Source organism: Pseudophryne corroboree, chromosome 9, assembly GCF_028390025.1.
Source record: "Pseudophryne corroboree isolate aPseCor3 chromosome 9, aPseCor3.hap2, whole genome shotgun sequence".
NCBI classification, from domain to species: Eukaryota; Metazoa; Chordata; class Amphibia; order Anura; family Myobatrachidae; genus Pseudophryne; species Pseudophryne corroboree.
The window spans coordinates 455,479,778-455,768,135 of record NC_086452.1 but is presented as its reverse complement, the minus strand read 5'-3'; the positions used below and the strand labels follow the sequence as shown (position 1 = coordinate 455,768,135).

General features: G+C 48.6%; 1 protein-coding gene, 1 long non-coding RNA gene and 1 pseudogene across 3 annotated transcripts; 1 reads left to right on the top strand and 2 right to left on the bottom strand.

The window, feature by feature from the left end:
* Positions 1–65,157: 65,157 nt before the first annotated feature.
* PLXND1 (plexin D1) lies at positions 65,158–264,456 on the top strand. The gene is made up of 36 exons (XM_063941225.1): positions 65,158–66,457; positions 134,444–134,620; positions 164,035–164,166; positions 164,672–164,772; positions 168,018–168,147; positions 171,771–171,951; positions 173,646–173,754; positions 174,889–174,985; positions 182,522–182,626; positions 183,285–183,374; positions 187,640–187,733; positions 193,284–193,453; positions 194,026–194,177; positions 194,870–194,969; positions 195,203–195,342; positions 196,872–197,042; positions 198,325–198,415; positions 198,824–199,096; positions 199,775–199,921; positions 217,524–217,638; positions 222,704–222,811; positions 225,913–226,025; positions 229,293–229,400; positions 232,613–232,743; positions 234,153–234,351; positions 236,727–236,873; positions 242,886–243,042; positions 246,894–246,997; positions 249,323–249,386; positions 250,150–250,184; positions 252,961–253,065; positions 256,943–257,106; positions 257,747–257,894; positions 260,901–261,041; positions 261,629–261,703; positions 261,810–264,456. The coding sequence occupies exons 1-36, from the start codon at positions 65,294–65,296 to the stop codon at positions 261,924–261,926; spliced, it is 5,655 nt and encodes a 1,884-aa protein (XP_063797295.1). The 5' UTR covers positions 65,158–65,293; the 3' UTR covers positions 261,927–264,456.
* LOC134963461 (5S ribosomal RNA) lies at positions 126,066–126,185 on the bottom strand (annotated as a pseudogene).
* Positions 147,093–156,864, bottom strand: LOC134958545 (uncharacterized). 2 transcript variants are annotated; one of them, XR_010187054.1, is made up of 7 exons: positions 156,818–156,864; positions 155,751–155,857; positions 155,294–155,622; positions 154,082–154,150; positions 149,058–149,089; positions 147,991–148,097; positions 147,093–147,862 (listed from the first exon to the last, which is right to left on the bottom strand). It is a non-coding gene; the product is annotated as an uncharacterized LOC134958545 (long non-coding RNA). The 2 variants fall into 2 exon arrangements; XR_010187055.1 differs by lacking the exon at positions 155,294–155,622.
* Positions 264,457–288,358: the final 23,902 nt, after the last annotated feature.

The following is a 288,358-nucleotide window of genomic DNA, read 5'->3' as shown; positions in this document are numbered from 1 at the left end:
CTAATCCTTCGTAGCCTGTCCTTCTCGTGCGGTAAAGTACCCGCAGACGGGCGACAACAAACGGGATCCGGGATAACTTCCAGGACCCCTGTGTTATAGCTACAAAAATGGGTCTCCGGGGGCTGCTCATCTGGAATTATTCTTTGCGAGCCTGAGACACGTGAAGTATAATCCCAGGTCCCAGATAAGTGCCCCCCCCCCCCCCCCTCCAGCGAATGTATTAGCAGCAGTAAGTTACCGTTGCTAGTAGGATATCCCAGTGAGAGTGAGTGAGTCCACAGTTGGCATGCACTCACATATCCCAGTAATAATAGCCACGGTGCCAGCTCAGTTAGATACAACACGTAGGAGATTGGGCCCCCAAGGGGGGACTCTCCAGCTGACTTACAGAGAAAACTCCAAACACAGCTCCTGCTTTTCCAATGTTTTGGAATATTTTTTCTGTCTTCAGGACATTCCGTACGTTGACAAAGCATATATATTTTTCTAGAGTGGCACTGTCCAGTAGGTGGCCCATGGGCTGCAGTAGTTATTGTATGAGGCCCCCAACTTCCCGACGGACACTTACCTGCAGACACAATGGAGTATGTTTGCTAAAGTACGGGTTTATGCCCATAGCAACCAATCAGATTCTGGCGATTATCTTATAGGGCAGGGATGGGGAATCTTCGGCCCTCCAGCTGTTGTTGAACTACACATACCAGCATGCCTTGCTACAGTTTTGCTATTTGGCCATGCAAAAACTGTTGCAAGGCATGCTGGGATGTGTAGTTCAACAACAACTGGAGGGCCGAAGGTTCCTCATCCCTGTTCTAGGGATTGGGTCAGGAGACCATCTGTCAAAATACCGACGCCGGGATCCCGACAGGTGGCCGCCTTGTTGGAGGGGAGGGGAGCGCAACTAAGCCTCTTGCGGGCTTGTTGCGCTTGCCACAGGTTCTATTCCCACTCTATGCATGGAGAGGGAATAGTCCCTGTTGATTGGCATGCCGAGCGGCGGGATTTTCAAAGGTCTGGAACCCAGCGTCAGTATTGTGACCGCATCCCTCTTCCAGAAGGAGCTAGATAAATGATAAGTAGAATCTGATTGGTTGCTATAGGCAACATCTCCAGTTTTGTAAACCAGCACTTCAGTAAATATACCCCAGTGTAACTTGATGGACAGCACTGTTTAATAGCATGGTGACATTATTAAATATATATATACTCTGGTCACAAGAGCTTACAATCTCTCACTGGGAAATGTAGACGTTTATGTGTAGTCCCTAGACCGCAAAACTATTAGCAACATTACAGTATAGAACCATCAGGTTTTCCTATTTTCAGTGTCACACTATACACACCATCACGATCGGTAGATGTATTCTGTTGTACAAGCAGCAGGTGGCGCTGTGCACTAACACACGGTTACCACCTTCTCTATGATAATTTACCTGTGAACTGAACATGACAGCACCAAGGTGGCAGAGTGTTGGAAGAAGTAATAATGACACTTTATTTTGCACCTTGTGCATTTTCTCTTTAAGCCTGTGGCAGCAGACGACTTAAACCTATTCGGGGTAATGTGGTATCAACCGTGGGTAAAACGCTGCCATTTTCTCAGGTCAGGGCTATTAATGTGGCCAGTAACACTCGTTGGGGTAAATTTACTAAGATAGAAGTTCTATTTAAGATGGGATGTTGCCCATAGCAACCAATCAGATTCTACTTCTCATGTATCTAGCACCTTCTAGAAGATAATACCTGGAATCTGATTGGTTGCTACGGGCAACATCCCATCTTAAATAGAACTCCCATCTTCGTAACTTTACCCCCTGGTATCCAAATAAGATGAAACATTCAACTGAATAGGACGGTGACGCGTTTACCGTCTACAGATTTTCTTACTGTGCGTCGCAGAGATAATTTCTTAGTACATTTCAGATTTGTAGCATCCCATTAGCTAAATACCATTTGGGGTATTACCCCTCTGAGTTATAGTACAACCCCAGCGGAGGGAGTAGTGCTGCATTTCGCTATGAGCTGATATTCAAGTCCAGTTTGACCCCATAGATGTAGCCTTAGCCCCACCTAGTGGGTGACTGGAGTAATGATGACCCACGTGGCAGTGGGAGAATCGGAGCAGAACGTTTGGGTAACGCTGGTGGGAGGTCAGTGAGAAATGTGCAGAACTGCTGCGACATTGGGATTAATACGTGGCTACAACTCAGTTTTGGGGTCAGATCTTGTGCGCTTTTGCACTGCGCACGCCCTGGAGATGAGCGTAGACCAGATGAGGGCCAAGCTGAGTTATGTGCAGGTTTGTTATATTGCAGCCTGTGGCTGAAGTGATGCAGTGACACATTCGCACGTGGGGGTCATTCCGAGTTGATCGTAGCTGTGCTAAATTAAGCACAGCTACGATCATGTTCCCTGACATGCGGGGGGACGCCCAGCACAGGGCTATCCCGCCCCGCATGTCAGTGCCGCCCCCCCCCCCCCTCCCCTGCAGAAGTGCAAAGGCATCGTACAGCGGCGATGCCTTTGCACTTCAAGAGTAGCTCCTGACCAGCGCAGCTTTAGCGAGCTAGCTGGGAGCTGCTCCTCGCTACCTGGCCCGCAGCGGCTGCGTGTGACGTCACGCAGCCGCTGCGGCCCTCCCCCTGGGACCGCGCCTACGAAACGCCATTTTTCCTCCTCCCGCCCATAGATTGCCTCTGCCTGTCAGGCAGAGGCGATCGCTATCCTGCTACGGCCCTCGGCCATTCATCATGCGCAGGCACACTAAGGCGCCTGCACATGTGCAGCAGGGACCCACTCGCTCTGCTGCGTTAAAACGCAGCGAGCAAACGGGTTGGAATGACCCCCACAGGGGCTAAGTCAGACCTGTTCGCTCGCTAGGGTTTTTTTTTTGCAGTCCTGCGTTCGCATAGTCGCCGCCCATAGGGGAGTGTATTTTCACTGTGCAAGTGTGCGAACGCATGTGCAGCCGAGCGGTACAAACAGATCTTGTGCAGTTTCTGAGTAGCCCAGGACTTACTCAGCCGCTGCGATCACTTCAGCCTGTCCAGGACCGGAACTGACGTCAGGAACCCTCCCTGCAAACACTTTGACACGCCTGCGTTTTTCCAACCACTCCCAGAAAACGTTCAGTTGCCACCCACAAACGCCTTCTTCCTGTCAATCCCCTTGCGAAAGCCTGTGCGAATGCATTCTTCGCATAAACCCATCGCTGAGCGGCGTTCCGCTTTGTACCCGTGCATACGCATGCGTAGTTTAGACCTGATCGCCTGCTGTATGAAAACGCAGCCTAGCGATCAGCTCTGAATTCCCCCCATAGGCCGTGTGTAGTGAGGTCACGTTGATGTAACTGCATTGTGCAGATAGCTGCGGTGCAGGCGTATAGATGTGTACAGCTCTACAAATAGCTGGGCCTCATTCTGTGCTGCACGCCATCCACACGCAATCCACACGCAATCCCCATGTTCATGTAGTTGAACTTTCTTTTGCAACGATGAAGAAAGTTTTGCCATCCCCTGCAACACATGCATTACACAGACGTGGCGGCGTATAAGGATGCACCAGTCAGTATTACAGCGCGCACGGGGCTAAACAGCGTGTGTACTGTACACATCCCACCATGGGGGGGGTCATTCAGATCTGATCGCTGGGCTGCTAATTTTGCTGTCCTGCGTTCAGATAGTCGCCTCCACCAGGGTGAGTGTATATTCGCCGTGCAAGTGTGCGATCCCATGTATACGCCGAGCTGCAAAAATCCACAGTGTGCAGTCTCTGCGCAGCCCAGGACTTACTCCTACAGTGCGATCACAACAGGCTGATCTGGGCCGGAGCTGAAGTCAGACACCCTCCCTGAAAACGCCCGAGCCCACCTACGTTTTTCCGGACACTCCCAGTAAATGGTCAGTTATCACCCACAAATGGCCTCTTCCTGTCAATCATCTTGCAAACGCCCTTGCGATCTGATTTTTCGCACCATCCCATCACTGACCAGCAATCCCTTGTTGTTGTCCGATGCGCGTGCACATTGCGGGGTGCATACTCATGCGCAGTTAGGACCTGATCAGGAATGAATCAGGCGCCATTAGTACAACCTACCTGCACTTTTGAACCAGCCCGACTATTTAAAACACTTTGTTTGGTTGTTTTCCTTACATTGCTCAGAGTGCCCCTTAATAATGTTCTTCTCCACCGAAGCGGAACCGGAATGTACAAAGTACAGGCTATTAAAGATATCGGAACTGGAGTGAAATAGTCTGTGCATTCCATACAGCAATAAACATCCTTACATGCACCCCCTGCACCCAGAGGTGTAGCTAGGTGCCATGGAGCCTGGAGTAAGGGTATGATTCGGCAAATCCCCCCCTTCCCCTCTCCCTTAACTGAATTGAAAAGAAAATATATTTCAAAATCCTAAATTGGTGACAGGGCCGGTTCTAGACCTTGTGGAGCTCAAAGCAAAAGTTTCCTTTAAGCCCCCCCCCCCCCTCCCCCTATGTTTAAAATAGGGGCAGTGCGCACCAAAGGCGCGCAACAAACATATAGGGGCGTGGCTTCATAGGGAAGGGGCATAGCCACATAACAGTACCAATTCAGATTACACCGCACAGTAGTTGCCTTATACCATACTTGCCTACCCTCCCGGAATGGCCGGGAGGCTCCCGAAAAACGGGTGACCCTCCCGGCCCCCCGGAAGAGCAGGCAAGTCTCCCGATATCCGCGGGTCACCCCCTGCCCGCCGCCCACTTAACGAGTAAAGTGGGCAGTCCGGGCAGGCGATGACGCGATTCTTGTTGAATCGCGTCATCGTAATCACGCCCCCTGCTGTATAATGCCGGTAATCGCGGCATTACACAGCAGGGCGGGGCTTAAATTACGCTGTGCAGAAGCCACGCCCCATTCCACTTCTGGCCCGCCCCCCTGTCACGTCACCTCACTGCCCACCCCCCCTGCTGAGCCGACAGGCTGCTCGCCTCTCTCCCAGAGAGAGCAGCACAGAAGTCGGCAGCTATGCCTTATACACGTTATGCCACAGTTGAGCCACTTATACTGTACATGTTACTCTGCAGCTTCTAATGCAGAGAGAGGTGCTGCAACATCAATGTAGAGAGAGAGAGAGGTGCCTTTGCAGCCAGGACAGAGAGGGGTGCTGCAGCAGCAGGACAGAAAGAGTTGGTGAAGAAGGCGGAGCAGAAACAAGTGCTCCAGCAGCTGGGACATAGAGAGGTGCTGCAGCAGCCAGGACAGAAAGAGGTGCTGCAGCATCAATGTACAGAAAGAGAGAGGTGCTGTTGCAGGCAGGGCAGAGAGGGGTACTGCAGCAGCAGCCAGGGCAGAAAGAGGTTCTGCAGAAGCCGGGGCAGAAACAGGTGCTGCAGCAGCTGGGACAGAGAGAGATGCTAAAGCAGCCAGGGCAGAAAGAGGTGCTGCAGCAGCAAGGGCACAGAGTGGTGTAGCAGGACAGAAGTAAACTGCTGAGACATATAAAGAGGGCGGGCAAATCACCTGCTTGTTCCGGCTGTCAGTGTCTCCTGCTGTCACCTCTGGCCTGCCCTGTCCCCTACCTAGTCTCCAAGTGTGAGTCAGTGTGCGCCCCCCTGCTTCTCCTCCTACCCTGCGGCTGCCTGAACAGCGGCCCGCGATATTGCGGGTGGAGGGAGGGGGGAAGTCAGGTGTTGGGCGCCCTCTAACCTTTCCATCCTGGAGCTCACGCTCGACCGGAGCCACCCTCGCTACACCCCTGCCTACACCTTGTTATCTCATCTTAGAATAACTTTGAAGTGCTCTGCAAATCTAGGTACAGATGGAACCATTGGGAGTAACACATAGGGCTGGATTCAAATCAGATCACACCCACTATATCCCATGACGGGAGATAGAGGGGCGATATTCAAATGTTCCCTGTGATCGCGCTGATCGCGCTTATAATGGGCGTGATTCTGATGACCCAAACGGGTCTCTTTACACGCATTTCAGCTCGCTACCTCCGGGAGTAGTGAGCTCAAATAATGTTATCGCGCCCGTCAGCAGTAACATTAGAATACAGCCGGCAGGCGCGATAGGGGGCGGGAGGGAGGAACATTTGAATCCTTCCCATAGATGGTTGATTACCATCAGTGGTCCATGGCCAATGGTAGGGCTGCAGTGGCAGATCCAGAGGCGGGGCTGCAGGTCAGTTCAAAATTCAAATAGGGGAGCCGCACCAACTGCCACCAACTGTCACTTCAAACCGACTCACTGGCAGTTGGTGTGGCTCCCCTATTTGAAATTGGAATTGAGCTGCAGCCCCATCTCTAGAGCCGCCCTTGGTAGGGTGCGTAACCGGCTTGCCCAGGAGAGCGGGTGAGTACGCACTAAGCCCAGCCATCTTTCCCCACACACTTTGGCGCAAATAAAGGCACAAGATGCCGTCAAAGGTGACAGTGATGATAATGATGATGATGAGATGCACTGACCGCTTTGCACAACAATTACTTTCTGTCTATGACACAACTCGTCACTCACACACGACATTACCCTAGTCTCTCCAGCAGTGGGTCACTTATGGGGACGTCACAGGTGACTGCAGACCTATAACCCATAGTAATCTGTCCCCAGGCTGTGTGATTGTACTGGGGATGTCACTGCCTCGCCCTGCTGGCTGGATGGTCTTGGAGCAGCGTTAGTAAAGGAGATTTCCCCTCAGTAAGGATTCAGGGTTCCCCAGTCTCTATCAGGCCGGTGGTGATGGCGGGGGGGATTGAATCTCTTATCGGTGCTCCCAGCTTTGCTCAGAGTTTCCCCCGGATCTGCCAGTGCAGGCGGCTGCTTATCAGCAGGAAACAAAATCCTTCACACACACAAAGCGGCAGCCCAGACTTCCCTGGAGGAAATGGTGACCCCTAATTCTACCCCTCACCCTTCCTCATAGCCTCCCACCCCTCTGTGTGCACTGTATTCCTGTGGCGGCCACCTCTCACCTGCTACACACACAAAGCTGCAGCCCAGACTTCCCTGGAGGAAATGGTGACCCCTAATTCTACCCCTCACCCTTCCTCATAGCCTCCCACCACTCTGTGTGCACTGTATTCCTATGGCGGCCACCTCTCACCTGCTACACACACAAAGCGCCTTCGCCACATTATACACTAATATGTGTGTGCAACACAACAAGTCATTAGCACGACTTCAATTGTTTAATTACGTGTTTCCTCAATGCAAACAAGTTAACAGCAATTAAGAAATGCGACACTTTGGAATATTCATGTGCGCCAGCGATACAAAGTCTTCTTCAAAGATAAACCCACTAATTATAATTGTCACTTTGCTGCCGGACAAGTATAGTATAGGCACCAACAGCTTGTGAATTATACTCACTACAAACTACCGTGGAGCGCCTTTCACACGTCAAAGTTTAAGAAATGTGGACATTATGGGGGGAATTCAATTGTTTGAAAAGTCGGTTGGGTATCTGTTTTTTTACTGTCTATTAGATAGGAAAAAAATCAGACACCCAACTGCCTTTTCAAACAATTGAATACCCCCCTATGAGTACTTCCCTATTAATGGGTGGTATTATACGCCAGTCAGACATACAGCAATGTTCCCAACCACATCACCTGACCACTGGAGAAACGGTGACCCTGAGGCTCCCTGGTCCATATCTGGTGGTCCCTCCCTATGATAATATTCTGGTGGTGTGTTCTCCCCCAGCCCTCCAAACCTTAACTTTTATTTTTTTTTATTAAACTCTCATGTTTTGTCAAAGAACTGAAGAAACTTACAGTGCTCGCCCCAACATCTTACCCACTTTTCACAGACCTCGATAGGGTGCACACATTGCCTGCTGCCCCTCCTCCCACCCCCACCTCCCGGCTCTGTAGAGGTAAGCCCCCTGGCTGCCATCCATGACTGGGTTTTCTGCACCAACAAGTCCACAGAAGACACAGGGGTCTATTTACTAAGCCTTGGAGAGAGATAAAGTACCAGCCAATCAGCCCCTAACTGTCATTTTTCAAACCCAGCCTGTGACATGGCAGTTAGATGCTGATTGGTTGGCACTTTATCTCCACCCACTTTATCTCCATCCAAGGCTTAGTAAATAGACCCCTAACATGACAGTGCTGGTACTTTATCTCTCTCCACTGTATCTCTTACCAAAACGAAGTAAACAGAACCAACCAACCAACAGTCTAGTGCGACAGGAAGTGACCCCATGAGAGTGGACCCTGAAGTATTGTGGCCCTCACTTGACTTGTATAAAGGACTACAGTATGTGAGACAGGTTTCCCAATACTCAGATTCAGACAGAAGGTCTTCCACATAGAGCAGCATTTGGTCATAAGCCCAGTGCCCCCACACATACAGCTGCCTACCCTGTATAATAGTCCCATGGTCACCATGTGGAGCCCTGTGACCAGAATAACAGCCAATGCCAACAACAGAGTCCTGTGCCAATGTGTTTTGTGCTCACTATACAGTGCCCTGCACAATCACTTCCTTCCTGTGCCCCCGCACATAACTACCTACTGATCATAGCACCAAGCCCACCTACCAACATAACAACCCCATGCCTATCATATACTATCCTATATAATTATCCACCACCACGGCCGCCTGCCAGCAGGAGAGTTATGTTCCTTCCCCCAGACCCTGATTTAGGGGGTGATGTATCAAGCTGTGAGAAGTGGACCAGTGGAGAAGTTGTCCATAGCAACCAATCAAGTACATTCTAGGAAATGAAAGGCAGAGTCTGACTGGTTGCTACGGGCAACTTCTCCACTCTTTACACTGTTCTCTCCCCAATAATAGGTAGAAGAACAATGTTAGAAGCCACTTTACACAGCTATAAGGACCTCGCCATCCTCCTATTCCCAGACATCCGGGCCTGCCCTTACCTTCCAATACCCAGGCACCAGATAGGCCTATGGCCTCCACCACATTCCCCATTGATAGCTGGTGGATGCCATTCACTGTCCTACAGGGCCGGTGACTCAAACCAAATGAATGAGTCTCTCAGTGACCCTATTGTGTTCCTGAATACACCGCTCCCTGTCCTGGCGTGTTGTAGCTTCTGTGGTAACCGCTGCGTTATACAGTCAGTGACTCAGGTCATAGGAGCTCCGTGATTAAAGGTCCACTGCTTACTATTATACAGGGTCACCTGTCCTCAGCCTCCCAAACATCGTCATCACCTCTGCTGAGGCCAGCTGTGTAAGAGAAGAGTAGACCTTGCTCCCAGGAGCTTACAATCTACAAGAGCACATAAAAAGGTGCATCATTTATTTATTAACAGTTTTTTATATAGCGCAGCAATAATGCAAATTCACGCTAATAATTGCTCGATAACGCAGCGATCACATACAATCTGTGTGGACCCGTCCGTGCCGCCCATAGTGAGACATGCGCAGATTTGGCCTCTGAGATGTAATTCAACAGCTGCTTTTATGTAGTCCTGCTGAAGGGCCCAGCATCAATTACACCGCAGCACATATTACATCTGAACCCGTGTAGGAATCTGGATGATACAAGTGTACACGACAGGCAGTAATTATTTGCATGATATTCTGTTTCCAAATTCCAGTAAGGACTGTAACGCGGAGGAAGTCAGGGGTTAAAATAAATCGGTTTAAGACGGTGAAGCTCTGCGCGCGCGCAGAGTATATTAATGTGTTATTCAGATGGTACAGCAGAGCAATGTTCTGAAGAGTCATAGAGAAAGGAATAAATTACTCTGCAAACCACTAGCATATAGAGCACTGCAGATAATGGTGGTCATTCCGAGTTGATCGCTAGCTGCATTCGTTCGCTGCGTAGCGATCAGGCAAAAAATCAGCACTTCTGCGCATGCGTATGCTGCGCAATGCGCACGCGCGACGTACTATTACAACGAACGATGTCGTTTCACACAAGGTCTAGCGAAGCTTTTCAGTGGCACTGCTGGCCGCAGAGTGATTGACATGACGTGGGTGTTTCTGGGTGTCAACTGACCGTTTTCAGGGAGTGTTCGGAAAAACGCAGGCGTGCCAGGAAAAACGCAGGCGTGGCTGGGCGAACGCAGGGCGTGTTTGTGATGTCAAAACAGGAACTGAAGTGCTCGCTAGCGCTGAGTAGGTCTGGAGCTACTCTGAAACTGCACAAAAAAACGTTGTAGCCGCTCTGCGATCCTTTCATTCGCACTTCTGCTAAGCTAAAATACACTCCCAGTGGGTGGCAGCATAGCGCCGTTTGCACGGCTGCTAAAAACTGCTAGCGAGCGATCAACTCGGAATGACCAATATACAGGAGAGGGATGGAGACGCTGATCAGAACATGTCAATATATTATTACGTGACAATACTCATCCATTAGTCTTTACAGTCTGGGGTTTATTTAAGAACATGGGGGGGCATTTCGAGTTGATCGCACGTAGCAACTTTTTGCTGCTGGTGCGATCAACTAGACGCCGCCTATGGGGGAGTGTATTTCTGCATAGCATGGCTGCGATCGCTTGTGCAGCCCTGCTATGCTAAAAAAGTTTTGTGTAAAAGAAGATCAGCCCTGCAGTTACTAACCCTGTGCGATGGATCCAGCGATGAAGGTCCCGGCTGTGACGTCAGACATCCGCCCTCCAAACGCCTGAACAAGCCTGCGTTCGGATCTCCACGCCCGGAAAACGGTGAGTTGACGCCCCAAAACGCCTTCCTCCTGTCAATCTTCTTGCGGCCGCCGCTGTGACCGCTTTGTTCATACGCGGCGCTGCTGCTCGCCGGGCAACGACGCACCTGCGCAATGCGGCTGCTGCGCATGCGCAGAGCTGACCCGTTCGCAACGCTGCGATGAACCACAGCGTGCGAACGGGTCAGAATGACCCCCATGGTGCAAAGATCAGTGATGCGCTGTAACTAGAGGGGAGTGGAACACCGGTGACGCCACAAGTTTCGCGGCGGATGGTCCAGATAGGTGATGCGGAAGGGTTTGCAAAAGTTGTGGGCCCCCTGAAAATTGCATTTGCCAGCACAAACTATGAATGTAGCCTTTATTCCCAAGGTGATTAGGTGCTAATAGGCCTGAGTGAGGGATGGGGCCTTGTGAGGCTGCTATCGTCCCTGAGGAAGATCCCTAATTATCAGCAGAATCCCCTACGCAGGAGAGGCAGGAAGAGTACATTAACACCTAGGTCCTAGATCCCCCAGACAGCGGTACAGGATGTGGTAATGTCTCACTTCCTCAGGGACGGGAGATGTGTTTATACAGCATGGCCAGATACACTTCTCTACCAATCCCGGATTCTGGTCTCCCTGTCACAGCTCGCAGGCGGGAAGAGTACGCCGCAGAAATACAGCGATGCCAGTCACTACACAGCTATGCAGGGGTTAACCTGACACGTTACCATAACCACCAGAAACCTTTGAAGGTCTTTACATAAACAAGCAATAAGGGGGAGATTTATCAAAGCTCATAGAGAGACAAAGTGGAGAGAGATAAAGTACCGACCAATCAGCTCTGTCATTTTTCAAACCCAGACTGTGACATGGCAGATAGGAGCCAATTGGCTGGTACTTTGGAGTCTATGTACTACTTGGAGAGAGGTAAGGTGTAGGGTATCCAAACTCCAGGTCGACAACAAAAAGGTCGACACACATTAGGTCGCCGCCAGTTGGTCGACACACCTTAGGTCGACATGGGCAAAAGGTCGACAGGAACAAGGCCGACATGGAAAAAGGTCGACAGGAGTTTTTCACAAATTTTTTCTTTTTTGGAACCTTTTCATACTTAACGATCCACGTGGACTACGATTGGAACGGTAATCTGTGCCGAGCGAAGCGAAGGCACCATGCCCGAAGCATGGCGAGCGAAGCGAGCCATGCGAGGGGACGCTGTGCACTAATTGGGGTTCCCGGTCACTCTACGAAGAAAACGACACCAAAAAAACATAAAAAGCTCATGTCGACCTTTTTCCATGTCGACCTTGCTCCTGTCGACATTTTGTCCATGTCGACATTTTGGCCATGTCGACCTAAGGCGTGTCGACCAATTGGCGTCGACCTAAGGTGTGTCGACCTTTTTGTTGGGAGTGTATTTTAGCTTAGCAGAAATGCGAACGAAAGGATCGCAGAGCGGCAACAAAAAATATTGTGCAGTTTCTGAGTAGCTTCAGACCTACTCAGCGGTTGTGATCACTTCAGACCATTCAGTTCCGGATTTGACATCACAAACACACCATTCGTTCGCCCAGCCACGCCTGCGTTTTTTCCTAACACTCCCTGAAAACGGTCAGTTGACACCCAGAAACGCCCACTTCATGTCAATCACTCTGCGGCGGCCATTGCGACTGAAAAGCTTCGCTAGGACCTTGTGTGAAATGACATCGGCCGTTGTGAAAGTACGTCACGCGTGCGCACTGTGCCGCATACACATGCGCAGAAGTGCAGTTTTTTCACTTAATCGCAGCGAACATTTTCATCTAGCGATCAACTCGCAATGACCTCCAATGTACTAAGCCTTGGACAGAGATATAGGCCCTCATTCCGAGTTGATCGCTCGCTAGCTGCTTTTAGCAGCATTGCACACGCTAGGCCGCCGCCCTCTGGGAGTGTATCTTAGCTTAGCAGAATAGCGAACGAAAGATTAGCAGAATTGCTCGAAAATCTTTTCCTGCAGTTTCTGAGTAGCTCCAGACCTACTCCTAGATTGCGATCACCTCAGTCCGTTTAGTTCCTGCTTTGACGTCACAAACACGCCCTGCGTTCGGCCAGCCACTCCCCCGTTTCCCCAGGCACGCCTGCGTTTTTTAGCCTGACACGCCTGCGTTTTTTAGCACACTCCTGGAAAACGCTCAGTTTCCGCCCAGAAACACCCACTTCCTGTCAATCACTCACCGATCAGCAGAGCGACTGAAAAGCATCTCTCGCCCCTGTGTAAAATTGCTTAGTTTTGTGTGAAATGACTTGGCGCGTGCGCCCTGTGGCCCGTACGCACGTGCAGAACAGCCGATTTTTTAGCCTGATCGCTATGCTGCGAAAAACGTCAGCGAGCGATCAACTCGGAATGACCACCAAAGTACCAGCCAAAAAGCTCCTGTAATTTTTCAAACACAGCCTGGGTGGTATACAGGGGCGGATCCAGAACAAAATGACAGGGGGGGCACCACGATAGGGAAAGGCAGGCGGGCGGGCATGGGGGGGGGGGGGTTGGTCTTTGTGCAAACTCCTGGGATGGTGGGTGTGGCCTCGCAGGGAATTCCGTACTCACAAGCCACAACCTTGTTTCATCACGCTGGGGGCATGGAGTACAGGTCTGGTGGGTGACAGGGTGAGTGTGCAATGACAGGTGTGGTGGGGGACGGGGTGAGTGTGCGGGGACTGGTCTGGTGGGGGACGGGGTGAGTGTCTGTGGGGCAGATGTTGTGGGTGACAGGGTGAGAGAGTCTGTAACCAGGACTGGGCAGAGCACCCCTACCCGCCCTTCAATGCCTACCTCACAGCACTCCGCCACTCCAATGCACTTCATCACATCACAGCTTCTCCAACACCATTATATACCTCAAAGCACAGAAGACCCCCCCTACCCCCAGATAGAGCATCTTCCCCAAGCACAGAAGACCCCCCCCCCCCTCCCCCTGTGACATTTCTCCCCATATTACCAAAGATCCAGTCTGAGCAAATTTCTAATAAAAAGGGACCCACAATATGTGCATCAATAAACACCTTCAATGTACCCAAATGTGCCCAACTCCTCCCCTCTACCTGTATACACTTCTGCTCCTTTGTAAATGCAATGTAGTGCCACAAAACCTACTGTACTGTAGATGTCCTGATAGAAGAACAGCGGATACAAATTAGTATATGCACTACCATTGATGTGGGTATGTGATAAGGCCCCGCTCATGTACCCTGTAGGGAAGTGGTAAGTGTCATGTAGCATGTACAGTAAGTATGTGATAAATATTATTTAGTATGCAAGTGTGGCGTCATGTACCCTTTAGGGAAGTGGTAAGTGTCATGTAGATATGTTGCAAAAAGTTGGCAGGTATAGCGATAAGTGGCATGTAGGGATGTGGTAAGTGGCATGTAGCACGTAGGTAAGTGGCATGTAGGGCAGTAGTAAGTGGCATGTAGCATGTAGGTAAGTGGCATGTAGCATGCAGGTAAGTGGCATGTAGGGCAGTAGTAAGTGGCACGTGGCATGTTGGGCAGTAGTGGCATGTAGCATGTAGGTAAGTGGCATGTAGGGCAGTAGTAAGTGGCACGTGGCATGTTGGGCAGTAGTGGCATGTAGGTAAGTGGCATGTAGGGCAGTAGTAAGTGGCACGTGGCATGTTGGGCAGTAGTGGCATGTAGGTAAGTGGCATGTAGGGCAGTAGTAAGTGGCACGTGGCATGTTGGGCAGTAGTGGCATGTAGGTAAGTGGCATGTAGGGCAGTAGTGGCATGTAGGTAAGTGGCATGTAGGGCAGTAGTAAGTGGCACGTGGCATGTTGGGCAGTAGTGGCATGTAGGTAAGTGGCATGTTGGGCAGTAGTGGCATGTAGGTAAGTGGCATGTAGGGCAGTAGTAAGTGGCACGTGGCATGTTGGGCAGTAGTGGCATGTAGGTAAGTGGCATGTAGGGCAGTAGTAAGTGGCACGTGGCATGTTGGGCAGTAGTGGCATGTAGGTAAGTGGCATGTAGGGCAGTAGTAAGTGGCACGTGGCATGTTGGGCAGTAGTGGCATGTAGGTAAGTGGCATGTAGGGCAGTAGTAAGTGGCACGTGGCATGTTGGGCAGTAGTGGCATGTAGGTAAGTGGCATGTAGGGCAGTAGTAAGTGGCATGTAGCATGTAGGTAAGTGGTAAACGGCATGTAAGGCAGTAGTAAGTGGCATGTAGCATGTAGGTAAGTGGCATGTAGCATGCAGGTAAGTGGCATGTAGGGCAGTAGTAAGTGGCACGTGGCATGTTGGGCAGTAGTGGCATGTAGCATGTAGGTAAGTGGCATGTAGGGCAGTAGTAAGTGGCACGTGGCATGTTGGGCAGTAGTGGCATGTAGGTAAGTGGCATGTAGGGCAGTAGTAAGTGGCACGTGGCATGTTGGGAAGTAGTGGCATGTAGGTAAGTGGCATGTAGGGCAGTAGTAAGTGGCACGTGGAATGTTGGGCAGTAGTGGCATGTAGGTAAGTGGCATGTAGGGCAGTAGTAAGTGGCACGTGGCATGTTGGGCAGTAGTGGCATGTAGCATGTAGGTAAGTGGCATGTAGGGCAGTAGTAAGTGGCACGTGGCATGTTGGGCAGTAATGGCATGTAGCATGTAGGTAAGTGGCATGTAGGGCAGTAGTAAGTGGCATGTAGCATGTAGGTAAGTGGCATGTAGGGCAGTAGTAAGTGGCATGTAGCATGTAGGTAAGTGGCATGTAGGGCAGTAGTAAGTGGCATGTAGCATGTAGGTAAGTGGCATGTAGGGCAGTAGTAAGTGGCATGTAGCATGTAGGTAAGTGGCATGTAGGGCAGTAGTAAGTAGCATGTAGCATGTAGGTAAGTGGCATGTAGGGCAGTAGTAAGTGGCACGTGGCATGTTGGGCAGTAGTGGCATGTACATGTACTGCTGGTCCTCCTGTTCCCGGCACTCACCGTTTGCAGAGCTACCCTGACATTGGCCATTGCCGCAGCCTCCTGTCATGCCCTGGACTCCAGTGGCCGGCATGGGGCAAGCAGTCACCCCGGCTCCCCGTGTGCAGCAGCCACAGACTGGGAGGATGTGAGCGGGGAGTGACCATGCAGCACAGAGCGGGGGGGGGGGGGGGGGGGGCGGCGATAATGCCAGGTACCAGGGAAGCTGAGTCCGGCCATCCCGGCAGCAGTAACAGCAGGGTCCGCTGCTTTCCTCTCGCAGGCTCCGGGGCGTGCCCGGCACAGGGAGCTGACGGGTGTGATGCCGGTAACTATAGCGCTGCCCAGCAGTGTCCTGTCTCCACAGTGACCGCCTCCTGATCTCGCTGCTGCGGGGAGAGACGGACGTAACGCGCAGGGCCAGCCCGAGCCTAATTTTTTTGGTAAGCGAAATTATATTTTGGCGCCCCATAGTGGAATATATGGGGGAGTGGCTTCATAGGGAAGGGGCGTGGCCACAGAATAGCATCAATTCATATTACACAGCACAGTAGAGCCGCTTATACACGTTTCACCACAGCGAAGCAGCTTATGGTGGCACACACACTGGGTTTCAAGGGTCACCAGCCATACAAACGAGATTATATATATATATATATATATATATATATATATAGCGCGCGTGAGAGAGAGATCATTACACACATATAGAAATGTTAATGTGTTAATGAGATAAATATATTATAAAAGAACCGTAACACAAGAAAAGTTCTATGTTTACTAATAAAGCTTGTGACCTGTCCCGCTCCCTTTCTACACATGATCCTAAAATGGACGTGTAGCTGCAGGATTTACAATGTACGGTGACTTCCGCAAGGCACCCTCTGCTACATAAACCCCAAAGCAACACCCTGTATTTTTTGCATGAAGCATAGAGAAATTATCAGACAAGGCCATCACCCGGTCTTATAGGCCCTACACACTGGGCGATATCAAAGATATGAACAATCTCGTTCATTAATGAACGAGATACCGTTCATATCTTTGAGTGTGGATGCACCAGTGATGAACGATGTGTGGCTCCGCGCTCGTTCATCGCTGGTGCCCCATTGGCTGTGCATGCAGGCCAATATGGACGATCTCGGCCATATTTGCTTGCACTTCTATGGAGCCGTGTGACGTGGGAAGTGAAGAAACTTCACTCCCCCCGTCACTGCCCCCCCCCCCCCCCCCCCCCCCCCCCCCGCCGTTGGGTCGCCCGTTGGCCGTATCTGCTGTCGGGCAGCTCGGCGGCGGATCGATAAATGTGTAGGGCCCTTTATTGTAGAGGGGCCAACACCACGCCTAGGGTGAGCGCAATCATATGTCCCAACCTGTTGTGGAACTACAAATCACAGCCAGAAGTTTGCATTGTCCATGCTGGGATAAGTAGTTCCACAGACTGGGATAACCCTCAAACAAAATTGTGACTGTCTCACCTTAAACTCGCGGCTGTGTTGGGGAGTATACTCCAGGGTCCAGAGGGAATGCAGGATCGTGGCCCAGTACTCTGTCACCTCCTTGCGGTCCTGGCCGTGATGCTAGTGAAGCAGGTGTTGCCGTGGCCGGACCTGCCGAGCACCCTGGGGCTAGGAGGGGGCAGCCGCAGAGAGGCCGGCTGGCTGTGGGCCGGGGAGCACTTGGCTGAAGGCAGCCCGGACAGCTTCTTCCCTGCTGCTTCTCGTCGGGGCAGCCCTGGAGACACCACCAGCTACGCTAAGCTCCACCTTCTGCTCCGGAGGCACCGCACAGAGATACAGCTGGGCGGTGAAAGGTATTAACCTGGGCTGGCGGCTTTATTGGGCAGGCGGGCGGTCAGCGGCCAGCGGCGGGTTGTAGTGAGCGGCTGCCAGCAGGCGTCAGCGCCCTCACAGGTCCGGCGCTCAACGTGGCTGTGTAGTCGGCGTATGCGTCGGGCCGGGCCTGGTAACGCGCTGCTAGTGTAGCCCTGCTGAGCCTCCTGCCGGCGTGTACACCATAGCGTTCCTTGCAGCTATAGTGATCCTAAATGACAGGGGGGGCACGTGCCTGGGTGCCCCCCCCCCCCCTGGATCCGCCACTGGTGGTATGTACTAATGACATCGCCGCCGATCGTCGTGATGCTAATCACATATGTACTTATATATGCAATTAGCGTTGTGAAGGCGAGCCGTTCCGATAAGAGCCGCCCTTCACGATCTCCGTCAGCTCCCTGATGTCCGTGTTTGGCCCCCGGGAGTCATTCCGCGCATGCACAGCGTGACTGGGAAGGCCGCGGGGCATGCTGGGAGGGATCCGATAGGCCCATAGGCTTCTATGGGGTATCATCAGCAAAAGCTGGCGTTCCCCTCTGCGGCACTGACCTGGTGGCTGGGGCTTAGTACATTAGGAAAATGCGGTAAACGAGGGTTTACCATATTTTCTATTTAGTACTTCCCGCCCCCTGTAACATGGCAGTTAGGAGCTGGTTGGCTGGTACTTTATCTCTCTCCAAGGCTTATTTCATAGACCCTGTCTCTCTCCACTTTATCTCTATCCAAGCTTTGATAAGTCTCCCCCAAAGTCACATACAGTAGCTCCATAACTCCCAACTAAGCGACAGTCCCGTATTTCTGCAGTGTCCCATGGAGGAAGACGGGGGGGGGATCAAGAGCGAGTGAAGCATCTCGGACACAGTGACGCAATTGGTGGTGTGCTGCGAGGCCACGCCCTTTCCCGTGATGCCCCACCCCCTTTTCAGAGGCGGGGGCGGACTCCCTCACCGTCAATGTTGAGGGGTATGTACATCCTCTCCACCAGGAGCCAGGTCCGTGAAGCAACTACTCCTCTCAGGTCCTCAATCCTGAGAATTCCGCACCGTCAGGTGACACCACTAGTAATAAGCCGCATTGTCAGGAGCACCGGATGTGCGCTTCTTTGCAAATCCGAACCCAGATGAATTTTGCAGATTTTTGCGGTATTCTGCTCGGATCTTCCCGCAGTTCGGAATTCGGATATTAAATCTGAATTTAGGGTTTTGGATTGCACAAGTGACACGATTTTAGCTGTTTTTATCCATTTTAAAGAAATACAAATCCCAAGGTTCTGATATGAAATCCGAATTCTGAGCCCTAAACACTTGGGGGCGGTTCTGCAAAACCAAAACATGATGATGGAATTAGAACCAAAACACGAGACTCCGCGCACTTCTCTTACCTGACGCAATCAGCAGTGACATGAGTGGGAGCTCGGTACATTACACCGTGTGATGGTCTAGGGAACTGGGTGACAGATAATTGGGAAAAGCAGAAGCAGACTCGAGGTGATTCAGAAATGGACGCTTATAGCATGGGTTCCAATGTACAGGTCGATCGTCAATAGGCCAATCCCATATGGTCGACATGCTAAGGTCAACGGGTACAAAAGGTCAGCATGGTCAAAAGATTGACAAATACATAGGGGTAAATTGCTAGAGCTTCTAAAACAGAATTGGTGATGTTGCCCGTAGCAACCAATCAGATGCTATCTATTATTTTCTAAAAGGCAATAGAGAAATGATACACAGCATCTGATTGGTTGCTATGGGCAACATCACCAATTCTGTGTTTTCGAAACTGTAATAAATTTACCCCAAAAGGTCGACATGATAAATGGGTCGACACACAAATGGTCGAAACAGGTTTTGGGGGGTTTTCCAACTGTTGCTTGATTTACTATCCACGTGCACTATGATTGGGAATAGTAACATTGCCTAAAGCGAGCCAGCAAGGGAGGGGGCAGATCCTGACCCAGCAAATGGGAGCGCCACGCCCCCGTTTTCAGAAATGCTGTCTAGTGCCACCCTCTCCCCACCCCCATATGTGACTGGCTGTGGCTCAAGGGGCACTGGGTGCAATGACGCGGGGCCCGTTCTGCTGCGCTGTACATGCGCCAAACGGGTCCTGCGCATGTGCACTTGCGGAGTTGTACAACTCTGAACCAGGCCCTTAATGAGAAAGTTCCAAAACAGTATTCTACACCAGGCGAAGTTGTTGCAGTTATTGGGACATAAGAGCGGGAAGGTGCTTCTTGTGTGGGAATGGGTCCCAGAGGGGATGGTGCAGGGGTCTGGTCCTAGTGCATCTGCATGCTCGCTGCTTTAGAAATGCGACACATGGGCGATTTTCAGCCTTTGCAATTAAATCTTATGAAATTAGTCACCAAAGGAAGAAACTGTGTTTCACTGTTTCCTGACAGAATGGTCTTAATCTCTGCAGTTCCTGTGAGGTGATTAATTTGTGGCATTGTGCAGTTGCTGATAACCACTCTACACAGCCATTAGGAAACAAAAAATCACTTTATCAGCAGATCACATGAAATAATGAGTCACAATAACACAGTAACGAGCCGTCTCTATTAGGAGATTCATCTCAAAAGATCAAGCAATGGAAACTCACCTTATTGCATATAGAGTGTAAGCTGCGAGCAGGACCCTCTGACCTCTTTGTCTGTTATTGCACAGTCTTGTTTAATTACTGTTTTAATACGGTTTTGTTCCCAAATGTAAAGTACAATGGAATATGTTATATAATTAGGCATCACCCCTTCACTAAGGACACGCGATTCCCAGTATTATATCCCCATCCTGCCCACTTCACTAGGAAGCGGGCTTAACTAGTGCAACATACAGCAGCATGCAGTGTTCCCCTTTACACAGTCACTATAGAGCACAGCCACTTGTGGACACAGCACATATAATACAGCAGAGTACAGCGCAGCATACAGCAGCGTTCAGTGTTCCCCCTATACACAGCTGCTATAGAGCACAGCCACTTATGGACACAGCACATATAATAGAGCATAGTACAGCGCAGCATACAGCAGCATGCAGTGTTCCCCCTATACACAGCTGCTATAGAGCACAGCCACTTATGGATACAGCATATATAATACAGCAGAGTACAGCGCAGCATACAGCAGCATGCAGTGTGCCCCTATACACAGCTGCTATAGAGCACAGCTACTTGTGGACACAGCACATATAATACAGCAGGGTACAGCGCAGCATACAGCAGCATGCAGTGGGCCCCTATACACAGCCTCTATAGAGCACAGCCACTTATGGACACAGCACATATAATACAGCAGAGTACAGTGCAGCATACAGCAGAGTGCAGTGTTCCCCCTATACACAGTCACTACAGAGCACAGCCACTTGTGGACACAGCATATATAATACAGCAGAGCACAGCACAGCATACAGCAGCATGCAGTGGGCCCCTATACACAGTCACTATAGAGCACAGCCACTTGTGGACACAGCACATATAATACAGCAGAGCACAGCACAGCATACAGCAGTGTGCAGTGGGCCCCTATACACAGTCACTATAGAGCACAGCCACTTGTGGACACAGCACAGGCAATACAGCAGAGTACAGCGCAGCATACAGCAGCGTGCAGTGTTCCCCCTATACACAGCCACTATAGATCATAGCCACTTGTGGACACAGCACATATAATACAGCAGAGTACAGCGCAGCATACAGCAGCGTGCAGTGTTCCCCCTATACACAGCCAATATAGAGCACAGCCACTTGTGGACACAGCACATATAATACAGCAGAGTACAGCGCAGCATACAGCAGCGTGCAGTGTTCCCCCTATACACAGTCACTATAGAGCACAGCCACTTGTGGACACAGCACATATAATACAGCAGAGTACAGCACAGCATACAGCAGTGTGCAATGGGCCCCTATACACAGCCACTATAGAGCACAACCACTTGTGGACACAGCACATATAATACAGCAGAGTACAGCGCAGCATACAGCAGCGTGCAGTGTTCCCCCTATACACAGTCACTATAGAGCACAGCCACTTATGGACACAGCACATATAATACAGCAGAGTACAGCGCAGCATACAGCAGCGTGCAGTGTTCCCCCTATACACAGTCACTATAGAGCACAGCCACTTGTGGACACAGCACATATAATACAGCAGAGTACAGCGCAGCATACAGCAGCGTGCAGTGTTCCCCCTATACACAGTCACTATAGAGCACAGCCACTTGTGGACACAGTACATATAATACAGCAGGGTACAGCGCAGCATACAGCAGCATGCAGTGGGCCCCTATACACAGCCTGTATAGAGCACAGCCACTTGTGGACACAGCACATATAATACAGCAGAGTACAGTGCAGCATACAGCAGAGTGCAGTGTTCCCCCTATACACAGTCACTATAGAGCACAGCCACTTGTGGACACAGCACATATAATACAGCAGAGCACAGCACAGCATACAGCAGCATGCAGTGGGCCCCTATACACAGTCACTATAGAGCACAGCCACTTGTGGACACAGCACATATAATACAGCAGAGCACAGCACAGCATACAGCAGTGTGCAGTGGGCCCCTATACACAGCTGCTATAGAGCACAGCCACTTGTGGACACAGCACAGGCAATACAGCAGAGTACAGCGCAGCATACAGCAGCGTGCAGTGTTCCCCCTATACACAGTCACTATAGAGCACAGCCACTTGTGGACACAGCACATATAATACAGCAGAGCACAGCGCAGCATACAGCAGCGTGCAGTGTTCCCCCTATACACAGTCACTATAGAGCACAGCCACTTGTGGACACAGCACATATAATACAGCAGAGTACAGCGCAGCATACAGCAGCGTGCAATGGGCCCCTATACACAGCCACTATAGAGCACAGCCACTTGTGGACACAGCACATATAATACAGCAGAGTACAGCGCAGCATACAGCAGCGTGCAGTGTTCCCCCTATACACAGTCACTATAGAGCACAGCCACTTGTGGACACAGCACATATAATACAGCAGAGTACAGCGCAGCATACAGCAGCATGCAGTGTTCCCCCTATACACAGTCACTATAGAGCACAGCCACTTGTGGACACAGTACATATAATACAGCAGGGTACAGCGCAGCATACAGCAGCATGCAGTGGGCCCCTATACACAGCCTGTATAGAGCACAGCCACTTATGGACACAGCACATATAATACAGTAGGGTACAGCGCAGCATACAGCAGCGTGCAGTGTTCCCCCTATACACAGCCACTATAGAGCACAGCCACTTGTGGACACAGCACATATAATACAGCAGAGTACAGTGCAGCATACAGCAGAGTGCAGTGTTCCCCCTATACACAGTCACTATAGAGCACAGCCACTTGTGGACACAGCACATATAATACAGCAGAGCACAGCACAGCATACAGCAGCATGCAGTGGGCCCCTATACACAGTCACTATAGAGCACAGCCACTTGTGGACACAGCACATATAATACAGCAGAGCACAGCACAGCATACAGCAGTGTGCAGTGGGCCCCTATACACAGCTGCTATAGAGCACAGCCACTTGTGGACACAGCACAGGCAATACAGCAGAGTACAGCGCAGCATACAGCAGCGTGCAGTGTTCCCCCTATACACAGTCACTATAGAGCACAGCCACTTGTGGACACAGCACATATAATACAGCAGAGCACAGCGCAGCATACAGCAGCGTGCAGTGTTCCCCCTATACACAGTCACTATAGAGCACAGCCACTTGTGGACACAGCACATATAATACAGCAGAGTACAGCGCAGCATACAGCAGCGTGCAATGGGCCCCTATACACAGCCACTATAGAGCACAGCCACTTGTGGACACAGCACATATAATACAGCAGAGTACAGCGCAGCATACAGCAGCGTGCAGTGTTCCCCCTATACACAGTCACTATAGAGCACAGCCACTTGTGGACACAGCACATATAATACAGCAGAGAACAGCGCAGCATACAGCAGCATGCAGTGTTCCCCCTATACACAGTCACTATAGAGCACAGCCACTTGTGGACACAGCACATATAATACAGCAGAGTACAGCGCAGCATACAGCAGCGTGCAGTGTTCCCCCTATACACAGTCACTATAGAGCACAGCCACTTGTGGACACAGCACATATAATACAGCAGAGTATAGCGCAGCATACAGCAGCGTGCAGTGGGCCCCTATACACAGCCACTATAGAGCACAGCCACTTGTGGACACAGCACATATAATACAGCAGAGTACAGTGCAGCATACAGCAGCGTGCAGTGTTCCCCCTATACACAGCCACTATAGAGCACAGCCACTTGTGGACACAGCACATATAATACAGCAGAGTACAGCGCAGCATAAAGCAGCATGCAGTGTGCCCCTATAAACAGTCACTATAGAGCACAGCCACTTGTGGACACAGCACATATAATACAGCAGAGTACAGCGCAGCATACAGCAGCGTGCAGTGTTCCCCCTATACACAGTCACTATAGAGCACAGCCACTTGTGGACACAGCACATATAATACAGCAGAGCACAGCGCAGCATACAGCAGCGTGCAGTGTTCCCCCTGTACACAGTCACTATAGAGCACAGCCACTTATGGACACAGCACATATAATACAGCAGAGTACAGCGCAGCATACAGCAGCGTGCAATGGGCCCCTATACACAGCCACTATAGAGCACAGCCAATTGTGGACACAGCACATATAATACAGCAGAGCACAGCACAGCATACAGTAGCATACAGTGTTCCCCCTATACACAGCCGCTATAGAGCACAGCCACTTGTGGACACAGCACATATAATACAGCAGAGTACAGCGCAGCATACAGCAGCATGCAGTGTTCCCCCTATACACAGTCACTATAGAGCACAGCCACTTGTGGACACAGCACATATAATACAGCAGAGTACAGCGCAGCATACAGCATAGTGCAGTGGGCCCCTATACACAGCCACTATAGAGCACAGCCACTTATGGACACAGCACATATAATACAGCAGAGTACAGTGCAGCATACAGCAGAGTGCAGTGTGCCCCTATACACAGTCACTATAGAGCACAGCCACTTATGGACACAGCACATATAATACAGCAGAGTACAGCGCAGCATACAGCAGAGTGCAGTGTGCCCCTATACACAGCCGCTATAGAGCACAGCCACTTGTGGACACAGCACATATAATACAGCAGAGTATAGCACAGCATACAGCAGCGTGCAGTGTTCCCCCTATACACAGCCGCTATAGAGCACAGCCACTTGTGGACACAGCACATATAATACAGCAGAGTACAGCGCAGCATACAGCAGAGTGCAGTGTTCCCCCTGTACACAGTCACTAAAGAGCACAGCCATTTATGGACACAGCACATATAATACAGCAGAGTATAGCACAGCATACAGCAGCGTGCAGTGTTCCCCCTATACACAGCCGCTATAGAGCACAGCCACTTGTGGACACAGCACATATAATACAGCAGAGTACAGCGCAGCATACAGCAGCGTGCAGTGTTCCCCCTATACACAGTCACTATAGAGCACAGCCACTTCTGGACACAGCACATATAATACAGCAGAGTCAGTGCTGCAAAGGGCAGCGTGCATTAATGTGTAATGGCGCTGAGTCCCGGCGCTTTATATAGAATTCAAGTTCAGCGTGAATCCGACACCGGGAGGATGACGTTCGGACTCGACGTGGGATCTAAGTCTGGTGGCTTGGGTGGACTCGGATCCCCGATGTCCGGAGCGAATCCGGACCGCTGATCTCTAATATATAGATATATAATATGGGTGTGTTTCATAGGGTCGACCACACTTAGGTCGACAGTGTCTAGGTCGACCACTATTGGTCGACAGTAAGTAGATCGACATGGTCTCTAGGTCGACATGTATAAGGTCGACATGACAAAAGGTCGACATGAGTTTAAAAAAAATGGTGTCGTTTTCTCCGTAGAGTGACTGGGTCCCCAATTAGTGCACCGTGTCGGGCAAGGTGCCACGCTCTGCTACCGCTGCACTCAGCACAGGTTACCGTTCCCAGTTGTAGCCCACGTGGATCGTAAAGCATGAAAAAGTTAAAAAAACGAAGAAAAAAAAAGATAAAAACTCATGTCGACCTTCTGTCCTGTCCACCTAGAACATGTCGACCTAGAAACCATGTCGACCTACTTACTGTCGACCAATAATGGCCGACCTAGACATTGTCGACCTAAGTGTGGTCGATCTATAGACCATATACCATATATATATATATATCATATATATTTGTCTAAATCTGTGACTCTGTGCCCGTAACGCTGGGTGGAGTCACAGCGGTGGGCGGAGTCAGCAAGTCTCTGCTCCTGCTGCCTGTCCATCTCTCTCTCTCCCCTCCCCTCACCCATCAGCAGCTCTGATTCCCCAGCCGCGGCGCCGGCCCAACAACAACGGCTGATGCCGCCCCCGGCATACACATTAGGAGGGACAGGTGGCGCAGGAGAAGGCTCTCATAGCCCTCCCTGCGCCGTGTACACAGACCCGCCGCCTCCTCCGCACAAATCCCGCTGTCAGCTCTCCTGCTGTGACAGGAGGCGAGTGCTGCAGTGACGTCATCTCCTGCAGCACTCTCCTCCTGTCACACAGCCGGCACACACTCTCCAGTCTCCGGGGGCTGCCAGCATCTACAGGCAAGCTGGAAACACCCCCGGAGCGAGAGAGAACAGACCCTCTAGGCCACGCCCATTTCACAGCAGGCCACGCCCCTTTTTGGCCGCGGGGGGGGTGGGAGATGTGTGTAACAGTAATGCTGAAATGCTGACCCAGTGACGCCTCTGGACACTGTACTGTTTACCAGCCTGCAGCAGCCGCCCACAGCCCCAACGGTGAGTCCCTCCGGCCATCCTACCCACTGTTTCTATGTCTGCTCGCCACTTTACACAAGTCTCCTCTTCTGGTGCCCTCCCCCTCCACTACTTTCCCCCCTCTCTTCATCAGCTTCCTCACTGGGGACCCTCCCTGCCGACCCGCGTCTCTATATCCCCTCCCTACCACCCCGCGTCTCTCTATCCCCTCCCTACCGCCCCGCGTCTCTCTATCCCCTCCCTACCGCCCCGCGTCTCTATATCCCCTCCCTACCGCCCCGCATCTCTCTATCCCCTCCCTACCGCCTCGCGTCTCTCTATCCCCTCCCTACCGCCCCGCGTCTCTATATCCCCTCCCAGCCGCCCCGCGTCTCTCTATCCCCTCCCTACCGCCCCACGTCTCTCTATCCCCTCCCTACCGCCCCGCGTCTCTATATCCCCTCCCAGCCGCCCCGCGTCTCTCTATCCCCTCCCTACCGCCCCGCGTCTCTATATCCCCTCCCAGCCGCCCCGCGTCTCTCTATCCCCTCCCTACCGCCCCGCGTCTCTATATCCCCTCCCTACCGCCCCGCCTCTCTCTATCCCCTCCTCCCTATGCCTCTGTATCCCCTCCCTACCGCCCGCATCTCAGTATCCCCTCCCTACCGCTCTGCGTCTCTGTATCACCTCCCTACCGCCCGTGTCTCTGTATCCCCTCCTACCGCCCCGCGTCTCTGTATCCCCTCCCTACCGCCCCGCGTCTCTCTATCCCCTCCCAGCCGCCCCGCCTCTCTGTATCCCCTCCCTATCGCCCCGGGTCTCTCTATCCCCTCCCTACCGCCCCGCGTCTCTCTATCCCCTCCCTGCCGACTCGCGTCTCTCTATCCCCTCCATACCGCCCCGCGTCTTTCTATCCCCTTCCTACCGCCCCGCGTCTCTATATATCCCCTCCCTACCGCCCTGCTTCTCTCTATCCCCTCCCTACGGCCCTGCGTCTCTCTATCCCCTCCCTGCCGCCCTGCGTCTCTCTATCCCCTCCCTACCGCCCCCCTTCTATCTATCCCCTCCCTACCGGCCCGCGTCTCTCTATCCCCTCTATCCACTCATACAAATATTGAACCGCAGCAAGGCGTGCAGGGGTTAAGGGGGCGTAGCCCCTTTCGATGGTGTGAAGAGCGCCCGTAGGGCGCGATGAAGCACCTAGTATATATATATATATATATATATATACAAATCCACAAAAGCAGCCGCTTCTCACTTATCATTTAGAGTAAAACTTCTTCTTTTTGCATCTAAGCTGTGTGCTGGTATTTCTGGGTATAATCACCTGTGTGGTTATTCTTGGATTTTTTCTATATATATATACACACGCACACAAATACATCCATGCCCCAGAGGTTTGCATCCAGATACCGTCGTAGCCTCGTAGGTAGCAATTCCCCAGGGCACCTGCAGGATTGTTCTGTGACAAACTTGCTGCTTTTAGCAGGACATAGATGTCCCACAACCCCGGCCTTCCTGCACCATTGTACCTACGTCCTGCTCCTTCCGACGCTCCACATCCTCTCTCTGTCCAGATTCTGCTTCCAATTCATTTCCTCCAGTCACTTCCATGTTTTAAAATAACAGCAGATTCCTTACTGAGGCCGGCAAACCTGCCGACATGACTCCTCTTTGGAGTGAGATAATCCCCCCAATTAGCTAACATGACCCAGGTATTCATATTCGGACAAAAGTGTGAAAAGCAGAAGCCGATTACTATAGCACTGTGAGAAAGGGGTCCGGTTGGGCGATGTGCTTTATCCAAGAGAAAGGTTTTAGTTTTAAGACAAGTGACCATTAAGTGGGCAACCTGTTGCACCCCAGCTGTGTGCGGAACCACTGGTTCCAGCATGCCTAGCGTTTCCACAGTGGAGTCACAGGCGGCCTTGTCAGTGAGAACATGCCACACATTCAGCTTCTATCACTTGTTTGGACTCTTCTGTAAAAAGAGAACGCGGCCCCTCTGTGACATGAAACCCGCAGCCCTCTGCAGACTATCTGGGCCCCCTATGTCAACACGCCGCCTGACATCCAGGCTTTTGAACATTGTTATCATGTTGTGTTTGGGATAAGTCTGTTGTAAGTCGGATGAGGGGCGCCTGTATTGTGTTACCGCACGCTTCTATTATAACGACACTTTGTGCCGCGGTTTATTGAAGTTATACTTTGACTATAAAACATGTTTATTGTGATACTTTCTGCTTACCGGATGCAGTTGTGACTGTGTGTCTGTAGTAGCCTGTATGAATTAGCAAATATAGGGCCGATTTCAAGATTGATTGCAAAATAAAATTTTCTTCTAATGGGCAAAACCATGTGCACTGCAGGTGGGGCAGATGTAACATGTTCAGAGAGAGTTAGGTTTGGGTGGAGTGTGTTCAAACTGAAATCTAAATTGCAGTGTAAAAATAAAGCAGCCAGTATTTACCCTGCACAGAAACAATATACCCCACCCAAATCTAACTCTCTCTGCACATGTTACATATGTCCCACCTGCAGTGCACATGGTTTTGCCCATTAGTGTGCTTTTCTGATTTGCTAACAACTCTGACTAACCCTATTATTGCGTTACTTAGTGGTCTCTGACTAAGAATGACTGGGGTAAGTCAGTGGTTTGGTAGGCACTATGGAGTTACAGGCGGACTGGCCATCTGGCACTTGTGGTAAATGCCACAAGGGCCAATGGCCAGATTGTCTGGTCTTGTCACCTGAAGGCCAGGCCAAGCAGCTCTACCTCCTGCCACTTTGCTCGTCCAGCATGCTGAAACGGGGGAGGGGTGAGTGCCATGAGACCACGCCCCATGATTTGTGACCCCACCCAGTGTGCGTGGCCCTGCCCACTACACTATGCCGTGGCTGACTATTGTAACCAGACTGTCCCTGTTCATAACCATCCAGATTTACAGCCCGTTGCAGGGTCAGTTTAAGAGGGGAGAGGGCCCGTGCGCCATCTCCATGCAAGCCACCCCTTCTGGTGCAAGGGCCAAGTAGAATCTGGCACCAGTGATTTTACTACTGTGCATGGGTAGATCTCCAGGAAAATAGCACCGGCAATATTTGCCAGTGAATTCGGCAGCACCAGCTAAGAGGTGTGTACAGTCTGTGTGTGCAAGGTGTGTGCACCCGGTGGCCCGTGTGGAGTGTGGACTGCACCCATTGCACCCGTTATAGAGACGCCTGTGGCCCGATGGTGATATTTTTTCAGCTCAATTCCATCAGGACGACGGCTGCCACCAGTGATTACCTCGTGCCGATGTGATGTCATTCCTGCAGCGTACCCTGCGAGGTGAGCGCCACAGCTCCTAGGTATATGCACAAACCATCTGTCATGACAGTTAGGAGCTGATTGGCTGATACTTTATCTCGCTCCACTTTATCACTCTTCAAGGCTGATACATCTACCTCATTGGGGTCTATTTACTAAGCCTTACTGTCATTTTTCAAACACAGCCTGTAACATGACAGTTAGAAGCTGATTGGCTGGTACTTTATCTCCCTCCAAGGCTTAGTAAATAGACTCCATTATTACTAATGTGTATGCATATAGGCCCTCATTCCGAGTCGTTCGCTCGGTAATTTTCATCGCATCGCAGTGAAATTCCGCTTAGTACGCATGCGCAATATTCGCACTGCGACTGCGCCAAGTAATTTAACAATGAAGATAGTATTTTTACTCATGGCTTTTTCTTCGCTCCGGCGATCGTAGTGTGATTGACAGGAAATGGGTGTTACTGGGCGGAAACACGGCGTTTTATGGGCGTGTGGATAAAAACGCTACCGTTTCCGGAAAAAACGCAGGAGTGGCCGGAGAAACGGGGGAGTGTCTGAGCGAACGCTGGGTGTGTTTGTGACGTCAAACCAGGAACGACAAGCACTGAACTGATCGCACAGGCAGAGTAAGTCTGAAGCTACTCAGAAACTGCTACGAGGTGTGTAATCGCAATATTGCGATTACTTCGTTCGCAATTTTAAGAAGCTAATATTCACTCCCAGTAGGCGGCGGCTTAGCGTGTGTAACTCTGCTAAAATCGCCTTGCGAGCGATCAACTCGGAATGAGGGCCATAGCGCCTGCATATTGCGTAGCGCTGCACAACGATCCCTGTAAAAAAAAATGCAAATATAAAGAAGATTTTCTGTGTATAGTTACGGAATATCTCTGCAGAAATAAAGTTCTAATAAACAGTCTTTAATTTTCATTAAAGACTAACATTGAGGAATTCCTAAGGCCAGAGCGGACAGGAAGTCTCCAAACAACAGGAATTGGTGTTCCTCAGTCAGCATGTTACTGCCGCAGCCTTCCTTCCTGTCGTTGCCGAGGGATTTAAGGAGCTGCAAACCCCCTTCTATCAGGGAACAATCTCTAGAGCAGCACCCAACTTATTACAGACATTGGTGACAGCCATGGTGGTAACTCTGTAATACAGGACCCACCTCTAAAATGCGATTAGGAGGAAGGCTCGTTTGCAATACGGCAGAATTACAGATTTCTGGCGTTTTACTTTGAAATAAGTATAATGCCTATTTATTAATGTTTAGTGTTGTTGCTATGGTGATCAGTCACCACCGTCTGTCTTTTGGGAGGAGATTTATCAAAGTTTGGAGAGCGGTCACGTGGAGAGAGATAAAGTACTAACCAATCAGCTCCAAGCTGCCATGATACAGGCTGTTTCTGGAAAATGACAGAAGCTGATTGGTTGGTATTTTATCTCTCTCCGAGCTTTAATTAATCTCCCCGCGGGGCCGTTTGGAATACTGCCTCTCCATTTTGTGTCACCTATTATATTATTCATTTTTTTAGCTCCATTTACATATCGCCTACATATAATATATACATATACGATCAGCCCCAAGGCTGCAATTCATGCTGATTTCCGCTTGCGAGCTGATACTGTCACATCGACATACATGTTACATACATTAACACGGATAAACCTGGCTGCCGAGGACGCGTTCTGTCACAGCGCTGGTACAGCGACACCTTCCCTCTCAACTGACGACAACGTTATTTTTGGGACTGTTTTGTACTGTAAGTCACCGGGTGCAGAACCTCATAGCTGTGAAATTTCTTAAAAGAAACCGGCCCCTGAGGCCCCAAAACTTCTCTGCAACTTGTAACCTTGTGCAAAATAACACTATAATCAGAATGATAAACCTGCGCTTCAGCTACAGTCCGCGCCCAGCCCTGTGCCCCAACATTTCCTTACAAAATATGTAAATATTGAGGGACTCATTTATCAGCGAGTGATAAAACTTGTTGGGAATGATAAAACTTGTTGCGTATGATAAATGGTTCTCCACCGCTCCAGACAATCAGCTCCTAAGTGTCATGTGTTTGAAAAGTGACAGTTGGGAGCTGACTAGCTGGAGCACCATTTTTCATTGAATAATTCACAACAAGTTTTATCACTCCTTGATAAATGAGCCCCTAAGATCTGTCTACAGCCCAGTCCTGTAATGCTCGGTGTCATCTGTCACAAAGCAGGAAAGGTTGGACAGTTCTTAATGTCACAAATCACTTTATCCAGTGGGCGGGGCTATCAGATCAAGCCACACCCACCTCAGTCAACATCCTGCCCTTCCACTTTGTGTTCTGAGGTGGGTGGGGTTTGGCTTTACAAAAAAAAGTCTCTGCACACTCTGCGTTAGGTAAGTGCACTCTGCCTGCTCTCTCTTGAGTCCTGGAGGTGTCCCGGTAACTTGGGGGTCATTCCGGAGAGAAGGCAATTTGGTCTGAAAAGGATGATAACGACTGATGCGAATAACGCCAATGTTTTCAGAAACAGCGCTACGTAATATGTTGGCACTATAGACATTAATGATTAATAATTAAGGATGAATGCTGAGTGACTTGCCCTATTTGTGCAACCTTGTTTTTATGGTTGCATACTTAGCAACGTTAAAATTGCAATTGGTCACTGCGAGGGGCGGGGTCATTTGCGTCAGTAAGCCATGCACCTGTGAGAACACAGAGAGGGGGCGGACCCCCTGCCCTGCCCATTTCACTAGTGTTGCCTAGCCAATGGAATGCCATCATAAGTGGGCCAATGATGTTGCTTGTCATCACATGGCTACCAACTGGTTACCAATCATCGCCTTCTGATAAGTCTGCTTCCCCACCCCCCGGGGTCTGCGGGACCGCTCTATATTCGGGAGTCACACCCAGTCCACAGCTGATTGGCCGAGAAACGCCCTCCCACACAGGTTACATCCAATGGGAGGCTCTGCCCTTTGGCTGCTGTGTGTTCCCAGAGCAGGATTAGCAATGGGGCTGATGGAGCTGCAGCTCCAGGTCCACACCCCAAAATAGGCCCACTGCATCTGCAGCAACATACCCTCCGACAATGTACACATAAAAATCGCTACAAATTAGAAAAAGGGGCGTGGCCACGGTTAAACGGCGTGACCACGCCCCTTTTCCCATACTTTCAACGGAAGTTTGGTGAGTCAGAAATCGGTACAGGCCATAAAAAAAAAGGTACTGTACCTGCCAAAAAGGTGCAGCTGGAGGGTATGCCTCTGCATCTGCAGCAAGTCTCTGTGCTGTAGATAGGACGCTGCAGTAAAATACTTTTTTCCCCGGCCTATGTCCTGCTGCCAGTCTGCCTGCCGCCTCCGGCATCAACAATCCCCACTCCCTAGCCGCAGCGCAGGTGGAACAAAAGCTGCTGCTGCCACCGGCATAGATGTGTATGAAAGCGGCGCAGCGGAAGCCTTTCATAGCCCTACCTGCGCTGCATACTCTGAGCCCCGGAGCCTCCTCTGCGCGTGATGTCACAGAAGTGCCTCCCCAACACAGCCGCGCCCAGATCCCCAGAGTCCCTGACTCCGCAACACAGCACCTGGGCTGCCGGCCTGAGAGCCCTGAGATGGCTAATGTAACGGATAGAGTGGGTGATGTCGCGGAGGGTAATGTCTAGACTCTAGACGCTGAATCAATGTAAAAGGTGACAGTGCTGTGCAGTGGGGTGGTATTCATGTGACTGGCGGTCTGCTGACCGACAGTCACATGACCTTCTCCACCATCCCGCCGGCTCAGTATCCCGATGGTCGGCATGCCGACCAACAGGGACTATTTCCACTCGTGGGTGTCCACGACACCCATAGAGTGGGAATAGAACCCGTGGCGACCGCAGGTCGCCACTGAGCCCGCAAGGGGCTTGCTGCACTCGCCCCTCCCCGCCGGGATCCCGGTGTCGGTATGCTGCCGGGATCCCGGCGTCGGTAAGCTGACCGGCGGTCAGGAGACCGGCGGTCAGCCATACTACACCCGTGCAGTGCAGTGGGTGTGCAGTGTCACTGACACTGCACAGCACACTCACCTTTTACATTGATTCAGCGAGTCAGTCAGTTCTGCCAGCCAGTCACTATTGTTAGCACCAGTGTCCCAACGCGCCGCATTACAGGGAAGTAGACGCACTTAATAAACTACAGCTCCCAGCAGCCCTTAATGCAGGAGCATTCCGGCCCTTAGGGCTGCTGGGAGCTGTAGTTTATTGAGTGCATCTTCTTCCCTGTAATGCGGCGCGTTGGGACACTGGCGCTAACAATAGTGACTGGCTGCTGTGCGAGTCTCTGGGAGAGCCACTGCCAAAGGGAGGACAGCAGCCTAGCTGATTCCAGGAGGAGAAGCTTTACCCGCCCCTCCCCCACTCTCAGTACCTCTGGGCCCCATCCGCTTGGGGGTCCAGAGCCACACCACCCCCCCTCCACCACTGCGGTGGCTTCGGACCCCACCAGCGGCACCTGCCCCTCCCCCACCCGCGGCACCCCCATACCCGCGGTGGCTCCGGACCCCCACCTGCGGCACCCACGCACCCGCCCCTCCCGCACCCACGGCACCACTGCACCAGCCCCTTCCTCACCTGCGGCACCTCCACAACCACCCCTCCCCCACCCGCAGCACCCCCAGACCCCCGCCCCCATCCGCGTCTCCCCCAACCACAGCACCTACTAGGTGATTCATCATGCCCTGCGTGCGCTGTTCACGCCGTTGCAAGGGGCTACGACCCCTTAACCATCGCACACCCTTTCTCTATGCAATATTTAACCACTCACACAATTATTTATGATTGGAGGTAATACTCCATATAATACAACTATTGCACGCCACAAGGGCGTTCAAGGGTTAAGGGGGCGTAGCCCCTTATGACGGTGTGAAGAATCACCTAGTGATGAATATTTGTTAAACATGTACTGTAAATGCACCAAGTATACAGGATGTCTGCAATGATCTATTACCTACATTATCTGTGTCAGTGTGTGCAGTTGTCTAACGCCATCATTCACCTCCTCACACCAGGTAATTGCTGCCGATTGGCCGTGTAGGTAATTTTAGATATTTTATTTTTAACTCCGGCCAAGGCCACGGCTGGGACTCCTGAAGTATGTTCCAGATCCCAGCATGTGCCCTGATCTCTAACAACCTTTAACCATTTCAGCTTCCACTCTCTTGCTGCCTAGTCGAAATGTTTGTACAACTTTTCTTGTCTACAGTAGTGATCCCTATACAGTCTGGGAGGCATTGGTCCCAAAGTTACTGCTTGGTAGGGAGCAATAAGAGGGACCATCAGGTTTTTGTTTTTTTGTTATACGGGTCAAATTATATGGGGGGGTATTACAGCTAACATGGTAAAATAGCTGCAAAATTGCATGCGGTAAATGCACCTAATTGTATGATTTGTAAGTGTACAGGGGTAGATTTATCCGTCTGACTGCCCCTAGGCACAATATTATTGGGTGCCCGCCCACTCTATACTTTTTTGTATTTTTCCTTTCGCTGTCTAAGAACCTTCTCTTCCGGACTCCAGGATAGCACATGCATCTGTTCCTACATTGGAATATAGGGGTTTATATGCTAAGCCTTGGAAAGAGAAAAGTGGAGAGAGATAAAGTACCAGCCAATCAGCTCCTGTCATTTTTCAAACACAGCCTATAACATGACATTGAGGAGTTGACTGGCTAATACTTTATCTCCGTCCAGCTGGCACATGTGCACTAGAGAGCAAAGCCTCTGGTACCGTGCCAGAGTCTTTGCTTTCAATGTGCGGCGGCCATCTTCCTGAAGTTGTCACTGAGAAGATGGCGCCGCGCACCAGCCAGCAGCAAGTATATTCGGGGAGGCGGTCCCGCTCCCCCTCTCTCGGCGCCACTGCGCATTTCAACGGATTTTAATCAGATTAAAGGGGTGTTATGGCAAGCCTATCTACAGTATATGGGAATGTCCGCAAAAGTGTCACATCAGGGTAAAGACCACTCCCTATAATGAGCAACCTCAATTAGTGGCGTTCCGCCCTAGTCATACATGCCCCCATCTATACAGCCGGCAGGTTTCACTAAGGAGAGCTCCAGCTAGAGACGATGTTACGGAGGAACGGCCAACACCCGATTACCGGGACTTTCCAGTTTGGGCAAAAATATAAGTTGGTTTGTGGTAGTGATGTGCACCGGACATTTTTCGGATTTTGTGTTTTGGTTTTGGATTCGGTTCCGCGGCCGTGTTTTGGATTCGGACGCGTTTTGGCAAAACCTCCCTGAAAATTTTTTGTCGGATTCGGGTGTGTTTTGGATTCGGGTGTTTTTTTTTACATAAACCCCTCAAAAATAGCTTAAATCATAGAATTTGGGGGTTATTTTGATCCCATAGTATTATTAACCTCAATAACCATAATTTCCACTCATTTCCAGTCTATTCTGAACACCTCACACCTCACAATATTATTTTTAGTCCTAAAATTTGCACCGAGGTTGCTGGATGACTAAGCTAAGTGACCCAAGTGGCCGACACAAACACCTGGCCCATCTAGGAGTGGCACTGCAGTGTCAGGCAGGATGGCACTTCAAAAAATAGTCCCCAAACAGCACATGATACACAGAAAAAAAGAGGTGCAATGAGGTCGCTGGATGGCTAAGCTAAGCGACACAAGTGGCCGACACAAACACCTGGCCCATCTAGGAGTGGCACTGCAGTGTCAGACAGGATGGCACTTCAAAAAAATAGTCCCCAAACAGCACATGATGCAAAGAGAAAAAGAGGCGCAATGAGGTAGCTGTGTGACTAAGCTAAGCGACCCAAGTGGCCGACACAAACACCTGGCCCATCTAGGAGTGGCACTGCAGTTTTCTAGCGAGAGGATGAGTGCTTCCATTCTCATGTGAATCTGAACCACTAGCCATGAACATAGGCCAGGGCCACAGCCATTCCTTGTCACTCCGTGTCGTAAATGGCATATTGGCAAGTTTACGCTTCTCATCAGACGCTTTTCATTTTGATTTTTGGGTAATTTTACTGAACTTTTGTTTTTTTGGATTTTACATGCTCTCTACTATGACATTGGGCATCGGCCTTGGCAGACGACGTTGATGGTATTTCATCGTCTCGGCCATGACTAGCGGCAGCAGCTTCAGCACGAGGTGGAAGTGGATCTTGATCTTTCCCTATTTTACCCTCCACATTTTTGTTCTCCATTTTTTAATGTGTGGAATTATATGCCAGTAATATATCAATAGCAATGGCCTACTACTATATATACTGTGCACAACTTAAATGCACCACAGGTATGGATGGATAGTATACTTGACGACACAGAGGTAGGTAGAGCAGTGGCCTACTGTACCGTACTGCTATATATTATAAACTGGTGGTCAGCAAAATTATGCACTGTCCTACTACTATGTATATACTGCGCACAAAAACTTAAATGCACCACAGGTATGGTTGGATAGTATACTTGACGACACAGAAGTAGGTAGAGCAGTGGCCTACTGTACCGTACTGCTATATATTATAAACTGGTGGTCAGCAAAATTATGCACTGTCCTACTACTATATATATACTGCGCACAAAAACTTAAATGCACCACAGGTATGGATGGATAGTATACTTGACGACACAGAGGTAGGTAGAGCAGTGGACTACTGTACCGTACTGCTATATATTATAAACTGGTGGTCAGCAAAATTATGCACTGTCCTACTACTATATATATACTGCGCACAAAAACTTAAATGCACCACAGGTATGGATGGATAGTATACTTGACGACACAGAGGTAGGTAGAGCAGTGGACTACTGTACCGTACTGCTATATATTATATACTGGTGGTCAGCAAAATTATGCACTGTCCTACTACTATATATTTACTGCGCACAAAAACTTAAATGCACCACATGTATGGATGGATAGTATACTTGACGACACAGAGGTAGGTAGAGCAGTGGACTACTGTACCGTACTGATATAATTCTGGTGGTCACTGGTCAGCAAAATTCTGCACTGTCCTCCTACTATATACTACAATGCAGCACAGATATGGAGCGTTTTTCGGGCAGAGAACGTATAATACTGGTGGTCACTGGTCACTGGTCAGCAAAACTCTGCACTGTCCTCCTACTATAATACTGGTGGTCCCCAGTCCCCACAATAAAGCACACTGAGCACAGATATTTGCAGCACACTGAGCACAGATATGGAGCGTTTTTCAGGCAGAGAGCGTAGATATTTGCAGCACACTGAGCACAGATATTTGCAGCACACTGAGCACAGATATTTGCAGCACACTGAACACAGAAACTGAGAGAACGCCAGCCACGTCCTCTCACTATCATCTCCAATGCACGAGTGAAAAATGGCAGCGACGCGCTGCTCCTTATATAGAATCCGAATCTCGCGAGAATCCGACAGCGGGATGATGACGTTCGGGCGCGCTCGGGTTAACCGAGCAAGGCGGGAGGATCCGAGTCTGCCTCGGACCCGTGTAAAATGGGTGAAGTTCGGGGGGGTTCGGATCCCGAGGAACCGAACCCGCTCATCACTAGTTTGTGGGGGGTGGGGGGAGGACACTGTGCTACATCTGGAATATGTGCTGAGCCGCTACACTTTGCTGCCCCGTTGCAGTCTCTTGGTGCATTAAGCCAGGCACTTACCCATATAAACACAGAATAATAAGTATATGACATCACAGCACGCCATTTGCACAAGTATGGTTCATTAGGTTCGACAGTAAAAAGGTTGATGGTGTCTAGGTTGACCCTAAAAGGTTGCACAAGGTCAACATAAGAAAAAGGTCGACACGGGCAAAAAGTTGACATGAAAATGGCTGCCGCATGAAAAGGGCAATACTGTATAATTTTTTTTAAAGGTTTTTGTGGAGTCGATGTCTAACTTTTACCACATGAACTCCCAATTAGTGTGCTGCGTCCCCTCGGATGTTTTGCGAAGGCAAGGTGCTACCCCTGTGTTCGGCACAGGTTACCGATCCCAGTCATAGTCCACGTGGATAGTAAAGTATGAAAAAGTTATAATGAAAAAAATTGTGAAAAACTCATGTCGACTATATGCTGTCGCCCATTGTCAATGTGACCTTTTGACCATGTCAACCTAATGCATGTCGACCAATAGTCAACCTATTAACTGTCGACTTAAAGTCGACACCATTTGCTCGGTGCACCCACATTATTACAGCTTTGTACGTGAATCTTAGTACGTTCTCCATGAGTTATTTCTGCTGCTGCAGAACGTATTCAGAGATTCCGAGCTCAGTGCACAACAAGGAACTTCCCTTTCCCCAATAATGGGAAGCTTGCCCGTTCTGTGTCTTGTGACAGTGTGCAATGAGGTCATTCAGCAGCAGATAATCCCTGAAGCAGCTCTGGGCACCTGGTATGTCACCGCCCCGCACATCAGCGTATGGGTAATGAATAGGTCGCCCGTTATTCATATTTTTGGACATACCCATTATACTCAGCGCTGGATAAGCTAAGCCCAGGTACCCATGTGGGCAGCAACAAGACAAATCTGCAGCTATGTTGTGCAGGCACTAAAGAAGCAGAGCGGCTGGACATGGAAGAACCACACGTGCCTGCCCTCCGGACTCTCGGCAGAGATAAGCCACCTTTCTGGATCTGGCTGCGGTTTGTTCTGAAGTGGAATGGGCTTCCACAACACCAGTGACCTTGCTGCATGAAGACTTTGTTACACAGTGGAGGGCGGGGCCATGAGAACACCAATCGCCTTGCATGTTCTCTAACTTGTCCCTCCCCTAAGGGGCCTGCCCTGTGAATAGGCCCCGGGTGCACTTTTATACGTCTGTAACACACAAGCCTGTGAAGACTGACGATCTGATGTAAATGCAAAATTGTGACCACGCACTAGCAATTATGAGGTTCAGTTATGAGATGTACATATTTTAGGATTACAGGCAAATGAAATTATACAGCTAGCATATAAATACGGCCGTCACCACCAACTTGTACCTGGCCAATGGGATGCACAAAGGTACACCTCTTATAAAGGATACTAGGTGATTCATCGCGCCCTACGGGCGCTCTTCACACCGTCGCAAGGGGCTACGCCCCTTTAACCCTTGCATGTCCTTGGGGTGTGCAATATTTGTATTATATGGTGTATTACCTCCAATCATAATTTTGTGAGTGGTTAAATATTGCACGGGCAAAGGGCGTGTGATGGTTAAGGGGCCGTAGCCCCTTGCTATGGCGTGAACATCGCACGCAGGGCATGATGAATCACCTAGTAGGTGCTGTGGTTGGTAGAGTAGCGGGTGCGGGGCAGACGCGGATGGGGTCAGGGGTGGGGAGGGGCGGTTGGGGGGGTGCCACGGTGGGGGAGGGGTGGGTGTGGAGGTGCCGCGGGTGGGGCAGGGAGTCCTGGTGGAGGGGTGGTTGCAGAGGGTGCGCGGATGGAGGAGGGGGTCCAGAGGTGCTGCGGGTGAGGGAGGGGTGGGTGCACAAGAGGTGTGGATGGGGGAGGGGGTCCAGAGGTGCTGCGGGTGGGGGGAGGGGTGGCGTGGATGGGGGAGGGGGTATGTAGATGCTGCTGTTGGGGGAGGGGTGGGTGCGGGGGGGCGGCGGATGAAGGAGGGGGTCTGGAGGTGCTGTCCGTGGGGGAGGTGCATTTGGGGAGGGACGGGGGCAGGATGGGATGTGTTTGGGGGAGAGGTTTCAGAGGTGCTGCGGGTGGGGGAGGGGTTGTTGCGGGTGGCCCTTGGATGGGGGACGGGGGCAGGAGGTGCTGTGGGTGGGGAAGGGGTTATGCTCTGATACCTATGAGGGTTGGGGTCATCCACCTTTAGCATACCCTCCAACTGTACCTTTTTAGCAGGTACAGTACCTTTTTTTTTAGGTCTGTACTGATTTTTGGCTTTCCAGACTTCCATTGAAAGTATAGAAAAAGGGTCGTTTTACCCGTGGTCACGCCCCCTTTTTGAATTTGTACCGATTTTTATGTGTTCAAAGGGGGTCATTCCGAGTTGATCGTAGCTGTGCTAAATTTAGCACAGCTACGATCAGGCACTCAGACATGTGGGGGGACGCCCAGCACAGGGCTAGTCCACCCCGCATGTCAGTGCCGCCCCCCCCCCCCCCCCCTGCAGAAATGCAAAAGCATCGCACAATACTCCTGGCCAGCGCAGCTCCTGCGGATGGCCGGGAGAACCTCCACGCTGCCCCGGGTCGCCGCGGCTCGCCCCACCAACGGTCCGGCCACGCCTGCGTTGGCCGGACCGTGCCCCCTAAACGGCGGCTTAATGCCGCCGTCCATCCCCCTCCCACCCAGCGACCGCCTCTGCCGAGTAAACGTGACACAGCTGGCGGTAGGACGCATACAACGGAGCGGCTTACACTACTGACTACTGTTGATATACCTAGCCCAGTGAAGTCCAGGGAACACAAACAGGCAAAAGGCAGAGCCTCCCATTGGATGTAACCTGTGTGGGAGGGCATTTCTCGGCCAATCAGCTGTGGGCTCGGTGTGATAAACCTAGCGCTAACCCAATGAGAACTCCTAGCCACGCCCAGCGTTATCCACACAGTCACAGAGTGACAGATCTGGGCAATTATATAGGAGATAATACAGATACAGGTATCTCAGGATCCAGTGTCAAACGCAGGATTTCCAGAGGGGGATTTCCAAATGCAATCCACAATCTCCCACTCTGCGCAACATGGAATACAGTATTAATATTTAACACTATAGATGGTCTATAGTATAGGCTGTATCAAACATATTTAAATAATATAAATATGTGCTCAAGAAAAGGTTAAACATACCATAATAAATACACAAACATAGTAGAACTAGTACTTTACTGTATAAGCACACATCCTCCCACCTCATGGTAAGGCTCCTGATGCTTTTCCTTGGAAGCTACTCTCTGGTCCAGTGCACTAATTGTACTAATTGAGGACACAGAACCAAACTTGGTAGAAGAAGCTGCTACCAGAGGCGTAACTAGGGTCTTTGGCGCCCAGGGCAAGATGGAGGAGTTTGGTATGGAGGGTTGACCACACTTATGTCGACAGTGTATAGGTCGGCCACTGTTGGTCAACAGTAACTAGGTCGACAGGGTTTCTAGGTCGACATGTTCTAGGTCGACAGGTCAAAAAAGCGGCATACGTTTTTTTTGGGGGGGGATTATGTCGTTCTGTACAGTGACCGGGAACCCCAATTAGTGCACCGTGTCAGGCGGGGTTACTAATCCCAATCGTAGTCCACATGGATCGTTAAGAATGAAAAAGTTCAAAAAAAGAAAAAATTCGTGAAAAACTCATGTCGACCTTTTGACCTGTCGACCTAGAGACCCTGTTGACCTAGCTACTGTCGAGCAACAGTGGTCAACATGGGCAGGTCCGGAAGCATCAGGACCGCCTTTCACCTGCGCCAGCAGCCAAGGTTTCCCTTCTCACCAGTGCCGGCAGCAGGCAGGTCCTGCGTTCTCGTTTTTGCGTCGGGCCGATCGTGACATCAGGCCCCGGCAACAGCAGCGTCAGAGTGGGGGCGGAAAGGGGAGGGGCTGTTAATTTTGCCGCTGCTCTCCCCGCTGCTTTTATTTTAAAAAAATTATAGAAACAACTAGGGATGCGAGTGGGGCATGGGCCGGCGGCTCCCCCCCCCCCCCCCCCCTTTGACGACCCTGCCATGGCGCCCAGGGCACATGTGCCACTCGCACCCCCCTTGTTACGTACGCTACTGGCTTCTACCACTGGGCATGTGCAGCAGCTCTGCTCTGTCCCTTAAACTGCATGATGTGGTTGCAGCTCTAGTAATCGTATTATATACCGTTGCTATTGTTGTCATCATTTGAGCCACTTACCAAGAGGAGGGGGTTTTTTCAGGTAACGGGACTCACTCTCTCTCCCCCTCCCCCCACCTCCCCCGCGCTTGCCTATGAGATCGGACGCATTTCTAAGCGTCGGAGGCGACTTGCGTTTCGCGTACGCACTGTACTGAACTTATGCATAAAAGCCACAGACCCATTTCTCCAAGTGGTTGCAAGTATAGGACACTCGTCACAACTGTGATTGTACGCGTGCGCAGTGTAACAAATGTAAAGCACCTCCCCCCACCAACTTGGTGCACATTGTGTCATCAAGCCCCTCCCATGTCGGCTTTTGGTACCTGGAAGCACGGTGTGACAGGTAGGTGAATAGGACTTCATCAGAAAATTGTGTTTTAGGATGCAGGGTTGTACTAGGACATTTACTAAGCAGTAATAAGAGCAGAGAAGTGAGCCAGTGGAGAAGTTGCCCATGGCAACCAATCAGTACTGACGTAACATCTGTAATTTGCATACTATAAAATGATACAGAGCCGCTGATTGGTTGATGGGGCCACTTCTCCACTGGCTCAATTCTCCACTCTTATCACTGCTTAGTAAATGTCCCCCTTAGTCACCAGAGGTCAGGAGGGGATGGAAAGGTTACTGCGCCACCCGGATAAATAACACACATTGGAAACACAAACAAGACAAGGTCAGGAATCCAATGTTATACATTTAGGGGGTCATTCAGACCTCATCGCAAGCTAGATTTTTTCGCTGCGCTGCGATCAGGTCAGAACTGCGCATGTGTATGCACCGCAATGTGCAGGCACGTCGTTGCTGAGTGATGGATTTTACGAAGAATCTATTCGCACAACCAATCGCAAGGAGATTGACAGGAAGAGGGTGTTTGTGGGTGGCAACTGATCGTTTTCTGGGAGTATTTGGAAAAACGCAGGCGTGTCCAAGCGTTTGCAGGGCGGGTGTCTGACGTCAATTCCGGGCCCGGACAGGCTGAAGTGATCGCAGCGGCTGAGTAAGTCCTGGGCAACTCAGAAACTGCACAAAACGTTTTTGTACCGCTCGGCTGCACAGGCGATCGCACACTTGCAAAGCGAAAATACACTCCCCTATAGGCGGTGACTATCTGATCGCTGCGCTGCAAAAAAACCTAGTGAGCGATCAGGTCTGAATTAGGCCCCATGTGCACTGCAGGGGGGGCAGATGTAACATGTGCAGAGAGAGTTAGATTTGGGTGGGGTGTGTTCAAACTGAAATCTAAATTGCAGTGTAGAAATAAAGCAGCCAGTATTTACCCTGCACAGAAACAAAATAACCCACCCAAATCTAATAGGCCCTACACACTGGCCGATCCGCCGCCGAGCTGCCCGACGGCGGATACGGGCGACCCGGCGGCGGAGGGTCAGTGACGGGGGGAGTGAAGTTTCTTCACTCCCCCCATCACCCAGCTGCATTGAAGTGCAGGCAAATATGGACGAGATCGTCCATATTGGCCTGTATGTACAGCCGACAGGGGTCCAGCGATAAACGAGCGCGGGGCCGCACATCGTTCATCGCTGGAGCCTCCACACTGCACGATATGAACGTTATCTCGTTCATTAATGAGGTCCCTTGATCAATAAGTGCTGCCCAGATGTATCATAGCTCACATGCACGGACTGGTCCCTGTAATGCAGGGGTGGGGAACCTCCGGCCCGCGGGCCGTATAAGGCCCGCGAAGCCGTTTGCTCCGGCCCACTCGCTTCTGTCAGTGAGACACGCTGCCGCTCAGTACGGTGGCAGCGTGTCTCAGCTGTCAGGACAGGGAGGAGAGCGCGGCTATGTCGGGTGGCGGCAGCGGCGTGTAGGACTTCAAACCAGCCGCCGGTTCATGAGCCAATCAGAGCTCGGGGACCGGCAGCCAATCAGGAGCCGCGGCTGCCGGTCTGCGAGCTCTGATTGGCTCTCGAACCCGCGGCTGGTTTGAAGTCCTACACGCCGCCGCCCGACACCCGCGCTCTGCTCCCTGTCCTGACACACGAGAAACGCAGCCGAATGGAGCAGCAACCAGCAGCAGCGGTAAGCAGCGTGGGGGGAGGGAGGGGCGGGGGGCATTTGTATACCTGGCACTGTGGAGGGCATTTGTATACCTGGTACTGTGGGGGCATCTGTATACCTGGCACTGTGGGGGCATCTGTATACCTGGCACTGTGGGGGGCATCTGTATACCTGGCACTGTGGGGGCATCTGTATACCTGGCACTGTGGGGACATCTGTATACCTGGCACTGTGGGGGGCATTTGTATACCTGGCACTGTGGGGGGCATTTGTATACCTGGAACTGTGGGGACATCTGTATACCTGGCACTGTGGGGGGCATTTGTATACCTGGCACTGTGGGGGGCATTTGTATACCTGGAACTGTGGGGACATCTGTATACCTGGCACTGTGGGGGGCATTTGTATACCTGGCACTGTGGGGGCATTTGTATACCTGGCACTGTGGGGGCAATTGTGGATCTGGCACTGGACTATTGGGGGCATATATGTATGACGTCCCATTTTAACTGGCCACACCCATTTTTTGGACGCGCGCGCCTCCGGCGCGCACAAACACAGTACCTCTAAGGGGCAGACCTACTGGGGGGGCAGGGTCATTTTTTAAGTTAAGAATTTTTGTATGGCCCCCGATGGATTTTATAAATATCCAAATGGCCCTCGGTAGAAAAAAGGTTCCCCACCCCTGCCGTAATGGGTAAAAGTGACTGCATTAGTGGTCACTATACTTTCATTTGCCAGCGGCTGCTGCACTAACACACACACACACACACACACACACACACACACACACACACACACACACACTTGTCCCCACCGGAAAAAAAAACTACACACATTGGCCCCCAAATTAATAAACCAAACACACTGTCCCCATCAGTAATTCCACACACTGTTCCCTACAGTAATTCCACACACTGTCCCCAACAGTAATTCCACACACTGTTCCCCACAGTAATTCCACACACTGTCCCCCACAGTAATTCCACACACTGTCCCCAACAGTCATTCCACACACTGTTCCCCACAGTAATTCCACACACTGCTCCCCACAGTAATTCCACACACTGTTCCCAACAGTAATGGCACACACTGTCCCCAACAGTCATTCCACACACTGTTCCAAACAGTAATGCCACACACTGTTCCCAACAGTAATTCCACACACTGTTCCCCACAGTAATTCCACACACTGTCCCCCACAGTAATTCTACACACTGTTCCCCACAGTAATTCCACACACTGTTCCCCACAGTAATTCCACACACTGTTCCCCACAGTAATTCCACACACTGTTCCCCACAGTAATTCCACACACTGTTCCCAACAGTAATGCCACACACTGTTCCCCACGGTAATTCCACACACTGTTCCCAACAGTAATTCCACACACTGTTCCCAACAGTAATTCCACACACTGTTCCCAACAGTAATGCCACACACTGTCCCCCACAGTAATTCCACACACTGTCCCTCACAGTAATTCCACACACTGTTCCCCACAATGGTGGTCATTCCGAGTTGTTCGCTCGTTGCCGATTTTCCCTATGCTGCGATTTGTTGCTAAATGCGCATGCGCATGGTACGCAGCACGCATGCGCTTAGTTATTTAACTAAAAACTTAGCAGTTTTGCTGGTGTTCGTGAGGCGCTTTTCAGTCGCTCTGCTGATTGGTGAGTGATTAACAGGAAAGGGGCGTATCTGGGTGGTAACTGAGCGTTTTCCGGGAGTGTGCTAAAAAACGCAGGCGTGCCAGGTAAAAACGCAGGAGTGTCTGGAGAAACGGGGGAGTGGCTGACCGAATGCAGGGCGTGTTTGTGACGTCAAACCAGGAACTAAACGGACTAAGCTGATCGCAATCTGTAAGTCTCGAGCTACTCAGAAACTGCAAATAATTATTTAGTAGCAATTCTGCTAATCTTTCGTTCGCTATTCTGCTAAAATAAGATATACTCCCAGAGGGCGGCGGCCTAGCGTGTGCAATGCTGCTAAAAGCAGCTAGCGAACGAACAACTCGGAATGAGGGCCAATAATTCCACACACTGTCCCTCACAGTAATTCCACACACTGTCCCTCACAGTAATTCCACACACTGTCCCCCACAGTAATTCTACACAATGTCCCCCACAGTAATTCCACACACTGTCCTTCACAGTAATTCCACACACTGTCCCTCACAGTAATTCCACACACTGTCCTTCACAGTAATTCCACACACTGTCCCCCACAGTAATACCACACACTGTCCCCCACAGTAATTCCACACACTGTCCCTCACAGTAATTCCACACACTGTCCCTCACAGTAATTCCACACACTGTTCCCCACAGTAATTCCACACACTGTTCCCAACAGTAATTCCACACACTGTCCCTCACAGTAATTCCACACACTGTCCCCCACAGTAATTCCACACACTGTCCTTCACAGTAATTCCACACACTGTCCCCCACAGTAATACCACACACTGTCCCCCACAGTAATTCCACACACTGTCCCTCACAGTAATTCCACACACTGTCCCTCACAGTAATTCCACACACTGTTCCCCACAGTAATTCCACACACTGTTCCCAACAGTAATTCCACACACTGTCCCTCACAGTAATTCCACACACTGTCCCTCACAGTAATTCCACACACTGTCCTTCACAGTAATTCCACACACTGTCCCTCACAGTAATTCCACACACTGTCCCTCACAGTAATTTCACACACTGTCCCCCACAGTAATTCCACACACTGTCCCTCACAGTAATTCCACACACTGTCCCTCACAGTAATTCCACACACTGTCCTCCACAGGAATTAAATAAACAAAATACACTGGCCACCGACTAGTATCAGTAGATTTCCTCAGCTGCAGCCAGGGGGGGTTTATACAGCCATGAGGAGCACCGCTTGGCTGGCACTCAGGCCGACACTTGCTGCTGGCAGGCAGGTGGGCGGGAAGGTGACGTGGCATGTGTGAGCTATGACTCAGGCCGCATTGCCATAGGTCACACTGCACCTGTACTAGTTTTGATGGTGCCACCGATGGCGAGTCTAAGGACGGACCAATCGGTATTTCAGCGTCTGCGGGCGCTGGCAGTGGCCATCTCAGTCCTTGCACATTCGTACGCATGGATGTACACCAGGGAAGGGCTCTGTAGCGGCATTTGCACACAGATACAGACGTAGCTGCATCCAACTCAAAATCAGCCCCTAAATGCTTATAAAAAGAACAATTACCCTTCCATATTATAGCACAGACAACTGGAATAATCACATGATCTAATAATACTGCAAGCACTACTTCCTTTACTCTATACTGTACATACTGCAAGCACCACTTCCTCCCATCTATAGATACTGCAAGCACCGCTTCCTCCACTCTATACTGTGCATACTGCAATCACCACTTCCTCCCATCTATAGATTCTGCAAGCACCACTTCCTCCCCTCTATAGATGCTGCAAGCACCACTTCCTCCCATCTATAGATACTGCAAGCACCACTACCTCCACTCTATACTGTGCATACTGCAAGCACCACTTCCTCCCATCTATAGATGCTGCAAGCACCACTTCCTCCCCTCTATAGATGCTGCAAGCACCATTTCCTCCCATCTATAGATGCTGCAAGCACCATTTCCTCCTCTCTATAGATGCTGCAAGCAACCCTTTCCTCTCCACTCTATAGATGCTGCATGCACGGCTTCCTCTCCTCTAAACTGTAGATACTGCAAGCACTCCTTCCTCCCCTCTATAGACGCTGCAAGCACCCCTTCCTCCCCTCTATAGATGCTGCATGCAACCCTTCCTTTACTCTATAAATGCTGCATGCACCCATTCCTCTCCTCTATACTGTAGATGATGCAAGCACCACTTCCACCCCTCTATAGATGCTGCAAGCACCACTTCCTCCCCTCTATAGATGCTGCAAGCACCCCTTCCTCCCAAAGCCGGCCCTAACCAATATGATGCCCTAGGCAAGATTTTGGCTGGTGCCCCCTAGCACAACCGCTGGTTCCGCCTCTGACCTTGCACCTCTTTCCCAGCACCATCACCCCTCCCCCATAGCAGTCCTTATTTTGGGGTTTGTACCCCCTATATTTTAAATACGAACAGTTTGCACATTTTGCGCACAGCCCAAAAAGGGTTGTGTTTTTGCTGGCAAGGGGCATGGCCCCACAATAGTAACCCCAATTCCAATTACGCTACACAGTACTGCAACTTTATTCACATTTGATCATGCGATAGTGTCCATAATTCATATTACATCCCACAGTAGTATCACTTTACCTTAAACGTTACTCCTCACAGTAGAGCCCCTTATTCACATTACATCACACTGAATTGCTCCTTATTCACATTACACCACACCCTACTGCTTTTTATTCACATTAAACCACACAGTAGTGCCCTTTCTATACGTTACACCACATAGCAGAGCACCTTATACACATAATGCCACACATTAGTAAGGCATTTATACACATAATTCCACACAGTAATGCCCCTTACACATATGAGACACATTATTAATGTCCTTATAAACATAATGCACCTTACACATTATGACAACTTTTATTAATGCCCTTTTACACATAATGTCCCTTACACATATGCTACACATTATTAATGCCCTTATACACATAATGACACACATAGTGCCCCCTACACATTTGCTGCACATTATTAGTGCCCCTATACACATAATGACACACATACAGTAGTACCCTGTTACACATATGCTGCACATTATTAATGCCCTTATACACATAATGACACACATAGTGCCCCTTACACATATGTTGCACATTATTAATGCATTTTTACATGACACATAATGCTCCTTACACATATGCCGAACACTACTGCACAACCAACCCACTCACATGCACACAGCACTCACACTGCCACTAACACTGTGACCTCTGCCTCTGCTTGGATACAGATGTGTCCTCATAAATCTTGCCTCAATGCAAACGTCGGGCACCTTTTTTTTATGAAAATGCATCTTATTTGCATTACTATGTGGCTAGGATGCACAAGCAGCTTCTGCTGATTAAACTGATATGCAGCATGCCAATATACTGTGTGAGACTGTGGCTGTATCTGCATATGAAATGCTACACACAGAATATAGGCATGCCGCATATCATTTTAATCAGCAGAAGCTGCTGATGCCCCTTGGCATATCAAATGCCCTAGGCAATTGCCTAGTTTGCCTATGCCTATGGCCGGCTCTGCTTCCTCCCCTCTATAGATGCTGCAAGCACCCCTTCCTCTCCTCTATAGATGCTGCATGCACCCCTTCCTTCACTCTATAGATGCTGCATGCACCGCTTCCTCTCCTCTATAGATGCTGCAAGCACCCCTTCCTCCCCTCTATAGATGCTGCATGCACCCATTCCTCCTCTCTATAGATGCTGCATGCACCCCTTCCTTCACTCTATAGATGCTGCATGCACCGCTTCCTCTCCTCTATACTGTAGATGATGCAAGCACCACTTCCTCCCCTCTATAGATGCTGCATGCAACCCTTCCTCCACTCTATAGATGCTGCAAGCACCCCTTCCTCCCCTCTATAGATGCTGCAAGCACCCCTTCCTCCCCTCTATAGATGCTACAAGCACCCCTTCCTCTCTTTTATACTGTAGATGCTGCAAGCACCGCTTCCTCTCCTCCATACTGTAGATGATGCAAGCACCACTTCCTCCCCTCTATAGATGCTGCAAGCACCCCTTCCTCCACTCTGTAGATGCTGCAAGCACCCCTTCCTCCTCTCTACAGATGCTGCATGCACCACTTCCTCCCCTTTATAGATGCTGCAAGCACCCCTTCCTCCCCTCTATAGATGCTGCAAGCACCACTTCCTCTCCTCTATACTGTAGATGCTGCAAGTATCTTCCTCCTCTCTATAGATGCTAAAAGCACCCCTTTCTCTACTCTATACTGTAGATGCTGCAAGCACCCTTTCCTCTCCACTATAGATGCTGCAAGCACCACTTCCTCCCCTCTATAGATGCTGCAGGGTGTAGAATGTTCTGCCGGCGGTCGGGCTCCCGGTGGCCAGCATACCGGCGCCGGAATCCCGACCGCCGGCATACCGACAGCTGGGCGAGCGCAAATGAGCCCCTTGCGGGCTCACTGCGCTCGCCACGCTGCGGGTACAGTGGCGCGGTACACGTGTCACGCTATCTATTCTCCCTCAGGGGGGTCGTGGACCCCCAAGAGGAAGAAAAGCTGTCAGTATGCCGGCGGTCGGGATTCCGGCGTCGGTATGCTGGTCGTCAGGAAGCCAGCCGCCGGCAAACTGAAGACCACCCGATGCTGCAAGCACACCTTCCTCTCCTCTATAGACGCTGCAAGCACCACTTCCTCTCCTCTATAGATGCTGCATGCACCCCTTCCTCCCCTCTATAGATGCTGCAAGTACCCCTTCCTCCACTCTATAGATGCTGCAAGCACCCCTTCCTCCCCTCTATAGATGCTGGAAGCACCCCTTCCTCCCCTTTATAGACGCTGCAAGCACCCCTTCCTCCCCTCTATAGACGCTGCAAGCACCCCTTCCTCTCCTCTATAAACGCTGCAAGCACCCCTTCCTCCCCTCTATAGACGCTGCAAGCACCACTTCCTCTCCTCTATAGATGCTGCAAGCACCCTTTCGTCCCCTCTATAGACGCTGCAAGCACCCCTTCCTCTCCTCTATAGATGCTGCAAGCACCCCTTCCTCCCCTCTTATAGATGCTGCAAGCACCCCTTCCTCCCCTCTATAGACGCTGCAAGCACCCCTTCCTCTCCTCTATAGACGCTGTAAGCACCACTTCCTCCCCTCTATAGATGCTGCAAGCACCCATTCCTCCCCTCTATAGACGCTGCAAGCACCCCTTCCTCCCCTCTTATAGATGCTGCAAGCACCCCTTCCTCCCCTCTATAGACGCTGCAAGCACCCCTTCCTCTCCTCTATAGACGCTGTAAGCACCACTTCCTCCCCTCTATAGACACTGCAAACACCCCTTCCTCACCTCTATAGACGCTGCAAGCACCCCTTCTTCTCCTCTATAGACGCTGCAAGCACCCCTTCCTCTCCTCTATAGACACTGCAAGCACCTCTTCCTCCCCTCTATAGACACTGCAAGCATCCCTTCTTCTCCTCTATAGATGCTGCAAGCACCTCTTCCTCACCTCAATAGAAGCTCCAAGCACCCCTTCCTCTCCTCTATAGACAATGCAAGCACCCATTCCTCCCCTCTATAGACGCTGCAAGCACCCCTTCTTCTCCTCTATAGACGCTGCAAGCACCCTTTCCTCCCCTCTATAGACGCTGCAAGCACCTCTTCCTCACCTCAATAGAAGCTCCAAGCACCCCTTCCTCCCCTCTATAGATGCTGCAAGCACCCCTTCCTCCCCTCTATAGATGCTGCAAGCACCCCTTCCTCCCCTCTTATAGATGATGCAAGCACCCCTTCCTCACCTCTATAGATCCTGCAAGCACCCCTTCCTCTCCTCTACAGACGCTTCAAGCACCCCTTCCTCCCCTCTATAGATGCTACAAGCACATCTTCCTCACCTCTTATAGATGTGGAAAGCACCCCTTCCTCCCCTCTATAGACACTGCAAGCACCCCTTCCTCCCCTCTTATAGATGTTGAAAGCACCCCTTCCTCCCCCCTATAGATGCTGCAAGCACACCTTCCTCCCCTCTTTTAGATGTTGAAAGCACCCCTTACTCCCCTCTATAGACACTGCAAGCACCCCTTCCTCCCCTCTTATAGATGTTGAAAGCACCCCTTCCTCCTCTCTATAGACGCTGCAAGCACCCCTTCCTCCCCTCTATAGACACTGCAAGCCCCCCTTCCTCCCCTCTATAGACACTGCAAGCAGCCCTTCCTCTCCTCTATAGACACTGCAGGCACCCCTTCCTCCCCTCTATGGATGCTGCAAGCACCCCTTCTTCCCCTCTATAGATGCTGCAAGCACCCCTTCCTCCCCTCTGTAGATGCTGCAAGCACACCTACCTCCCCTCTTATAGATGTTGAAAGCACCCCTTCCTCCCCTCTATAGACACTGCAAGGACCCCTTCCTCCCCTCTTATAGATGTTGAAAGCACCCCTTCCTCCCCTCTATAGACACTGCAAGCACCCCTCCCTCCCCTCTTATAGATGTTGAAAGCACCCCTTCCTCCCCTCTATAGACACTGCAAGCACCCCTTTTTCCCCTCTATAGACGCTGCAAGCCCCCCTTCCTCCCCTCTTTAGACGCAGGAAGCACCCCTTCCTCCCCTCTATAGACGCTGCAAACACCCTTTCCTCCCCTTTATAGATGCTGCAAGCACCCCTTCCTCCCGTCTATAGACACTGCAAGCACCCCTTCCTCTATAGACACTGCAAGCACCCCTTCCTCCCCTCTATGGATGCTTCAAGCACCCCTTCTTCCCCTCTATAGATGCCGCAAGCACCCCTTCCTCCCCTCTATAGATGTCGCAAGCACCCCTTCCTCCCCACTGTAGATTCTGCAAGCACCCCTTCTTCCCCTCTATAGACACTGCAAGCACCCCTTCCTCCCCTCTTATAGATGTTGAAAGCACCCCTTCCTCCCGTCTATAGACACTGCAAGGACCCTTTCCTGCCCTCTTATAGATGTTGAAAGCACCCCTTCCTCCCCTCTATAGATGCTGCAAGCACCCCTTCCTCCGCTCTATAGACACTGCAAGCCCCCCTTCCTCCCCTCTATAGACGCTGCAAGAACCCCTTCCTCCCCTCTATAGACGCTGCAAGCACCCCTTCTTCTCCTCTATAGACGCTGCAAGCACCCCTTCCTCTCCTCTATAGACGCCGTAAGCACCACTTCCTCCCCTTTATAGAAGCAGCAAGCACCCCTTCCTCTCCTCTATAGACACTGCAAGCACCTCTTCCTCCCCTCTACAGACACTGCAAGCATCCCGTCTTCTCCTCTATAGATGCTGCAAGCACCTCTTCCTCACCTCAATAGAAGCTCCAAGCACCCCTTCCTCTCCTCTATAGACACTGCAAGCACCCATTCCTCCCCTCTATAGACGCTGCAAGCACCCCTTCTTCTCCTCTATAGACACTGCAAGCACCCCTTCCTCACCTCTATAGACACTGCAAGTACCCCTTCCTTCCCTCTATAGACGCTGCAAGCACCCCTTCTTCTCCTCTATAGACGCTGCAAGCACCCTTTCCTCCCCTCTATAGACGCTGCAAGCACCCCTTCCTCCCCTCTATAGACGCTGCAAGCACCTCTTCCTCACCTCAATAGAAGCTCCAAGCACCCCTTTCTCCCCTCTATAGATGCTGCAAGCACCCCTTCCTCCCCTCTATAGACACTGCAAGCACCCCTTCCTCCCCTCTATAGATGCTGCAAGCCTCCCTTCCTCCCCTCTATAGATGCTGCAAGCACCCCTTCCTCCCCTCTTATAGATGGTGCAAGCACCCCTTCCTCACCTCTATAGATGCTGCAATCACTCCTTCCTCTCCTCTTATAGATGGTGCAAGCACCCCTTCCTCACCTCTATAGATCCTGCAAGCACCCCTTCCTCTCCTTTACAGACGCTTCAAGCACCCCTTCCTCCCCTCTATAGATGCTACAAGCACACCTTCCTCACCTCTTATAGATGTTGATAGCACCCCTTCTTCCCCTCTATGGATGCTGCAAGAACCCCTTCTTCCCCTCTATAGATGCTACAAGCACCCCTTCCTCCCCTCTATAGATGCTGCAAGCACCCCTTCCTCCCCTCTATAGATGCTGCAAGCACACCTACCTCCCCTCTTATAGATGTTGAAAGCACCCCTTCCTCCCCTCTATAGACACTGCAAGCACCCCTTCCTCCCCTCTTATAGATGTTGAAAGCACCCCTTCCTCCCCTCTATAGACGCTGCAAGCACCCCTTCCTCCCCTCTATAGACACTGCAAGCCCCCCTTCCTCCCCTCTATAGACGCTGCAAGCACCCCTTCCTCCCCTCTATAGACACTGCAATCACCCCTTCCTTCCCTCTTATAGATGTTGAAAGCACCCCTTCCTCCCCTCTATAGACACTAAAGCACCCTTTCCTCCCCTCTTATAGATGTTGAAAGCACCCCTTCCTCCCCTCTATAGACACTGCAAGCACCCCTTTTTCCCCTCTATAGACGCTGCAAGCCCCCCTTCCTCCCCTCTTTAGACGCAGGAAGCACCCCTTCCTCCCCTCTATAGACGCTGCAAGCACCCCTTCCTCCCCTTTATAGATGCTGCAAGCACCCCTTCCTCCCGTCTATAGACGCTGCAAGCACCCCTTCCTCTCCTCTATAAACGCTGCAAGCACCCCTTCCTCTCCTCTATAGATGCTAGAAGCACCCCTTCCTCCCCTCTATAGACGCTGCAAGCACCACTTCCTCTCCTCTATAGATTCTGCAAGCACCCTTTCCTCCCCTCTATAGCCGCTGCAAGCACCCCTTCCTCTCTTCTATAGATGCTGCAAGCACCCCTTCCTCCCCTCTATAGACGCTGCAAGCACCCCTTCCTCTCCTCTATAGACGCTGTAAGCACCACTTCCTCCCCTCTATAGAAGCAGCAAGCACCCCTTCCTCCCCTCTATAGACACTGCAAGCACCCCTTCTGCTCCTCTATAGACGCTGCAAGCACCCCTTCTCCTCTATAGACGCTGCAGGCACCCCTTCCTCCCCTCTATAGAAGCAGCAAGCACCCCTTCCTCTCCTCTATAGACACTGCAAGCATCCCTTCTTCTCCTCTATAGATGCTGCAAGCACCTCTTCCTCACCTCAATAGAAGCTCCAAGCACCCCTTCCTCTCCTCTATAGACAATGCCAGCACCCATTCCTCCCCTCTATAGACGCTGCAAGCACCCCTCAGTGGCAAACGCAGGATTTCTTGAGGGGGGTTTCCAAATGCAATCCCACAATCTCCACTCTGCGGAACATTGGAGCAAGTGCAGGAGTTTGGGGGAGCGGTAGAAGAACCTAGTAACGACTCTGAACATTGGTCTTTTTAGACACTGTATACTGTATGGAATACAGTATTTATATTAAACACTATAGATGGTCTATACTAGTATAGGCTTTATCAAACATACTTAAATAGTATAAATAAGTGGTCAGAAAAAGGTAAAACATATCATAATAAATAAATACACAAACATAATAGAACCAGTACTGCACTTTCTAAGAACACATTCTTCCACCTTATGGTAATGCTCCTGTCTCTTCTTCTTGGTAGTTACTCTTTGGTCCAGTACACTGATTGAGGACTCAGATCCACACACACAGCAAATTTGGTAGAAGAAGCTGCTACCACTGGGCATCTGGGCATGTGCAGCAGCTCTGCTGTCCCAAAAACTGCATGATGTGCGGCAGTTCTATTAATAGTATTATTTACCATTACTATTGTCATAATTTGAGCCACTTGCCAAGAGAAAGGGGGTTTCCGTGCAACCGGAAACTCCCCCTGCGTTTGCCTATGCCCCTTCTTCTCCTCTATAGACACTGCAAGCACCCCTTCCTCACCTCTATAGACACTGCAAGCACCCCTTCCTTCCCTCTATAGACGCTGCAAGCACCCCTTCTTCTCCTCTATAGACGCTGCAAGCACCCTTTCCTCCCCTCTATAGACGCTGCAAGCACCCCTTCCTCCCCTCTATAGACGCTGCAAGCACCTCTTCCTCCCCTCTATAGACGCTGCAAGCACCTCTTCCTCACCTCAATAGAAGCTCCAAGCACCCCTTTCTCCCCTCTATAGATGCTGCAAGCACCCCTTCCTCCCCTCTATAGATGCTGCAAGCACCCCTTCCTCCCCTCTTATAGATGGTGCAAGCACCCCTTCCTCCCCTCTATAGATGCTGCAAGCATCCCTTCCTCCCCTCTTATAGATGGTGCAAGCACCCCTTCCTCCCTTCTATAGACACTGCAAGCACCCCTTCCTCACCTCTATAGATCCTGCAAGCACCCCTTCCTCTCCTCTACAGACGCTTCAAGCACCCCTTCCTCCCCTCTATAGATGCTACAAGCACACCTTCCTCACCTCTTATAGATATTGAAAGCACCCCTTCCTCCCCTCTATAGACATTGCAAGCACCCCTTCCTCCCCTCTTATAGATGTTGAAAGCACCCCTTCCTCCCCTCTATAGACACTGCAAGCACCCCTTCCTCCCCTCTTATAGATGTTGAAAGCACCCCTTCCTCCCCTCTATAGACGCTGCAAGCACCCCTTCCTCCCCTCTATAGACACTGCAAGCCCCCCTTCCTCCCCTCTATAGACGCTGCAAGCACCCCTTCCTCCCCTCTATAGACACTGCAATCACCCCTTCCTTCCCTCTTATAGATGTTGAAAGCACCCCTTCCTCCCCTCTATAGACACTAAAGCACCCTTTCCTCCCCTCTTATAGATGTTGAAAGCACCCCTTCCTCCCCTCTATAGACACTGCAAGCACCCCTTTTTCCCCTCTATAGACGCTGCAAGCCCCCCTTCCTCCCCTCTTTAGACGCAGGAAGCACCCCTTCCTCCCCTCTATAGACGCTGCAAGCACCCCTTCCTCCCCTTTATAGATGCTGCAAGCACCCCTTCCTCCCGTCTATAGACGCTGCAAGCACCCCTTCCTCTCCTCTATAAACGCTGCAAGCACCCCTTCCTCTCCTCTATAGATGCTAGAAGCACCCCTTCCTCCCCTCTATAGACGCTGCAAGCACCACTTCCTCTCCTCTATAGATTCTGCAAGCACCCTTTCCTCCCCTCTATAGCCGCTGCAAGCACCCCTTCCTCTCTTCTATAGATGCTGCAAGCACCCCTTCCTCCCCTCTATAGACGCTGCAAGCACCCCTTCCTCTCCTCTATAGACGCTGTAAGCACCACTTCCTCCCCTCTATAGAAGCAGCAAGCACCCCTTCCTCCCCTCTATAGACACTGCAAGCACCCCTTCTGCTCCTCTATAGACGCTGCAAGCACCCCTTCTCCTCTATAGACGCTGCAGGCACCCCTTCCTCCCCTCTATAGAAGCAGCAAGCACCCCTTCCTCTCCTCTATAGACACTGCAAGCATCCCTTCTTCTCCTCTATAGATGCTGCAAGCACCTCTTCCTCACCTCAATAGAAGCTCCAAGCACCCCTTCCTCTCCTCTATAGACAATGCCAGCACCCATTCCTCCCCTCTATAGACGCTGCAAGCACCCCTCAGTGGCAAACGCAGGATTTCTTGAGGGGGGTTTCCAAATGCAATCCCACAATCTCCACTCTGCGGAACATTGGAGCAAGTGCAGGAGTTTGGGGGAGCGGTAGAAGAACCTAGTAACGACTCTGAACATTGGTCTTTTTAGACACTGTATACTGTATGGAATACAGTATTTATATTAAACACTATAGATGGTCTATACTAGTATAGGCTTTATCAAACATACTTAAATAGTATAAATAAGTGGTCAGAAAAAGGTAAAACATATCATAATAAATAAATACACAAACATAATAGAACCAGTACTGCACTTTCTAAGAACACATTCTTCCACCTTATGGTAATGCTCCTGTCTCTTCTTCTTGGTAGTTACTCTTTGGTCCAGTACACTGATTGAGGACTCAGATCCACACACACAGCAAATTTGGTAGAAGAAGCTGCTACCACTGGGCATCTGGGCATGTGCAGCAGCTCTGCTGTCCCAAAAACTGCATGATGTGCGGCAGTTCTATTAATAGTATTATTTACCATTACTACTGTCATAATTTGAGCCACTTGCCAAGAGAAAGGGGGTTTCCGTGCAACCGGAAACTCCCCCTGCGTTTGCCTATGCCCCTTCTTCTCCTCTATAGACACTGCAAGCACCCCTTCCTCACCTCTATAGACACTGCAAGCACACCTTCCTTCCCTCTATAGACGCTGCAAGCACCCCTTCTTCTCCTCTATAGACGCTGCAAGCACCCTTTCCTCCCCTCTATAGACGCTGCAAGCACCCCTTCCTCCCCTCTATAGACGCTGCAAGCACCTCTTCCTCACCTCAATAGAAGCTCCAAGCACCCCTTCCTCCCCTCTATAGATGCTGCAAGCACCCCTTCCTCCCCTCTATAGATGCTGCAAGCACCCCTTCCTCCCCTCTTATAGATGGTGCAAGCACCCCTTCCTCCCCTCTATAGATGCTGCAAGCACCCCTTCCTCCCCTCTTATAGATGGTGCAAGCACCCCTTCCTCCCTTCTATAGACACTGCAAGCACCCCTTCCTCACCTCTATAGATCCTGCAAGCACCCCTTCCTCTCCTCTACAGACGCTTCAAGCACCCCTTCCTCCCCTCTATAGATGCTACAAGCACACCTTCCTCACCTCTTATAGATGTTGAAAGCACCCCTTCCTCCCCTCTATAGACATTGCAAGCACCCCTTCCTCCCCTCTTATAGATGTTGAAAGCACCCCTTCCTCCCCTCTATAGATGCTGCAAGCACACCTTCCTCCCCTCTTATAGATGTTGAAAGCACCCCTTACTCCCCTCTATAGACACTGCAAGCACCCCTTCCTCCCCTCTTATAGAAGTTGAAAGCACCCCTTCCTCCCCTCTATAGACGCTGCAAGCACCCCTTCCTCCCCTCTATAGATGCTGCAAGCACCCCTTCCTCCCCTCTATAGACGCTGCAAGCACCCCTTCCTCCCCTCTATAGATGCTGCAAGCACCCCTTCCTCCCCTCTATAGACACTGCAAGCACCCCTTCCTCCCCACTTATAGATGTTGAAAGCACCCCTTCCTCTCCTTTACAGACGCTTCAAGCACCCCTTCCTCCCCTCTATAGATGCTACAAGCACACCTTCCTCACCCTTTATAGATGTTGATAGCACCCCTTCTTCCCCTCTATGGATGCTGCAAGCACCCCTTCTTCCCCTCTATAGATGCTACAAGCACCCCTTCCTCCCCTCTATAGATGCTGCAAGCACCCCTTCCTCCCCTCTATAGATGCTGCAAGCACACCTACCTCCCCTCTTATAGATGTTGATAGCACCCCTTCCTCCCCTCTATAGACACTGCAAGCATCCCTTCCTCCCCTCTTATAGATGTTGAAAGCACCTCTTCCTCCCCTCTATAGACGCTGCAAGCACCCCTTCCTCCCCTCTATAGACACTGCAAGCCCCCCTTCCTCCCCTCTATAGACGCTGCAAGCACCCCTTCCTCCCCTCTATAGACACTGCAATCACCCCTTCCTTTCCTCTTATAGATGTTGAAAGCACCCCTTCCTCCCCTCTATAGACACTAAAGCACCCTTTCCTCCCCTCTTATAGATGTTGAAAGCACCCCTTCCTCCCCTCTATAGACACTGCAAGCACCCCTTTTCCCCCTCTATAGACGCTGCAAGCCCCCCTTCCTCCCCTCTTTAGACGCAGGAAGCACCCCTTCCTCCCCTCTATAGACGCTGCAAGCACCCCTTCCTCCCCTTTATAGATGCTGCAAGCACCCCTTCCTCCCGTCTATAGACGCTGCAAGCACCCCTTCCTCTCCTCTATAAACGCTGCAAGCACCCCTTCCTCTCCTCTATAGATGCTAGAAGCACCCCTTCCTCCCCTCTATAGACGCTGCAAGCACCACTTTCTCTCCTCTATAGATTCTGCAAGCACCCTTTCCTCCCCTCTATAGCCGCTGCAAGCACCCCTTCCTCTCTTCTATAGATGCTGCAAGCACCCCTTCCTCCCCTCTATAGACGCTGCAAGCACCCCTTCCTCTCCTCTATAGACGCTGTAAGCACCACTTCCTCCCCTCTATAGAAGCAGCAAGCACCCCTTCCTCCCCTCTATAGACACTGCAAGCACCCCTTCTGCTCCTCTATAGACGCTGCAAGCACCCCTTCTCCTCTATAGACGCTGCAGGCACCCCTTCCTCCCCTCTATAGAAGCAGCAAGCACCCCTTCCTCTCCTCTATAGACACTGCAAGCATCCCTTCTTCTCCTCTATAGATGCTGCAAGCACCTCTTCCTCACCTCAATAGAAGCTCCAAGCACCCCTTCCTCTCCTCTATAGACAATGCCAGCACCCATTCCTCCCCTCTATAGACGCTGCAAGCACCCCTCAGTGGCAAACGCAGGATTTCTTGAGGGGGGTTTCCAAATGCAATCCCACAATCTCCACTCTGCGGAACATTGGAGCAAGTGCAGGAGTTTGGGGGAGCGGTAGAAGAACCTAGTAACGACTCTGAACATTGGTCTTTTTAGACACTGTATACTGTATGGAATACAGTATTTATATTAAACACTATAGATGGTCTATACTAGTATAGGCTTTATCAAACATACTTAAATAGTATAAATAAGTGGTCAGAAAAAGGTAAAACATATCATAATAAATAAATACACAAACATAATAGAACCAGTACTGCACTTTCTAAGAACACATTCTTCCACCTTATGGTAATGCTCCTGTCTCTTCTTCTTGGTAGTTACTCTTTGGTCCAGTACACTGATTGAGGACTCAGATCCACACACACAGCAAATTTGGTAGAAGAAGCTGCTACCACTGGGCATCTGGGCATGTGCAGCAGCTCTGCTGTCCCAAAAACTGCATGATGTGCGGCAGTTCTATTAATAGTATTATTTACCATTACTATTGTCATAATTTGAGCCACTTGCCAAGAGAAAGGGGGTTTCCGTGCAACCGGAAACTCCCCCTGCGTTTGCCTATGCCCCTTCTTCTCCTCTATAGACACTGCAAGCACCCCTTCCTCACCTCTATAGACACTGCAAGCACCCCTTCCTTCCCTCTATAGACGCTGCAAGCACCCCTTCTTCTCCTCTATAGACGCTGCAAGCACCCTTTCCTCCCCTCTATAGACGCTGCAAGCACCCCTTCCTCCCCTCTATAGACGCTGCAAGCACCTCTTCCTCACCTCAATAGAAGCTCCAAGCACCCCTTCCTCCCCTCTATAGATGCTGCAAGCACCCCTTCCTCCCCTCTATAGATGCTGCAAGCACCCCTTCCTCCCCTCTTATAGATGGTGCTAGCACCCCTTCCTCCCCTCTATAGATGCTGCAAGCACCCCTTCCTCCCCTCTTATAGATGGTGCAAGCACCCCTTCCTCCCTTCTATAGACACTGCAAGCACCCCTTCCTCACCTCTATAGATCCTGCAAGCACCCCTTCCTCTCCTCTACAGACGCTTCAAGCACCCCTTCCTCCCCTCTATAGATGCTACAAGCACACCTTCCTCACCTCTTATAGATGTTGAAAGCACCCCTTCCTCCCCTCTATAGACATTGCAAGCACCCCTTCCTCCCTTCTTATAGATGTTGAAAGCACCCCTTCCTCCCCTCTATAGATGCTGCAAGCACACCTTCCTCCCCTCTTATAGATGTTGAAAGCACCCCTTACTCCCCTCTATAGACACTGCAAGCACCCCTTCCTCCCCTCTTATAGAAGTTGAAAGCACCCCTTCCTCCCCTCTATAGACGCTGCAAGCACCCCTTCCTCCCCTCTATAGATGCTGCAAGCACCCCTTCCTCCCCTCTATAGACGCTGCAAGCACCCCTTCCTCCCCTCTATAGATGCTGCAAGCACCCCTTCCTCCCCTCTATAGACACTGCAAGCACCCCTTCCTCCCCACTTATAGATGTTGAAAGCACCCCTTCCTCCCCTCTATAATAGACACTGCAAGCACCCCTTCCTCCCCTCTATAGACGCTGCAAGCACCCCTTCCTCCCCTCTATAGACGCTGCAAGCACCCCTTCCTCCCCTCTATGGATGCTGCAAGCACCCCTTCTTCCCCTCTATAGATGCTGCAAGCACACCTACCTCCCCTCTTATAGATGTTGAAAGCACCCCTTCCTCCCTTCTATAGACACTGCAAGCACCCCTTCCTCCCCTCTTATAGATGTTGAAAGCACCCCTTCCTCCCCTCTATAGACACTGCAAGCACCCTTTCCTCCCCTCTTATAGATGTTGAAAGCACCCCTTCCTCCCCTCTATAGACACTGCAAGCGCCCCTTTTTCCCCTCTATAGACGCTGCAAGCCCCCCTTCCTCCCCTCTTTAGACGCAGGAAGCACCCCTTCCTCCCCTCTATAGACGCTGCAAGCACCCCTTCCTCCCCTTTATAGATGCTGCAAGCACCCCTTCCTCCCCTCTATAGACACTGCAAGCACCCCTTCCTCCCCTCTATGGATGCTGCAAGCACCCTTTCTTCCCCTCTATAGATTCTGCAAGCACCCCTTCTTCCCCTCTATAGACACTGCAAGCACCCCTTCCTCCCCTCTTATAGATGTTGAAAGCACCCCTTCCTCCCCTCTATAGACACTGCAAGCACCCCTTCCTCCCCTCTATAGACACTGCAAGCACCCCTTCCTCCCCTCTATAGACACTGCAAGCACCCCTTCCTCCCCTCTATGGATGCTGCAAGCACCCCTTCTTCCCCTCTTTAGATGCCGCAAAGCACCCCTTCCTCCCCTCTATAGATGCCGCAAGCACCTCTTCCTCCCCTCTATAGATTCTGCAAGCACCCCTTCTTCCCCTCTATAGACACTGCAAGCACCCCTTCCTCCCCTCTTATAGATGTTGAAAGCACCCCTTCCACCCCTCTATAGACACTGCAAGCACCCTTTCCTCCCATCTTATAGATTTTGAAAGCACCCCTTCCTCCCGTCTATAAACACTGGAAGCACCCTTTCCTCCCCTCTTATAGATGTTGAAAGCACCCCTTCCTCCCCTCTATAGACGCTGCAAGCACCCCTTCCTCCCCTCTATAGACACTGCAAGCCCCCCTTCCTCCCCTCTATAGACGCTGCAAGCACCCCTTCCTCCCCTCTATAGACACTGCAAGCACCCCTTCCTCCCCTCTATGGATGCTGCAAGTACCCCTTCTTCCCCTCTATAGATGCTGCAAGCACCCCTTCCTCCCCTCTATAGATGCTGCAAGCACACCTTCCTCCCCTCTTAAAGATGTTGAAAGCACCCCTTCCTCCCCTCTATAGACACTGCAAGCACCCCTTCCTCCCCTCTTATAGATGTTGAAAGCACCCCTTTCTCCCCTCTATAGACACTGCAAGCACCCTTTCCTCCCCTCTTATAGATGTTGAAAGCACCCCTTCCTCCCCTCTATAGACACTGCAAGCACCCCTTCTTCCCCTCTATAGATGCTGCAAGCACCCCTTCCTCCCCTGTTTAGACACAGGAAGCACTCCTTCCTCCCCTCTATAGACGCTGCAAGCACCCCTTCCTCCCCTCTATAGATGCTGCAAGCACCCCTTCCTCCCCTCTATAGACGCTGCAAGCACCCCTTCCTCCCCTCTATAGACACTGCAAGCACCCCTTCCTCCCCTCTATAGACACTGCAAGCACCCCTTCCTCCCCTCTTTGGATGCTGCAAGCACCCCTTTTTCACCTCTATAGATGCTGCAAGCACCCCTTCCTCCCCTCTATAGATGCTGCAAGCACCCCTTCCTCCCCTCTATAGACACTGCAAGCACCCCTTCCTCCCCTCTTATAGATGTTGAAAGCACCCCTTCCTCCCCTCTATAGACACTGCAAGCACCCTTTCCTCCCCTCTTATAGATGTTGAAAGCACCCCTTCCTCCCCTCTATAGACGCTGCAAGCACCCCTTCCTCCCCTCTATTGACACTGCAAGCACCCCTTCCTCCCCTCTATGGATGCTGCAAGCACCCCTTCTTCCCCTCTATAGACACTGCAGGCACCCCTTCCTCCCCTCTATAGATGCTGCAAGCACCCCTTCCACACTATAGATGCTGCAAGCACCCCTTCCTCCCCTCTATAGACACTGCAAGCACCCCTTCCTCACCTCTATAGATGCTGCAAGCACCCCTTCCTTCCCTCTATAGACGCTGCAAGCACCCCTTCCTCACCTCTATAGATGCTGCAAGCACCCCTTCCTCCCCTCTATAGACGAAGCACCCCTTCCTCCCCTCTATAGACACTGCAACCACCCCTTCCTCCCCTCTATAGACGCTGCAAGCACCCCTTCCTCCCCTCTATAGACACTGCAATCACCCCTTCCTCCCCTCTATAGACGCTGCAAGCACCCCTTCCTCCCCTCTATAGATGCTGCAAGAACCCCTTCCTCCCCTCTATAGATGCTGCAAGAACCCCTTCCTCCCCTCTATAGACGCTGCAAGCACCCCTTCCTCCCCTCTATAGATGCTGCAAGAACCCCTTCCTCCCCTCTATAGACACTGCAATCACCCCTTCCTCCCCTCTATAGACGCTGCAAGCACCCCTTCCTCCCCTGTCCCAATGTACTATATGTCCCATTCATCATCTTTTCTCTATGGCGTGGAAAAGTTTATTTCCGCAGCTTTTGCAAACAAACCGAAAAAATCTCCAGCACCTAATCATATTCACATGACAAAGGCTGAGGGGAGACAGAGACTGGGGGAGAGGAGCTGGAAGTGAGAGAGGAGGGAAGAAGAGAGACAGGAGAGAAAGAGAGAGAGAGAGAGAGAGAGAGGAGGGGGACAGACAGAAGCTGGAGAGAGAGAGAAAGAAGTGAGAGGGGGGATAAGGTGAGAGAGACAGAAGCTGGAGCGAGAGAGAGGGTGGGAAAGGGGAGAGAGCGGTGAGAGTTAATAGGAGAGGGGTGAGAGAGAGGGGGCTAAGGGAAGTCAGAGACAGTAGGGAAGTGAGAGAGAGGGATCAGGGAGTATGAGAGTGAGGAGAAGGACAGGGATAAGGGAATAATGAGACAGGCAGGGTGCAGGGTGATGAGTGAGAATGATACATGTAGCACAGTGTGAGCTGACAGTAACTTCTATCCACTCCAGGAGGAGGGTAGTAGGGAGCAGGGGGAGGGCAGTAGGGAGCAGGGGGAGGGTCAGGGGAGGGTGAGGAGGGGGCAGTAGAGAGACAGCAGCATCAGTTTGGCGATAGACAGCGCACTGTGTGATACATATCCCGGGGAGTGGGAGACAGGGCACCAGCTGATGCCATGCCGCAGAGCTCTGGGAGGAAGAGCTGACCCTCATGCCCAGCCATGGCACCGGCTGTCGGGCTCTGCCAGCTGCTGCTTCTCCTCCTCCTCTCCTCGGCTTCTGGGCTGAGGCTGCTCACCAGCTTCCAGTCCGGGCACCCCACTAACAACTTCGCCCTGGACGGAGCCGGGCAGCGGGTGTACCTGGCGGCGGTGAACCGGCTGTACCAACTGCGGGCAGGAGACCTGAGCCCGGAGCAGGAGGAGGTGACCGGACCGGTGCCGGACTCCCCGCTGTGCCATGCCCCGCAGATCCCGGAGTCCTCCTGCGAGTTCCCCCGGGCACCGACCCCTAACTACAACAAGATCCTGGAGCTGGACGCGGAGCAGGGGCTGCTGCTGACCTGCGGCTCCGTCTACCAGGGGCTGTGCGAGCTCCGCGCCCCGCGGAACATCTCGCTCCGCGCAGTGCCCTTTCCCCCGCGCAACGTGGTGCCCAGCATGCTGAACATTGCGGCCAATCACCCCAACGCCTCCACCGTGGGGCTGCTGATCAGGGGCCAACAAGGGGACACCAGGCTCCTGGTAGGGGCCACATACACCGGCTACGGCAGCCAGTTCTTCTCCTGGAACCAGAGCGTGGCGGACCACCGCTTCGAGAACACCCCGGAGATCTCCATCCGGGCCCTGAACGCCAGCCACCCCTCCCGGCTCTTCACTTTCGACATTAGCCCCTCGGAGGACAACATCTTCAAGGTGAAGCAGGGCGACAAGAACCGCCACCGCCTGGTCTTCGTGCGGGCCTTCCAGCAGGGCGGCTTCGGCTATCTGGCCATGAACATGGAGCCCGCCCCCGCGGGGAAGGAGAGCCGGCCCAGCAGCGTCCTGGCACGCTTCTGCCTGAGAGCGGATCCGCGGGGGGAGGTGCGCAAGATCACAGAGTCCTACATCCAGCTGGGGCTGCGCTGCCAGGGGCCGGCGGGCACGCTCTACGGGCGCCTGCTGTCTGTCTACGCGGAGCCGGGGCGGATATTCGGGGTGTTCGAGGGCCAGCGGGAGGCTGCGCTCTGCGCCTATGGGCTGCAGGATGTGGGCAAAGAGATCCGCGGGGCGCGTAGAGGCTGCTTCGAGAGCCGGGACCGCGGAGAGGTGTCGGTGCTGGACAGTGTGGTGCAGGGGACCGGGCCAAGCTGCGAGCCCAGCAGGGGCAACTCCAAAAACCTAAAGGTGAGTTACTAAACTAATGGGCTCATTTATCAATGAGTGATACATTTCAATGTGAGTGATAAATTGCACCAGCCAATCAGCTCCTAACCGTCATGTTACAGACTGTGGGGCAGATTTATTAAACTCGGTGAAGTGATAAATTGGAAGGTGATAAAGCTCCGGCCAGTCAGCTCCTAACTGTCATTTTTCAAACCCAGCCTGTGACATGGCAGTTAGGATCTGATTGGCCGATGCTTTATTATCTTCCACTTTATCACTTCACTGAGCTTAATAAATCTGCCCCTGTGTTTGAAAATGACAGTTAGGAGCTGATTGGCTGGTGCAATAGCCTATAAGTCTGTGCTCATTCTAATGGTTTTTAGGGTGGTTGCCCATGGAAATATTCCACCAGCCTACAGAGATAATGGGGTAACGAGCTCAAGGGCATCAGTGGGGTGTTCCTAGGGAAAATATAAGTGTTGTTGGAACTTGGTTGCATTGCGTTTGTAATTAGCGAGATTGCACTATTGGGCTTTGCATTTGGTGGTACTTTTGTGGGTGATAGAAGTCTTGTATCCTCTGTATAACGTATTCTGAGATACGGACGGTGGGGATATATTTCTCTGAACAGAACATTCAATGGATTGGAAGTTGGCTGAGTGATGTGTTGTGGTTGTGAGTTCTGCAGGTGAGATGGTGTTTGGGAGAAGTAGTCTTGTATGTCTGTCACTGGATAAAAGTAGGGACATTTTGCTGGATAAGATAGGGATTAGTCATGATGGGTCGTTGTATAAAATATACAGGGGCAGATGTATTAAGCCTGGAGAAGTGATAAAGCAGTGATATGTAGAAGGTGATAACTCACCAGCCAATCATTACGGTTTGAAAAATGACAGTTAGGAGCTGATTGGCTGGTGCGTTATCACCTTGCGCTTATCACTGCTTTATCACTTCTCCAGGCTTAATACACCTGCCGCACAGGGCTGGGACCTATAGAGGAGAAGAAGAGAAGAAGAAGAGGTAGACTGGCAGATGATTATGTAGAAAGCCAATATGAAGCGATGATCCAGACATTAAATATTAACTTAGAAAATTGAAGGTTTGATGTCGTTAGAGTGAGAATGGGCCGATGTGTAAGTGACAGTGGGCAGCTGCTACCCATTGCCTATTATGAAGGTGCATTAGACCGGTTACTACTGTATGTGTCGAGTAGAATCACGGGCTATGATCACGACCAGTCCGATATTGTTGGGAGTATCAGGGGTACCTGCTTGCTGCGCCATATACAGCACAGTGAACGGTTACATATTTCTAAATTCCCTTAACCGCGATGAAAATATTTGTTCTAAGAGGTTCTGCAGCAGCTAGGACAAAGGTTCTGCAGCACCTAATCAATTATCTACAATTGGTTTTCAGCATGCAAGAGCACATTACACTGATCACAAATATGTATTCAGAGTGTCCTCTCCTATTAATTGGTAACTAATGGTTGTATAATAGCCCTGTGCAGAAACAGTCAGGATTGCAGCGTTATACACGACAGGCAGCGGTTAGCACAGAGTCTTTAACTCTTTCAGTGTTTGGAGCATTTAGCATTTGAGATGGAGAATATGTCACCAGGTGTCGTGAAGTCTGTAATTGCCCGGGACACCTACCTTGTCAATCATCTGATTATAAATCTCTCTCTGTATATACAGGTTGAGTCTCCCATATCCAAATATCCAATATCCAAAAATTCAAACATTTGTGAGTGTGACTGAGAGACGCCTTCACTCTCTATGTCTCAGTGTATACACACTGCTTCATGCTGAAATTATTACAAATATCAGGCTGTGTGTATAAGGTGTATATGAGCCGTACATGCATTTCGTGTTAGACTTGGTTCCCATCCCCAAGATATCTCATTACAGGATGTAAATATTCCAAAACACAGAAAAATCTGAAAATCCAAAATACTTCTCAGCGTCGGCTTTGGAAAGGTGCAGGCAGGGCAGGTCCTGGTCCGCACTACAGGGGGGATTCACCTGTGCCGTCAGCTCAGGGCGTGTTTTACAATTATTGTGAGCAGGATTTATATATATATATATATATATAGCAGATGGACACTTGTTAGTCAGATGTATCTGTCATGCTGGGAATTGTAGTTTCACAGAAGCCCAAGGGCCACAGACATAGGTGTGCGCACCCCGATCTCACATGCCTGATGCAGCGATCGCCGAGCAGGCTGATTACTGTCCCCTCTGCGTTGCACCCTGTCAGGACTGCATTACTGACCGGACGCCTGGGTCAATCAAGGGTGCCATTGACACCGGCATTCAAATTCCCAGCTCCATGTCCAAAAACAGTATGATGTGACGTGATTACGTCATGCTGCTCGCATGCCCACCCGTCACACCCGCCACATGCCCACCTCTCTCCTTCTATGCTATGCCAACGCCAGCCACTGATGAGGAGCAGCATGCAGCCAGCGTTCCTCTTAGGAAGACAAATTCAATACTGGCAGGCGGTCGGCAGCAGCATTGACACGTCACTCGTTTTTTTCAGCAGCAGCAGCAGCAATACTAGTCTGCGACTATCAGTGTCAGTGACTGACTTGTAAGTAAGCTGCTGCAGTTTGCAGGGGAAAGAGAGGGGGAGCCAAGCCAGGCTGAGGATGAGCAGTGTAATTGCAGTGAGTGCCATCAGGGGTGTTTGTTTGGTGCACACCACAACATCTGACAATGTATCTGCTTTATTAGGATTGGTACAAAGGTGGATATTTTATATGCGTTGACCATCAGTAGATGGTTCTAGACACGCCCAAAAGGCAGTGCTAGACACACCCCTTTGACGGTGCACCCCCTAATAAAATGTGCTGCGCACGCCAGTGGCCACAGATTGCCCGCTGCAACTTTATAGTAGAGTAGTCCGTGATGCGTCCTCACCAGCATTTTCCATGTGTTTTGCTATGAATGATAGAAAAGACACAATATTAAGTAACATGAATTGCCGTGAGAGCGGATTTGCAGCAACTGGGCAACCACAAGCCGGCTTCCTATCCATACCACTTCCTAGCCACTCCGCCTTCCAAACCACACCAGGGGGCTAATTCACACCTGATCGCTGCTGTGCGTTTTCGCACAGCAGCGGTCAGGTTTGAACTGCGCGGCACCAGCGCATGCCAGACAGCCGACGGCTATCTTAGCCCTGCGATCGCCTCTGCCTGATTGACAGGCAGGGGCAGTCGCCGGGAGGGAGGAAGGGGGCGGGCCGGCGGCATTTGGCCGCCGTTTAGGGTGCGCAGTCCGGGCAATGCAGGAGTGCCCGGACCGTTGGGGGGGGGGGGGGGCGGGCCATGGCGGCTGCGTGACGTCACATGCAACCGTTGCGACCCTTACAGCGACAAGTAGCGCCTGCCAGTGCGCAGGAGCTGCGCTGGCAGGAAGCTACACTTCCAGTACAAAAGCATTGCCGCTGTGCGATGCTTTTGTACTTGTGCGGGGCAATCGGGCCGGGGCGGACTAGCCCTGTGCTGGGCGTCCCCCCGCATGTCAGTGTGCCTGATCGTAGATGTGCTAAATTTAGCACATCTACGATCAGGTCTGAAATAGGCCGCAGGTTCCTAGCCACATCGGCTTCCGAGCCACACAGGGAGGTATATTTACTAAAGGTCAATTTTGTTTTTGTTTTGTTAGATCAATTTTAAATCGATTTTAATCGATGTTGGGCTTTCAGGGTTAAAACACACCTTTACTAACATTAAAAAATTTATATAAAAAAATAATCTGCTGGTAAATGTGTGCTTTAACCCGGGAAGCCCAACATCAATTTAAAAATCGATCTAACATCGAACAAAAACAAACAAAATCGACCTTTAGTAAATATAACCCCAGGTTCCTAGCCACACCGGCTTCCTAGCCACATACATGGCAACAAGGGAAAATCCTTGCCCCAGAGGTAGCTGGTAATTTGTAATGATGCCGTTGTCAATTCTTAGACAGCACAGGGCAGCCCAGTATATAGTACTGTATATAATGCTATGTGTATAGACAGCGGAGCAGCCCAGTATATAGTACTGTATATAATGTTATGTTTATAGACAGCAGGGCAGAACAGTGTATAGTACTGTATGTAATGCTATGTGTATAGACAGCGGAGCAGCCCAGTATATAGTACTGTATATAATGCTATGTTTATAGACAGCGGAGCAGCCCAGTATATAGTACTGTATATAATGCTATGTGTATAGACAGCGGAGCAGCCCAGTATATAGTACTGTATATAATGCTATGTTTATAGTCAGCGGAGCAGCCCAGTATATAGTACTGTATATAATGCTATGTTTATAGTCAGCGGAGCAGCCCAGTATATAGTACTGTATATAATGCTATGTTTATAGACAGCGGAGCAGCCCAGTATATAGTACTGTATATAATGCTATGTGTATAGACAGCGGAGCAGCCCAGTATATAGTACTGTATATAATGCTATGTTTATAGTCAGCGGAGCAGCCCAGTATATAGTACTGTATATAATGCTATGTTTATAGTCAGCGGAGCAGCCCAGTATATAGTACTGTATATAATGCTATGTTTATAGACAGCAGAGCAGCCCAGTATATAGTACTGTATATAACACAACTTGTGTAAGTGCAGTGCAGACAGTAAGCGGGCAGCCTCTGCAGATGGCGGGGTCAGTAGTAGTAGCGCACTCCGTACTGCTGCTCGTTGTGCCTTTATTTAAATCCCAGACAATGTTTGTTTGTTATCATTTATTGAACTGTTATATGAATACGTAACAGCCTGTGTGTATCAGTGTTATATAAGGAGTGACCTGGGGGACTGGGAATTGTAGACAATCACAGAGAATATTAGCCATGAGCTTTCTGTAGGTACAGTGATATCATAGGCTGTATCCTCCACAGTGTATGAGATGTGCAAGGTGACTATTTACAGCTGCTGGTGAACTACAACTCTCAGCATGCTCACCAGCCACTGGTCGCATAAAGCCCTAACCTTCTGGCATCAAAAATCATGCATTAACCAGTGCTTTTCTAATGCTGTCTGAAGCACAGAAAATGTGTTTGGAATCTATTGGATCATTTAACCCCTACTCGCTTGTGTCTGCTGCCGGGAGTAGTGGCGCCCTCTATTGGATGCTACCTGCTCTGTCTACTCACGTTCACTGCAAGTAAACGCCAGGGGGTAAGTGGAGGCGCCCTCCATTATCCCCCACCTCCCTGACCACACGCCTTGGTTACCACAATAGTGGCGAGAGCAACCAGTTGGCATGTGCTGTACGGAGCAAATATTCATTAACGTGAAGAGTTCATGAAGGGTCAACAAAGGTTTATCCCAGTAACACGTTTAGCCATTTTGGACTAGACGCAGACCTGGCCAACCTGCGGCTCTCCAGCTGTGGTGAAACTACACAGCCCAGCATGCCCCGCCACAGTTTTAGCACTCCCTTTTAGCAAAACTATGGCAGGGCATGCTGGGACTTGTAGTTTCACAACAGCTGGCCAGGCCTAGACTAGAGTAATTGGTTATGAGATATGTATATCCGACTTGCAAATATACAGCACTTTACCAATGTACGGTGCTATACTATTTGACATTACACTTGTGCCCATAGACAGAAACAATTGAATAGTTCCTGTTAGTAATGGGCATCCCAAAAACAATTGAATTCCTCCCTGGCAGCATTTCGGAGTTCCCTGCTCCCTCATCGGCTATTGAAGTTCAATACAACCAGCACTATTATTGTGCTGCGGCCACAAGGCTTTGCTTCTTTCCACGCTCAGTAATTGCCCTGGATGCTGGTGGCTGCATGCCGTCATCGTGGTCACAACTGAAAACCACAGAGTTAGCAACAAGTTCAGTGTTTGCTTGTTTTTCCACCAGCAGCATCTGAAATGGTCATAAAAATAATTTGCAGCGGATTATGGGAACCCAGCATGTAAGGTATAGGGACCCCATATGTGGAATCTGCTGGTCAGGATTGTAAAGGCTGAGGTGACGACCATTAATAGGAATGGGATCGTATAACCCCTTAATTGCTTGTGCAAGTAGAAAGGCAACAAAAGCATCAGCTTTTATAGACCAAGCAAACTTCCTGCTATTGGGGCGATCTCTGGGAGACGTGAGCGACGGTGAAGTGTAAAGGCAGACAGCGGCTGTACCTATGTGTGCTGGCAAGTGGCAAAAGCACAGACACCACAAAATAACAGGTACAGTGCCCGTCGGGCGTGCAAGTTCTGCGTTAGGGCAAAGCGACACCCCCAGTCAATAGAGGGAACGTCATGGACAGTCAACTGGGTTACATCTGTATTCTAAGGTTAAACTGCCATATCTAGGACAGTCCCAGTTTTGGGCACTTGAATGGGGTCACTTTGAGGCTGCGGCTGGGAAAGTAATGGGCTGATTAGGTCGCAAGCTGCAGATTGTGGGCAAATCAAGCTGCGACCAGATTTTGTCCCAGTGTTGATGATGGTGACGTTAAATGACCGGCTGGTGACTTCACTGAGGCATACAATGCCTCATTCCTCACTGGCTCCTAGTAAAGCACGGGTGGGGAACCTTTGGCTCTCCAGATGTTGTTGAACTACACATACCAGCATGCCCTGCTACAGTTTTGCTATTTGGCCATGCTAAAACTGTTGCAGGGCATGCTGGGATGTGTAGTTTTACAACAGCTGGAGTGCCGCAGGTTTCCCACCCCTGTAGTAAAGGATAGGAAGCATTCTCAAGAATAGTGGTTAAGCCCACAAAATGCATCCACTGTGCAAAGGGGATGGGCGTACTTTAAATGGTGACGGCGCTAGTTTCACGGGAAAGGTCAGGGAGCGCAGTCAGGATGTGGCACCTCTGTCACCCTGATCCCTGCTCTGTGACCGGAGGACAGGCCGAGACCTCCTTATCAGCGCAGCTTACAAGGTGCATCCTCTGGGAACAATGGTCTTTATTGCTGTGCTTACACAGAGAGGTGTTTATGGGTGGCCACCTGTACACCTCTCACTCTTCCCCATCAGAGAAAGAGATAAGGCACCACAGGTGTTTGGGACTCATTAAAGCATAATGAACGGGAGGCTGCAGAGGTCTATAGAAAGTCCTTAACGCAGAGGTTCCCAAACGCGGTCCTCAAGGCACCCCAAAAGTCCAGGATTTAGGTATATCCATGGCTCAGCACAGATGATTAAATCGAATTGGCTGAGGTGCTGATTAAGAGGCTATTCATGAAGCAGTGAAAAGAGCGGAGAAGTGAGCCCGTGGAGAAGTTGCCCACGGCAACCAATCAGCTGCTCCGTACAATTGTATAGTAGGCAAATCATAAATGTTACGTCAATGCTGATTGGTTGCCATGGGCAACTTCTCCACTGGCTCACTTCACAGTTTTCACTGCTTCATGAATAGACCCCTAGGTCACCTGTGGCCAAGCATGGATACATTTAAAACCTGGACCGTTGGGGTGCCTTGAGGACCGCGTTTGGGAACCTCTGCCTTAACAATTAACCATTGCTTGTATTCAGCTGACGTCACCAGAACCCAGTATGGTTATTAACGTTTTATAGCGCCACCATACTCCGCTGCATTTTACGCCATCTTATGCCAGACCTGCCCAATCTCAGAGCACCGGCCATAGCGTGCATTAACTCCCAGCAGCCGAAGCCCCTGGATAGGAATTGTTATTACGTCTCATGAAACCCAGGGAGAAGTGTATCTGTGTATGGTGATACTTGACACGACTATACATTTCTATTCTGTTGTTTTATAGTCGGGTTGCGGATTTGAAGGTTTCAGATGAGTGAATTCCGGCTCCACTTTTAGCCAATAAAACATTTTCTGGGAGGCAGATAAATGTTTTTCACAAGGAGCGAGTTTGTTTTCCCACGTCCTCTGTCCCCGGCGCACTAATGAGTCACAGACGCTGCAGTGCCGCTGCGAGCTCACAGCTGCTGGATTTCCCACGTCCCCCTCTGTGCGGAGATCAGGGAGAGTCAGGAAACCGCGCGCAGCCAACTTCGCTGAGTGCGCTGGGGTTGTACGGGCTACCAATAGCCCCTGGGCCGCTTGCATAGGGTTATTTCAGATTTTACATTAAAAACAGTTACTTGTACAGCGCATACATATTCCGCAGCACTTACAGAGCGACTGGATTCAGAGGTGGATGCAGTGCCGATGTTTGCGGATTTCAGAGCTTTTTATTTTGTACTGCGCGAATGCGTCAGAGTCGCACTGCGCCCGCGCCAAGTGTAATTATAGATGGCTTTCGCAGTGAGGATTTAGGTGCAGAGTGATTGACAGTGAGCGTTTGTGGGAGGTAATAGTGGGGCGGCGAATGAAATGCAGGCATGTTGCGCCTGTTTCGGGGGCCTGTCTCAGCTTGCGACTGCGTTTTCGTACGTAATAGTAAAGGCTCTGGTGTCTTTGGGGTACATTTACTAAGCAGTGATAAGAGCGGAGAAGTGAGCCAGTGGAGAAGTTGTCCCATCAACCAATCAGCAGCTCTGTATAATTGTATAGTATGCAAATTATAGATGTTACTTCAGTGCTGATTGGTTGCCATGTGCAACTTCTCCACTGGCTCACTTCTCCGTTCTTATCACTGCTAAGTGTCCCCCTTAGTTCCAACCTGCTCAGATGATCAGTGGTGGCAGATTAGAAACCCCACCAGTGGGTTTTCCTGTACAAATACCTGCGGCTGCAATTTTAGCATCATTTTGCAGAACCACTGTGTACAGAATCATAGTGGTGGCGGGATTTGCGCCCACCTCAGTCACTCATACCAGTCTCTGTCACATTGGAGCTTACAATCTATATTCCCTACCACGTGTACATACACTAGCTTTATTTTTTTGTCAGAAGCCAATGAACCATTGCCAATATGGGTTTTGGAGTTCTGCTAACCACTACGCCACCGTGCTGCCTTATATATTTATATCGATCTCGTTGTCCAGATAGGAAATTCCTTTGGTTGCATTTCTTTTATTTATTTTTTTAAGAGTCAGAATTAAATTAAATTCTGGAGCAGACCGGCCAGATTCTTCTGATTAGAGTGAAACGATTACCTTTTTTTTTTTTTTTTTTTTTTGCATACATGGGGCGGTATTCAATTCTTTTCACCCCCTTCCCCAGCCGCTCTGTTTCTGCTGATGGGATTGGTATAATCATTTCAGCTCGCTTTCCCCGGGGTAGCGAGGGCGCCCAATCCTTTACGCAGCTAAACCTGATAACTATAGGCGCAATATGCGCGATAACGGTGATCACTTTAGAAAGGAGCTTGGGCGTGATGTATCATTTGAATACCGCCCATTGGGGGAGATTCAAATGTTTGAAAAGTCAGTTGGGTGTCTGTTTTTTCCTATCTAATAGACAGACACCCAACCGACTTTTCAAACATTTGAATTCCACCCAATGAGTGCTAAACTGTCTCTCCTGCAGGGGGCGACCAGAAGATCACTGCATATAGGGGGTCATTCCGAGCTGATCGCTCGTTGCCGATTTTTGCAACGGAGCGATTAAGGCAAAAATGCGCATGCGCATGGGTAAGTATTTTAGCACAAAACTTAGTAGATTTACTCACGTCCGAACGAAGAATTTTCATCGTTGAAGTGATCGGAGTGTGATTGACAGGAAGTGGGTGTTTCTGGGCGGAAAATGACCGTTTTCTGGGAGTGTGCGGGAAAACGCAGGCGTGCCAGGATAAAACACGGGAGTGTCTGGAAAAACGGGGGAGTGGCTGGCCGAACGCAGGGCGTGTTTGTGACGTCAAACCAGGAACGAAACGGGCTGAACTGATCGCAGTGTAGGAGTAAGTCTCGAGCTACTCAGAAACTGCTAAGAATTTTCTATTCGCAATTCTGTTAATCTTTCGTTCGCAATTCTGCTATGCTAAGATAAACTCCCAGAGGGCGGCGGCCTAGCGTGTGCAATGCTGCTAAAATCTGCTAGCGAGCGAACAACTCGGAATGACCCCCCTAGTGGGTTGATCTAAAAAATTGTTGTACAATTGTCCTAAGGGTAATGTCAAGCGATTGATGAAAATGCCGCCTGGAGGCATTTCCGTGCTCTAACCATTGCAATGAAATTTGGGCCTGATTCATAGATTACGCAAATGTTGTTGTGGCTGCGATTTAGTACGCAGTGCCTGTGCGAAAATATGCCAGTGTCGCAGCCGCCGGGATTTCATGAAGACACAGACATTGGACGCACATCGGTCGATAATTGACTTTCTGAACCCTATGGACGTGTAACATTTTACTTTTGTAACATCTGTATTTCTATATTCATTTTTTTTATGTACCGTAAGTGTAGAAAACTCACACAATCCATGTCCCCTTTAATTTGTGTGTGATTTTTTGCGCATTCATATTAAACTAGAGATAAACAATTTTAACTGTAATTTAAATCCTTTGGAGGGAATTCCGGGCCTGATTCGGGGTGAACTCTAATGCAGCTGCGGATGCGTCTTTTTTGCGCAGCACAGCTGTGAATTCATGCTAATTCTGCAGCCGATGAGATTCGTACAGAGACGCCCACCGGCCTTACTTAAGTCGCACCATCGGTTACACGTCCGTTGCACCATCGAACATTGCACTAGCTCTATGGCAGTACAGAATGTTTTGTCCCAATTCCCCTCTTAGGGAACGCCTCCCAGGAGTAGAGGTATGCAGGAAATTTGGGGTGACAGGCTACAGTCATACATCTTAATATCAGCGTATGGCAGCGCTGAAAGAGGAACGTCTGGGAGCAATTTCTACAAATGGTTATTTTCAGCGCAGTGGAGATTCCCAGATCTTTGTCAGATGTGTTTGTAGCACAATAATGAGGCTCTTACAAGATGTTCTGGATGTTGCTGTTGTACTTTACTCGTCCATTTATTGCCCAGTGACTCAAATTCATGTTGGGGGTTTTTGAGCCCAAACAGTCGGTGGTGAGGAATCAGTGGAAATTGTAAATGAATCTGCCTGATCTGTGGGTTATGGAAACAGACCCTTCTTTGCATTACTCGGAGGAATCTGGGGGAGCAGCCGCCTGTCAGGAGGTTTTGGATTCATTTCCAGACTCCTGCACTTTATATTAACTCTTTGCCAATTGCGCTGGACGTTTCCAAATGGCTCATTTTAAATGAAACATAAACATCGCTACATGATGAATTTACAAGAAAAAGAAGAAAATATATGTGGGAATGTGGGTGTTTGACTTTGGGGTTCAATCCGAGTTGATCGCTAGCTGACGTTCGCAGCGCAGCGATCAGGCTAAAAAGTGGCACTTCTGCGCATGCGTATGGGACGCAATGCGCACGCACGACGTACTTTCACAACAAACAATGCTGTTTCACACAAGGTCTAGCGACGCTTTTCAATCGCACTGCTGGCCGCAGAGTGATTGACAGGAAATGGGTGTTTCTGGGTGGTAACTGACCGTTTTCGGGGAGTGTATGTAAAAACGCAGGCGTGTCAGATACAAACGCAGGCGTGCCGGGGGAAATGCAGGCGTGGCTGGCCGAACGCAGGGCGTGTTCGTGACGTCAAAACAGGAACTAAACAGTCTGAAGTGATCGCTAGCTAGGAGTAGGTCTGGAGCTACTCAGAACCTGCTCGAAATATTTTTTGTAGCTGCGCTGCGATCCTTTCGTTCACACTTCTGATAAGCTAAGATACACTCCCAGAGGGCGGCGGCTTAGGGTTTGCACGGCTGCTAAAAGCAGCTAGCGAGCGAACAACTCGGAATGAGGGCCTTTGTGCAAAGGGTGTATGAAATAGATACAAGAACTAAGGGGGGCAATTCAATTCTAAGTGATGTGTCAGGCCATGGATGCAAATGTTTGCTAATTTTCGTTCGCACCTCTTATGGGGTGAGCATGGAAATTACTAAAGTTATTTGTCGCATAGTGGGGGTCATTCCGAGTTGATCGCTAGCTGCCGTTGTTCGCAGTGCGGCGATCAGGCTAAAAAATCTGCATTTCTGCGCATGCGTATGGTCCACAATGCGCACGCGCGTCGTACGGGTACAAAGCCCGTTGTGGTTGTGCACAGGTTGTAGCGAAGTTTTCCTTCGCACTGACGGCCGCAAGAAGATTTACAGGAAGGGGGCGTTTCTGGGTGTCAACTGGCCGTTTTCAGGGAGTGTTTGCAAAAACGCAGGCGTGTCTGAAAAAACGCAGGCGTGGCTGGGCGGTCGCTGGGCGGGTGTATGACGTCAAATCCGGACAGGAATAGGCTGAAGTGATGGCAAGCGCTGAGTAGGTTCAGAGCTACTCAGCAACTGCACAAACTGTTTTTGCAGAGCTCGGCTGCACAAGCGTTCTCACTTCTGCTGAGCTAAAATACACTCCCCAGTGGGCGGCGGCATAGCGTTTGCACGGCTGCTAAAACTAGCTAGCGAGCGATCAACTCGGAATGACCCCCAGTGTCTTTGCTTGACGGAGGCACTGGGCAGCCAGCACGAGGAGTAATAAAATAGTCACCTGAATGTCATGTATACACCTTCCTGTAACTTTTACTATATGCATTGGTTAATCAATCTGGCTTTTCAGCCATTTATTTATATAATCAGGCAGCACTGTTTATTTCTTGCTGTGAGTGACCAGGTGGTATATTTACTAAAGGTCAATTTTTTTATTTTTTATTTTCTTCGATTTTAGATCAATGTTAAATTAGTTTTAATCGATATTGGGCTTCCAGGGTTAAAACACACATTTACTAGCAGATGAATTTTTATATTAGTTTTTAAATGTTAGTAAATGTGTGTTTTAACCCTGAAAGCCCAACATCGATTTAACATCAATCTAAATTCGAAGAAAAATTAAATAAATAAAAATTCGATCTTTCTTTAAAATCGATTTAACATCGATCTGAAATCGGACAAAAACAAACCAAATCGACTTTTACTAAGTGTACCCCCAGATATACATCCGTTGCATACAGTTATATCCAGCTGTGTGTGTGTTATCCCAGGGCAACAAAAAAATAAAATAAAAACACAAACAAACCACCTGATGATGTACTGACATAGCTGAAAAGCACAGAAGCCCTGTATCTCATGACTGAATATCCCCCATTTAAAGGCTATTTGTCTCTGTGCCACTAGTGGTTATAAATGTCATGTACCGTGCACCCGTCTTGCGTCATGGTCGATTTCTAGCAATAATAAAATAAAACTTATTTCCTGGCCTGACACATATGTTTCTCTATAGGCATATTTGTGGCTTAGTGGTGTTTGTACATGACCGCTGGTGGAATCGGCACCCTGACGTCCCAGAGGAAAGGCCCTTACTTGTCTGTCCCAGCGCTTTGCTTGATGACTAGAGTTACGAGCCTCTCCCAGCATGCACCGGATAACCGCAGCGCTCCCTGTCTCCGCGTAATGCGCCCGGTCTGTGTAAACACTGCATTGTGTCATTTTCACACAGTTTGAACCTTAGTCAGAAAAATAAATGTACAGGATAATTTTCCCAAATCTGAAGGACATCCCCTTTGGGGGTGTCACAGGGAACGTGCGTTCCCTGAATAATTTACAGCCGCTATTGCAACACAGTTCTATCAATCAACGTCAGATTAATATCTTGATAGGAAGTGTGTCAAGAGCAGGGCTTGTTTGTACAGAAAGCTACAAGCAACTTGTGTTTTAGCACAGTGACCAACAGGGAGCGCTAGAAATGGGATGATACGTTGGGGGGCTTATTTGATAACATGGCGCTACAGTTTGCGGACAAATGTTCTGTATCCTATATCAGCCAATCGGATGGTCCCTTTCATGTCTTGTACTGTGCTAGAGAAATCAGCTTGAATCTGACTGGACGCTAGGGGGTACAGTACATTCTTGGGCATAGCACCATTATATGTCTGGATTTCGGGCGATTACTGAGTAGTGTGTACCCAGTCCGTTCTATGGGGTGTGGGTAGGGGGATCTGTGGTTAGGGACAGTAGAGGGGTTAGATCAGAGCTTTGTGATGGCCTTTGTTGAAACATTCATTATTACCAGCAACAGCTGTGCCTCTTGGCCCTCATTAGATCTTTATATTTCCCTCTTGTCACAGTGTGTGGCCACAAAATATGTTTTCTTTCTATTTTAGTCTCGATGATTGAGACTGAGGAACACGTGGCGGGGACTTTTTATTTAGTTTTATTGTGTTGGGACACAACAAGAGCATATAAAATGTGTTGTGTAGTTTATGGCCTGTTATGTGGGGTGGAATAATAGACTTCATCTTTAGCGTTTATTGTAGTTCTAAACATGTAATAACTTAAATGTTGTTTTAAATGTAAGGGGGTATTTATTAGAGATGTGCAGGTTACGATTTACTCGGATTTACCCGGATCTCAAAACGGCATCTTATTGGTTCTCGGATGTCACATGCTTTGGATAGCCAATAAGAAAAATCTGGATAATTCCGAACTTACGTTAATTCTGGCGTTAAGAACCGAGTAAATCCGAACCCGCTCATCTCTAGTATTTATCAAAGCATGGAGAGAAATATAAGGCACTACCCAATCAGCTCCTAGCTGTCATTTTTCAAACACAGGAGTCTATTTACTAAGTCCTGGATGGAGATGTATCTTAATACATCCCGCCCTAAGTCTTTAGAGTTAGAAGTTGATTGGTTAGTGAATTTTTTCTCTCCAATTTATCTCTCTCCACTCTTTGATAAATACCCCCCCTAAATGTTAACCACGATAACAAATTGTAGTGTTAAATTGCACAGTAGAATCGGACTAAGTGGCTCATTTATCAATGAGTGATAAAACTCGTTGTGAATAATAAAACTCGTTGCGTATGATAAATGGTGCTTCAGCCAATCAGCTCCCAACTGTCATGTGTTCAGCTCCTGTCCTGTGTTTGAAAAATGACAGTTGGGAGCTGATTGGCTGGAGAACCATTTATCATACGCAACGAGTTTTATCATTCACGACAAGTTTTAACACTCGTTGATAAATAGGACCCTGTGATCTCATGCCTACTTGCGTTCATTTTATCGCTAATACAACGCAAATATTTAACTTCGATAGTTTACATTTAAGGTTTAATTACTGTATTTGTGGTTTCATGATCGTTTGAACAAACTTTTTAAAACACAGATAAAATGCCAGTGTGTGTGTACCAGGGGTAATTGTCTCAAGTCACAGCGCTGTCACTGGTTCTAGGTGATCCGTGAATGCAGTATATTATATAGATCAGTGTATTCTCCCCTATTTTTTCTCTATGTAATTATGTAAATGAGTCAGTTTGTAAGGGTGCAACATCAATAAAATATTATAATTATTATTATGAATAATTAATAATCATCTTTTAATTTTTTATTAAATAAGATCCTGGCAGGGGAAGTCCCATTAGAGAGGTTCTGTGAGTGACTCCTGAAGTGACGGAGTATTACAGATTTACTATGTGGGGACGTCTCTTTTAATCCAAGGGTCTCAGGGCCCAGTATAAGAACTATAGTAACAGGCTTTCTCCAAATAGTTTTCATGACTTTAAATGATTATTGCAGCCATATAGTAATGATCAATTATTATCATTTTTATTTAATTAATATTCCACCCTCATCTAGCAGGACAGCGCCATTCCCTAGGTTGTGAGATATTAGAGCAGGAGATAGCTGGGCACGTGAGCTGTCGCTCTAATCTTCGCTCAGCATCTGTGTGTAACTATCTGACAAATCCAGCTGAGATTGCGGCATTTTCCTGTGGCCAAGTTACATTATTTTGCCCAGGAACTCCCAACAACTCTGCAGATGTGGTGTAAAGTTCCTCTCTTGTCATGTCAGACCCCAGATAACATCACTGAGATTGCTATTTAGTCTTTGTTTTCTGGCGGCTGTAAGAATTAATCTGAGCAGTCTTCCAAGAATTTGTGGTGAAACAGAGTAAAATATTCCAGCATAAGTACACTGAGGATACTACACACATGGGCCCTCATTCCGAGTTGTTCGCTCGGTATTTTTCATCGCATCGCAGTGAAAATCCGCTTAGTACGCATGCGCAATGTTCGCACTGCGACTGCGCCAAGTAACTTTACTATGAAGAAAGTATTTTTACTCACGGCTTTTTCTTCGCTCCGGCGATCGTAATGTGATTGACAGGAAATGGGTGTTACTGGGCGGAAACACGGCGTTTCAGGGGCGTGTGGCTGAAAACGCTACCGTTTCCGGGAAAAACGCAGGAGTGGCCGGAGAAACGGTGGGAGTGCCTGGGCGAACGCTGGGTGTGTTTGTGACGTCAACCAGGAACGACAAGCACTGAACTGATCGCACAGGCAGAGTAAGTCTGGAGCTACTCTGAAACTGCTAAGTAGTTAGTAATCGCATTATTGCGAATACATCGGTCGCAATTTTAAGAAGCTAAGATTCACTCCCAGTAGGCGGCGGCTTAGCGTGTGTAACTCTGCTAAATTCGCCTTGCGACCGATCAACTCGGAATGAGGGCCATGGTTAGCTACTGAGGCCTGTCCATATCCCATTACCCAGACCGGGCCTGCCTAGCTCAGCGGACTGTTACAGGGGCCACTAGCAGAAGTGATCCAGTCGTGGCACGGTGTGAAATAGTGAATCAGATTGAGGCCTGTTTATCAAGCAGTTTGCCGTTTAAACATACGCACAGATCAGAAAGTAAGGATCAGCTGTCCCGGATAAGGAGCAATGATTAATTCCCCCCGAAACCAGTTCCTGAAACGCTGCGCATAGTGACGATAAGGAATAATAATGTTTAGGGGAATTGTTAACTTTTTTTGATAAATAGGCTCAATGGTGTAATGCAAACTCCCAAATTTCTAGGAGTACACCCAGACTCCCGGGGGAGGGGGGGGGGGTGCTTCTCCTTGCGGGCTGCGATTTTGCTGTCCTGCATTCAGATAGTCGCCGCCCACAGGGGGAGTGTATATTCGCCGTGCAAGTGTGCGATCCTATGTGTACGCCGAACTGCTAAAATCCACTGTGTGCAGTGTATTCCTACAGTGCAATGAGAGCTGGCTGATCGGGGCCGGAGCCGACGTCACACATCCGCCCTGAAAACACTTGGACACGCCTGCGTTTTTCCTGACACTCCCAGTAAACAGTCAGTTGCCACCCACAAACGCCTTCTTCCTGTCAATCACCTTGCGAACGCCCGTGCGAACGGATTTTCCGCACCATCCCGGCGATGCCCTTTGTAGTTGTCCGACGCGCCGGCGCATTGTGGTGTATGCGCAGTTATGACCTGATCGCCTGCTGTGCGAAAACTGCACAGCAGCGATCAGCTCTGAATGACCCCCATAGATGTGAGTGGGCACGGCTCGCAAGCTTGCAATCTATTGGTGTGATTTACGTCGCATTACTGAGGTGGGCGGGATCTGATGATCTGACGTATCAGGAGTTGGCTAGAATGCTGACATATGTGCAGAGAGACTGGCCCGTTATGTCTTACCGGGTAAGGGATGACTGAGGTACAGCTGGGTACACATTTCCCTGGGGTGTGGTATGGAAGATAGATAGTAACTAGGTCGACGGTGTCTAGGTCGACCACTATTGGTCGACAGTAACTAGGTAGACAAGTTCTTTAGGTCGACATGGTATAGGTCGACAGGTCAAAAGGTCGACATGAGTTTTTTATGGTTTTTTTGTGTTGTTTTCTTCGTAGTGACCGGGAACCCCAATTAGTGCACCATGTCCCCTCACATGGCTCACTTCATACCGTTCCCAATTGTAGTCTACGTGGATCGTTAAGTATGAAAAAGTAAAAAAAAGAAAAAAAAAAAGAAAAAAAAAAATCGGGAAAAAGTCATGTTGACCTTTTGCCCTGTCGACCTAGAACATGTCGACCTAGAAACCCTGTCGACCTAGTTACTGTCGACCAATAGTAGTCAACCTAGTTACTGTCGACCTAGAGACCGAATCCCTTTCCCTGAGCTCTTGAACAAATGAATTAGCCGAGCATCTTTCAGCTTTACTGGAAATTTTTGATACATTGAAGCAATAACTTATTTTTATTTTTAATAAAAGTTACATTTATTTCTATATTTTGATCACACAGGAACACAGTTTCGGCACGTCTGTTAGCCCCGGGGGGATTTCATATTTAAAGATCATTTTTACTGTTATACTGTTGTTTTTATCTGCAATGCGTCTTGATTCTTATACGCAGGTTAAGCAGTGCGAGCTCGATATTCCCATGGTAGTAGCCTGTCCGCAGGTATAATGTGAGTGGGACCTGGCATTGGACCCTAGAACGAGAACGGAGCCAGCGCTTGGAGATGACATCATCTCTGCGCCGCCTCTCCCTATGCAGTGAACGGGTTCTGGGTGGCATCGACACGGGTAACCCGTTCACACTGCACCTAACCCTTCTTATAACCCATGTTAAATTACCGGGTCAGGCAACCTGGGATTTCTGGAGTGTCCCTTTCACAGCGCACAGCGACCCGTGTCAACCTGGCAATATATCGAGTCAATACTGGGTTATTTCTGCGGTGTGAATGGGGTATAACAGTCCAGGTTCTAGTGGGTGGGCTGACTTCACATCTGCATTTATTATTATTATTATTATTGGCAGTTACTTATATAGCGCACTCATATTCCGCAGCGCTTTACAGAGACTCATTTTGACTTGTTTTAAGGACATTACATCAAAGTTGGATCTGCCTGTAGTGTGTTTTTCCACTTTAAGTTTGAGGGTGACTCCAAATCCAGACCTCCATGGGTTAATAAATTTGATTTCCATTGATAATTTTTGTGTGATTTTGTTGTCAGCACATTCAACTATGTGAAGAACAAAGTATTTAATAAGAATATTTTATTCATTCAGATCGAGGATGTGTTATTTTAGTGTTCCCTTTATTTTTTTGAGCAGTGTATATATATATAACTGAGCCAAATGAAGACTTGCATCTGAGAGGGTCACCCAGGGAAACGGAGCTCCTCCAGCTGAGGTCATTTTCTCCTCCACCCAAACCCCACGACCCTTATCTTCAGCATTGACTTCAGTCACTCATCCATTTAATAAACCTGCCAACACCAGTTTGGCAAATATGTCTGTGCTCAGAGTTGTGTAGTCACTTTTCTCCATTATTCCACTACAAGAAATAGTTGTATATTGTTGTGTGTTCAGTTGTGTACTGTATTGAGGAAAGAGGATGTTTAACTGAACTTGGCAACAGGCGTAGCGTGGATCCATGGCACCTGGAGCAAGCTCATGTCACCCCCCCCCCCCTCCATATATACACAAACACATCACCTTCCTCAGCCACAGCCCCATCACCATCCTCAGCTCCAGCCCCTCATCTCTCTCAGCCACAGCTCCATCACCTTCCTCAGCCCCATCACCGTCCTCAGCTCCAGCCCCTCATCTCTCTCAGCCACAGCCCCAACACCTTCCTCAGCCCCCAGACCCATCACCATCCTCAGCCCCCAGACCCATCACCATCCTCAGCCCTCACCTTCCTCAAATCCCAGCTTAATCATCTTCCCCGGCGTGGCAGGTAGCCCCTTATACACATAGTGCCATGTAGCCCTTTATACACATTACGCCAGGTAGCCCCATATACACATTACGCCAGGTAGCCCCTTATACACATTACGCCAGGTAGCCCCATATACACATTACGCCAGGTAGCCCCTTATACACATAACGCCACGTAGCCCTTTATACACATTACGCCAGGTAGACCCATATACACATTACACCAGGTAGCCCCATATACACATTACGCCAGGTAGCCCCATATACACATTACGCCAGGTAGCCCCATATACACATTACGCCAGGTAGCCCCATATACACATTACGCCAGGTAGCCCCATATACACATTACGCCAGGTAGCCCCATATACACATTACGCCAGGTAGCCCCATATACACATTACGCCAGGTAGCCCCATATACAAATTACGCCAGGTAGCCCCATATACACATTACGCCAGTTAATCCATATACACATTACACCAGGTAGCCCCATATACAGCGTATGCCAGGTAGCCCTTATGTACACATTATGCCAGTTAGTCCCATATATACATTACACCAGGTAGCCCCATATACACATTACGCCAGGTAGCCCTTATATACACACATTACGCCAGTTAGTCCCATATACACATTACACCAGGTAGCCCCATATACAGAGTACGCCAGGTAGCCTTTATATACACATTATGCCAAGCAGCTCCGGGACCCATCATGCACGGCTCCGCTAGTCACATTCCTAGCAGCTCTGGTACTCACCCTCCCAGCAGCTCCAGGACCCACCAGTGCACTCTGAAGGTTTCGGCGCCTGGAACTTGCGCTCCACCAGAACCGCCCTCGCTACACCCCTGAACTAGGCATAATAAAACCAAACAACACATACTCACACATTTTCTGTCTGTATTATATATAACTAGTTACCATCCCGTCAAAATGATGGAACAACATAACAGTAATGTCAGCGCCGCCGGCTGTGTGCACGGCTGAACGGAGCAGCATTTGAATTGCTCCTATCGGGCGCCATCTAGTGGCTGCCGGTGTGCAAAACACTTAAATTCCCTCCGTAGAGGTTAGTAGTAGAGTCAGCCTTTTGTTATATAGGATATATATATATATATATATATACTAGGTGCTTCATTGCGCCCTACGGGCGCTCTTCACACCGTCGCAAGGGGCTACGCCCCCTTAACCCTTGCATGCCTTTCTGGGGTTTAATATTTGTATTATATGGAGTATTACCTGCATTCCTTTGTTAGTGGTTAAATATTGCACAATGAAAGGGCGTGCGATGGTGAAGGAGGCGCAGCCCCTTGCGACGGCGTGAACAGCACCTGCAGGGCACGATGTACAGAATGTAGCGGGTGCGGGGGGGACTGCGGATGGTGTCTGTAGATGCTGCGGGTGGAGGGGAGGCAGAAGTGGGGGTGGGGCCCGGATGGGGAAGGTTCGGGAGGTGCTGCGCGTGGGGGAGGGGCAGAGGAGTGGGGGATGCAGATGGGGGAGGGGTCCGGAGGCACTGCAGGGTGGGGGAGGGGCAGGGGTGCCACGGGTGGGAGAGGGGCAGGTGTGGGGATGTTGTGGATGGGTGAAGGGTTCCGGAGGTGCTGTGGGATGGGTGTGCCGGGGGTTGGGTAGGGGACCGCAGGCACCATGGGTAGGGTAGGGGCAGGTACGGGTGTTGCGGCGGATGGGAAAGGAGGTCCGGAGGTGCTGCAGGTGGTGGAGGGGCAGGTGCGGGGGTGCCATTGGTGGGGGAGGGGTGGGTGAGGGGAGGACCGCTGATGGAGGAGGGTGTCTGCAGATGCTGCGGGTGGAGGGAGGCAGGTGTGGGGGGAGACGTATAAGGGGGGTGAATGGTGGAAGGGGCCTGGAGGTGCTGTGGGTGGTGAAGGGGTGGAGGAGTGGGAGCCACGGGTGGTGTAGGGGGTCTGGAGGCACAGCATGTGGGGGAGGGGTGGAGTGCCGCATGTGGTGGAGGGGAAGGTGCGGAGGTGTAGTGCATTGGGGAGATGTCTGGAGGCGCTGCGGGTACTGTACATGCCATAAAAGGTAGTTGGAGGGTATGCAGTAACAGGGCCAGGACAGGGGTGACAGGGTCAGTACAGGGTTGACGGGGCCAGGACAGGGGTGACGGTGCCAGGACAGGGGTGACGGGGTCTGTAGATGCTGCGGGTGGAGGGGAGGCAGAAGTGGGGGTGGGGCCCGGATGGGGAAGGTTCGGGAGGTGCTGCGCGTGGGGGAGGGGCAGAGGAGTGGGGGATGCAGATGGGGGAGGGGTCCGGAGGCACTGCAGGGTGGGGGAGGGGCAGGGGTGCCACGGGTGGGAGAGGGGCAGGTGTGGGGATGTTGTGGATGGGTGAAGGGTTCCGGAGGTGCTGTGGGATGGGTGTGCCGGGGGTTGGGTAGGGGACCGCAGGCACCATGGGTAGGGTAGGGGCAGGTACGGGTGTTGCGGCGGATGGGAAAGGAGGTCCGGAGGTGCTGCAGGTGGTGGAGGGGCAGGTGCGGGGGTGCCATTGGTGGGGGAGGGGTGGGTGAGGGGAGGACCGCTGATGGAGGAGGGTGTCTGCAGATGCTGCGGGTGGAGGGAGGCAGGTGTGGGGGGAGACGTATAAGGGGGGTGAATGGTGGAAGGGGCCTGGAGGTGCTGTGGGTGGTGAAGGGGTGGAGGAGTGGGAGCCACGGGTGGTGTAGGGGGTCTGGAGGCACAGCATGTGGGGGAGGGGTGGAGTGCCGCATGTGGTGGAGGGGAAGGTGCGGAGGTGTAGTGCATTGGGGAGATGTCTGGAGGCGCTGCGGGTACTGTACATGCCATAAAAGGTAGTTGGAGGGTATGCAGTAACAGGGCCAGGACAGGGGTGACAGGGTCAGTACAGGGTTGACGGGGCCAGGACAGGGGTGACGGTGCCAGGACAGGGGTGACGGGGCCAGGACAGGGGTGACGGGGCCAGGACAGAAATGATAGGGACAGGATAGGGGTGACAGGGCCAGGGTAGGGGCGGCAGGACCAGGATAAGGGTGACGGGGCCAGTATAGGGTTGACAGGGTCAGGATAGGGGTAACAGGGCCAGCATAAGGGTGACAGGGCCAGGATAAGGGTGAAAGGGCCAGGATAAGGGTGAAAGGGCCAGAATAAGGGTGGCAGGGCAAGGCCAGGGGTGACAGGGACATGACAGAACACAGGGCACGGGAGAGATTGGTATTAGGGACAAAACAGTGGTGACAGACAGATGTGTCTTACCGGAGTCACTGCTGCTGGCTGCTGCTGTTCCATTCCAACCTGTTGGGATCTGCTGCTGCTGGAGACTTGGCATGGCTGACTCTCTCAGGCTGGAGTCCTGCTTTCTCTGCCAGTCCGCATCCCTCCCCCCCTCCTCAGTCACACACCGCAGACCTCGCGCAGCTGCCGGGCACTGTGGTAAGGTGAGACTGGAAATGTCTGGTTAGCCCCCAGGAGATGCTGCGGCTGGAGGGAGGAGGGGGTCATAGCATGCACGTGGCGCGGACCTCACGGCTTCCGGGCACTGTGGTAAGGGGAGACTGGGAGTGACTGGTTAGCTCCCAGGAGACGCTGCGGCTGGAGGGAGGAGTGGGTCAGAGCCTGCAAGCAGCTCGGATTTCTGCAGCGCTACCCGCCAGCTAAAGTGTGTGAATGAGCTGGGCGCACTCCACTGCGGGTGGCAGCGCTGCAGCTAGCGGTGGGGTTGCCGGGGCTGGAGATAACAGAGGCAGTATGGAACCTGCACAGCGGCAGGTGCCCCACTAAACTGCAGCTAAGAAGCGTGGAGTGTGTCAGAAAGTGACGCTCCTCCGCACCAGAGAGACCCTGCTGAGTATGCCGATGTGGGGGGTCAAGCACACAGTGAGCCGGTGCCCGTCTGTCTGTATGACATACCCCTCACACACCCCCATACCTCCCAAATGTCCCGATTTTCGCGGGACAGTCCCATTTTTTGGGGTCTGTCCCGCTGTCCCACCCGCGGGTCGCAGTGTCCGGCGGTGGGGGGGGGGGCAGTTGGAAAGCTCCTGTACTCGCTGTTCTGCTTAGCAGAGCAGCGGTGAATAGTGGAGACAGAGGGAGAGGGGGCATCAGGGGGTACGGATTACGGGGGGGGTTCCAGCAGCAGAGCCGGATTAAGGGGGGGGGGGGCAGGGGATACGTACCGTTGGCCCCACAGTTTTAGGGGGCCCCCTGGCTGGAGTAGCTCTGTCCCAGCTCAGAAGCTCCCCCCGTCCTGCCAGCAACAGCGGCAGCATTGTGCTACAGTCAGCACACGCTGCTGCATATTGGCAGGTCTGTGGTGTTGCAGGGAGGCAGCAGTCTCCCTGCTTTCTTCTCCCTGTGCGGGTGTGTAGGGGGAGCGACCACGTCCTCTGGATTTAGCCCTAGCTGAGGGGTCAAAATCCCATAAAAAAAATAAAAATAAAAATCGGAATTTGCATAAGGGGGCGTGGCCGCACGGGCCGCGATTAGGCCACGCCCCCAACCCACAGCAGGCACAGCAATGAGATAGGGCTCCCCTGTCTCAAGTGCCCTGTGCCCCCCGGACTCATAATCAGCCCCTGGGGGCATGCCAGCAGCTCACAGAGCGCTGGGCAAGCCCCCGCACTGACGAAAACGGGGGCCCTCCCGTGAAGCCACGCCCCCTTTTCGCCGAGTGTGTTTCCCTCCTTCTGCCTGGAGAAAGCTCCTGCAGAAAGCTGGGAGGTATGCACCCCTGCCTGTGACATGCCCAATGCCCATGCTATCTGCTTCTGCTCCTAGTCTCCTGTAGATTTGGCCAGATCTCTGTGACTCATTTGAATAACTCCGCCCACTGTTGTGACTCCGCCCAGCGTTAGCAAATGAATCGCAAGGTCACAGAATAGGGCTATTATATAGGAGATACACAGGTTGAGTATCCCTTATCCAAAATGTTTGGGACCAGAGGAATTTTGGATATTGGATTTTTCCGTATTTTGGAATAATTGCATACCATAATGAGATATCATGGTGATGGGACCTAAATCTAAGCACAGAATGCATTTATGTTACATATACACCTTATACACACAGCCTGAAAGTAATTTTAGCCAATATTTTTTATAACTTTGTGCATTAAACAAAGTGTGTGTACATTCACACAATTCATTTATGTTCCATATACACCTTATACACACAGCCTGAAGGTCATTTAATACAATATTTGTAATAACTTTGAGTATTAAACAAAGTTTGTGTACACTGAGCCATCAAAAAACGAAGGTTTCACTATCTCAGTCTCACTCAAAAAAGTCCGTATTTCGGAATATTTGGATATGGGATACTCAACCTGTATATATATGTAGTGTATTTCTAGCACTGCTCAGTCACAGAGGGTGTAACATTGCTTTAAATGCTGATTGACATTTTTCGCAGCAGCCACCTGGGAGGAGGCCTGAGTGGCAGCTGTCCCTAAAGGGCCCTACACACTGGGCGATGTTAGCGATTCTACCGACTATTGATATTATCGATGGCCGATTTTTTTCCCGACAACGATTTTTGCCCACACACTGGACAATATCGATGGCCAATTTGGACGATATGAGAGTACATGCATCTATATTGTCCAAATTGACTTGCATGTATAAACGAGGATAGATCAGCGATGAACGATCGCACCGTTCATCATTGATGCATACACACTGACCGATATGAACGATTTATTGTTCATTTTTGAACGATATCGTTCATATTGATCATCGTTATCAGCAAGTGTGTAGGGCTCATTACTGATAGCTGTTGGGCCAGATCTTCTCTTATTTGAGGTGTATTAGCTATCCATATAATAATGTGAAATATGATTCAGCACACACATAAACAGCAGAGAGATTGGGTGATGTTAGATGCATTTGCTACTTTAAATGGATAAATCCTGCCAATACGTAAAACTTACTTTTCATTAGTTCATAGTATATTTAGGTGCTGTATGGTCACTTACCTGCGCCGCTCCAGTCACATGATCTGGCAGTGCCGCAGTAGCTTTAATGCTCCCAGCAGGGAATCTTCTCACCTGCTCAGGGCGGGCAAACGCTTCCATTTAGAATAGATACGTGAGACATTGAATGTAGAAATGACTGATCAAAGACTGATGTTAGTACATACAGTATGCAATTAGTATTGCAGGATGTACCGCAAGAGGTTGGTACATACTATCCCTTTAAACCGGGACACTCATGAATTACACAGGTTCTGTGGCTGATTAAAACCAGGTGAAATGCAGGCTTGACGTCAGCAGCCACAGAACCTGTGTAATTCACAAGTGTCCCAGTTTAAATGGATAGGGCCAGATTTATCAAGCCTTGGAGAGTGATAAGTAACAACCAATCAGCTCCTAACTGTCATTTTTCAAACACAGCCTGTAACGTGACAGTTAGGAGCTGGTTGGTTGGTACTTTATCACCTTGCTATTTATTACTTTCCAAGGCTTGATAAATCTGGGCAATAGTATGGTAAGGCTAGGCTTACCGCGCGGGATAACGCCATAGCGCGGGCACTTAACTATGGACATTGGGGGCCATTCCGAGTTGATCGCTCGCTATCTAGTTTTAGCAGTCGTGCAAACGCTATGCCGCCGCCCACTGGGGAGTGTATTTTAGCTTAGCAGAAGTGCGAACGCATGTGCAGCCGAGCTCTGCAAAAACAGTTTGTGCAGTTTCTGAGTAGCTCTGAACCTACTTAGCGCTTGCGATCACTTCAGCCTATTCATGTCCGGATTTGACGTCATACACCCGCCCAGCGAACGCCCAGCCACGTCTGCTTTTTTTCAGACATGCCTGCGTTTTTGCAAACACTCCCTTAAAACGGTCAGTTGACACCCAGAAACGCCCCCTTCCTGTCAATCTTTTTGCGGCCGTCAGTGCGACTGAAAACTTTGCTAGAACCTGAGCACAACCACAACGGGCTTTGTATCCATGCGTCGCGCGTGCGCATTGCGGGGCATACGCATGCGCAGAAATGCCATTTTTTCACCTGATCGCTGCGCTGCGAAAATCGTCAGCGAGCGATCAACTCGGAATGACCGCCATTGTCCAGTAATTGAATAACTCTGGGCATCAAACCTGAAGCTGCAGCATGTGGGGAGTCCCACGGCTAAGTGAATCTGTCCCTAAATCTATTTGCCCCCCTTGCGTCGCAGCATGGTTTGTCCAGGGGCAAAGTTCTAGGCTTTGTTTTTGCTTTACTCCCAACTAAATCAGCCTCATAGTAATCCCCTGTAAATAAGGACTAGCTATAAAATATTCTGGAAATGAAAGGTCAGCAAACCATTGGCTTTTGCTGTCTGCCATGGTAGACCGCAACGTAGTCATGGCTGTCAGGGCTTGCTGACAGTTGTAGTTCTACAACAGCTGAAGAGACAAAGGCCCTCATTCTGAGTTGTTCGCTCACAAGCTGCTTTTAGCAGCATTGCACACGCTAAGCCGCCGCCCTCTGGGAGTGAATCTTAGCTTAGCAAAATTGCGAACGAAAGATTCTCAAAATTGCGAATAGAAATTTCTTTGCAGTTTCTGAGTAGCTCCAGACTTACTCTGCCACTGCGATCAGTTCAGTCAGTTTCGTTCCTGGTTTGACGTCACAAACACACCCAGCGTTCGCCCAGACACTCCTCCGTTTCTCCAGCCACTCCCGCGTTTTTCCCAGAAACGCCAGCGTTTTTTCACACACACCCATAAAACGGCCAGTTTCCGCCCAGAAACACCCACTTCCTGTCAATCACACTACGATCACCAGAACGAAGAAAAAACCTCGTAATGCCGTGAGTAAAATACCTAACTTCTTAGCAAATTTACTTGGCGCAGTCGCAGTGCGAACATTGCGCATGCGCAATTAGCGGAAAATCGCTGCGATGCGAAGAAAATTACCGAGCGAACAACTCGGAATGAGGGCCAAAGGCTACATACCTGCTGTAAAGATTGATGTGTGTTGAACAGATGCCTCCCGAGGGGACACACGTTACCCAATGTGATTATCCCAGTTATAATCAGATATATTGATCCGAGTTACTAGTAGCTCATGTATATGAAGAAATGGCTCTTTAGAAGGGAAGTCGCTGTAGTGCAGGTTCATCCAAACTAAGGCCCATGGGCCAAACGCAGCCTGCCAATTGATAAAATCCGGCCCCTGTGTCACAGTGGAAAGCGCCCTGCTCTGCATGCTATAAGTGTGGGAAGGTACTTGGGTTTTTGGCCTTCTCCAGCACTAGTCTCCGATTCCCGCCATCCTGTCGCCATTTTAGATTACATCTCTGCTCCGCGGTCAGCAGGTCTCCACAGTGAGCTATAGTATACACACATATTTATTTCATTGGGGACACTGCTATGTAGCATATTTTGAATTGTGTCATTCGCTTACTGGGAGATATGTACCAAACTATTCAGCTCCTAATCGTCATTTTGTCAAACACAGCCGGTAAAATGACTGGATGGTACTTTATCTCTCTCCAAGCGTTGACACATCTACCTCAGACTGTGACTGGTCAAAGTCATTTTCTTTGTATAGCGCTCCAAGAAACAGGTTTTGCACTGAAGGGGTTAAAGAGATCAGGGTGACACAACGCTGCGCGCTGTCTCACTTCTCAGCCACTTGGCTGTCACACCATTGCTGCTGGCACTATGTAGATACAAATGTCTCCAGATCCCGGCCTGTCAGCACCTCCTAATCCCACTCCCAATGCTTTGAAAACACAAGTGGGGAGTGCGGTAGTGGGATCAGGGCGATGAGTAGTTCTCTTAGCATAGGGATCAGATTCGGGAGGCAGACCCCTGACAGTCCCATGTGAGCAGGACAGGACAAGGGCAGCAGCAGTGTCAGGTTCCCAGCTCTGGGTTACAGGGCATGTAATAGGCGGGAGGCTGCAATCACAACAGGGAAGTCTAATGCGTATACATGGAAGCCCGGAGCCTCAGGATCACATCTGCTGCTGGGTGTATAATATATAACATGTGTTATATGAGGGATGTGCTGATACCTGTGTATTAGTGACAGGAAGGATGTGCTGCTGATACCTGTGTATTAGTGACAGGAAGGATGCGCTGCTGATACCTGTGTATTAGTGACAGGAAGGATATGCTGATACCTGTGTATTAGTGACAGGAAGGATGCGCTGCTGATACCTGTGTATTAGTGACAGGAAGGCTGCTCTGCTGATACCTGTGTATTAGTGACAGGAAGGATGCGCTGCTGATACCTGTGTATTAGTGACAGGAAGGATGCGCTGCTGATACCTGTGTATTAGTGACAGGAAGGATGCGCTGCTGATACCTGTGTATTAGTGACAGGAAGGATGCGCTGCTGATACCTGTGTATTAGTGACAGGAAGGATGTGCTGATACCTGTGTATTAGTGACAGGATGGATGCGCTGCTGATACCTGTGTATTAGTGACAGGAAGGATGCGCTGCTGATACCTGTGTATTAGTGACAGGAAGGATGCGCTGCTGCTACCTGTGTATTAGTGACAGGAAGGATGCGCTGCTGCTACCTGTGTATTAGTGACAGGAAGGATGTGCTGATACCTGTGTATTAGTGACAGGAAGGATGCGCTTCTACCTGTGTATTAGTGACAGGAAGGATGCGCTGCTGCTACCTGTGTATTAGTGACAGGAAGGATGTGCTGCTACCTGTGTATTAGTGACAGGAAGGATGCGCTGATACCTGTGTATTAGTGACAGGAAGGATGCGCTGCTGATACCTGTGTATTAGTGACAGGATGGATGCGCTGCTGCTACCTGTGTATTAGTGACAGGAAGGATGCACTGCTGATACCTGTGTATTAGTGACAGGAAGGATGCGCTGCTGATACCTGTGTATTAGTGACAGGAAGGATGCACTGCTGATACCTGTGTATTAGTGACAGGATGGATGCGCTGCTGCTACCTGTGTATTAGTGACAGGAAGGATGTGCTGATACCTGTGTATTAGTGACAGGAAGGATGCGCTGATACCTGTGTATTAGTGACAGGAAGGATGCACTGCTGATACCTGTGTATTAGTGACAGGAAGGATGCGCTGCTGCTACCTGTGTATTAGTGACAGGAAGGATGTGCTGATACCTGTGTATTAGTGACAGGAAGGATGCGCTGATACCTGTGTATTAGTGACAGGAAGGATGCGCTGCTGATACCTGTGTATTAGTGACAGGAAGGATGCGCTGCTGCTACCTGTGTATTAGTGACAGGAAGGATGTGCTGATACCTGTGTATTAGTGACAGGAAGGATGTGCTGATACCTGTGTATTAGTGACAGGAAGGATGCGCTGCTGATACCTGTGTATTAGTGACAGGAAGGATGCGCTGCTGATACCTGTGTATTAGTGACAGGAAGGATGCGCTGATACCTGTGTATTAGTGACAGGATGGATGCGCTGCTGATACCTGTGTATTAGTGACAGGAAGGATGCGCTGCTGATACCTGTGTATTATTAGTGACAGGAAGGATGCGCTGCTGATACCTGTGTATTAGTGACAGGAAGGATGTGCTGATACCTGTGTATTAGTGACAGGATGGATGCGCTTCTACCTGTGTATTAGTGACAGGATGGATGCGCTGCTGCTACCTGTGTATTAGTGACAGGAAGGATGTGCTGATACCTGTGTATTAGTGACAAGAAGGATGCGCTGCTGATACCTGTGTATTAGTAATAGGAAGGCTGCGCTGCTGATACCTGTGTATTAGTGATAGGAAGGATGCACTGCTGATACCTGTGTATTAGTGACAGGAAGGATGCGCTGCTGATACCTGTGTATTACCGACAGGAAGTGTCAAAGTCGAAAAATATTGTAATGCATACATCATGTACTAACCCCACACACATGCCCGCTGCGCGTGCACTTGTTCCGCCGTGCGTGCACATATCCGCAATTTGCATATGATCGCTCCCGCGATCCTGCGCGTGGTATGGGTATTTATGGCAGAGTTTGTGAGCGCATAGAGGGTTATCAGAACATTACATATTTAATCCAAATAGTGCACTTTGTACACATAGCTCTCTTGCACCACATCAGCAAGTATCAACAGTTTAAATGATTCCAGGACTAAGGGATTCACCTTTGCATGATAGGAAGGGACAGACTAAGGTTATAAGGTGATGTCTGGTATCCAGCTGAAGGGTATTTTAAGGGTAACATTCCGGTGTTGGTTAGAGGAAGATCGCATGTTCCTGCGTATAGTTATGTGCAGAAGTAGAATATAGATATAAACTGTATTTACTGTATATTATGTATACGGCGGGAATCCAGAGGAGACCACCCACAAGAGCAGTTGGGAAAGACATCGCCCACCTTTTCAAATCAACCTATGACCTCTCCTGTAATGTAAAGATGCATCTCTGTGTCCAACAGACAAAGGGATTACAGTAACCATTGTATTGTATATGGAAGTAGTGTATAAAAAGCCCGTTGCTGCCTGGCCGGTCAGAAGACTCTGAACGCTATCTACCTGATGAGCGGAGGACTGGTCCAGGTTGCGCAAGCGAACATTCTCACGTATGTACATTGTCTGTAGCCATTATTCTGTTGTAGATTTATCTTGTTAGCCTTGTAGTGTATAATTTGTACTGTTATCCCCTTTCAAATAATCCACTGTGGTGTTAGAACCCAGCGGTTAACTACAAATCGGTGTGGTGTCCTCATTTCCCTGCTAGGGTTTAAAGTATATTTAACTGTATAAGGTTTAAGAGTGTATTGATAAGGTGTGTACGCACAGCAAGTACTTTATACCGTCAGCGCTGCGTAAGGTTTAAGGTGTAACATCATTACAGTGCTTTGCGGCACATGGTTTAGAGTGTAAGAATAACATTGCATTGCATTACGAATAAGGTTTAAAGTTTATCAAGAGTGTGTGCGCGCACTGTGCGTACGTTGTACACCCAGCGCGGCGTTTGTACGCTAAGCACGTACACGGTACGGGACTCTGTACGCAAATAGCGTGCGAAGTGCGTAGCGTGTGTATTAAGTCTATCGGCCGCAGCGGCTCCATGGTAAAAGTGTGTTTAGAGGTATAGCTTTGTGTTTTAAGGTAATATTGACATTATCAGAAGGATGTGCTGCTGATACCTGTGTATTAGTGACAGGAAGAATACGCTGATACCTGTGTATTAGTAACAGGAGGGTTGCGCTGCTGATACCTGTGTATTACTGACAGGAAGGATGTGCTGCTGATACCTGTGTATTAGTTACAGGAAGGATGCGGTGCTGATACCTGTGTATTAGTGACAGGATGGATGCGCTGCTGATACCTGTGTATTAGTGACAGGAAGGATGCGCTGCTGATACCTGTGTATTAGTGACAGGAAGGATGCGCTGCTGATACCTGTGTATTAGTGACAGGATGGATGCGCTGCTGATACCTGTGTATTAGTGACAGGAAGGATGCGCTGCTGATACCTGTGTATTAGTGACAGGAAGGATGCACTGCTGATACCTGTGTATTAGTGACAGGAAGGATGCGCTGCTGATACCTGTGTATTAGTGACAGGATGGATGCGCTGCTGATACCTGTGTATTAGTGACAGGAAGGATGCGCTGCTGATACCTGTGTATTAGTGACAGGAAGGATGCGCTGCTGATACCTGTGTATTAGTGACAGGAAGGATGTGCTGATACCTGTGTATTAGTGACAGGAAGGATGCGCTGCTGATACCTGTGTATTAGTGACAGGAAGGATGCGCTGCTGATACCTGTGTATTAGTGACAGGAAGGATGCATTTGCTGATACCTGTGTATTAGGGACTCACTATATGTCTTGGAGTTATGTCTGCATTCACTGTCTGAGCCTACAAATAAAAGATACGATATTGGACACCATCCCTAGATGCACATATACACAGTGTGCCTTGATGTCTGTGTATTAGGAGGAGGGGAGAGGTCAGTGCCACCTGATGTCTGTATATTAGGAGGAGTGGAGACGTCAGTGTCCCCTGATGTCTGTGTATTAGGAGGAGGGGAGCGGACAGTGCCCCCTGATGTCTGTGTATTAGGAGGATGGGAGAGGTCAGTGTCCCCTGATGTCTGTGTATTAGGAGGCGGGGAGAGGTCAGTGTCCCCTGATGTCTGTGTATTAGGAGGAGGGAGAGGTCAGTGCCCCCTGATGTCTGTGTATTAGGAGGAGGGGGGAGACCAGCGTGCCCTGATGTCTGTGTGTTAAGAGGAGGGGAGAGGTCAGTGTCCCCTGATGTCTGTGTATTAGGAGGAGGAGGGAGACCAGCGTGCCCTGATGTCTGTGTATTAGGAGGAGGGGAGAGGTCAGTGTCCTGATGTCTGTGTATTAGGAGGAGGGGAGAGGTCAGTGTGTCCTGATGTCTGTGTATTAGGAGGAGGGAGAGGTCAGTGTCCCCTGATGTCTGTGTATTAGGAGGAGGGGAGAGGTCAGTGTGTCCTGATGTCTGTGTATTAGGAGGAGGGAGAGGTCAGTGTCCCCTGATGTCTGTGTATTAGGAGGAGGGGAGAGGTCAGTGTGTCCTGATGTCTGTGTATTAGGAGGAGGGGAGAGGTCAGTGTGTCCTGATGTCTGTGTATTAGGAGGAGGGGAGAGGTCAGTGTGTCCTGATGTCTGTGTATTAGGAGGAGGGGAGAGGTCAGTACCCCTGATGTCTGTGTATTAGGAGGAGGGGAGAGGTCAGTATGTCCTGATGTCTGTGTATTAGGAGGAGGGGAGAGGTGAGTGTGTCCTGATGTCTGTGTATTAGGAGGAGGGGAGAGGTCAGTGCCCCCTGATGTCTGTGTATTAGGAGGAGGGGAGAGGTAAGTGCGCCCTTATGTCTGTGTATTAGGAGGAGGGGAGAGGTCAGTGTGTCCTGATGTCTGTGTATTAGGAGGAGGGGAGAGGTCAGTGCCCTAATGTCTGTGTATTAGGAGGAGGGAGAGGTCAGTGCCCCCTGATGTCTGTATATTAGGAGGAGGGAGAGGTCAGTGTCCTGATGTCTGTGTATTAGGAGGAGGGAGAGGTCAGTGCCCCCTGATGTCTGTATATTAGGAGGAGGGAGAGGTCAGTGTGTCCTGATGTCTGTGTATTAGGAGGAGGGAGAGGTCAGTGTCCCCTGATGTCTGTGTATTAGGAGGAGGGGAGAGGTCAGTGTGTCCTGATGTCTGTGTATTAGGAGGAGGGGAGAGGTCAGTGCCCCCTGATGTCTGTGTATTAGGAGGAGGGGAGAGGTAAGTGCGCCCTTATGTCTGTGTATTAGGAGGAGGGGAGAGGTCAGTGTGTCCTGATGTCTGTGTATTAGGAGGAGGGGAGAGGTCAGTGCCCCCTGATGTCTGTGTATTAGGAGGAGGGGAGAGGTAAGTGCGCCCTTATGCCTGTGTATTAGGAGGAGGGGAGAGGTCAGTGTGTCCTGATGTCTGTGTATTAGGAGGAGGGGAGAGGTCAGTGCCCTAATGTCTGTGTATTAGGAGGAGGGAGAGGTCAGTGCCCCCTGATGTCTGTATATTAGGAGGAGGGAGAGGTCAGTGTCCTGATGTCTGTGTATTAGGAGGAGGGAGAGGTCAGTGCCCCCTGATGTCTGTATATTAGGAGGAGGGAGAGGTCTGTGTGTCCTGATGTCTGTGTATTAGGAGGAGGGAGAGGTCAGTGTCCCCTGATGTCTGTGTATTAGGAGGAGGGGAGAGGTCAGTGTGTCCTGATGTCTGTGTATTAGGAGGAGGGGAGAGGTCAGTGTGTCCTGATGTCTGTGTATTAGGAGGAGGGGAGAGGTCAGTACCCCTGATGTCTGTGTATTAGGAGGAGGGGAGAGGTCAGTGTGTCCTGATGTCTGTGTATTAGGAGGAGGGGAGAGGTCAGTGCCCTAATGTCTGTGTATTAGGAGGAGGGAGAGGTCAGTGCACCCTGATGTCTGTGTATTCGGAGGAGGGGAGAGGTCAGTGCACCCTGATGTCAGTGTATTAGGAGGAGGGAGAGGTCAGTGTCCCCTGATGTCTGTGTATTAGGAGGAGGGGAGAGCTCAGTGTGTCCTGATGTCTGTGTTTTAGGAGGAGGGGAGAGGTCAGTGTGTCCTGATGTCTGTGTATTAGGAGGAGGGGAGAGGTCAGTGTGTCCTGATGTCTGTGTATTAGGAGGAGGGGAGAGGTCAGTGCCCTAATGTCTGTGTATCAGGAGGAAGGGAGAGGTCAGTGTCCTGATGTCTGTGTATTAGGAGGAGGGAGAGGTCAGTGCCCCCTGATGTCTGTATATTAGGATGAGGGAGAGGTCAGTGTCCCCTGATGTCTGTGTATTAAAACAGTGGTTCCCAACCTCGGCCCTCAAGTACCCCCAACAGTTCATGTTTTCCAGGTCACCTAGCAGGTGTACACTGACACATTTTAAAAGACCCACAGGTGGAGCTCATTATTTCACTTGCAATATTGTGAGGAGACCTGGAAAATATAAACTGTTGGGGGTACTTGAGCATACCTCCCAACATGACCCTCTCCAGGAGGGACACAATGCTCTGCTTCTGGACTTTTCTTTCAATTTATGATTGCTGGCACCTGTGTTGAACAGGGTAATGGATAAGAAAGGTGTTTCAACACAGGTGATGGCAATCATAAATTAAGAAGGAAGTCCAGGAGCAGAGTATTCTGTCCCTCCTGGAGAGGGTCATGTTGGGAGGTATGACTTGAGGACCGAGGTTGGGAACCACTGTATTAGAAGGAGGGGAGAGGTCACATGGGTTCAAACATAGGGGGTAATTCCAAGTTGATCGCAGCAGGATTTTTGTTAACAATTGGGCAAAACCATGTGCACTGCAGGGGAGGCAGATATAACATGTGCAGAGAGAGTTAGATTTGGGTGGGGTGTGTTCAATCTGCAATCTAATTTGCGGTGTAAAAATAAAGCAGCCAGTATTTACCCTGCACAGAAATAAAATAACCCACCCAAATCTAACTCTTTCTGCACATGTTATATCTGCCCCCCCCCCCCCTGCAGTGCACATGGTTTTGCCCAATTGCTGTCAAAAATCCTGCTGCGATCAACTTGGAATTACCCCCATAGGGCCTAACTCAGATCTGATCGCAGCAGCAAATTTGTTAGCAGTTTGGGCAAAACCATGTGCAGTGCAGGGGAGGCAGATGTAACATGTGCAGAGAGAGTTAGATTTGGGTGGGGGGTGTTCAAAGTGAAATCTAAATTGCAGTGTAGAAATAAAGCAGCCAGTATTTACCCTGCACAGAAACAATATAACCCACCCAAATCTAAGTCTCTCTGCACATGTTACATCTGCCCCACCTGCACTGCACATGGTTTTGCCCATTAGCTAACAAATTTGCTGCTGTGATGAGGTCTGAATTACCCCCATAAGCAGATACACATAAACAATTGGGGTCTATAGACATTAGTGAGTGTGGGCATATTCTCCATCCTGTGCACCTAATAGTTTATGTGCCCTCACACATTGTACCAGCCACACAGTATACCAGCTTGTGCCCATGCACAAATACTGCCCCTGCGGAAACCATACGTACATACGAAGTTCTAGAGCATTATTAGGAAGTGAGACGTATTGAGTAGTGCGGTGGGTACATTATGTCATGACAGGTGGAGCTGGCATTTATGATGCGGTGTACCTTGGCGTACAGCCCTCCTGCTCTGTGAGCACCTGGTAGGCTCACCTGCCGCGTGCACACTGGCACTCCGCGCTGTGAGAGGTTAATGTACGATGCCACCTGTTGTACGTGACAGAAGACAGAGCTCCCAGGCACCTGTGCCGAGTGTCATATGCAGCTGCTCCCAGCTCCTGATAACGTGTGAACAGCAGCGTCAGCCTTCCTGGAACCGTCACACAGTGTCTCTGGATCCATCTTCCTGCCGCTGGCCTGACACTAATCTAATGAGCGCTGATAAAAAGCCTGATAGTGCCCCTCAGCGTGGCCATGTCTTCTGCTGAGTGTCAGAGTCCTGCAGCTCCCACCACCCTGAGCACCAGACCTGTAGTGCAGATCGGTGTGTAAGTGGCTGCAGCTGGACCTGCGCCACCTGGCCCTGATCCCCGGGCACAGATGAATCTCTGCACCATATGGATATGCAGGGCTGGTTACAGCAGAACATCTGGGTCTTGCTTGATATGGGAATTAAATACAATCAAATTGGATATTAATAGTATTTAAAAAATAATAAAATGATTCATAAAAAATATAAATTTATGTGCTGGTGTTCCTGCTACCCTGGTGTTCCTGCTACACTGGTGTTCCTGCTACTCTGGTGTTCCTGCTACCCTGGTGTTCCTGCTACCCTGGTGTTCCTGCTACCCTGCTATCCTGGTGTTCCTGCTACCCTGGTGTTCCTGCTACCCTGGTGCATGTTCCTGCTACCCTGGTGCATGTTCCTGCTACCCTGGTGTTCCTGCTACCCTGGTGCATGTTCCTGCTACCCTAGTGCATGTTCCTGCTACCCTGGTGCATGTTCCTGCTACCCTGGTGTTCCTGCTACCCTGGTGCATGTTCCTGCTACCCTAGTGCATGTTCCTGCTACCCTGGTGTTCCTGCTACCCTGCTACCCTGGTGCATGTTCCTGCTACCCTGGTGTTCCTGCTACCCTGCTACCCTGGTGCATGTTCCTGCTACCCTGGTGTTCCTGCTACCCTGGTGCATGTTCCTGCTACCCTTGTGCATGTTCCTGCTACCCTTGTGCATGTTCCTGCTACCCTGGTGTTCCTGCTACCCTGGTGCATGTTCCTGCTACCCTGGTGTTCCTGCTACCCTGGTGCATGTTCCTGCTACCCTAGTGCATGTTCCTGCTACTCTGGTGTTCCTGCTACCCTGGTGTTCCTGCTACCCTGGTGCATGTTCCTGCTACCCTGGTGTTCCTGCTACCCTGGTGCATGTTCCTGTTACCCTGGTGTTCCTGCTACCCTTGTGCATGTTCCTGCTACCCTGGTGTTCCTGCTACCCTGGTGCATGTTCCTGCTACCCTGGTGTTCCTGCTACCCTGGTGCATGTTCCTGCTACCCTGGTGTTCCTGCTACCCTGGTGCATGTTCCTGCTACCCTGGTGATCCTGCTACCCTGGTGTTCCTGCTACCCTGGTGCATGTTCCTGCTACCCTGGTGTTCCTGCTACCCTGGTGCATGTTCCTGCTACCCTGGTGATCCTGCTACCCTGGTGTTCCTGCTACCCTGGTGCATGTTCCTGCTACTCTGGTGTTCCTGCTACTCTGGTGTTCCTGCTACCCTGGTGCATGTTCCTGCTACCCTGGTGTTCCTGCTACCCTGGTGTTCCTGCTACCTTGCAACCTTGGTGTTCCTGCTACCCTGCTATCCTGGTGTTCCTGCTACCCTGGTGCATGTTCCTGCTACCCTGGTGATCCTGCTACCCTGGTGTTCCTGCTACCCTTGTGCATGTTCCTGCTACCCTGGTGTCCCTGCTGGTGTTCCTGCTACCCTGGTGTCCCTGCTGGTGTTCCTGCTACCCTGGTGCATGTTCCTGATACACTGGTATTCCTGCTACAGTGGTGCATGATAAAGCTAAATATTTATCGTATATAATACCCTTTATGAGGTCTAAGAACACTGTACGCTATCTACGTATGAAGTACCGTAAGGGTACGCTAGTTGCGTAACAATCGCTTTGCCGTGATCGAGACGCTCAAGCGTCACGTTCACTCACGGCCAAGAGATCACAGGCAGGCACGTTATTGGCTGTTAACTAAAGTAATGATTCGCTATAGCGTAGCGAACGCTCGGGACCACGAGGAGATCACCAGCGGAGCTGACGCTCACTATATTAAACCTTTGTATCTAAACCATAAACAGTGTATTGTGCAGTAAAACCTTAGTGTAATGTTAGAGAGTAAATGCAACACAGTATAACCTTATTACCTTAAAAGCTGTTTGAGCGTCACCGACGCTCTGAGAATACTTAATACTATAAGAAACACACAGATACCGTGCTCAGGGTCCAACGCCTAAAATATATATTATGAATGCTATACTTGCAAAAGAGTTAAACACAATACAAGTCATACACTACAATATAACATAGACTACCTAACCAGATAACTACACAGGAAATACAATACAATACAATTTAAGGGAAAATGAGTGAGAAAGAGAAGGAGAGAGAGAGAGAGAAATTGAGAGAGATTGGCCCACAATAACAAGAGAGAAACAGTATGATTACGGAGAAAAACTTACGCACAAAGGAAACGATCGCATGCGCCTCTGGACATCCAGCTCCCGATTTTCAGCAATGATAATCGTTGAAGAGTAAGAGCTGGATGTGATCGGCCTTTCTATTTATGCCCCACACACAATGCAATTCAATGGTCCCTACAATCTCATTGTTCATTGGACACAGGAATTCGGCTTCGCATTATAACAAAAGGTCATAGGTTGATTCATACAGGTGGGCTGTGACTATTTCCAACAGCTCAGGTGGGAGGGAAACTGGGTTTCCCGCCGCATGGGTAATAAAGTGCAAATAAAGTAAATGTTCATAAACTTCTTATGTCCATAACTATTCGCACGAGCGATTGATCTGCTTCAAACCAACACCGGAATATTTCTAATTAAATATTCTTCCGATGGATACTAAACACCACTGTATTACTCCTGTCTGACCCTTCGTATCAAACAAAGAGGGATTTCTCTGTTCATGAACATTCTATATTAACCAAACTTGCAGAATCTATCAAAGGGACCATGATCTACAAAATACATTATATAGTGAAAATATGTAATGATTGAGTCGCACGCTACGATCGCATAAACTCTACTGTAAATACGCATACCATGCGCCTGCGGGTGCCCGCGACTGTGAGTATGCGCACGTACGGGAGAGCGTACGCACGCGCAGCACGGACCTGTGTGAGGTGCAAATATGGTAGTGTGCATAGAGATATTTTTCTGACTTTGACAGTCCACCCTTTGGCAGTCAACAATAACTGCCACTTCCTGAAAACATTTCAAAAAGAGAAAAATATATGTTAGGGGTTAATACATTTACATGGTTGGGTAAGGGAGGAGAGGAGATGGTAGGAAAAGGGTATGACCTAGTGAGATAGCAGAAGCATGTGTGTATGAATCCGTGCTTGGGGGTCATGTATCATCGTGCCGTACGTGTTTTAAATCAAGCTTCGAGGTATTGCGAAGTATACATGTGAATTCCTTCTTATCCCGTGGTACGGGTCTGTGGATGGGCTGTCAAACTTTACCGAGCTCTTTTCGGCTTTGGTTGTAACAAAATGGGGGAGCACATTTTAGTTGATGATACATGAATGGGGGAGATATGTGATTGCTGATATCTGTGCCTGTATTCCCTATCGACTATGTGTGTCATTACCTGTGGGTTGTAGAAATGAAGAAAAGACATAATTACGGTAAATGCGGTGGTATTCTATGTCAGGTAAATGTACAGTCGTCGATTGAGGTCTTGTTTGGTGTCTGTTGAATGCAGTCTTCTTTGTGCTTTTGCCCATAAGGTGCGAGCAAAAGCTGTCAATGTCCATAGATTTACAAAAGTGTTGGGCTAGCGTAATTTTAAAATTTCTAGGGAAACTGGGGATCCATGGCATAGTTCATCAAAAATCTGTGTATCAGGTTGTCAAACTTCTTCTTTAATCCCTCTGTTGTCTGTATATCGGCTCATCAAATTCCTCGTCCAAGTGGGTCTTGTTACCTTGGAGAAAACGGAAAAACAGGTGAAAGAAACGGACCGTAGAAATCGCATTTTCATCACATCATTGTTTCTACATTTGGGTCATAAATCAAGTCCAGGTTAATTACAGTTTCCTCACTCCTTAAACTCATTACCCTTGTACGGTGTTTGCACTTCATTAAAGCCTGACCGCATCTAAATATCAATCCAATCGATATGACAACACCTAAGATACATAGGAGAAACTTCCCAACATCCATTATGACTCCTTGTGCCCAGTCTCCTAAACCAGAAAACCAATTTCGCGGGTTCAACCATGACACCCAACCAGTCAGCTCATTACCTACAGCAGCAAGAGTGAGATTGTGTCTCCTGCGAAATTCCCACTTCAATTGGAGAATATCGTCCATCTTTTGGTCTATGACCTCGACCGGATCCTCGGTGCTATTCGTAATATATGTGCAACATTTCACGCCGTATTGTGTTGCCAGTGTGACACAATATCCGCCTGTCACTGCTGTGAGGTAATTGAGAACCATTCTATGCTGTACCAGTTCTGTTTTGTAAGCCTGAAGTTCTCTTCCAGTATACCTAAACGTGTCATCATACATTTCAGTGATATTATCTAACAAATTGGCGAGCGCAGAAATGTATTTATAATTCAGCACTCCTCTAGCGGTGCGGGTGAAATCTAACGCGATTAAGAATTGAATCCCGGTGGATTCACTTATCAGATCAGAGGCCGGATGCTCTGTCTTCTCTATCAGGTGCCTTTAACAACGTGCTCGTAATGGGTGTGAGTATAAGGAGCTTGGGCACCACGGTGTATGTCTTTCATTTTGTCATGTGATACAGTCATTACTTCAGGCAGTACTTTTCCAATATAACACAACCCTTCAGAGTTTGGGGCAAGCCACTTGTACGCCTTTCTCCCGCATATGAAATATGCATCATCGGGGAGAACATATGGGACGGAGTAGGACATAACCATATTACACACCTTCCATGTGAAATCTCCTAACCCTAATTCTTCCATCTGCTTAGTACACGTATCAGGTTGTACGATATGTGCACAGTATCCTGGTGATACCTCTCCAACTTTAGTAATCCTATTTCCTAAGGTATACCTATACCGGAAAGATTTTCCTCTACTGGCTATGTGGCGTACAAGCTCTGTATCTGTAGGCATTCTATCTGCTCTATGCGAAAAGGTCATGGTGTGGTTACTCCATGACACTTCCCAATTTCCCGGTTTTCGGGGATTGGAGATGTTGAAACATAATAGGGACCTATCCACATGGTATTGGTGGAGCTTCAAACTAGGAGGGCTGGAGATATTAAACCTCCGGTCCACCGGTCTCCCACCATTTAACTCAAGTACCTCCTCTATCGTTAAAGGAAATGGTACTAGCCCTGATTTGCTATGACCTTGAGGTACTTGAGAGCATACCCAACAATCTGTTTTATTTAACACACTACCCACTAAAGAGTGATAGTCACTCAAGGGATGCCGGTCCATATGGATATTAAAACTGGATTGGCATTTCTTAATGCACCCATCCTCAATGACATTGTTACAGAGCCTACAGATACAGTTTTCTTCAGCTAACAATCCTTCACAATTCCTTCTATGGTCAATGCTATCGGATCATTTTCTGATACTCGCCTTTGCTTGTTGATTATGTTGTTCTCGGAAAACTACGCCTCCATCTTTATCATCAGAACCCATTCCAGAACCTCTCTCGACCTCCATGGTACTCTCGCCGGAACAGACTGCTCTTGTCAACATCATGGTCAACAGGAAAATCCGGATCACAGTCTCTTGGGGCAAGTCCATCTTATAGGAGGAGACGAAGAAAAATGAGAGGGGGAAAAAAAATAATTGAGGGAGATGGGATGGGAAATTGGAGAAAAACAATAAAAGGGAACAGGGGATCGACAACTGCTTTTGGTCTTGTGATTTTTAATGCTCAGGTGCCGCCTCAGTCCTCCTGGAACAGACACTCTAGTGATACAACCTCTACCGTCTGTTCCTTATCACAGGACTTCTCTGGATCAACGACCTTTTTACAGTGGGACGAATGAACCCAAGTCTCTCTCTCAGCAACCTTCAATGCTGTAGTGCTAGTCAATAAGACCTGGTATGGTCCTTCCCATCTGTCAATAAGGCAACCTGAGCATAGAAAATTCTGTATCATTACATAATCCCCAGGTTCAATGTCATGACAATTACTATCTGGTAAATCAGGGATCACTAACTTCAGATTATCATTTTGATTCCTCAACTGTTTACTCATGTTAATCAAGTATTTTACAGTTACTTCATTGTTACACTTCAAATCATCCTGAGGGTTAATCATAACATGCGGTTGTCGACCAAACAAGATTTCAAAGGGAGACAGATTAAGAGGGGACCTGGGAGTGGTTCTGATGCTGTACAGTACAATGGGTAAAGCTTCTGGCCATGTCAATCCTGTCTCTGCCATCACTTTACTCAGTTTATTTTTAATAGTGCTGTTCACTCTTTCCACTTTCGCACTCGCCTGTGGACGGTATGGAGTATGCAGCTTGCTATCAATTCCCATCAATTTACACATTCCTTGAAAGACATCACCTGTAAAATGGGTACCCCTATCACTTTCGATAATTCTAGGGATACCATATCTACATACAAATTCCTGCACAATTTTCTTAGCAGTAAACATAGCGGTATTTGTGGCCGCCGGAAATGCTTCGACCCAATTTGAGAAAACATCTATACAAACAAGTACATATCTCAAATTTCGACAAGGGGGCAATTGAATGAAGTCAATCTGTATTACCTGGAAAGGGCCGCCGGCAGGTGGGATATGGGATGGTTCTGTAGGTATTGCCTTTCCAATATTCTTTCTCAAACAGGTAAGGCACGACATGGCTCTTTTACTCGCATGAGAGGAGAATCCTGGGGCGCACCAATATGCTCTTACCAACTTGCACATCCCTTCCTTGCCTAGATGAGTCAGCCCGTGAGCTGCCTCAGCCAAACATGGAAGGTATGTTCTGGGGGCCACCGGTTTACCTTGTCCATCCGTCCAGAGTCCTGAGGACTCCTGGCCATATCCCTTTGCCTTCCAGACTGCCTTTTCCTGTGTGGAACACAAATTTTGCATCTCACACAACTTCTGTGTGTTGATGGTATTAAATACCATCAGTTGTGTGGTGTCTGTCTGTCTGGGGGTAGCAGCTGCTAACTTAGCTGCTTCGTCTGCTCGGCTGTTACCAAGCGATACTGGGTCTTGGCTATATGTATGTGCTTTACATTTGATAACAGCCACTCTGTCGGGTTCCTGTATCGCTGTTAGAAGCCTTTTTATGTGAGCTGCATGCGCTACCGGTGTACCAGCTGCCGTCATGAAATTTCTGAGGCGCCATAGGGCTCCGAAATCATGGACTACCCCGAATGCGTATCTAGAATCGGTGTAGATATTGGCTGATTTGCCCTTAGCCAATTCACATGCTCTGGTTAGGGCGACCAGTTCAGCAACCTGGGCTGAGTGAGGTGGGCCTAGCGGTTCCGCTTCTATGGTGCCTTGGTCATCTACGACTGCGTATCCAGTACACAAGTCTCCCGAGTCTGACTGTCTATGACAACTACCGTCCGTGTAGAACGTAAGTTCTGCATCTTCCAGTGGGTTGTCACTGATGTCAGGCCTTGCGGTAAAATTTTGGGTCAAATATTCTATACAATCATGAGTGTCTTCCTTTGTATTAAATCCTCCTTCCCCAGTACTCTCATCCTCCACCCTTTGGGTCTGTCCAGACACACTTGGGAGATATGTTGCAGGATTTAATGCACTGCATCTCCTTATGGTGATGTTTACGGGGGCCATTAGTGCCAATTCCCATCTTGTAAACCGCGCTGATGAGACGTGCCTGGTTTGGGCAGAATTTAACAAGGCTGACACTGCATGCGGTGTATGAATTGTGAGGTTGTGACCTAGCACGACGTCTTCGCTTTTCGTTACTAGCAATGCTATCGCAGCAACGCTTCGCAAGCATGTGGGGAGGGATCGCGCTACCGTGTCTAGCTGAGCGCTGTAATATGCTACTGGCCTGCTGGCATCACCGTGCTTTTGGGTTAGTACGCCTGCCGCGCAACCAGCACTTTCTGTTCCGTATAGTTCAAAGGGTTTCCCATAGTCCGGCATACCTAATGCTGGTGCCTGCGTTAGGCACTGTTTAAGTCTCTCAAATGCTGCCTCAGACTCGTCTGTGTGCGAAATCCGATCAGGTTTGTTTGAGGAGACCATCTCCTGCAAAGGTAACGCTAGGATGGAAAACCCTGGGATCCAGTTACGGCAATACCCACACATTCCTAAAAATGTTCTGATCTGTTGCTGGGTTTGTGGCAGAGTCATGTCTCTAATTGCTTGAATTCTATCAGCGGTCAGGTGTCTCAGTCATTGTGTTAAACAGTGTCCCAAATATTTTACCTTAGTTTGGCATAATTGCAACTTGTCTTTGGAAACCTTGTGTCCTGTGTCTGAAAGATGAAACAGGAGCTGTTTCGTATCCTTCAGGGATGCTTCCAATGAATCAGAACACAGTAGTAGATCATCCACGTACTGTATTAATACTGATCCACTCACTGGTTGGAAAGACTGTAAACAATCATGCAAAGCCTGAGAAAATATACTTGGGCTATCTATGAATCCTTGTGGTAATCGAGTCCATGTGTATTGGACTCCTCTGTATGTAAATGCGAACAAATATTGACTGTCAGGGTGCAGAGGTACCGAAAAGAAAGCGGAGCAGAGGTCAATAACAGTGAAAAATTTCGCAGTGGGAGGGATTTGCATTAGGATGACAGCTGGATTTGGCACTACGGGGAACTGACTCTCAACTATTTTGTTAATCCCCCTTAGATCCCGGACGAGCCCCCAATTGATAAAGCTAAATATTTATCGTATATAATACCCTTTATGAGGTCTAAGAACACTGTACGCTATCTACATATGAAGTACCGTAAGGGTACGCTAGTTGCGTAACAATCGCTTTGCCGTGATCGAGACGCTCAAGCGTCACGTTCACTCACGGCCAAGAGATCACAGGCAGGCACGTTATTGGCTGTTAACTAAAGTAATGATTCGCTATAGCGTAGCGAACGCTCGGGACCACGAGGAGATCACCAGCGGAGCTGACGCTCACTATATTAAACCTTTGTATCTAAACCATAAACAGTGTATTGTGCAGTAAAACCTTAGTGTAATGTTAGAGAGTAAATGCAACACAGTATAACCTTATTACCTTAAAAGCTGTTTGAGCGTCACCGACGCTCTGAGAATACTTAATACTATAAGAAACACACAGATACCATGCTCAGGGTCCAACGCCTAAAATATATATTATGAATGCTATACTTGCAAAAGAGTTAAACACAATACAAGTCATACACTACAATATAACATAGACTACCTAACCAGATAACTACACAGGAAATACAATACAATACAATTTAAGGGAAAATTAGTGAGAAAGAGAAGGAGAGAGAGAGAGAGAAATTGAGAGAGATTGGCCCACAATAACAAGAGAGAAACAGTATGATTACGGAGAAAAACTTACGCACAAAGGAAACGATCGCATGCGCCTCTGGACATCCAGCTCCCGATTTTCAGCAATGATAATCGTTGAAGAGTAAGAGCTGGATGTGATCGGCCTTTCTATTTATGCCCCACACACAATGCAATTCAATGGTCCCTACAATCTCATTGTTCATTGGACACAGGAATTCGGCTTCGCATTATAACAAAAGGTCATAGGTTGATTCATACAGGTGGGCTGTGACTATTTCCAACAGCTCAGGTGGGAGGGAAACTGGGTTTCCCGCCGCATGGGTAATAAAGTGCAAATAAAGTAAATGTTCATAAACTTCTTATGTCCATAACTATTCGCACGAGCGATTGATCTGCTTCAAACCAACACCGGAATATTTCTAATTAAATATTCTTCCGATGGATACTAAACACCACTGTATTACTCCTGTCTGACCCTTCGTATCAAACAAAGAGGGATTTCTCTGTTCATGAACATTCTATATTAACCAAACTTGCAGAATCTATCAAAGGGACCATGATCTACAAAATACATTATATAGTGAAAATATGTAATGATTGAGTCGCACGCTACGATCGCATAAACTCTACCGTAAATACGCATACCATGCGCCTGCGGGTGCCCGCGACTGTGAGTATGCGCACGTACGGGAGAGCGTACGCACGCGCAGCACGGACCTGTGTGAGGTGCAAATATGGTAGTGTGCATAGAGATATTTTTCTGACTTTGACATGCAGTTTGAGAAAAGGGTTGTGCCCCTCTCTATAAGAGTGTCTCTCCTGGTACATTACACCAGAGTCTATGTTTACTAAGTGGCAAGACTGCAAAGCTGATGATTTTTTCTTGTCCATGGGATTTCAAATAGCAATAATATTGAAAGAACCATTGTGTTTCAGATCCGCCACTTATACCCCTTTCACATCGCACAAATAACCCGGTATCGACACGGCATATTACCGTGTCGAAACGGGTCAGTGTGCGATGTGAAAGCACCTTTTGCCGAATTAGCGGGTCACCTGACCCGGTAATTCAACCCGGTTAAAAAGAAGGGTTATACCCGAGTTGAATACCGGGTCAGGTGCAGTGTGAATGGGAGCCGCGTCGATGCGACACGGCTCCCATTCACAGCATAGGGAGAGGCGGCACAGGAGGTGAGCTTATCTCCCAGCGTCGCCTCCACCCCCGCCCCTGCTGCTGCTGCTGCGCCCCCCCGCTGCTATGGCAACCGACCCGGTATATTGCCGGGTCGGAAAGCCAGCAGAGAAGAGCAAATGCCGGATCCCACCCGGTAAGGACACGTTTCTCTTACCGGGTGGGATCCGGCATTTGCGATCTGAAAGCGGCATCAGTCAGTAGCCTCTGATGTCCTTTTTCTGAATCAGGTTCTGCTATTCCCAGTTAATGGTTCAGTTTGGATCCTCTAGAACAGTAGTTCCCAAACACGGTCGTCAGGGCACCCCAATAACAATTCAATTGTTATATCACGCCCAATCTCCCATCTAAAGAGACGGGAGATTGCGGGGCGATATTGAATTAATCCTTTATAGCGCGGTTATTGCACCCAAAGTGCTGGGTGTGTATAGCACAGAACTACAGCCCCGCAAACAGTCCGGACACGGCTGCATTGTCCGGACTGCACCCCAATGCTGCCGACACACCTCTGATCGCCCCGCGACCGCCTCTGCCTTTCAATCAGGCAGAGGCGATCGCACAAGTGAGATGGCGTTGCATCTCACCGTGGTCCAATTGCATTAAGCGTTAACAAGATATAAATCTGAGATGCATAAGGAGAGATAAATGACCAGCCAATCAGCTTCTAACTGTCATTTTTCAAACACAGCCTGTGACCTGGCAGGTAGGAAGCTGATTGGCTGATCATTTATCACTCCTTATGCGTCTCAGATTTATCTCTTGTTAAGGCTTAATACATTTGGGCCACAGTGCACACTTCACCGGCCTTCAGCCTGCGTACGCTGCAGCGACCAAGTCTGAATTAGGCCCTATATAATTGTGTAGAAAATCACAGTCCTCCCACGGCCAAGACACGTGAGTCCCTCTAACTGAAACAGAACATTCTTGACAGTCAGACCCAAATGGCGAGACGTCTTAGGCACCACCCTGCTGCGGGATGTTCCTCTGGTGGGGCACAAGTCTGTGCCCGCCATATAGTCAGTGTATATACATTGTAGACTTGCCATGGCATACTTGCAGGACAATACAGTGAGGCACAGTTCCAGTATAGGATCCAGAAAGAAGAGATGGACCTTATATAAGAGATTTCAGAACATCCTCCAGCTCACCCCAATAATTGAATGAATAACATTAAATAGTGCACTTCCCAGGCACCCCAAATCAGCTTACAGCTGCACAACATGCCTGCTATGTGTAGAATAGGGGGTATCTGATTATATTGCTCCGTTACTCTGGCTGTAGTGTCACCATTGTCCGTAACAGCCGTAAGCCACCATCCCTGCTCCCCTCTCTCTGGCAGGATCGGCAGACAGCTGTGAGGATACGGGGGATGTGTCCCACTGAGTCTGTGATCCATTCACACAACTGGAAACATCTGTGGCCGGGAATCCTGGAAAGCGCAGTGTGTGGGGCCAGGACGGTACATACTGCCACACCAGCCACTAATACATTCCTTCTCCCCATGCCCAGAGTTAGGAGATCCAGGATAATCTCTGTCTGGGCCTTCAATGGGAAAGCAATCCTACTACAGCAAAACAATTCTCTTGTATATATGGGGGAGATGTACAAATTCTTGGAGAGAGATAAAGTACCAACCAACCAGCTACTAACTGTCATTTTCAAACACAACCTGTAACATGACAGTTAGGAGCTGATTGGTACTTTGGGGTCTATTCATGAAGCAGTGAAAAGTGTGGAAAAGTGAGCCAGTGGAGATGTTGCCCATGGCAACCAATCAGTATTGAAGTAACATTTATAAATTGCATACTATACAATTGTACGGAGCAGCTGATTGGTTGCCATGGGCAACTTCTCCACAGGCTCACTTCTCCACTCTTATCACTGCTTCATGAATAGACCCCTTTATCTCTTTCCAATTTGTCTCTCTAAGGTTTAGTACATAGACCCCAAAGTGCCAGCCAATCAGCACCTAACTGCCATGTTGCAGGCTGAGTTTGAAAAATGACAGATATGCCCTGATTAGTTGGTGCTTTATCTAGGTAACAAATCTATTAAAGTGCAGTAACTGGACATCAGCAATGAATAAAATATATGAGGTAACTAATACCGCTTTCACATCGCAATGCCGGATCGCATCCGGGAATTGGAAACGGGTCCTTGCCAGGTACGATCAGGGGGCGGGGACGGAGGCGGCGCTGGGAGATGAGATGATATCCACGCCACCTCTACCTATACTGTGAACAGTTCCTGAGTCGCACACTGACCTGGCAACCGGTTCACACTGCACCAGACCCGGGAATAACCCTTCTTTATTCCCGGGTTGAAATTCCGGGTCAGGTGACCATGGAATTCGGGAGTGACCCCTTTCACACCGCACAGTGACTCACGTCCACCCGGCAATATACCAGGTCGATACCGGGTTATTTATGCAGTGTGAAGGGGTATAAAAGACTTCTGCTAAACTAGAGGTAGGTAACATGCAGCACTGATGTGGAACTATACATCCCAGCATGGCCTGCCAGTTTTACTAAAGCTTTGGCAGTGCATGCTGGGATGTGTAGTTCCACAGCAGCTGGAGTGCCACAGGTTTCCTACCCCTGTTCTAGACCAGGGGTCCTTGACATATGGGAAACAAGAATGGGGACTAGATGCATCATTGCTTGGAGAGTGATAAAATGGAAAGTGATAAAGTATCAGCCAATCAGCTCCTAACTGTCATTTTTCAAACACAGCCTGTGACATGGCAGCTAGGAGCTGATTGGCTGATACTTTATCACTTTCCATTTTATAACTCTCCAAGCGATGATGCATCTAGCCCAGGGTTTGAATAGTCCCCATGTTTTGTTTTGGAAATATATTTCCCAACTATTGTACTTGGATTACAGAGTAGCACTTTTGTTGCAACTGTCCTGTTTTCGATAGGACAGTCTCCTGGCTGTACATGGGGTAGCACAGTGGTTAGTATTGTTGCGTCAAACCAATGGTATCATAAGATTCTATTCTGACCAGGGAGTGTGTGTGAGTTTGTATGTTGTGGAGGTCTGACGTGAATGATTACATGTTCTCTGCCAGTGTAATGTGCTTACTGCTATATAAATAAGTAATAAGAAACATTGGCCCTCATTCCGAGTTGTTCGCTCGCTGCTATTTTTAGCAGATTTGCTAATAGGCTAAAATCCGGCAGTTCTGCGCATGCGTATGCACAGCAGGGCGCACGCGCTCAGCAATTTTACACAAAACTATGCTATTTTACTCACGGGCGAACGAAGCTTTTCAATCGCTCTGCTGATCGTACTGTGATTGACAGGAAGTGGGTGTTTCTGGGCGGAAACTGTCCGTTTTCAGGGAGTGTGCTAAAAAACGCAGGCGTGCCAGGTAAAAACGCAGGAGTGGCTGGAGAAACGGAGGAGTGGCTTGTCGGACGCAGGGCGTGTTTGTGACGTCTAACCAGGAACTAAACGGACTGAGGTGATCGCAATCTAGGAGTAGGTCTGGAGCTACTCAGAAACTGCAAAGAATTATTTAGTAGCAGTTCTGCTAATCTTTCGTTAGCAATTCTGCTATGCTAAGATACACTCTCAGAGGGCGGCGGCTTTGTGTTTGCATTTCTGCTAAAAGTAGCTAGCGAGCGAGCAACTCGGAATGAGGGCCATTATTATTATTATAATAGCCAGCAGCACCACTGCACTTCCCATTATTGTCTAGAAGTAGGCTTACCATATTGGGGGTCATTCCGAGTTGATCGCTAGCTGCATGTGTTCGCAGCGCAGCGATCAGGCTAAAAAACTGCACTTCTGCGCATGTGGCGCAATGCGCACGCGCGACGTACAGGCACAACGAACTATGTAGTTTTGCACAGGGTCTAGCGATGCATTTCAGTCGCACTGGTGGCCGCAGAGTGATTGACATGAAGTGGGCGTTTCTGGGTGGCAACTGACCGTTTTCAGGGACTGTTCGGAAAAACGCAGGCATGCCAGGGAAAACGCAGGCGTGGCTGGGCGGGTGTGTGACGTCAAATCCGGAACTGAATAGTCTGAAGTGATCGCAAGCGCTGAGTAGGTTTTGAGCTACTCTGAAACTACACAAACATTTTTGCAGGCGCTCTGCGATACAGGCAGTCGCACTTCTGCTAAGCTAAAATACACTCCCAGTGGGAGGCGGCATAGCGTTTGCACGGCTGCTAAAAACTGCTAGCGAGCGATCAACTCGGAATGACCACCATTATCCCGTTTAAACCGAAACAAATGAATTACACAGGTTCTGTGGCTGCTGACCTCAATCCTGAATTTCACCTGGTTTTAATCAGTCACAGAACCGGTGTAATCCATGAGTGTCCCAGCTTAAAGGGATAGTATGGTAAACATGTCTAGAAAAGACCTCACCATCTACAAGTGCCACTTTGGCTGGGTACACACAAGTAATACCCAGTCGCGGTCCTCAAGACACCCCAACAGTTCAGGTTTTAGGGATATCCCTGCTTGTGCACAGATAATATAATCAAACTGACTGAGGTACTAATTAAGTCACCTGTGCCTAAGCATGGATATCCTTAAAACCTGGACTGTTGGAGTGCCTTAAGGGCTACGTTTGGGAAGTCACACCCTAGTTGCTTTCGAATGAATTAGTTATAACGAATTAGCTGACACTATGGGGGTCATTCAGATCTGATTGCTGCTGTGCATTTTTGCACTGCGGGCGATCAGGTCATAACTGCGCATGCGTATGCACCGCAAAGCGCACACGCAACGGACAGCAACACAGGGCATCGCCGGTCAGCGACGGGATGGTGCGAAAAATCTGTTCGCGCGGGCGTACGCAAGAAGATTGATACAAGGAGGTCATTCGTGGGTGGTAACTGACCGTTTATTGGGAGTGTCCGGGAAAACGCAGGCGTGCCAAAGCGTTTTCAGGGTGGGTGTCTGATGTCCGCTCCAACTCTCATCGCACTGTAGGAGTATGTCCTGGGCTGCGCAGACACTGCACACAGTGGAATTTAGCAGCTCGGCATACACATAGCATCGCACACTTGCACAGAGAAAATACACTCCCCCTGGAGGTGGCGACTATCTGAACGCAGAACTGCAAAATCGCAGCCCAACGATCAGATCTGAATGACCCCCTATATTTGCGTTAGTTTGGGACCGTACGACAGTATTATACATTATCCGAGCTGGTTGCTGCGTATGACAGTAACAGAGCTTCAACTTATGTTTACAGTAATTGTCAGAAACTTTTTAACAAACAGTAATTTTACAAATCCCGGTGACCCCATTCCGTGATGGAACACTCAGGATTACATGTTCAGGGATTTGGGAATCCTACAGCATAACTGCAATGGAATTTTCTAAATTTAGTCGAAACGCTTCCCATGGCTGAGAGGGAAAGGGGGGTTAGGGGGGCTGCATCCTGATTACAGATATGCCATATGTAGGAGGGGATACAGGCGATGCGAAGATTTAAACGGCTATTACTATATTACACAGCGGACGGTAGGAGAATATGGGATTATTCTGGTGTTATGTGATCGGTATAGTGTTGTGGTCGACACAGGAAAGGTCGACATGAGATTTTTTTGTTTGTTTTTTGGTGTCGTTTACTCTGTAAAATGACCGGGAACCCCAATTAGTGCACCGCGTCCCCTTGCATAGCTCGCAGGTTACTATTCCCAATCATACTCCACGTGGAGGGTAAAGGATGATAAAGTTGAGAATGAAAATAAAATTGTAAAAAACTCATGTCGACCATATACTGTGTCAGCCATTGCCATGTCAACCTTTTGACAATGTTGATCTTAGTACTGTTGACCTATCATCCGGATTCCGCCTTGAGGACTGCGTTTGGGATCCACTGCTCTAGTTTAAAGTATAAAGCTAGGTACACACTATACAATTATTGGGACGATTTGCAGATAATTGGGACATTGGCCTGATGTATCGTATAGTGTGTACGAACGATCGTTTCCGCGCTTCGCCGATAATTCTGGAAATTCTTGCCCAAACACACGAGCGATCAATTTTGTCGTCCCAAAATAAAAATCTCGGACGCAATCTCCCGATATCGAACAGTACATGTGCGTTCTCAATAATCTGCCCATATTTCCTATGTTTTCCTGTCACTATCTCATCCTCTTGTGGGCGGACATATGCAGCGTGATGTGGCAGAAAATTGTTAACTTTAAAAAAGTGTGTATCTCGGATATTGGTGCCTACAATTTCCCGAAAAATCATCCGATTGTCGGGCTGACCCCCCAGTAAATCTGACAGTGTGCATACCTCCCAACATGACCCTCTCCAGGAGGGACAGAATGCTCTGCTTCTGGACTTCCTTCTTACTGTGTGATTGCCATCACCTGTGGGGAAACACCTTTCTTATCCATTACCCTGTTCAACACAGGTGCCGGCAATCATAAATTAAGAGAAAAATCCAGGAGCATAGCATTGTGTCCCTCCTGGAGAGGGTCATGTTGGGAGGTATGAGTGTGTACCTAGCTTAAGTTCTCCCCCTCGGTCCTCAGGACCCCAAACAGTTCATGTTTTCTAGGTCACCTCACAGAAACACAAGTGAAATAATTAGATCCACCTGTGGCTCTTTTAAAATATGTCACCGAGTAATGAGTACACCTGTGCACCTGCTGGGTGACCTGGGAAACGTATCAGTGAGTTATGGGTACACCTGTGCACCTGCTGGGTGACCTGGGAAATGTGTCAGAGAGTAATGAGTACACCTGTGCTCCTGCTGGGTGACCTGGGAAACGTATCAGTGAGTAATGGGTACACCTGTGCTCCTGCTGGGTGACCTGGGAAACGTATCAGTGAGTAATGGGTACACCTGTGCTCCTGCTGGGTGACCTGGGAAATGTGTCAGGGAGTAATGAGTACACCTGTGCCCCTGCTAGGTGACCTGGGAAATGTGTCAGTGAGTAATGGGTACACCTGTGCACCTGCTGGGTGACCTGGGAAACATATCAGTGAGTAATGGGTACACCTGTGCACCTGCTGGGTGACCAGGGAAACGTATCAGTGAGTAATGGGTACACCTGTGCTCCTGCTGGGTGACCTGGGAAACGTATCAGTGAGTTATGGGTACACCTGTGCACCTGCTGGGTGACCTGGGAAACGTATCAGTGAGTAATGAGTACACCTGTGCACCTGCTGGGTGACCTGGGAAACGTATCAGTGAGTAATGACTACACCTGTGCACCTGCTGGGTGACCTGGGAAACGTATCAGTGAGTAATGAGTACACATGTGCACCTGCTGGGTGACCTGGGAAATGTATCAGTGAGTAATGGGTACACCTGTGCTCCTGCTGGGTGACCTGGGAAACGTATCAGTGAGTAATGAGTACACATGTGCACCTGCTGGGTGACCTGGGAAATGTATCAGTGAGTAATGGGTACACCTGTGCTCCTGCTGGGTGACCTGGGAAATGTATCAGTGAGTAATGGGTACACCTGTGCACCTGCTGGGTGACCTGGGAAACGTATCAGTGAGTAATGGGTACACCTGTGCACCTGCTGGGTGACCAGGGAAACGTATCAGTGAGTAATGGGTACACCTGTGCTCCTGCTGGGTGACCTGGGAAACGTATCAGTGAGTTATGGGTACACATGTGCACCTGCTGGGTGACCTGGGAAACGTATCAGTGAGTAATGAGTACACCTGTGCACCTGCTGGGTGACCTGGGAAACGTATCAGTGAGTAATGACTACACCTGTGCACCTGCTGGGTGACCTGGGAAACGTATCAGTGAGTAATGAGTACACATGTGCACCTGCTGGGTGACCTGGGAAATGTATCAGTGAGTAATGGGTACACCTGTGCTCCTGCTGGGTGACCTGGGAAACGTATCAGTGAGTAATGAGTACACATGTGCACCTGCTGGGTGACCTGGGAAATGTATCAGTGAGTAATGGGTACACCTGTGCTCCTGCTGGGTGACCTGGGAAATGTATCAGTGAGTAATGGGTACACCTGTGCTCCTGCTGGGTGACCAGGGAAACGTATCAGTGAGTAATGGGTACACCTGTGCTCCTGCTGGGTGACCTGGGAAATGTATCAGTGAGTAATGAGTACACTTGTGCTACTGCTGGGTGACCTGGGAGACGTATCAGCGAGTAATGAATACACCTGCGCACCTGCTGGGTGACCTGGGAAACGTATCAGCGAGTAATGAGTACACCTGTGCACCTGCTGGGTGACCTGGGAAACGTATCAGTGAGTAATGAGTACACCTGTGCTCCTGCTGGGTGACCTGGGAAACGTATCAGTGAGTAATGGGTGCACCTGCTGGGTGACCTGGGAAACGTATCAGTGAGTAATGGGTACACCTGTGCTCCTGCTGGGTGACCTGGGAAACGTATCAGTGAGTAATGGGTACACCTGTGCACCTGCTGGGTGACCAGGTAAACGTATCAGTGAGTAATGGGTACACCTGTGCACCTGCTGGGTGACCTGGGAAACGTATCAGTGAGTAATGGGTACACCTGTGCACCTGCTGGGTGACCAGGTAAACGTATCAGTGAGTAATGGGTACACCTGTGCACCTGCTGGGTGACCTGGGAAACGTATCAGTGAGTAATGGGTACACCTGTGCACCTGCTGGGTGACCTGAGAAACGTATCAGTGAGTAATGGGTACACCTGTGCTCCTGCTGGGTGACCTGGGAAACGTATCAGTGAGTTATGGGTACACCTGTGCACCTGCTGGGTGACCTGGGAAACGTATCAGTGAGTTATGGGTACACCTGTGCACCTGCTGGGTGACCTGGGAAACGTATCAGTGAGTAATGAGTACACCTGTGCACCTGCTGGGTGACCTGGGAAACGTATCAGTGAGTTATGAGTACACCTGTGCACCTGCTGGGTGACCTGGGAAATGTATCAGCGAGTAATGAGTACACCTGTGCTCCTGCTGGGTGACCTGGGAAACGTATCAGTGAGTTATGGGTACACCTGTGCTCCTGCTGGGTGACCTGGGAAACGTATCAGTGAGTAATGGGTACACCTGTGCACCTGCTGGGTGACCAGGTAAACGTATCAGTGAGTAATGGGTACACCTGTGCACCTGCTGGGTGACCTGGGAAACGTATCAGTGAGTAATGGGTACACCTGTGCTCCTGCTGGGTGACCTGAGAAACGTATCAGTGAGTAATGGGTACACCTGTGCTTCTGCTGGGTGACCTGGGAAACGTATCAGTGAGTAATGGGTACACCTGTGCACCTGCTGGGTGACCTGGGAAACGTATCAGTGAGTAATGGGTACACCTGTGCACCTGCTGGGTGACCTGGGAAACGTATCAGTGAGTAATGGGTACATCTGTGCACCTGCTGGGTGACCTGGGAAACGTATCAGTGAGTAATGGGTACACCTGTGCTCCTGCTGGGTGACCTGGGAAACGTATCAGTGAGTAATGGGTACACCTGTGCTCCTGCTGGGTGACCTGGGAAACGTATCAGTGAGTAATGGGTACACCTGTGCACCTGCTGGGTGACCAGGTAAACGTATCAGTGAGTAATGGGTACACCTGTGCACCTGCTGGGTGACCTGGGAAACGTATCAGTGAGTAATGGGTACACCTGTGCACCTGCTGGGTGACCTGGGAAACGTATCAGTGAGTAATGGGTACACCTGTGCTCCTGCTGGGTGACCTGGGAAACGGGAGCTGTTTGAGAAACACCTGCTCTAAGGCTACAAAACCGAGCCCTCAAAGACCATCTATTGCCCTAGCTCAGAGGTTCCCAATCGCGGTCCTCAAGGCACCCCAACGGTCCTGGTATTAAATGTATCCATGCTTGGTCACATGTGACAATTAGCACCTTAGTCAATTTAATTTAACCATCTGTGCTGAGCTATGGATATACCTAAAACCTGGACTGTTGGGGTGCCTTGAGGACCGCGTTTATTATTATTATTGTTATTATTACCAGTTACTTATATAGAGCACACATATTCCGCAGCGCTTTACAGAGCATATTTGGCCATTCACATCAGTCCCTGCCCCAGTGGAGCTTACAATCTATATTCCCTATCACATGTACACACACACACATTCACGCTAGGGTTCATTTTGTTGGGAGTCAATTAACCTACCAGTATATTTTTGGATTGTGGGAGGAAACCGGAGTACCCGGAGGAAACACAAGCAAGTACGGGGAGAATATACAAACTCCACACAGTTAGGGCCATGGTGGGAATCGAACCCATGACCTCAGTGCTGTGACGCAGTAATGCTAACCACTACACCATCCGTACTGCGTTGGGAACCTCTGCCCCTAGCTGTTAAAATACTTTATTCTAGGTCACAGGTTCTCTAACTCGGTCCTCAGGACCCCACACAGTGCATGTTTTGTAGGTAACCCAGCAGGTGCACAGGTGTATTAATTACTCACTGACACATTTTAAAAGGTCCACAGGTGGAGCTAATTATTTCACTTGTGATTCTGTGAGGAGACCTGCAAAACATGCACTGTGTGGGGTCCTGAGGACCGAGTTTGAGAACTTGTGTTTTAGCTAATGCTGAATGACCGTGCTAGCTCAGCAGTGATCATTTAGTCCAGGTAAGAAGAGACAATTCAGGGTCTTACTCTGTAACAAGAACCTGTGGGCGATTCTGCTATGGGACACAGGATAATTTGATTAATTGATTAATGCAATAAATTACAGCAACATACAGTATGTACCCTGTGACACAGAGAAGATTAGCTGAAGGCTGCATAAGCCTGAGGCCATATAAGAGCCCAGTTTTTTTGTGATTGGTTGTCTATGACTAAGCAGTTGCTAGGTAGTTATGGTTTTCTGTTGGATTTTTCCCATAGGATTATTGGGCTGTCCGTCAAGGTGTTTAGGGGCTGGGTTTAGGATAGTATATAATCCAAGGTCATGTGCCTCAGACTTCCTCTTGCCATTTTGGATGCCCTCCCGCCCTTCCTGATTCGTTTTCCTTTTTTCTTGTTCTCTTCAGCTGGCTCTTGACAGCCAGATTGGCGGGAAGTCGCTACCAACCAGCGGTCAGATGGGCATAAGAGGTTAAGAGGTCATTGTGGGGCACCCTCTTTAGAAGGACGGCAGGTGTGTCCTTCCCTTGTGGGTGGACATTTAGACGTTCCCCTGCTGGAACAGAACGTTTGCCAGAGATAAGAGTGGTGAGGCCAGCACAATGCGGGTTATGCAGGAAGGAGGCGGTGTTGTTGGTTAGTCCCCTCCTTGGTTTTTGGATTTCATCTAAGTGACTGGAGCTGGTGTCTGGTAGCGATTTTTCCTTTGCCATCCTCCAATCTAAAATTAATTCACAATCTAAAATTAATTCCAATTCCAATTATAGTTTAAAGAGTTGGTCAGCGATCAATAAATATCGTCTGACCTTTAACTCCAGCTACCGTGTCCGTGTCTTTATTTTGGTGTGTTGTTTTATTTTAGTGATAAGCTAGCTGAAAGAAATGTTTATGTCAATCGCAATAAAACTATGGGCGCCTTATAGGAATTCTATTACTTTGTGGACATTCACTTTCATTTCACTCACATACTTTTTTTTGTCTGATAATAGGATGTCTGTAATGTGATGAGCGATCCTATACTTTCCTGGGTGGCAGCAGTGATATATATATATATAGAAACGGGGGGGATAGGGGTATCGGCGACCTGTGTTGTTACAATGTAATCACTAAAATTATAATTTATGGGCCTAAAAATATATATGAACAAAAACAAGTTTTAATAGTATATAAGAATGACATATAAAATCTGTAGCACAAATAAAAGCATATAAAATCTCTATAAAAGGTAGGAGATCTGACTTAACTTAAAAATAGGCAGGGGGTCAGTGCAGGGAACCCAATGCGTTTCGTCACATCAGACTTCTTCAAAGGGTAGGGACAGAATGAGATCTCATGCCTATTTATACCCCTACATACTAGCTCAGGGGTTGTGACATCACAATTAGTCAGGTTATTCAATTTAGACATCTAACATTAAAATAATCAAGGTAACTACTTCAAAACGTGGCAACAGTCAATATGGATCAGTGTGAATCATGAAAAACTGATGTTTTCTAAGTCCAAAAAAGTATTGTACAACGTGAAAGAGAATGTAGAAGGGTAAAGTGTGGCACTTCCGCCACACTTCCGGTGATGGAGGTCGCGGGTCACGTGTCTCCGGGCACTTCCGCCCCACTTCCTGTTCGCATCTGCGCATGCACCGGCGGCGATCCCCGGTCTCTGCGCATGTGCCTGCAGCGGCTCCTGGGTGTCATCAGTCTATACTGAGTTCAATGTGTAGTTCATGTCGCTCTTGTCGGTTCTCCACAGCGGCCATTTTTTCGTGGGGAAAGTCCATAAGGCTTATAGGAACTGCGGCGGCCATTTTAGAGGAGTTTAGGACACCCATACTTCTTTCATTACCTGTGTCCATGGCAACGGTTCCATGTAAATAAAACAAAAGAACAAATGGTAGTAAAGCGTATATTATAGTTTTTACACGGTTAAAACCGGTGGTAACTAATAAGTGAAATATAACAGATTACTCTATAGAGGCTCATACATACAACTACATTAGTATGTGTTTCGACACAATTATATGTGTATATATAGTAACCTCTCCATTAAAATCTATACAGGGATATGTTAATTAGTGATCTCTCAGGTGACTCTAAAGTGAAATTTGTGTATCAATACGCATGTATATAATGCAATTATACTATAATGTAACTCATATAATGCAATTAAAATATAACATAAATAAATAAATACAAGGTAATAGAATATGTGCAAAATAGGACCAGATGGATAATTAAATAATTAAATCATTATTTAAAAGTGCAATCCGTGATTATTGTGAACATACATAGTGCCAAGTGATATTTGATCGGCCACTAGTTAAATTGACGTCATTTGTCAATACTTACAGCACCCGATCTTCCCAGGTGGTCCCCCTCCCTGGTACTGATCAGGCCCCAAACACTGCTTAGCTTCCAAGATCGGACGAGATTGGGCGTGCCAGTGTGGTTTGACTGTACGCGAGAGTAAGACATCGTAACACCAGAGACCCGATCGCTAAATGACACTCGAGACCAGGTGGCTTATTTCTTTATTCATTAAACTGCAATAGTGTAATTAATATAACCAAAGGGAGTTGTGAAAGTGTGAGGAGCAAGATAATAAAGCAAGGAGTGCTGAAGGATACTGCACCTCATAGGAAAGGTGCGATCTCGTATCCTTCATTTAGACCAGTAGGTTGCAGGGTGTGTAACGGGAAAATTTCTCGTCTCGAGAGTTTGTTCGCAAGGTCACCTCCTCTCTCTCCCAGACCCACATGCTCAATTGCCTTAAACGTGAGATCCTCTGGGTTAGAGTTATGCTGTAATGTAAAATGTCTGGAAACTGTATGGCTCTCTGACCCTGTTCTTAATGTTCCTTATGTGTTCCTGGATTCTCATTTTCAAGGGTCTCCTGGTCTTGCCTACGTACTTAATTTTACACGTGCATTCCAAAAGGTAAATCGCGGACATGGTGTTGCAGTTCATAAATTGTTTAATGGTGTACTCTTTCTTGTCTTCCATATCACTGAAGGTTTTTCTATTCCGATGTAGATATTTACATATGTTACATTTCCCACACTTAAAAGAACCTACACATATATATATAGGATTCAGACTGGTGACCTATGCGCATGCATCTATTTTGGAGCCTGATATTAAACAATTGTGATTCCTCTACATTACACCAGTGTGCATATTGGTCATCAGACAGAAAGTGTTGTATAGGTATAGGGCATTTTTTGGGATGCCATTTTCCAATTTCATCTAGAAACGCCTATTTCAAAGAATCTGTGTCACTATTTGAAGTGATTCAGGTGAGAGTCTTCAGGACTAATCCGAGGAATGAACGTGTCTACTCATTTATAATATAACTAGGTGCTTCATCGCGCCCTACGGGCGCTCTTCACACCGTCGCAAGGGGCTACGCCCCCTTAACCCTTGCATGCCTTTCTGGGGTTTAATATTTGTATTATATGGAGTATTACCTGCATTCCTTTGTTAGTGGTTAAATATTGCACAATGAAAGGGCGTGCGATGGTGAAGGAGGCGCAGCCCCTTGCGACGGCTTATACAGCACCTGCAGGGCACGATGTACAGAATGTAGCGGGTGCGGGGGGGACTGCGGATGGTGTCTGTAGATGCTGCGGGTGGAGGGGAGGCAGAAGTGGGGGTGGGGGTGGGGCCCGGATGGGGAAGGTTCGGGAGGTGCTGCGCGTGGGGGAGGGGCAGAGGAGTGGGGGATGCAGATGGGGGAGGGGTCCGGAGGCACTGCAGGTGGGGAAGGGGCAGGGGTGCCACGGGTGGGAGAGGGGCAGGTGTGGGGATGTTGTGGATGGGTGAAGGGTTCCGGAGGTGCTGTGGGATGGGAAGGGACGGGAGTGCCAGGGGTGGGGTAGGGGACCGAAGGCACCATGGGTAGGGTAGGGGCAGGTACGGGTGTTGCGGCGGATGGGAAAGGAGGTCCGGAGGTGCTGCAGGTGGTGGAGGGGCAGGTGCGGGGGTGCCATTGGTGGGGGAGGGGTGGGTGAGGGGGGGACCGCTGATGGAGGAGGGTGTCTGCAGATGCTGCGGGTGGAGGGGGGCAGGTGTGGGGGGAGACATATAAGGGGGGTGAATGGTAGAAGGGGCCTGGAGGTGCTGTGGGTGGTGAAGGGGTGGAGGAGTGGGAGCCACGGGTGGTGTAGGGGGTCTGGAGGCACAGCATATGGGGGAGGGGTGGAGTGCCGCATGTGGTGGAGGGGAAGGTGCAGAGGTGTGGTGCATTGGGGAGAGGTCTGGAGGCGCTGCGGGTACTGTACATGCCATAAAAGGTAGTTGGAGGGTATGCAGTAACAGGGCCAGGACAGGGGTGACAGGGTCAGTACAGGGTTGACGGGGCCAGGACAGAGGTGACAGGGTCAGAACAGGGGTGACGGTGCCAGGACAGGGGTGACGGGGCCAGGACAGGGGTGACGGGGCCAGGACAGGGGTGACAGGGCCAGGACAGAAATGATAGGGACAGGATAGGGGTGACAGGGCCAGGGTAGGGGCGGCAGGACCAGGACAGGGGTGACGGGGCCAGTATAGGGTTCACAGGGCAAGCACAGGGGTGACAGGGCCAGGATAGGGGTAACAGGGCCAGCATAAGGGTGACAGGGCCAGGATAAGGGTGAAAGGGCCAGGATAAGGGTGGCAGGGCAAGGCCAGGGGTGACAGGGACATGACAGAACACAGGGCACTGGAGAGATTGGTATTAGGGACAAAACAGTGGTGACAGACAGATGTGTCTTACCGGAGTCACGGCTGCTGGCTGCTGCTGTTCCATTCCAACCTGTTGGGATCTGCTGCTGCTGGAGACTTGGCATGGCTGACTCTCTCAGGCTGGAGTCCTGCTTCCTCTGCCCGTCCGCATCCCTCCCCCCCTCCTCAGTCACACACCGCAGACCTCGCGCAGCTGCCGGGCACTGTGGTAAGGTGAGACTGGAAATGACTGGTTAGCCCCCAGGAGATGCTGCGGCTGGAGGGAGGAGGGGGTCATAGCATGCACGTGGCGCGGACCTCACGGCTTCCGGGCACTGTGGTAAGGGGAGGCTGGGAGTGACTGGTTAGCTCCCAGGAGACGCTGCGGCTGGAGGGAGGAGTGGGTCAGAGCCTGCAAGCAGCTCGGATTTCTGCAGCGCTACCCGCCAGCTAAAGTGTGTGAATGAGCTGGGCGCACTCCACTGCGGGTGGCAGCGCTGCAGCTAGCGGTGGGGTTGCCGGGGCTGGAGATAACAGAGGCAGTATGGAACCTGCACAGCGGCAGGTGCCTCACTAAACTGCAGCTAAGAAGCGTGGAGTGTGTCAGAAAGTGACGCTCCTCCGCACCAGAGAGACCCTGCTGAGTATGCCGATGTGGGGGGTCAAGCACACAGTGAGCCGGTGCCCGTCTGTCTGTATGACATACCCCTCACACACCCCCATACCTCCCAAATGTCCCGATTTTTGCTGGACAGTCCCATTTTTTGGGGTCTGTCCCGCTGTCCCACCCGCGGGTCGCAGTGTCCGTCGGTGGGGGGGCAGTTGGAAAGCTCCTGTACTCGCTGTTCTGCTTAGCAGAGCAGCGGTGAATAGTGGAGACAGAGGGAGAAGGGGCATCAGGGGGTACGGATTACGGGGGGGGTTCCAGCAGCAGAGCCGGATTAAGGTGGGGGGGGCAGGGGATACGTACCGTTGGCCCCACAGTTTTAGGGGGCCCCCCGGCTGGAGTAGCTCTGTCCCAGCTCAGAAGCTCCCCCCCCCGTCCTGCCAGCAACAGCGGCAGCATTGTGCTACAGTCAGCACACGCTGCTGCATATAGGCAGGTCTGTGGTGTTGCAGGGAGGCAGCAGTCTCCCTGCTTTCTTCTGCCTGTGCGGGTGTGTAGGGGGAGCGACCACCTCCTCTGGATTTAGCCCTAGCTGAGGGGCCAAAATCCCATTTAAAAAATAAAAATCGGAATTTGCATAAGGGGGCGTGGCCGCGCGGGTCGCGATTAGGCCACGCCCCCAACCCCTTCAGCAGGCACAGCAATGTGATAGGGCTCCCCTGTCTCAAGTGCCCTGTGCCCCCCGGACTCATAATCAGCCCCTGGCAAGCTCCCTCACTGACGAAAACGGGGACCCTCCCGTGAAGCCACGCCCCCTTTTCGCCGAGTGTGTTTCCCTCCTTCTGCCTGGAGAAAGCTCCTGCAGAAAGCTGGGAGGTTTGCACCCCTGCCTGTGACATGCCCAATGCCCATGCTATCTGCTTCTGCTCCTAGTCTCCTGTAGATTTGGCCAGATCTCTGTGACTCATTTGACTAACTCCGCCCAGTGTTGTGACTCCGCCCAGCGTTAGCAAATGAATCACAAGGTCACAGAATAGGGCTATTATATAGGAGATTGTTTTATACCCCTGATGAAGTCGTTAAGATGAAATGCGTCGGGTTCACCAGTCAATATTCATCATGTCTTTGTGTATGTGACTTCCACCCAGAGCTCACACCTTTGTTAAGGTGAAGGTGGGATTTATTCCAACGTCTGTACTCTGACATGTATATGGATTTATTGTTGTCCTAATAAATGTCAATGTCTGATTATTCTTTTTCTCTGGGTGAATATTGGTGAGAGGGTCTATTTTAGGGGACATTGCTTTGACCCACCAAACAAAAAATCCTTGGTATACTGAACGTTGTATTGTCCATTGAGGTGAATCTATCCACTCTGAACTGAATTTACAGTTTTGTATATACAGGTTGAGTATCCCATATCCAAATATTCCGAAATACGGACTTTTTTGAGTGAGACTGAGATAGTGAAACCTTTGTTTTCTGATGGCTCAATGTACACAAACTTTGTTTAATACACAGATTTATTAAAAATATTGTATTAAATGACCTTCAGACTGTGTGTATAAGGTGTATATGAAACATAGGCCCTCATTCCGAGTTGTTCGCACACGCTAAGCCGCCGCCTACTGGGAGTGAATCTTAGCTTATCAAAATTGCGAACGAAAGATTAGCAGAATTGCGAATAGACACTTCTTAGCAGTTTCTGAGTAGCTCCAGACTTACTCGGCATCTGCGATCAGTTCAGTCAGTTTCGTTCCTGGTTTGACGTCACAAACACACCCAGCGTTTGCCCAGACACTCCCCCCGTTTCTCCAGCCACTCCCACGTTTTTCCCAGAAACGGTAGCGTTTTTTCACACACTCCCATAAAACGGCCTGTTTCCGGCCAAAAACACCCACTTCCTGTCAATCACATTACGATCACCAGAACGAAGAAAAAACCTCGTAATGCCGTGAGTAAAATTCCTAACTGCATAGCAAATTTACTTGGCGCAGTCGCACTGCGGACATTGCGCATGCGCATTAGCGACTAATCGCACCGTTGCGAGAAAAAAATAACGAGCGAACAACTCGGAATGACCCCCATAAAGGAATTCTGTGCTTAGACTTAGGTGCCATCGCCTTGATATCTCATTATGGTATGCAATTATTCCAAAATACGATATCCAAAATACTTCTGGTCCCAAGCATTTTGGATAAGAGATACTCAACCTGTATTAGCGCAGTGAGATATTGTTTGTGGTTTTATATAGATAGATAGATAGATAGATAGATAGAACAACAAAGTGAGTTCAAATCCCGGTCTATGCATAGTTTGTATGTTCCCCCCGTGTTTGAGTGGGTTTCCTCTGGGCGCTCCGGTTTTATCCCACAATTCAAAAACATACTGGTAGGGTAACTGACAAATACATGAAAGCTAACGTGTAATTGTGTCCATGTGATGATAGGAAATATATAGTGTAACGGTGGATACACACTAGACAGTTCGCTCCCTGACCGATATCGTCTAGTGTTTTCCCTACTCTCCAGGGCGGCCAACCTAGTGCACACACACCGGATGATATCATTAGCCATATCGTCCAGTGACGTCATGCCGCGGCCGGCCCGTACATGCAGTTTTGGACGATACGTCCAAATTGAGCTGCATGCACAGCCTACAGCGGACGGGGATGATAATGATGCGTGGGACTGCGCATCGTTCATCGTATGCAGCGTACACACTGAGCGATATTTTAAACGGTATCGCTCAGAAGGGTGAAAATGAGCGATATGGTCTAAAACATCGCCCAATGTGTATGTCCCTCAAGATCTGCTGGGGCTGGAACTGATGTGAATGACTGAAATATTCCCTGTAAAGCGCTGCGGAATATGTGTGCGCAATATAAATAGCCGTTAATACATGGTCAACACTCTATTAAATATGTGACTACACTTTGATAATTAGCACATATTGGAACCTTGGATGAGTGCTCTTGGCATTTTACCCTTCTCTGGATTCATAGGTGTAGTCTTACAGTAATCCAGGGCACAATCAGTTTTTATTAAGGCAGGTGTAGGCAACCTGTGTCGCGTCAGCTGCTGTAGAACTACACAACCCAGCATGCCTTGCCACAGTTTTAGCATGTCCTAACAACAATACTCTGGCAGGACAAGCCGGGAAACGTAGTTATACAGCAGCTGGAGTGTCAGCGGTTGCCTTGCCCTATACCAGTGATGGCTAACCTTGACACTCCAGCTGTTGTTGAACTACACATCCCAGCATGCCCTGCTACAGTTTTGCTATTTGGCCATGCTAAAACTGATGCAGGGCATGCTGGGATGTGTAGTTCAACAACAGCTGGAGTGTCAAGGTTAGCCATCACTGCCCTATACTGTGTCACATCAGCTGCTGTAGAACTACATAACCCAGCATGCCTTACCACAGTTTTAGCATATCCTAACAGCAATACTCTGGCAGGACAAGGCAGGAAACGTAGTTATACAGCAGCTGGAGTGCCAGCGGTTGCCTTCCCATATACTGTGTCACATCAGCTGCTGTAGAACTACACAACCCAGCATGCCTTGCCACAGTTTTAGCATGTCCTAACAGCAATACTCTGGCAGGGCATGCTGGGAGATGTTGTTCCACAGCAGCAGGAGTTGCCGGCGGTTGCCTTCCCCTATACTATGGCCTGCCCAGATCCACCTCAACCTCCTCCACCTTTGGACGACTTAACGGCATTAACATGCATTCTGCACGTTATAACCTGTGCTTTGCTTTCTCTCTGTCTCTAGTATTCTTCTGTGCTCTTCAGCCGTGTCTTTCTACCACCAGGGACAGGTTTTGTGTGTTTTTTTTTGTCTTAGGATAGGGCAGGGATGGGAAACCTTTGGTCCTCCAGCTGTTGTTTAACTACACATCCCAGCATGCCCTGCAACAGTTTTAGCATGGCCAAATAGTAACACTGTAGCAAGGCATGCTGGTATGTGTAGTTCAACAACAGCTGCAGCGCCAAAGGTTCCCCTACCCTGGGATAGAGCATAACAAGTATACTATCACATCCCAGCACAAGTAAACAAAAACTCTCTGCAGGATGATGTAAATATATGGTTGAAAAGCACTGCCAGACAAAAACCTGAATGTATGGAGTGAAAGTATCAGAATGACATTAACAAGTCAGTAAAATTCACGTCATCTGTAGGTGGGCAACCCCAGTGGCGGTGGTTCATGCACAGCAGCAGTATGTGTAACACGTTCGGTAGCATATGGTATGGAGAACTGTGTACTCAGAGCATGCAGAGCAGCTTGTGTGATTCCTGCAGAGCAGTATGTGTGGTTCCTACAGAGCAATCTGTGCGCCTGACATGTCAAAGAGGGAGGGGTGGTTCTGTTTTTTAGATAAGTATTTTTATGTTGCGTTTTATGTGTTTGCCCCAGCAGAACAGTCACAGGGAGGATGGGTGGAGGCTGGAGGGGAGGGGGGGGGGGCGAGCCGGTTTGGCTTTATCCCAGTTAAAAGTTTGTTACAATTATTCCCAGAGACTCCAGACAGAAACAATTAGCCGATGATTATTCAACACCACGCTCAGGCCCTCATTCCGAGTTGATCGGTCGCAAGGCGAATTTAGCAGAGTTACACACGCTAAGCCTACGCCTACTGGGAGTGTATCTTAGCATCCTAAAATTGCGACCGATGTATTCGCATTATTGCGATCACAAACTACTTAGCAGTTTTAGAGTAGCTCCACACTTACTCTGCCTGTGCGATCAGTTCAGTGCTTGTCGTTCCTGGATTGACGTCAGAAACACACCCAGCGTTCGCTCAGACACTCCCCCGTTTCTCTGGCCACTCCTGCGTTTTTTCCGGAAACGGTAGCGTTTTCATCCACACGCCCCTAAAACGCCGTGTTTCCGCCCAGTAACACCCATTTCCTGTCAATCACACTACGATCGCCGGAGCGAAGAAAATGCCGTGAGTAAAAATACTATCTTCATAGCAAAGTTACTTGGCGCAGTCGCAGTGCGACTATTGCGCATGCGCACTAAGCGAAATTTCACTGCGATGTGATGAAAAATAACGAGCGATCAACTCGGAATGAGGGCCTCAGTGATTTATAATCTGGCGCTCACGGGGTTAATGGCTGAATTCTTTGACCTTTTGTTGAAATTGCTGATTTACGCTGCGATTAAAAAGAAAAAATTTCATATTTTATCTTCAACTGATGTAAAATGTGATAAGATGGAATGTCCTTCCCTCGGGACCCTCTGGTGTGTGATGAAACCCTTCCTTCTAGCATTCCATTAAATAGCCTGAGATTATAGTGCCAGCCGTGGCCTGTAATAATATAATAGTGTGTTGTGTGGGTGAGTGCCGCTCGGCGGTGGTTAGACCCACTTCCCTTGTCTCACACTGGTCTCTATTCTTCACAGCTGCAGGAAGAGCAATTGGATTGTGGGGCCGCTCATCTCCAGCACCCGCTAGCTATCAATCGCCCTCTGTCTGCGACGCCGCTCTTCAAGGCACCGGGTTTGACCTCCGTGGCAGTGTCCAGCGTCAGCGGCTACACGGTGGCGTTTTTGGGCACAACCAGCGGCCGGCTGCACAAGGTAAGTCAGGGAAGTGTGACACCTGTTATAAAAAAAATAAAAACACTGTTTTTAATTTCTGGCGTTCCATGTCCTCCTGCAAAGTGCAGATAAGTTAGGGTTAAACATCCCACTTTCACATGGTTTCAGGACAGGCCTGTAGGCAGGAAGTCCCTTCCACAGCCCGCCGACAGCTCCAGGGTATACGCTGGATCCAAGTGGGCTGAAGGATCTCTGATGATGTCATACCCATGTGACCCGCCTGCTTATCAAGTAGAATTCAGCACCCCTGGGAGGTTAGGGTTACGGTTTGGGTTAAGCTGGGTACACTCTAGACGATAAATTAGGCAATTTTTGTTTTGAGATGAATTGGAACGAAAAATCATTCACATCGTCGTATGCACCATTGCGCGTTCCCACGAGTCGCATGCGCCATCTTCCGGTTGGTCGCGCTACAGTATATGGCCAGTCTGAAGATATTGCATGCGGGCCAGGGAGGTGTAATGAAGGACAGAATAAGATGTTCTGTTGTTCATTACATCAGCCAGTGTATACCGGCAATCTTGCGTGGTCCGGGGCAAAGGTGAAATCGCTCGACCATCGGAAAGATTGCCGGTCGTCTAGTGTGTATCCAGCATTAGGCTGCGGGAGGGGAGGTTAGAGTTAGGAAGGAAGTTAGGCTTAGACTGCAGGAGGGGAGGTTAGGGTTAGGCACTGGGGGGGAGGTGCAGGAGGGAAGGTTAGGGTTAGGCAGCAGGAGGAGAGGTTAGGGTTAGGTACTGGGGGGAGGTTATGGTTAGGCAGCAGGAGGAGAGGTTAGGGTTAGGCACTGGGGGGGGGGGAGGTTAGGGTTAGACTGCAGGAGGGGAGGTTAGGGTTAGACTGCAGGAGGGGAGGTTAGGGTTAGACACTGGGGGGGGGGGGGTTAGGGTTAGGCACTGTGGGAGGGGAGGTTAGGCTTAAACTGCAGGAGGGGAAGTTAGGGTTAGGCAGTAGGAGGGGAGGTTAGGGTTAGGCTGTGGGAGGGGAGGTTAGGGTTAGGCAGCAGGAGGAGAGGTTAGGGTTAGGCAGTAGGAGGGGAGGTTAGGGTTAGGCAGCAGGAGGAGAGGTTAGGGTTAGGCAGCAGGAGGAGAGGTTAGGGTTAGGCAGTAGGAGGGGAGGTTAGGGTTAGGCTGTGAGAGGGGAGGTTAGGGTTAGGCAGCAGGAGGAGAGGTTAGGGTTAGGCAGTAGGAGGGGAGGTTAGGGTTAGGCAGCAGGAGGAGAGGTTAGGGTTAGGCAGCAGGAGGAGAGGTTAGGGTTAGGCAGTAGGAGGGGAGGTTAGGGTTAGGCACTGGGGGGTCGGTTATGTTTAGGCAGCAGGAGGGGAGGTTAGGGTTAGGCACTGGGGGGGAGGTTAGAGTTAGGCAGCAGGAGGGGAGGTTAGGGTTAGGCACTGGGGAGGGGGAGGTTATGTTTAGGCAGCAGGAGGGGAGGTTAGGGTTAGGCACTGGGGGGGGGGGGGGAAGGTTATGGTTAGGCAGCAGGAGGGGAGGTTAGGGTTAGGCACTGGGGGGGAGGTTATGGTTAGGCAGCAGGAGAGGAGGTTAGGGTTAGGCACTGGGGGGGAGGTTAGGGTTAGGCAGCAGGAGGGGAGGTTAGGGTTAGGCACCGGGGGGGAGGTTAGGGTTAGGCTGTGGGAGGGGAGGTTAGGGTTAGGCAGCAGGAGGAGAGGTTAGGGTTAGGCAGTAGGAGGGGAGGTTAGGGTTAGGCAGCAGGAGGAGAGGTTAGGGTTAGGCAGTAGGAGGGGAGGTTAGGGTTAGGCTGTGGGAGGGGAGGTTAGGGTTAGGCAGCAGGAGGAGAGGTTAGGGTTAGGCAGTAGGAGGGGAGGTTAGGGTTAGGCTGTGGGAGGGGAGGTTAGGGTTAGGCAGCAGGAGGAGAAGTTAGGGTTAGGCAGTAGGAGGGGAGGTTAGGGTTAGGCTGTGGGAGGGGAGGTTAGGGTTAGGCAGCAAGAGGGGAGGTTAGGGTTAGGCACTTGGGGGGGAGGTTTGGGTTAGGCAGCAGGACGGGAGGTTAGGATTAGCCTGCGGGAGAAAAGGTTAGGAAGGAAGTTAGGGTTAGGCTGCAGGAGGGGAGGTCAGGGTTAGGCACTGGGGGTTAGGGTTAGCCTGCGGGAGAAAAGGTTAGGGAGGAGGTCAGGGTTAGGCTGCAGGAGAGAGACTTAGGGGGAGGGGTTAGGATGCAGGAAGGGAGGTTAGGATTAGGCATGGGGAGGGGGGGGGGCAGATAGGGTAAGGCAGTGGGAGGGGAGGTTAGGGTTAGGCACCGGTGGGGGGAGGGTTAGGGTTAGATTTGGCCAGGTTCCTTGGATTTAGACTCAGCCGCTGAATAGATAGGCTACATTACAATTCATCTTGGTTCAGCCTTATAAATATACATTAGCTTACACAGTGCAGAGAATACTAATAGCTAGTGCCAGCAGCACCTCCTGTGCACAGCATAGAATTGGGTCTTCACAGTTGGTAATTTGGGAACATATCTCTAAGTACTGGGAAACAGGGACAATTAGGTGACAATACATATGAAACTAATTCATAGGGTATTTAAGAGAATCCCTAATAAAAGCTCAGATTCAGTACTGCATACGAGTGCCCCCAGCAAAAAGAACAAACTTTCCTTTTCCTAGTACAGAGTTCATAAAAATGGAAGCGGTCAAAAGTCCCTGATCAATGTGCAAAAAATTACCCCGTCACGGTGTTACCCCCACAGATTGCTTGATGCCCCCTCTGACAGTGTGTACTGAGCATTAAACTTCACTGCAGCCTCTGCATCTTTGCTGGGCCGGGCATCCTAAGACCTGCGTCTCTGCCCAGCCCCAGCGGGCAATATGGGTAGATGTGACAGCAGTGGAGGGTGGGCTTGCCCAGAGGACTCCATACTCCCAGCTAGACTTGCTCGAAAAACGGAAAAATCGCTTCTCAATGTGATAGAATGGCGCACACTCTATGGTGATCACAACACGTTTGCAGTAACACTGCGGGACCCATTCGAAGTTCACAGTCTAAATTTGTGTCAAAATGAAAGTTTTTCAAAAAATTTTTTACCGCTAAGTATTTTCAAATAATAAAGCAAAAGTATTTTTAGATTTTATTAAATTGGTCTCCGAACACAGATACCCAAAGTGCAGGTGTGGACAATCATATCTCCACAGATTCTTCCAGCGGGGGAGCAAGATGTTGCTGCCGTTTTACCCCAAAAACCCATATACGTGCCTAAATTGGGGGAATCTGTGCTATGGGCCCACAACTTCTTGCTGAACTCTATAATCCTTCTATCCCAGAGGGTACATCACACTATGGCCCTCATTCCGAGTTGTTCGCTCACTAGCTGCTTTTAGCAGCTTTGCACAGGCTAAGCCACCGCCCTCTGGGAGTGAATATTAGCTTAGCAGAATTGCGAATAGAAATTTCTTTGCAGTTTCCGAGTAGCTCGAGACTTAAGGGGGGTACTCACGGGAGAGATGTGTGCTGAGCGATCTTAACACAGACCGCTCAGCACACATCTCTCACCCTGCTCAGCACAGCGCGATGTGCTGAGCGAGGGGGAAAGCCGACGGGGGGCCGCTCACTTCACACAATGGTGAAGTGAGCGACCCGCTAGATTGAGCCTGCATGCAGGCTCAATCTAGCACCGGCGATAGCGATGCGCCGCGCATCGCTATCGCTGGTGGGCATACACACGGCAGATCCGTGCTTAAAATCTAAGCAATCTAGCAAGATTGCTTAGATTTTAAGCACGGATCCCTCCGTGTGTACCCCCCTTTACTCTGCCACTGCGATCAGTTCAGTCCTTTTCGTTCCTGGTTTGACGTCACAAACACACCCAGCGTTCGCCCAGACACTCCTCCGTTTCTCCAGCCACTCCCGCGTTTTTCCCAGAAACTGTAGCATTTTTTCACACACACCCATAAAACGGCCAGTTTCCGCCCAGAAACACCCACTTCCTGTCAATCACACTCCGATCACCAGAACGATGAAAAAACTTTGTTAAGCCGTGAGTAAAATACCAAACTTTTGTGCTAATTTACTTGGCGCAGGCGCACTGCGAACATTGCGCATGCGCAGTTTGCGACTTATCGCACCGATGCGAAGAAAAAGAACGAGCGAACAACTCGGAATGAGGTCCTATATATATATCTATATATATCTATATATATATCCCTGATGAACATGCTGACACACTGTATAAGTGTAATGAGCGGATGGAATAGATTTAAAATAAGATTTTACTTACCGATAAATCTATTTCTCATAGTCCGTAGTGGATGCTGGGGACTCCGTCAGGACCATGGGGAATAGCGGCTCCGCAGGAGACAGGGCACAAAAGCAAGCTTTTAGGATCACATGGTGTGTACTGGCTCCTCCCCCTATGACCCTCCTCCAAGCCTTAGTTAGGTGCTGTGCCCGGACGAGCGTACACAATAAGGAAGGATCTTGAATCCCGGGTAAGACTCATACCAGCCACACCAATCACACCGTACAACTTGTGATTTGAACCCAGTTAACAGTATGATAACAATGAAGTAGCCTCTAAAAAAGATGGCTCACAACAATAATAACCCGATTTTTTTGTAACAATAACTATGTACAAGTAATGCAGACAATCCGCACTTGGGATGGGCGCCCAGCATCCACTACGGACTATGAGAAATAGATTTATCGGTAAGTAAAATCTTATTTTCTCTAACGTCCTAGTGGATGCTGGGGACTCCGTCAGGACCATGGGGATTATACCAAAGCTCCCAAACGGGCGGGAGAGTGCGGTGACTCTGCAGCACCGAATGAGAGAACTCCAGGTCCTCCTCAGCCAGGGTATCAAATTTGTAGAATTTTGCAAACGTGTTTGCCCCTGACCAAGTAGCTGCTCGGCAAAGTTGTAAAGCCGAGACCCCTCGGGCAGCCGCCCAAGATGAGCCCACCTTCCTTGTGGAATGGGCATTTACAGATTTTGGCTGTGGCAGGCCTGCCACAGAATGTGCAAGCTGAATTGTACTACAAATCCAACGAGCAATAGTCTGCTTAGAAGCAGGAGCACCCAGCTTTTTGGGTGCCTACAATATAAACAGCAAGTCAGACTTTCTGACTCCAGCCGTCCTGGAATTATATATATATATATATATATATATTTTCAGGGCCCTGACAACGTCTAGCAACTTGGAGTCCTCCAAGTCCCTAGTAGCCGCAGGCACCACAATAGGTTGTTTCAGGTGAAACGCTGACACCACCTTAGGAAGAAACTGGGGACGAGTCCGCAGTTCTGCCCTGTCCGAATGGAAAATCAAATATGGGCTTTTGTAAGACAAAGCCGCCAATTTTGACAATCGCCTGGCCGAGGCCAGGGCCAACAGCATGGTCACTTTCCATGTGAGATATTTCAAATCCACAGATTTGAGTGGTTCAAACCAATATGATTTGAGGAATCCCAACACTACGTTGAGATCCCACGGTGCCACTGGAGGCACACAAGGGCTGTATATGCAATACTCCCTTGACAAACGTCTGGACTTCAGGAACTGAAGCCAATTCTTTCTGGAAGAAAATCTATAGGGCCGAAACTTGAACCTTAATGGACCCCAATTTGAGGCTCATAGACACTCCTGTTTGCAGGAAGTGCAGAAATCGACCTAGTTGAAATTTTTTCGTGGGGCCTTCCTGGCCTCACCCACGCAACATATTTTTACCACATGTGGTGATAACTTTGTGCGGTCACCTCCTTCCTGGCTTTGACCAGGGTAGGTATGACCTCTTCCGGAATGCCTTTTCCCTTAGGATCCGGCGTTCAAACCGCCATGCCGTCAAACGCAGTCGCGGTAAGTCTTGGAACAGACAAGGTCCCTGCTGGAGCAGGTCCTTTCTTAAAGGCCGATGCCACGGTTCCTCTTGGAACAGACATGGTACTTGCTGAAAGCAAATCCCTTCTTAGCTCCCGAGGCCATTAGTCCTCTGTGAGCATCTCTTGAAGTTCCGGTTACCAAGTCCCTCTTGGCCAATCCGGAGCCACGAGTATAGTTCTTACTCCTCTATGTCTTATAATTCTCAATACCTTGGTTATGAGAAGCAGAGGAGGGAACACATACACCGACTGTTACACCCACGGTGTTACCAGGACGTCCACAGCTATCGCCTGAAGGTCTCGTGACCTGGCGCAATACCTGTCCCATTTTTTGTTCGGGCGGGACGCCATCATGTCCACCTTTGGTCTTTCCCAACGTTTCACAATCATGCGGAAAACTTCCCGATGAAGTTCCCACTCTCCCGGGTGGAGGTCGTGCCTGCTGAGGAAGTCTGCTTCCCAGTCGTCCACTCCCGGAATGAACACTGCTGACAGTGCTATCACATGATTTTCCGCCTAGCGAAAAATCCTTGCAGTTTTGCCACTGCCCTCCTGCTTCTTGTGCCGCCCTTTCTGTTTACGTGGGCGACTGCCGTGATGTTATCCCACTGGATCAATACCGGCTGACCTTGAAGCAGAGGTCTTGCTAAGCTTAGAGCATTATAAATTTGCTCTTAGCTCCAGTATATTTATGTGGAGAGAATTCTCCAGACTTGATCACACTCCTTGTGTGACTGCTCCCCAGCCTCTCAGGCTGGCCTCCGTGGTCACCAGCATCCAATCCTGAATGCCGAATCTGCGGCCCTCTAGAAGATGAGCACTCTGTAATCACCACAGGAGAGACACCCTTGTCCTTGGATATAGGGTTATCCGCTGATGCATCTGAAGATGCGATCCGGACCATTTGTCCAGCAGATCCCACTGAAGAGTTCTTGCGTGAAATCTGCCGAATGGAAGCGCTTCATAATAAGCCACCATTTTTACCAGGACTCTTGTGCAATGATGCACTGACACTTTTCCTGGTTTTAGGAGGATCCCGATTAGCTCGGATAACTCCCTGGCTTTCTCCTCTGGGAGAAACACCTTTTCCTGGACTGTGTCCAGAATCATCCCTAGGACCAGCAGACGTGTCGTCGGAACAACTGCGGTTTTGGAATATTTAGAATCCACCCGTGCTGTCGTAGAACTACTTGAGATAGTGCTACTCCGACCTCCAACTGTTCTCTGGACCTTGTTCTTATCAGGAGGTCGTCCATTTTCTTTGAAGACGAATCCTCCTTTCGGTCATTACCTTGGTAAGGACCCGGGGTGCCTTGGACAATCCAACGGCATCGTCTTGAAACTGATAGTGACAGTTCTGTACCACGAACCTGAGGTACCCTTGGTGAGAAAAGGCAAATTTTGGGACATGGAGGTAAGCATCCCTGATGTCCCGGGACACCATATAGTCCCCTTGTTCTTTGCTATCACTGCTCTGAGTGACTCCATCTGGATTTGAACCCTTGCAAGTGTTCAAATTTTTCAGATTTAGAATAGGTCTCACCTAGCCTTCAGTACCACCATATAGTGAGGAGTAATACCCCTTTCCTTGTTGTCGGAGGGGTAATTTTATTATCACCTGCTGGGAATACAGCTTGTGAATTGTTTTCAATACTGCCTCCCTGTCGGAGGGAGACATTGGTACAGCAGACTACAGGAACCTGCGAGGGGGGAAACCTCTCGACATTCCAATCTGTACCCCTTGGATACTACTTGTAGGATCCAGGGGTCCTGTACGGTCCCAGCGTCATGCTGAGAACTTGGTAGAAGCGGTGGAGGGCTTCTGTTCCTGGGAATGGGCTGCCTGCTGCAGTCTTCTTCCCTTTCCTCTATCCCTGGGCAGATATGACTCTTATAGGGACGAAAGGACTGAGGCTGAAAAGACGGTGTCTTTTTCTGCAGAGATGTGACTTAGGGTAAAAAACTGTATATTTTCCAGCAGTTGCCCTGGCCACCAGGTCCCATGGACCGACCCCAAATAACTCCTCCCCTTTATACGGCAATACATCTTTGTGCCGTTTGGAATCTGCATCACCTGACCACTGTCGTGTCCATAAACATCTTCTTGCAGATATGGACATCGCATTTACTCTTGATGCCAGAGTGCAAATATCCCTCTGCGCATCTCGCATATATAGAAATGCATCCTTTAAATGCTCTATAGTCAATAAAATACTGTCCCTGTCAAAGGTATCAATATTTTTAGTCAGGGAATCCGACCAAGCCACCTCAGCTCTGCACATCCAGGCTGAGGCGATCGCTGGTCGCAGTATAACACCAGCATGTGTGTGTATACTTTTTAGGATATTTTTCAGCCTCCTATCAGCTGGCTCCTTAAGTACGGCCCTATCCGTAGATGGTACCGCCACTTGTTCTGATAAGCGTGTGAGCGCCTTATCCACCCCGAGGGGTGTTTCCCACCGCGCCTTAACTTCTGGCGGGAAAGGGTATACCGCCAATAATTTTCTATCGGGGGAAACCCACGCATCATCACACACTTCATTTAATTTATCTGATTCAGGAAAAACTACAGGTAGTTTTTTCACCTCACACATAATACCCTTTTTTGTGGTACTTGGAGTATCAGAAATATGTAACACCTCCTTCATTGCCCTTAACGTGTGGCCCTAAAAGAAAATACGTTTGTTTCTTCACCGTCGACACTGAAATCAGTGTCCGTGTCTGGGTCTGTGTCGACCGACTGAGGTAAATGGGCATTTTACAGCCCCTGACGGTGTTTGAGACGCCTGGACAGATACTAATTTGTTCGCCGGCCCTCTCATGTCGTCAACCGGCTTGCAGCGTGTTGACATTGTCACGTAATTTCCATAAATAAGCCATCCATTCCGGTGTCGACTCCCTAGAGAGTGACATCACCATTACAGGCAATTTGCTCCGCCTCCTCACCAATATTTTCCTCATACATGTCGACACACACGTACCGACATACAGCACACACATAGGGAATGCTCTGATAGAGGACAGGACCCACTAGCCCTTTGGGGAGACAGAGGGAGAGTTTGCCAGCACACACCAAAACGCTATAATTATCCAGGGACAACCTTTATATAAGTGTTCCTTTTATAGCATTTTAATATATATACATATCGCCAAATCAGTGCCCCCCCTCTCTGTTTTAACCCTGTTTCTGTAGTGCAGTGCAGGGGAGATCATGGGAGCCTTCCCACCAGCCTTTCTGTGAGGGAAAATGGCGCTGTGTGCTGAGGAGAATAGGCCCCGCCCCCTTTTCGGCGGGCTTCTTCTCCGGAGTTTTAGATATCTGGCAGGGGTTAAATACATCCATATAGCCTCAAGGGCTATATGTGATGTATTTTTCGCCATACAGGTATTATACATTGCTGCCCAGGGCGCCCCCCCCCCCAGCGCCCTGCACCCTCCGTGACCGCTGTGTGAAGTGTGCTGACAACAATGGCGCACAGCTGCAGTGCTGTGCGCTACCTGATGAAGACTGAGAGTCTTCTGCCGCCTGGTTCCGGACCTCTTCATCTTCAGCATCTGCAAGGGGGGTCGGCGGCGCGGCTCCGGGACGAACCCCAGGGCGAGCCCTGTGTTCCGACTCCCTCTGGAGCTATGTCCAGTAGCCTAAGAATCCAATCCATCCTGCACGCAGGTGAGTTGAAAATCTCTCCCCTAAGTCCCTCGATGCAGTGAGCCTGTTGCCAGCAGGACTCACTGAAAATAAAGAACCTAAAAACTTTCTCTATCGTCCTAGTGGATGCTGGGGTTCCTGAAAGGACCATGGGGAATAGCGGCTCCGCAGGAGACAGGGCACAAAAGTAAAGCTTTCCGATCAGGTGGTGTGCACTGGCTCCTCCCCCTATGACCCTCCTCCAAGCCAGTTAGATTTTTGTGCCCGGCCGAGAAGGGTGCAATCTAGGTGGCTCTCCTAAAGAGCTGCTTAGAGAAAGTTTAGCTTAGGTTTTTTATTTTACAGTGAGTCCTGCTGGCAACAGGATCACTGCAACGAGGGACTTAGGGGAGAAGAAGTGAACTCACCTGCGTGCAGGATGGATTGGCTTCTTGGCTACTGGACATCAGCTCCAGAGGGACGATCACAGGTACAGCCTGGATGGTCACCGGAGCCTCGCCGCCGGCCCCCTTGCAGATGCTGAAACATGAAGAGGTCCAGAATCGGCGGCAGAAGACTCCTCAGTCTTCTAAAGGTAGCGCACAGCACTGCAGCTGTGCGCCATTTTCCTCTCAGCACACTTCACACGGCAGTCACTGAGGGTGCAGGGCGCTGGGAGGGGAGCGCCCTGGGAGGCAAATGAAAACCTATTTGGCTAAAAAATACCTCACATATAGCCTCCGGGGCTATATGGAGATATTTAACCCCTGCCAGAATACACTAAAGAGCGGGAGACGAGCCCGCCGGAAAAGGGGCGGGGCCTATCTCCTCAGCACACAGCGCCATTTTCCTTACACAGCTCCGCTGGTCAGGACGGCTCCCAGGTCTCTCCCCTGCACTGCACTACAGAAACAGGGTAAAACAAGAGAGGGGGGGCAAAATAGTGGCAAAAATTATATTATAAAAGCAGCTATACAGGGAGCACTTATTATAAGGCTATCCCTGTCATATATAGCGCTTTTGGTGTGTGCTGGCAAACTCTCCCTCTGTCTCCCCAAAGGGCTAGTGGGGTCCTGTCTTCGTTAAGAGCATTCCCTGTGTGTCTGCTGTGTGTCGGTACGTGTGTGTCGACATGTATGAGGACGATATTGGTGTGGAGGCGGAGCAATTGCCAAATATGGGGATGTCACCTCCTAGGGGGTCGACACCAGAATGGATGCCTTTATTTATGGAATTACGGGATAGTGTCAACACGCTAAAGCAGTCGTTTGTCGACATGAGACGGCCGGACAATCAGTTAGTGCCTGTCCAGGCGCCTCAAACACCGTCAGGGGCTGTAAAACGCCCTTTGCCTCAGTCGGTCGACACAGACCCAGACACAGGCACTGATTCCAGTGGCGACGGTGACGAATCAACCGTATTTTCCAGTAGGGCCACACGTTATATGATTTTGGCAATGAAGGAGGCGTTACATTTAGCTGATACTACTGGTACCACTAAACAGGGTATTATGTGGGGTGTGAAAAAACTACCTATAGTTTTTCCTGAATCAGAAGAACTAAATGATGTATGTGATGAAGCGTGGGTTGCCCCCGATAAAAAGATGCTAATTTCAAAGAAGTTATTAGCTTTATACCCTTTCCCGTCAGAGGTTAGGGCGCGCTGGGAAACACCTCCTAGGGTGGATAAGGCGCTCACACGCTTATCTAAACAAGTGGCGTTACCCTCTCCTGAGACGGCCGCACTTAAAGATCCAACAGATAGGAGGATGGAAAATATCCAAAAAAGTATATACACACATACAGGTGTTATACTACGACCAGCTATAGCGTCAGCCTGGATGTGCAGTGCTGGAGTAGTTTGGTCAGAGTCCCTGATTGAAAATATTGATACCCTGGATAGGGACAATGTTTTACTGTCTTTAGAGCAAATAAAGGATGCATTTCTTTATATGCGTGATGCACAGAGGGATATCTGCACACTGGCATCACGGGTAAGTGCTATGTCCATTTCGGCCAGAAGAAGTTTATGGACGCGACAGTGGTCAGGCGATGCGGACTCAAAACGGCATATGGAAGTTTTGCCGTATAAAGGGGAGGAGTTATTTGGAGTCGGTCTATCAGATTTGGTGGCCACGGCTACAGCCGGGAAATCCACCTTTTTACCTCAAGCTACTCCCCAACAGAAAAAGACACCGACTTTTCAACCGCAGTCCTTTCGTTCCTTTAAAAACAAGAGAGCAAAGGGATATTCATATCTGCCACGAGGCAGAGGAAGGGGGAAGAGACACCAACAGGCAGCTCCTTCCCAGGAACAGAAGCCCTCCCCCGCTTCTACAAAAGCCTCAGCATGACGCTGGGGCTTCTCAAGCGGACTCGGGGGCGGTGGGCGGTCGTCTCAAGCATTTCAGCGCGCAGTGGGCTCACTCGCAGGTAGATCCCTGGATCCTGCAGATAATATCTCAGGGGTACAGGTTGGAACTAGAGACAGATCCGCCTCGCCGTTTCCTGAAGTCTGCTTTACCAACGTGTAACCAATGTCTTTCTATATTACCGGCACGCGCAGGTCTCCGTCCTTTGCACACGGCCCCCCCTCTTTCTGCACACGGCCCTATTTACCGGCACGGGGACCTCTCTAGTACAATGACAACAGCATTAGCTTATTGCGCCCTCCCTCTCTTTAATTAATTAAATATTCTTTTATTTTTTACATAACACAACAACAACAAATTACATATTCCTTCCTTTCTAAATAATATATACAAGTTAATACATTCATATACCCTAGTTTATAAATCATATTTGCATTTACACTATTATTTAACCTAATACTAGGTTACATACTCTCCCCCTGGTGATCCAGTATGGGGAGAGTATGTAACCTAGTATTAGGTTAAATAATAGTGTAAATGCAAATATGATTTATAAACTAGGGTATATGAATGTATTAACTTGTATATATTATTTAGAAAGGAAGGAATATGTAATTTGTTGTTGTTGTGTTATGTAAAAAATAAAAGAATATTTAATTAATTAAAGAGAGGGAGGGCGCAATAAGCTAATGCTGTTGTCATTGTACTAGAGAGGTCCCCGTGCCGGTAAATAGGGCCGTGTGCAGAAAGAGGGGGGGCCGTGTGCAAAGGACGGAGACCTGCGCGTGCCGGTAATATAGAAAGACATAGAGTGAGAGGGGTCCACGAGCCGGTAAATAGTGCCGGGTGCAGAGAGGGAATCCGCGAGCAGGTAGTTTAAAGTGCCGGGTGCAGAGAGGGAGTCCGCGAGCGGGCAGATAAAGATATAAATAGGCGCTCCCGTTAGCATAGAGCAGACTGCTGTTCCCCTGGTCAGTGTGGGCACTTGGTCATCCAGAGCGCTGTATGCTGTAAACATACAAGCGGCAGTACTGGATACCGAGTAGCTGCACCAGCACCAGGCTTACCCGTTCCCGAAGGGGGGCGGTGGAGGAGGAGGTAGAGGTGCTGCTGGCAGACAGAGGAGAGCGGCCAGGAGGGCTCCGGGTGTGCCAGCGTGCGGCATTGCAGTGAAGGCAGCAGAAAGGAGCTGAGCGGTCTGGAGAGATGGCCAGAGAGGCTCCAGCTGAGCTGTTGTAAGCCCCGGGAGCGGAAGCCATAGCCGGGAGAGGACGCAGCTCCATAGTAACAGAAGGGAGCCAATTAGATGCGCAGCCTGCACCAGACACAAGGCAGTCCAGAAGCCTATCAGAGGACATCAGGGAGGAGTCGGGGGAGCACTCATCTGCAGCAGCTGCTATAAGGAGGTGTAAGTGACACAATTTATTTACTGCACCTTGCACCGTAGACAGAAATAACAATTGGCTATAGTGAATATTACCATTACAGTAAAGCCATTATAGAGGGAGAGAAGAACTTATTTACCTCCCATTTATATATGTTCAAGACTAGCCAATAGTCTCGGACAGCCTTATCAGCAGGTACTGGAGCCAGATCACACAGAATGTCATAATAGCTGCAGGGAGTTATTGCTAAAAAGGAAACAAAGCATATATACTGAAGTAAAGTGATTTTGGCAAGAGACTTTAACTAAAATATGGACAGAGAATAGTGACTAACTATTGCTGTATTCAGTCTACTCCGTTAAAATTGTATTCCCTCATATCCATGGAAGTAGAATATACAGTAAATTACTATAACTGTCTATAAGTAAACAGCCAGGAAGAAGACAAGTAAGGACTGTTACTTTAACCATTACAGCAATGGAGATCATAATAGTGTATGTTTATATACACACAGGAGATGAAACTGCCTATGTAGTTGAGTAAACATTAGGATATTAGAGAGAAAGACAAGAAAAGAACATTAAAACCACTAAAATTTATAGACGGAAATGAACAATAGGAGAGAGAGAGATATTAAAGCATATTCCAGAGATATTTAAGTCTATATATTTGAAGACTGTAAGCTACTGAAATATTGAGCTGGATGCAACAAACTGGATACTATTTATTGCTAGATGCCAGCACAGTAATTCATAAGACACAGAGGAGATACACTGTTTCTTCTATTTGTACACTCTGCTAAGTTGGCCAGTTGCAGAGTATTGGCAACAAAGTAAGGAAAGAGAGTTAACTTTAATGTAACCAACTATAAAGACTTTACTTTCATATAAAAGACTTTGTTATTACCCAAGGTTAGGGGATAAAAGAGACCTGAATTGAGAGACTGATATATATTAGAATCTAGAATTGCTAATATGCAAAGGTATTTATGGGCCCCAACTTGCGCATGTCTATAAAATTACAGAGTGCCCGGGTCACTCTATTTTTTTAGTAAGGTTATAACCAGATACTTTTTTGTGTATTGCATGCAAATGAATTGTATAGGAGTGTGGGGTAGCTAAAGAATATTATATTATACCTATTGTGTGTATTATATTGATATATGTGTAGGAATGGTTAATACGTTATTAAAAATATAATACTTACCACTTACTGTCTGTTGGACGTTGAATGAAGAGCTGAAAAGAAGAACAGGTACATGAGTTATTTTTGTGATTTACTTATATACATATATCTTTATAGATAAAATAATTATCACATTTACCTATTAGAGAGAAAAGCAGGCATCCCAGGCAGCCTGTTGTTAAAGCAATAGCTTGGGTGGAGGCACATTAGTAGATTGGGTAACCTTATCAGAGATAAAGGAGGGTTACATATTGGAGGCAAGTCTGCTGAGATTGAACATAGGAGTAATGGAGAATTTAATAGGAGAGGATATATACACTTGGTGTATGCAAAAAGAAAAAAATCCTAAAAAGTGCATAGGTATAGGCGGGGATTTTTCAGAATTTTCAGATGAGGAAGTTATAAGGACAATTATAGATAAATTGTATGGAGTTAAAAGACCCAGGATTGTGGACAAATGGAGAGGAGAAATAGCAATACTAATAGAAGCTGAAAGGGAGTTAGATCCATGTCTAATACCAATGATGATAATGGCAAATGAAGAAATTGGGAGGCGATGGTATATTATTTGGCCTAAGAGAAAAGATGAGGAAGCTATTAATGCACATATATCTACTTCTGTTGATACATCTGGGAGAGATAATATAAACAATAATATGCAAGGAAATGGTGAAAATGTAGATGGGTCGCAGTTTGAGACTATGGTAGATAGAGTGGTTACTCAATTGGAACGTTGGCACTATGAAGGAAGTTATAGGAGATTAAGGATATTCTCAGGGACAGTGCCTGTACCTTTAGGCGAAGAAACATATGAAGCCTGGAAAGAAGCTGCTGTACAGCAAGCAGAGGAGTGGCAGTGTCCAGACCAAATTAAAAGGCAGAGAGTAGTAGAAAGCCTAAGAGGACCGGCCATGGGAATAATACAGGCAGCTAGACGAAGTAATCCACAGGCAAATCTTGAAACTTATTTTGAGGCTTTAGATTATGCCTACGGCACTTTGGAGGATGTGGGAGATTTAACATCCAGGTTACACCACACTTTCCAGGAGCCTGGAGAGAAGTTAAGTGCATATTTAATTCGAATAGACAAACTCTTATACAAAATTGTAGAAAAGGGTGGGATTAACCGAGATGAAGTAGATAGAAGCAGAATGAAACAGCTACTGAGGGGGGCATTGACAGCTGACTCGGTAGCCCAGAAAATACGATGTTCAGGAATAAGGGAACCCTCCCCCACTTTTAATGAATTATTAAAAGAAATTAAACAAGAAGAAGTACTAATTGAAATGAGAGAAAGAACAGTAAAAAAGGTTAAGGTTGTTCAACCCTCTGTGGAGGTCGATCCCTTTGAGGAAAGAATAGTTAAAATGATAGAGGAGCAGAACAAGAAGCTGGAGCAATTTATGGCATCTCATGAGAATAGAAGTTTAGGAAATTCCTCTCTTAGAAGTAATAACAATACAAATATAAGGGGAATGGGAAGAGGAAATAGCTATAATAATAGAGGAAGAGGATGTTTTAAATGTGGAAGGATAGGACATAGAGCTTATGAATGCAATGTCCTTACTGATGGATCTTCTACACGGGCCTCTACAAATAATCCCAACACTAATAGGGATGTTCTTTCTGGGCAGGGAAACGATCAAGGGAGGACTGTGAACCCCGCACAGTCCCCCTAGAAGTCAGTTATTGTGCAATGGGGAATTCTTGGTGGAACGGAAAAGTGCCTGAGGGATTACTAGGACCTGCACCTGTAGTCCCAGCAGCTATTAACGGGAATAGGTGCAAAGTACTATTAGACAGTGGATCTCAAGTATCAATTATTTTTGAAACATGGTATAATGACCATTTATCTGATGTACCCATAAAACCATTAAGTGGGTTGGTCATATGGGGATTAAGTATTGAAAAGTACCCTTATTTGGGATACGTACAAGTAAATCTTGAGTTTGAAGGGGAAACATACCAGAAGTCGTTGGAAGTACCGTTTATCGCTCTTATATGTCCTGAAATAAAGGGAGGAAGGGATGAATTTCCTGTAATTGTAGGAACAAATACTCAATTGTATCATATATTATCTAATTGGTGTCAGAGAGAAGATGAACGGTGTACAGAGGTAGGACAGGCATTGCCGGTAGGGTTAGCACCACAGGAGAATGTTTCAAATGAAAGAAGAAATGAATTTGACATTTGCTTTCAGGAAAGCGATATTACAAAGGAAGATAAGATTCTTTTGTCTGAGGAATTAGAACGCAGAAAACAAGCATTCTCAATTGGAGAGTGGGATTTAGGAGAAGCAAAGGGGGTAGAACATGGTATAAAATTAAATGATACCAGTCCTTTTAGAGAACGATCCCGTAGGATAGCACCTGCAGATTTTGAAGACATTAGGTTACACTTGAAGGGATTACTGGAGAACCAAATCATCATAGAGTCCCGTAGTCCATACGCTTCCCCGATTGTAATTGCAAGAAAGAAAAATGGAAAAATTCGTATGTGTGTAGATTATAGGACATTAAATTCCCGAACAGCCCCAGATCAATATACAGTTCCTAGAATTGATGAGGCATTAGATTGTTTACAAGGGAGTATGTGGTTCTCTGTGTTAGACCTAAGGAATGGATTCTATCAAATTCCTATGCGTCCTGAGGATAGAGAAAAAACTGCATTCATCTGCCCATTAGGATTTTTTGAGTTCCTAAAAATGCCACAAGGTATAAAGGGAGCCCCGGCAACATTTCAAAGGACTATGGAACGAATTGTTGGAGACATGAACTATAGAGAAGTTATTGTTTACCTGGACGACATAATTGTTTTTGGGAAATCTCTTTCTGAACATAATATCCGTCTTTTAAAAGTATTGGATAGACTGATAGAGGGAGGACTGAAGTTATCAATGGATAAATGCCAGTTGTGCAGGTCTTCAGTTAAATACCTGGGACATATAGTAAGCAGAGAAGGGGTGTCAACCGATCCTGCAAAGGTAGACGCTGTAAAAAATTGGCCCCGTCCTACTAAATTAAAGGAACTCAGATCTTTTCTGGGGTTTTGCGGTTATTACCGTAGATTTGTTCCGAATTATTCTAAAATTTCAAAACCCCTCACTGATTTAACCAAAGGTTATCCTTCAACTAATAGAAGAAAGATAATTCAACCTAGTTCTAAACACTTGTACAAACCAAATGAACTTTTTGGGGGTAGATGGAACTGTGAATGTGAATTAGCATTTCAGACTTTAAAAAGGAAATTAACTGATGCCCCAGTTTTAGCTTATGCTGACCCGACCATTCCATATGTACTTCATACTGATGCTTCCCAAGGAGGAATAGGAGGGGTGTTATATCAGAAGCAACAAGGTGAACTGAGACCTGTGTCTTTTACTAGCAGGGGCTTGTCTATTAGTGAAAGAAACTATCCCACACACAAATTAGAATTTTTAGCTTTAAAGTGGTGTGTGGTGGAGAAATTTCATGACTATTTGTACGGTGTGCCCTTTGAGGTACACACTGACAATAACCCTTTAACGTATATACAAACAACAGCAAAACTCGATGCTACCGGACATAGATGGCTGGCAGCATTGTCCCTGTATGACTTTTCTTTAAAATATAGACCCGGAATTAATAACATCGATGCTGACTCGTTGTCCAGGATCCCAAATCAAGAAAACAATAACAGTGAGGAGGAATGGATTGAAGTACCCATGGGAGATGTGAAAGGGATATGTCACCGAATACAAATTGGAGAAATGATGCCAGGAGAAGGGTTGAGTTTTTTAGGGGCCACTTCTAAAGCTCTTCCATTATCGTATTGTTGGCTAAGTAATTTAGAATTAGAAGGATTGCCAAAACTTAGGAGAGGCCAGATACGGACTGATCAAAGTCGAGATCCTGATATAAAAGATGCAATAGAAAGATTGAAACAAAATTGGAATGTTAATTCACCCTCTGTTTCGAAGGGAGCTAAGTTATTGGAAAGACAAAAGAACAAATTATTCCTAGAAAATGGAATATTATATCGTATATTCAAAGAACCAGGGGAAAGGGAAAAACGACAGTTGGTACTACCTTCAAAGCATAGGACTACAGTAATGAAAGCTTTGCATAATGAACATGGCCATCTAGGATATGATAAAACCATTAAGTTAATTTCTGATAGGTTTTATTGGCCAGGGATGAGGGAAGAAGTAGGGAACTATTGTAGAAATTGTGGAAATTGTGTAATTCGTAAAACAATAACTCGACAAACTGCCCCTTTGGTAAATTTTAAAAGTAGTGGGCCTATGGACTTGGTATGTATGGATTTTTTGTCATTAGAAGTAGAACCAGGAAAGAAATGCCACATATTAGTGATAACTGATCATTTTACCAGATATGCCCAGGCCTATGTAACACCAAATCAAAGGGCAACTACTGTAGCAAACACATTATGGAACAAATTTTTTATCCATTATGGTCTTCCAAACAGACTTCACTCTGACCAAGGTAGAGAGTTCGAAAGTAAACTAATAAAAGAGCTTTGTGCAATTTGTGGAATAACTAAATCAAGGACAACCCCATATCATCCACAAGGGGACCCCCAACCTGAGAGGTTCAACAGAACCTTGTTGGATATGTTGGGAACATTGAATCCTCTTGATAAAAGGTACTGGAAAAGACATACTGACCGTTTAGTACATGCATATAATTGTACACAAAATGAAGCCACAGGGTATTCTCCCTACTACTTAATGTTTGGTCGGGAAGCCAGGCTTCCTATAGATGTATGTATGGGGATATCCACTAGTGACAAACCTGCTATCTCTCACATAAAATACATAAAGAAGTTAAGGGAGGAACTACAGGAGGCTTATGATATAGCTGAATGTGCAGCCAGGAAATTGGGATTAAAAAATAAGACCAGATATGACAGGAGAATACGTGACCATGAGTTAGTTTCGGGGGATCGAGTCTTACTGAGACACCTAGGGACACCTAGAAAGTTTAAAATTTCAAATAGGTGGAGGGAAGATCCTTTCGTGATTGTTGAGAAACTTTCAAACTTACCTGTATACAAGATCAAGCCTGAGTCAGGAGAAAACAGGATACTGACATATCATAGGCAGCATCTATTACCTATAGGGAAAGAAGTTCGGTTAGAAGGGCTTGAATTAAATGATACTACCCGCACAACTAATGAAAGAACGGGAAATAGAAATGCAATACATAATGAATTAAGTATTGTAGATGACATAGATGATGAGTCAGAGATACAAGGGTATTATTATAAGGATGAATGTTTGGGTTTTGACAAATTTACTGATGAACATGTTAATGAGGATCCTTTAGAACATGTGGAAGGTAGAATCCAAGAGTTAAATAATGATAATCCCTGGGAAGAAAATCTGGAATATTGCAATACTGAAAATCAAAGAGTGTCAGATAGCTCTGATAGAGTTTCACATTCTTATAGTGAGTTAGAGGAGGAGCAGGTATGGAATAAGCAAAAAAGGGTGTGTCGCCCTCCTGCTATACTTACTTACGACCAATTAGGAATACCCAGTATAATACCCAGGGCTACACATATGAGTACTGTATCAATGTGGCCATATTTTTAATGATTACTCCGTAAAATTTGAGAAAGGGAGATTTCAAGGTATATATATATGGTGGTGACCCAGCTGATAACTTATACTGGATCACCAGGGGGAGAGTATGTAACCTAGTATTAGGTTAAATAATAGTGTAAATGCAAATATGATTTATAAACTAGGGTATATGAATGTATTAACTTGTATATATTATTTAGAAAGGAAGGAATATGTAATTTGTTGTTGTTGTGTTATGTAAAAAATAAAAGAATATTTAATTAATTAAAGAGAGGGAGGGCGCAATAAGCTAATGCTGTTGTCATTGTACTAGAGAGGTCCCCGTGCCGGTAAATAGGGCCGTGTGCAGAAAGAGGGGGGGCCGTGTGCAAAGGACGGAGACCTGCGCGTGCCGGTAATATAGATAGACATAGAGTGAGAGGGGTCCACGAGCCGGTAAATAGTGCCGGGTGCAGAGAGGGAATCCGCGAGCAGGTAGTTTAAAGTGCCGGGTGCAGAGAGGGAGTCCGCGAGCGGGCAGATAAAGATATAAATAGGCGCTCCCGTTAGCATAGAGCAGACTGCTGTTCCCCTGGTCAGTGTGGGCACTTGGTCATCCAGAGCGCTGTATGCTGTAAACATACAAGCGGCAGTACTGGATACCGAGTAGCTGCACCAGCACCAGGCTTACCCGTTCCCGAAGGGGGGCGGTGGAGGAGGAGGTAGAGGTGCTGCTGGCAGACAGAGGAGAGCGGCCAGGAGGGCTCCGGGTGTGCCAGCGTGCGGCATTGCAGTGAAGGCAGCAGAAAGGAGCTGAGCGGTCTGGAGAGATGGCCAGAGAGGCTCCAGCTGAGCTGTTGTAAGCCCCGGGAGCGGAAGCCATAGCCGGGAGAGGACGCAGCTCCATAGTAACAGAAGGGAGCCAATTAGATGCGCAGCCTGCACCAGACACAAGGCAGTCCAGAAGCCTATCAGAGGACATCAGGGAGGAGTCGGGGGAGCACTCATCTGCAGCAGCTGCTATAAGGAGGTGTAAGTGACACAATTTATTTACTGCACCTTGCACCGTAGACAGAAATAACAATTGGCTATAGTGAATATTACCATTACAGTAAAGCCATTATAGAGGGAGAGAAGAACTTATTTACCTCCCATTTATATATGTTCAAGACTAGCCAATAGTCTCGGACAGCCTTATCAGCAGGTACTGGAGCCAGATCACACAGAATGTCATAATAGCTGCAGGGAGTTATTGCTAAAAAGGAAACAAAGCATATATACTGAAGTAAAGTGATTTTGGCAAGAGACTTTAACTAAAATATGGACAGAGAATAGTGACTAACTATTGCTGTATTCAGTCTACTCCGTTAAAATTGTATTCCCTCATATCCATGGAAGTAGAATATACAGTAAATTACTATAACTGTCTATAAGTAAACAGCCAGGAAGAAGACAAGTAAGGACTGTTACTTTAACCATTACAGCAATGGAGATCATAATAGTGTATGTTTATATACACACAGGAGATGAAACTGCCTATGTAGTTGAGTAAACATTAGGATATTAGAGAGAAAGACAAGAAAAGAACATTAAAACCACTAAAATTTATAGACGGAAATGAACAATAGGAGAGAGAGAGATATTAAAGCATATTCCAGAGATATTTAAGTCTATATATTTGAAGACTGTAAGCTACTGAAATATTGAGCTGGATGCAACAAACTGGATACTATTTATTGCTAGATGCCAGCACAGTAATTCATAAGACACAGAGGAGATACACTGTTTCTTCTATTTGTACACTCTGCTAAGTTGGCCAGTTGCAGAGTATTGGCAACAAAGTAAGGAAAGAGAGTTAACTTTAATGTAACCAACTATAAAGACTTTACTTTCATATAAAAGACTTTGTTATTACCCAAGGTTAGGGGATAAAAGAGACCTGAATTGAGAGACTGATATATATTAGAATCTAGAATTGCTAATATGCAAAGGTATTTATGGGCCCCAACTTGCGCATGTCTATAAAATTACAGAGTGCCCGGGTCACTCTATTTTTTTAGTAAGGTTATAACCAGATACTTTTTTGTGTATTGCATGCAAATGAATTGTATAGGAGTGTGGGGTAGCTAAAGAATATTATATTATACCTATTGTGTGTATTATATTGATATATGTGTAGGAATGGTTAATACGTTATTAAAAATATAATACTTACCACTTACTGTCTGTTGGACGTTGAATGAAGAGCTGAAAAGAAGAACAGGTACATGAGTTATTTTTGTGATTTACTTATATACATATATCTTTATAGATAAAATAATTATCACATTTACCTATTAGAGAGAAAAGCAGGCATCCCAGGCAGCCTGTTGTTAAAGCAATAGCTTGGGTGGAGGCACATTAGTAGATTGGGTAACCTTATCAGAGATAAAGGAGGGTTACAAACGTCCCCCTCCGAAAGGGAGACGGTTTTGGAAGCCATTCACAAGCTGTACTCTCAGCAGGTGATAGTCAAGGTACCTCTTCTACAACAGGGAAAGGGGTATTATTCCACTCTATTTGTGGTACCGAAGCCGGACGGCTCGGTAAGACCTATTCTAAATCTGAAGTCCTTGAACCTGTACATAAAGAAGTTCAAGTTCAAAATGGAGTCACTCAGAGCAGTGATAGCGAACCTGGAAGAAGGGGACTTTATGGTGTCCTTGGACATCAAGGATGCGTACCTCCACGTTCCAATTTACCCCTCACACCAGGGGTACCTCAGGTTCATTGTACAAAACTGTCACTATCAGTTTCAGACGCTGCCGTTCGGATTGTCCACGGCACCTCGGGTCTTTACAAAGGTAATGGCCGAGATGATGATTCTTCTTCGAAGAAAAGGCGTATTAATTATCCCATACTTGGACGATCTCCTAATAAGGGCAAGGTCCAGAGAACAGCTAGAGAGGGGATTAGCACTGTCTCAAGAAGTGCTAAAACAACACGGCTGGATTCTGAGTATTCCAAAATCCCAGTTAATGCCGACAACTCGTCTGCTGTTCCTAGGGATGATTCTGGACACGGTTCAGAAAAAGGTTTTTCTCCCGGAGGAAAAAGCCAAGGAGTTGTCCGAGCTTGTCAGGAACCTCCTAAAACCAGGAAAGGTGTCTGTACATCAATGCACAAGAGTCCTGGGAAAAATGGTGGCTTCTTACGAAGCAATTCCATTCGGCAGATTCCATGCACGAATTTTCCAGAGGGATCTGTTAGACAAATGGTCAGGGTCGCATCTTCAGATGCACCAGCGGATAACCCTGTCTCCAAGGACAAGGGTATCTCTTCTGTGGTGGTTGCAGAGTGCTCATCTATTGGAGGGCCGCAGATTCGGCATACAGGATTGGATCCTGGTGACCACGGACGCCAGCCTGAGAGGCTGGGGAGCAGTCACACAAGGAAGAAACTTCCAGGGAGTGTGGACGAGCCTGGAAACGTCTCTTCACATAAACATTCTGGAACTAAGAGCAATCTACAATGCTCTAAGCCAGGCAGAACCTCTGCTTCAAGGAAAACCGGTGTTGATCCAGTCGGACAACATCACGGCAGTCGCCCATGTGAACAGACAGGGCGGCACAAGAAGCAGGAGTGCAATGGCAGAAGCTGCAAGGATTCTTCGCTGGGCAGAGAATCATGTGATAGCACTGTCAGCAGTGTTCATCCCGGGAGTGGACAACTGGGAAGCAGACTTCCTCAGCAGACACGACCTTCACCCGGGAGAGTGGGGACTTCATCCGGAAGTCTTCCACATGCTGGTAACCCGTTGGGAAAGACCAATGGTGGACATGATGGCGTCTCGCCTGAACAAAAAACTGGACAGGTATTGCGCCAGGTCAAGAGATCCGCAGGCAATAGCTGTGGACGCGCTGATAACGCCTTGGGTGTACCAGTCGGTGTATGTGTTTCCTCCTCTGCCTCTCATACCAAAAGTATTGAGAATTATACGGCAAAGAGGCGTAAGAACGATACTAGTTGTTCCGGATTGGCCAAGAAGGACTTGGTACCCGGAACTTCAAGAGATGATCACGGAAGATCCGTGGCCTCTACCTCTAAGGAGGGACTTGCTTCAGCAGGGTCCCTGTCTGTTTCAAGACTTACCGCGGCTGCGTTTGACGGCATGGCGGTTGAACGCCGGATCCTAAAGGAAAAAGGCATGCCGGAAGAAGTCATTCCTACTTTGATTAAAGCAAGGAAGGAAGTAACCGTGCAACACTATCACCGCATTTGGCGAAGATATGTTGCGTGGTGCGAGGATCGGAGTGCTCCGACGGAGGAATTTCAACTGGGTCGATTCCTACATTTCCTGCAATCAGGATTGTCTATGGGTCTCAAATTGGGATCTATTAAGGTTCAAATTTCGGCCCTGTCGATTTTCTTTCAAAAAGAATTGGCTTCAGTTCCTGAAGTCCAGACTTTTGTTAAGGGAGTGCTGCATATACAGCCTCCTGTGGTGCCTCCAGTGGCACCGTGGGATCTCAATGTGGTTTTGGAATTTCTAAAATCTCATTGGTTTGAACCACTAAAAAAGGTGGATTTAAAATATCTCACATGGAAAGTGACCATGTTACTAGCCCTGGCTTCGGCCAGGAGAGTGTCAGAACTGGCAGCTTTATCTTACAAAAGCCCATATCTGATTTTCCATTCGGACAGGGCAGAACTGCGGACTCGTCCGCATTTTCTCCCTAAGGTGGTGTCAGCATTTCATCTGAACCAGCCTATTGTAGTGCCTGCGGCTACAAGTGACTTGGAGGACTCCAAGTTACTGGACGTTGTCAGAGCATTAAAAATATATATTGCAAGGACAGCTGGAGTCAGAAAATCTGACTCGTTGTTTATATTGTATGCACCCAACAAGATGGGTGCTCCTGCGTCTAAGCAGACGATTGCTCGTTGGATCTGTAGCACAATCCAACTTGCACATTCTGTGGCAGGCCTGCCACAGCCTAAATCTGTAAAGGCCCACTCCACAAGGAAGGTGGGCTCATCTTGGGCGGCTGCCCGAGGGGTCTCGGCATTACAACTTTGCCGAGCAGCTACGTGGTCAGGGGAGAACACGTTTGTAAAATTTTACAAATTTGATACTCTGGCTAAGGAGGACCTGGAGTTCTCTCATTCGGTGCTGCAGAGTCATCCGCACTCTCCCGCCCGTTTGGGAGCTTTGGTATAATCCCCATGGTCCTTTCAGGAACCCCAGCATCCACTAGGACGATAGAGAAAATAAGAATTTACTTACCGATAATTCTATTTCTCGGAGTCCGTAGTGGATGCTGGGCGCCCATCCCAAGTGCGGATTATCTGCAATAATTGTACATAGTTATTGTTAACTAATTCGGGTTATTGTTAAGAAGCCATCTTTCAGAGGCTCCTCTGTTATCATACTGTTAACTGGTTTTGATCACAAGTTGTACGGTGTGATTGGTGTGGCTGGTATGAGTCTTACCCGGGATTCAAAATTCCTCCCTTATTGTGTACGCTCGTCCGGGCACAGTACCTAACTGGCTTGGAGGAGGGTCATAGGGGGAGGAGCCAGTGCACACCACCTGATCGGAAAGCTTTACTTTTGTGCCCTGTCTCCTGCGGAGCCGCTATTCCCCATGGTCCTTTCAGGAACCCCAGCATCCACTACGGACTCCGAGAAATAGAATTATCGGTAAGTAAATTCTTATTTTTTCTAAGCAACTCTTTAAGAGAGCCACCTAGATTGCACCCTTCTCGGCCGGGCACAAAAACCTAACTGAGGCTTGGAGGAGGGTCATAGGGGGAGGAGCCAGTACACACCATGTGATCCTAAAAGCTTGCTTTTGTGCCCTGTCTCCTGCGGAGCCGCTATTCCCCATGGTCCTGACGGAGTCCCCAGCATCCACTAGGACGTTAGAGAAAGCTCGTTTTCTGTATTTGTATGTAGTACAATCTCGGAGACGGCTGCTTTTATTGTCAGTCTCACCTTTACCTTGTAAATATACAGAAGTTACACCTAGCAGCGACGCTGGTTCTATATTTGCTGTCACGGCGTTATACCTTCTCTGAGCAGAGCTGCGCACACATCAGTAATCAGGCTTTTATGCATGCACCTTATCACCTTTTCTGTCAGCCTTGGGTGTCATACGTGTGCGGCAGAGGAAAGAGGCAGCGAAAACTACTGCAAAACCCCGACCGATGTACCATGCACTCAGTTATCAGGGGGTGGGGGGCTGTACTTGTGCCAGACAGGTGGAGGGGCTCATTCACACAGTGCAAGACTTTCACTGAACAGGCTGCTGCCGACAGAGATAAGGGTTCCTTCAAATATTGCCAGTCTCCCACCACATCTGATCATTTAAACACCCTGTCCGGGGGAAATTAAATCTTGCTTTTGTAGACCGGTGCACGGTCCAGGAAAGGAGTGTGCGTTGCTCGTAGCAGCAAGGAATAACCGCCACCCTGCCCATCATTACCGGCAACCTCATGCACTCTCCTGTACTTGTCAAGGGGGGTCATTCAGACCTGATCGCACGCTAGTTTTTTTTGCTGCGCTGCAATCAGGTCATAACTGCGCATGCGTATGCACCGCAATGCGCAGGCGCGTCGCACGGGTACATAGCGGATCGTTGCTGTGCGATGGATTGTACGAAGAATCCATTCGCACAGCCGATCGCAAGGAGATTGACAGGAAGAGGGCGTTTGTGGGTGTCAACTGACCGTTTTCTGGGAGTGTTTGGAAAAACGCAGGCGTGTCCAAGCGTTTGCAGGGCGGGTGTCTAACGTCAATTCCGGGACCTGACAGGCTGAAGTGATCGCAGCGGCTGAAGTAAGTCCTGGGCAACTCAGAAACTGCACAAAACTTTCTTGTACCGCTCGGCTGCACATGCGTTCGCACACTTGCAAAGCAAAAATACACTCCCCTGTAGGCGGCGACTATCTGCTCGCAGCAGTGCAAACAAACCCCTAGCTCCTGCTACTGTATTTTAAATGACCTTTAACACTGTAGTATTTGGGGTTATACAGTTGGCAGGACATGTTCTGATCAGGTCGCAGTAGAATAGACCATTCTTGGTTCTCCAGGACACAGGATCTATCCCTGCAGCAAATGTACCTGATCCTTTGAGGTTGATTTTCCGTTCAAGATCATGTTTTACCTTAGCTGGCCCTTTAAACCTGCTGCAAGCTGGGGGCTGCAGGTTGTCCACTGTGCAGACTAGGTCTGGAGGTCTCAAAGACTGGTCCTGTCCGTCATATCACTTTAATGTCCACCCGATAGTTCTAGAATATAATCAGCCTCCTATCCTCAGCGATCGCTGCTTCTCCCCCAGCTCACACGTTGCTAATCCAATTCCAAAGCAGTTACCGACTTCTGGAGACCTATAACCTCCCGCTAATAGTTTATAATTGAGACCTGTGTTCCTGTGAGACGCGCTGATAAAGTATTAACAGCCGGAATGAGAGCTTTCACTAGATCTAATCCTCGGGAGGTGGCGCGTCTCACAATTGGTCATCAGGGATCCCGGACACACTGTATCTAATCACACACCTAACTCCCCGCGGCCTCCCACGCACGGGCATCGTGTGCCCACTCTAACGTCATAGAGAAACAGATGCAAATGAAAGACACTAATTGAGGTGGCGAGGCGGTGCATTTTGCAGGGGGGGGGGCTCGTTCGTTTGAAATTCCCGGACGGCTGCGGAAGCGGGAATGAGGAATCCGAGGTTATGAGCGAATGATAATGAATGAGAAAAGGAGAAGGGAGAGGAGGAGGTGGGTGCGATGTTGGGAAATGGTTTTACGGAATTTCCTCAGTGGTCGCAGACTGCTGTTTAATTGTCACAGGAGGAGGCAGCCTGCTGAGCTGTAAGCCGCTCTCTGTGGGGTTTAACCCTTCGTCTGCCTTGGATTTTGCAAGTCCTGATGCGTGTAACGTGTACTGCGTGTGTAACAGACTAGGTAAAGCCTCTGCTTGGCATCACTATGAATGAATGGCCGTCTAGGGTGGAGTTCATTAATGCACTTTAAAGCACTGAAGTGTTTCTAATGATGGGGGCCCTTTAAGTAGGACGGCTCATCTGTATCTGCGCTTGCAGAGTGTGAGTGACAGGCTTGTAGACTTGCTCTCCAATAACGGCCAGTGGGCTCATTCCTAGAAGCAGGACACGTGATGTCATGGCGGCTTACCAGGCTGACATTGCAGGTCTTTGACCTGTATCCGATCTCATTAGGATACGGCTCTTCTGGACTGTGGGGGTCATTCCGAGTTGATCGCTCGCTAGCTACTTTTAGCAGCCGTGCAAACGCATAGTCGCCGCCCACAGGGGAGTGTGTTTTCACTTTGCAAGTGTGCGAACGCCTGTGCAGCCGAGCGGTCCGAAAAAGTTTTTTTGCAGTTTCTGAGTAGCTCTGGACTTACTCAGCCCTTGCGATCTCTTCAGTCTTTTTGGTCCCGGAATTGACGTCAGACACCCGCCCTGCAAACTCCTGGACACGCCTGCTTTTTTTCAAACACTCCCTGAAAATGGTCAGTTGACACCCATAAACGCCCTCTTCCTGTCAATCTCCTTGCGATCGGCTGTGCGTATGGATTCTTCGTTAAATCCATCGCCCAGCAACGATCCATACATTGGTGTTCATTCCGAGTTGCCGATTTTCGCTATGCTGCGATTTGCTGGTAAATGCGTGGTACGCAATGCGTATGCGCTAAGTTATTTAACTAAAAAGTTAGCAGTTTTGCTGTTGTTCGTGCGGCGCTTTTCAGTCGCACTGCTGATCGGTAAATGATTGACAGGAAAGGGGCGTTTCTGGGTGGTAACTGAGCGTTTTCCGGGAGTGTGCTAAAAAACGCAGGCGTGTCAGGGAAAAACGCAGGAGTGTCTGGAGAAACGGGGGAGTGGCTGGCCGAACGCAGGGCGTGTTTGTGACGTCAAACTAGGAAATAAACGGACTGAGCTGATCGCAATCTAGGAGTAAAAACTGCAAGAAAATATTTAGTAGCAGTTCTGTTAATCTTTCGTTCGCTATTCTGCTAAGCTAAGATACACTCCCAGAGGGCGGCGGCCTAGCGTGTGCAGTGCTGCTAAAAGCAGCTAGCGAGCGAACAACTCGGAATGAGGGCCCATGTGCATTGCGGTCCATACGCATGCGCAGTAGTAACCTGTTCGCTGCGCTACGGAAAACAGCAGCGAGCGATCAACTCGGAATGCCCCCCCCCCCCCCCCCGTATCCCTGTGATGTGATATACAGAGCAGTATATATAACAGGGGCACCCCATGAATTATATTTATATAACAATGTATGGCATCTGCTTGTCGATATAAATCCAGAGTCATTTTTTTCACTGTATCAACCACAACTTTTTATTTAGCATAGTACAATGTGATGGGTATAGATGGGTTGTGCCCCTTCTCCCTGCTGACTGCTGTATGTGCCCACAGATTAACCTCGATGCCACCATGAACGTTGTGAGCAAACAGTCCATCCCCGTAGCTCGCGGGCAGCCGGTGCACCACATCATGCAGTTTGACCCTGTAGATCCCACCTACCTCTACGTGATGACATCACACCAGGTAACGTGTCACTTATGGATTTGTTATACGTACTTGTATTACTGTCATTATTATATATAGAAATTAGAAAGACCAGTTATAAATGACTGGTAATAATAAGACGCCATTGGCGCCTCAGCACAGAGCTGCCCGACACGTCTCTCCTGGTTCCCCCTAAAAACCAAACAACATGGAGTATAATAGTAAAGTCGGAGAGATTTCTGGCGCTAGTGCGGCAGTAGATAATATCATGTAAAATATGAATTATAAATAAGAATAGTAAATAAAAGCAGATGGCAATTTGCTCCGGAAACTTTTGCACACCTGTGGTGGTTCTGGTGCAGGCAAAGTCCTGGTGCTTGTCAGCCAATCACTCTCCCTGCAGCTGCTGACGCGTTTCGACATGCTTTGTGATGCAGTTTGGTAGAATCTGTGGTTGTTTGTCAGACTCTTTATTGCACATGGAGGGACATTTTCTACACACCCCACTTTCTTATGGTCATCAAACATCTCTTCTCTCTTCCAGCTGTCACTAGTGAAAGTTGCGGATTGCAGCGCCTTCCGGACCTGCGCAGAGTGCCTGCAAGCTGCTGACGCGTATTGCGGATGGTGCACCATGGAAGACAGGTCGGCCAATCACTTTCTGGCTTCATAGTTTCATGGATCTCATGTGGTCATTTTAATGTTCACCTTCTATTATTTCAGTCTTATACTAACTCTTCCCATATCTCCCATAAAGTCGTCCATAACTTTGCAATTTTCAAGCTGTCATAAATTTAGCTTGGCATCAGTTCCAGGGAGACCTTGTCAGAACCAGCGACCTCGTGATAAGGGGTTTCGCTCCTTCAATACAGTAAATGCAGCGTAATGATCTTGCTATTTTTATTGCGCAGTGGAATGGAGACGGCCGTGTATTCTCATAAAGTTCAAGTGAAAAGAGTGTAGTTTGCAAACATACAGTATATGTTCTAAAAGAGTCTACAAGTCTACATCGCGGGTATGTGACTGCTTAGTTGTGGTTAGGGAGAGAGCCAGGTAACAGTTTGGTATGAGAAGTCGCACCGAGGCTCCTTGTCTCAGTCCACCATTGACTCATCATTAACCACTACTTGCCCAGCTGATGACCATCAAATAGTGGTGGCAAAACTGCCATCGCATCCTTCCATAACAACTGATGGATATTTGGTGTACATGGGCAGTCAACATCGGAAATTTGCGCATAGGTGATGTGCCGCAGACATCGCCTCCTGGTGTCCGCAGCCGCATTGAAGTAATGTACCATGGGACGAGCGGCAGAGAGATGAATGACAACCAAAGCAATTCCAGCATTATTGGAAAACCCAGTTCCATCGAGCCAGGAACATTGATGGTTGTCACCCATCCTCTACCGATGTCCACCTCTAGTTCTGCTTATTATTATTATTATTATTATTACTATTATTACATTTTATTTATAAGGCGCCACAAGTGTTTCGCAGCGCCGTACAAAGGACAGTACAGGGAGACAAAACTTAGCATTACAGTAAATAAATAACAGAAATAGAGTACAGGTAACATAGAGCACCACAATTCTCACACATAATACAGCTAAGATGTAAGTATTGATGGAGTGATCATCGTACTACTAGCGGCTGGTGGCCATAGATAGAGATGAGCCTTTACTAGCAGGGGTAAAGATGGTCGTTGAGTAGGGGAGAGCTGCGAGTGAAATGTGTCGAGAAGAGGGCTTTGACAACAAGAGGAAAGAGGGCCCTGCTCTGAAGAACTAACAATCTAGTGGGGAGGGGCGACAGACAGATGACAAGAGGTGCAGGCAGGTGGGAGGTAGCGTGATGGCAGTATGCAAGCAAAGCTGAGATGTTCACGGCATGAGGCAGGGGGGTGGAGGCGCGGCTTCAGGACTGGGTTATGCATCGGGAGGGTATGCTTTGATGAATAGGTGGGTTTTTAGTGCCCGTTTGAAGCTTTGCAAGGTCGGGGAGAGTCTAATGTGAGCTGGGGAGTGCGTTCCACTGAAGGGGTGCAACACGGGTGTAGTCTTGAACACAAGCATGAGAAGCAGTGACTAGGGCGGTGGAGAGGCGACGGTCATTGGTCGACCGTAGTGGGCGGGAGGGAGTATGAAGGGAGAGGGGTTTGGAGATGTACGGAGCAGTGGAATTAGAGATGGCTTTGTATGTGAGGGTGAGGAGTGTGAAGAAGAGGATTCTGTAGGGGAATGGGAGCCAGTGTAGATTTTGTTGAAGGGGAATGGCAGATGTGGTGCGGCGGGAGAGGAAGATAAGCTAGCTGCAGCGTTCAGGACAGATTGGAGGGGAGTAAGGGTGTGTACACACGGTGAGATATTTTCTTTCGATTTTGACTATATAGTCAAAATCGCAAGAAAAGTTAGTGCAGATCGCAAGGTGAAAGTCACCTTGCGATCCCGATTCGATCCTGATGCGCGGTCCCGCCAGGTCGGCATCGCAAGAAAAGATAGACTGTGCAGGCAAGTCAATCCTTGCTAGAACGGTGTACTATCTAGTTCATCTCACATGTCAATGACATCTCCCATAAGCCAAAATCTCACATAAGCCAAAATCGTAAGCACACATAGTCCATATCTCAAGAAAAGTTAGTCAAAATCTGTGCTATCTGGACTCCAGGGAGTTCAAGGGAAATCGCAAGTGAAAATCGGGCATAGCAAGGATCTCACCGTGTGTACACACCCTAAGATGGGAGCAAGTGAGGCCAGTGAGGAGCACATTGCAGTAGTCGAGTTGTGAGATGACCAGTGAGTGGATGATGAGTTTAGTTGCACTCTGGGAGAGATATGGCCTGATACGAGCAATGTTGTGTAGCTGGAAACGACAGGATTGTGCCAGAGCTTGGATGTGGGGTGCAAAGGAGAGGGAGGAGTCAAGAGTGACGCCCAGGCAGCGGAGTTGGGGAACGGGGGAGATGGTGGTGTTGTCAACAATGATTGAGATATTGGTCGGGGGTGTTGCTCTGGATGGGGGGAAGATGATGCCTATCTCCAGAACCATCAGAACAGAGTAGAGTTGCCAGTTCTCTTAACAGTAACAAATATGTACTAATTAACAGCTGACATTAATGAGAGCCACAGGCTTATACTGTACACTGCCTATTATTAGACTATAAAATGGGTGAGGACATCTGGATAATATGCATGAAGTGGGTTTAGAAGCTGTAATCTACATGGTCAGCAAAGGTGTGCGCAGACGCCGACACGAGGGGGGGCGCTCCGGTCTCCCCTTCCCCCTCCGCCGGGTAATGGACTACCTCCTCCACCCCTTGCTCTGGGACATAAGACTGCTCACCCGGGCCACCCCCATGTATTATGTACTGATCATTATCTGGTACCTTTTTATCACTTACTGTAAATCATCTTCAGGGAACTTAATTGGTCTCTTGTCATAAAACCTACTCACCTGCTAGTAGCGTATAAACCATTCACACGTTTTAGGTCCCTGACGATGGAACATTGCGCGCATCGAATGTGCTCATTAGCTGACGGAACATAAATCACTGTTGGAATTACAAGCTCACCCTGATTCTTCCATCTGATTAATTAGGCAGCGGAGTAATATATGCAGCGAGCGTTGATGGGAGTTGCAGACACTGTCACCGAGTGGCGAAGGTCACCGGAAGGGAGAACTGTCCCGATACGACGCTAATCACTCATCACTATTCCGGCTCAGACCACAGCGGTCTCATTAATTTCACATCAGCTTGCGTCTGTTAAATAGGACACTCTCGGCTGTTGCTGGGTAGCCTTGCGCTCGAGGGGTTAAAACGCTGTTTCCGAATGATGTCATTTAGAAAGCGTTTTCATGGACGAGTCACATATAACCTGCTTGGCTTTATTACAGGTGTTCTATGCAGCAGGACTGCCAAAGCTCAGAGGATTCCAAGTTCTGGACCAGCGCTAGCATGGGAGTACCGCAGTGCCCGTCTATGAAGATTATGCCGGATAGGTTTGACTTGGCCTTAGATACCCAGGTAAGAGGAGTATAATATCCCCTTACGCCTTAGAGAGCTTTATATAAACCGGGCATACATGTATTTACCATCGCACGCGGTTACACGCCCCAAAAGCGGTCCCGACACGCCTGCGTTTTAGTAGACTTCGCCAGTCGAAACTAGGAGAGAGGCGAGCGGCATGGCAAGATATTGGTGATTGTGACACTTTTAAAGGAAAGGCATTTAATAGCGGGGAGCAGGAATGAGAGAGATAGGAGGAAATATGTTCAGGACAGTGGCGGTTTAAACAAAAAAATAAAATAAAAAATATATATATATATATATATATGTATATATATATAATTACTACTATATGATACCAACATAACAGCCTGTGTCCCCAAACAATATAACATTTATTTAGGGAGATGAGACGGAAGCATCCCGAAATTTATTACAGGTTGAGTATCCCTTATCCAAAACGCTTGGGACCAGAGGTATTTTGGATATGGGATTTTTCCGTATTTTGGAATAATTGCATACCATAATGAGATATCATGGTGATGGGACCTAAATCTAAGCACAGAATGCATTTATGTTACATATACACCTTATACACACAGCCTGAAGGTCATTTTAGCCAATATTTTTTATAACTGTGCATTAAACAAAGTGTATCTACATTCACACAATTCATTTATGTTTCATATACACCTTATATACACAGCCTGAAGGTCATTTAATACAGTATTATTAATAACTTTGTGTATTAAACAAAGTTTGTGTACATTGAGCCACCAAAAAACAAAGGTTTCACTATCTCACTCTCACTCAAAAAAGTCCGTATTTCGGAATATTCCGTATTTCGGAATATTTGGATATGGGATACTCAACCTGTATTAGCATTACTATGAAGAGGCGAACAACCCTCCGGTCATGAAATGGTTAAAAAAAATAAAAAAAGACCAAAATAAAGTCTTTGTTCTACATCCTCCCCCACCACAAAAAACAACTTAATCTACTGCCAATTCTTAAAAGGGTAATTCAACTCAAAAATGATTTTGCCTAATTAAAACCATTATGCTGGGTATTAGGTTTACCAAAGGAATGCCAGGTTCTTGAAATTGCCGGCTGAAAACTCAGAAACACTCGATTTGTTATTTACGGGATATTGGGCCTAATTCAGATCTGATCGCAGCAGTAAATTTGTTAGCTAATGGGCAAAACCATGGTGGTCATTCCGAGTTGATCGCTCGCTAGCAGTTTTTAGCAGCCGTGCCAACGCATTGTCGCCGCCCACTGGGGAGTGTATTTTCGCTTTGCAGAAGTGCGAACGCCTGTGCAGCAGAGCGCCTGCAAAAACATTTTGTGCAAAACAAGACCAGCCCTGAACTTACTCTTCGTGTGCGTTGATTCTAACGTTGGAGGGATGGCTTTTGACGTCACACACCTGCCCAGCATTCGCCCAGCATTCGCCCAGCCACGCCTGCGTTTTCCCTGGCACGCCTGCATTTTTCTAAGCACTCCCTGAAAACGGTCAGTTGGCACCCAGAAACGCCCTTTCCTGTCAATTTTCTTGCAGCCGCCAGTGCGAATGAAAACATCGCTAGAATCTGTGCAAGACCACAAAGGCCTTTGTACCCGTACGTCGCACGTGCGCATTGCGGTGCATACGCATGTGCAGAAATGCCGATTTTTAGCCTGAGCGCTGCGAACAACGGCAGCTAGCGATCAACTCGGAATGACCACCCATGTGCAGTGCAGGTGGGGCAGATGTAACATGTTCAGAGAGAGTTAGATTTGGGTGGGGTGTGTTCAAAGTGAAATCTAAATTGCAGTGTAAAAATAAAGTAGACAGTATTTACCCTGCACAGAAACAAAATAACCCACCCAAATCTAACTCTCTCTGCACATCGCTTGCTAGCTACTTTTAGCAGCCGTGCAAACGCATAGTCGCCGCCCACCGGGGCGTGTATTTTCGCGTTGCAGGAGTGCGAACGCCTGTGCAGCAGAGCGGCAGCAAACACATTTTGTGCAAAACAAGACCAGCCCTGTAGTTACTTATCCTGTGCGATGATTGCTGCGATGAGTCACACGGTAATGACATCAGAAACCCGCCCAGCAAATGCCCGGCCACGCCTGCGTTTTTCCAAACACTCCCACCAAAAATCGGTCAGTTGACACCCAGAAACTCCCACTTCCTGTCAATCTCCTTGTGACCGCCAGTGCGACTGAAAGCGTCGCTAGAACCTGTGCAAAACCACAAAGCTCTTTGTACTTGTACGCCGCGCCTGCGCATTGCGGTGCATACGCATGCGCAGATTAGCCCCGTTCTGCCATAATCGCTGCCCTGCGAAAATCCGTAGCGAGCGATCAACTCGGAATGACCCCCTAGGCCCACTATCTGTACATAGGACCTTATTCAGTAAGGATTGTAATTTCTGCTAAAAAGCAGTTACTGCGATCAAATAGTAACCACCCAGAAATTGAGGAAAAACGCCCATTGCAGAAATTGTGAATGCATCATAATATGAGGCTGTTAGCAGAACCATGCGCAATTACCGGAACATCGAAGATTTTTCCTATCTGCGCCAGGCAAGTTCATCCACAATTCTTGCGATACAGGAGGCTGGAAGTGGTCATCGCTGGCTTCGGAGGACCGCCTTAAAAACACCTGAGCATGCCTGCGATTTTCCTGACACACCCAGAAACCGTCAGGTTTCCGCCCAGAAGCGCCAGCTTCCTGTCAGTCAAACAGCGTCTGCATTGCGATCACAGTGTGTACGCATTTTCTGTCATGGTTATTACTTGCGCATGCGCAGTCGTTCGATAATCGGCCGGATTGCGATTCGCAAATGTTGCAATCCTTACTGAATGAGGTCCATAGTTTGTTTCCATGATGAGAGGTGTTTTGACAAGGAAGGTCGATTATTCACCATCTATAGCGGTCACTTACAAAGAGCACCACAAAGCCACTTGGATTTGCACCACTGCTATGTCGCTTTGTAAACCTTTGCGTTCTGGAGAAATTCTTGGCGCGCTCACGCAAAAGGAGATCATTTGTTAAATGGTGGCAACAACAGTGTGTTTCTGAGCTTTTAACAGAGCATTTCAGCCAGATGCCCTTTTCCAGGAGTTACTACAGTAACTTGTTAATCATTTTGGAGTTTTGATACCCTTTAAAACCTTGTTTCCTTCTACTAGCGGTTTTTAGGCTAATGTAACGCTCTTGCGACAAAATGCAGGAAACATTTTAGTGCGTACGGTAAATCTAGAAACTTGTTTTACATGCTTAGAACACATTTACAGAATGCCAGTGGCTCGGAGCCCTTTGGAATTGGCAGAAAATGCAAAAGTTTTATGTGGAGGGTTGAGGGGAAGGAAATAGAGTTTATTTTTGTTTACGCGTTGTGTAGAAACATGTGAGTGTTGTGCCATTGTAATTATGTGTCCTTAAATTAGGGAAGTTTTAAGAATGTTGTTCGGATATTGGTTATATCACATGGGGACGAGTAATTCTTCTATGACAGGAACTTGGCGACTTTTGTGCGGCCGTACAGTGTAAACACTAAGTTCCCATGGCTATAATAAGACGTTGCCCGGGTGTATCTGGTCTGAATTTTTCGTGCTGTTTATTTATATAGGTCTTTCTTCCCATGCAGACAATCCTTCTGGAAATCACCGGGAATCTCCCCAGCCTTATGCGCATGAACGCATCTTGCGATTACGGCAGTGGGGTGCTCGTGCCAGCTTCTATTGTGTACGATGCAGATGCCTCCCAGCAATGGGCTCGGTGCTCCTTCCTTCCCAGAGAGAAATTCCCAGCATTCCCGGAAAACCAAGGTAGAGTGCGGACACCTGGCCTGATTGGGACTGGTGCGAATTTCAATGGTGTGTCTAAATACGCACAGTAACGGAAATACACTCATGGCGCTGTAAGTTGACATCTCAGTTGTTTGAAAATCGTAGGTGTCATTTTTATAAAGCTGCTGCAAAAGATGCGGCTGTGTCTACTGCATTTAAATCAGGCCCACCGCCTGTGCCGGAACTTTCTGGAAGAGTCCTGCTTTTTATGGAAGCGCAGTCGCTGTGCCATTATGGCATCAGATTTATTCTATACCGTGTTAGATCTGACAGGAACATTTGAATAATAATTGATTTTATTTTATCAACTTTCGCAACCCCCGTTTCCCTGGCGATGAGAGGACGTTATTTTCTAGCCAGGAGCAGCCCTGCGTGGATGAACATGCAGCAGGCGTCCTTTTCAGTAAAGACTCATAATTGCCATGGTTAATGACCAAATTGCCATGACATTGCCCAGTAATTCAGTCTTTTACCATGGTAATCCTATGCCTTTCTCATAAGGGTCAGATGTATACATCCACTGTATACATCCACATACATCGCTTGCTGCGGCGATAGGGAATTCTCCAACACACAATATATAACAAACTGCTGGTGTTTAATGTGATATTCTTCATTCAGGGACTCGTAGGTTTTTCCTGACATTAAATTAACCAAAGACCTCTACAAGGCAATGTAAATGTAGGATAATAATGATTTACGGAGAAGTGATATTCCCTGTGGTAAATAAACCATCAGATGGAGGATGGAATTGTCAGACTATAACTGCATGTGACATTCTTATTTGTAGGATAGAAAATGAGTTTTCTATATGATGTTAAAAACATCAAACATTAGTGTCCGATAGAAATGCAATTTGCTGTTTTGCTAGAAACAAACAGTATTTTTCGGGATTCGGTCAGGGTCTCTGCATTTGGGATCCCCGGCAGTCGGAATACCGACGCTGAAATGCCGGCACTGCTTGGAATGCTGGCGTCGGGGTCCCGACTTGGATCGTAATACCGAGCGCTGGGATTCCGACTGAAGGTTTGACGACCCTGTGGAGAGGTAAATAGGGGTGGGGGGTTTGAGGGGGGAAGGGTTAGGCTTAGGCTGCAGAGAGGAGGGTTAGGGTTATGCTTCAGGGGGAAGGGGGGGTTTAGGCACCACCGTGGATGGTTAGGGTTAGACTGTGGGGGGGAAGGGGGGGGGAGTTAGGGTCAGGCTGCAGAGAAGGAGCGTTAGGGATTAGGGCTAGAATACTTACCTACTAGGTGTCGGGATCCTGAGCATCAGGATGCCGCTGTCGGTATTACGGCTGCCAGCATCCCAAGAACAGGGATCCCGATACCATATTGTATTGTTCCAATGTTAACATTACATTTTAAACTACCCCCAATCTTATGTATTAACGAAAGATTCTCCTGGTGTTTTTCTAAATAAATGTATAAAGATTATATGAAGCAGGAATAGGCAAAATGTGGCGCTCCAGCCACTGTGGAACTAGAACTCTCAGCATGCCCTGTCACAGTGTTGCTGTTAGGTAATGCTGGGAAGTTAGTGCCACAGGTTGCCTACTCCTGATATAGAAGAAAACTACTAACCTATGACAGTATTCTCCCATGCTGCTGCCAGATTCGTTGTAAAGTCATTCGGATCCCACAGGATTAAGAACCACTTCATTCTCTCCCCAGATTACACGGCTACCACCATGGCAGTGACGGTAGGGGGGACCCGGATCGCTCAGAAGGACTTTGTCATATATGACTGTGAGAGGACGCAGAGCATAAACCTCAAAACATCGTAAGATATTTCAGATGATTATAGTGACTTAGGGCGGGATGTACTATCACTGATCGTGGGTCATTGCAACGATGACTAACATATGTGATTAGTATCGCAATGCGATGCCAGGGGTGCCCTGCGATCAGTGATAGTCCTGAAGAGAGGGTTTGTGGTGGCCTTCCATCACCTCCCAGCATTGGAAGTGACGTGTGCTGGGAGTTTCTGGGCTCCAGGACACACTGGTGAGAGAGGGGTCAGCATGAGCGGTGAGTGCGGTGGGTTGCGGATAGAAGCCTATAGGCTTCTATAGGGTATCGCCATAAAAAGATGGCGATACCCTCCGCGCTGATATGTGGCCGGCCGGGTCTTGGTACATTTGAATATGCAGTAAACCCACCGAAAACAGGGGTTTTACTGCATTTTTTCCTTAGTACATCCCACCGTTAGTAACACTGTACCTTCTCTGTTTATCCAAAGGTGAGAAGATTTGCGCACACGTTTTTTAAGAATGCCCACTTGTGTCACATTACTTTTTTGTTGTTTTCTTTCTACAAAAATGTATAATGGAATGCTGGAAGAGCGTCAGGGAGGTCGCTGGTTCCTAATGAGTTAAGGGGGCAAAGGACCTGATTCATGTTTGTAAGTAAAGCAAAAAAGAACGCAACAGGGCAAAACCATGCTGCACTGCAGGTGGGGCAGATGTAACAGGTGCAGAGAGATTTAGAATTGGATGAGGTTTCAAACTGAAATCTAACTTGCAGTGTAAAAATAAAGCTGTCTAACGTTTGTGGGCAACATGCAAAAGCAGCCAGTATTTACCCTGCACAGAAAACATATAAGTGTATTTGCTCCCATGCCAACATGGTTTGTTCCAGACACAGTTACTTGCGTTTTTTGCTTTACTTACAAACATAAATCAGGCCCAAAATTCATTGTAACAGTACCCACAGCACTTCACTTAGAATTCCTTGAAAGTTGCTTTCCATTTATTTACGTTGTGTTGCTATAGCCTCATTGGCCATCAGAGATAATTAGCTCCTGACGCACCGCGTATTAATACCCTGTCCGAAAGCCGGTGCTGCAGCTTCTGCCACCTTACCTGTTCTCCCAGCGCCTGGGAACGAACCCTGAATCTTCTCCCTCACATTGCAGGTGCACGAGCTGCGTGACCTCGCCGTGGCCCTGTAGCTGGTGTGTAAAGGAGCACGCATGCATTTCCAACGCTTCACAATGCGAATTTGCTGTCAAGGTAAGAACTGGGGTCTCTCCGTGTACTCCATGGCTTGTTTACCCCAACCTGCATCTGAGCTGTAATTGATTTGTGTATCTGGGGGTTCCAGGTGCTCAATTAGTATGTGATATGTATTGGGGGGTCAGTCACTTAGTGTAAACAGAGTATTGCGGCTAATCCAAAATTGCACAAACGTGGCATCATTGCATTTACTTGTGCGTGGCACACAGGTGTGCCCTCCAACATAGTGTGTGAGGAAAGGATGGTTCTTCTTCTGATCGTCTTGTGTTTATACAGGGCCAGCATTTTATATACAGTAGCTGCTAACATATTCAAGACAAAATATTCCATGGCTACATTCGGCCATTTTTTATTACACTACACTCCCGTTCCAGCAGGCCGCACCTGTTTTGGCGAATTCTGGACTGTTGGCAGGTTGCGTGACCACTGTTCAAAAGAGCTTGCAATAATGGGGGTAATTCTGAGTTGATCGCAGCAGGAATTTTGTTAGCAGTTGGGCAAAACCATGTGCACTGCAGGGGAGGCAGATATAACATGTGCAGAGAGAGTTAGATTTTGGTGGGTTATTTTGTTTCTGTGCAGGGTAAATACTGGCTGCTTTATTTTACACTGCAATTTAGATTGCAGGTTGAACACACCACACCCAAATCTAACTCTCTCTGCACATGTTATATCTGCCTCCCCTGCAGTGCACATGGGCCCTCATTCCGAGTTGTTCGCTCGGTAAAAATCTTCGCATCGCAGCGATTTTCCGCTTAATGCGCATGCGCAATGTCCGCACTGCGACTGCGCCAAGTAAATTTGCTATGTAGTTAGGATTTTTACTCACGGCTTTTTCATCGTTCTGGCGATCATAATGTGATTGACAGGAAATGGGTGTTACTGGGCGGAAACAGGCCGTTTTATGGGCGTGTGGGAAAAAACGCTACCATTTCCGGAAAAAACGCAGGAGTGGCCGGAGAAACGGAGGAGTGTCTGGGCGAACGCTGGGTGTGTTTGTGACGTCAAACCAGGAACGACAAGCACTGAACTGATCGCAGATGCCGAGTAAGTCTGAAGCTACTCAGAAACTGCTACGAGGTGTGTAATCGCAATATTGCGAATACATCGTTCGCAATTTTAAGATGCTAAGATTCACTCCCAGTAGGCGGCGGCTTAGCATGAGCAAATCTGCTAAAATTCACTTGCGAGCGAACAACTCGGAATGAGGGCCATGGTTTTGCCCAACTGCTAACAAAAATCCTGCTGCGATCAACTCAGAATTACCCCCATTGAGAGAGTGAAGGAAACACACTGCAGACTATACATGGCTGCGTAAATTAAACATATCACCTGAGGTCGTTTAATATTAAAATCGATACTGTACGTTCTATGGTAAGATAATGGAGATTTAGAGGGGAACGACTCCCCTGGCGGGATCAGATTGGGACACACCTGTCTGATGAGAGAGACCCAGGTTAGGGTATGAGCCAGTCATGTGATCCACACAACAATCCCAGGATGCCCTTTATTAGCCAGCTATGCCCACTTCTGCTGAGGCTCCAGAATGAGGTGCGGCTTTAAATGTAATGTACCTCACAGTTTTTTATTTATTAACGGTTATGTATGTAATGCACACATATTAGGGCAGCGCTTTACAGGAAATATCTAGTCATTCACAGTAGTCCTTTTGCCAGCAGAGCTTACAATCTACATTGTGTACCACATGTACGTACACAGACACCCACACCCACGGGTTCTTTTTTGCCAGTGTGCTTTTGGAGTGTGGCAGGAAACCAGAGCACAGGGAGAACATACAAACCCCTCACAGATAGAACCCTGTTTAGAATCCACCTTAAGACCTCAGGGCTGTGAGACAGTAATACTAACCACTGCACCACTGTGTGCATGTGTTTCTGCAACACATTGGCCCATATTGAATATATTTGTGCGCAAGCACTACTGTCCACAACCAATAATGTCTCACTCTCTGCACCTCCAATCCTTTCCTAAATGTCTCCAATCCCTTTATAATAGAGGAGGTCATTCCGAGTTGTTCGCTCGCAAGCGGATTTTAGCAGATTTGCTCATGCTAAGCCGCCGCCTACTGGGAGTGAATCTTAGCATCTTAAAATTGCGAACGATGTATTCGCAATATTGCGATTACACACCTCGTAGCAGTTTCTGAGTAGCTCCAGACTTACTCGGCATCTGCGATCATTTCACTGCTTGTCGTTCCTGGTTTGACGTCACAAACACACCCAGCGTTCGCCCAGACACTCCTCCGTTTCTCCGGCCACTCCTGCGTTTTTTCCGGAAACGGTAGCGTTTTTTCCCACACGCCCATAAAACGGCCTGTTTCCGCCCAGTAACACCCATTTCCTGTCAATCACATTACGATCTCCAGAACGATGAAAAAGCCGTGAGTAAAATTCCTAACTGCATAGCAAATTTACTTGGCGCAGTCGCAGTGCGAACATTGCGCATGCGCATTAAGCGGAAAATCGCTGCGATGCGAAGATTTTTACCGAGCGAACAACTCGGAATGAGGGCCAGAGTATTTGGAAACCACATCATTAACTTGATGCCCGTTGACAGTAAGGGCAGAGGTACCCAAACCTTGACACCTGAAACTGTTAGGGGGACCAAGTTTGGGAATCACTGCTGTACGGCGTTTTCCTGTCAGGACTACAACATCATGGCAACCAGTGTCTGAAATACACAGCAGTGTGCGACTGTCAGTTGAGGCACAAACAACACAAAGATTTATTGCCCATTAGAGCCTGGCGTGAATGTTAGTGAGGTGGATGCACGCAATGACATGGAGACTAATGAGGTTGCTACCTGGACTGTGAGGCCTCCTCCGTAATCACATTAAACTACCCCCGTATCAGGGCTGAAATTGAATCTTGTTTTACCGAGCAATCTCATCCCTTCATTAGAAAAGATGGTCCGAAAACTCATTATCTAATTACCCGCTGCATTAGATGAGAAATGTTCTCTCTCTCCTGGTGACATTTGCTGCTGGCGTACAAATGGCAGGCGTCCGTCCTGCACTGCATGTGCGCAAATCAGTCTCGCCGCGGCACATGTGAATCCTGTCTCTGTTCCTCTCCTCATACAGATGTCGCTGGGTTTTGTGCGGTAGGGACTGGGACGCGATGTTCATGCAATAAGAATTTTTCTGATGGCCTTCCTGCACAACGTTGTTTTATTTCTCACAGTTGCAAGTATGTGGGGTTAAGGCCATGGAAACTGTTTGTATACACTAGAGAGCGGAGCAAATTCCCAGCGGGACGCTCTTTTTCTTCACAGTTTATCCAATACTGATTGAAACTGTAAGAGGAAGTATCGCGTTTCCAGCCGTGTGTAGTGAGTCAGGAGGGATCCCCTTTCTTCATTTTTAGCTGCACATGAAATTCCCATCGGAGAACTAGTACACGGGGTTATCAGCAATTCACGTGACATTTATTCCGTAACATCGTGTCTTTACGTCTTGTATTTGGAATGCATGTTTGCATGGATGCCAAGCAGTCTATAGCCCAAGAGCTATTCCGCTTTCTGAGTACAAGGGAAAGCAAGTCTTGGAGTATACAGTTAATGCCCTTGAAGACCTCATTTAAATTTTTTTTTTTTTTTTTTTTTTTGAAAGAATATTTTATTGGGTGAAATAGAATTTGGTTACAACTCGTGAGAGAAAAATAGCAGGCTTATTACAAAATCTTAGTCAAACATCATTATACTGTAACAAGCGTCTGCGGTCTGATATATATCATCAAAAATCAATAGGAGTGTAACTCATTATAATATTGAGATAGAATTTAACATTTTATATATGTGGAGAAGAATATACTGGTCAAAAAACTGATAGAAAAAATATGTGTAGTAGATTGTAGGAAAGATGGAGAGAGAAAATAGTATAGAACTTTAGTGATTATGCATGGGGAGAGACAGGAAGGTAGTAAGGGTGCAGATAAAGAGAATAAGAAAAAGAAAGGGGGAGAGAGAAGGTGATCATTTAAATTTGTATACCCTACTAGTTAGCTTTTTACCCTTCTGTGGGCTCTCCTCTGGCCCTCTTCTGCCGCCCAGCTCTAAAAGGCTTTTCCTTATGTTGGAACATGCCAGCATCAAGGCTTGAGAGAGCCTTGGTGGAAATAATCCTATAGAGAGTATTGGGTTATATCTTTCATAGGATTGCAAGGCGAGAAAAATATGCAAAACAGCAAAAAAGTTTGTGGTGCCCCCTGAATGTCCCTTAGTTGGAGGCACTGGCTAATGACACGGATTATGGGGGTCATTCCGAGTTGATCGCTAGCTGCATTCGTTCGCTGTGCAGCGATGAGACAAAAAAAGGCACTTCTGCGCATGCGTATGTGGCGCAATGCGCACGCTCGACGTACTTTTACAACAAACGATGTTGTTTCACACAAGGTCTAGCGAAACTTTTCAGTCGCACTGCTGGCCGCAGAGTGATTGACAGGAAGAGGGCATTTCTGGGTGTCAACTGACCGTTTTCAGGGAGTGGTCGGAAAAACGCAGGCGTGCCAGGAAAAATGCAGGCGTGGCTGGGCGAACGCAGGGCGTGTTCGTGATGTCAAAACAGGAACTGAACAGTCTGAAGTGATCGCAAGCGCTGAGTAGAGATTGAGCTACTCTAAAACTGCACAAAAAAAGTTTGCCGCCGCTCTGCGATCCTTTCGTTTGCACTTCTGCTAAAGCTAAAAGACACTCCCAGTGGGAGGCGGCATAGCGTTTGCACGGCTGCTACAAACTGCTAGCGAGCGAACAACTCGGAATGACCACCTATGGACGCTTTGTATACGCCAGCAGAAAAGCTACTCCTAAATACCATAAATTGCTGGACCGGTGAGCTCACTCTCTGCTTGGGCTTCGTAGGTCCCTGTCTGATGTTTCCTGTGTAATGTTTATGTACTGTTTTTTTTTTCTGCCTAATTCCCTCCCTTCCTCCTTTCATCTTCCTCTTTCCTCCATCCCCACTCGTCAATCACCCTCTTGTTTCCTCTACTTTATATATTAGTTCTTTAATTCCTTTTTACAAATGTTTTCTGCAGTTATCTCTCTATTTTGTTGGTTGACCCCAACTTGTATCTTTCACCTGCATCCGATAATTACTTTCCCTGCAGTTTTTTGTATGGACGGCTAATTGATATTGGTACTTTGTTTTCTTTCTGTGTCATTTCTAAACAGTCAAATAAAATTGACTTTAAAAAAATATTTTTGGGTGTGAACCCTTATGGTTTTTTTTTTTTTTTCCACCATAACTGCATATGAAAAATATTATACTAGTTCATTATACTCTAAACCCACAAACCAGTGCTTAAAAAATGGGGGCTCTACAACGCACAGTGGTGGTCATTCCGAGTTGATCACTAGCTGCATTCGTTCGCTGTGCAGCGATGAGGCAAAAAAAACGGCATTTCTGCACATGCGTATGCGGCGCAATGCGCACACATGTCGTACAATTGCAGCGAACAATGGGGGTCATTCCGAGTTGTTCGCTCGGTAAATTTTTTCGCATCGCAGCGATTTTCCGCTTAGCGCGCATGCGCAATGTTCGCACTGCGACTGCGCCAAGTAAATTTGCTATGAAGTTAGGAATTTTACTCACGGGTTTTTCATCGTTCAGGTGATCGTAATGTGATTGACAGGAAGTGGGTGTTTCTGGGCGGAAACTGACCGTTTTATGGGTGTGTGTGAAAAAACGCTACCGTTTCTGGGAAAAACGCGGGAGTGGCTGGAGAAACGGAGGAGTGTCTGGGCGAACGCTGGGTGTGTTTGTGACGTCAAACCAGGAACGACAAGCACAGAACTGATCGCAGATGCCGAGTAAGTCTGGAGCTACTCAGAAACTGCTAAGAGAGGTGTAATCGCAATATTGCGAATACGTCGTTCGCAATTTTAGGATGCTAAGATTCACTCCCAGTAGGCGGCGGCTTAGCGTGAGTAAATCTGCTAAAAACAGCTTGCGAGCGAACAACTCGGAGTGAAGGCCAATGTCGTTTCACACAGGGTCTAGCGAAGCTTTTCAGTCGCACTGCTGGCCGCAGAGTGATTGACATGAAGTGGGCGTTTCTCGGTGGCAACTGACCGTTTTCAGGGAGTGTTCTAAAAAACGAGGGCGTGCCAGGAAAAATGTAGGCGTGGCTGGGCGAACGCAGGGCGTGTTCGTGACGTCAATACAGGGACTGAACAGTCTGAAGTGATCGCAAGCGCTGAGTAGGTATTGAGCTACTCTGAAACTGCACAAAAAAACTTTGTAGCCGCTCTGCGATCCTTTCGTTCGCACTTCTGCTAAACTAAAATACACTCCCAGTGGGAGGCGGCATAGCGTTTGCACGGCTGCTAAAAACAGCTAGCGAGCGATCAACTCGGAATGACTACCCGTGAAAGAAGATTATACCTAGGGCTGGTGGTGGTGGTGGGGGCCTTAGTATCCAATATAATTTAAAAGTGTGGAGTTTAGGGGATTACTATTTGCCACCTTTAGTGCTATTATAGACAACCTTCTATCAGATCAATTTGGAAATGCAGAATAAAGTAATGGATGCATTAGTAGAGATTTCCTGTCAGTGAAATCCCCTCACAATCCAAAAATCACAAGAGCTTAACTTTGCTTCCGGATTTGGAGAGATGTTAAATAATAATGTGGAGATGTGTCAAAGCTTGGAGAGAGATAACGTGGACAGAGATAAAGTACTAACCAGTCAGATCCTAACTGACATGTTGCAGGCTATGCTTGAAAAATGACAGGAGCTGATTGGTTGGTATTTTATCTCGCGCCACTTTATTTTCTCTCCAAACTTTGATAAATCTCCGCCTAAGAGAACAGTAGGAGGTCCCAGGAGATTAAATGACCTTGAAGGTCATGGACACCTGTCATTCTCCGATGCTTCCTGCACCGCAGTCAGTGCAGTGCTCCATTGTATTGTCTTTGGTGTGTTAGTAAAGTCTGTAGGGGTAATTGGCTCACCGCTGCTTTACTGAGGAGGTTACTGGTAGTTACTGACCTGACGTATGTCAGTGCACAATGTTCCAAGCCAAGGTCCTTCTGGTCATGTGATCCATTCACCTTGTCCTATAGCCCCTAGAAAGATTTCAGTGTTGCGGTGAGATCATTGCTGAGATAAAGACTTTCAGCAAAGCCAAGGCCAGCGACAACGCCAGAAACTTCACCCAGCCGAGTCCTGCCAGAGAGTAAGATTATTTGGGGAGGAGTGTTTCCGGAAAGTTAAACGGTACACATTGTAAGACTCTTGTAAGATGTCCTGCATGGTCAGCTGAGGCTGTAGGAAGAATGGCCCTTTTAATGCCCCCTCTGACTGGAGTTAGTGCCCAGGAACGCTGCCACACCATAATGCTTTCCTGGGTAGACTTAATATTCTGCTAAATATTCTCTGAATATTAAAACCGTCATTATCCAGCATTGTCACATGGGCAAGTGCTGCCCGTTCTGAGCTCCCGGAGCAGACAGTGAGATGGCGGTGTTACTGTGCGCCACATACTAACGCCAACCTCTTCCTCCTCCTGCAGAACAGCACAGAGTGTCCCAGAATAACCACCACAGACATGTTACCCACCCCTACAGGAATCACCAGGGACTTCACCCTGACTCTGGCAAAGGGGAACCTGTCTGAGGTAAGTGCTACAGCCCCTGCTCAAATCCATCTGCTCCTAGTCATACTATATATTTTGTGCACAGGGGAAAGATAAAATGTATATTTGTGATAGGCATACAGTAAATCATACAGCCATTTGTCAAATGAAGCAATTCATGCTTTTTATTCAAGCAAGGAGCAAGCCTGATCCGCCCAAATCTTCCTGTCCTGCTTTTGGAAGATGCCGCCATCTTAGCATCCAAATCCATGCGTTTCCTGTACTGTGTGCATCAGCACAGGAGTGGTCACATGACCATGTGCACTACAGCCAGTCAGTCACCTATATCCTGTGCGGAGAATGGGCCCATGTGATGCGGGCACTAGGCAGCGCCTCTGGCCATTAGGGCTGCTTTACACACTAAGCAGAAAGGATTAGTTCCTCAGCTCTGTAATGCTTGCAGTCTTAATTGCCCCATCTTTGCTGAGACACACAAACAAGGGCCAGTGTAGTCAGAAGCCAGGTCACCTGCCAGCATGTTTCTGCACTTGGCGAGGATACCGGAACCCCCGGAGGAGCCCACGCGGACACATGGAGAGTAACTGAGTACACACAGATCACAGCCCACGCGGCCACACACTCAGCTGAGACACAAGCAGCGCAGAATAAACAGATGTTTTCTGTGTCTCTCGCCCTCTAGGACCTGGCCCTGGAATGTCATTTTGGGACAGAACAAACCTTCCCGGCTAAATGGTTAAATTCCTCAGCTGTCCTATGCAGCAACGTCCTGGTAAGGAGGCTGATTGTGTCAGTAACAGGCTGTATGTGTTCTCTTTCTGTAGTGTTGTCATGTCACCTTCAGTCTATAGAACTCGTCATTTTGCGTATGTCACCATCAGTCTATAGAACGCATCGTGGGTATCACTGTCAGTCTATAGAGTGTATTCTACTGTGTATGTCACTGTCAGGTCTGGCAATATCTAGGGTACATCCGTATATCTCAGATATGGTAACTTCTGGGGTACAGCCACATCTCAGACCTGGTAACATCTAGGGTACATCCACATCTCAGATCTGGTAACATCTAGGGTACATCCACATCTCAGATCTGGTAACATCTAGGGTACATCCACATCTCAGATCTGGTAACATCTAGGGCAGGGGTAGCCAACCCTGGTCCTCGAGAGCTACCAACAGTGCACGTTTTCCACATCTCCTCACAGAGTCCACCTGTGGATCTTTTAAAATGTGACAGTTAGTAATAACTGTACATGTGCACCTGCCAGGTGAGCTGGAGATCATGAACTGTTGGTAGCTCTTGAGGACCAGGGTTGGCTACCACTGATCTAGGGTATATCCATATCTCAGATCTGGTAACATCTAGGGTATATCCATATGTGATATCTGGTAACATCTAGGGTACATCCACATCTCATATCTGATAACATCTAGGGTACATCCACATCTCAGATCTGATAACATCTAGGGCACATCCACATCTCAGACCTGGTAATATCTGGGTACATCCGTATCTCAGATCTGATAACATCTAGGGTACATCCACATCTCAGACCTGGTAATATCTGGGTACATCCATATCTCAGATCTGGTAACATCTAGGGTACATCCGTATCTCAGATCTGATAACATCTAATATCTGGGTACATCCACATCTCAGATCTGGTAACATCTAGGGTACATCCACATCTCAGACCTGTTAACATCTAGGGTACATCCACATCTCAGACCTGATAACATCTAGGGTACATCCACATCTCAGATCTGGTAACATCTAGGGTACATCCACATCTCAGACCTGTTAACATCTAGGGTACATCCACATCTCAGACCTGATAACATCTAGGGTACATCTACATCTCAGACCTGGTAATATCTGGGTACATCCCACATCTCAGATCTGGTAACATCTAGGGTACATCCACATCTCAGACCTGATAACATCTAGGGTACATCCACATCTCAGATCTGGTAACATCTAGGGTACATCCACATCTCAGACCTGATAACATCTAGGGTACATCCACATCTCAGATCTGGTAACATCTAGGGCACATCCACATCTCAGACCTGATAACATCTAGGGTACATCCACATCTCAGATCTGGTAACGTCTAGGGTACATCCACATCTCAGACCTGGTAATATCTGGGTACATCCACATCTCAGACCTGGCAATATCTGGGTACATCCACATCTCAGATCTGGTAACATCTAGGGTACATCCACATCTCAGACCTGTTAACATCTAGGGTACATCCACATCTCAGACCTGATAACATCTAGGGTACATCCACATCTCAGATCTGATAACATCTAGGGTACATCTACATCTCAGACCTGGTAATATCTGGGTACATCCCACATCTCAGATCTGGTAACATCTAGGGTACATCCACATCTCAGACCTGATAACATCTAGGGTACATCCACATCTCAGATCTGGTAACATCTAGGGTACATCCACATCTCAGACCTGATAACATCTAGGGTACATCCACATCTCAGATCTGGTAACATCTAGGGCACATCCACATCTCAGACCTGATAACATCTAGGGTACATCCACATCTCAGATCTGGTAACGTCTAGGGTACATCCACATCTCAGACCTGGTAATATCTGGGTACATCCACATCTCAGACCTGGCAATATCTGGGTACATCCACATCTCAGATCTGGTAACATCTAGGGTACATCCACATCTCAGACCTGTTAACATCTAGGGTACATCCACATCTCAGACCTGATAACATCTAGGGTACATCCACATCTCAGATCTGATAACATCTAGGGTACATCTACATCTCAGACCTGGTAATATCTGGGTACATCCCACATCTCAGATCTGGTAACATCTAGGGTACATCCACATCTCAGACCTGATAACATCTAGGGTACATCCACATCTCAGATCTGGTAACATCTAGGGTACATCCACATCTCAGACCTGATAACATCTAGGGTACATCCACATCTCAGATCTGGTAACATCTAGGGCACATCCACATCTCAGACCTGATAACATCTAGGGTACATCCACATCTCAGATCTGGTAACGTCTAGGGTACATCCACATCTCAGACCTGGTAATATCTGGGTACATCCACATCTCAGACCTGGCAATATCTGGGTACATCCACATCTCAGACCTGGTAACATCTAGGGTACATCCGTATCTCAGATCTGATAACATCTAGGGTACATCCACATCTCAGACCTGGTAATATCTGGGTATATCCACATCTCAGATCTGGTAACATCTAGGGTACATCCACATCTCAGATCTGATAACATCTAGGGTACATCCACATCTCAGACCTGGTAATATCTGGGTACATCCACATCTCAGATCTGGCAACATCTAGGGTACATCCACATCTCAGACCTGATACCATCTAGGGTACATCCACATCTCAGACCTGATAACATCTAGGGTACATCCACATCTCAGATCTGATAACATCTAGGGTACATCTACATCTCAGACCTGGTAATATCTGGGTACATCCACATCTCAGATCTGGTAACATCTAGGGTACATCCACATCTCAGACCTGATAACATCTAGGGTACATCCACATCTCAGATCTGGTAACATCTAGGGTACATCCACATCTCAGACCTGATAACATCTAGGGTACATCCACATCTCAGATCTGCTAACATCTAGGGCACATCCACATCTCAGACCTGATAACATCTAGGGTACAACCACATCTCAGACCTGGTAATATCTGGGTACATCCACATCTCAGATCTGGTAACATCTAGGGTACATCCACATCTCAGATCTGATAGCATCTAGGGTACATCCACATCTCAGATCTGATAACATCTAAGGTACATCCACATCTCAGACCTGGTAATATCTGGGTACATCTGTATCTCAGATCTGATAACATCTAGGGCACATCCACATCTCAGATCTGATAACATCTAGGGTACATCCATATCTCAGATCTGATAGCATCTAGGGTACATCCACATCTCAGATCTTGTAACATCTAGGGTACATCCACATCTCAGATCTGATACAGGTTGAGTATCCCTTATCCAAAATGCTTGGGACCAGAGGAATTTTGGATATGGGATTTTTCCGTATTTTGGAATAATTGCATACTATAATGAAATATTATGGTGATGGGACCTAAATCTAAGCACAGAATGCATTTATGTTTCATATACACCTTATACACACAGCCTGAAGGTAATTTTAGCCAATATTTTTTATAACTTTGTGCATTAAACAAAGTGTGTGTACATTCACACAATTCATTTATTTTTCATATACACCTTATACACACAGTCTGAAGGTCATTTAATACAATATTTTTAATTACTTTGAGTATTAAACAAAGTTTGTGTACACTGAGCCATCAGAAAACAAAGGTTATACTATCTCAGTCTCACTCAAAAAAGTCAGTATTTCGGAATATTCCGTATTTCGGAATATTTGGATATGGGATACTCAACCTGTAACATCTAGGGTACATCCACATCTCAGACCTGGTAATATCTGGGTACATCCGTATCTCAGATCTGATAACATCTAGGGTACATCCACATCTCAGACCTGATAACATCTAGGGCACATCCGTATCTCAGATCTGGTAACATCTAGGGTACATCCATATCTCAGGTCTGGTAACACCTAGAATCTCATCTTCATCTCACATTTGGTAGAGGGACATCTACGGCTCAGTAATGGTACAATGACAGCTTTGGGATGATATTACCTAGAGGTCCATCCACACATGAGTAACAGTAATATGGACAGATACTTTCACATCTCACTGATGGTAATATCTAGACGTGGATCTATGAAGGACAGGTAATATCTAGCAGCACAATCACCGCTTTAGACTGATATTACCAAGCGGTACATCCACACCTGAAGACAAGTACTACCTAGCAGTACATCCACATCTCAGAGCAGGTTATGTATGTATTTAGATGTTGCCAGTGCTATAGCATATAGTGAGAAGTACGCTGTATATATGGGAAACAGCGACTGATTCTTTCCTTGCCCGACAGCTGCACACGTCTGAGAGCAGACATACGTTTCCGGTGAATCTGCAGCTGATGAACCATTCAGGACAGTTTCTTGACAATCCATACATGATGGCCGGTGAGCTAATAGTATATACTGTGTGTCTACCATATACTGTATATCTGTGTATAATGCCAGTGGTTCCCATACTATAAGATATAGAATGTATAGACTAGATATGACAAGTGATAGGCACAAACAGATTGAGGGGCGGAAGAGCGGCCTGTGGCCAGTGTTTTTGGGACATGTTCCTTCCTCCATTGATGTTAATATACTGAATGTGTAGAGTCCAATAAATAATATATGTATAATATATAAATTGAGACTTCTGATGTCATTTCTGTTTAAGATGTATACTGTCAGGTAGAGTGCACCCCCTGCTGTAAGTCACAATAGATGGAGGAAATGTAATATATTTATATCTGCTGTGACCGCTGACTGCAGCTAATGGCGTCTTCACTTCCCAGACGGAATCCTACTTTTTGCCGCGCTAACCCCAGTGGCTGTACATGGCATATTTCACAGGCCTCCGCTTCTTACACTAAGTGATATATAATATATACATCGTGACAGCGCAGACTGATAGCCGGCTGCAGAATCTGACCCCGCTCCCCCCAAATCATAAAATATCCCTTTGAAGAAAGAGGCAGGAAGCTTTGTCTGTGTGGGAGGAAGAGTCTGGAAATTAATTTATTAAGCAGGTCCCCTCGCTTTCCAGGACAGCACTCAGACAGTGGGTGGCAGTGTGTCAATGAGCGGCGCTCAGACAGGGGTGGCAGTGTGTCAGTGAGCGGCACTCAGACAGGGGTGGCAGTGTGTCAGTGAGCGGCACTCAGACAGTGGGTGGCAGTGTGTCAGTGAGCGACACTCAGACAGTGGGTGGCAGTGTGTCAGTGAGCGGCACTTAGACAGGGGGTGGCAGTGTGTCAGTGAGCTGCACTCAGACAGTGGGTGGCAGTGTGTCAGTGAGCGTCATTCAGACAGGGGGTGTCAGTGTGTCAGTGAGCGTCATTCAGACAGGGGGTGGCAGTGTGTCAGTGAGCGTCATTCAGACAGGGGGTGGCAGTGTGTCAGTGAGCGGCACTCAGACAGTGGGTGGTAGTGTGTCAGTGAGCGGCACTCAGACAGGGGGTGTCAGTGTGTCAGTGAGCGGCACTCAGACAGGGGTGGCAGTGTGTCAGTGAGCGGCACTCAGACAGGGGGTGTCAGTGTGTCAGTGAGCGGCACTCAGACAGGGGTGGCAGTGTGTCAGTGATCAGCACTCAGACAGGGGGTGGCAGTGTGTCAGTGAGCAGCACTCAGACAGTGGGTGGCAGTGTGTCAGTGAGCGGCACTCAGACAGGGGGTGTCAGTGTGTCAGTGAGCGGCACTCAGACAGGGGGTGGCAGTGTGTCAGTGAGCAGCACTCAGACAGTGGGTGGCAGTGTGTCAGTGAGCGGCACTCAGACAGGGGGTGTCAGTGTGTCAGTGAGCGGCACTCAGACAGTGTGTGGCAGTGTGTCAGTGAGCGGCACTCAGACAGGGGGTGGCAGTGTGTCAGTGAGCGGCACTCAGACAGGGTGTGTCAGTGTGTCAGTGAGCGGCACTCAGACAGTGGGTGGCAGTGTGTCAATGAGCGGCGCTCAGACAGTGGGTGGCAGTGTGTCAGTGAGCGGCACTCAGACAGGGGTGGCAGTGTGTCAGTGAGCGGCACTCAGACAGGGGGTGTCAGTGTGTCAGTGAGCGGCACTCAGACAGTGGGTGTCAGTGTGTCAGTGAGCGGCACTCAGACAGGGGTGGCAGTGTGTCAGTGAGCGGCACTCAGACAGGGGGTGGCAGTGTGTCAGTGAGCGGCACTCAGACAGGGGTGGCAGTGTGTCAGTGAGCGGCACTCAGACAGGGGATGTCAGTGTGTCAGTGAGCGTCACTCAGACAGGGGATGTCAGTGTGTCAGTGAGCGTCACTCAGACAGGGGATGTCAGTGAGCGGCACTCAGACAGGGGGTGGCAGTGTGTCAGTGAGCGGCACTCAGACAGGGAGTGGCAGTGTGTCAGTGAGCGGCACTCAGACAGGGGATGTCAGTGTGTCAGTGAGCGGCGCTCAGACAGTGGGTGGCAGTGTGTCAGTGAGCGGCACTCAGACAGGGGATGTCAGTGTGTCAGTGAGCGTCACTCAGACAGGGGATGTCAGTGTGTCAGTGAGCGGCACTCAGACAGGGGTGGCAGTGTGTCAGTGAGCGGCACTCAGACAGGGAGTGGCAGTGTGTCAGTGAGCGGCACTCATACAGGGGATGTCAGTGTGTCAGTGAGCGGCACTTAGACAGGGGGTGGCAGTGTGTCAGTGAGCGGCACTCAGACAGGGGGTGGCAGTGTGTCAGTGAGCGGCACTCAGACAGGGGTGGCAGTGTGTCAGTGAGCGGCACTCAGACAGGGAGTGGCAGTGTGTCAGTGAGCGGCACTTAGGCAGGGGGTGTCAGTGTGTCAGTGAGCGGCACTCAGACAGGGGGTGGCAGTGTGTCAGTGAGCGGCACTCAGACAGGGGGTGGCAGTGTGTCAGTGAGCGGCACTCAGACAGGGGTGGCAGTGTGTCAGTGAGCGGCACTCAGACAGGGGGTGGCAGTGTGTCAGTGAGCGGCACTCAGACAGGGGGTGGCAGTGTGTCAGTGAGCGGCACTCAGACAGGGGTGGCAGTGTGTCAGTGAGCGGCACTCAGACAGGGGGTGGCAGTGTGTCAGTGAGCGTCACTCAGACAGGGGGTGGTGAGCTATGTGTCTGCTGCTGACATGGGAGGGAGGTAAATGCGGGCAGAGGGCACCAGGCTGGGAAATGTTAGATGCTGACAGAGGGCACCAGGCTTGGGTGCTGTTAGATGCTGGCAGAGGGCACCAGGCTGGGTGCTGTTAGATGCGGGCACCAGGGTGGGTAATGTATGATGCTGGCTGAGGGCACCAGGCCGGTGCTGTTCGATGCTGTCAGAGGGCACCAGGTTGGGTGTTGTTAGATGCGGGCAGAGGGCACCAGGCTGGGTGCTGATAGATGCTGGCAGAGAGCTCCAGGCCGGTACTATTATATGCTGGCAGAGGGCACCAAGCCATGTAATGTATGATGCTGGCAGAGGGGACCAGGCCGGGTAATGTATGATGCTGTCAGAGGGCACCAGGCTGGGTAATGTTAGATGCTGGCAGAGGGCACCAGGCCGATACTGTTTGATGCTGGCAGAGGGCACCAGGCTGGGTGCTGTTAGATGCTGGCAGAGGGCACCAAGTCGTTGCTGTTAGATGCTGGCAGAGGGCACCAGGCTGGGTGCTGTTAGATGCTGGCAGAGGGCACCAGGTCGTTGCTGTTAGATGCTGGCAGAGGGCACCAGGCTGGGTGCTGTTAGATGCGTGCAGAGGGCACCAGGCCGGTGCTGTTATATGCTGGCAGAGGGCACCAGGCTGGGTAATGTATGATGCTGGCAGATGGCACCAGGCCGGGTAATATATGATGCTGGCAGATGGCAGCAGGCTGGGTAATGTTAGACGCTGGCAGAGGGCATCAGGCCAATGCTGTTTGATGCTGGCAGAGGGCACCAGGTTGGGTGCTGTTAGATGCTGGCAGAGGGCACCAGGCCGGGTAATGTATGATGCTGGCAGATGGCACCAGGCCGGGTAATATATGATGCTGGCAGATGGCAGCAGGCTGGGTAATGTTAGACGCTGGCAGAGGGCATCAGGCCGATGCTGTTTGATGCTGGCAGAGGGCACCAGGTTGGGTGCTGTTAGATGCTGGCAGAGGGCACCAGGCCGGGCAATGTATGATGTGGGCAGAGGGCACCAGGCCGGGTAATGTATGATGTGGGCAGAGGGCACCAGGTCGGGTGCTGTTAGATGCTGGCAGAGGGCACCAAGTCGTTGCTGTTAGATGCTGGCAGAGGGCACCAGGCTGGGTGCTGTTAGATGCTGGCAGAGGGCACCAGGTCGTTGCTGTTAGATGCTGGCAGAGGGCACCAGGCTGGGTGCTGTTAGATGCGTGCAGAGGGCACCAGGCCGGTGCTGTTATATGCTGGCAGAGGGCACCAGGCTGGGTAATGTATGATGCTGGCAGATGGCACCAGGCCGGGTAATATATGATGCTGGCAGATGGCAGCAGGCTGGGTAATGTTAGACGCTGGCAGAGGGCATCAGGCCGATGCTGTTTGATGCTGGCAGAGGGCACCAGGTTGGGTGCTGTTAGATGCTGGCAGAGGGCACCAGGCCGGGTAATGTATGATGCTGGCAGATGGCACCAGGCCGGGTAATATATGATGCTGGCAGATGGCAGCAGGCTGGGTAATGTTAGATGCTGGCAGAGGGCATCAGGCCGATGCTGTTTGATGCTGGCAGAGGGCACCAGGTTGGGTGCTGTTAGATGCTGGCAGAGGGCACCAGGCCGGGTAATGTATGATGTGGGCAGAGGGCACCAGGCCGGGTAATGTATGATGTGGGCAGAGGGCACCAGGTCGGGTGCTGTTAGATGCGGGCAGAGGGCACCAGGCCGGTTGCTGTTAGATACTGGCAGAGGGCACCAGGCCGGGTAATGTATGATGTGGGCAGAGGGCACCAGGTCGGGTGCTGTTAGATGCGGGCAGAGGGCTCCAGGCCGGGTAATGTATGATGCAGGGAAAGTGGGGAAAGGTAGCATGACAAGATTTTTCTCTTATAATCCGCCTTTAAATTGTGTTTATTTTGCCTTAGTAACCTACAGCTGTATTTTGAAGATTTGGCACAACCTCCTTCCCAATATGAGCTGGATTCAGAATGTTTTAATTGAAACCATCATCTGTCTCCTCCCCACAGCCGTCTCTCTATGCAAATCCTCCCCTGCATTGTTCTCCTGACTGCAGTACAGGGAAAGACTTTATTCCATCCCATATAATACAGCTAGGGTAACGGTAGCAGCGCTAGGAATTACAGCGCACCACATCACCTACACAATGGAGGCAGCCAGGGCTGGAACAGACCAATCACCAAGCCCCACAACCAAAATTGCGCAAGTTCCCGGCGATGCCACTGTAGCCTCCAAAGTGTCACCAAAGAGCAGAACAGTTGTCTCCCTGAGCACGTAGGGGCCAGGGGCCACAGCTGGGAAACGGGCCACCTCAGGGGAGGTGCTTTGCCCTGGGCCTTGCGTATTGGTTCAGGCTACGTAGCATTCTGCTATGGTCCCATTGGTCCATGCTTCCAAGTTTGCCCACGGATCCTTTCTGCAGAAGCTACCGGGTTCAGCATTTATAGTTATCCTGTGGGGCACAGGTTGACGGTGGTACATGGGTATTTAATACTGTCTTAAAACCTGATTTGAAATAAGTGCAATGTTTACAACGGTAAATACAGTTTCATGAAGCCAAGTTACAGGGCAGTTCATTCATTCATTCATTCATTCATTCATTCATTCATTCATTCATTCATTCATTCATTCAGGGTGGGTCAGATTGTTACAGGATAATGGCTATATCTTCTGATTGACATTATCAGACCTCTGTGGATAGGTGGAATTGTGCCATGTAGCACCTCAGATTGTTTATTCCTGCAGACTATTTCTGCCTGACCCTCCATGCTACCGCCGAGTTACTGTATCCTGTAGTTGCGTAAGATGGGCCTGTAAGTATATGCTTATTTCTTCCTTCCAGTTGAAGTATATAACTGCGCAGCGGAAACCAATGACTGCTCTCGCTGCATCGGGCGGACATATTTAAAACACTACTGCACGTGGTCTGACAGCAGCGCCTCCTGCAGGCAGGGCAGTGAATCCGCCAGTGGATCTTCTAAGAACAGCTGCCCACCCCCAGAGATCAGGAAGGTAATACCTGTATGGGGGGATGATTGGGGATGGGGGGGGGGGGGGGGGGGGGGGGATTTAGATGTTGTAGTTGTATTTTATAGATCTTTATGTACTTTGTCATTTTGGTAATAACGATTGAGATAACCGCTCCAGAGGAGATGGTTACTGGATGTTTCTACGTCTGTTCTCTTACCACGTGCCATCTCATAAATGAAACTATAAATGTCACATGATCTATTGCCCTTGGTTACTCCCTGTGGCCCAGAGCAAAGGCAGAACAGTGCATTGCTGGGTACTACAGCCAAATTTTGGCAGGGGTCTGGCAGTACCTCTTTGTTTTCCTATGCCCTCCCCCCTCAAAAGAACGGAGCAGAGTCCTCTCCTGATCCTGTGTGAGGCTGGGGGTTGCTGTCCCACTGCTTTGAGAGCAGAGAGTTGATTTCTGGGCTTAGGAGGTTTGGGTAACCCAACATTGCCGGGCCCCCTCACCTCCAGGCCCCATAGCCGCTGGTGTTGCCTCTGGACCTGCGTATGAGCTTTGTGTCCCTGTGTATTTATTAGTGCTGCTTCTTCCTTCTTTTCCCCCAAAGATTGAGCCGGTGAATGGGCCCCTATTTGGTGGCACGTTACTCACAATACAAGGACGCAACTTAGGAAGCCGATACGAAGACGTTGTCAACAAGGTCAAAATTGGAAACATCTCATGTGTCCCAGTCATGGAGGAATATCTGGTGTCTGATAAGTGAGTGTTACGTGCGATTCACCACTTGCTTCTGTCTTCTCCTACAGTTCTCTTCCGTCTTCTTCTTTTCTTTTTGTCTTCTTGGCTTTTCTTGTAAAACACAAACGCACACACGTACATCTTTGCAGAAGTGTGCACTGTATCTATGTTCTTATACCAGATACTGGTATATGACACCAGGGATCCGGTCTTTAGATCGACACCGCTTAGGTCGACCACTATTGGTCAACAAGCATTAGGTTGACATGGTCTATAGGTCGACGTGGGTTTTTCACTTTTTTTAACCTTTTCATACTTGACGATCCATGTGGACTACAATAGGGAATAGTAACCTGTGCCGAGTGCGCAGCTGTAGCGGAGGGGACACGGTGCACTAATTGTGGTTCCTGGACACTTTACAAAGAAAACGACACCCACATTTTTTTTTTACCGACCTTTTTCCATGACGTGTTCGTGTCGACCTAATGATTGTGTCAACCTATTTCAGGTGTCAACCTAGTCACTGTTGACCAGTAGTCGTCGACTTACTTACTGTTGACCCTATGATCCACACCCGTGGCACCAAACACTTGTCCGTGTACTGGACATTTAATGTAAGATGCCCTTTTATTATAAATGAAAGTAATTCCAACGGATGTCAACTATGAAGAGTTTATAATAATTTATAAGTTGATTGTTGTGTTTATTTCCAGGATTGTGTGTATGACGGGAGCGGCCCCTATGGAGGTCAGTGACTGGGTGACAGTGGACGTGAATGGAGGCGGTCGCTCCAAGGAGAAATATACCTATATGGTGAGCATACGTTACCGTGTTACGGCAGGGCGTTATGCAGATACGATGAGATACAGTAACTCACACAGTACACATGACAGTCACACTATAGCGGCATTACATGAACGCAGATTGCTGCGTAGGGACAGTGATGGGGCGTCATATACAGTTTTCATTTTACAGAATAATTGGAAAAGTTTATCACAGTTTCTTCCCGGACACGGTTTTACCTCTTCTATCCCCGTTATATGCAGGAGCCGGAAGTGCTTTCGTTGTTTCCCAGTCTGGGCCCGCGAGCTGGAGGGACAAAGCTCACCATCTCTGGGAGAAATCTGGACATCGGTGGAGACGCTCGTGTCTTCTTCAGTTACATCCTGGAGTGCCGAGACCTCATGTGAGCTGCCGACGAGCTGCGTGCACCTATCTGACGTTGCAGCGATCTCTCGACTCCCAGTCTTGGATAGGGATAAATTGGAGAGAGTTAAAGTACCAGCCAATCAGCTTCAAACTCCCACATTACAGATTATGGGGGTCATTCCGAGTTGATCGTAGCTGTGCTAAATTTAGTACAGCTACGATCAGGCAGTCAGACATGCGGGGGGACGCCCAGCACAGGGCTAATCCGCCCCGCATGTCAGTGCCGCCTCCCCCCCGCAGAAGTGCAAAGACATCGCACAGTGGCGATACCTTTGCACTTCAAGAGTATCTCCCGGCCAGCGCAGCTTTAGCGTGCTGGCCGGGAGCTACTCGTTGCTCCCCGGCCCGCAGCGGCTGCGTGTGACGTCACACAGCCGCCGCGGCCCACGCCCCCCCCCTCCAACAGTCCGGCTACGCCTGCGTTGGTTGGACCACGCCCCCTAAACGGCGGCTTAACGCAGCCGTCCAGCCCCCTCCCGCCCTGCGACCACCTCTGCCTCAGAGGCGATCGCTAGGCAAAGACGGCTGGCATGCGCGGTTTCCGACCCGATCGCTGCGCTGCGAGAGACTGCAGCGAGCGATCGGGTCGGAATGACCCCCAATGGGTGGAATGTACTAAGGGCAGAAAAGTACTCAAAACTCTGAAAATCCCATTATGTGGCGTTACCCAATAGAAGCTATGAGCTTCTTTTTGCATTTTTCCTGAGATGGATCCAGCTGGATCCCTTCCAGCACCCCTGCGGCAGCTGCGTCACTCTGCGCTTGCGCAGAAGGGTTCCCAGGTCCTAAACCCGGAAGTCCTTCTATCGCAAAGGACAGCTTATCAGGAGAGCGTGATTTTAATCGCATTTTTTGGTACATACCGGTGTTATTTACACTGATGTGTACCCGATAAGTGGCGGGATGTATCGCGTCATGGACGTGATGCGTAGAACATCCCACAGTGTTTTTGAAAAATTAGAGCTAGGAGCTGATTGGTTGGTACTTTATCTCACTACAACTAAAATATGAAGTTTGGTGCTATCTCTCCAAGACTTAGGGGGACATTTACTAAGCAGTGATAAGAGCGGAGAAGTGAGCCATTGGAGAAGTTGCCCCATCAATCAATCAGCAGCTCTGTATCATTTTTATAGTATGCAAATTATAGATTTTACTTCAGTGCTGATTGGTTGCCATGGACAACTTCTCCACTGGCTCAGATCTCCGCTCTTATCACTGCTTAGTAAATGTCCCCCATAGTACATAGACCCCTTGTATTTGAAAAATGACAGGAGCTGATTGGTGGGTACTTTCCCTTTCTCTACTTTATAACTCCCCCAGGAATAGTACATCTCCTCCTGGAGAGAGATAAAGTGGAGAAGATCCCCCAAAGCATCAGCTGATAACTGTGATTTATCTAGCACAGTCTTAGAAATGACAGAAGCTGGTGGTTGCTCTGGGCAACAACTCCATCTCCCGCCTCTAGCATCCCTTGGTTTTAACTCTCGTTTTATTCTATTTCCCCAGACGCACAGAGAGCAGTATCCGGTGCACGGTACCAGCTATCGGAGCCCATCTCATTATCGCCCCGGTCTGTGTCACGTTTGAAGGGAATTCCTGCCTGAATGGCAGCCTCACCTTCCAGTACAGGGAGAACCCAGTGATCGCAAGCATTGAGCCTAAGAGGAGCCACGCGAGGTGAGGGAGGTCTGGCGTTCAGCGGGCGACTGCGTACTCTCTGTGCCGCGTCTTGTCAGCTCTGTAATGTCGCGGCTGAGATATTGCCCTTATAGCGGGTCTCAGTGTTGTATATAAAGGTAGCAGGGCCTTGTGCGTAAGGAAGGTTGTAGTGCAGTTCTAGTTCTCATCATGGGGGGATGTATCAAGGAGTGAAAAGAACGGAGAAGTAGAGCAATGTAGAAGTAGTCCAATCAGCTTCTACCTATCATTTTCTATCATGTACTTGATAATGCTACCTCTTTGCTGATTGGTTGCCATGGGCAACTTCTCTACTGGTCCACATTTTGGGGCAGATGTATTAACCTGGAGAAGGCATAAGGAAGTGATAAACCAGTGATAAGTGCAAGGTGATAAACGCACCAGCCAATCAGCTCCAATATGTAAATTAACAGGATCTGATTGGCTGGTGCGTTATCACCTTGCACATATCACTGGTTTATCACTTCCTTATGCCGTCTCCAGGCTTAATGCCATCTATGTTCTTTATGTAGTCTTTTCTAATGGAGTCATATAGGGGGTCATTCCGAGTTGATCGTAGCTGTGCTAAATTTAGCACAGCTACGATCATTCACACTGACATGCGGAGGGACGCCCAGCACAGGGCTAGTCCACACTACATGTCAGTAACGCCCCCCCCCCCCCCCCCCCCCGCAGAAGTGCAAAGGCATCGCACAGCGGCGATGCCTTTGCACTTAAAGAGTAGCTCCCTGCCTGCGCAGCTTTAGCGTGCTGGCCGGGAGCTACTCGTCGATCCCCGGCCCACAGCGGCGGTGTGTGACGTCACGCAGCCGCTGCGGACCGCTCCCACAAAACGGCGGCCACCGCCTCCCGCCCAGCGATCGCCTCTGCCTGTCAATCAGGCAAAGGCGATCGCAGCCCTGCTACGGCCTTTGGCCGTCTGGCATGCGCCGGTGCACTACGGCGCCGGCACATGCACAGTAGGGATCCGTTCGCTCGGCTGCGACAAAAAGCAGCGAGCGAACGGGTCAGAATGACCCCCATAGTTTGGTTGTAGTGGACACCGTGGCATCATTACAGAGGTACTTCATTCTTGCCTCCCATCTGTCCTAGTTTTGATGAGACAGTCCCGCGGGACTCATAGTGGAGTTTACGCTGGGCATTTTTGGGTGGAAAGCGGGCATGCTCAGTTTGGGGGGGTGGTTATTTTGCCTTGATAAATGTGCGGAGGTGTGTTCATTCAATATTGGCATGTACACAAAATCTTTTGTGTTGTCCGTAGTGGCGGCCGGATCATCACCCTGATCGGAGAAAGATTTGACCTGGTGCAGGACATAAAAATGAAGATAAAAGATCATAAGGGAGAACAGGTGGTAAGCGTCATAGAGCAATAAAATAATATAGACGAGCACTGGACTTCATGTGAATTCATCGTTCATTCTGACAGCTGAGAACCGAACATTCTTAGGCCGGGTGCACACCTGAGCGACGGTCAAATTCCCTTCGGCCCAGACCAGCGGGGATGTGCCATGCACATATGAAGGATGGAACGACCTATTGTTCCGTCCTTCATTTGCACTACAGGTCAGGTCGCCAGCGATGTCTTCCTGCAGCAGGGGCCACACTCACTGCAATATAGACGATTTGCCATGCCGACGCTGCAAATCTTGCCGCCATCGCTGTAGTGTGTACCCGTCCTTAGTAACGTTTGATGCTGAATTAATTAAAAAGTGAACGGAAATCTTTTGGAAACTTGACGGCCTCTTATACCTTTCTCCTAGAACTGCACGGTCCACAGCGACGTAATGATCACCTGCCCCTCTCCAAGTGCCCCAAATGCCACCCTGGAGAAAAAAAACTTCAGCTTGGACTTCTCCATCAATGGGCTTTCTCTTTCCGATGACCATAAGGATCTTGGCAATGACACGGATGAAGAGGAGTCTGCAAACAGCTGGTTCAGCCTGGAGTACCAACCCGACCCCTTGTTCTTCACAGCCAATAAGGAAAAGCTGATCAAGCACCACGTTGGGGAACCGTTGACCCTGGTTATCCATGTAAGGAATCAATGGTCACCAGAGATTAATATAAGACCCTTAGTATCACTAAACCGGTAACTGTAGCCTGATCTGATACCATTGTTTGTTAGACTAATATTGAGTGATTACATTTTCATTGCTATATAAATGGTAAATGAACATAAGACATGTAGTGGGGTTAACTATTAAGGTGGTGGGGTTCACAGATAAATGAGATGGACAGTACAGTGTGGGGGATGGAGCTAGAGGTATGAGGATGTTGGGATATGCCAATTTGCCCAATTTTCTTGAGTTTACCAACATATTATGTCAATGAAGAATTCACTATATCAGGACCCTTATCTTACAATTTCTGAATACATCATATTCTTATCATTTCATCTTGGATTGGTTTTTGGAAGTACTGATTTTGCGGTCAACAAGATTCGGGAACTATTTGCACAAATGTTTATTAATGTCTTGGGGGGTAAAATACAAGAGTTAGACCCAAAGGATGAGTCGTGAACCCAACGTTGTTAGTACTTGATACCAGAGAGGTAGTGTTTTTGGAACGTGTCCATAAGATGTGGAGGGAAGTGCCTCTAAGCCCACAATATCGCCAGCAGCGGGGATCCGCCAAATTAAACATGGCTGGTGTTTAATACCACCTGTAATACGCCTTCTAGTCCTTAACCAGGTCTTGTTTGTGTCTTACAGAAAGAACATGATGATCTTGGCCTGAAGGCTGATGAGTACCAGGTGAAGGTTGGACGGACCCCCTGCGAGCTGATCGTCTTCAATGATAAAGTCATTCACTGCAGCATTAACGAGTCTCTCAGCTCAGAACGCTATCAGCCTGTCACGGTGAGCAGTGGCTGGAGCTGGACCTTTCATCTAGGTTCCACCATGTCCTGCATCTTATTGTCACCATGAGCTACTACTACTACTGTCATAGCATCGGCTAGGTAATCAGTTGGCTTTATGTCTATCATCATGACCTGAAATCTCAGAGTTGTGATGAACTATGTAACGTAACAGACTACGTGGTTTGTTTACTAAGCGTTCAGCTCTAAACGCAATGTCGATGTATGCTGTAAAGCAATTTTTTGGCCACGCAGTTCCAGGTGTTACTTAGAAGGTCAATGATCAACCGATGTGTGACCACATCTCTATAATAATGACCTTAGACATCCGCAGACCTGTACCCTATGGTCACAGCCTTTCAATTACGGTCAAAATTTCTTTTGATGTAATGTAGGCGGCCAAATCCTCATGGCCATGCTACTTATCAGGACATAGAATTTCCATTATCAGGTCGCCCAGATCTCCTTCTCTAGGATTATGAAGGGAGAGATGTATCAAACTTCTGGAGACGTTGGCCAGCGTAGCCAATCATCTTTTAGCTATCATTTATCCAGTGCATCCTGTAAAATAATAGCTTGGTTGCTATTGGTCAATGTACTATAACTGACCATATCTCTGCAAATATGACCTTAGACAGCAGTATCTTCTCCATCATGACCATAACCCCCAGTGGAACCGATAGACCAGGGGTGGTGGGGACGATAGATTTGATTTGCAGAATCATTGGATGTTGAAATGAGCAGCCCAGAGGAGGAATGTGAAGCCTACAGGGATAGACTGTAGCTAATTGCCAGCGCAGACTGCCGGGCCTATAAATCCAATCAGTTTTTGTGTTCCCGCTGTCGGCGCATTAGACTTGTAATAACCGGACTGATAAGTAACGTTCTCTGTCTTGGGATGACCCAGAGCGGCATGACAGATAGCTAACAATATACGCTGGTCACATGCTCCCGTCAGTGACCTTAGGGACAGCACAGAGAGGAAGAGAGTGATGAAAAAAATCCTTGTTCTCTATTCTTGGCTCAGTTCTATTAGCAGCCAGATTGAATGATTGAATCGTTTTACTGTAAGAGAGGCGAGTAGCTGAAATCCCCCCTCCTGTGCTGCATGGAGGGGATAGAGTCGGGAGGGGGGGGGGGAGCGTTCCGGTGGATTGTTTCGTTTTTGATGGCGATGACCTTAATGCCTTAATGTTCTTTACTAATTTATTATGAAAATGTTTAATTTCTGTTCCCCTTAGAGTGATGCTTACTAGATTACATGTCAGTTCCCCACAAAATAATATCCCTTTTGTTTTACTAATGGGTGGTCCGGCCCCCAGACCCTTTGTAGTTAGTATAAGGGCATAGCCGTAGAGCCAGCCCATCGGGTGCACTCTTCTGTGTCCACATAATGCAGACACCCGTATTTATGTTTTTTATTAATGCAAAATATGATTCCCCCTCCCCCATGCCATTTATTAGCATAGTGGCATCCCACCACCCTGGGTGGAGCAGTCCTGACCACATCTCAGCATCCGTGGTCCTCCAGTGCTCTGTTTTGGGCTGTTGCTTGCCGCCAGACTGGATGAGTAAGGGTTCTGTCATGCTGGAGTGGGGATAATATCTATGCGTGGAGTTTTCCTGTGAGCCATGGCCTTGTCCTGAGGATTATTTGCTAGCTGTTGTGATTGGTGTAGCAGGCATCCCCTGCCCCCCCCCCCCCTCCCCTCCTGTTCTCTCTCTACCCACAGCCCCTTTCTCTATGTCTTCCACCATTGTTTCTTCCCATCCCATTTACTCTTTATCTCTCTCTACCACCCTCCCCAGTTCTCTCTCTTTCTCCTCCTACCTCACATTTGTCGCCCCATTGTGTGTGTGTGTGTGTGTGTGTGTGTGTGTGTGTGTGTGTGTGTATGTGTGTGTGTGTCTTTCTCTTCATCCCTTCTCTCTCTTTCTCCTCCTACCTCACAATCATACCACCTTCATTCTCTCTTCCCCTCCCCTGTACACTCTCTCTCTCTCTTTTTCTCCCTCTCTCATTTCTACCTCACATCCATCCCCATTGTCTCTCTCTGTCTCTCTTCATCCGTTCTCTCTGTTGCCCCTTCTCTCTCATACCACCTTCATTCTCCGCCTTCCCATTCTCTCTCCCCCTCCCCTGTACTCTCTCTCTCTCTCATTCCTACTTCACATCCCCTACCCCATTGTGTGTGTGTCTCTCTCCGTTCGCTGTTGCCCCTTTACTCTGATACCGTCTTCATTCTCCGCCTTCCCATTCTCTGTCCCCGTCTCCTGTACTCTATCTGCTCCGTGCTTTCTCTCTCTCTCTCATGCCCAGTGCTCTCTCCCTCTTCCACCCCACCCCCATTTTCTTTGCCTCTCTCTTCCCTCCCTGTTCTTTCTCCCAACCTCATTTTCTTTCCCCCCCCCCCCCAACTCTCAAATTTTCTCCCCGCCCATTATCTCACCCTTTGTATAGTAAAACTCATATAATCAAACTGATGGCTTTCATACACTTGTCTTTAGACTATTTTTGCCCCAGTGTGATGCCTTCTGTAGAATTTTGAGCGTTCCCCTGTATTTGCTGTACACTGTAGAATGTTGAGCGTTCCCCTGTATTTGCTGTACACTGTAGAGTTTTGAGGGTTCCCCTGTATTTGCTGTACACTGTAGAATGTTGAGCGTTCCCCTGTATTTGCTGTACACTGTAGAATGTTGAGCGTTCCCCTGTATTTGCTGTACACTGTAGAGTTTTGAGCGTTCCCCTGTATTTGCTGTACACTGTAGAATGTTGAGCGTTCCCCTGTATTTGCTGTACACTGTAGAATTTTGAGCGTTCCCCTGTATTTGCTGTACACTGTAGAATTTTGAGCGTTCCCCTGTATTTGCTGTACACTGTAGAATGTTGAGCGTTCCCCTGTATTTGCTGTACACTGTAGAATGTTGAGCGTTCCCCTGTATTTGCTGTACACTGTAGAATGTTGAGCGTTCCCCTGTATTTGCTGTACACTGTAGAATGTTGAGCGTTCCCCTGTATTTGCTGTACACTGTAGAATGTTGAGCGTTCCCCTGTATTTGCTGTACACTGTAGAGTTTTGAGCGTTCCCCTGTATTTGCTGTACACTGTAGAATTGTGAGCGTTCCCCTGTATTTGCTGTACACTGTAGAATGTTGAGCGTTCCCCTGTGTTTGCTGTACAGTGTAGAATTTTGAGCGTTCCCCTGTATTTGCTGTACAGTGTAGAATTTTGAGCGTTCCCCTGTATTTGCTGTACACTGTAGAATGTTGAGCGTTCCCCTGTATTTGCTGTACACTGTAGAATGTTGAGCGTTCCCCTGTATTTGCTGTACACTGTAGAGTTTTGAGCGTTCCCCTGTATTTGCTGTACACTGTAGAATTGTGAGCGTTCCCCTGTATTTGCTGTACACTGTAGAATGTTGAGCGTTCCCCTGTGTTTGCTGTACACTGTAGAATTTTGAGCGTTCCCCTGTATTTGCTGTACACTGTAGAATTTTGAGCGTTCCCCTGTATTTGCTGTACACTGTAGAATGTTGAGCGTTCCCCTGTATTTGCTGTACACTGTAGAGTTTTGAGGGTTCCCCTGTATTTGCTGTACACTGTAGAATGTTGAGCGTTCCCCTGTATTTGCTGTACACTGTAGAATTTTGAGGGTTCCCCTGTATTTGCTGTACACTGTAGAATGTTGAGCGTTCCCCTGTATTTGCTGTACACTGTAGAATGTTGAGCGTTCCCCTGTATTTGCTGTACACTGTAGAGTTTTGAGCGTTCCCCTGTATTTGCTGTACACTGTAGAATTTTGAGCGTTCCCCTGTATTTGCTGTACAGTATAGAATTTTGAGCGTTCCCCTGTGTTTGCTGTACAGTGTAGAATTTTGAGCGTTCCCCTGTATTTGCTGTACACTGTAGAATGTTGAGCGTTCCCCTGTATTTGCTGTACACTGTAGAATGTTGAGCGTTCCCCTGTATTTGCTGTACACTGTAGAGTTTTGAGCGTTCCCCTGTATTTGCTGTACACTGTAGAATTGTGAGCGTTCCCCTGTATTTGCTGTACACTGTAGAATGTTGAGCGTTCCCCTGTGTTTGCTGTACAGTGTAGAATTTTGAGCGTTCCCCTGTATTTGCTGTACAGTGTAGAATTTTGAGCGTTCCCCTGTATTTGCTGTACACTGTAGAATGTTGAGCGTTCCCCTGTATTTGCTGTACACTGTAGAATGTTGAGCGTTCCCCTGTATTTGCTGTACACTGTAGAGTTTTGAGCGTTCCCCTGTATTTGCTGTACACTGTAGAATTGTGAGCGTTCCCCTGTATTTGCTGTACACTGTAGAATGTTGAGCGTTCCCCTGTGTTTGCTGTACACTGTAGAATTTTGAGCGTTCCCCTGTATTTGCTGTACACTGTAGAATTTTGAGCGTTCCCCTGTATTTGCTGTACACTGTAGAATGTTGAGCGTTCCCCTGTATTTGCTGTACACTGTAGAATGTTGAGCGTTCCCCTGTATTTGCTGTACACTGTAGAGTTTTGAGCGTTCCCCTGTATTTGCTGTACACTGTAGAATTTTGAGCGTTCCCCTGTATTTGCTGTACAGTGTAGAATTTTGAGCGTTCCCCTGTGTTTGCTGTACAGTGTAGAATTTTGAGCGTTCCCCTGTATTTGCTGTACACTGTAGAGTTTTGAGCGTTCCCCTGTATTTGCTGTACACTGTAGAATTGTGAGCGTTCCCCTGTATTTGCTGTACACTGTAGAATGTTGAGCGTTCCCCTGTGTTTGCTGTACACTGTAGAATTTTGAGCGTTCCCCTGTATTTGCTGTACACTGTAGAATTTTGAGCGTTCCCCTGTATTTGCTGTACACTGTAGAATGTTGAGCGTTCCCCTGTATTTGCTGTACACTGTAGAGTTTTGAGGGTTCCCCTGTATTTGCTGTACACTGTAGAATGTTGAGCGTTCCCCTGTATTTGCTGTACACTGTAGAATTTTGAGGGTTCCCCTGTATTTGCTGTACACTGTAGAATGTTGAGTGTTCCCCTGTATTTGCTGTACACTGTAGAATGTTGAGCGTTCCCCTGTATTTGCTGTACACTGTAGAGTTTTGAGCGTTCCCCTGTATTTGCTGTACACTGTAGAATTTTGAGCGTTCCCCTGTATTTGCTGTACAGTGTAGAATTTTGAGCGTTCCCCTGTGTTTGCTGTACAGTGTAGAATTTTGAGCGTTCCCCTGTATTTGCTGTACACTGTAGAATGTTGAGCGTTCCCCTGTATTTGCTGTACAGTGTAGAATTTTGAGCGTTCCCCTGTATTTGCTGTACACTGTAGAATGTTGAGCGTTCCCCTGTATTTGCTGTACACTGTAGAATGTTGAGCGTTCCCCTGTATTTGCTGTACACTGTAGAGTTTTGAGCGTTCCCCTGTATTTGCTGTACACTGTAGAATTGTGAGCGTTCCCCTGTATTTGCTGTACACTGTAGAATGTTGAGCGTTCCCCTGTGTTTGCTGTACACTGTAGAATTTTGAGCGTTCCCCTGTATTTGCTGTACACTGTAGAATTTTGAGCGTTCCCCTGTATTTGCTGTACACTGTAGAATGTTGAGCGTTCCCCTGTATTTGCTGTACACTGTAGAATGTTGAGCGTTCCCCTGTATTTGCTGTACACTGTAGAGTTTTGAGCGTTCCCCTGTATTTGCTGTACACTGTAGAATTTTGAGCGTTCCCCTGTATTTGCTGTACAGTGTAGAATTTTGAGCGTTCCCCTGTGTTTGCTGTACAGTGTAGAATTTTGAGCGTTCCCCTGTATTTGCTGTACACTGTAGAGTTTTGAGCGTTCCCCTGTATTTGCTGTACACTGTAGAATTGTGAGCGTTCCCCTGTATTTGCTGTACACTGTAGAATGTTGAGCGTTCCCCTGTGTTTGCTGTACACTGTAGAATTTTGAGCGTTCCCCTGTATTTGCTGTACACTGTAGAATTTTGAGCGTTCCCCTGTATTTGCTGTACACTGTAGAATGTTGAGCGTTCCCCTGTATTTGCTGTACACTGTAGAGTTTTGAGGGTTCCCCTGTATTTGCTGTACACTGTAGAATGTTGAGCGTTCCCCTGTATTTGCTGTACACTGTAGAATTTTGAGGGTTCCCCTGTATTTGCTGTACACTGTAGAATGTTGAGTGTTCCCCTGTATTTGCTGTACACTGTAGAATGTTGAGCGTTCCCCTGTATTTGCTGTACACTGTAGAGTTTTGAGCGTTCCCCTGTATTTGCTGTACACTGTAGAATTTTGAGCGTTCCCCTGTATTTGCTGTACAGTGTAGAATTTTGAGCGTTCCCCTGTGTTTGCTGTACAGTGTAGAATTTTGAGCGTTCCCCTGTATTTGCTGTACACTGTAGAATGTTGAGCGTTCCCCTGTATTTGCTGTACACTGTAGAATGTTGAGCGTTCCCCTGTATTTGCTGTACACTGTAGAGTTTTGAGCGTTCCCCTGTATTTGCTGTACACTGTAGAATTGTGAGCGTTCCCCTGTATTTGCTGTACACTGTAGAATGTTGAGCGTTCCCCTGTGTTTGCTGTACAGTGTAGAATTTTGAGCGTTCCCCTGTATTTGCTGTACAGTGTAGAATTTTGAGCGTTCCCCTGTATTTGCTGTACACTGTAGAATGTTGAGCGTTCCCCTGTATTTGCTGTACACTGTAGAATGTTGAGCGTTCCCCTGTATTTGCTGTACACTGTAGAGTTTTGAGCGTTCCCCTGTATTTGCTGTACACTGTAGAATTGTGAGCGTTCCCCTGTATTTGCTGTACACTGTAGAATGTTGAGCGTTCCCCTGTGTTTGCTGTACACTGTAGAATTTTGAGCGTTCCCCTGTATTTGCTGTACACTGTAGAATTTTGAGCGTTCCCCTGTATTTGCTGTACACTGTAGAATGTTGAGCGTTCCCCTGTATTTGCTGTACACTGTAGAATGTTGAGCGTTCCCCTGTATTTGCTGTACACTGTAGAGTTTTGAGCGTTCCCCTGTATTTGCTGTACACTGTAGAATTTTGAGCGTTCCCCTGTATTTGCTGTACAGTGTAGAATTTTGAGCGTTCCCCTGTGTTTGCTGTACAGTGTAGAATTTTGAGCGTTCCCCTGTATTTGCTGTACACTGTAGAGTTTTGAGCGTTCCCCTGTATTTGCTGTACACTGTAGAATTGTGAGCGTTCCCCTGTATTTGCTGTACACTGTAGAATGTTGAGCGTTCCCCTGTGTTTGCTGTACACTGTAGAATTTTGAGCGTTCCCCTGTATTTGCTGTACACTGTAGAATTTTGAGCGTTCCCCTGTATTTGCTGTACACTGTAGAATGTTGAGCGTTCCCCTGTATTTGCTGTACACTGTAGAATGTTGAGCGTTCCCCTGTATTTGCTGTACACTGTAGAGTTTTGAGCGTTCCCCTGTATTTGCTGTACACTGGAGAATTTTGAGCGTTCCCCTGTATTTGCTGTACAGTGTAGAATTTTGAGCGTTCCCCTGTGTTTGCTGTACAGTGTAGAATTTTGAGCGTTCCCCTGTATTTGCTGTACACTGTAGAGTTTTGAGCGTTCCCCTGTATTTGCTGTACACTGTAGAATTGTGAGCGTTCCCCTGTATTTGCTGTACACTGTAGAATGTTGAGCGTTCCCCTGTGTTTGCTGTACACTGTAGAATTTTGAGTGTTCCCCTGTATTTGCTGTACACTGTAGAATTTTGAGCGTTCCCCTGTATTTGCTGTACACTGTAGAATGTTGAGCGTTCCCCTGTATTTGCTGTACACTGTAGAATTTTGAGCGTTCCCCTGTATTTGCTGTACACTGTAGAATTTTGAGCGTTCCCCTGTATTTGCTGTACACTGTAGAATTTTGAGTGTACCCCTGTATTTGCTGTACACTGTACAGTTTTGAGCGTTCCCCTGTATTTGCTGTACACTGTAGAATTTTGAGCGTTCCCCTGTATTTGCTGTACACTGTAGAATTTTGAGCGTTCCCCTGTATTTGCTGTACACTGTAGAATGTTGAGCATTCCCCTGTGTTTGCTGTACACTGTAGAATGTTGAGCGTTCCCCTGTATTTGCTGTACACTGTAGAATGTTGAGCGTTCCCCTGTATTTGCTGTACACTGTAGAATGTTGAGCGTTCCCCTGTATTTGCTGTACAGTGTAGAATTGTGAGCGTTCCCCTGTATTTGCTGTACAGTGTAGAATTGTGAGCGTTCCCCTGTATTTGCTGTACACTGTAGAATTTTGAGCGTTCCCCTGTATTTGCTGTACACTGTAGAATTTTGAGCGTTCCCCTGTATTTGCTGTACACTGTAGAATGTTGAGCGTTCCCCTTAAACATCCTAGTGATATTTGGTGGACCCCTTCATTCTAAGTAAAGCATTCGTTACCTCTAAATACCAAGAAATAAAGACACGGAGACTTGAATTTGGCAGAAAAATTGCTAGCTATTTATTTGACCCTCACCATAGCAAACCTGTAAATGAAAACTTTGTTAAGATGCCGATTCAGGCGGCATATGGTGGCAGAAAAAAATAACGGCTCTATTAAACTGACGCTAACCTTAAAATGCTAAAATCAAAACCATCCTAATTTAACTACAAACTATCAAAACGGTAATAGGTGCTAGCTCAACCCCCACAGTGACTACCCACCCTGATAGGTGCCCATTCCGCTGCCTCCCGGACGGGTGGTTGAGCGGCCAACAAGTCGATGGAGGTGAGTGCACCTAAACCACATCAAACTGTAAATCACTACAGCTTACCATACAACTACAAACTGCCGTTCTTTTCCGCCAATAAATAGCCAACGATAAAACCAGCCAACAATTCAACGCCAAGGCACTCCGTGCCAGAACCTCTACCCACAGGGCGGGAGGGCGGGAAGGCAATTCACTAACAAGAGAGAACAAAATGGCCTATCCTTCCCTATATATACTAACCCTCCCCTTTTTCCAAGGGCTGTACTTTCCTTCCAGCTAGGTCCACCCCTCACAAGATGTTTTCCTATGCAGTCAATTCTCTCTCCGTATTTGCTATACACTGTAGAATTTTGAGCGTTCCCCTGTATTTGCTGTACGTTGTAGAATGTTGAGCGTTCCCCTGTATTTGCTGTACACTGTAGAATTTTGAGCATTCCCCTGTATTTGCTGTACACTGTAGAATTTTGAGCATTCCCCTGTATTTGCTGTACAGTGTAGAATGTTGAGCATTCCCCTGTATTTGCTGTACAGTGTAGAATGTTGAGCGTACCCCTGTATTTGCTGTACACTGTAGAATTTTGAGCGTACCCCTGTATTTGCTGTACACTGTAGAATGTTGAGCGTTCCCCTGTATTTGCTGTACACTGTAGAATGTTGAGCGTTCCCCTGTATTTGCTGTACACTGTAGAATTTTGAGCGTTCCCCTGTGTTTGCTGTACACTGTAGAATTTTGAGCATTCCCCTGTATTTGCTGTACACTGTAGAATGTTGAGCGTTCCCCTGTATTTGCTGTACACTGTAGAATGTTGAGCGTTCCCCTGTATTTGCTGTACACTGTAGAATGTTGAGCGTTCCCCTGTATTTGCTGTACACTGTAGAATGTTGAGCGTTCCCCTGTATTTGCTGTACACTGTAGAATGTTGAGCGTTCCCCTGTATTTGCTGTACACTGTAGAATGTTGAGCGTTCCCCTGTATTTGCTGTACACTGTAGAATGTTGAGCGTACCCCTGTATTTGCTGTACACTGTAGAATGTTGAGCGTTCCCCTGTATTTGCTGTACACTGTAGAATTTTGAGCATTCCCCTGTATTTGCTGTACAGTGTAGAATGTTGAGCATTCCCCTGTATTTGCTGTACAGTGTAGAATGTTGAGCGTACCCCTGTATTTGCTGTACACTGTAGAATTTTGAGCGTACCCCTGTATTTGCTGTACACTGTAGAATGTTGAGCGTTCCGCTGTATTTGCTGTACACTGTAGAATTTTGAGCATTCCCCTGTATTTGCAGTACACTGTAGAATGTTGAGCGTTCCCCTGTATTTGCTGTACACTGTAGAATGTTGAGCGTTCCCCTGTATTTGCTGTACACTGTAGAATTTTGAGTGTTCCCCTGTGTTTGCTGTACACTGTAGAATTTTGAGCGTTCCCCTGTATTTGCTGTACACTGTAGAATGTTGAGCGTTCCCCTGTATTTGCTGTACACTGTAGAATGTTGAGCGTTCCCCTGTATTTGCTGTACACTGTAGAATGTTGAGCGTTCCCCTGTATTTGCTGTACACTGTAGAATGTTGAGCGTACCCCTGTATTTGCTGTACACTGTAGAATTTTGAGCGTACCCCTGTATTTGCTGTACACTGTAGAATGTTGAGCGTTCCCCTGTATTTGCTGTACACTGTAGAATGTTGAGCGTTCCCCTGTATTTGCTGTACACTGTAGAATGTTGAGCGTTCCCCTGTATTTGCTGTACACTGTAGAATGTTGAGCGTTCCCCTGTATTTGCTGTACACTGTAGAATTTTGAGCGTTCCCCTGTATTTGCTGTACACTGTAGAATTTTGAGTGTACCCCTGTATTTGCTGTACACTGTACAGTTTTGAGCGTTCCCCTGTATTTGCTGTACACTGTAGAATTTTGAGCGTTCCCCTGTATTTGCTGTACACTGTAGAATTTTGAGCGTTCCCCTGTATTTGCTGTACACTGTAGAATGTTGAGCATTCCCCTGTGTTTGCTGTACACTGTAGAATGTTGAGCGTTCCCCTGTATTTGCTGTACACTGTAGAATGTTGAGCGTTCCCCTGTATTTGCTGTACACTGTAGAATGTTGAGCGTTCCCCTGTATTTGCTGTACAGTGTAGAATTGTGAGCGTTCCCCTGTATTTGCTGTACAGTGTAGAATTGTGAGCGTTCCCCTGTATTTGCTGTACACTGTAGAATTTTGAGCGTTCCCCTGTATTTGCTGTACACTGTAGAATTTTGAGCGTTCCCCTGTATTTGCTGTACACTGTAGAATGTTGAGCGTTCCCCTTAAACATCCTAGTGATATTTGGTGGACCCCTTCATTCTAAGTAAAGCATTCGTTACCTCTAATACCAAGAAATAAAGACACGGAGACTTGAATTTGGCAGAAAAATTGCTAGCTATTTATTTGACCCTCACCATAGCAAACCTGTAAATGAAAACTTTGTTAAGATGCCGATTCAGGCGGCATATGGTGGCAGAAAAAAATAACGGCTCTATTAAACTGACGCTAACCTTAAAATGCTAAAATCAAAACCATCCTAATTTAACTACAAACTATCAAAACGGTAATAGGTGCTAGCTCAACCCCCACAGTGACTACCCACCCTGATAGGTGCCCATTCCGCTGCCTCCCGGACGGGTGGTTGAGCGGCCAATAAGTCGATGGAGGTGAGTGCACCTAAACCACATCAAACTGTAAATCACTACAGCTTACCATACAACTACAAACTGCCGTTCTTTTCCGCCAATAAATAGCCAACGATAAAACCAGCCAACAATTCAACGCCAAGGCACTCCGTGCCAGAACCTCTACCCACAGGGCGGGAGGGCGGGAAGGCAATTCACTAACAAGAGAGAACAAAATGGCCTATCCTTCCCTATATATACTAACCCTCCCCTTTTTCCAAGGGCTGTACTTTCCTTCCAGCTAGGTCCACCCCTCACAAGATGTTTTCCTATGCAGTCAATTCTCTCTCCGTATTTGCTATACACTGTAGAATTTTGAGCGTTCCCCTGTATTTGCTGTACGTTGTAGAATGTTGAGCGTTCCCCTGTATTTGCTGTACACTGTAGAATTTTGAGCATTCCCCTGTATTTGCTGTACACTGTAGAATTTTGAGCATTCCCCTGTATTTGCTGTACAGTGTAGAATGTTGAGCATTCCCCTGTATTTGCTGTACAGTGTAGAATGTTGAGCGTACCCCTGTATTTGCTGTACACTGTAGAATTTTGAGCGTACCCCTGTATTTGCTGTACACTGTAGAATGTTGAGCGTTCCCCTGTATTTGCTGTACACTGTAGAATTTTGAGCGTTCCCCTGTATTTGCAGTACACTGTAGAATGTTGAGCGTTCCCCTGTATTTGCTGTACACTGTAGAATGTTGAGCGTTCCCCTGTATTTGCTGTACACTGTAGAATTTTGAGCGTTCCCCTGTGTTTGCTGTACACTGTAGAATTTTGAGCATTCCCCTGTATTTGCTGTACACTGTAGAATGTTGAGCGTTCCCCTGTATTTGCTGTACACTGTAGAATGTTGAGCGTTCCCCTGTATTTGCTGTACACTGTAGAATGTTGAGCGTTCCCCTGTATTTGCTGTACACTGTAGAATGTTGAGCGTTCCCCTGTATTTGCTGTACACTGTAGAATGTTGAGCGTTCCCCTGTATTTGCTGTACACTGTAGAATGTTGAGCGTTCCCCTGTATTTGCTGTACACTGTAGAATGTTGAGCGTACCCCTGTATTTGCTGTACACTGTAGAATGTTGAGCGTTCCCCTGTATTTGCTGTACACTGTAGAATTTTGAGCATTCCCCTGTATTTGCTGTACAGTGTAGAATGTTGAGCATTCCCCTGTATTTGCTGTACAGTGTAGAATGTTGAGCGTACCCCTGTATTTGCTGTACACTGTAGAATTTTGAGCGTACCCCTGTATTTGCTGTACACTGTAGAATGTTGAGCGTTCCCCTGTATTTGCTGTACACTGTAGAATTTTGAGCATTCCCCTGTATTTGCAGTACACTGTAGAATGTTGAGCGTTCCCCTGTATTTGCTGTACACTGTAGAATGTTGAGCGTTCCCCTGTATTTGCTGTACACTGTAGAATTTTGAGTGTTCCCCTGTGTTTGCTGTACACTGTAGAATTTTGAGCGTTCCCCTGTATTTGCTGTACACTGTAGAATGTTGAGCGTTCCCCTGTATTTGCTGTACACTGTAGAATGTTGAGCGTTCCCCTGTATTTGCTGTACACTGTAGAATGTTGAGCGTTCCCCTGTATTTGCTGTACACTGTAGAATGTTGAGCGTACCCCTGTATTTGCTGTACACTGTAGAATTTTGAGCGTACCCCTGTATTTGCTGTACACTGTAGAATGTTGAGCGTTCCCCTGTATTTGCTGTACACTGTAGAATGTTGAGCGTTCCCCTGTATTTGCTGTACACTGTAGAATGTTGAGCGTTCCCCTGTATTTGCTGTACACTGTAGAATGTTGAGCGTTCCCCTGTATTTGCTGTACACTGTAGAATGTTGAGCGTTCCCCTGTATTTGCTGTACACTGTAGAATGTTGAGCGTTCCCCTGTATTTGCTGTACACTGTAGAATGTTGAGCGTTCCCCTGTATTTGCTGTACACTGTAGAATGTTGAGCGTTCCCCTGTATTTGCTGTACACTGTAGAATGTTGAGCGTTCCCCTGTATTTGCTGTACACTGTAGAATGTTGAGCGTTCCCCTGTATTTGCTGTACACTGTAGAATGTTGAGCGTTCCCCTGTATTTGCTGTACACTGTAGAATGTTGAGCGTTCCCCTGTATTTGCTGTACACTGTAGAATTTTGAGCGTTCCCCTGTATTTGCTGTACACTGTAGAATGTTGAGCGTTCCCCTGTATTTGCTGTACACTGCAGAATTTTGAGCGTTCCCCTGTATTTGCTGTACACTGTAGAATTTTGAGCGTTCCCCTGTGCTTGCTGTACACTGTAGAATGTTGAGCGTTCCCCTGTATTTGCTGTACACTGTAGAATGTTGAGCGTTCCCCTGTATTTGCTGTACACTGTAGAATGTTGAGCGTTCCCCTGTATTTGCTGTACACTGTAGAATGTTGAGCGTACCCCTGTATTTGCTGTACACTGTAGAATTTAGAGCGTTCCCCTGTATTTGCTGTACACTGTAGAATGTTGAGCGTTCCCCTGTATTTGCTGTACACTGTAGAATGTTGAGCGTTCCCCTGTATTTGCTGTACACTGTAGAATGTTGAGCGTTCCCCTGTATTTGCTGTACACTGTAGAATGTTGAGCGTTCCCCTGTATTTGCTGTACACTGTAGAATGTTGAGCGTTCCCCTGTATTTGCTGTACACTGTAGAATGTTGAGCGTACCCCTGTATTTGCTGTACACTGTAGAATTTAGAGCGTTCCCCTGTATTTGCTGTACACTGTAGAATGTTGAGCGTTCCCCTGTATTTGCTGTACACTGTAGAATGTTGAGCGTTCCCCTGTATTTGCTGTACACTGTAGAATGTTGAGCGTTCCCCTGTATTTGCTGTACACTGTAGAATGTTGAGCGTTCCCCTGTGTTTGCTGTACACTGTAGAATGTTGAGCGTTCCCCTGTATTTGCTGTACACTGTAGAATGTTGAGCGTACCCCTGTGTTTGCTGTACACTGCAGAATTTTGAGCGTTCCCCTGTATTTGCTGTACACTGTAGAATGTTGAGCGTTCCCCTGTATTTGCTGTACACTGTAGAATGTTGAGCGTTCCCCTGTATTTGCTGTACACTGTAGAATGTTGAGCGTTCCCCTGTATTTGCTGTACACTGTAGAATGTTGAGCGTACCCCTGTATTTGCTGTACACTGTAGAATTTAGAGCGTTCCCCTGTATTTGCTGTACACTGTAGAATGTTGAGCGTTCCCCTGTATTTGCTGTACACTGTAGAATGTTGAGCGTTCCCCTGTATTTGCTGTACACTGTAGAATGTTGAGCGTACCCCTGTATTTGCTGTACACTGTAGAATTTAGAGCATTCCCCTGTATTTGCTGTACACTGTAGAATTTAGAGCGTTCCCCTGTATTTGCTGTACACTGTAGAATGTTGAGCGTTCCCCTGTATTTGCTGTACACTGTAGAATGTTGAGCGTACCCCTGTATTTGCTGTACACTGTAGAATGTTGAGCGTTCCCCTGTATTTGCTGTACACTGTAGAATTTAGAGCGTTCCCCTGTATTTGCTGTACACTGTAGAATGTTGAGCGTTCCCCTGTATTTGCTGTACACTGTAGAATGTTGAGCGTACCCCTGTATTTGCTGTACACTGTAGAATGTTGAGCGTTCCCCTGTATTTGCTGTACACTGTAGAATGTTGAGCGTTCCCCTGTATTTGCTGTACACTGTAGAATGTTGAGCGTTCCCCTGTATTTGCTGTACACTGTAGAATGTTGAGCGTTCCCCTGTATTTGCTGTACACTGTAGAATGTTGAGCGTTCCCCTGTATTTGCTGTACACTGTAGAATGTTGAGCGTTCCCCTGTATTTGCTGTACACTGTAGAATGTTGAGCGTTCCCCTGTATTTGCTGTACACTGTAGAATGTTGAGCGTTCCCCTGTATTTGCTGTACACTGTAGAATGTTGAGCGTACCCCTGTATTTGCTGTACACTGTAGAATGTTGAGCGTTCCCCTGTATTTGCTGTACACTGTAGAATTTTGAGCATTCCCCTGTATTTGCTGTACAGTGTAGAATGTTGAGCATTCCCCTGTATTTGCTGTACAGTGTAGAATGTTGAGCGTACCCCTGTATTTGCTGTACACTGTAGAATTTTGAGCGTACCCCTGTATTTGCTGTACACTGTAGAATGTTGAGCGTTCCCCTGTATTTGCTGTACACTGTAGAATTTTGAGCATTCCCCTGTATTTGCAGTACACTGTAGAATGTTGAGCGTTCCCCTGTATTTGCTGTACACTGTAGAATGTTGAGCGTTCCCCTGTATTTGCTGTACACTGTAGAATTTTGAGTGTTCCCCTGTGTTTGCTGTACACTGTAGAATTTTGAGCGTTCCCCTGTATTTGCTGTACACTGTAGAATGTTGAGCGTTCCCCTGTATTTGCTGTACACTGTAGAATGTTGAGCGTTCCCCTGTATTTGCTGTACACTGTAGAATGTTGAGCGTTCCCCTGTATTTGCTGTACACTGTAGAATGTTGAGCGTACCCCTGTATTTGCTGTACACTGTAGAATTTTGAGCGTACCCCTGTATTTGCTGTACACTGTAGAATGTTGAGCGTTCCCCTGTATTTGCTGTACACTGTAGAATGTTGAGCGTTCCCCTGTATTTGCTGTACACTGTAGAATGTTGAGCGTTCCCCTGTATTTGCTGTACACTGTAGAATGTTGAGCGTTCCCCTGTATTTGCTGTACACTGTAGAATGTTGAGCGTTCCCCTGTATTTGCTGTACACTGTAGAATGTTGAGCGTTCCCCTGTATTTGCTGTACACTGTAGAATGTTGAGCGTTCCCCTGTATTTGCTGTACACTGTAGAATGTTGAGCGTTCCCCTGTATTTGCTGTACACTGTAGAATGTTGAGCGTTCCCCTGTATTTGCTGTACACTGTAGAATGTTGAACGTTCCCCTGTATTTGCTGTACACTGTAGAATGTTGAGCGTTCCCCTGTATTTGCTGTACACTGTAGAATGTTGAGCGTTCCCCTGTATTTGCTGTACACTGTAGAATTTTGAGCGTTCCCCTGTATTTGCTGTACACTGTAGAATGTTGAGCGTTCCCCTGTATTTGCTGTACACTGCAGAATTTTGAGCGTTCCCCTGTATTTGCTGTACACTGTAGAATTTTGAGCGTTCCCCTGTGTTTGCTGTACACTGTAGAATGTTGAGCGTTCCCCTGTATTTGCTGTACACTGTAGAATGTTGAGCGTTTCCCTGTATTTGCTGTACACTGTAGAATGTTGAGCGTTCCCCTGTATTTGCTGTACACTGTAGAATGTTGAGCGTACCCCTGTATTTGCTGTACACTGTAGAATTTAGAGCGTTCCCCTGTATTTGCTGTACACTGTAGAATGTTGAGCGTTCCCCTGTATTTGCTGTACACTGTAGAATGTTGAGCGTTCCCCTGTATTTGCTGTACACTGTAGAATGTTGAGCGTTCCCCTGTATTTGCTGTACACTGTAGAATGTTGAGCGTTCCCCTGTATTTGCTGTACACTGTAGAATGTTGAGCGTACCCCTGTATTTGCTGTACACTGTAGAATTTAGAGCGTTCCCCTGTATTTGCTGTACACTGTAGAATGTTGAGCGTTCCCCTGTATTTGCTGTACACTGTAGAATGTTGAGCGTTCCCCTGTATTTGCTGTACACTGTAGAATGTTGAGCGTTCCCCTGTATTTGCTGTACACTGTAGAATTTTGAGCGTTCCCCTGTATTTGCTGTACACTGTAGAATGTTGAACGTTCCCCTGTATTTGCTGTACACTGTAGAATGTTGAGCGTTCCCCTGTATTTGCTGTACACTGTAGAATGTTGAGCGTTCCCCTGTATTTGCTGTACACTGTAGAATGTTGAGCGTTCCCCTGTATTTGCTGTACACTGTAGAATGTTGAGCGTTCCCCTGTATTTGCTGTACACTGTAGAATGTTGAGCGTTCCCCTGTATTTGCTGTACACTGTAGAATGTTGAGCGTTCCCCTGTATTTGCTGTACACTGTAGAATTTTGAGCGTTCCCCTGTATTTGCTGTACACTGTAGAATTTTGAGCGTTCCCCTGTTAATCCCTTCCAGCCACAGTGACAGCAGTGTGACTCCTGTCTGCCTGTGGTACCGCTTCCCATCCAGCGCTCTCCGCCTGCACGGGTTCCGCGCGGCTGCTTTACTCCGGTGTCTGTCTTTCTCCACAGATTCAACTTGGTAACCTGAACCAGACCATCACCATGCTGCACTTAGCTGGGATAGACACCTCCATCGTCGTGTCTATAGTCATCTGCAGTATCCTGTTACTGCTCTCTGTGGTGGGTGAGTGTCAGTCACGCTGCTGCTGTAGATCAGCCCCAGCCTCCTGAGGGCAATATATCGTTATAACTGGTGAGTGGAGAAGTTACTTCTGTAAAATATAAGTTATATTGGGAGAGTACTGAGGTCACTTGTGTCACATGACTCGTTCTGGATGTTTCCGTAACGGTGATAAAGAGGAAATGGCATAGCAACCAATGCCCTATTTTGTTTAGAAGAACAGAAAATAAACTGTAGGGGTGGGGAGGGGGTAACACGTCACTTTATAGCAGAGCTGTATCGGTATGCCAGAGTACCAATTACAATGTTTTTTACCGCCAAGGTTCTATTGAAGAAAATATCAGGGCTTAGAAATCCTTATGGGTATACAGGTGTATGAATGGGTAAAATACCCTTCAAAAGTCAGCCCACACTGGATGTTTTTAAGTCTCCCTGGATAAAAGGGCGTCTTACCTTACTGTATAATAAGCAGTCAATAACAGTCATATGAGCGCCAGGTAGTGGTGACCTGTGTGATGGTATATGAGTGCCAGGTAGCGGTGACCTGTGTGATGGCATATGAGTGCCAGGTAGCGGATGACCTGTGTGATGGCATATGAGTGCCAGGTAGTGGGTGACCTGTGTGATGGCATATGAGTGCCAGGTAGTGGTGACCTGTGTGATGGCATATGAGTGCCAGGTAGCGGTGACCTGTGTGATGGAATATGAGTGCCAGGTAGCGGTGACCTGTGTGATGGCATATGAGTGCCAGGTAGCGGTGACCTGTGTGATGGCATATGAGTGCCAGGTAGTGGTGACCTGTGTGATGGAATATGAGTGCCAGGTAGCGGTGACCTGTGTGATGGAATATGAGTGCCAGGTAGCGGTAACCTGTGTGATGGCATATGAGCGGCAGGTAGCGGTGACCTGTGTGATGGAATATGAGTGCCAGGTAGCGGTGACCTGTGTGATGGAATATGAGTGACAGGTAGCAGGTGACTTGTTTGATGGCATATGAGTGCCAGGTAGCGGGTGGCCTGTGTGATGGAATATGAGTGCCAGGTAGCGGTGACCTGTGTGATGGAATATGAGTGCCAGGTAGCGGTGACCTGTGTGATGGCATATGAGTGCCAGGTAGCGGGTGGCCTGTGTGATGGAATATGAGTGCCAGGTAGCGGTGACCTGTGTGATGGCATATGAGTGCCAGGTAGCGGTGACCTGTGTGATGGAATATGAGCGCCAGGTAGCGGTGACCTGTGTGATGGAATATGAGTGCCAGGTAGCGGGTGACCTGTGTGATGGCATATGAGTGCCAGGTAGCGGTGACCTGTGTGATGGAATATGAGTGCCAGGTAGCGGGTGACCTGTGTGATGGAATATGAGTGCCAGGTAGCGGTGACCTGTGTGATGGCATATGAGTGCCAGGTAGCGGTGACCTGTGTGATGGAATATGAGTGCCAGGTAGCAGGTGACTTGTGTGATGGCATATGAGTGCCAGGTAGCGGGTGGCCTGTGTGATGGAATATGAGCGCCAGGTAGCGGTGACCTGTGTGATGGCATATGAGTGCCAGGTAGCAGTGACCTGTGTGATGGCATATGAGTGCCAGGTAGTGGTGACCTGTATGATGGCATATGAGTGCCAGGTAGTGGTGACCTGTGTGATGGAATATGAGTGCCAGGTAGTGGTGACCTGTGTGATGGAATATGAGTGCCAGGTACCAGATGACCTGTGTGATGGAATATTAGTGCCAGGTAGCGGTGACCTCTGTGATGGAATATGAGTGCCAGGTAGCGGTGACCTGTGTGATGGCATATGAGTGCCAGGTACCAGATGACCTGTGTGATGGAATATGAGTGCCAGGTAGCGGTGACCTGTGTGATGGAATATGAGTGTCAGGTAGTGGTGACCTGTGTGATGGTATATGAGTGCCAGGTAGCGGTGATCTGTGTGATGGCATATGAGTGCCTGGTAGCGGTGACCTGTGTGATGGCATATGAGTGCCAGGTACCAGATGACCTGTGTGATGGAATATGAGTGCCAGGTAGCGGTGACCTGTGTGATGGAATATGAGTGTCAGGTAGTGGTGACCTGTGTGATGGTATATGAGTGCCAGGTAGCGGTGATCTGTGTGATGGCATATGAGTGCCAGGTAGCGGGTGACCTGTGTGATGGTATATGAGTGCCAGGTAGTGGTGACCTGTGTGATGGAATATGAGTGCCAGGTAGCGGTGACCTGTGTGATGGCATATGAGTGCCAGGTAGCGGTGACCTGTGTGATGGAATATGAGTGCCAGGTAGTGGTGATCTGTGTGATGGAATATGAGTGCCAGGTAGCGGTGATCTGTGTGATGGCATATGAGTGCCAGGTAGTGGTGACCTGTGTGATGGAATATGAGTGCCAGGTAACGGTGACCTGTGTGATGGAATATGAGTGCCAGGTAGTGGTGACCTGTGTGATGGAATATGAGTGCCAGGTAGCGGTGACCTGTGTGATGGCATATGAGTGCCAGGTAGTGGTGACCTGTGTGATGGCATATGAGTGCCAGGTAGCGGTGACCTGTGTGATGGAATATGAGCGCCAGGTAGTGGTAACCTGTGTGATGGCATATGAGTGCCAGGTAGTGGTGACCTGTGTGATGGAATATGAGTGCCAGGTAGCGGTGACCTGTGTGATGGCATATGAGTGCCAGGTAGTGGTGACCTGTGTGATGGAATATGAGCGCCAGGTAGTGGTGACCTGTGTGATGGAATATGAGCGCCAGGTAGTGGTGACCTGTGTGATGGCATATCAGTGCCAGGTAGTGGTGACCTGTGTGATGGAATATGAGTGCCAGGTAGTGGTGACCTGTGTGATGGAATATGAGTGCCAGGTAGCGGTGACCTGTGTGATGGCATATGAGTGCCAGGTAGTGGTGACCTGTGTGATGGAATATGAGTGCCAGGTAGTGGTAAACTGTGTGATGGCATATGAGTGCCAGGTAGTGGTGACCTGTGTGATGGAATATGAGTGTCAGGTGGCGGTGACCTGTGTGATGGAATATGAGTGCCAGGTAGCGGTGACCTGTGTGATGGAATATGAGTGCCAGGTAGCGGGTGACCTGTGTGATGGCATATGAGTGCCCTGTAGTGGTGACCTGTGTGATGGAATATGAGCGCCAGGTAGTGGTGACCTGTGTGATGGAATATGAGTGCCAGGTAGCGGTGACCTGTATGATGGCATATGAGTGCCAGGTAGTGGTGACCTGTGTGATGGCATATGAGTGCCAGGTAGTGGTGACCTGTGTGATGGAATATGAGTGCCAGGTAGCGGTGACCTGTGTGATGGAATATGAGTGGCAGGTAGTGGTGACCTGTGTGATGGCATATGAGTGGCAGGTAGCGGTGACCTGTGTGATGGAATATGAGTGCCAGGTAGCGGGTGACCTGTGTGATGGCATATGAGTGCCAGGTAGTGGTGATCTGTGTGATGGTATATGAGTGCCAGGTAGCGGGTGGCCTGTGTGATGGAATATGAGCGCCAGGTAGCGGTGACCTGTGTGATGGAATATGAGTGGCAGGTAGCGGTGACCTGTGTGATGGCATATGAGTGCCAGGTAGCGGTGACCTGTGTGATGGAATATGAGTGCCAGGTAGCAGGTGACTTGTGTGATGGCATATGAGTGCCAGGTAGCGGTGACCTGTGTGATGGAATATGAGTGCCAGGTAGCAGGTGACTTGTGTGATGGCATATGAGTACCAGGTAGCGGGTGACCTGTGTGATGGAATATGAGTGGCAGGTAGCGGTGACCTGTGTGATGGCATATGAGTGCCAGGTAGCGGTGACCTGTGTGATGGCATATGAGTGCCAGGTACCAGATGACCTGTGTGATGGAATATGAGTGCCAGGTAGCGGTGACCTGTGTGATGGCATATGAGTGCCAGGTGGCGGTGACCTGTGTGATGGAATATGAGTGCCAGGTAGCAGGTGACTTGTGTGATGGCATATGAGTGCCAGGTAGCGGGTGGCCTGTGTGATGGAATATGAACACCAGGTAGCGGTGACCTGTGTGATGGAATATGAGTGCCAGGTACCAGATGACCTGTGTGATGGAATATGAGTGCCAGGTAGTGGTGATCTGTGTGATGGAATATGAGCGCCAGGTAGCGGTGACCTGTGTGATGGAATATGAGTGCCAGGTAGCGGTGACCTGTGTGATGGCATATGAGTGCCAGGTAGTGGGTGACCTGTGTGATGGAATATGAGCGCCAGGTAGTGGTGACCTGTGTGATGGCATATGAGTGCCAGGTAGCAGTGACCTGTATGATGGCATATGAGTGCCAGGTAGCGGTGACCTGTGTGATGGCATATGAGTGCCAGGTAGTGGTGACCTGTGTGATGGCATATGAGTGCCAGGTAGCGGTGACCTGTATGATGGCATATGAGTGCCAGGTAGTGGTGACCTGTGTGATGGCATATGAGTGCCAGGTAGTGGTGACCTGTGTGATGGAATATGAGTGCCAGGTAGCGGTGACCTGTGTGATGGAATATGAGTGGCAGGTAGTGGTGACCTGTGTGATGGCATATGAGTGGCAGGTAGTGGTGACCTGTGTGATGGCATATGAGTGCCAGGTAGTGGTGACCTGTGTGATGGAATATGAGTGCCAGGTAGCGGTGACCTGTGTGATGGAATATGAGTGCCAGGTAGCGGTGACCTGTGTGATGGCATATGAGTGCCAGGTAGCGGTGACCTGTGTGATGGTATATGAGTGCCAGGTAGCGGTGACCTGTGTGATGGCATATGAGCGCCAGGTAGTGGTGACCTGTGTGATGGAATATGAGTTCCAGGTAGCGGTGACCTGTGTGATGGCATATGAGTGCCAGGTAGTGGTGACCTGTGTGATGGAATATGAGTGTCAGGTAGCGGTGACCTGTGTGATGGCATATGAGCGCCAGGTAGCGGTGACCTGTGTGATGGTATATGAGCACCAGGTAGCGGTGACCTGTATGATGGTATATGAGTGCCAGGTAGCGGTGACCTGTGTGATGGTATATGAGTGCCAGGTAGCGGTGACCTGTGTGATTGCTCATCACTGTACATTTTTCTCTAGCTCTGTTTGTCTTCTGCACCAAGAGTCGGAGAGCTGAGCGCTACTGGCAGAAAACTCTGGTGCAAATGGAAGAGATGGAATCCCAGATCCGGGAGGAGATAAGGAAAGGTAATTCCTGCATGTCAGTGGCCACAGGAGACGTCATTCTCCGCACAGATAAAACAGCATCAACTTGTTCATCTAACGGATAAGAGTCATTGATGAATATTGATGAATATTGTGAGATCCATTGTGCACAGTATGGCGGCTGTAGGGATCAGTGCTGATAGTAGACTATGCCAGCTGTAGGGATCAGTGCTGGTAGTAGACTATGCCAGCTGTAGGGATCAGTGCTGGTAGTAGACTATGCCACCTGTAGGGATCAGTGCTGGTAGTAGACTATGCTACCTGTAGGGATCAGTGCAGGTAGCAGACTATGCCAGCTGTAGGGATCAGTGCTGGTAGCAGACTATGCCAGCTGTAGGGATCAGTGCTGGTAGTAGACTGTGCTACCTGTAGGGATCAGTGCTTGTAGTAGACTATGCCACCTGTAGGGATCAGTGCTGGTAGCAGACTATGCCAGCTGTAGGGATCAGTACTGGTAGCAGACTATGCCAGCTGTAGGGTTCAGTGCTGGTAGCAGACTATGCCAGCTGTAGGGATCAGTGCTAGTAGTAGACTATGCCAGCTGTAGGGATCAGTGCTGGTAGCAGACTATGTCAGCTGTAGGGATCAGTACTGGTAGTAGACTATGCCAGCTGTAGGGATAAGTGCTGGTAGTAGACTATGCCAGCTGTAGGGATCAGTACTGGTAGTAGACTATGCCAGCTGTAGGGATCAGTGCTGGTAGCAGACTATGCCAGCTGTAGGGATCAGTGCTGGTAGCAGACTATGCCAGATTTAGGGATCAGTGCTGGGAGTAGACTATGTCAGTTGTAGGGATCAGTGCTGGTAGTAGACTATGCCAGCTGTAGGGATCCGTGCTGGTAGTAGACTATGCCAGCTGTAGGGATCTCAACTGGTAGCAGACTATGCCAGCTGTAGGGATCAGTGCAGGTAGCAGACTGTGCCAGCTGTAGGGATCAGTGCTGGTAGCAGATTGTGCCAGCTGTAGGGATCAGTACTGGTAGTAGACTATGCCAGCTGTAGGGATCAGTGCTGGTAGCAGACTATGCCAGATTTAGGGATCAGTGCTGGTAGTAGACTATGCCAGCTGTAGGGATCAGTGCTGGTTGTAGACTATGCCAGCTGTTGGGATCAGTACTGGTAGTAGACTATGCCAGCTGTGGGGATCAGTACTGGTAGCAGACTATGCCAGCTGTAGGGATCAGTACTGGTAGTAGACTATGCCAGCTGTAGGGATCCGTGCTGGTAGCAGACTATGCCAGCTGTAGGGTTCAGTGCTGGTAGCAGACTATACCAGCTGTAGGGATCAGTGCTGGTAGCAGACTATGCCAGCTGTAGGGTTCAGTGCTGGTAGCAGACTATGCCAGCTGTAGGGTTCAGTGCTGGTAGCAGACTATGCCAGCTGTAGGGATCAGTGCTGGTAGCAGACGATGCCAGCTGTAGGGATCAGTGCTGGTAGCAGATTGTGCCAGCTGTAGGGATCAGTGCTGGTAGTAGATTATGCCAGCTGTAGGGATCCGTGCTGGTAGCAGACTATGCCAGCTGTAGGGTTCAGTGCTGGTAGTAGACTATGCCAGCTGTAGGGATCAGTGCTGGTAGCAGACTGTGCCAGCTGTAGGGATCAGTACTGGTAGTAGACTATGCCAGTTGTAGGGATCAGTACTAGTAGTAGACTATGCCAGCTGTAGGGATCAGTGCAGGTAGCAGACTATGCCAGCTGTAGGGATCAGTGCTGGTAGCAGACTATGCCAGCTCGAGGGATCAGTGCTGGTAGCAGACTATGCCAGCTGTAGGGTTCAGTGCTGGTAGTAGACTATGCCAGCTGTAGGGATCAGTGCTGGTAGCAGACTGTGCCAGCTGTAGGGATCAGTACTGGTAGTAGACTATGCCAGTTGTAGGGATCAGTACTAGTAGTAGACTATGCCAGCTGTAGGGATCAGTGCAGGTAGCAGACTATGCCAGCTGTAGGGATCAGTGCTGGTAGCAGACTATGCCAGCTCTAGGGATCAGTGCTGGTAGCAGACTATGCCAGCTGTAGGGATCAGTGCAGGTAGCAGACTATGCCAGCTGTAGGGATCAGTGCTGGTAGCAGACTATGCCAGCTCTAGGGATCAGTGCTGGTAGCAGACTATGTCAGGTGTAGGGATCCGTGCTGGTAGTAGACTATGCCAGCTGTAGGGATCAGTGCTGGTAGCAGACTATGCCAGCTGTAGGGATCTGTGCTGGTAGCAGACTATGCCAGCTGTAGGGATCAGTACTGGTAGCAGACTGTGCCAGCTGTAGGGATCAGTACTGGTAGTAGACTATGCCAGCTGTCGGGATCCGTGCTGGTAGCAGACTATGCCGGCTGTAGGGGTCAGTGCTGGTAGCAGACTATGCCGGCTGTAGGGATCAGTGCTGGTAGCAGACTATGCCAGCTGTAGGGATCAGTGCTGGTAGCAGACTGTGCCAGCTGTAGGGATCAGTACTGGTAGTAGACTATGCCAGCTGTAGGGTTCAGTGCTGGTAGCAGACTATGCCAGCTGTAGGGATCAGTGCTGGTAGCAGACTATGCCAGCTGTAGGGTTCAGTGCTGGTGGCAGACTATGCCAGCTGTAGGGTTCAGTGCTGGTAGCAGACTATGCCAACTGTAGGGATCAGTGCTGGTAGCAGACTATGCCAGCTGTAGGGATCAGTGCTGGTAGCAGACTATGCCAGCTGTAGGGTTCAGTGCTGGTAGCAGACTATGCCAGCTGTAGGGTTCAGTGCTGGTAGCAGACTATGCCAGCTGTAGGGTTCAGTGCTGGTAGCAGACTATGCCAGCTGTAGGGATCAGTGCTGGTAGCAGACTATGCCAGCTGTAGGGTTCAGTGCTGGTAGCAGACTATGCCACCTGTAGGATCAGTCTTGGCACTAGGCTATGCTATCTCTAGGGATCTTTGCCCGCTGTAGGGATCAGTGCTTAGTAAGAACGGAACTGACGCTTGGCAGAACCAAGAACAAGCTTACTACTCAGCCTCAGGGTTACATCCGATTAGGGTTAACCGTTAACTAAAGGAGGGGATTTTCAGTGGAGATGTTGGTGGGATGATGATAGAGATGTCATTAGAGTCTTCTCCCTGTAGGATTTGCCGAGCTGCAGACCGATATGACTGACCTGACCAAGGAGCTAAACCGCAGCCAGGGAATCCCATTCTTGGAGTATAAGCATTTTGTGACCCGCACCTTCTTCCCAAAGGTAAGTCCCACACCCTGAAAGATAACGGTAAAATTAGGTTTCCTTCTGTCCCCCACAGAAGCCGGACGTGCCAGGCTGAAGGGGCGTCTCTGGGTAGGATGTGAGCTGACTGCTGTATTATTGTGCAGGAGAGAATAATTACATTTGCTCCTTGTGCGGTACAAGGTCACAGACAGTGAGTTATATTCCACCTTCTAGGATACCAGGCACTACTAGACAAGTGACCTCTCACCTATAACCTACTGCTGTAATGCTCCTCCTCCTTTTTATGGTGCCTCCATTTTTTCACCTTTATCACTGAGGGTCAGCTTCTGGATCTGTCTCCATTGGCGCCTTACTGCCCCCAGGAGGGTGGCACGGGACGTAAATCACCACCTTTGTCCCTCGCCCCACTTTTAAGGATCGAGTGGACACCTTTCTGCTCCAGGTGAGCAGGAGCCAGCCATTGCTCCAATCAGGTTCTGCTGCCCTGGTCATCGTAACAAGATATGGAGGGTGGAATCACGGCCTGAGGTGGTATTGGGGCAGGAAGCAGATCCAGATGAGCATTTTTTGTGCTTCACAACGTTTCTGAGCTCCATCCAATCTCCATGCCACCCAAGAGGACTATGATTCCACTGCTGAGCACAGTCCGGAGAATGATAGCCTGGTGGTCCCACATTAGGGTCTTCTCTATGACCTTACATTTCCTTGCTGTGGTTGGCAAAGGTAAATGTTAAGGGTGGAACAACGCTGTTCCCTTCCTACATCCTGGAAGCATCTGAACGGCAGGGGTCTAGCAGTGATTGTTCCTGTCTGCCTTTTACTTGTCGACATAATGACCTATGTCGACCATATGTAGTAGCCCTATTGGCTGTCAGCCTACTTCTGGTCCATCTAATGATCCACACCCATTATTTATAGTATCAAAAATCCCCTTTCTATAACGATAATTGTTCTATAAACCCCGGTAGCCTGGTTAAAGCTCGGACCAGTCATTTTGATATTAAGAAAGGCTATAGGGGGAGATGTTTGGAGTCTTGGAGAGAGATAAAGAGGAGAGGTTGCGCAAAGCAGCCAATCAGCTTCTAGCTGTCATTTACCTACCACAGTCTGAAATGATGGAAGTTCATTGGTTGCTATGGGCACCTGCTCCAATTTATCTCTCTCCTAGGCTTGATACATTCCCCCCAAAAGTGAGATCTCACGTGGCATCAGGGTGGTTAATCTGAATGCGGAGGAAATGGGAAGAGGAAGAGAGAATTGGGTCGCATGAACAAAGTGATGACTATTCAGTAATAAGTAAATGTGTGACGACGTGGCATTCACGTGGCATCTATATGTCCTCAGAGAAAGCAGAAGCGACCACATGTCTCTGTATAATAAGGTGACATTGTGAAAGTCCTGTGTTCTAATTACTTCTCATCATGTAATATCTTGCCCTTATATTGCCTGCCAAATCCTTTATCTCGTATCCAGTTCTTTATTTTGGTTTCCCTATGGGAACAGCACAGTTCTGCTCTGGTCTGTGTCCGTGCGGCAGTTCTGTGCTGGGTCTCAGAGGCTGTGATATAATGATATAATGATATAAACGCCTTAGTGAGGAACACGGGTTAGGATATGTGCTTTGTAAAATCTGTGTTCAGTCAAAGTATTTTGATGGCGTACAAAGTTTGGTGACATCTGTTGAATGTACATTCTGTTCTGCAGCCATTCTGAGCAACTGTAGACTTTGGGGGTTATTAAGGTTTGTTAGCAAACCAAAAAAGTTAGCAGTTGGGCAACACCATGTTACGCTGCAGGTGGGGTAGATGTAACATGTGCAGAGAGAGTTAGGTTTGGGAGGGTTATATTGTTTCTGTGCAGGGTAAATACTGGCTGCTTTATTTTTACGCTGCAATTTAGATTTCAGTTTGAACACCCCCCACCCAAATCTAACTCTCTCTGCACATGTTACATCTGCCCCACCTGCAGCGCAACATGGTTTTGCCCAAGAGCTAACTTTTTTGGTTTGCTAACAACTCTGAATAACCCATTTACTCAGAACTTCCATAATCAACTCATTGCGACCGATGCTTCATGTTTGTACACAGTCGCTTGTATTTGTGAAAAATCCTGACGGCTGCAACATTCGCATATTTTCGCACAGCTGCTGCATGCACATTTGCAGCAGTGGTAGCATCTCTGAATCAGGAACTATGGGGGTCATTCAGACCTGATCGCACGCTAGGTTTTTTCGCTGCGCTGCGATCAGGTCAGAACTGTGCATGCGTATGCACCGCATTGTGCAGGTGCGTTGTACGGGTACAAAGCGGATCGTTGCTGAGCGATGGATTTAACGAAGAATCCATTCGCACAGCCGATCGCAAGGAGATTGACAGGAAGAGGGCGTTTGTGGGTGCAACTGACCGTTTTCTGGGAGTGGTTGGAAAAACGCAGGCGTGTCCAAGCGTTTGCAGGGCGGGTGTCTGACGTCAATTCCGGGCTCGGCTGCACATGCGATCGCACACTTGCAAAGCGAAAATACACTCCCCTGTGGGTGGCGACTATCTGATCGCAGCGCTGCAAAAAATAGCTAGCGAGCGATCAGGTCTGAATTAGGCCCCATGTTTGTTGTACTGTCAGGAGGTAAGGGTATTGCAGAACATAGGAGATGATAAGGAAATAGATTGAGGGTCTGATTCAAAGTTACAAGTACAGTTTATTGGACTCATTTTCATCTAGCTATCATGATCATAAAAACATGTAGAGGCAGATGTACTAAGCTTTGGTGAGAGATAAAGTACCAGCCAATCAGCTCCTAACTGCCATGTTACAGACAGTTTGTGTTTGAAAAATGACAGGAGCTGATTGGTTGGTAGTTTATCTCTCTTAGCAGTATCACTCTACAAGACTTAGGGCCTAATTCAGACCTGATAGCAACAGCAACATTTTTCTCTAATGGGAAAAACCATGTGCGCTGCAGGTGGGGCAGATGTAACATGTGCAGAGAGAGTTAGATTTGGGTGGGGTGTGTTCAAACTGAAATCTAATTTGCAGCGTAAAAATAAAGCAGCCAGTATTTACCCTGCACAGAAACAAAATAACCCACCCAAATCTAACTCTCTCTGCACGTGTACATCTGCCCCCCCTGCAGTGCAGCATGGTGATACCCAGGTGCACCGTTACAGGGATTTTTCTTTGTTCGCAGTTCACACCAGTGCCACCCAGTGGTCAAGTCCTCATAGAATATAGCGCAGCCTTTTGTTATGCAGTTACTTATGTACAAAGTACCTTTGTTGTTCACAGTGCTCCTCCCTATACGAAGAACGTTACATCCTGCCCACCCAGAACTTCAGCTCCCAGCTGGTCAACCAGGTCCCAGAGACGCACCCGCTGCTCTGCGTAGAATGGAAGGTGAGCCCGGGGGAAGGTTTGCTGTATCTGCCATTGGAAGCTACACCCTGTGTTTACTGTCAGCCGCAGATGCCCTACTACATCTTCATCATCATCATCATCATATGTACAGGGAACTGTTCTTATACCTCTATCCTGGCAGAGGCGTTCTCTTTCATGTTATATTGTATGGATCTTCACCCTCAGATAATGTTGATGCTTTGGCTTGTACAATACCCTCCTGCAACTTGTAGTCACTGCTTTGTTTTATATCCTGTGGTTTTTTTTTAATCTTTGTATATATATAATTAGTCAGTTGTGTATTACAAACCACAAACTTTTACATTTAGGGTTACAGAATCCCCCCCCCCCCCCCCCGCACACACACACACTCCTGTCTCTGTAAATCATCATCAGTGATAAAGTAATGCCCTCCGCTCTCAGGATAGATGTAGTGGATGTTTTCTATCAGTGTTTCCAGACATCCCACTGGGAGACGCTTCATCGTCTCAGAACATATATAATACGGAGCCCCAGCATACATCCCCTATGCTACTGACCTATCAATACAGTATACCATGCCATTGTTGTATCCGCAGATGGCATAGAATGGCTTTGGAATGTGTAATTAAGGGGTTCACATTCTTTGTGCTCTCCTTCTGTATTGATAAAAAGCAGATGTGAGGTTTTCCTCTTCTTATTGTTGACTGTCTGAAAGTTACATTGGTGTAGGTTACATACATTGTTGGTGGTACTGTGAAACTACAACTCCCAGCATGCTGTACAAGTGGCAGAGCATGCTGGGAGTTCTGCTCCTGGCTACATACTCTGCTGTGCCCAGTACCAGAACAAGCAGTGACATAGAGATCTATGTACTTGGAGAGAGATAAAGTGTATGGAGATAAAGTAGCAGCCGACCAGCTCCTAAGTGTCCTTATTCAAACCCAGCCTGTGACATGAAGTTAGGAGCTGATTGGTTGGCTGATACTTTATCTCTCTCCACTGTTTCTCTTTCCACGACTTATGGGGTAATTCAGACCTGATCGTAGCAGCAAATTTGTTAGCAGTTGGGCAAAACCATGGTCGGCTGGCCGCCGTTTGGCCGCCGTTTAGGGGGCGCGGTCTGGGCAACGCAAGCATGCCCAGACCGTGACGTCACGTGCAGCCGCAGCGACCAACACAGCGACGGGTAGCTCCCTGCCAGCGCGCCGGAGCTGCGCTGCCAGGGAGCTACTCGTGAAGTACAAAAGCATCGCCGCTGTGCATTGTTTTTTTACTTCTGCGGGAAGGTCGGGCCTGACATGCGGGGCGGACTAGCTTACTAAGCTTGCACAGAGATAAAGTGGGCGGAGTTGCAGTGCCAGCCAATCAGCTCCTAACTGCCATGTCACAAGCTGTGTTTGAAAAATGGCAGTTAGGAGATGATTGGCTGGCACTGCAACTCCGCCCACTTTACCTCCGTCCAAGGCTTAGTAAATAGACCCTAGTCTCCTGGATGCCCATGTGTTACTGGTGATCCTGTGCAAGGGAAATTGCTGAAATCTGAGCTGTCGCTAAGCCCAGCAAGGAATTAGAAGTTAATGAAGTGCTCCGTGTGTTTATGTGATGTGATCAGCGATGGCAATCTCCCCTTCCTCCCCATCTTGGCGTATTCAGCTGTGAATAACAAAACGCGTCGCCCTCTCGTTACATCCTGAGCAGGGAAACAGGAAAATGAAGCGGGGCAATTTGTTTTGGCTGAAGCCCACTGATGCTGAATGTTGCCGGGTAAAAGCTGAGACACGAGTGATGGAGATAAGCGTTTTCTTTTCAGAGAGACTGGGCGCGGTGTCATATAAAGATTGCTTTATACTGTGCACCCAGACAGACCAAGAGACGCCCCGATGACATGCATGGATGAGAAGTGACTAGCGGCACCTCTGAGGCGGAGTTACCATCTGCCCCTTTCCCGCCGATGCCCGGTGCTGCCCAAAATCATGAACGTTTTCCGAAACAGTAGAATTACCTTCTTTGTGCTAAGCTCCCATTGCGTAGTGCAAATCCGGTCATTGGCCCTCATTCCGAGTTGATCGCTCGCTAGCTACTTTTAGCAGCAGTGCAAACGCATAGTCGCCGCCCACGGGGGAGTGTATTTTCGCTTTGCAGTAGTGCAAACGCCCGTGCAGCCGCGCTGGCTGCAAACACTTTTTGTGCAGAAATTACTTTGGTACTAAAATCAGTCCTACAGTATAATGATCCAATCAGACGCGAGGCTTCTACAGGTTTCTTAGGGCTATAAAGTGTGGATCTTTAGAAGTGAAGATGTTGCCCCTAGCAACCAATCAGATTCTACTTTCATTTATCGGGCACCTTCTAAGGATAATAACTAGAATCTGATTGGCAGAGGCACTTGAAAAAGTCACGATAGAGGACTTTTTCACCCAATGCAACTACTCCCGGACATGTGCGGTCAAGGCAATAATGGCCCTCATTCCGAGTTGATCGCTAGCTGCCGTTGGCCGCTGCGTGGCGATCAGTGAAAAAAACGGCTAATCTGCGCATGCGTATGCACCGCAGTGCACACGCGCGTCGTACGGGTATGAAGTGTTTTGTGGTTTTGCACTGGTTCTAGCGACGATTCCAATCGCACAGCCGAATGCAAGGAGATTGACAGGAAGTGGGAGTTTCTAGGTGGCAACTGACCGTTTTCTGGGAGTGTTTGGAAAAACGCAGGCGTGGCCGGGCGTGTATCTGACGTCATTACCGTGTCACTCGTCGCAGCAATCATCGCCCAGGATAAGTAACTACAGGGCTGGTCTTGTTTTCTTTGTCAGATACTTTACTGCAGTTGACATGTTTGAGGTATTTTCTTGATATAATCTCCATGGTTACGCCGCGGAGAGTCTGCACTTTGCTGTGGGGCTGCAGTCACAAGTGATTCTGTGTAGACAGCTGCCGGTGCCAGAAATTATATATGTGTTATGTTTACCGAAATTCAGAGTATTCAGTCACACCCTGGGGCTTATTTCATAGCATGGCACAAAAAGCAGCAGTAGTGTGCTGTAACCCATATTAACCAATCACATGCCAGCGTTTATCGGTTCAGTGCAGGCAGACCAATGAAAGCTGGTATCTGGTTGGTTGCTATGGGTTACAGTACATGAGTTCTGCTTACCTGATGAAAGCCTATCAATGTTGGGTATCAGCGGTGGAGATTTGAGAACAGTTTTTATCTAATGCTTCTCTTCCGACAGGTACCGGAGAGCTCCCGAACAAACATGGAGGAGGGAATGGCGACATTATCCACCCTGCTCAGCAACCGCCACTTCCTCATCACTTTTATCCATGCGGTAGAGATGCAGAAAGACTTCGCTGTGCGAGACAGGTAGCGGAAGGAGCCATTGTGCTGCCTGCATATGTACCCGTGCCGTTATATAAATCACTAGTGAAGCCACATCTTGAATACTGTGTGCAATTTTGGGCACCATATTACAAAAAGGATATCCTGGTGCTAGAAAAGGTTCAGAGGCGGGCGACCAAACTAATCAAGGGCATGGAGACGCTGGAATACGAGGAAAGGCTTGCAAGGCTAGGCATGTTTACATTGGAAAAGAGGAGACTAAGAGGGGACATGATCAACATCTACAAATATATAAGGGGTCAATACACAGAGCTCGGGAGGGACCTGTTTTCTGTAAGATCAGCACAGAGGACACGTGGTCACTCGCTTAGGTTAGAGGAAAGGAGTTTCCGCACATTGAGGCAAAAAGGTTTTTTCACAGTAAGTACAATACGTGTTTGGAATTCCCTGCCTGAGAGAGTAGTAACTGCGGACTCAGTCAACACCTTTAAGAATGGGTTAGATAAATTCCTATTGGATAAAGATATTCAGGGTTATGGTGCGTAGGCACACATTATAGTTAATATAACTAGTCCTAACATAAAAATAACTAGTCCTATAATAAGACTGCATAGGAGACCACAAATAGGTTGAACTCGACGGACAATTGTCTTTTTTCGACCTTAGTTACTATGTTACTATGAGGGAGGAATCTTACTAACGGGAAGGAATAAAACATTCCCTGTATCAGGAAACAGCCGCCTGGTGCTTTAGTCATATAACTGTGTCTGATGTATCAAGCCGTGATAAGAGTGGGGAAGTGCACCAGTGGGCAATCACTCCACTCTTCCACTGCTTGATACCCCAACGCTAATGGCCACAAATGTGAGTTCTCTCTGTCAACTCTCATCCTCACAGATCATTTCCTGCTGCTGAAATTACACGGCCGTCCCATTTATAGCGCAGGTCGGTCCAGAGAGAGACGTTATTATACACCGATATACTGTAGCTGCCAGTAGTCGCATACAGTGACCCAAATTACGTAAATGATCATTGAAATACCACAGAGGCCCACACCAAAATCACTGACAAATGCGGCACAGGCAGCACCAATAGCTGGTAGACTGTAAGCTCATCAGGTCAGGGCTTTCTTTACCTTAATTTGTGTCATGATCCCCTCAATGTACAACGTTGCGCAATATGTCGTCGCTTTATAAATAACGTGTACTAATAATGTCTGCATTAATACTCAAGTGCGGTAGGTGCTATTTGAAATTTACTGATGTGGTGTAGTAATATTACGAGGACCTTTTATTTATAAAGCAACGCGGGTGTAATACGTCGCGTCACTTCCTTTCCGTAATACCATTTGTGTGACGCACAGTAACTTTTACACTTCCGCCAAGGTGAGACATATCTGACCCCAGCCACTGTTTATCCTTTGATGTGCGCAGGTGTAACCTGGCCTCTCTCCTCACCGTGGCCCTACACGGAAAGCTGGAGTATTATACGAGTATCATGAAGGATCTGCTGGTCGATCTCATAGACTCCTCGGCTCCCAAAAACCCTAAGCTGATGCTCCGCAGGACCGAATCCGTGGTGGAGAAGATGCTGACCAACTGGATGTCTGTCTGCATGTACAGCTGCCTCAGGGTACGGAGCTCAGACAGGACCAAACGCAGTCCCTTAGATCAGAGCTGTTCACGGTTTAACCTGGGGTGTAATGTTATAATGGGGAGATGTATCAAGCCTTGGCGAGAGAGCAAGTGTGAAAGTGGCCCAAAGAAATCAATCAGCTTCTAACTGTCATCTCAGAGACTGTGCTAGATAAATGACAGTTAGACGCTGATGGTTTTTTTCCCCACAACTTCTCCCCTTTATCTCTCTCCCAGGCTGTATACACCTCCCTCTGAATGTTATAAATTCCCAGGTTCTATTACACAGACAAAAAGACCGCCTACATTAGTGGATGCAGATGGGGCAGGGGCAGTTTAACAGAGGAAGGGGCCCGTGTGCAGGTCTCCACAAACATGGCGACCGCTGTGTTCCAGCAACTAATCACTGCTGCGCATGCTCGGTGACCATTTTCCTATTGATTTTTTTCCGAGGCTGCAGCGCTGACTCGGAACTCCAGAAGGTTAGTATTTACCATGGGTGCAGTGTGTGTGTGTGTGGTGGGCCTCCCCTGGACCCGAGAGTACTGCACACACTGCACCCGTTATAGAAACACCAATGGCTGGAGCCATTTTCTTACTATGCAGGTGAATACCCACCCTGCAAGCCAGCAGTTCCAATGCCCAGACTCATAATCTTACGGGGGTAACGTTTTTCAAACCAGGAGAACAAATGAATGGGACAGAACATCTTTTGGAAGGCCCCCCTGTTCCTGTCCTTTGTCGCATTGTTATTTGTGCACCATTTTGCGTCCCAGAAAAGTTGCAAAATGTATATAAAAGTCTTATTCTGTGGCCAAATAAAATGGGAATTGAGTTTATTACAATTTTACAGATGGAGAATGTTTCATGCAGACACCCCATGAAACACTGCAGGCCCCACACTTTTTATTGCCAGTCAATCACTTACCCCTTCCCCCCACTCCGCCCCATTCTATCAAACATGGCTGACGTCTTGCTTTGCCCAGGCGGAAGAATCATCTTGCCAGAACAGGCAACGCTTTAGTTAAACATGTCTTTGCCTGAGTAACCGTCAGTTTTTATTTTAGTAACTGCACCAGCTTCCAAACTTAGAACATGAGGCGTAGGAAACGACTTTCCCCCGAGCTGTGGGAACATGTTTGCAAGAATATTTAAGGTTCCGTCTAGCTATGGAAAGAAAATTGGAATTACTCCATGAAATGTTTAGTTCGTTAGCGTCTGCCTCGTGCTTCAGTATTAGATGGTATTTTCCACAACATTTTCTTTCTACCTGAAGAAATGTTGAGTTATCTCTATGCTAGTGTCGGGGAGGTGAGAGGTGACAGGCCGTGTTATGATACGGAGCCCCCTCTAATAAGCGTGCACTGTTAGGACAGCCATCAGAAAGTGGCCTGGAATTGATTAGCTGCAGCCACTAGGACTCTGCAAACAAAACCAAATGTAATTAGGACTGTGACAGAGAGATCCCAGGGAGAGGGGAGGGGAGAAGGGGGGCTTTGCTTCTCTCCCAGTTTCCACCCCAGTGCTGAGATGGTCCGTAGGATCATCGCTTCCTCCCTCTGGCTGCGATGTGATTGTTGGCGCAGCTCCGTTTTCCCCGCGGCGCCAGGAAACATGTGATACGTTGTTACTGCACATTGTCGCTGTCATACTCAGCTGTCCAACATCTGTCACCGTGCATGTATGTGCGGACGGATGTGTGCTTATTCAACGTTTCACACAACAAGCTACAAGTAACTAAGGGGGACATTTACTAAGCAGTGATAAGAGCGGAGAAGTGAGCCAGTGGAGAAGTTGCCCCATCAACCAATCAGCAGCTCTGTATCATTTTATAGTATGCAAATTATAGCTGTTACTTCGGTGCTGGCTCACTTCTCCGCTCTTATCACTGCCTAGTAAATGTCCCCCTAAATATACGTTTACTGTATGTGACGACTAATATAGTAAGTCCAGTAAATTAATGGCACAAGGGGTTAAAGGTCCCGAACTGGGCTCAGGATACCGTTTTCCCCTACGTAGGCTGCAGTTTCCGTCCATTCGCCCCCTCCCCACATTCATATGTTTATAATTTAGCCCCTTCTAATGTTTATATTATGGGAGTAATTAATATAGAGCCTAAAAGTAAAACCAGAGTACTCCCACACAGCCCGGCCCTATAACGCCGGATTCTGTGCCCACGCCACAGGAGCTTGCAATCTATGTCAGTCTAGTGTACCCGTAATAAAATATAATTTTTATATAAAACTTTCCTCAGTCCCTGGAGCAGGTGTCACCACAGGTGGGAGGTTAGGGGGAGAAGGGGAGAAGCTACGAATCCTCTCACAAGTAATACTTCCCATGTGCTACATGTGTAACCCGCCTGTATTTCCACAGGAGACTGTGGGAGAACCATTCTTCTTGCTTTTGTGCGCCATAAAGCAGCAAATCAATAAGGGCTCCATCGACGCTATCACCGGGAAGGCCCGGTACACCCTGAACGAGGAGTGGCTACTGAGGGAAAACATTGAGGCCAAGCCTATGGTAAGTAGCGCCCCCTGCAGACTGTATGGGGAAAACCTTCAGCGGGATCTGTTATAGGCAAAATAATGACTTCTTTGGAACAGTGCGTATGTTGTTTAGTGATAGCCTAAAGGCGATGAGCCTGACCGGTGTATTTATGGTTATAGCCAAAGAAGACTTTTATAGGTTTGTCAGTGCTGGAGTAACCCAGAAGTCAGCAGCGTTACACTTTATGTAGGGAAGCCTAAAGTGTAGAGACAGGTCATCTACTGACTGCCTGCAAGTAACTAAGCACTGTAAAACTACTTGCTGTAGGTACACAGTAACACTGACTACAGTTACACAGTATCACTACTCACTATAGGTACACAGTAACACTACTCACTATAGGTACACAGTAACACTGACTACAGTTACACAGTATGACTACTCACTATAGGTACACAGTATCACTACTCACTATAGGTACACAGTAACACTGACTACAGTTACACAGTATGACTACTCACTATAGGTACACAGTAACACTACTCACTATAGGTACACAGTAACACTGACTACAGTTACACAGTATCACTACTCACTATAGGTACACAGTAACACTACTCACTATAGGTACACAGTAACACTGACTACAGTTACACAGTATGACTACTCACTATAGGTACACAGTATCACTACTCACTATAGGTACACAGTATCACTACTCACTATAGGTACACAGTAACACTGACTACAGTTACACAGTATCACTACTCACTATAGGTACACAGTAACACTACTCACTATAGGTACACAGTAACACTGACTACAGTTACACAGTATGACTACTCACTATAGGTACACAGTAACACTACTCACTATAGGTACACAGTAACACTGACTACAGTTACACAGTATCACTACTCACTATAGGTACACAGTAACACTACTCACTATAGGTACACAGTAACACTGACTACAGTTACACAGTATGACTACTCACTATAGGTACACAGTATCACTACTCACTATAGGTACACAGTATCACTACTCACTATAGGTACACAGTAACACTGACTACAGTTACACAGTATCACTACTCACTATAGGTACACAGTAACACTACTCACTATAGGTACACAGTAACACTGACTACAGTTACACAGTATGACTACTCACTATAGGTACACAGTATCACTACTCACTATAGGTACACAGTAACACTGACTACAGTTACACAGTATGACTACTCACTATATGTACACAGTAACACTACTCACTATAGGTACACAGTAACACTGACTACAGTTACACAGTATCACTACTCACTATAGGTACACAGTAACACTACTCACTATAGGTACACAGTAACACTGACTACAGTTACACAGTATGACTACTCACTATAGGTACACAGTGTCACTGCTCACTATAGGTACACAGTAACACTACTCACTAGAGGTACACAGTAACACTACTCACTATAGGTACACAGTAACACTGACTACAGTTACACAGTATGACTACTCACTATAGATACACAGTAACACTACTCACTATAGGTACACAGTAACACTGACTACAGTTACACAGTATCACTACTCACTATAGGTACACAGTAACACTACTCACTATAGGTACACAGTAACACTGACTACAGTTACACAGTATGACTACTCACTATAGGTACACAGTATCACTACTCACTATAGGTACACAGTATCACTACTCACTATAGGTACACAGTAACACTGACTACAGTTACACAGTATCACTACTCACTATAGGTACACAGTAACACTACTCACTATAGGTACACAGTAACACTGACTACAGTTACACAGTATGACTACTCACTATAGGTACACAGTAACACTACTCACTATAGGTACACAGTAACACTGACTACAGTTACACAGTATCACTACTCACTATAGGTACACAGTAACACTACTCACTATAGGTACACAGTAACACTGACTACAGTTACACAGTATGACTACTCACTATAGGTACACAGTATCACTACTCACTATAGGTACACAGTATCACTACTCACTATAGGTACACAGTAACACTGACTACAGTTACACAGTATCACTACTCACTATAGGTACACAGTAACACTACTCACTATAGGTACACAGTAACACTGACTACAGTTACACAGTATGACTACTCACTATAGGTACACAGTATCACTACTCACTATAGGTACACAGTAACACTGACTACAGTTACACAGTATGACTACTCACTATATGTACACAGTAACACTACTCACTATAGGTACACAGTAACACTGACTACAGTTACACAGTATCACTACTCACTATAGGTACACAGTAACACTACTCACTATAGGTACACAGTAACACTGACTACAGTTACACAGTATGACTACTCACTATAGGTACACAGTGTCACTGCTCACTATAGGTACACAGTAACACTACTCACTAGAGGTACACAGTAACACTACTCACTATAGGTACACAGTAACACTGACTACAGTTACACAGTATGACTACTCACTATAGGTACACAGTATCACTGCTCACTATAGGTACACAGTAACACTACTCACTAGAGGTACACAGTAACACTACTCACTATAGGTACACAGTATCACTGCTCACTATAGGTACACAGTAACACTACTCACTAGAGGTACACAGTAACACTACTCACTATAGGTACACAGTAACACTGATAATAGGTACACAGTAAGACTGACTACACTTACACAGTATCACTACTCACTATAGGTACACAGTATCACTGCTCACTATAGGTACACAGTAACACTACTCACTATAGGTACACAGTAACACTGCTCACTATAGGTACACAGTATCACTGCTCACTAGGTACACAGTAACACTGCTCACTATAGGTACACAGTAACATGGACTATAGGTACACAGTAACACTGCTCACTATAGGTACACAGTAACACTGCTCACTATAGGTACACAGTATCACTGCTCACTAGGTACACAGTAACACTGCTCACTATAGGTACACAGTATCACTGCTCACTATAGGTACACAGTATCACTGCTCACTATAGGTACACAGTATCACTGCTCACTATAGGTACACAGTAGCACGGACTATAGGTACACAGTAACACTGCTCACTATAGGTACACAGTAACACTGCTCACTATAGGTACACAGTAACACTGCTCACCATAGGTACACAGTATCACTGCTCACTAGGTACACAGTAACACTGCTCACTATAGGTACACAGTAACATGGACTATAGGTACACAGTAACACTGCTCACTATAGGTACACAGTAACACTGCTTACTATAGGTACACAGTAACACTACTCACTATAGGTACACAATATCACTGCTCACTATAGGTATACAGTATCACTGCTCACTATAGGTACACAGTATCACTGCTCACTATAGGTACACAGTAGCACGGACTATAGGTACACAGTAACACTGCTCACTATAGGTACACAGTAACACTGCTCACTATAGGTGCACAGTAATACTGCTCACTATAGGTGCACAGTAACACTGCTCACTATAGGTAAACAGTAACACTGACTATAGGTACACAGTATCACTGCTCACTAGGTACACAGTAACACTGACTATAGGTGCACAGTAACACTGACTATAGGTACACAGTAACACTGACTATAGGTGCACAGTAACACTGACTATAGGTACACAGTAACACTGACTATAGGTGCACAGTAACCCTGCTCACTATAGGTACACAGTAACACTGCTTACTATAGGTACACAGTAACACTACTCACTATAGGTACACAGTATCACTGCTCACTATAGGTACACAGTATCACTGCTCACTATAGGTACACAGTAACACGGACTATTGATACACAGTAACACTGCTCACTATAGGTACACAGTAACACTGCTCACTATAGGTAGACAGTAATACTGCTCACTATAGGTGCACAGTAACACTGCTCACTATAGGTACACAGTAACACTAACTATAGGTGCACAGTAACACTGACTATAGGTACACAGTAACACTGACTATAGGTATACAGTAACACTGACTATAGGTATACAGTAACACTGACTATAGGTGCACAGTAACACTGACTATAGGTGCACAGTAACACTGACTATAGGTACACAGTAACACTGATTATAGGTACACAGTAACACCGACTATAGGTGCACAGTAACACTGACTATAGGTGCAAGGCCTGTATACGGGGGCGAGGCCTGTATATGGGGTATGTACATTCTGGCAAACAGGTAGAATGAGCACAATAAGTTCTTCATGTCTTCTGTAAAAGAAAAGGAGAGTGTCACATTGATGTATGAGCGCACTAATACCTTGTTTTCACACCGGTCTATCCTACCCTGACATAACCCAGACAGAGGAAAGACTGATCCCACCCGCCACATCCACACAGGATTAGATGGAAGAGCCTGGGGCCTGTGATTTATAGCTCCCCCATCAGTGGAGGAGAGGGCTGCAGGCAGTAAGGGGGGAGATCCAGAGCTGCGGGGTGTACTAGAAGGGCCTGACACCTCCAGAGGTTATATATGGATGCCGGGCGCTGGGCCACAGACAGGGAACACACACAAACATCACTTACTGTACAGAGCGGGAGGCTGCTCATTTCCTATGATGTCATGTACCTATGTACTTTCTAGTCCCACAATGCATTTGGCAAATGTAACCCTTGCTGTCAGCATGTTATATCCGCACACTTCAATGTAATTGGAATATTTTGTCACCAGAGTGACCTCAGTGCAGATTTGGCGGATTTACACATTTTTCAGGGGTTGCGGAATAACAACAGGAAAATTGCATCATATGTAACCGGCACGAAACGCACTGGCTGCGCATTAACGCGGCAAACGGCGTGCTTACAGCGGCAGTACGGTACTACCGGTCATAGAAGTGGGGTATCAGGGATGGCCATCCCCTCATGATAAGGTGTAGGATCGCGCACGCGCAGACCTGCTGAATGCAGCCGATGTATACAGATTTTGCGGCTGCGTTTGGGTCTGAATGACCCCCACAGCCTGTAACATGGCAGTTAGGAGCTGATTGGCTGGTAGGTTATCTCCGCCCAAGGCTTATTACATAGGGCCTAATTCAGTTTAAGCTGCAAAATCACAAATCTGGGGATTATCGGCAGATTGCGCATGTGCTACGAACGCATTGCGCATGCGAGAAGGCTAAATTGCAATCACAATTTAGCGAAATGTGATCGCAATTTAATTGACAGAAAGTGACCGCTCGTGGGTGTTACCGTACATTTACGGGGAGTGGTTGGGAAAACGTAGGTGGATCATGGCCGTTTTCAGGTCGTGTATCTGACGTCAGTTGCAGTGGACTGCGACTAAAAACATGGCACCGGTGCGACTGCGTATGCAGCACAATTTTGCAATTGCATCGGTGGCCGTATATTATCTTTCTCGGCGGCTCTTCACATGCGATTTTTAGCAGGACCAGGATTGAGAAAATTGCAATTTCTGTCCCAATAGCGATCCAAGCTGAATTATGCCCGTAGACCGCAATATTCCTTATCGCTTAGGCGTACATACACATGAAGGGTCATTTTTTGTGCCCACATCCAATTTACCTGCTGTACCAGTATGTTAGTGGAGTGTGCAAGGAAACCCATGCAAACATAGAGAGAACATACAAACTCCACACACACACACACACACACACACACACACACACACACACACACACACAGTACCTTGGTTAGGAATTGGACTCATGACCACAGTGGTGTGAGGTAGTGATTCTAACCACTACGCCAACTGTGCCGTTCCAAAACACTAATTGGGGATGGAGGAGATGCACCCACTAAGGGTGGTCCAGCTCTTTCATAATGCACAACCTTTTGAAGAAACTTATAAATACGAAAGTAGTTATTACAATGGCAGTAAGATACACTAGCAGGATACAGTAATGATAGGTTGGGGGAAGGGGGAGCCTGTGTTCTGGCGTATCTCATTCCTGTCTCCAGACATTCTAGGTCAGTGACTAATCGCTCTCATGACTTCTCTTGGCAGAACCTCAACGTCTCCTTCCAAGGCTGTGGCATGGACTCTCTGACCGTGCGCGTCCTGGATACGGACACCGTCAGCCAGTGTAAGGAGAAGATCCTGGAGGCTTTCTGCAAGAACCTGCCCTTCTCACAGTGGCCACAAGTGGACGATGTGGATTTAGGTAAGTGTCAGTGGAAAGGAAGTTTCTGCACGCAGTGCAGGGGTAAGAGGAACGGCGTCTTCTGCCTTTTATCTTCCCCGCCAGTTTATACACCTTCCACAGCAGCGGCATTACCTGGAAATAATGCGCCATGTATACAGTAACTCCCCGTTTCCTCTGGGCCTATAGGAACAGCAATATTACATTCTCTGCTGAGTAATATACAGATGCGTCCTCATACACCGTATCGTTTTTGTGACGCCTGGTGCAATTCCTGTGTTGTCATTTTTTCCCCAGTTTCGCGTCTTAGTTCGCATATGGGGGGAGGAGTATCAAGCCTTGGAGAGAGCTAAAGTCGAGAAGTTGACCAAAGCGAGCGAGCGAGCAGCTTCTGTCATTTTATCTAGCACAGCTTTGCAATGACAGAAGCTGATGGCTGCTCTGGCTCGACTTTATCTCTCTCCTTGATACATCTCCTGTCCAGTGTACTAGGTATTTAGGATTATCAGGGGTTTTTTGTTGCAAAGGAATTAGTATAAAGATAAAGCATAACAGTGTCACTGATATAGGACCTGTCTTTTGCCTTTTTACAAACTCCGTGGTGCGCTATTCGGGGCTATTTGGCGCGATTTGAGGATAAGTGTATGCAGACACATCTGTAATACGGTAAACAGAACACTGCCCCCTAGTGGACATATTGGGGTAATATTGTGCTCTCTACTGTGAGTGCCTTCTTATATTAAAATTAAATTTGATTGCATTAAGATAAAATATGTATATATATATATATACTAGGTGCTTCATCGCGCCCTACGGGCGTCGCAAGGGGCAACCCTTGCATGCCTTTCTGGGGTTTAATATTTGTATTATATGGAGTATTACCTGCATTCCTTTGTTAGTGGTTAAATATTGCACAATGAAAGGGCGTGCGATGGTGAAGGAGGCGCAGCCCCTTGCGACGGCGTGAACAGCACCTGCAGGGCACGATGTACAGAATGTAGCGGGTGCGGGGGGGACTGCGGATGGTGTCTGTAGATGCTGCGGGTGGAGGGGAGGCAGAAGTGGGGGTGGGGCCCGGATGGGGAAGGTTCGGGAGGTGCTGCGCGCAGGGGAGGGGCAGAGGAGTGGGGGATGCAGATGGGGGAGGGGTCCGGAGGCACTGAAGGTGGGGGAGGGGCAGGGGTGCGACGGGTGGGAGAGGGGCAGGTGTGGGGATGTTGTGGATGGATGAAGGGTTCCGGAGGTGCTGTGGGATGGGAAGGGACGGGAGTGCCGTGGGTGGGGTAGGGGACCGCAGGCACCATGGGTAGGGTAGGGGCAGGTACGGGTGTTGCGGCGGATGGGAAAGGAGGTCCGGAGGTGCTGCAGGTGGTGGAGGGGCAGGTGCGGGGGTGCCATTGGTGGGGGAGGGGTGGGTGAGGGGGGGACCGCTGATGGAGGAGGGTGTCTGCAGATGCTGCGGGTGGAGGGGGGCAGGTGTGGGGGGAGACATATAAGGGGGGTGAATGGTGGAAGGGGCCTGGAGGTGCTGTGGGTGGTGAAGGGGTGGAGGAGTGGGAGCCACGGGTGGTGTAGGGGGTCTGGAGGCACAGCATGTGGGGGAGGGGTGGAGTGCCGCATGTGGTGGAGGGGAAGGTGCGGAGGTGTGGTGCATTGGGGAGAGGTCTGGAGGCGCTGCGGGTACTGTATATGCCATAAAAGGTAGTTGGAGGGTATGCAGTAACAGGGCCAGGACAGGGGTGACAGGGTCAGTACAGGGTTGACGGGGCCAGGACAGGGGTGACAGGGTCAGAACAGGGGTGACGGGGCCAGGACAGGGGTGACGGGGCCAGGACAGGGGTGACGGGGCCAGGACAGAAATGATAGGGACAGGATAAGGGTGACAGGGCCAGGATAAGGGTGAAAGGGCCAGGATAAGGGTGGCAGGGCAAGGCCAGGGGTGACAGGGACATGACAGAACACAGGGCACGGGAGAGATTGGTATTAGGGACAAAACAGTGGTGACAGACAGATGTGTCTTACCGGAGTCACTGCTGCTGGCTGCTGCTGTTCCACTCCAACCTGTTGGGATCTGCTGCTGGTGGAGACTTGGCATGGCTGACTCTCTTAGGCTGGAGTCCTGCTTCCTCTGCCCGTCCGCATCCCTCCCCCCCCTCCTCAGTCACACACCGCAGACCTCGCGCAGCTGCCGGGCACTGTGGTAAGGTGAGACTGGAAATGACTGGTTAGCCCCCAGGAGATGCTGCGGCTGGAGGGAGGAGGGGGTCATAGCATGCACGTGGCGCGGACCTCACGGCTTCCGGGCACTGTGGTAAGGGGAGACTGGGAGTGACTGGTTAGCTCCCAGGAGACGCTGCAGCTGGAGGGAGGAGTGGGTCAGAGCCTGCAAGCAGCTCGGATTTCTGTAGCGCTACCCGCCAGCTAAAGTGTGTGAAGGAGCTGGGTGCACCTCACTGCGGGTGCCAGTGCTGCAGCTAGCGGTGGGGTTGCTGGGGCTGGAGATAACAGAGGCAGTACGGAACCTGCACAGCGGCAGGTGCCCCACTAAACTGCAGCTAAGAAGTGTGGAGTGTGCTAGAAAGTGACGCTCCTCCGCGCCAGAGAGACCCTGCTGAGTATGCCGATGTGGGGGGTCAAGCACACAGTGAGCCGGTGCCCGTCTGTCTGTATGACATACCCCTCACACACCCCCATACCTCCCAAATGTCCCGATTTTCGCGGGACAGTCCCATTTTTTGGGGTCTGTCCCGCTGTCCCACCCGCGGGTCGCAGTGTCCGGCGGTGGGGGGGGGGGGGCAGTTGGAAAGCTCCTGTACTCGCTGTTCTGCTTAGCAGAGCAGCGGTGAATAGTGGAGACAGAGGGAGAGGGGGCATCAGGGGGTACGGATTAATGGGGGGGTTCCAGCAGCAGAGCCGGATTAAGGTGGGGGGGGGGGGGCAGGGGATACGTACCGTTGGCCCCACAGTTTTAGGGGGCCCCCCGGCTGGAGTAGCTCTGTTCCAGCTCAGAAGCTCCCCCCCCCCCCGTCCTGCCAGCAACAGCGGCAGCATTTGTGCTACAGTCAGCACACGCTGCTGCATATTGGCAGGTCTGTGGTGTTGCAGGGAGGCAGCAGCCTCCCTGCTTTCTTCTCCCTGTGCGGGTGTGTAGGGGGGAGCGACCACCTCCTCTGGATTTAGCCCTAGCTGAGGGGCCAAAATCCCATCAAAAAAATAAAAATAAAAACCGAAATTTGCATAAGGGGCGTGGCCACGCGGGCCGCGATTAGGCCACGCCCCTAACCCACAGCAGGCACAGCAATGAGATAGGGCTCCCCTGTCACAAGTGCCCTGGGCCCCCCGGATTCATAATCAGCCCCTGGGAGCATGCCAGCAGCTCACAGAGCACTGGGCATGCTCCCTCACTGACGAAAACGGGGCCCTCCCGTGAAGCCACGCCCCCTTTTCGCCGAGTGTGTTTCCCTCCTTCTGCCTGGATAAAGCTCCTGCAGAAAGCTGGGAGGTCTGCACCCCTGCCTGTGCCATGCCCAATGCCCATGCTATCTGCATCTGCTCCTAGTCTCCTGTAGATTTGGCCAGATCTCTGTGACTCATTTGACTAACTCCGCCCAGTGTTGTAACTCCGCCCAGCGTTAGCAAATGAATCACAAGGTCACAGAATAGGGCTATTATATAGGAGATAAATATATATATATATATATATATATATATATATATATATGTGTGTGTGTATCCCACTCTTCCAATCTGATGCCTGAATTGGGTGATATGATTTGATTGCACAATGTGAACAATTTAATCATTCATGTGGCCATGCTGTAATGTGCGGACATTACTGGTGCATATAATGACCGTTCTCACTCCCACCACAGAATGGTTCGCATCCAGTTCCAAGAGCTTTATCCTGCGAGATCTGGACAACCTGTCGCTCATGGAAGACGGAAGGAAGAAGCTGAACACTCTGTCGCACTATAAGGTACCTGGTGCGGATTCGCTCACCCGCATAACTATGGCGTCTGGTGTGGGCACTGGCATTCTCCATGATGCCGACTCATAGTACAGTAACCCCATGTGTTTCCTGTGGGATCATTTGATCCAAAGTTCTACTCTTCTAAGTCCACCTTTAGGGGGCGATGTCGGCGCTGCACAGGCAAAGTGCTCTTGGGACGACGAATGAACTTCAGCAGCGACACCCTATGTTACCCTTACGTCGTGAATTTTACCTCGCACTCCCATAGGGGTGCACGGGAGGGATCGGTATGAAATACCTACAATCAAAATACCAACAGCAATTGACCGACGGTCAAAATCCCAACAAGGTCAAAATACCAACATTTAAAATACCGACAAGGTCAAAATGTCGACATGGACACCATATAAGTGTACCGCATCCCCTCGCATGGCTCGCTGCGCTCGCCATGCTTCGGGCACGGTGCCTCACTGCGCTCGCCACACTATTATATTCCCCCTCAAGGTTCACTGGGATGGTAAAGTATGAACAAGTCGGTTTCAATGAAAAAATCATGACAAACTTGTGTCGGCAATTTGACCTGTTGACATTTTACATGTCAGTATTTTGACCTTGTCGGTATTTTAAATGTCGGTATTTTGTCCATGCCGGGATTTTGACCTTGTCGGGATTTTGACCGTCGGTCAATTGCTGTCTGTATTTTGACCGTCGGGATTTTGATTGTCGGTAAATTGACTGCATGCCGCACGGGATTGCACAGTGTTAGGCTACCGTATGTATCGGAACAGTGCGCAGGGCACATCACCAGTACCTTGCGCCGGAACATGCAGTGTAAGATCGTATATAATTGAATTGACCCCTTGGTGTGCAGTCCTTATGTCGTCATTCAGAATGTCGACACCTGGATGTCAACATGGGGAAAAAGTTGCCATTCGCAATACCCATATGGGCATAGGGTTGGCATTGTGAATGTCAACAGTCAATGTTGGGGTTAGGCTGCGGTAAGGGCGCAAATACGCTAAAGCCGCTATGTTGACTTGCCGACTGTTGACATTGTGCCATTGTCAACTTCATGTCCATGCCAACATTTTAGATTTTGACATAAGGCCCTCGTTAGGGATCGCCATCGACCATCGATGATTTGAAATCATTGATGGTTTATGACCGATGGTAACTACTTTTACCATCGATGGGTGAGAACCAGATGTTTTTCCACCATCGATGATAAAGAGCTATCAATTTTTTTTAATTTTTTCTCTAGGGTTCCAGGGACACGGAACATAGCTCCACCCCCTGACACCCACGAAGCCACACCGCTCTGATTGGTCCATGTCTAGCTCAATACTAAAGTAATGGTGACCATCGATGGGCAAAACCATTGATGGTTCCCATTCAGATGGTTTCCCACCATCGAGGTTATCCATCAATGGTAACCATCGATGGATAACCCACCGATGGCCATCGCTAGCCCTTGTCGACATTCAGATCACGTCGACAGTCTGGTGTTGACATTGTAGATGTTGACAATTTTTAACACACCCTGCAACTTAATATCTTGTATTATATTTGTTGTGTATTATGGGCTAGATTTATAAAGCTCAGAGAGAGATAAAGTACTAACCAATCAGCTCCTAACTGTCATTTTTCAAACATAGGGGTCTATTCATGAAGCTGTGAAAAGAGTGGAGATGTAGAGCCAGTGGAGAAGTTGCCCATGGCAACCAATCAGCTGCTCGGTATACTTTTATAATATGCAAATTATAAATGATATCTCAATGCTGATTGGTTGCCATGGGCAACTTCTCCACTGGCTCACTTCTCCACACTTTTCACTGCTTCATGAATAGACCTCTGTATTTGAAAAATGACAGTTAGGAGCTGATTGGTTAGTACTTTATCTCAGTCTCCACTTTATCTCTCCAATCTTTAAATCAATCTAGCCCTAAATTTGGTTCTCCCTATACTTTTTAAGTAACTGGTCCAGTAACTTTCTATAACTGAGCTACTAGTGACAATCACAAATATTGCTTTACATTAACCGGATGCTAATCAGAATAGGAATCAGTATATAACTATCAGACTATGATACAGGTGTCAGGGCCTGTCTGATCACAGACTATTGCTATGGCATAATACAGCTACGTACAGTGCAGATACATTATCCTGTCTCAGAATATGAACATTACATACAGAAATACATTTCTTATTCTTAGACGTTTCCAGACTGGATGGACGTGGATGTTATAGGTGCAGTGATCTGCTCATTTCTAGGCTTTTACATGTTATGATGAATAGCGAGTTATGTGCTGACTCTATTGGTTTATCTGACAGGTGTGTGACGGAGCCTCGCTTGCCATGAGTCTGAAAGACCAAAGGGATAACACCCTGGGGCGAGGTGAGTTGGGGTGTATCTTGCACACTTAGAGGCGCAAATGTAGACAAGAGAAGGAGTTTGTAGCAGCATGTGCATACAGTCTCAGATTTCTGACCGCCAATAGGCGCAGCTGGCGGATTCTTCTCTGGACACCCCCCTCGCGACTTGCACATCGGCTGTCTTGGAAGAGCTGTCCTCTGTATTTTTATTTGGATTTATTAATGCATACAGAGTTAATAAATGTACAGCGTTAATAAATAATATATATAAGGACATATTATCCCGTCTTCTCCTGATATTCTGAAATGAATTATATAAAATAACACCTCTCGCTGTGCCGCTCCAAGGCAGCACATTGCGTTATCTCTGCATCGCCGATTTTGTCTTGCAGCTGTAGAGGTGTGCAGGACAATCGTATCGGCTTCCATTATAGGCAGATAGGTGTGTGCAGCCTTACATCGTTACATTATCCCTAATTGGGCTGACCCCTTAGAGTAGGGGTTCCCATCCACGGTCCTCAAGGCACACTTACAGGCCAGGATTTAATGATAGCCATACTTGAGGACAAGTGACTTAATAAATACCTTAGTTATTTAGATTTAACAATCTGTGTTCAAGCATGGATATACAGTACCTAAAACCTGGACTGTTAGTATGCCTTGTGGGCTGTGGGTGGGACCTCCTACTGTAGAGTCCTTGGTCTTTTAAAGTTTTGATTGTAATTTGTGAGGGATGCTCTTCCAGCTTAGACCTGGCCTCTTATCCGTCTCTGTTTTCCTTTCAGTGAAAGACCTGGACACCGACAAGTATTTTCACCTGGTAAGTGGAGTATTCTCTTGAACCCATTCAGAGACTGAATAGGGATATTACAGCTAAAGAACACGTTTAGTACAATGTGTCAGATTAAACGGAATGACATCTGACATTGTGTTTGACTAAAGATCATTGTGTAGTTCTGACTTTACATGCGGATTTGTGATATGTTGCTCTATAGCAGGGCTGGCCAAACCGGTCCTTGAGATCTACCAACAGTTCATGTTTTCCAGGCCTCCTGGAGATCTGTAGAATTGTCAGTTAGGAATGAATGCAGCACATCTTAATTAGTAATGACTACACCTGTGCTCTTGCAAGGTGGGCTGGAAAATGTGAACCGTTGGTAGATCTCGAGGACTGGTTTGGCCAGCCCTGCTCTATGGCAGTGTTTCCCAACCTCGGTCCTCAAGGCACACCAACAGTCCTGCTTTTAGTGATATCCAGGCTTGAACACAGGTGACTTAATTAGTACCTCAGTTATTTTGATTTAACCATCTGTGCTGAAGCCTGGATATCACTAAAACCTGCACTGTTGGTGTGCCTTGAGGACCGCGGTTGGGAATGCCTGCTCTATAGTGTGTCCGGCCCAATGCGTAGATTGTCTCCATTGCATATAGCAAAAAAAATGCATATAGCACCCCCTAGAGGTTTTTAGAGAGAATTGCACCATAATGTTTCAAATGTTCCATCGATCGTAATGTATTTCCTAGCAGTGGAGCTCATTTACTGGATGCGCAGTAGAAAACACTTTGGATTTGCACTAGTGGGCCAATTGATTGCCCAGCGCTTATCAAGCCGCAGCCTCCTCTCCGATCTTTTGGGAGATGTCTGCAAAGACTAGGAGTGCTCCAGGGTGAACGGAGAGGTGGTAAAATCTAGCTGGGTGCACTGCACAACACTATGTCACGTTCCGCTGTCTACCTCTTCAGTAACGGCCCTTTCATGTAATCAGACTTTGATGTCTTCATAGCGTCTCTTCCTCAACAAAGAGGAGATATTGTTACATTGTCTATCATTGTATATCTGAGATGGATAATATATAACTAAACTAAAGTGTTTAATTAATTAACTATGTCCTGTCATTAGATTGATATGTTAAGAGGATTCATTGACTGAGCAGGTAGAGTGTGTGTGTCAGGCTTGCCAAAAATGTAGAGTACAAACTGGTGGTTTAAAACACAAGGGCGGGACCAGTGCCGTCACAGCAGCTCAAATGACTGCAGCCTCAACTCTTTAATATACAATGTCCCAATGGGATCCGATTTAGATAAATGCAGTTACAAATCTATTAGATCTAGTGGGGAGGTAAAACTTTTACTTTTAAAAACAGCTATAGTAGCTTGCCAGGTAACACTCAGCAAAATATTTACCCACGTGGCTTATATCTAACAATTGACATTTTGAGGTTCGTTGGTTCTTGGCGGCCGTAGGTGATGAGATGACAAGGCAGTGTCGATTGGTATGAGGAAAAAAAAAGATTTGCCTGGCAATTATCTTCATATTTGAAGAATTAAAATCCATGTCAAGCATTTGTGTTTTAGCTGTAAATCGTGTGATCTGCACCAGACTGATCCAAGAAAAAGTGAATTGGCTGCTTTGCAACTTGACAGTAATAAGCAGGGAGCTCTATAGAGAGAACTTTTTTCCTTCATCGCCTCTTCGCTCAAATCAGCCGTTCCAAGGTGGCTGCCGGAGAGGGGCGACTACAGAGAGCCCAGGAGATAAAAGACAGATGGAATATGTATTTTTAGAATGTAAAGTGCACTAGACGGGAGTGTTATAAGATAATCTTACAGATATGACAGAAGCCTTTCTAATTGGATTCAGCCCTCAGATAACATTTCCAGCCAGGGCACAGGAATCCCAGGTCATCCCAGGAATGCCAGGTTATGGCAGCGCACCCAACTCTAGGAACAGACGTTACTGGCTGTCACACTCCCAAAGTAGAATTATTTTGCGGTCACACAGACGGTTCTGATTTTCGGATATTAACAGTAACACGGATGTAACACGCCTTGTGCGTGTGGATACATTTCCCTTTATAATGTCTCTGTGGGAGGTCAGCCGGGCGCCAGGTGATTTGCGGATGCTGCAGACTGGCTTCATGTCCTGTGTGACTGGGGGATTCTGGGATTGCTCAGTGTTTCCCGTTGCTGTGTGTGTGTAGCTAATGTCACTTGAGTCCCATTCTATTGAGTAATTCTATATAAGCACAGATGACTCTTCTCATATACAGGTGTCTGTTTTCTATCCCATTCAGCCCACTCTAAATCCCTTTTAGAAAGGGATTAGTTACGTCTGCAATCCACACTGTACCTAAATGTCTGGGAGTCCCCTGAATTTTCGGGGAACTCTCCTGGTCTCCCCCGCATCCTCTTTCTCCCCAGTAAATTGGGCAATACGGTGGCTCTGATGCCGCAGTTTGCAGTGAATTACGTCACTGTAGCCCCGATGGCGCATATCCTGACATTATGCAGCAGGCGGTAAGTGGCATTGATGCTATCCACTGTGCTACCTGCCCTTCCATATCTAATCTGTTACCAAACTGAACACATGCGTTACGCCAGTGATTTCGAGGAACATTTCCCAGTTTATGATTCCTCCCAGGAAATGTCACCAGTTTTCTGCACGGAAGACCACACTCCTCTCGTTACAGGCAATTCTCTCCATCCAGCCTTATTCTCTGGACATTATAAAATATTATTTATTATCGCACTATGTACAGGATTATTACACTGTCACCTTCTCTGTCTCTTACCCCTCTGTGTTGTTTCCTTTCCAGGTTCTTCCAAATGATGATATACAGGAAAACCGTAAATCTCACAGACAGAGCCACAGGAAGAAGGTTCTGCCGGAGATCTATCTTACTCGCCTGCTCTCTACAAAGGTACATAGTGACCATACCCCACCCCCTCCTCCTGGGTGTACAGGATATACCCCACACCCTCCTCCCGGGTGTACAGGATATACCCCACACCCTCCTCCCGGGTGTACAGGATATACCCCACACCCTCCTCCCGGGTGTACAAGATATACCCCACCCCCTCCTCCCGGGTGTACAGGATATACCCCACCCCCTCCTCCCGGGTGTACAGGATATACCCCACACCCTCCTCCTCCCGGGTGTACAGGATATACCCCACACCCTCCTCCCGGGTGTACAGGATATACCCCACACCCTCCTCCCGGGTGTACAAGATATACCCCACCCCCTCCTCCCGAGTGTACAGGATATACCCCACCCCCTCCTCCCGGGTGTACAGGATATACCCCACCCCCTCCTCCTCCCGGGTGTACAGGATATACCCCACACCCTCCTCCTCCCGGGTGTACATGATATACCCCACACCCTCCTCCTCCCGGGTGTACAGGATATACCCCACCCCCTCCTGCTCCCGGGTGTACAGGATATACCCCACCCCCTCCTCCTCCCGGGTGTACAGGATATTCCCCACACCCTCCTCCTGGGTGTACAGGATATTCCCCACACCCTTCTCCCGGGTGTACAGGATATACCCCCCCCCCCCCTCCCGGGTGTACAGTATATACCCCACACCCTCCTCTCGGGTGTACAGGATATACCCCACACCCTCCTCGCTGGTGTACAGGATATACCCCACACCCTCCTCCCGGGTGTACAGGATATACCCCACACCCTCCTCCTCCCGGGTGTACAGGATATACCCCACACCCTCCTCCTCCCGGGTGTACAGGATATACCCCACCCCCTCCTCCTCCCGGGTGTACAGGATATTCCCCACACCCTCCTCCTGGGTGTACAGGATATTCCCCACACCCTCCTCCCGGGTGTACAGGATATACCCCACACCCTCCTCCTCCCGGGTGTACAGGATATACCCCACACCCTCCTCCTCCCGGGTGTACAGGATATACCCCACCCCCTCCTCCTCCTCCCGGGTGTACAGGATATACCCCACCCCCTCCTCCTGGGTGTACAGGATATACCCCACCCCCTCCTCCCGGGTGTACAGGATATACCCCACCCCCTCCTCCCGGGTGTACAGGATATACCCCACCCCCTCCTCCCAGGTGTACAGGATATACCCCACCCCCTCCTCTCGGGTGTACAGGATATACCCCACCCCCTCCTCCCAGGTGTACAGGATATACCCCACCCCCTCCTCCCAGGTGTACAGGATATACCCCACCCCCTCCTCCCGGGTGTACAGGATATACCCCACCCCCTCCTCCCGGGTGTACAGGATATACCCCACCCCCTCCTCCCAGGTGTACAGGATATACCCCACCCCCTCCTCTCGGGTGTACAGGATATACCCCACCCCCTCCTCCCAGGTGTACAGGATATACCCCACCCCCTCCTCCCAGGTGTACAGGATATACCCCACCCCCTCCTCCCAGGTGTACAGGATATACCCCACCCCCTCCTCCCGGGTGTACAGGATATACCCCACCCCCTCCTCCCGGGTGTACAGGATATACCCCACCCCCTCCTCCCGGGTGTACAGGATATACCCCACCCCCTCCTCCCGGGTGTACAGGATATACCCCACCCCCTCCTCCCGGGTGTACAGGATATACCCCACCCCCTCCTCCCGGGTGTACAGGATATACCCCACCCCCTCCTCCCAGGTGTACAGGATATACCCCACCCCCTCCTCCCGGGTGTACAGGATATACCCCACCCCCTCCTCCCGGGTGTACAGGATATACCCCCCCCCCCCTCCTCCCGGGTGTACAGGATATACCCCCCTCCTCCCGGGTGTACAGGATATACCCCCCTTCCTCCTCCCGGGTGTACAGTATATACCCCACACCCTCCTCCCGGGTGTACAGGATATACCTCACACCCTCCTCCCGGGTGTACAGGATATACCCTACCCCCTCCTCCCGGGTGTACAGTATATACCCCACCCCCTCCTCCTGGGTGTACAGGATATACCCCACACCCTCCTCCCGGGTGTACAGGATATACCCCACACCCTCCTCCCGGGTGTACAGGATATACCCCACACCCTCCTCCCGGGTGTACAGGATATACCCCACCCCCTCCTCCCGGGTGTACAGGATATACCCCACCCCCTCCTCCCGGGTGTACAGGATATACCCCACCCCCTCCTCCCAGGTGTACAGGATATACCCCACCCCCTCCTCCCGGGTGTACAGGATATACCCCACCCCCTCCTCCCGGGTGTACAGGATATACCCCCCCCCCCCTCCTCCCGGGTGTACAGGATATACCCCCCCCCCCCCTCCTCCCGGGTGTACAGGATATACCCCCCTTCCTCCTCCCGGGTGTACAGTATATACCCCACACCCTCCTCCCGGGTGTACAGGATATACCTCACACCCTCCTCCCGGGTGTACAGGATATACCCTACCCCCTCCTCCCGGGTGTACAGTATATACCCCACCCCCTCCTCCTGGGTGTACAGGATATACCCCACACCCTCCTCCCGGGTGTACAGGATATACCCCACACCCTCCTCCCGGGTGTACAGGATATACCCCACCCCCTCCTCCCGGGTGTACAGGATATACCCCACCCCCTCCTCCCGGGTGTACAGGATATACCCCACCCCCTCCTCCCGGGTGTACAGGATATACCCCACCCCCTCCTCCCAGGTGTACAGGATATACCCCACCCCCTCCTCCCGGGTGTACAGGATATACCCCACCCCCTCCTCCCGGGTGTACAGGATATACCCCCCCCCCCTCCTCCCGGGTGTACAGGATATACCCCCCCCCCCCTCCTCCCGGGTGTACAGGATATACCCCCCTTCCTCCTCCCGGGTGTACAGTATATACCCCACACCCTCCTCCCGGGTGTACAGGATATACCTCACACCCTCCTCCCGGGTGTACAGGATATACCCTACCCCCTCCTCCCGGGTGTACAGTATATACCCCACCCCCTCCTCCTGGGTGTACAGGATATACCCCACACCCTCCTCCCGGGTGTACAGGATATACCCCACACCCTCCTCCCGGGTGTACAGGATATACCCCACACCCTCCTCCCGGGTGTACAGTATATACCCCACCCCCTCCTCCTGGGTGTACAGGATATACCCCACCCCCTCCTCCTGGGTGTACAGGATATACCCCACCCCCTCCTCCCGGGTGTACAGTGTACAAGATATACCCCACATCCTGCTCCCCAGTGTACAGGATATACCCCACACCCTCCTCCCGGGTGTACAGGATATACCCCACCCCCTCCTCCCGGGTGTACAGGATATACCCCACCCCCTCCTCCCGGGTGTACAGTATATATCCCACCCCCTCCTCCTGGGTGTGCAAGATATACCCACCCCCTCCTCCCGGGTGTACAGGATATACCCTACCGCCTGCTCCCGGGTGTACATGATATACCCCACATCCTGCTCCCCAGTGTACAGGATATACCCCACACCCTCCTCCCGGGTGTACAGGATATACCCCACCCCCTCCTCCCAGGTGTACAGTATATACCCCACTCCCTCCTCCCGGGTGTACAGTATATACCCCACCCCTCCTCCCGGGTGTACAGTATATACCCCACAGTCTGCACCCCAGTGTACAGGATATACCCCACAGCCTGCTCCCCAGTGTACAGGATATACCCCACAGCCTGCTCCCCAGTGTACAGGATATACCCCACAGCCTGCTCCCCAGTGTACAGGATATACCCCATGGGGTCATTAAAAACCCATCTTTTATTGTTAGATGTTGCACAGCTACAGCCACTGGGTGAACGCTAAACTCTCTTCAGCTTAATCAGACCTATCACTTTTGGTTTCCAGGGAACGCTGCAGAAATTCCTGGATGACCTGTTCCGAGCGATTCTCTGCATCCGCGAGGACCGGCCGCCCCTGGCCATCAAATACTTCTTTGACTTCCTTGAAGAGCAGGCAGAGAAGCGAGGGATCTCTGATCCGGACACGCTGCACATCTGGAAGACCAACAGGTGAGCAGCGAGCGGCGCTGTATCTCCTAGAGCCGATACTGGGGAGAATGAACGTTTGGGAGCCCAGGGGCAGATGTATTAAGCCTGGAGAAGTGATAAAGCAGTTATAAGTGCAAGGTAATAACGCACCAGCCAATCAGCTCCTACCTGCCAATTTACATACTGGAGCTGATTGGCTGGTGCGTTATCACCTTCCACTTATCACTGCTTTATCACTTCTCCAGGCTTAATACATCTGCCCCACAGTTCCTAATAACTACGCTCCCAAACGGCCTAGCCTAAAGTCTCCTTCAGAAGCTTCCTGTTCCTGTAGTTTCCTCTTCTTATGGAGCGTCACTGTAATTCCGTCTGTTACTAACCCAGCTCTGGCGCATGTTCAGCCGCGACAACAACAATTTCCACCAAACTGATTCAATGCGGTCCCCATATACGTGACTAAACTTGTGCATTGTGGGCGTGGGCCCTTAAATACTTATCTATTGGTCACTAACATTTGCAGTTACACTTCTGCCCGTGTGTGCCATGTTGCAGCTTCCGCCGGAGTCTCCGTCTCCGTCCTGCTTCCTGCAACCTCCAGTGAGTCCCTGTGTGTTCCACATCTTCCCTTACACCTTCATCATTCTGCTTCTCTCCCCCACAGTCTTCCTCTGCGTTTCTGGGTAAACATCCTGAAGAACCCAGAATTTGTGTTTGATATGGAGAAGTCTGACCACATGGACGCCTGTCTGTCGGTCATCGCCCAGGCGTTCATCGATGCGTGTTCAATCTCCGATATGCAACTGGGGAAGGTGAGGAACGCGGGGAATCTTCCAGCTCAGTGTCCCACTACTTTAAGTAAATTACCATATACAGTGGGTTATGTCCTCTTATTTCTTTTTCATCCACTAGGGGTCACTGGAGTACTCTTGGGATATGGACAGGGCGTAGCCAGGAATGGCACATATTTAAATATTTAAATTAGTAACTGGCCATCCCCTCCATACTCTCATAGAGCCTTCAGTATTTTTCTGTGCCTCCAGTCGGGAAGGTACAAGTGGACAAAGTCCACAGAAACTTCAGTTTCAAGATTGTTTTAATTTTTCTCCTCGATCCCTTCCCAGCTTATCAGAGAAGCTCGGGTCCTTATTTCTTGCTGTCCTTAATAAAGTAGCAATTTGGGAGTAGAACTGGTCACTTTCAGGAGGGGTTGTAACCTTACAAAGTAAATCTTAAAGTGCACCAACTTGGACTGTAGAGAGGGACTAATTCAGATCTGATCGCAGCAGCAAATTTGTTAGCAAATGGGAAAAACCGTGGCCCTCAATCCGACCCAATCGCACGCTGCACTTCTTCGCAGCGGTGCAATCGGGTCTGGAATGCGCATTGCGCACGCGCGTCGTTGCCTGGCGACGGATCAACGACGCTGACAGCGAAGAAAGCGGTCGCAGCGGCGACTGCAAGAAGATTGACAGCAGGAAGGCGTTCCAGGGCGTCAACTGACCGTTTGAAGCCGTTTTCGGGGAGTGGTAAGAAAAACGCAGGCGTGTCCAGGCGAACGGAGGGCGAATGTCAGACGTCAAAGCCGTGACCATCATCGCTGGACCCGTCGCACAGGGTAAGTATGTACAGGGCTGGTCTTGTTTTGTGTGAAACTTTTTTAGCATAGCAGGGCTGCACAAGCGATCGCAGCCCTGCTATGCTAATATACACTCCCCCATAGGCGGAGATTAGTTGATCGCACCAGCAGCAAAAAGTTGCTTGGTGTGATCAACTCGGAATGAGGGCCCATGTGCACTGCAGGGGGAACCGATGTAACATGTGCAGAGAGAGTTAGATTTGGGTGGGGTATGTTCAAACTGAAATCTAAATTGCAGTGTAAAAATAAAGCAGCCAGTATTTACCCTGCACAAAAACATAATAACCCATCCAAATCTAACTCTCTGCACATGTTACACCTGCCCCCCTATAGTGCACATGGGGGGTCATTCCGAGTTGCTCGTAGCTGTGCAGCACAGCTACGATCATTCACACTGACATGCGGGGGGACACCCAGCACAGGGCTAGTCCGCCCTGCATGTCAGTGCCGGCCCCCCCGCAGAAGTGCAAAGGTAACCGACAGCGGCAATGCCTTTGCACTACAAGAGTAGCTCCCGACCAGCGCAGCTTTAGCGTGCTGGCCGGGAGCTACTCGTTGCTCCCCGGCCCGCAGCGGTCCGGCCACGCCTGCGTTGGCCGGACCACGCCCCCTAAACGGCAGCTTAACGCCGCCATCCAGCCCCCTCCCGCCCAGCGACCGCCTCTGTCTCAGAGGCGATCGCTAGGCAACGACGGCTGCCATGCGCCGGCGCACTGAGGTGCCGGTGCATGCGCTTTTCCGGCATGATCGCTGCGCTGCGAGAAACTGCAGCGAGCGGTCGGGTCGGAATGACCCCCATGGTTTTGGCCATTAGGTAGCAAATTCGCTGCTGCGATCAGGTCTGATTTAGGCTCAGAGTTTGCAATCAAAATTATTTACGTTTTTTCTAAATATTTTCCCATGTTACCCACAAACCACACGCACCCTCCAGTGCTATACTTGGAGTGTTTACACTATATATACCATTTAACAGTCTGATCAGTTCACTAAGTTTTGGTTCCCAAACTGTCGTATGAATTTCAATAACTTTATTGACACAGGAACCAGGCAGCGCTGGAGAATGGTTTCGGCCAGCCCGTGTATAGTTTGTGTAGTGAGATATGGTAGCATAGCTGTGTTCTTTTCGCCTGTTCTGTGTGTTTGACCTCTGTAGACCTCTAGGGCTTATTGCACAGCTGGTTATGTTTTCGGTGACCAGAGTTCGTGACCTATGCAGACAAGTACTTGCAGCAAACTGCCTTTAGGGGAGAACTTCAAAAGCTACCAATTAACTGAACAAGTGGGCCACACACCAATTATCCGGAGAGAGCGTGAGAGTCTGGGGCGGGACAGAGAAAAATGGCGGGCGGGTGTCAGAAAGTTAGTCTAAGTGTGCCCGCCTCAGGTCCTTATGTGCAACTGTTTATAGGGGAAATTCATCGGTAGTGTTGTGTATGGTGCATTGGCATTACATTAGGGGACATGCCATCTGTGGGCAGGCTGCCATTTTGCTTCCCTCAGTACAGGCAAAGCTAAACATTGTCAGAAATCAGTAATAGCATCAACCAAAAATTCTCTGTGCGTGCCACTAGCGCCACCTAGGGTATTATACCCATGAAACCTGGCAGCCATCCATCCCATAAACCCATAGCAACCAATCAGATTCTAGTTATCATCTTTTAGGATGCAATAGGTAATGAATCTGATTGGTTGCTACACTTGTCCTCTTTAGAAGCTGCTATTGGTCTCTACTGCCCCCTACAGGTTTCATCTGTTACTGTGTCCTTTCAACTAAAACTGCCCCACTCTGTTATGTTATTATACTGACTATGGAACACGTTTTCCTGACAGAATTAAGCTGGGCACACACTGGACTTTATGTCGTGGGTGCGTCGGCGATGAGTACCACCGATATGTCTGTGAACAATGTCATTCAGACATATCGTGTTGGTCCTGCAGCACAGCCAATGCAGATATATCGATGCATCGCGCTGTGTGTAAGGGGGCTCTGCGGTAAATGCCCGCCCATTTTTGACGTCAGGCACAACACATCGGGCCGGCGATCGGTAAGTGTGTATGCACTTACCGATCGCCAGAAAGGTCCGCCGGCCCAGTGTGCGCCCAGCGTTATAGTCAGTTTAATCCTCTACCACTGAAGTTCCTCTCTGGCTCTAACTGGTTTATATGAACTGAATTCCAGGATTCTCCTACTAACAAGCTGCTGTACGCCAAGGAAATTCCTGAGTATAGGAAGATTGTGCAGAAATATTACCGGCAGATCAAAGAGATGAGTCCGCTGAGCGAGCAGGAGATGAACGCCCACCTTGCCGAGGAGTCGCGGGTAAGTGACCGCTCACCCCAGCGTGAGACCCCATCAGCACGCCCACTACCAGTACAGAGAGAATGCAGCCAGTCATTAGCCTGAGGGGGGCGGTGGGATGTGCGGGTAAGTGACCGTGTACACCAGCGTGAGACCCCATCAGCACGCCCACTACCAGTACAGAGAGACTGTAGCCAGTCAGTAGCCTGAGGGGGGCGGTGGGATGTGTGGGTAAGTGACCGTGTACACCAGCGTGAGACCCCATCAGCACGCCCACTACCAGTACAGAGAGACTGTAGCCAGTCAGTAGCCTGAGGGGGGCGGTGGGATGTGTGGGTAAGTGACCGTGTACACCAGCGTGAAACCCCATCAGCACGCCCACTACCAATACAGAGACTGTAGCCAGTCAGTAGCCTGAGGGGGGCGGTGGGTTGTGCGGGTAAGTGACCTTGTACACCAGCGTGAGACCCCATCAGCACGCCCACTACCAGTACAGAGAGAATGCAGCCAGTCAGTAGTCTGAGGGGGGGGGTGCGCGTTAGTTCCGTGGGCAGGTGTCGCCATTTATCTCACTTTCCATTTTCTTTTCATTTTTTTATCTGTCTCAGAAATACCAGAATAAATTTAACACCAACGTGGCGATGGCTGAAATTTACAAGTATGCCAAAAAATACCGTACACAGGTGAGCAGCCGCAATAAACCCTTCTATCAGCCATATTTGCCTCAGCGCCAGATCAGACGCATCCTGACCGGTATCCTCACTCCTCTTTTACCTTCTCTCCCCGCAGATTGTGACCGCCCTTGAGGCAAACCCCATCACCAAACGTGGGCAGCTTCAACACAAATTCGAGCAGGTGATTGTGCTAATGGAGGACGATATCTACACTTGTAGCAGCGAAGCGTAGGAGGGGACGGCTGGGTCTCCTCTCTTCTGATCCAGAACCTTGGAAAGCAAATCTGTGTTGCAGAACTCTTGGATGATGAGAGATTCTGAAATGTATTTGTCCACCACCCCCAAATCTGGTCTGTTCCAGGGTGGCGGGCATCAAAGAGTGCACTAGGAGTGACGTTGTAGCCTCGGAATTATAACAGGGCTGAGGATACGGATCCCACTTTCTAGAGGATATAGTCCGTTGGACATTTCAGGATTATACCCTTTTGAATATTTGCCTTCCTCGTATGACCGTCAGGCCTCAATTTGCCGCAGCCTGGCCTGTTCTCAGCTGCGCCACGGAATATTTTAGACACGTACTGTTTTCATTAATAGATTTGTATATCACAGATCAGATTCTGCACTGTAAATGTGACCTTTCTTATTAACCATGTCTGTGGCCGCACGCACAGCCTAGGGGGAACAACCACTTCTGAAGGCTCGGAGCGTCTGCCCGCTGCAGAGCTGACAATGCGCGGTAGTGCGTCCCGACTGTACACCATTTGCTGTGAGTGCCTTATTGACAGATCTCAGGATATGAAAAGGGAGGAGGACGCTTTGGTAATATAGGAACCTGTTTTTTCTGCAGGCATTAATGACGTGGCGCATCCCTCATCCGGAAATGTGGGGAGCGCATCCCAACGCACTTGAATTCATTCCAGATATTAACGAAGATAGGAAAGCATTCTTTTACCTGGGAACTATACCCATAGGGAGATGCTGTGTTAGACAGGCGCTACATGGGCGGTTCTCCCTCTCCCGAGAGTAATCTCTTTAGATTCCATATTTTAATCATAGCGCAATGCGACTTTATGTAATTTCCTTGTGATAACCTCATGGCGCCCACGCGGTGGGGATAGGGGGTGCTTTCCATTTAACTTTGTAAGCGCACATCCCCTGCCCTGATTGAGCTCCTCCTGAACTGTTAATGGCTCATCCTATTAAACTGTACAGGGGAACATGAATCATCTGAGTTTGGTGGTAAGAGGTCAAAGTGCACATTTGTAGGGAATCGTTGCTCCACAATAAGGTTAAAAGTCACTTGCAGATCAGAGGACGTAGGAGAAAGTGAGATCAGTGTATTGTCATCAGAATGCGCCTGTGTAGCCCAATAGTAAATGACGCCTCAATAGACGTGTGTTCCTATGGTCTTGGAATATTGAGGCGGGGGCATATGACCTGTACCGAAGCAGGTAAACCTACACACAAAGCACAGCAGGTGTTATATTATAGGGCACTTTGTGTTTTCTGTATAGGAAACGAAGACAATCATCAGCATTCAGGCGGATGGCGCCCTAACACACGCCCGGCGGTTAGCTGAAGAGGACGGGTGCTGCATTCCTGCAGATTCCGCTGGTGAAGGTTACCGCCCAGCGTCATAAACGGTGCATTGCTGCCAGAGTGAAGTATAAAATGGTTTACGGTCAGTTACGGGGAAAAACGCCATATTCCAGCATGAAGATTGCTGGATTAGCCTGGAAATGGCAGGAATAAGAAATCTATCTCCAGCTGTTGAACTACAAGTTCCAGCATGCAGGTTGCAAATCATTGGTTGCCTCCTGCCAGTGTGACTCCTCTCTGCAAGATGGCAGAATGTTCTTACAGTATGATTGTGATGCCTCAGTTTGTGGTAGGTGGGTTCTTTACTGCTGACCACTGCATCATCACTATATCCGGGCAGTCTGTGTACCAGGAGGACGGTGATCAGGTAGCTGGCTACGCCAACCGGTTCTCTGCCCGTACCTGCTTCTCTGCCACATACAGATGTAAACATTATATATGAAAAGTGACAGAGCCAATTACTCAATTATGTGAATATCTGCTGAGCAGAGACGTTTCGTAAATAAGAGACATTAACGTGTACCCTTTTGCAGACCGCTACTTTGTGGGCTGAACCAGTATCCAGATACAACCTGTGCCACCTACAGTTGAGGTGGACCTCTCGTGGGTGGAGTTTTAATGTTTGTGTTAATTAGTCCTGTCAGTTTATTAGCAACGGTGATGTCACTAGTTCATATTGTATCCATAGGCTGCATTTGAATGTTGGTTCAGTTCACAAAATGGCCGCCTCCACTGAGGAGGCCACAGGTGCACTTTAGTGGGAAAAATAAACATACATTTTGACTTATAGGAAGCACAAGGTGACCCCAATTAGGTTCACTGTAGGATATGATTGACTAGGAACCTGCAGTGCATTATGGGAGGGTTCCTCGCATAAGATGGTAGAATTAGGATTGGGCCGCTGGTGTTGAACCTCTTTCCAGCGCTTTTCGGCTATATTTACGGCTCCCTCTCTGCTGTGACAGCGCCCTCCAGAGAGAACAGGGATCAGTCCGAATTTCAGATTAGACCATAAACGCCTCTTCTGGCAGAGGCCCCTGCACCTTAGTAGCAGGTGATGATGCACACTGTATGTAGATGTATATAACGCAGATCCTGATATAAGTATTATTGTTCTATTGTCAGATTGTTATTTGTAATAAAAATTGATATTTAAAGTCTAATGTTCCATTTGTAGCTTACTGCAAGAAATTCCGTCAGCTGTCTGGTGCAAACAATCAAGGAAGATACTATTACACTAAAAACATCTGGTAGTATTATTCCATATAGAAGATGTCAGACCTCTAAGAAAACATTTGATAAAATATTTTATTATATAATATACAGTATACATGCATAGGCTATAAAAATATTCACCAGCCGTCACAGTTTTACATATTGCTGTGATACAACATGGAAGCAAGATGGTTTTAATTGATATTGGGGGTCATTCCGAGTTGATCGTAGCTGTGCTATATTTAGCACAGCTACGATCATCTTCCCTGACATGCGGCGGGACGCCCAGCACAGGGCTAGTCCGCCCCACGTCAATGCCAGCCCCCCCCCCCCCCCCCCGCACAAATACAAAAGCATCGCACAGCGGCAATGCCGTTGTATTTGAGGAGTAACTCCCGGCCAGCGCAGCTCCTGCAGCTGGTCGGGAGTGAATTGTCGCTGCCGCTGGCCGCAGCGGCTGCGTGAGACATGATGACCCCCCCCCCAACGGTCCGGCCACACCTGCGTTTGCCGGACCGCTCCCACTAAATGGCAGCTTAACGCTGCCGTTCAGCCCCCTCCCGCCCAGCGACCGCCTCTGCCTCAGAGGCGATCGCTAGGAAACGAAAGCTGCCATGCGCCGGCGCACTCCGGCGCATGCGCAGTTCCGACCCGATCGCTGCGCTGCGACAAACTGCAGCGAGCGATCGGGTCGGAATGACCCCATTATTCCCATTGAACACCACAAAGTACTCAATAATTTGCACCAATAAAATAAATATAATGCCTAAATAAATTAGGAATAAAAATAACTCAGTGATTGCATTAGTGTTACCCCCCTTCCTCTCTCCTTTGGCAGCAATTATAGCTCTGAAGGGGTAATGTGATGAGTCAACCAATCATCATCTGTTAGTTCAAAGACCGCGCTAGATAAATGACGGTAATACCGCTTTCAGACAGAAGCCGGAGCTTCTACCCGGCTTTTGGAACACCGGTTGGATCCCGGTCCCAGCTCAGTACCCCTTTCACACAGGAGATGAAAATGCCAGGAGAAGCACTTGGACCCAGAAATTTGCCAGGACAAGCCGGCTTATTCCGGGTTCTTTCTCTATGTGAAAGGGTCCATCCAGGTCCAGAGTCCCAGGTCCTCAACCCTTGTCGAAACCAGGGTTGAAATCCCTGCCATTTTTGACCAAGGTGGACCCTTTCAGACAGAGGGGTCTATTCATGAAGCAGTGGAAAGTGTGGAGAAGTGAGCCAGTGGAGAAGTTGCCCATGGCAACCAATCAGCATTAAAGTAACGTTTATAATTTGCATACTATACAATTGTACGGAGCAGCTGGTTGGTTGCCATGGGCAACTTCTCCGCAGGCTCACTTGTCCAACAATAGACCCCAGAGAAAGGACTCTGGTTATTAGGCTTGCCCCGGCAAATTCCTGGGTCCAATGAGATCTGTGCTTGCACTAGGCCGCCTTCACTTTTACCGTTAAGCCCTCCAGGATAGTTCTTGCTATATGCTTTAGTTCACTGGTTCTCAAACTCTGTCCTCAGGACCCAAACAGTGCATGTTTTCCAGGTCTCCTCACAAAATCACAAGTGAAATGATTAGCTTCACCTATGGATCTTTTAAAATACACCAACTGGTAATGAATGCGCCTGCTGGGTGACCTGGAACACATGAGCTGTTTGCAGTCCTGAGGACCCAGGTGGAGAACTTGTGCTTTAGTGGAGTTTCCCAAACTCTGTCCTCAAGGCTGCCTAATGCTCCAGGTTTCAAGGATGACCAAGCTTTCGTACACTGTAGCCCAGCTTTGATGTTTGATTCTTCTTGCCGGGTATGGGACTCAGAGTCGACAGTGTCTAGGTCGACACATAGTAGGTTGACACCTGTTGGTCTACACAGGAAATAGGTTGACATGAACAAGGTTGACATGGAAAAAGGTCCACATGAGTATTTTAAAAATGTGGTGTTGTTTTCTTCGTAAAGTGACCGGGAACCCCAATTAGTGCACCATGTCTCCGGCATGGCTCGCGAGCTTCGGGTGAGGTTACCGTTCCTAATTGTAGTCCACGTGAATCGTAAAGTATGAAAAAGTAAAAACGGGAAAAAAAAAGGTGAAAAACACGTCAACCTTTTTCCATGTTGATCTTGTTCGTATCGACCTGCTTACTGTCGACCAATAGGTGTCGACCTAGACACTGTCGACCCAGAGTCCGGATACTCTTCTTGCCACCCTCCCACATAGCCCAGATATATGCTGTTCTCCCAGGCATAGTAACTCTCAAAGGCGGAAATATGTATCAAGCCTTCTGAGCACTTAAGAGGGCCAGTTGCTTATAGCAACCAATGAGCTACTAAGCTAGTATACAGCAAGAACATGGTATAAAAACAAAAAAAGGTAGAAGTGGTTCAGTTGCTATGGGCAATCAATCAATCGTTAGGAAGAAGTTGGGAGTGATATCAAACCTTCTATCTAGACAATCAGGTATGAAGGATGCCACGCTTCTGGCAGGTTCATTTGTCACACTTTCATTTTTTTTACTTTTTTTTTTTTTTTATTATCGACTTAACTGTGCTTTGGAAATACTCTTGTACCCCGTTCCTGATAGGAAGACGTACCAGCAAGTAGAAAACTGCTGGGAGTTCTTTTTTCTTTTTTTATTCTTTTTTTTTAAACCATCAGTGTGCAGTTTCTGCTTGTACTGTAAATGCACCTAGTACCTGGAGAGCAGACAGACAGGTGTATTTATGCTGCAGTCATGTGACACCTTACTTGCACACAGGTGGGCTCCAATAAAAGGACTTGTGTAGATCGTTTGTTACTGTCAGAGATAAACCTCCTACTATCAATCTCCTTCAATTGTCTGTTTGTTACCCTTTGTTTACCAATCGATTGGAAAACCCAGGAAGTAGACAACACACGCAGTTATGTCCACCAAAATGAGACTGGCTTCACTTTATTTAGCATGACATTATATAGAGAAAAAAGGTACTTGCATGAACACTTGATAAACGTCATATTTCAAAACAATAATGCATCTCTTCTCATAACTCCTCTCAGGCTGACACCCTCCTACGTGTCCTTCACCAGAAGTCTAAACACACAGAGACTAATAACATGTTTTCAAGACTTATAGATACAACCTTGCTTAGCACAGAACGTACTAACAGTGAAATGTCAGCATCTCCTATATATTAGCCCAAGTCTGTGACTCTGTGCCTGGCCGTAACGCTGGGTGGAGTCACAGCCCTGGCCGGAGTCACCTGCTTCTGACCACTGCCCAGGAGGACAGGCTTACAATCCAGCATCAGAGGCAACCATCACTGGACGGACGCCCCACCTTGCACGGTACCACACACCCCTCCCGCACCAAACCCTCCTTGCCTAACAGACTGCCAACTTGCTTCCACTCACCCGCACCCCCACAGACTGCTAACGCAACACCCCGTCCACACCTCCCACCTACAGCCGCACATAACTCCCGCTGGCAGGGACCCGCCCGCACCCTGCTCGCTGCCTCCACAAACCCCTCCACAGTTTCCCCGTCCTGCCGCATCTAATACCCGCTGGCCGGGACCCGCTCGCACCCCGCTCGCTGCCTCCACAAATCCCTCCACAGCTTCCCCCTCCTGCCGCATCTACTACCTGCAGGCCGGGACCCCCCCGCACCCCGCTCGCTGCCTCCGCTACCCCCCTTCACAGCTTCCCCATCCTGCCGCACACAAGATCCCCTACCCGGGAGCCACCTGCAACCCACACAATGCCTCCCCTACCCCCTCCACAGCTTCCCCGTCCTGCCGCATCTAACACCCGCTGCCCGGGAGCCGCACGCACCCCGCACTCTGCCTCCGCAAACCCCCTCCACAGCTTCCCCGTCCGGCCACACACAAGATCCGCTTCCCGGGAGCCGCCTGCACCCCACTCGCTGCCTCCGCTAACCCACTCCACAGCTTCCCCCTCCTGCCGAATCTAACACCTGCTGCCCGGGAGACTCACGCACCCCACACGCTGCCTTCGCTACCCCCATGCCACAGCTCACACCTTCTGCCGCACATAACACCCGCTACCCGAGAGCCACCCGCAATGCCACACGCTTCCTCCGCTACCCCACTCCACATATTCCCCCTCCACCCGCACAGAAAAACCGCAACCCCCCAAAGCACGCCTCACCGCCACACTCTGCCTCCCCAACCCCCTCCACACCTCCCACCGCACATAAGACCCGGGAGCCTGCCGCACCACCACACGCTGCCTCCGCTACCCCCCTCCACAGCTCACACCTCCTGCCACACATAACACCCGCAGACCGGGCCCCCCCCCCACACACTGCCACACGCTGCCTCCGCGACCCACCTCCACAGCTTCCCCATCCGGCCACACAGAAGATCCGCTGCCCGGGAGCCACACACATCCCTGCACCCTGCCTCCGCAAACCCCCTCCACAGCTTCCCCGTCCGGTCGCACACAAGATCCGCTTCCCAGGAGCCGTCTGCACCCCACAGCTTCCCCCTCCTGCCGCATCTAACACCCGCTGCCCGGGAGACTCACGCACCCCACACGCTGCCTCCGCTACCCCCCTCCACAGCTCCCACCTCCTGCAGCACATAATACCCGCAGACCCGGACCTACCCGCACCACCGCACGCTGCCTCCGCTACCCCCTGCCACAGCTCACACCTCCTGCCGCACATAACACCCGCTACCCGAGAGCCACCCGCAACGCCACACGCTGCCTCCGCTACCCCACTCCACAGATTCCCTTTCCACCCGCACAGAAAAACCGCTACCCCCCAAAGCACGCCTCACCACCACACGCTGCCTCCCCAACCCTCTACACACCTCACACCTCCCACCGCACATAAGACCCGCAGACCGGGACCCCCCCGCACTGCCACACGCTGCCTCCGCTAACCCCCTCCACAGCTCACACCTCCTGCCGCACATAACACCCGCTACCCAAAAGCCCCCCACACCGCCAAAAGCTGCCTACCCTACCCCCCTTCCCACCTCCTGCCGCACATACAAAACGCTGGCCGCAAGCCACCCGCACCGCCACACGCTGCCTCCACTACCCCCCTCCACAGCTCCCACCTCCTGCCGCACATAAGAACCGCTGCCCGGGACCCTGCCGCACCGCCACACGCTGCCTCCGCTACCCCCCTCCACACTTTCCACCTCAAGCAGCTCACATCAAGCACAGAACAGGAGATGCAAGACAACCACACCCCACACCACCACAGCCTGCTTTAGCAAACCCCACCTCCACCACCTTTCACCCCCCAGCCCCACACAACACCCACTGTACAGCACCCACCCGCACCATTCACCATCACATTCACTTTTGCCATGCAAAATTTCACCAACACCAAAAGCCACATTCCACCACAATACATTATACAACTACTTTTCTACCCCTTCACCTTTATGTAGAGGTTACAGGGGCGAAGCCCCTTACGACGGTGTGAAGAGCGCCCGTAGGGCGCGATGAATCACCTAGTTATTATGATTTACTCAGAGAAGCATACTTCTGCTTCTCTACATCATGGCTGCTACTTAACAAAATGGCTGACACTGCTTAAGCTAAATATATTTCTCTGACGTCCTAGTGGATGCTGGGTACTCCGTAAGGACCATGGGGAATAGACGGGCTCCGCAGGAGACTGGGCACTCTTTAAAGAAAGATTAGGTACTATATCTGGTGTGCACTGGCTCCTCCCTCTATGCCCCTCCTCCAGACCTCAGTTAGAATCTGTGCCGGGCCAGAGCTGGATGCACTTAGTGGGCTCTCCTAAGCTCACTAAAAAAGAAAGTATTTGTTAGGTTTTTTATTTTCAGTGAGATCTGCTGGCAACAGACCCACTGCTACGTGGGACTTAGGGGAGAGAAGCAAACCTACCTGCTTGCAGCTAGTTTGTGCTTCCCTGGCTACTGGACACCATTAGCTCCAGAGGGATCGAACACAGGGCCCGACCTCGATCGTCCGTTCCCGGAGCCGCGCCGCCGTCCCCCTTGCAGAGCCAGGAGAAAATCGGCGGCTGAAGACTCAGGTCTTCAATAAGGTAGCGCACAGCACTGCAGCTGTGCGCCATTGCTCCCACAGCACACCACACGCTCCGGTCACTGGTGGGTGCAGGGCGCTGAGGGGGGGGGGCGCCCTGGGCTGCAATTTGTATACCTTACTTGGCAAAATGCACATAATACAGTTCTAAACTGTATATGTGCCTAATCCCCTGCCATAAATATTATTAAAAAAGCGTGAGAAGCCCGCCGCTGAAGGGGCGGGGCTATCTTCCTCAGCACAGCCAGCGCCATTTTCTCTTCACAGCTCCGCTGGAAGGACGCTCCCCAGGCTCTCCCCTGCAGTATACACTACGGAAAGGGTAAAAAAGAGAGGGGGGGCACATAAATTTAGGCGCAAATTGTGATAATAAGCAGCTATTGGGGGAAAAATTCACTTTGTACTAATGTAAATCCCTCTGTTATATAGCGCTCTGGTGTGTGCTGGCATACTATCTCTCTGTCTCCCCAAAGGACTTTGTGGGGTCCTGTCCTCAGTCAGAGCATTCCCTGTGTGTGTGTGTGTGCGGTGTGTCAGTACGGCTGTGTCGACATGTTTGATGAGGACCCTTACGTGGAGGCGGAGCAGGTGCCGAAAAGTGTGATGTCGCCCCCTGCGGGGCCGACACCAGAGTGGATGGATATGTGGAAGGTATTAACCGACAGTGTCAACTCCTTGCATAAAAGGTTCGATGACGCAGCTTTGGGACAGCCGGCATCTCAGCCCGCGCCTGCCCAGGCATCTCAGAGGCCATCAGGGGCTCAAAAACGCCCGCTACCTCAGATGGCAGACACAGATGTCGACACGGAGTCTGACTCCAGTGTCGACGAGGATGAGACTAATGTACAATCCACAAGGGCCATCCGATGCATGATTACGGCAATGAAAAATGTGTTGCACATTTCTGACATTAACCCGGTTACCACAAAAAAGGGTATTCTGTTTGGGGAGAAAAAGCAGCCAGTGACTTTTCCCCCATCTGATGAGTTAAATGAATTGTGTGAAGAAGCGTGGGGTTCCCCAGATAAGAAACTAGTGATTTCTAAGCGGTTACTAATGGCGTACCCTTTCCCGCCAACGGATAGGTTACGCTGGGAGACATCCCCTAGGGTGGACAAGGCGCTCACACGCTTATCAAAAAAGGTGGCACTGCCATCTCAGGATACGGCCGCCTTAAAGGAGCCTGCAGATAGAAAGCAGGAGGCTATCCTGAAGTCTGTGTATACACACTCAGGTACTATACTATCAAAGACGTAGTCTTATATATGAGGGATGCACAGAGGGACATTTGCCGGCTGGCATCTAGAATTAATGCAATGTCCATTTCTGCCAGGAGAGTATTATGGACTCGGCAGTGGACAGGTGATGCTGATTCTAAAAGGCACATGGAGGTTTTGCCTTATAAGGGTGAGGAATTGTTTGGGGACGGTCTCTCGGACCTCGTATCCACAGCAACAGCTGGGAAGTCGACTTTTTTACCTTAGGTTCCCTCACAGCCTAAGAAAGCACCGTATTATCAAGTACAGTCCTTTCGGCCTCAGAAAGGCAAGCGGGTCAGAGGCGCGTCCTTTCTGCCCAGAGGCAGGGGTAGAGGGAAAAAGCTGCACCAGACAGCCAGTTCCCAGGAACAAAAATCCTCCCCTGCTTCCACTAAGTCCACCGCATGACGCTGGGGCTCCACAGGTGGAGCCAGGTGCGGTGGGGGCCCGTCCCCGGAACTTCAGCAACCAGTGGGTTCGCTCACAGGTGGATCTCTGGGTTCTACAAGTGGTATCTCAGGGATACAAGCTGGAGTTCGAGGCGTCTCCCCCTCGCCGTTACCTCAAATCAGCCTTGCCAGCTACTCCCAAGGAAAGGGAGGTAGTACTGGCGGCAATTCACAAGCTGTACCTCCAGCAGGTGATAATCAAAGTTCTCCTCCTTCAACAGGGACGGGGTTACTATTCCACAATGTTTGTGGTACCGAAACCAGACGGTTCGGTGAGACCCATTCTAAATTTGAAATCCTTGAACACTTATATAAGGAAGTTCAAGTTCAAAATGGAATCGCTCAGGGTGGTTATTGCAAGCCTGGAAGAGGGGGATTATATGGTATCACTGGACATCAAGGATGCTTACCTACATGTCCCCATTTACCCACCTCACCAGGAGTACCTCCGATTTGTGGTACAGGACTGCCATTACCAATTCCAGACGTTGCCGTTTGGTCTGTCCACGGCACCGAGGGTATTTACCAAGGTAATGGCCGAAATGATGATACTCCTTCGAAAGAAGGGAGTTATAATTATCCCGTACTTGGACGATCTCCTTATAAAGGCGAGGTCCAAGGAGCAGTTGTTGGTCGGAGTAGCACTATCTCAGGAAGTGCTACAACAGCACGGCTGGATTCTGAATATCCCAAAGTCACAGCTGGTTCCTACGACGCGTCTGCTGTTCTTGGGTATGATTCTGGACACAGAACAGAAGAAGGTGTTTCTCCCGGAGGAGAAGGCCAAGGAGTTGTCATCTCTGGTCAGAGACCTCCTGAAACCAAACCAGGTGTCGGTGCATCACTGCACGCGAGTCCTGGGAAAGATGGCAGCTTCTTACGAAGCAATTCCCTTCGGCAGGTTCCATGCAAGGATCTTTCAGTGGGATCTGTTAGACAAGTGGTCCGGATCGCATCTTCAGATGCATCGGTTGATCACCCTGTCCCCGAGGGCCAGGGTGTCTCTGCTGTGCTGGCTGCAGAGTGCTCATCTTCTCGAGGGCCGCAGATTCGGCATTCAGGACTGGGTCCTGGTGACCACAGATGCAAGCCTCCGAGGTTGGGGGGCAGTCACTCAGGGAAGAAACTTCCAAGGACAATGGTCTAGTCAGGAGACTTCCCTACACATAAATATTCTGGAACTAAGGGCCATTTACAATGCCCTAAGTCAAGCAAAACCCCTGCTTCAAAACCAGCCGGTGCTGATTCAGTCAGACAACATCACGGCGGTCGCCCATGTAAACCGACAGGGCGGCACAAGAAGCAGGATGGCAATGGCAGAAGCCACAAGGATTCTCCGATGGGCGGAGAATCACGTGATAGCACTGTCAGCAGTGTTCATTCCGGGAGTGGACAACTGGGAAGCAGACTTCCTCAGCAGGCACGACCTCCACCCGGGAGAGTGGGGACTTCATCCAGAAGTCTTCCAGCTGATTGTAAATCGTTGGAAAAGGCCACAGGTGGACATGATGGCGTCCCGCCTCAACAAAAAGCTAAAAAGATATTGCGCCAGGTCAAGGGACCTTCAGGCGATAGCTGTGGACGCTCTAGTGACACCGTGGGTGTACCAATCGGTTTATGTGTTCCCTCCTCTTCCTCTCATACCAAAGGTACTGAGGATAATAAGAAAGAGAGGAGTAAGAACTATACTCATCGTTCCGGATTGGCCAAGAAGAACTTGGTACCTGGAACTACAAGAAATGATCTCAGAGGACCCTTGGCCTCTGCCGCTCCGACAGGACCTGCTGCAGCAGGGGCCCTGTCTGTTCCAAGACTTACCGCGGCTGCGTTTGACGGCATGGCGGTTGAACGCCGGATCCTGATGGAAAAGGGCATTCCGGTTGAAGTCATTCCTACGCTGATAAAAGCTAGGAAGGATGTGACAGCAAAACATTATCACCGCATATGGCGAAAATATGTTGCTTGGTGTGAGGCTATGAAGGCCCCAACAGAGGAATTTCAGCTGGGTCGATTTCTGCACTTCCTACAGTCAGGAGTGACTATGGGCCTAAAATTGGGATCCATAAAAGTCCAGATTTCGGCCCTGTCTATTTTCTTTCAAAAAGAACTGGCTTCACTGCCTGAAGTTCAGGCGTTTGTCAAGGGAGTGCTGCATATTCAGCCCCCTTTTGTGCCTCCAGTGGCACCTTGGGATCTCAACGTTGTGTTGGATTTCCTAAAATCACATTGGTTTGAGCCACTTCAGACCATGGAGTTGTGTTAGGGTCTCCTGCCCTGTGCTGCCACGTCGTCATGGCAACCGGGAGACAAGTGCTAGCGGAGTGACCTGAGCGCAGCTGATACTCCGGTTCGGGTCTTTTGCTGTGCAGTGGTTATAGGCTCTGTGCATGGCAGGGGATCCGGTGCTGGTTTTTGTGCTCACAGTCTGTGAGGTCTGAGTGGGGCGTGGACAGCACCTGCTTTATAAGGCCTCTTCTCAGGGTAAGCAGATGCTGCTGAATCTTTGTTGGTTAGTCAGTTTCTGAAAGTTAGCCAGTACTGTGTAGCTTTGTATTTGTTTGTTGCTTACTGCAAATAGGCCTGGGGATTTGGTATTACACTCTGCCAATCCAGACCTAGCAGTAAGACTGGAGTCAGTCGTTTAGCTTGCTGGGGTTCTGTTACTACTCTGTGGACTTAGCAAGTTTGCGGCTGTATTCTAAGACTTGCCTGTCTAATCCTGTCTCACTGTGCTAGGTGTCAGGGGTCAGTTTAGTGGCAGTAAACTGAACCTGTGCACTGCAAGTGAGAATTAGGATTGTGGAGACTCTCCTTGTGTCTATCATTCCATCTCTGACCAAGGAGTTTACTGCCACACCCGTTGGTAACCCTTTAGGGTTTTGCTGTTGCCCTTAGCAACAGCATTTCGGGTTCTCTACGTATTAAAACACAACATCTTGCTTTTCCCATCTGAGCAGTTCTAATACAAGGGAGATACCCAGTTCCTTAGCCTCTGGGCTTCTCTGTTCACTTTGTGTGTATTTTGTTACCCTATCACCTTCTGTGTACGTTATGTCATATTCCCCAGTCTGTCTGTAAGTCCATTTGTTTTGCATAACAGTTCAAACACCAGTACATTCCTGCAGGCACTGGAGTGCATAACAGTCCTGACACCAGTACTTTCCTGCAGGCACTGGTGTGCATAACATATTCAGCAGCCTAATACTCCTGTTGAAATTTTGTGGGAATATGGAGCATACCCCTCAAAATACGTTGCAACAGGTGGTCGATCAGGTGCAGGTCCTGACTCGACAATTTAATGATTTGTCCATTAAAATGCACACCTCCCAGGCTGCTGGTGGAGCTCCCGCAGCAGCAGCACTTGCAGGGGTTAAGGAGCCGAAAGTAAATCTCCCGGATCGTTTTTCTGGAGATCGCTCGCAGTTCTTTTGTTTCAAGGAGAGCTGCAAGCTATACTTCCGGCTTAGGCCTCAGTCTTCTGGGTGGGAGATTCAGCGGGTGGGCATAGTGATTTCCTTGCTACAAGGAGACCCACAGGTCTGGGCATATGGGTTGCAGCCTGACTGTCCGTCGCTTAAAAGTGTTGATGCTTTTTTTACGGCACTGGGCATGTTGTATGATGACCCTGACAAGACGGCCTCAGCCGAGGCTCAGATTTCGATCCTTAAGCAAGGGCGAAGGCCAGTTGAGGTTTACTGTATGGAGTTTCGGAGGTTGGCCCATGATACCCAGTGGAATGACCCAGCCCTGAGACACCAGTACCGAAGAGGTCTTTCTAACCAGATAAAGGACCAACTGGTACAATATCCCTTGCCTGATAGCTTGGATCAGCTCATGCAGTTATCCATCCGGGTGGATAGACGGCTGAGAGAGCGTAGGCTTGAAAGGGAGACTGAGATTTCCTTCCTTCCCAAGGGAACCTCAGACTCTGAGGAATTTTCAGAGGAGCCTATGCAGATTGGGGCTACCCGCCTCTCCTCGCGTGAGAAGACGCAGAGGAGACAGCAGGGGTTGTGTTTGTACTGTGGGAATAAAGGTCATGTGGTAGTATCATGCCCAGAAAAGCCGGAAAACTTCAGGGCCTGAGGGTGATGGGAAATATCCTGTCAGGCCAGAAGTCAGAATTTCCCAAGAAGACTTTTATCATTCCGGCGACCTTGAAGATCCTCGGTCAAACTGTCAAGACTGAGGCCTTTGTGGACAGTGGGGCCGACGGGGTTTTTATGGACCGCCAATTCGCCCTGAAACACTCTGTTCCCTTAGTACCCTTGGCATCGGAAATTGAGATTTGTGGGTTAAACGGGGAACCATTATCCCAAGGTAAAATTACCTCTTGCACTAGCCAGATTTCTTTGTTTATTGGAGCCACACACTCTGAAAAATTGTCCTTTTATGTGACTGTCTGTACTTTTGCCCCATTGGTGTTGGGGTTACCCTGGTTAAGGGCCCACAATCCTCAATTTGACTGGGTCTCTGGGGAGATTCTTAGTTGGGGTACTGATTGTTTCAGGAGTTGCTTGAGCCTTCCAGTCAGGCTCTCGCAGCTAAGTTTGCCAGGATTGCCAGGGTGTTATGCAGATTTTGCGGACGTGTTCTCCAAAAAAGTTGCAGAGGTACTACCTCCCCATCGCCCCTATGACTGTGCCATTGATTTGTTGCCAAATGCTAAGCTTCCCAAGAGCAGGTTGTACTCCCTGTCACGTCCTGAGACTCAGGCTATGGCAGAGTACATTCAGGAGAACTTGGCTAAGGGATTTATCAGACCTTCACAGTCTCCAGTTGGGTCGGGGTTCTTCTTCGTGGGTAAAAAGGACGGTTCGTTGCGACCCTGCATCGACTTCAGGGAATTGAACCGTATCACGATTAAAAACTCATACCCACTGCCTCTCATTTCGGTCTTGTTTGACCAGCTTCGTACTGCCACAATTTTTTCTAAGATTGACCTACGCGGTGCATACAATCTAATCCGAATAAGAGAGGGGGATGAATGGAAGACTGCCTTTAATACCCACTCAGGGCATTATGAATATTTGGTGATGCCTTTTGGGCTCTGTAATGCCCCGGCAGTCTTCCAGGATTTCATGAATGATGTGCTCAGGGAATATTTGGATAGATTCTTAGTTGTATACTTAGATGACATCCTAATCTTCTCCCATTCCCTGGAGGAACATCGGAAGCATGTACGCTTAGTCCTCCAGAAACTCAGAGACCACCGGCTTGGGGCGAAGCTGGAGAAGTGCGAATTTGAAGTTCAGCAAATCGCATTTCTAGGATATATTATCTCCCCAGAAGGTTTCCAAATGGAGGGTTCCAAGGTACAGGCAGTCCTGGATTGGGTGCAGCCCACTAGTTTGAAGGCGCTTCAGCGTTTCCTGGGCTTTGCAAATTTTTATAGACGATTTATCGCTGGATTTTCGTCTATAGTGGCGCCCTTGGTGGCACTCACTAAGAAAGGGGCGGATGTTGCTCACTGGTCTTGTGAGGCTAAAGCGGCTTTTGCCCGTCTCAAAAGGGCATTTGTTTCGGCCAAGGTGCTGCGACACCCAGATCCAGAGCGTCCTTTTGTGGTGGAGGTGGATGCCTCTGAGATGGGTATTGGGGCAGTGCTTTCTCAGATGGGAGTGTCTGATAATCGCCTTCATCCCTGTGCTTACTTTTCCCGTAAATTTTCGCCTGCCGAGATGAATTATGACGTGGGTAACCGGGAATTGTTGGCTATTAAGGATGCACTTGAGGAGTGGAGACACTGGCTTGAGGGGGCTAAGTTTGTGGTCTCAATTCTCACTGACCATAAGAATCTGGCATATTTAGAGTCAGCGAAGCGTCTCAATGCCAGGCAGGCACGATGGGCTTTGTTTTTTGCTCGCTTTAATTTTTTGATAACATATCGCCCTGGGTCAAAAAACATCAAGGCTGATGCGCTCTCGCGGAGTTTTGCTCCAATCCAGGAGACCACCGAGGAGCCGTTGCCCATTGTTTCCCCATCATGTATTAAAGTGGGCATTACCCAGGACCTCTTATCATTAGTCCTTAGAGCACAGGAGCAGGCTCCTCCAGACCTTCCGGTAGGTCTTTTGTTTGTGCCTCCTAGGTTAAGACAGCGAGTGTTCCTGGAATTCCATGCCAAGAAGTCTGCAGGTCACCCGGGTATTGCCAGAACTCGGGAGTTGCTATCTAGGGCGGTGTGGTGGCCCTCGGTGGCTAAGGATGTGGATCAGTGGGTTCGGGCATGTGACATCTGTGCCCGAAATAAGACTCCTAGAGGGGTTCCGGTTGGCCCATTACATCCACTCTCTATCCCATCTAAGCCATGGACCCACATTTCAATGGATTTTGTGGTGGACTTGCCCAAATCCTCGGGGATGACAGCCATCTGGGTTGTCGTTGACAGGTTTTCGAAGATGGCGCACTTCGTTCCACTGGTTGGGCTGCCATCGGCCAGACGCCTGTCTGAATTATTTATGCTGCATGTTGTGCGTCTCCACGGGTTGCCACTTGATGTGGTCTCTGACCGCGGATCCCAGTTTGTGGCCAAATTCTGGAGGGCATTTTGTTCCGATCTCCAGATTTCTGTCAGCTTGTCGTCGGGCTACCATCCGCAGTCTAATGGGCAGACTGAAAGGGTGAACCAGTCCTTGGAGCAGTTCCTCAGGTGTTATGTCTCCAAGTGTCAGACTGACTGGGTTGCTCATCTGTCCATGGCGGAGTTTGCCTATAACAACGCGGCTCACTCTGCTACAGGGATCTCTCCATTCCTTTGTGTGTATGGGCATCATCCTAAGGCCAATTCTTTTGACCCCCTGGACTCCACGCCTGGTGGTTCCTCTGTGGTTTCGGTCCTTAGAGGTATTTGGCGGAAAGTGAAGAAAGCCCTTGTGTCTGTGTCATTAGTGACCAAAAGGGTTTTTGATAAGCGGAAAAGACCCTGCAGCTTCAAATTAGGAGACTTCGTCTGGTTGTCTACCAAGAATTTGAAGTTGAGACAGCCATCTCATAAGTTAGGCCCCCGGTTCATCGGCCCTTATAAGATCACCAGGGTTATCAATCCGGTGGCATTTCAGTTAGATCTGCCCCGTTCTTTGGGTATCAATAAAACCTTTCATTGTTCCCTTTTAAAACGGGCGATTAGTAATCCTTCTTCCAGTGGAAGACCTTCCCCTCTTCTGATACGTGGCCAGAGGGAGTTTGTTGTTGAAAGGATTCTTGACTCCAAGGTGGTTCGGGGTCGGCTGTCATTTTTGGTGCACTGGAAGGGGTATGGCCCGGAGGAGCGGTCGTGGGTGCGCAGTTGTGATCTTCATGCCCCCAGACTGATACGCTCTTTCTTCTCGCAGTTCCCCGATAAACCCGGTGGTAGGGGTTCTTTGACCCCTCGTCAGAGGGGGGGTACTGTTAGGGTCTCCTGCCCTGTGCTGCCACGTCGTCATGGCAACCGGGAGACAAGTGCTAGCGGAGTGACCTGAGCGCAGCTGATACTCCGGTTCGGGTCTTTTGCTGTGCAGTGGTTATAGGCTCTGTGCATGGCAGGGGATCCGGTGCTGGTTTTTGTGCTCACAGTCTGTGAGGTCTGAGTGGGGCATGGACAGCACCTGCTTTATAAGGCCTCTTCTCAGGGTAAGCAGATGCTGCTGAATCTTTGTTGGTTAGTCAGTTTCTGAAAGTTAGCCAGTACTGTGTAGCTTTGTATTTGTTTGTTGCTTACTGCAAATAGGCCTGGGGATTTGGTATTACACTCTGCCAATCCAGACCTAGCAGTAAGACTGGAGTCAGTCGTTTAGCTTGCTGGGGTTCTGTTACTACTCTGTGAACTTAGCAAGTTTGCGGCTGTATTCTAAGACTTGCCTGTCTAATCCTGTCTCACTGTGCTAGGTGTCAGGGGTCAGTTTAGTGGCAGTAAACTGAACCTGTGCACTGCAAGTGAGAATTAGGATTGTGGAGACTCTTCTTGTGTCTATCATTCCATCTCTGACCAAGGAGTTTACTGCCACACCCGTTGGTAACCCTTTAGGGTTTTGCTGTTGCCCTTAGCAACAGCATTTCGGGTTCTCTACGTATTAAAACACAACATCTTGCTTTTCCCATCTGAGCAGTTCTAATACAAGGGAGATACCCAGTTCCTTAGCCTCTGGGCTTCTCTGTTCACTTTGTGTGTATTTTGTTACCCTATCACCTTCTGTGTACGTTATGTCATATTCCCCAGTCTGTCTGTAAGTCCATTTGTTTTGCATAACAGTTCAAACACCAGTACATTCCTGCAGGCACTGGAGTGCATAACAGTCCTGACACCAGTACTTTCCTGCAGGCACTGGTGTGCATAACAAGTTGAAGTATCTCACGTGGAAAGTGGTCATGCTTTTGGCCTTGGCTTCGGCTAGGCGTGTGTCAGAATTGGCGGCTTTGTCATGTAAAAGCCCCTATCTGATCTTCCATATGGACAGGGCAGAATTGAGGACTCGTCCCCAATTTCTCCCTAAGGTGGTATCAGCGTTTCATTTGAACCAACCTATTGTGGTGCCTGGGGCTACTCGGGACTTGGAGGATTCCAAGTTGCTGGACGTAGTCCGGGCCCTGAAAATCTATGTTTCCAGGACGGCTAGAGTCAGAAAAACTGACTCGCTGTTTATCCTGCATGCACCCAACAAGCTGGGTGCTCCTGCTTCTAAGCAGACTATTGCTCGCTGGATCTGTAGCACGATTCAGCTTGCACATTCTGCGGCTGGACTGCCGCATCCTAAATCAGTCAAAGCCCATTCCACGAGGAAGGTGGGCTCATCTTGGGCGGCTGCCCGAGGGGTCTCGGCTTTACAACTTTGCCGAGCTGCTACTTGGTCAGGGGCAAACACGTTTGCAAAATTCTACAAATTTGATACCCTGGCTGAGGAGGACCTGGAGTTCTCTCATTCGGTGCTACAGAGTCATCCGCACTCTCCCGCCCGTTTGGGAGCTTTGGTATAATCCCCATGGTCCTTACGGAGTACCCAGCATCCACTAGGACGTCAGAGAAAATAAGAATTTACTCACCGGTAATTCTATTTCTCGTAGTCCGTAGTGGATGCTGGGAGCCCGTCCCAAGTGCGGACTTCTGCAATACTTGTATATAGTTATTGCTTAACTATAGGGTTATTGTTCTGAGCCATCTGTTTAATGAGGCTCAGCTGTTGTTCATACTGTTAACTGGGTATAGTTATCACAAGTTGTACGGTGTGATTGGTGTGGCTGGTATGAGTCTTACCCTGGATTCAAAATCCTTTCCTAGTAATGTCAGCTCTTCCGGGCACAGTTTCCCTAACTGAGGTCTGGAGGAGGGGCATAGAGGGAGGAGCCAGTGCACACCAGATATAGTACCTAATCTTTCTTTAAAGAGTGCCCAGTCTCCTGCAGAGCCCGTCTATTCCCCATGGTCCTTACGGAGTACCCAGCATCCACTACGGACTACGAGAAATAGAATTACCGGTGAGTAAATTCTTATTTTATCTTCCTCATTACCTAACAGGGAACCTAGTATTGATATTGCTTTAGTACTGACCCCATGTTATCCCTTATTTTCAGTTCTGGTCCTTTATGTCATTTTGGCAAATGGTTGGATTAGATTCTGGCACACTGAGTACTTTGCTAATTAGTGAGAGCACATTTCAATTAAATCCATCATGGTTCCAAGACAGTAAAATGTGAGAGCCAAAGGGGCCACCAATAGCTACTGCATACAGACTTGTGATGTGCACCGGAAATTTTTCGGGTTTTGTGTTTTGGTTTTGGATTCGGTTCCGCGGCCGTGTTTTGGATTCGGACGCGTTTTGGCAAAACCTCCCTGAAAATTTTTTGTCGGATTCGGGTGTGTTTTGGATTCGGGTGTTTTTTTTACATAAAAACCTCAAAAACAGCTTAAATCATAGAATTTGGGGGTCATTTTGATCCCATAGTATTATTAACCTCAATAACCATAATTTCCACTCATTTCCAGTCTATTCTGAACACCTCACACCTCACAATATTATTTTTAGTCCTAAAATTTGCACCGAGGTAGCTGGATGACTAAGCTAAGCGACCCAAGTGGCCGACACAAACACCTGGCCCATCTAGGAGTGGCACTGCAGTGTCAGACAGGATGGCAGATTTAAAAAATAGTCCCCAAACAGCACATGATGCAAAGAAAAAAAGAGGCGCACCAAGGTCGCTGGATGGCTAAGCTAAGCGACCCAAGTGGCCGACACAAACACCTGGCCCATCTAGGAGTGGCACTGCAGTGTCAGACAGGATGGCACTTCAAAAAAATAGTCCCCAAACAGCACATGATGCAAAGAAAAAAAGAGGCGCAATGAGGTAGCTGTGTGACTAAGCTAAGCGACCCAAGTGGTCGACACAAACACCTGCCCCATCTAGGAGTGGCACTGCAGTGTCAGACAGGATGGCACTTCAAAAAATAGTCCCCAAACAGCACATGATGCAAAGAAAAAAAGAGGCGCAATGAGGTAGCTGTGTGACTAAGCTAAGCGACCCAAGTGGCCGACACAAACACCTGGCCCATCTAGGAGTGGCACTGCAGTGTCAGACAGGATGGCAGATTTAAAAAATAGTCCCCAAACAGCACATGATGCAAAGAAAAAAAGAGGTGCAATGAGGTAGCTGTGTGACTAAGCTAAGTGACCCAAGTGGCCGACACAAACACCTGGCCCATCTAGGAGTGGCACTGCAGTGTCAGACAGGATGGCACTTCAAAAAAAATAGTCCCCAAACAGCACATGATGCAAAGAAAAAAAGAGGCGCAATGAGGTAGCTGTGTGACTAAGCTAAGCGACCCAAGTGGCCGACACAAACACCTGGCCCATCTAGGAGTGGCACTGCAGTGTCAGACAGGATGGCACTTCAAAAAAATAGTCCCCAAACAGCACATGATGCAAAGAAAAAAAGAGGCGCAATGAGGTAGCTGTGTGACTAAGCTAAGCGACCCAAGTGGCCGACACAAACACCTGGCCCATATAGGAGTGGTACTGCAGTGTCAGACAGGATGGCAGATTTAAAAAATAGTCCCCAAACAGCACATGATGCAAAGAAAAAAAAAAGGGGGAATAAGGTAGCTGTGTGACTAAGCTAAGCGACCCAAGTGGCCGACACAAACACCTGGCCCATCTAGGAGTGGCAATGCCCTGTCCTACTACTATATATAGACTGCGCACAACTTAAATGCACCACAGGTATGGATGGATAGTATACTTGACGACACAGAGGTAGGTAGAGCAGTGTCCTACTGTACCGTACTGCTATATCTCCTATATATTAGCCCAAGTCTGTGACTCTGTGCCTGGCCGTAACGCTGGGTGGAGTCACAGCCCTGGCCGGAGTCACCTGCTTCTGACCACTGCCCAGGAGGACAGGCTTACAATCCATCATCAGAGGCAACCATCACTGGACGGACGCCCCACCTTGCACGGTACCACACACCCCTCCCGCACCAAACCCTCCTTGCCTAACAGACTGCCAACTTGCTTCCACTCACCCGCACCCCCACAGACTGCTAACGCAACACCCCGTCCACACCTCCCACCTCCACGGCTGTAGCTACCTCTGTGTCGGCAGTCGCTGGTCCATCCATAATTGTATACCACCTACCCGTGGTTTTTTTTTTTCTTTCTTCTTTATACATACTACTATAGTAGCTTACTGTAGCAGTCTGCGGTGCTGCTGAGCTGACAGTGTCCAGCAGGTCCGTCATCAGTCATTACATAATAAATATATATACCTGTCCGGCTGCAGTACTAGTGATATTATATATATATATATTGATTTCATCTCATTATCATCCAGTCTATATTAGCAGCAGACACAGTACGGTAGTCCACGGCTGTAGCTACCTCTGTGTCGGCAGTCGCTGGTCCATCCATAATTGTATACCACCTACCCGTGTTTTTTTTTTTTCTTTCTTCTTTATACATACTACTATAGTAGCTTACTGTAGCAGTCTGCGGTGCTGCTGAGCTGACAGTGTCCAGCAGGTCCGTCATCAGTCATTACATAATAAATATATATACCTGTCCGGCTGCAGTACTAGTGATATTATATATATATATATTGATTTCATCTCATTATCATCCAGTCTATATTAGCAGCAGACACAGTACGGTAGTCCACGGCTGTAGCTACCTCTGTGTCGGCAGTCGCTCGTCCATCCATAATTGTATACCACCTACCCGTGGTTTTTTTTTTTTCTTTCTTCTTTATACATACTACTATAGTAGCTTACTGTAGCAGTCTGCGGTGCTGCTGAGCTGACAGTGTCCAGCAGGTCCGTCATCAGTCATTACATAATAAATATATATACCTGTCCGGCTGCAGTACTAGCGATATTATATATATATATATATTGATTTCATCTCATTATCATCCAGTCTATATTAGCAGCAGACACAGTACGGTAGTCCACGGCTGTAGCTACCTCTGTGTCGGCAGTCGCTCGTCCATCCATAAGTATACTAGTATCCATCCATCTCCATTGTTTACCTGAGGTGCCTTTTAGTTGTGCCTATTAAAATATGGAGAACAAAAATGTTGAGGTTCCAAAATTAGGGAAAGATCAAGATCCACTTCCACCTCGTGCTGAAGCTGCTGCCACTAGTCATGGCCGAGACGATGAAATGCCAGCAACGTCGTCTGCCAAGGCCGATGCCCAATGTCATAGTACAGAGCATGTAAAATCCAAAACACCAAATATCAGTAAAAAAAGGACTCCAAAATCTAAAATAAAATTGTCGGAGGAGAAGCGTAAACTTGCCAATATGCCATTTACCACACGGAGTGGCAAGGAACGGCTGAGGCCCTGGCCTATGTTCATGGCTAGTGGTTCAGCTTCACATGAGGATGGAAGCACTCAGCCTCTCGCTAGAAAACTGAAAAGACTCAAGCTGGCAAAAGCACCGCAAAGAACTGTGCGTTCTTCGAAATCCCAAATCCACAAGGAGAGTCCAATTGTGTCGGTTGCGATGCCTGACCTTCCCAACACTGGACGTGAAGAGCATGCGCCTTCCACCATTTGCACGCCCCCTGCAAGTGCTGGAAGGAGCACCCGCAGTCCAGTTCCTGATAGTCAGATTGAAGATGTCAGTGTTGAAGTACACCAGGATGAGGAGGATATGGGTGTTGCTGGCGCTGGGGAGGAAATTGACAAGGAGGATTCTGATGGTGAGGTGGTTTGTTTAAGTCAGGCACCCGGGGAGACACCTGTTGTCCGTGGGAGGAATAGGGCCGTTGACATGCCTGGTGAAAATACCAAAAAAATCAGCTCTTCGGTGTGGAAGTATTTCACCAGAAATGCGGACAACATTTGTCAAGCCGTGTGTTGCCTTTGTCAAGCTGTAATAAGTAGGGGTAAGGACGTTAACCACCTCGGAACATCCTCCCTTATACGTCACCTGCAGCGCATTCATAATAAGTCAGTGACAAGTTCAAAAACTTTGGGCGACAGCGGAAGCAGTCCACTGACCAGTAAATCCCTTCCTCTTGTAACCAAGCTCACGCAAACCACCCCACCAACTCCCTCAGTGTCAATTTCCTCCTTCCCCAGGAATGCCAATAGTCCTGCAGGCCATGTCACTGGCAATTCTGACGAGTCCTCTCCTGCCTGGGATTCCTCCGATGCATCCTTGCGTGTAACGCCTACTGCTGCTGGCGCTGCTGTTGTTGCTGCTGGGAGTCGATGGTCATCCCAGAGGGGAAGTCGTAAGCCCACTTTTACTACTTCCACCAAGCAATTGACTGTCCAACAGTCCTTTGCGAGGAAGATGAAATATCACAGCAGTCATCCTGTTGCAAAGCGGATAACTGAGGCCTTGACAACTATGTTGGTGTTAGACGTGCGTCCGGTAACCTCCGTTAGTTCACAGGGAACTAGACAATTTGTTGAGGTAGTGTGCCCCCGTTACCAAATACCATCTAGGTTCCACTTCTCTAGGCAGGCGATACTGAGAATGTACACGGACGTCAGAAAAAGACTCACCAGTGTCCTAAAAAATGCAGTTGTACCCAATGTCCACTTAACCACGGACATGTGGACAAGTGGAGCAGGGCAGGGTCAGGACTATATGACTGTGACAGCCCACTGGGTAGATGTATGGACGCCCGCATGTATGGACGCCCGCCGCAAGAACAGCAGCGGCGGCACCAGTAGCAGCATCTCGCAAACGCCAACTCTTTCCTAGGCAGGCTACGCTTTGTATCACCGGTTTCCAGAATACGCACACAGCTGAAAACCTCTTACGGCAACTGAGGAAGATCATCGCGGAATGGCTTACCTCAATTGGACTCTCCTGTGGATTTGTGGCATCGGACAACGCCAGCAATATTGTGTGTGCATTAAATATGGGCAAATTCCAGCACGTCCCATGTTTTGCACATACCTTGAATTTGGTGGTGCAGAATTTTTAAAAAAACGACAGGGGCGTGCAAGAGATGCTGTCGGTGGCCAGAAGAATTGCGGGACACTTTCGGAGGACAGGCACCACGTACAGAAGACTGGAGCACCACCAAAAACGCCTGAACCTGCCCTGCCATCATCTGAAGCAAGAAGTGGTAACGAGGTGGAATTCAACCCTATATATGCTTCAGAGGTTGGAGGAGCAGCAAAAGGCCATTCAAGCCTATACAATTGAGCACGATATAGGAGGTGGAATGTACCTGTCTCAAGCGCAGTGGAGAATGATTTCAACGTTGTGCAAGGTTCTGCAACCTTTTGAACTTGCCACACGTGAAGTCAGTTCAGACACTGCCAGCCTGAGTCAGGTCATTCCCCTCATCAGGCTTTTGCAGAAGAAGCTGGAGGCATTGAAGGAGGAGCTAAAAGGGAGCGATTCCGCTAGGCATGTGGGACTTGTGGATGGAGCCCTTAATTCGCTTAACAAGGATTCACGGGTGGTCAATCTGTTGAAATCAGAGCACTACATTTTGGCCACCGTGCTCGATCCTAGATTTAAAACCTACCTTGGATCTCTCTTTCCGGCAGACACAAGTCTGCTGGGGTTCAAAGACCTGCTGGTGACAAAATTGTCAAGTCAAGCGGAACGCGACCTGTCAACATCTCCTCCTTCACATTCTCCCGCAACTGGGGGTGCGAGGAAAAGGCTCAGAATTCCGAGCCCACCCGCTGGCGGTGATGCAGGGCAGTCTGGAGCGACTGCTGATGCTGACATCTGGTCCGGACTGAAGGACCTGACAACGATTACGGACATGTCGTCTACTGTCACTGCATATGATTCTCTCACCATTGAAAGAATGGTGGAGGATTATATGAGTGACCGCATCCAAGTAGGCACGTCAGACAGTCCGTACTTATACTGGCAGGAAAAAGAGGCAATTTGGAGGCCCTTGCACAAACTGGCTTTATTCTACCTAAGTTGCCCTCCCACAAGTGTGTACTCCGAAAGAGTGTTTAGTGCCGCCGCTCACCTTGTCAGCAATCGGCGTACGAGGTTACTTCCAGAAAATGTGGAGAAGATGATGTTCATTAAAATGAATTATAATCAATTCCTCCGTGGAGACATTGACCAGCAGCAATTGCCTCCACAAAGTACACAGGGAGCTGAGATGGTGGATTCCAGTGGGGACGAATTGATAATCTGTGAGGAGCGGGATGTACACGGTGATATATCGGAGGATGATGATGAGGTGGACATCTTGCCTCTGTAGAGCCAGTTTGTGCAAGGAGAGATTAATTGCTTCTTTTTCGGTGGGGGTCCAAACCAACCCGTCATTTCAGTCACAGTCGTGTGGCAGACCCTGTCACTGAAATGATGGGTTGGTTAAAGTGTGCATGTCCTGTTTATACAACATAAGGGTGGGTGGGAGGGCCCAAGGACAATTCCATCTTGCACCTCTTTTTTCTTTCATTTTTCTTTGCGTCATGTGCTGTTTGGGGAGTGTTTTTTGGAAGGGCCATCCTGCGTGACACTGCAGTGCCACTCCTAGATGGGCCCGGTGTTTGTGTCGGCCACTAGGGTCGCTTATTTTACTCACACAGCTACCTCATTGCGCCTCTTTTTTTCTTTGCGTCATGTGCTGTTTGGGGAGTGTTTTTTGGAAGGGCCATCCTGCGTGACACTGCAGTGCCACTCCTAGAT

What these genes read in the sequence shown, in the direction of transcription:
- PLXND1 (XM_063941225.1), top strand. Translation starts at nt 65,294, where the DNA reads ATGGCACCGGCTGTCGGGCTCTGCCAGCTGCTGCTTCTCCTCCTCCTC. An exon ending in TGCTCTGCGTAGAATGGAAG is followed by an intron (nt 229,401 to 232,612) that starts GTGAGCCCGGGG and finishes CTCTTCCGACAG; the next exon opens with GTACCGGAGAGCTCCCGAAC. An exon ending in ACCTTGCCGAGGAGTCGCGG is followed by an intron (nt 261,042 to 261,628) that starts GTAAGTGACCGC and finishes TATCTGTCTCAG; the next exon opens with AAATACCAGAATAAATTTAA.